This window comes from Rhineura floridana, chromosome 4 (assembly GCF_030035675.1).
Source record: "Rhineura floridana isolate rRhiFlo1 chromosome 4, rRhiFlo1.hap2, whole genome shotgun sequence".
Classification (NCBI taxonomy): Eukaryota; Metazoa; Chordata; class Lepidosauria; order Squamata; family Rhineuridae; genus Rhineura; species Rhineura floridana.
Window position 1 is genome coordinate 174510807 of NC_084483.1, and position 269286 is coordinate 174780092.

A 269286-nucleotide genomic window follows, 5' to 3' on the forward strand; every position below is an offset into this window, starting at 1 on the left:
ACAGGGCAAAATTAGAATTAATTGGTGCTGCCTGTCATTGGCTCTGGTTCCACCTATCACTGGCTCTGGCTCTGCCTACTGCTGGCCTCCCTGCCTTCTGCCCTCCCAGTCCCAGTGGACACCAGACACCACTGGCCCACAGAGGGATGTGAAAGCAACTCTGCTGACTGAGCCTAAACACGACAGCCTCGAGGCTAGTGTGGGGACTGTGGCTCTCATATAAGGAAAACAAGAGATTGTTTTTTTTAAATCTGAGGATCGAAAACTATTTGTCTGAAAGTATGGCAGCCTGGCAGAGCTTATCTCCCCAGGGCATTATGGGAAATTTAAATGGCAGTCCACAGAATTCTGACAACTCACTTTGCACCCTTCTGTGCGTGGATTTTGGTACTTGCGCACAACCTAGAATTCTCTGCACATGTACTAAGTGAGCAACATGGGATCTGAACATACTCTGAGATGATTTTATATGGCAAGGAGAGCACAGGTGGAGGCAAGCAGGGTGCAGTGGCAGAGCTCCTGCTTTGCATGCAGAAGGTCCCGGGTCCAATCCTCAGCATCTCCAGGGAGGACTGGGAGAGAACCTCACCTGAAATCCTGGAGAAATGCTGCCAGTCAGTGTAGACAATACTGAGCTGGATGGGCCAATTATCTGACTCACAATATGAGGCAGCTTCTTATGACTCGTACACTCTTACAAGACAATACCAGATCCCCAGAGAGAGGTACCTGCATCCCAAGATGCTTTCAGGCTTCAAGTAACTCTATTCTTTCTTTTGATCACATCCACACCATACATTTAAAGCACTATTACACCCCTTTAAGAGTCATGGAGAATCCTGGGAACTATAGTTAAGAATGCTGACCTCACAGAGCTACAATTCCCAGCAACATGAGGGAAAGGATTAATGACCCATCCCTGATTGGATCTGTGGGCCTTCAATACTGCAATTGTAAGGATGCAATCATATGTGCATTTTCCTGTAAGTCTGACTACATAGATAGGATTATGCTCTAAATGTTTTTTAAAAGGCAAGCTCTTGTGGTCATATCCACACCATATATTTTATGCAAATTTAATGTACATTTCAATCATGTGGCTTCTCCCAAAGAGTCCTGGGAACTTACCCCTCACAGAGCTACAATTCCCAGCACTCTTACCAAACTAAGGTTCCCAGGATGCTTTGGGGGAGACCATATGTTTTAAATGTACAGTAATTCAGGATCTCTGGACTGGGAACAAACTTTTTTGATCAAATTGTAAGGGCTTTTTGTCCTCCTTGGCCACTTCGGAAAGGGCAAGCCATTAAGGGCAATCTCCGTCCTTCGAATCCCCTCAGGTTTGCAGAAGGAAATGAATTCATATTTGGATAGCCCAGTTAAGAAAGCAAAGCATTCCTGTTGGTGATCATATTTTACATGTACAACTTGCAAAGTTAGTGCTAAGGAAAAGGAAACAGCCCATTTTCCTTTTGCTTGGAGATCGAAAGCAGAATTTCTAGTTCTGGTAACAGGAGCTTCTAATTGCGTAGGCCTCCCCACTTTGCACAATGACACAGAGCTTGATCATCCATCCCTCTTGCAGCACATCAGTTTTGTTTCTCCTTATGATTTCTTGTAAGGCTTCAGGGCCATTAAATGTTCTTATCTGTATTTGTGACGACAGGGATTGAAGTGCAATCTGAGATAACAGCTATCTAAACTGGAGAGGGAGAGGGAGGAACCTGTTTAGATTGCAAAACCATTTACATCTGAAGAAACAGGGACCCCAACATATAAAGCTGGCCTCAGGACTCGGTGGTTATATGCAGGGAGCTTCCAATACCCTCTGTGCCTGCCCTGGAAGGAGGCAACACAAAAGAAGGGGCTGTAGCTCAGTAGTAAAACATGTGACTTGCATGCAACAGGTCCCAGGTTACATCCCCAAGTTATTTCCAATTAAAAGCATCGGTGATGGGAATCAGATCAAGGGCCACATTCCCTCTGGGGGCCACCTGCCAATAGTGGGTGGGGCCAGAGGCAAAAGTGGGTGGAACAACAGGCATGACTCTTCCCTTTGTACAGTAAAGTCTGCACACAGCCACACATCTCTCCATCTCCCACGCAGCCAAGGAAGAGGCATTATCACAGTTCAAGGACGCAGTCCAGCAAGGCAAAAGCATTTGAGAAGGGTGTAGAGCAGGATCATTAAGGGGTATAGCTTGGGAAGAGGGATTGTCGACTGGGAAGGGATGTGGCTTGAGAAGAATCCGGAGGGCCAGGCAGAGAGCCCTGGAGGGCCACATTCAGGCCCCAAGACTGAGATTCCCCTTCTGTATTACTTCTCCACGCATTTCACCTATTCCTCTCATACAATACAACAAGATGGTTCTGTACCAATCTGATTAACCATTGACATTCCTTCCTGTATTCATGAGTATCTTATACTGTATGCATATGTACTCAATTTCTTGTTATTTTTGTACCAGTGTATTTTGTTATTTGTTGCTACTTCTTTTGAAAACTAATAAGAACATATTTTTTAAAAAAGACTGAGGTTCCCCACCCCCGAGATAGACGATACAGGGCTAAATGGGCAAACATTTTGATTTTGTAAAAGTCAGTTTCCTGTATTCCTAAAGAAAGAGGGTGGTTGGGATAATTTTGGCTAGTGGTGTGTGCTTTAAAAAAAAGTTGTGTAATGCATAGGAATGGATGCTACAACTTTCAAAAGCTGGGCTAAGAAAGTTGCTAACTGCTGGCCTAAAATTCATCGTTCAGGAGAAAGATGTTCCAGAGTTGGGGTACCACAACCAAAAAGGCTCTGTCCACATCCTGGTGGCAGAATATGGAGCAATATTTCTCATAATGAATGTAGTGGACAGGCAAATTCATGGAGCCTTTTTTCCTATCTGCTCTTCAACCTCTTAGACAAAGCATGATTTCTCACCACCACCACTACCACCACAAAACAGTAGTGCGATTCTGAGGACAGACATGCAGAGGGTGTGGCTCAAATTAAAATGAAATACATTTTGAACACAAAACAAAACTGATTAGTAACTGCATCCGGGCTGCATTCTGAACTGGCTGAGTGTTTCTTGAAGGTCTATTGCCCAGGTGCAGCCTGTTGTAATCCAAGGGGGAGCTGATGAAAGCTTGATGAAAAACCAGGAAGTATGAAACAAATCTTGGCAAGAAAAAAACACAAAAGCTGCCTGAGGGTTGGGAATTGGATAGAGAACTACCAGGTGTATTTAAATCCATCAGATATGAAATAGCGAAGGAACAATTTGGACTTCTTAGCCTATTTTTACACCACATATTATGTCTACACAGCTGCTGGTGATGGATTTTGATACTTTCTGCAGATATTATGTCTGATCTCAGAAGCTAAGCAGGGTCAGGCCTGGTTAGTACTTGGATGGGAGACCACCTGGGAATACTGGGTGCCATAGGCTTAGAGGAAGGCCCCTGAATACCTCTTACCATGAAAACCCTATGAATATATCCAAAAAGATTCGTAATCGACTTGAAGGCATGTAACAATAACAACAACAAATGCAGAGAAATAGCCTAACATACGTTGGTAAGGGCTTCTGTCATTATTGCTTTACTATCTGAACACTAATTTTTTATACCAATATTGATTGGCTTCCCAAGGAGTGAGGAACCTATGACACACACACACCCCAAAGTTGTTGGACTCCAACTCCCATTAGTCTCAGCCACTGCGGCCAATAATCATAGAATAGTAGAGTTGGAAGGGGCCTATAAGGCCATCAAGTCCAACCCCCTGCACAATGCAGGAATCCAAATCAAAGCATTCCCGACAGATGGCTGTCCAGCTGCCTCTTGAATGCCTCCAGTGTCGGAGAGCCCACTACCTCTCTAGGTAATTGATTCCATTGTCATATGGCTCTAACAGTTAGGAAGTTTTTCCTGATGTCCAGTCGAAATCTGGCTTCCTGCAACTTGAGCCCATTATTCTGTATCCTGCACTCTGGGACGACCAAGAAGAGATCCCGGCCATCCTCTATGTGACAACCTTTCAGGTACTTGAAGAGTGCTATCATATCTCCCCTCAGTCTTCTCTTCTCCAGGCTAAATATGCCCATTTCTTTCAGTCTCTCCTCATAGGGCTTTGTTTCCAGTCCCCTGATCATCCTTGTTGCCCTCCTCTGAACCTGTTCCAGTTTGTCTGCATCCTTCTTGAAGTGTGGAGACCAGAACTGGATGCAGTATTCAAGATGAGGCCTAACCAGTGCTGAATAGAGGGGAACTAATACTTCACACGATTTGGAAACTATACTTCTGTTAATGCAGCCTAATACAGCATTTGCCTTTTTTGTAGCCACATCACACTGTTGGTTCATATTCAGCTCATATCCCTAATAAGGGATTATGGGAGTTCAAAAGCATCTGGAGGGCTGGAGGGTCCCCATCCCTGTCGTAAGTAGTCCCCCATGGCTCAGAGGCATGGCTTGCAACCATCAGCAACTATGCATCCAGGACTGTGGGCTCAATTCGGTGGAACTCCCTCTCGACTGAGATTAGGCAGGCCCCCTCCCTGCTCAACTTTAGAAGCTTGACAAAGACAGTACTATTTCAGCAGACGTTATAAGGTAATTTTCTATTATTACAATGAATTTTAATTGTTCTTTTTCTTTGCAAGGTACCTTTTAAAAAAACTGCATGTACGCTGCTAAGAGATTCTGAATATTAAGCCAGAGCTTGGAAGAAATTCGTTACAACTAACAAATTACTTGTAATCCATTACTTTTTAAAGGAATGAGTGGGTAATTCCTTTACATTTTGATTGTAATAGAACAAGGAGTCATTTTATTACTTTTGTGGAGTAATTGTACTGTTTCCAGCATTACCTTTGGGCATTACTTGGGGGGGAGAACAGGGGAAGTCTTCTGCTCCTCTGATTTGTGGATGAAAATCATGTGCCTCAGACTGGGCTTCTGTGCAGCATCGCTCTTCCCTTGTGCTCTGTGGGTGGGTAGGAGGCGACAAGGGAGGAGGTGGAGAGTGAGATGGGGTGAAATGGAGAAAACAATTGTTTTAAAAAATGGATGGTGGTGGTGAAGAATGGAGTGAAGGGGAAAAGGAGCTGGAGGGCAAGAACATGGATAAAGGAGGTGAAGGAGGCAGCAGCAGAATGGAGATAAAGAACTATGGAGATGAAAGATGACAACGTGTGTGTGTGTACTGTGTTTGCACTTGGCACACAAAGTGGCCTCCACCACCCTCTCTGGCTACTGCGCTGCATTTGCAGTATTTTAACTTTCTTGCATCTCAAGGGAAAATGTTTGCTTGGGTGAGTGTCCCTTAGTTGGTGGCAGGGCAGGGCTTTGGAGGTGGTTAAGTGAGAGAGATTATGCTTGCTGGCTGGGGGGGGGGGTTGCACATGGTTTGACGTGCAAAGATCTGCGTAATGACCTCTGACTCCCTTCCCACCTCTCTTACCAGCGGAGAGACCACCATTGCTATCTTATGGTTAAAAAGAATTATTCTACTACCTCTGTATGTGTGTGTTTATTTTTAATGTTGTTTTAGGCTACTTAGATGTGCAGCAGCCAAGGCCAGCACCTTGTAGGGTTTTTTTTAAAGTAACCGAAATGTAATTGTAGTGATTACTTTTGAGAAAAAGTAATCAGTTACTTTCTGAGCAATTGTAATTGTAACTGTAATTACTACTTTTTTGAGCCATGTAATTGTAACTGTAATTGTAATTCCAAGCTATGTATTAAGCAGTATATAAATGCTGCTGCTGCTGCTGCTATCTGTTCAGGCTCTATAGGAGAAAGAGAACAAATGCCATGTGTGATCATTATGGGGCAGCTCAGCGTTTAAATTTATTTATTTATTCATTTCAATAAACAAATAAATACATCAATAACGTGCTAAATTCCCTATAACGACCCCACAATGCTCATTCTTACAAGCAATACTCAAGAGTAAGTCCCATTCCGTTCTAGGATGTGATTAGGATTGCAGCTTTCAGTCAGCAAAAGTCTCAACATTTGGTGTCATTTAAAAGCACCTTCTGTTCTCCCAGACTCCCTGGCTTTATGGAAACCAGTCCTTTATATCAATGCTTCCTTGCTTTCCCAGCCATCGGCCAGTGACATTACTAAAACTGGCACTATTCATTTCTTGGTTCTTCTATACAGCCACAGAGCCCTCACTGTTTGTTCATTCATTTTTCAGAAGTTTATTTTTTGTTAGCATGTACTTGTGCTTTAAGGGAAAAGGTGCATTTAACAAATATTACTGCACATGGACTTCTAAAATGAGATGAGATCACAAAGGGGGGGGAGAGAAAATGGGACTACATGGTAATGTACCCAGGAAATGCAAGACAAGCAACAAAAAGAAGGTAGGACATCACCAATCTCAGCACCAACATCCTTGGACCATGGACCCCTCGTCCCACAAGGTGTATCAAGAGTGCTTTGCCAATCCACGCCGGACAGGCTGGCAACTGCATTTGTCATTAGAAAAAAATCACAACACACCAGGGTCACATTCACATCAGACATTTATTCCATTTTTATTCCATTTTAAACAGTCATGGCCTCCCCCAAAGAATCATGGGAAGTGTAGTTTGTGAAGGGTGCTGAGAGTTGTTAGGAGACACCCTATTCTCACAGAGCTACAGTTTTCCAGTGTGGTTTAACAGTCATTTCCTCTTCCGAGAAAACTCTGAGAATTGTAGCTCTGTGAGAGGAACATGAGTCTTCCAACAGCTTTCAGTACCCTTCACAAACTACACTTCCCAGGATTATTTGAGGGAAGCCATGACTGTTTAAAGTGGATTAATAAAGGAATAAATGTCTGGTGTGAATGTGGCCATTTGTCTTTTAAAAAAAGGAAAGAACAATAGGGGAAGCCCTGCAATAATTTGGAAGTGACATCACTGGGATACTTTGCAATAAGTGAGTGAGTGGATGATGTCTGCTCCAAAGAAAATGGCTTGTGTGGAAGCAAAGAGGAAGGGGGGTATTGCTCAACTGTTAGAGCACATTGCTTGCATGTAAAAGGTCCCAGGTTCAATAACTGCCTGGATCTCTGGAGACCCCGCTGCCAGTCAATGTCAACAGAGCTCAGCTAGATGAAGCAGTGGTCTGACCTGGTTAGGGTTGCCAGGTTCTTGGCCTGAGATTGATCCTGAATCTTTAGGAGAAGAAAAAGTCAGCCAAGTGCAGGTGTTCTTGCAACTCTGTAATGGGAAAAACCACAAGGTGGAATTCTCCCTTTCCCCTGCACAACTTTTAAAGATACAGAAGACCTCTTGGTTGCCAGGCCCAGCCTCCAAGAGGTCTTCTGTATCGTTAAAAGCTATGCAGGGGGAAGGGAGAACTCCACTCTGTGGTTTTTTCCCATTACAGGGTTGCAAGAACACCTGCACTTGGCTGACTTTCTCTTCTCCTAAAGATACAGGATCAGTCTCAGGCCATGGACCTGGCAACCCTAGACCTGGTATAAGGCAGCTTCCTATTTTCCTACAGAGCTGCCATCACTCAAACGAGATGGCACAGATAGGCCAGGGTCCTAACTCAACACAAGGCCGCTTCATAACTTCATATTCTATCCACCTATGACCTTCCACTTGTCCCTCCAGGCAACAATATGAAAAATGTATAGAACAGAGGAACTTGCAAGATGTGTGCTTAAAAGGGCAGATGTCAGTCTCTTCCTTCTGCAATCTTTCTCCTTCTTTTAGCTTACGTTACACATGCATATCTTTTGTTCCTCTTCCTTTTCTGATGCCTCCTTTAGAAAGAGAATGCCCTGCGAACAGAAGTCATTCTGCAGTGTGTTTCAAAGCCCAAGGACTACTGTGGCCTTGTAGAATTCTAGCCTCTCGCTAACCCAGTCTTCCTCTCTCAGGCCTCTGCATTCAAGCACTCCCTAAGGCAGGGATGGGGATCTTGTGGCTTTCCAGTTGTTGTTGGACTCCAGCTCCCATCAGGCCCAGCCAGTACGGCCAGACCTCAGCAGTGATCAGAGTTGTAGTTGGGCAGTGGCTGGAGGATCAGAGGTTTCCCATCTCTGCCCTGATATGATTAGTTTATAGATGCCATTGTGAAGTGCCACAAAGAGAGATTAGCTGCAATCAAGGTGAATCCAGGTGACCAAAGGTTGTCACCTGCAGAAACAACCTGAGTAGTTGCTGATGGGGAGGTAGCAGAGGAGACTCCCCAAATAATATTTTGGAAGAGTAAAGTGGTGGAAAATACCATTATAAGGGGAGCGACAATTTTGCTATACCAATTAAATACAACTATACTGTGATAAGGTAGCAAGTGGGATAATGGGCAATAATATTGCAAGTGCGCCCACCACCCTTCACTGCCCCTTGTAGTCATCAATGGGCAGGTGTATTTTAATGGGGGGGTCTATGAAACACTGAGCAGTTTGAGGCATATGCCTTGCAGTGCTGCATAGCATGGGGAACATAATTGTGTATAATCAAGGACAACCTGAAAGATGTGCCCCAGAATAGTCTGCACAAGACCCCAGAGTGCAATGTTTAGATCATGAGGTGCAGCTGCCTAAATCTGCCAAATGACCCTGGATGAATCATCTCACATTTTCACCTGGAAATCTTACTCAAATCCGAACCTCATGAGCCCATGCCACGTTCCACAAGAGAAGACTAAGACACACCAACCCATACTAGGATCACCAACCAATTTGACACGAGTCAGATGTGAAGTTACTTTTTATGGCAATGAGCAGCCAAAAAAAAAGGTAACACTACTCCATACCAATGAGTACTCTCATAAAAAAGCACTATATATCATAAAATACACACACACATTTCTTGTGGTCCATCAAACCTAAATGAGGCCAAAACTGGTTTCTGAAAGATTAGTTCCAACACACAAGTTGCTACTCAAGGATTCTGTTGCCTTTTATCCAATCCGCATTCCAGCATTTTGATACCGATTTGAATTATGAACCTTATGTAACACAACACTGTGGCGAAATGTTCTGGGAAGTCTTCTGGTGATCTTTTGAAAATGCAGCAAAAAGCAACCTGGTGGGTAGAGACTGAGGGTGGCCCCAATGCTCACAGAAAGGCTTTTGTGCCAGCAGACACCTGTGCTAATGGAAAAGAGGGAGAGAGATTTGCTGATTCACCCTGCCACCTGCAGTTCCCCAAGCCACCACCCACTCCATTCTCTAGGGCCTCCCAACTCTCTAGTGCCAATTTGCAGAGGCGGCACTGGGGTCTGCAGGAGGGGAGATTGGCAAAATCACCTTCCCTCTTCTTCTGTTAGCAGAGGCACCTGCTGGATCAAAAGCCCATTCTATGCACATGATTCCACCCCTTTCTTTTAATGTGGCACGTGCTGCTTTGAAACCCATTAAACTCCTATTAGAAAACCCAGGGGAATTCCTTCTTCTGTAAACACTGCCAGGTTTTAATGGGCAATGGTGAAATCACTAGGCATGTGGTAACACTTCTCTTGCTCTCTTTCCCCCCATATGCTCAGCATTAGGGAGGCATGCCTGCACATATCCGAATGACTCAATCCTGGTATCACAGTAAGTTTCGGTTGCTCCAGATGTTCTTTTCTCTCCTCAGTGTGCTGAGTCTGAGTCCTGTGGCTGCCACACACAAAGCCCCCATTCATCCAGAGAATGCCCAAATGTTTCATTCTTACATAAGCACCAAAAGCATCAATTGCAATGTGGCACATAGCAAAACAAAACCCAACACTGAGGGCTTTCTAGCACACAGACATGGTTTTCAAATTTTCTGCAATCAGGGAAATCTTTTCTGCACCACCTTGCCTACTGGGGGTGGCCAGTGCAACTGGTGTGGAACTCTTGTGTATTGCAAAGGATTCTGGGGGATGTTCTAAATGCATCATAAGCTCACTATGAGCACAGGGCACAGGACAGGTGTGTTAGGTCTTACCACTGAGTTGTGTGAACTGCAAGCACATACAAGGATGCACTCATCCGCAGTTGCACATAGTGGTGCACATAGTGGTGCAGTTTTGTAATTTTAGACCAGTGTTCACAGCACATCTGTGCTGGCTGGGGCAGATGAGAGTTGTAGTCCAAAACATCTGAAGGACACCATTTTGGTGACAGGCTCCCTTATGTGCAGGAGGGCTCTTGAGATGGCAGTGTTCATTTACTTCAAAGCCAGTAGTGTAGTGGCAAGGTGTGAAGGGCAGGATCCCTTCATGATAGTCACACCATGCCCCCTCACAGACACAGCCCCCTTCCCTTGTCTCCCCTGCTCTCCATTTCATCTCTGGGTTCACAACCCATTACAGCAGATGCCCTTAGGAGCCAATCTGTATGAAAGGGGAATCTTGTGTGTTAGCTACTGAGAAGAGTCTTCTCAGTGGCTGACTCACCTCCTTTCACTCTGATTGGCTCCAATCAGCATGAAAGAATCAGGCCTCTTCTCAGTGGTTTAACACACTCCCCTTTTATGATGATTGGCTCATACATAGGGATCTGGCTGGGACCCTGTTCCCCAAAAAGTAAGGGGTTTATGACATCCCACAATCCCAGAAACTACATCCCTGTTCAAAATATGGCAAGCCAGCCCTGCTACATTTGGGAGCTCCTCCTGCTCATTCTACCGAACAAGGCCTTGGATGTCTGCCCCAAATCCTGCCTTGATGGTGCCACTGTCTGACCATGTAAGGGAAGATCAGTAGTGGATGGAAAACCTCTAATTTTTCCCCAGGAAAGTCAGTGTTGTTACTTAACTCCTCACTGAGGTATCCCTGAGCAACTCTAGGAACCAGGGCCATCTTCAGATTTCAGGGCCCCTGAAGCAAAGTGCTTATACCAGGGGCCCTCCTCTGTGAGACCACGTTCCCATCAGTAGGCCCTAGTGGACTTACCTGGTGGCAGTGATGGGCTTTAAAAGAAAAAAGGGGGGAAAAGCAGGGCTCAGAGCAAGCAATAGTGGTAGGCCCAGTTAGGGTCTGAGGTCTGTCACCAATGGAGGCTGATGGCTCTGATGTCAGTGGGGCAGTGAATCAGCTCTGGATTTTAGTCTGAACTTTCAAGGAGCTGTCTAAGGTGCTGCATCTGGGCAGGACTTTGGGGCAGAAGACTAGGCCCCATTCAGCAGAATGAGCAGAAGGGTCCCCACATGCAGCAAGGCTGGCTTACCATATTTTGATGTTTACCATATTTACTATGTAGAGAGGGCACACACCCCCACACATAAGTCCAGAGGGCTTACCTAAGGGCACCACTGCATGTGTCTGTGTGTGATGATGTTAAATATAGTCTGTGCATCTCTTCCATGCAAAATAATAAAAAAAACAGTATTGTGGTCAGTCTATAAATATGACAGATGAAAACCACGATGAATGGAGGAATTATTAAAAAGGCTCTATTTGGGCATGTTAATGGCCATAAATATATTTAAAACAAGGAAGAAGGGACCACATGACACAGCTATTTAAGGCAAGGATGTGTGTCATTGTTACACCACTCTGCAAGTCATAGGCACAAAAACTGTCAACACAGCCCTTAAGAAATTAAGAACTAAAAAGGAGAAGACGGCCCACACAGTTGTTTTGAACATTTCAGGCCCAAAGCCCTGCCTTCCTTTGGAAGCTTAAGAATAGGCTTTTCACTCTTCCTTTGCCCTTCCCTGTTCCCTTTTCTGAATAAACAGCCTGCAACAATTATGACCACAATCCAACACAGAGGGCATATTCATCCAAAGTTAAGCACTTTCAACAGGGCAATTGCACACATCTCCCTTATGAAGCAAGCCCCACAGAGTTCAATGTGGGGCTCAGTAGTCTACAGGCGAATTCAGAAGTGCAGGGTCCCTTCATGTAAATCACAGCCATACCACCTCCCTCTCTTTTTTGCTGCGGGGTTGAGAATGAGATCCTTGTTAATGCCTTCTCCCACAAGAACAGACATCCCGAGGAACCAATAAGCATGAAAGGGGGGAGCCTTGGCTTCTAAAAAGAGTCTTCTCAGTGGCTGACTCACCTCCTTTCACTGTGATTGGCTCCAATCAGCAGGAAAGGACAAGGAAGCATATTAGAAAACTTTTCTCAGTGGCCAACACACTCCCCTTTCATGCTGATTGGCTCGTAGGACACTGGAGACATAGGGACCCTGCTGTAACCCTGATCCTCAAAAATGAAGGGGTCTAAGACACACACCCCAAGACCCTGGATGACTACATCCCTGGGCTTACTCCTAGATAAATGTGTATAGCAGGGGTAGGAAACCTCTGGCCTCCAGTCAAATTTGGCCTGGCACAAGTCCCAATTTGGCCCATGAGGCCATTTCCCCCAAATTACACCCACGTGCCCCACATCTGAACTTACAACATCTGAACAGGGTAGTCCATGACAGATGCTCTTGGAGGTCTTGATTCATAGGGTCACCATAAGTCATAATCAACTTGAAGGCACATAACAACAACAACCCCCACATCTGTCATCATATATGATGTCAGGTGTGGAGCAAGCAGAGTTGAGGCTTGATCAGCTGTGCAACTAAGTTCCTTGCGGAGAAACCTTGATCATGTAACCAGTCCCAGCAGACAGCTCAGTGCTTGCAAAACGCCAAGCATACACTGTGGTTCCCAAGCGCCCAAAAACCAGCTGGCTGTCAGGCGCTTCGGAAGCATTTGAGCAAGGGACTTTGATAGGTATGTGGGACAACCCACCTGTCAATCATCTGATGTCATCACGATGTCAAGTGACTGGCAGGTGAGTGGGACATCCCATCTATCAAAGTTGGCCTGCAAGGGTGGGGACCAATAAGGATCTGAGCCACTGGGCCACCCCTAATGGGGCTAAGACTGCAATAGTGCATAGCATTGCAGTCTTAGCCCCATTAAGCATGTGCTTAGGTCTCTCCCACTGAAACCACTGGGACTTAAAGGTGCTTACTTTTGACAGGATCATGCCAGAGTTGTGCTTAAGCCTCATTGATTTCATGGGACTCAAGTGTGCACAAGTGTGCACTGGAGTTCGCTTCCAGATTACCCAGTGGCGTCACTAGGGTTGGTGTCAACTGGTGCGGTAACTCATGGTGTCACCCCCATGGACCTCCTCCCGTATCAGACCATACAGAATCCTTAGTAATGTTTTTTGTACTAATGTTACTCGTAAATCGTAATTCCCATATATCACTGAATGTAATGGCAATAGTAGTGACATAAACAACTAGCAAAATTAAAATTACACCTATTGATAATTACAATATCATACGCACAGCTCAAATTCTTGCTCTTATTACTAATGGGAGTTAATTATCTTGCATATGCCCATAGTAAAATTTCAGATACTTTCAGACCCTCAGCAATTTTCAAGTGGTCTATGTAGAAGAAAGGTTTGGGAACCCCTGGAATAAGACACCTGCTTGTGTCCCTATGCTGCTCTCTCCCCTCATTTAGGTGCCTGGGATGCATGTGTGTGGACATACCTCCTTACAATTATGGAAAGTGATTCTTAATAATAAGTCTCCAGACACAAAGTTACATAGGTATTTATCAGTTGTTTAGTAGAAAATTCAGAGCTGCAGGGTCCCTTCATGATAGTTACAGCCACGTACACCCTTTTTTGCTCCTGGATTAAGAATGAGATCTTTGTTAATGCATTCTCTCACAACAACAAACATCTCTAGGAGCCAATATATTGGAGAAATATAAAAAAAGGGGGGAGGTGAAGAGACCTTAAATGTGCTACCATCTCTCAGCCTATCCTCCCTTCAGGATGAAAACAATGGAGAACCATGACCACCCCAAGGAAGAAGGGCACACTTAAAATGTAGAGGAAAAAATCATCTACAACCATAGTGTGAAATCAAATACTTATTGGGACACAGTATGAAGAAATATTTATATAAACATGACTCTCAAATATGTTTATGAATTACACAATCTGTAAATATATTTATAGTGCAATCCAATGTTTGTTTACTCAGAAGCAAGTCTCAATGTATTCAATGGGGCTTACTCAAACTGGGAAGTGTGCAGAGAACTACAGCCTCAAGTGATAAGGAACTTGTTCTTTCAACTTGTTCTTTTAAGTTGAGACCTTATCCAAGTCTGAGTCTGTGTTGGAATTGCTTTTCAATATGTTTTTAAGCCTTTTCTTTCTTTTTTTAAAAAAATGTTTTTTTAAAGCTTTTAAAAAATATTTTCAAAGATGTTTTAATATATTTTAAAGTCTGTTTTTATGATGTTTTAAAGTGCTTTTAGTGCTTTCCTTTGCCGCCCTGGGCTCCTACTGGGAGGAAGGGCGGGATATAAATCAAATAATAAATAAATAAACTTCATTCACCCAACCCAAAATTCAGAATTCATGCCTCTTTAGGCTGTTTTCCAACTGTTTATCCTTGCTTTATGGTTATTGGATTTTAAATGGCTTTATTTCTTGTTGTGAGCTGCCTTGGTTTCCAACCCTACCTCACAGGGTCGTTGGAAAGACTACACACACACACTGCAGATGTATAAATACATACAGCCCATATAATAGTTTATTGTCAAACCAGTTGGTCATTGCAGAAAAATCAGTACTAGTTTTTAAAAAATCAGTATTCGTTTCCTACAGAATAAAAACTGTAATACCTAAGTAAGCCCTGCCTACTTGCTTTAAAATAGGACTGGAGGAGGGAGGGACAGAAAGACAACAGAAACACAATTCTTTTTTACATTCACTCCAAAGTCCCATTGATTTTCAGCACATTCATAACCATGTCTACTCAAAAGTAAATCCTATTGAATTCAATGGGATTTACTCTGGAGATATGGGATTAGCAATGCTTTTACCCCCACAAAAGCAAGTATTGGGAAGGTTTTGAAAACACTGCCCAGGATCTGACTCCTACACACAAGAGGGGAAAAAACTGAAATGTATATACTTACCCAATTTATGAGATTTTCAGATAAACGGGGGGGGGGGACCACCATTTTCTGGCCTCGCAATGAGGTTTACTAGACACTGCCACAGGTCAAACAAACACTTCACTGATTGGCTGCAATCCTGAACGGGCGGGGTTAAAGCTACAAAGTGCTATACAGTAATTTAAAAAAAGATTTAACGGGGGCGGCTGACGTTTTTATGTATATCTCGAGAACCGGACCACCTAGAAACATTAATTTTTTTTTAAATTAAAGCTGAGAATCACCCCCCTCTGATGGTGTCAACTGGTGTGGCCCGCACCCCACGCACCCCCCTAGTGATGCCACTGGGGGGCGGCTGACGTTTTTATGTATATCTCGAGAACCGGACCACCTAGAAACTTTTTTTAAAAAATTAAAGCTGAGAGTCACCCCCCTCTGATGGTGTCACCTGGTGTGGTCCGCACCCCCCGCACCCCCCTAGTGATGCCACTGAGATTACCTCTTTATGGAGCATTCATCCTGATTTGTTTGCACAAGGTTTGAGGGAAGGGTGTGCATCTGCTATTTATTAGCCTTTCATTTTGATTCGTTTGCAGGGAGGTTATACAATGTGGCATTAAGCAGTTGTCATTGCACACTTCAGTATATTTTCTTTTCACTTTCTTTACCACAAAATCTCTATTTTGAATGGAGGGGGGGAGAGGGATTGGTTTAACTTTGCTGTGCAAAAGCACCAAATCCACTTTAATTGTGTGACCTGAATTTGCCGGTATGCAATTGAATCCCACCTGCAAGATACAGTAGGGCCCCGCTTTTCGGCAGCCTGCTTTTCGGAGTTCTGCTAATACGGCGGCTTTCAATTAGAGTAAGGCCCCACTCATAAGGCGCTTGTTCCAATTTTATGGTGTTTTTCAGGCGTCGGGTGCTGTTTTATTGACGGAGTTCTGCTTTTAGGCAGGGGTCTGGAACATAACCCGTCGTATGAGTGGGGCCCTACTGTAGAGACAGCCTGGAAGCAGCAGAAGCTTGTCCAAAGACATTTGCATTGCATGTATTCTTCAGTAACTGTCCAGGACTGAGAAAATGCACTAAGCTAAATCTCTTCCTAGAAAAGAGTCTGTCTGGGGCCAGGGAGAAGAGTATCAGTGATTCATAGTGATCCCACCCCTTCCATATGTGCTACTGCAACAGAATTGTTTTGTAAGAGTGATTGGAATGTGCTTGGTCTTAACAAACACTGGCTGAGCTTACCAACTATTTGGAAGGAATTCTAGCAACAAATAGAGCTTAGAGGGAAGTGGAACTGGAGACTTGTGTTATCTGTGGGCAAAGAGCCATCGCCAGTTTGCCAAGTACCACCCCTAAGGAGCAGCCCTACACGGTTTTATTTATTCTTACATTTATACCCCACCTTTTCTCCAAGGACCTCACGGTGGCGTACACACTTCTGTCCCTCCCTATTTTATACTCACAACAACCCCTGTGAGGTAGTTTAGGTTGAGAGATATTGACTGGCCCAAGGTCACCCCGGTGGACTTCAGGGCTGAATGGGGATTTGAACCCTGGTCTCTCACATCCGAGTCCAACACTGTAACCATTACGCCACACAGGCTCTTCACAAAAGCTACCTTTGGAACAGCAGACTATTTAGGGTGACTGAGAGCAACGGAAGGCAGAAGCTCCTGAACGTTTAGTTATTGCAAGGGTGAGGAAACGTGGGCCCAGGGGCCAAATGCAGCCCTCCAGGCCTCTCCATCAGGCCCTCACAATTCTCCTCAGGCCACGTTCTGATCTGCTTGCGCAAAGCTTGTGCAGAGGTTATGCGATATCTCCTCTTCCTTCATTCTGATTGGTTTGTTGGGAGGTTATACTGTACATCTTCTCGTCGACTGATTGTTATATTAAGCCACTTTTTAATGCATTTCCCTGACACTTTTCTAACCCCAAAAGGTCAAGTGCTTGTTTTAAAACGAGATTTGGTGCACCAGAGTGCTTTAATCCACTTGAATTGTGCAAACCTAATTCCCCAGTAGGCAATGAAATCCCTCCCACAAAATAATGAGTCTGGAGGCAACTATAGTGAATTTCCCTTCCACTGGGAACAAAAGCAAGGCAGTGTTTAAACTCTTTAACAAAAATGGGGAAAGAACAGAGGAACTCAAGAGCATCATTCAGCTTTTACTTCTATTAGCATTGCCCTATGGGATGATGAGTGAGGTGGTTCATCTGCTTTCAGCTCTCTCTTCCAACACCCCGGCCCAGCCCTACAATTGCCTCTTAAAGGACTCAATGGTATTTTTGTTATTTATGTATTTTAAAGCATTTACAAAGCACTTAATATTTAAAAATATCTATGCAATAAGCAATATCATTAAAACAAAACTACAACATAGAACCAGCAAAACAGCAATATAAAAAACACTTGAGAACAGAAATTTAGGGAATTCAAACAAATAAAAGCAGAGTTTGATTTTATAGTTCATGGAAAATCTGTGGGAAATGTTATATCTTTGCAAGACATCTGAAGCAACAGATGCTTGCTGTTTCATGTATGGCAGAGGGAAAGGCATTCCAGAATACAGGGCCAATGGGGGAAATGGTTTTGGGTCACCACCTATAATTTGGTAGGGTGCAGTAGCACAAGTAGCATTTCCCCAGATGATCTAAGTCATTTTCCAGGTCAATATAGGGGCAAGCAGTCTTTCAGGTCACCTGGTCCTGAGGTTCAAGGCTTTACAAGTTAACAATAAGACCTTGAATATGATCCAGTAGGTGTTGAGGTTGAGCAACCACTGCAGTTCCCTCAACACAGGTGTAATATGTGCATGTCCAGTCACTCTACTCAACAACCTGGCCACAGCATTCTGCAACGGCAGCTGTTTCCAGACCAATCCCAAGGGAAGCCACATATAGAGCACATGACAGTAGCCTAATTGTGAGGTTACCAATGCATGAATCATGGTGGCCAAGCTATCAATGTCCAGGAAAAAGTGTTGTTGGCGTACCAGCATAAGCTGGTAATAGCCGTTCCTTGCCACAGTGATCACCTGAGCCTCCAATGACAAAGATGGATCTAGATGCACCCCTGAACTACGTACCTGTTCCTTCGGAAGGAGTACAGCTCCATACACAACCAGTGAACTCCCCAGCTTCCAGACCTGGCAACCAATCACCCACCAACCCTCCATCTTACAAGGATTCAGTCTCAGTTTGTTAGTCCTCATCTAGCCAACCGCTGCATCCAGGGACCAGTTCATAACAATCACAGCCTCTCCTGATTCAGATGTAACAGAAAAATAGAGCTGGATGTCATCTGCATGCTGATGACACTATGCCCCAACCCAAGTCTCCTAATGACTGCTCCCAGAGACTTCATATAAATAGCACTGTGGATAACAAAGTTCCCTGTGGTACCCCACAGTACAAATGCCAGGGGGTGGACAAATAATCTCCAACACGATTCTCTGTACCTGGACCCGTAGGTAGGCAGAAGCAGAACCATTGCAACCAACCCTGTGCCACCAACTCCCAACTTTTTCTTATGAATAAGCATGCTCAGGATTGGATTTTCAGCAGTCCTTTATTTTAAAGGGTTGCCAGTTTTTGCAGAACATTACAGATGTAGGATGGATGCCATTTATTTCAGCTCCACAGTTGCCCTTATATTTGGAAATTATAATCTTGACATTCCTCGGACTATGAGAACATTAGTTATTTTCTTAGGAGAGAATAAAACATTACTATTACAAGATTAGAGATCACAAAGCCAGTGTAGGCTGTTATACATACAAACACACAAGCTATACATCTGGGAAATCCCCCCCCACTTGACTCAGCACTGAATTACTCGGTGTTCATGTTGCCAGTCTTTCGCTTCAGCTGAAGTATTCACAGGGTTACATCTGTACAGCAGCAGCACGTTTCACACATATTGCAACATTTCAAAAGAAAAAGGCTTGCTAGTCATCCCTGGTGTTTCAGAATTTGCATCATAGTTGATGCATCTCTTAAGGATTTCACTCACTCCTGTTGCATTAATGTTTAAGCACCATGAAAGGTTAACTGAAGGGTGAGACTCTTACCACTCACAAAAGAATAGAGTTCTAGAGATGATATGGGTCCTGCAATCTCAGACACCACCGTCCTTTTCTGTAACAACAATCAAGGAGGGAGTTGTGATGAAATGTTTAGGCAAGAGATAAAGGCTGCTCCCAGTGGCTACTACTACCACTAATAATCATTAGTCTTTTGCTGTAAGCAATTACTTTCCCAGACTAGTGAGGATATATATTCACCCTGCTCTGCTCCATCCACACCAGTGGGCATGACAGTTTACCTTGGCCTTTGATAGTTCAGGTATTTTGTTTTTTGGGACCCACCTCTTTTGCTGAATTTATCCTATTCTGTTCCTACTGGAATGGTTTTATTTATTTTATAATTGTTATTTTTATCTGTTTCTATAACTTTATGTTTTGCTGTTTACCCTAGGACCTTATGGTGGGTAAATAATCCTATAAATAAATAGATAGCTGTGGGTGCAGGAGGGCCAGTTCACCCTAGCAGCCATTTCAAGCTCAGCGCATATTCGCTATAACCTTTGCATTGGGCACCATTTTATCAAACCATTTCTTTCTTTATTTCTTTTAGTCAGTCTTTTAATTAATGCTATGATGCTTGTCCAACTGTTGTTTTTTTTAAAAAATTCAATATTTATAAAATAAATTATTAGTGAAATACCATGTAAATGAAAGAGTGTTATAGTACTGTAGCATTATCAAACTAATTTAAAAACCCCAAAAGTTATGGACGGTATCCAGTGCACTCGTCCAGTAGCGCAAGGATTTACACTCGTGCAGCAGAACTTCCAACCTCCTCCTACCAGGTGAATGTCGCACACTCCGCAGACTGGCTCTGGAGGGTTGGGGAAAAACCTAGAACAGATTTAAGCGGGAGGAAATATTCATAGTGCAAGCAGAAATCCTTGCACTAATGGAACAAGTTATTTAGCGCTACATTGGAGACAAGCCTATGAACGAAGAAATGTATTGGCAAGATGATTAACGGCAGTGACTGGAAAGGCTACTGGTCCATTTCTGAGCATAATTCAGGGAGCCAGTTTTTATCTTTAAAGTCCTAAATGGCTTAGAAGGAGTGGGGAACCTGTGCCCCTTCAGATCTTGCTAGACTGCAGTTCCCATCATCTCTGACCACTGGATGATGGATCTGATGGGAGTTGGAGTCCAAAAACATCTGGAGAGACAATAGGTCCTCACCTCTGGGGACCTAAATACCACTTTGTCACACAAAAACCTCCCCAGACCTTCAGATCATCCTTGGAGGCCCTTTTCAGAGATCCTTCTGAAGCAAAAGCATTAGAATGTACTAGTCCCACCCCCAGTGTCACTGTTTCAGTTGCCTTTACAGTAGGGATAGAAGCATCGGTCAGTTTTGGTTCTCTCAGGTTTTTATTTTTCCCCATCTTAAATTAGGTTCTCCACATTTCTGCAACAATTTGCAATTAAAAAAAAACCCTCAGGAAAATTTCCCAGCATTTTAGTGTGGATTTCTCCTAATAAACATTTTCGTAGGCCATTTTGACTAATGTACGCATTTTTGCAAGCCGTTTCTCATCATATAATGCATTTTTGTAAGCTATTTTCATTCATATATTCATGCATTTTATGCATCCTTTCCCCTAACATATGCATTTTTGTAACATTGTTTGGTTGGCAAACTGATCACAAAATTTGAATAAGTGTGAATTTCACAGGATGGCTGTGTTTCGGTTCTCATAGTTTCAGAAAGTATGGATTTGATAGATTCAGCTTTAAATGCGAACTGAATTGAATTTCTCACCCATCCCTACTTTACAGGAAGGGCCGTTGCTCAGTGATAGGACATCTGCTTTACATGTTCAATCCCAGGTTCAGTCCCTGGCATCTCCAGGTAGGGCTGAGAGAGACCCCTGTGTGAAATCTTGGAGAATTGCTGCCAGTCAGTGTGGACGATGTTGAGCTAGAGATGAATCAATGGTCTGACTCGGTATAAGGCAGCTTCCTATGTTCCAGCTTGTTAAAGATGGCAGCTGGAAGTGGAGAGCCTTTTTATCCATGGAGGCTTCCTAGGCATTTTAGAACCTTGATTTTTCACTCTTCTAAAACATACTGAGAGCCTGAATGGATACAATTTCAGTGGGACACAGTCGGCTTACTCTGTTGCAGAAAACAAAAGTCTTGTAGCACTGTAAAAGACTAAACATTTTTATAGATCAAGTGATCTGTTCAGCTGTGGAAGTATTCCTTGTTGATATTTATTGGTTTTAATATTAATGTTTGATCTGCTGTATTTTATTGGGATATATTTGTATACTGCCCTGGGATCCTTCAGGTTGAAGGGCAGATTAAAAATGTAATGAATAAGTAGAATTTGTTGGAGGGGCCCTAGACATGCATTCATGATAATTTGTGCTCATGATGGTATTGAGGCAGTTATATGCAATCCTGTTTTCAATACTGTTTGTGCCCATAAAAGCTTCAGGGCGGACACATTGCTTTTATATCCAACTGATCCATGTCCCATAATTTCCTGCTAAAAGCATGTCATCCCACAAATGTTCTAGGGAGGTGAGGGTGTTGTCTAGCTGTTGTTGCGCCATAGGGCAAGAGCGCCCCTCCAGATAGCAATAATGTGGTAACATTGGGGAAGCATCACAGAACTCATGAAATGGAACGATGTGTGGGTGGTCCAGTATAAATCCACCACAAATGCACTATTATCATGTCAATGACATGTCACAGAAATTAATACACGCACACGAAGAAGCTTCAGCCTGGAGAGGCCCTTGGTCTCTAAGGTGCCAGAAGACTCTTTGTTGGTTCTACAGATACAAAAGACTCCCCGACTCAGTGCTGGGGTTTTTGACTAACAGAGTAAATCAGATCTTTAATAAATAGATACGCGTACAAACAAAGGGCCTCATATCCAAAGGACTTTCTGCTGTCATGTGAATCTCCTCTCAAATCTTAAGGTCACCTTCTGAGACCCTTCTCTGGGTAGTCCCACCTTCTCAGGCCTGCTTAGTTGTGGTGCCCCACGTATGGACCACTTGCTCCAGGAAGGGTCTCCTGACAGTGGGGATGTTGGAGGATTTGGAAAGCAGACACTGAAGCGTGAATTGCTACAGTTTGCATGCTCGTCTGTGTTTAGGAAGAGAACAGAAATCAGTCAAGTGAATATGATATTTCTTCACATGGTGGTGTGTTTTTAAAGTCTACCAACAATATGTAATTAATTATTTTTAACTGTTGTTTTGATGTTCCCTTTCCATTGAAATGAGTGGTGTGGAAAGAATTGCATTATTAATGACATTAAATTTGTATTTTACGTAAATTACATACAATAGCCCGGTCAGCGAGGTAAATAATGTAGCATTTGGCAGAAACTGAACTGCAGCAGAACACAAACAGTGCTGACTGTGACAAATACAGGTCAGAAGGGAAATCATTGCCCTATGACATCCCTACCTGGCACCAGCACAAGCTGTCCTTGCACCAAGCAAAGATCTGTTTCTTTACCAGAGCCTTTTACTTTGTCCTTTTGGCCGGTGTTCTCATTGGTTTTCCGGGGCCTTTTGCCTTGCTTCTTTTAATACAGTCAAGATTGTTTTCCTATTTTTGATTGTTTTCAGAGGTGCCATCAGGGCAAGACTTTGGGGCAGAAATCTAGGGCCCTACTCAGCAGAATGAGCAGGAGAGGCCCAACATGCAATAGGGTTGGCTTGCTTCATTGTGAAGCAAGTGAAATAATACTCTTATGCACACCCCAGTCTCCAAGGGGTGAGAGGTTTCAGGTGTCCTAGCACCCAGTGGAGACTGGTGACTGATGTCAGTGGGGCAGTGAATCCCCTCCGCTGAAGCACCTTAGACACCTCCTTGAAAGTTTGGACTAAAACCCAGAGCAGATTCACTGCCCCACTGACATTGGAGCCACCAGTCTCCATTGCCACACATACGTTGGTTTTGGTTTCCTTGGAATGAAGGTTACTGGAGACTGATACAAATATGCACACATAGAGCTGAACATAAAATGGGAAGCTCACAGCATGAATATTCCAACAGAACCTGCTCCCCCATTAGTTTCTAGAGGAGCCCCGAAATGCCTTAACATTGTTTTACAGTCACTCCGTTCCTTCCTGGAGGGACGAACCCAGAAAGTGGTGCTGGGGGATTCCTGTTCGACTCCTTGGCTGTTGGCCTGTGGGGTCCCTCAGGGCTCAGTTTTGTCCCCCATGCTATTTAACATCTACATGAAACCGCTGGGAGAGGTTGTCCAGGGGTTTGGGGTTTGGTGCCATCAGTATGCTGATGACACCCAACTCTACTTCTCCTTTCCACCTAACTCCAAGGAAGCTGTCTTGGTTTTAAACCCGTGTCTGTCATCAGTGGTGGACTGGATGAGGGCGAACAAATTGAAGCTTAATCCAGACAAGACAGAGGTGCTCCTGGTCAGTCGAAAGGCAAATCAGGGAATAGGGATTCAGCCTGTGCTGGATGGGGTTACACTCCCCCTGAAGACTCAGGTTCGCAGTTTGGGTGTGCTCCTGGACTCAGCTTTAAATTTGGAGGCCCAGGTTTCTGCGGTGGCCAGGAGTGCTTTTGCACAATTAAGATTAGTGCGCCAACTGCGCCTGTTCCTCGAGCCGTCTGATCTGGCCACGGTGACACATGCCTTAGTTACATCCTGTTTAGATTACTGTAACGTGCTCTACGTGGGGCTGCCTCTGAAGACTGTTCGGAAACTTCAGTTGGTGCAACGTGCTGCAGCCAGAATGTTAAGTGGGGCTGGTTACAGGGACCATACAACTCCCCTGTTACAAAAGCTCCACTGGTTGCCACTCTGTTTCTGGACACAATTCAAAGTGCTGGTGATGACCTATCAAGCCCTATATGGCTTACGTCCAGGCTATCTGTCAGACCGTATCTCCCTATATGAGCCTGCCCGGGCCCTGAGATCCTCAGGAGAGGCCCTTCTCTCAATACCTGCGTCCTCACAAGCATGACTAGTGGGGACGTGAGATAGGGCCTTTTCGGTGGCTGCCCCGAGGCTTTGGAACTCCCTTCCTAGGGAAGCAAGAATGGCCCCCTCCTTGTAGTCCTTCCGTCGGCAACCAAAGACTTTTTTATTTCAACAAGCCTTTGGAACTGAAAGCTGTTAAGGACAGGAATTGAAGGGTGCTGCACTGCTATTGTCTAATTGTATTATTTTAAACTGAGTTTGAATTATTTTAACTGTATGTATGAATGGTTTTAATACTGTAAATTGTTTAATTTGATTTTAATCTAGACTTTTGTATGTTTTTAATTATATGTGTGCTTTTATCTGGAAGCCGCCGTGAGTTCCAGTTTTGGAAAAAGGGCGGGGTAAAAATAATGATAATAAATAAATAATTTTCTCAGAGATAGCAAGTCAGAACTCTGTGTCTCTTTCCATCTCCAGTCTCAAAATTATAATATTTGTTCTCTTTCACCTACACAGGTGACATCATCTCTAACCAAGGGAGAGGGGAAGCATGCCGCCTTTAGCTCACCTTCCAGAAGTGTCTCCAGATATTTAGTTTCTATATGGTCACACTTTGATCGAAGTTTACATAACAAAGCAGACACTTAACAGACGTGTGCAGGGCTGTTTACTTAACAATGACCATTTTAACCATCCCTTCTTTCTGCAGAATCCCATTTAACAACTATAAAAATTGCAAGACTTAGAAGAGACTCCAGAAACCTATTTAGTCTAACCACAATCTCCTTACAATACATACACATTACTATCGAAAGAGGGAGCCCCCCCCATAAGACCACTACATCCAAAGTAATTTGCAGCAGTTGTGCAGATGTAGTTAAATAAAAAAAAGTTTGCAGTTCTGGAAGGAAATGCACAAATATTATGACAATAAAGAACACAACTGAAATTAAACATGCTAATAGTATTGATATGGGTTTGGGGGTTGAGATAAATTATTTCTATGAGTCCCCTTCCAGCCTCTGATTTGGAACCCTGCACCTGGAGGTGGGCTCTGTAGCTGAGAAACCTGCTCCGCTGGTCAGACAAGTCTCTCCTGTTAGTCTAATAGAGTGTCCAGGTGAGCTAATGGGCATATCAAGTGCCCATTAACTGGGCCAGGGAGATCCTATTGTTACTGAAACTCTTCAGGAAAGCCCCCCCCTTCCTGAGGCCAAGGAGAGGCTTGAATTTTTAGTTGAGTCTGAGGAAAGGCTGGATGCTGGAGACACACAGAGAGGATGGCTTTCTGCACCATGGCTTTAGGGTGCCTCCTGTAAGCCTGATAGAAAATGCAAGATTTATTGGACTGCTGATGCTTTGAACCCCTCCGTCTTAAGCTCAGGTTGGAATGTGTGTAAATAAGTAAACCATATTTGATAAAGACACCACAGTCTCCGCTGACCTTCTTTGCAAGGAAACCAAACCCTGGGTAATCGCAGGGACTCCTGGAGATCTCTCACAGCTTGGAGATTGGGGTGGTGTGCAACAGTATGTATTTAAAGATGATGTTCAAAGGTGAATGCATCTGTAAATGTTAAGGATATTTTGTGGTGTTTGCATTGCTGAGAATCACAATATTATTGCAAATTCTTCTTCTCTTGGTTCTCTACCACAGCTCCTTTGGCTGACACAACACATCTCCACCTTCTGTCCATCCCAGAATGCTCTTCTTCACTGTATCATGTTCTAATACAAGGCAGGCAGACATGATTCAGCACAATGTGATAGATCACTTGACTCTTGGGGGAACAACATGCAGTAATGAAGGAATGTTTTATTTCCTCATTTTCTTTTTATCTAGAAACCCCTTGACATAACTTCACATTAGGTCAAAGGTGCTCAACAGTCAGGTCAGGAAACAGGAGCCCTTTGCCTTGTCTACAGAGCTGGCTCAGTGTAGCCCCAAAGTACCCCATCTTTATCTGCAACTGCCTAGCTGGAGCCCAATATAGTCACAAGCTTGATAGAGTCTCATCTGTTACCACGTTGCTCAAAGGCAGGGATGGGGAACTTTGGACCCTCATGTTGTTGGACTCTGAGCTCCCATCAGCCCCAGCTAGCATGGCCAAGGCTTCCCTTCCCTGCTCTAGGACTTCATATGTTCATAGTGTTCGGTATTATAAAAATACACACAGAAATAGGAACTAATTTGGTTGCTCCTATTTCTTAGCAGAGTTGTAAAAATACAAGCAGCAGAATGAGAATATAAACCAGCCCCACCTTTCTTTATATAAATAACAACAGACACAATCTTCGTAGGTAAAAGATAAAGAACATTTACTCACGAATTCTTCATATGTTCAGAAACATAGGTTCTAGCTTAGATGAAAGAAAGTCTCAGTCCATCTTAGTCTTTGGTATGGATGCTCTCAGAGAGAGCATCTGTGCCATGCAGCCTCTCTCAATGGTGGATAGATCAGCAATGGAGAATATTCAAAAATCCCCCAGGACAAAGGAGGAGGAAGTCAGGTAACTAAACCCCACCCATTAGGAAGTTACATCATGGTAAACAGGTACATGGGATATTCCCCAAATATCCCTTAAAGTGACCATGCAATATTTGTTTACTCCAACACATAGGTCCATGCAGGGGTGTAGTTGTCCAGGGTCACAGGGCTTTTTTGGAAGCAGGGTCCCTGCCAAGTGCCTTTGTGCAAGCCAATCAGCATGAAAGGGAGGGTTCTCAGTGGCTGAGAAGAGTCCTTGGTCTTTAGGGTTGGTTGGAGCCAATCAAAGTGAAAGGAGGCGAGTCAGCCTCTGAGAAGAGTCTTCTCAGTAGCTTGATACACAGACTCCCCTTTCATGCTGATTGGCTCCTAGGAACATCTGTTGTCATGGAATGTGGACTCGTGAGACGACATGGAGAGCAAAGGAAACGAGAGAAAGTGGAAAGGCTGTGAGAGGGTGTGGCGTGACTATCATGAAGGGACCCTGCACTTCTGAATTTGCCACTACGCTACTTAAACTTGGCATTTGGGACATAAGAAGCTGCCTTACACTGAAGCATTAGTCCTTCTAGCTCACTACTGTCTACATTGACTGACAGCGGCTCTCCAGGATTTCAGGCAGGAGTCTATCCCAGCTCTACCTAGAGACACCAGGGACGGAATCTGGGACCTTCTGCATGCAAAGCATGTGCTCTGCCATTGCATGATGGTCCTTCCAGTAGTGGATGGCAAGGTGGGGGGGGCACTCCCCTGACCTCTAGTTGCTCACTTTGCTGCTGCATACTAAGCAAAAGAGGGGGAAGGAGTGCTAGGGCCAACATGGTACCAATGTGCTGGCAGAGCCAGCTCAGTGCTTCCGCCAGCGAATTTGCACTGCACCAACATTGCCGCTACCTTGTCCCTCTCCCTCTCTGTCCTGGCAGCAGTGGTGCAGGCAATCAGAGGTCAGGTCATCACCACCACCCCATGCACTGTCTGTTACAGGGTCTTCCCCAGATGTTAAACCAGAATCTGTGGGAGCTTGCTAACTTGGTAGGGGCCCTCTTAGAGTGCTACTCTGGGTGTGCAACACACGCCATCCCTTCACATCCCTTCACTTCTGGGGGGACTGAGTCAGGTGGAGGACCAATGTGGAGAAGGGAGGCACAGCCATCCTTGGGAGACAGCTACCATTTCAGCCCCAAAGGCTGCTGCAACCGTCTCTGGGCTTCTCCTCGTTGCCCCTGCCTTGCACCTCTTTAGCGGCGGCATGGTGAAAAATGCCTCTAGCCCAGGATGGCACTGGGCAGGCACTTTTCACCCTGGAGGGTACCCAGCGCTTGCTATCAGTACTGGAAGAAAAGCTTCCATGGGTATGAATGGGAGAAAGGCCGGCCCTTCCATTAGGCAGCGTGAGAGTGAGAGTTAGCAGCAGCAACCCTTGCCTGTTCCTCCTGAGCCTCCCCCCGCACCATTCCTCTCTGTTGCCTCACAACCTATCCTGGCCCCTCTAAGCTGGCCTGCTATCTCAGGTCCAGTGGAGGACAGCATCCTGTCACCACTGCGGAAGTAAGGTTTAACCAGTTGGATTCTGTATGTGGAACGAGGGAGCAGACAGCAAACTACCTTGAACTGCCCTGGAATTGGAGCTTTATTTCCAACCCCTGGAATCAGCAGGTAAGGGAGACTTGATCTAGGTTGGGACCACAGCAGGGTGCAAAGGGTTAAATCCACTTCCCACCCCCACCAGGGTCCAAATCGGGATTGGGTACACAGCACTTGCAATTTAGGATTGAATTCAACATAACACTAAGGGTAGATTCATAGAATAGTAGAGTTGGATGGGGCTTGTAAGGCCATCAAGTCTAACCCCCAGTTCAATGCAGGAATCCAAATCAAAGCATTCCCAACAGATGGCTGTCCAGCTGCCTCTTGAATGCCTCCAGTGTCAGAGAGCCCACTACCTCTCTAGCTGATTGGTTCCATTGTCATATGGCTCTAACAGGAAGTTTTTCCTGATGTTCAATTGAAATCTGGCTTCCTGTAACTTGAGCCCATTATTCCCTGTCCTGCACTCTGGGATGATCGAGAAGAGATCCCGGCTCTCCTCTGTGTGGCAACCTTTCATGTACTTGAAGAGTGCTATCATATCTCCCCTCAGTCGTCTCTTCTCCAGGCTAAGCATGCCCAGTTCTTTCAGTCTCTCCTCATAGGGCTTTGTTTCCAGTCCCCTGATCATCCTTGTTGCCCTCCTCTGAACCTGTTCCAGTTTGTCTGCATCCTTCTTGAAGTGTGGAGACCAGAACTGGATGCAATATTCAAGATGAGGCCTAACCAGTGCTGAATAGAGGAGAACTAATACTTCACGTGATTTGGAAACTATACTTCTGTTAATGCAGCCTAAAATAGCATTCGCCTTTTTTGCAGCCACATCACATAGTTGGCTCATATTCAGCTTGTGATCAACAACAATTCCAAGATCCTTCTCACATGTCGTATTGCTGAGCCAAGTATCCCCCATCTTATAACTGTACATTTGGTTTCTTTTTCCTAGGTGTAGAACTTTGTATTTATTCCTGTTGAATTTAATTCTGTTCTTTTCAGCCCAATGCTCCAGCCTATCAAGGTCCCTTTGAATTTTGTTTCTGTCTTCCACGGTATTAGCTGTGCCCCCCAATTTTGTATCATCTGCAAATGCTTTGTACCTCCTCATCCAAGTTGTTAATAAAAATGAAGAGCACTGGGCCCAGGACCGAGCCCTGTGGTACCCCACTCGTTACTTCCACCCAGTCTGAGAAGGAACCACTGATAAGCACTCTTTGAATACAATTCTGGAGCCAACTATGGATCCACCCGATAGTTGTTCCATCCAGCCCACATTTAGCTAACTTGGTAATCAGAATACCATGGGGCACTTTGTCAAAAGCTTTGCTGAAGTAAATATATATTATATCCACAGCATTCCCACAGTCTACCAGGGAGGTTACCTGATCAAAAAACAAGATTAGTTTGGCAGGATTTGTTCTTCATAAATCCATGTTGGCTCCTAGTAATCACTGCATTGTTTACGAGGTGCTTACAGATTGACTGCTTTATAATCTGCTCCAGAGTTTTTCCAGGGATTGATGTTAGGCTGACTGGTCTGTAGTTCCCAGGTTTCTCCTTTTTGCCCTTTTTGAAGATAGGGACAACATTAGCTCTCCTCCAGTCATCCGGCACTTCACTGGTCCTCCATGATTTCGCAAAGATAATAGACAGCGGTTCTGAGAGTTCTTCAGCCAGTTCCTTAAATACTCCAGGATGCAGTTTATCGGGCCCTGCTGATTTGAACTCATTCAAAGTGATTAGGTATTCCTTGACCATTTGTCTATCAATCTCAAGCTCCAGTCCTGCCCCTTCCACTTCATGGTTCCCGGGAGGGTCATAGACCCTTTTTTGGGAGAAGACTGAGCCAAAGTAGGAATTGAGCACTTCTGCCTTTTCTTTGTCATCTGTTATCATTTTGCCATCCTCGTTGAGTAGCTGTGCCACCATTTCCTTTCTCTGTCTTTTACTATGGACGTACCTGAAGAAAGCTTTTTTGTTGCTTTTAGCATCCCTCACTAACCTCAGCTCATTCTCAGCTTTAGCCTTCCTGACACCATCCCTGCAATTCCGTGATACCTGCCTGTACTCTTCCTTTGTAGCCTGGCCTTCTTTCCACTTCCTGTATGTGTCCTTTTTTGTTTTCATGTCAGAGACACGTTTACTGTTGTGCCAGTTCCAATGCGCTCTACCTCTCTTTTCTCAAAACAGGGGCACACGACACTAGTCAAACTTACCCCCCTTACCCTGAAAACCTCTTGGAATCAGCTCCAGTGTGTGTTTTTTTAAATTCAGCTTCAAGGAGGTTTCACAACTGATTGGTAGATCAACCTCTTTGTCTTCCAGGCAATGGCCAATGGAAACACTTTGCAGCAGGCTCAGGCAGAGACAGTGGTTTGCCCAAAGCTTTGCTGTAGGTGGTCCTGAAAGGTTTGAAGACAGCAGTGGGGAAGGGAGGTGTGGCCAGTGGAAGGCAGTGTCACTTCAAAACGCAGCCAGAAAAATATTCTTGCTGCTTTTGAAGCAACTAGTGTGTCCACAGCCTCTCATTCCATCAGCTCAAGGATTTCTCCTTGCGTTGTTGTTGCTACTGTTATTTCTTATTAAAATTTATATCCTGCCCTTCCTCCCAGAAGGAGCCCAGGGCAGCAAACAAAACACTAAAAACCTCTAAAACATATTAAAAACAGACTTTAAAATATATTAAAACAAAACATCTTTAAAAACATCTTAAAAAGCAATTCCAACACAGACACAGACTGGGTTAAGGTCTCTACTTCACAGACTTGTTGAAAGAGGAAGGTGTTCAGTAGGTGCCAGAAAGGTAATAGAGATGGTACCTGTCTAATATTTAAGGGGAGGGAATTCCAAAGGGTAGGTGCTACTATACTAAAGGTCTGCTTCCTAAGTTGTGCAGAACGGACCTCCTGATAAGATGGTATCTGTGGGAGGCCCTCACCTGCAGAGTGCAGCAATCGACTGGGCATATAAGGGGCAAGACTGTCTTTCAGGTATTTCAGGTAATGTAATGCTCTCATCTTCTTCTCCTCCCACATGCCCCCTAAATCTGTTCTAGGGGTTTCTGCAACCCTCTGGAGCAGATTTGGGTAGGGTGCAGGGCATGCGCGGGGGGGAGGAGAGTAAGGAAAGTCTCATTTCACAAGTGGAAATCCTTGCGCTGATGAGACATGTTCATTGAATACTGCTCTTAGACTTTTAGAATCAGTGGTGTTGATGTTTAGCTTGGTCCTCAGTACTTCTGAGCTTTAGGGCAGGGGTGGGGAACCTGCAGCCCTCCAGATGTTCTTGGACTCCAGCTCCCATTAGTCCCAGCCAGCATGGCCAATGGTCAGGGACGATGGGAGCTGCGGTCTGGCAACATCTGGAGAGCCGCACAGCTTCCCCATCACTGGTTTAGGGCATCCATGTCAGTAGCACTTAAAGAGGATGCTGCTTTACACAAGGTCAGGCTATGTCGCCATGTAGCCCAGTATAGCTGACACTGACTGGCAGTGGCTCTTCAGAGTCTTAGGCAGAGGCCTTTCACATCACCTGCTGTCTAATCCTCATAAAGGAGATGCCAGGGATTGAATCTGGGACTGGATGCGAACCATGTGCCCTGTCAGTGACTTATGGTCCTTTCCCCCAAAAGCAAAGCACTTGGGTATATTATGGTGGCAGCAAAACCTGCCACCCTCACTGACTCTGAGTAATTTCATATAAATTCTATGCCACAATGCAATGCATTTCTAGGGTTGACTATGAAAGAATCTTCGATACTGTTTTTTTTAGATATGTGTATAAGGATAACCCACAGAGTTTACATGGTGTTTTCTTGATTCATCTACCTGAGATACTCAAAATTTGAAAATGAAATGAAAAGAGAATAGAATAGAATTAAAGAGGATTTAAATTCAATAAAACTGAATTTGGTTTTCCCCCAGAACATGAAAATCTAACCTGGTAAATACCATACCAATTCTGATATACAAATTAGGCTCACAAGCATGAATTCTTTTTTTTTTGGACTTCCCAGGAGGATCCCTCCGCCTGTGCAGCCTCTGAGACGGGCTCCCGTCTTGGATGAAACTTTTTCAGTTTTAAATCCAGTCAGAAGGGTCTTTTTTGACTGGGGATAATTTCTTCCGGAAAAGGAAGAAACGTGAGATTTCCCACACAGCTTTGTTGTGATTGTTGGAGACTGGAATTCGTCAGAATTGTCTGTGAAAGAAGGTCTTCCAGCAGCTCGGACGGAGCGAGGATTTCTAGCTAGCTCAGCTGAATAAGTGACCCATTTTTTTTTCTTTAAAGAAAAACGGACTAACAGGCAAGCATTCTTCTGTCTACGCTTATTACTTTCTTATCTATACAGCTAAAGAGATTTGTCAAAGAACCAGCAATTAAGAAAACCTGGGTGAGTCAAAACTTTCCTTCTCTTTTACTCACGGAACTAAGGGGGAAGAAAATAAAAATAGCCTATCTTTTTTTTATTGCAAAAAGCTGACATGGAAAATAGCATTATAAAGATTACAATGGATGAGGGGTTTCTGATTGGAAGAGAAAATAAAAATCTTTTTGATTTATAAGACTTTTGTGTAATATATGTCTGGGACTATTTTTTCTGATCTACTTTTTTTTTTGATGAATCTGCTCATTCTTTCTGCTACTAGTTATTTGGATGCTGTGAACTAAAGCTGTTTTTGCACTTCTGGGCATATAAGAGATAAGGGCTGTCTAGAGTGTGACGCCAGTTGGTTTGAAAGATTAACTCCTTTGTAACTGGATAAAGAAATAAACTGCTCTTTGCTTGGGACATTGAAAATTGAAGGAGTTTTGTTCCTTTGGCTTTAAGAATGACAATTAAGAAGATCATGGATGTACAAGAAGGGACTTTATCTTTAGACATGTTTCAGAAAATAATGAATGGGATTAACTCAATAAAACAAGAACTGAGAAATAATAGTCAAGCGTTGAGAATTGAATTTGACGAAATGAGACAGGAGCTGAAAGAAATTCAGGATTCTATGAGAAAGGAGAATAAAGATAGATCTGGAAAACCAAAAAAGGATGAAAGAGAAATTAAAGGCAAGGTTCAAACTATGGAGATTGGATTAAATATGGACATGGAAAAAGATTTGGATTTCCTGGCTGTGATGGATCCTGGAGACAAATATTACGGTTTGGAACTCAGCGCTGTCCCTGAAGGAATTGAAGAGATTGGAGATAAAGATATTATCGGTTCAAAAAAATTCCTGGACTGGAAGGATTTGATGGAACTTGAAATGGAGAAAGTTAACAGAATTAATCCCTGTTTTGTGTCAATGGAAAAATCTTCAAGAGATGTGCTAGTGTATCATGTAAAAAAGAGGAACAGAGATGCGGCTTTGCAACAATACTTCAGTAATACGTTCGGAATTGATGGCAAGAAAATATCTGTGATAAAGGAAATTCCTATCAGACTCTTATTATATGACTATGACAGCAAGATTATTGGGTGCGTAAAGATGGAAGATGGAAGATGGAACCAATACGGATAATGGAAGAAGAGCGATTTGAAATTACTGGACTTAGTAGACTTGATGAGTTGGATTAATTGACATGTTTATCTAGAAAAAAAATTGATGGACATATATCTCAAGGATTGGAAACTTCTCTTCGACTTTTTGTGGAAGAATAAAATGATATGATGTTAATGAGATTTGAAACCAATTAAGATAACCGCTGGAGGAAGGTGATTTTATAATCTATTAGGAGACAGGCTTGTTATATATTATAGATTTATAGCTGAACTACGACAAATCGGAAGTCAATATTTTTATATATTTTTTTCTTTTTTTATTGTATTAGTTATTGATTTGTGTTTTTTCTTTTTGTATTGTTTTGGTTTTGAAAATTTGAATAAAAATTAATTGGAAAAAAAAAACAAGCATGAATTCTTTTTTTTCATAAAAATAACCGAACAAGGTATGGTTGTATAAAATCCATTTCCATCCATAAGGAAACTAGGTGGAAGGCAGCAGCAAGAACAGCAATCCTCTACATGTACCAAAGCCAACAATAAAGTTGCTATATAAAGGATTGTTTTAAAAAATTATTTTCCTCTATTATTTATTTATTATTTCGTTATTTGATTTATATCCTGCCCTTCCTCCCAGTGTGATGTAGTGGTTAAGGTGTTGGACTATGACCTGGGAGACCAGGGTTCAAATCCCCACATAGCCATGAAGCGCACTGGGTGACCTTGGGCCAGTCACTGCCTCTCAGCCTCATGAAACCCCTCTTCATAGGGTCACCATAAGTCAGAATCGACTTGAAGGCAGTACATTTACATTTTACTTCCTCCCAGTAGGAGCCCAGGGCAGCAGACTTAGATACAGATAAAAATACTCCTGCTGCAGAATGGAGGAAACTCAGACTTGTTGGTGTGGGGGCATGCTTCTTACTCTGGGGGTGAGAAGTCCTGGGTTCCTACATCCAGGAGCCACACCTTCTTCATACAAGATTCCCATTCAGGTGAGCTGGTTTGAGTCCCAGCTGGCACAAACTTCTGCCCAACTAAGGCAACATCTTTAGGAAAGGCCTCAGTAAGGAGAACACATGCTTGGCATGCAGAAGGCCCCAGGTTCAGTCCTTGGCATTTCCAGGTACAGTTGGGACCCTGGAGAACTGCTGACAGTCGAAATAGACCATGATGGGACCAACAGCCTGACTCAGTATGAGGCAGCTTCCTATGGTCCTAATCCATTTAACACAAGTTCACCCATCCTTCCTTGTTACATTATATTTATCTGCCACACAAATACCACACCCTTCCTTGGAAGAGTTCAAAGCGGCTCACATTTCATTCTTGGAGAGTCTCTCCAGGAGGCAACATATGGGCCCAGACCTGCTTAGCACCAGCTATAGGACTGAGCCATGCATGTGCAGACCATCCCCTGCCCCAATTCAGATCTGTCTGCGCTGCAGACATGGGCCCATGTAGACACGGAGATAAAATGATGTGGGGAGGTATCGTAGCATCTGCTCTTCCACCTATTAGGCTTTTCCTAGCTCTTGAAATCTCAGTAAGTGATGCTTTATATCAAACCAAACCTGTTTTTGGTGCATCCGCTTTGAGGCTTTGGATACTCAGGGATATATCTATTTAAATTTCTGGGCTGACACATTTTACACTTTTTATAGGCACACGTAGAAACTTGTAGCTCTCCATATTGCCAGTGCCAGAGCCCATTTTGACAAACCCTATGTGGCTGTCTGCCCTCATTGTTTGAATTACATTGCCCTCTGGTGGCAAAAACATTTGTGCACATTGCTCCCAGTCCAAAATACAAAAAAGATGTTTCAGAGAAGCATCACTGCTTCTGCTACTTTGGCCTTAAACATCTACACCAATGTATTTTCCTGTAACACTAATGTAATATTTTGGTTTTGTGACATGGTCCTGATGTAGAGACTGGTACCCAACGGGTTTGCTGGGCTATAAATAAAAATATACTATGTCAGTGTGGCATAGTGATTAGAGTGCCAGATTAGGACCTGGGAGACCAGGGTTCAAATCCTCACTCAGCCATGAAGCTGAGTGATCTTCGGCCAGTCACCATCTCTTAACCGAACCTACCTCATAAGGTTGTTGCTAGGATGAAATTGGGAGGGGGAGAACCATGTGCACTACCTTGAGCTTGGAAGAAAGATGAGATATAAACAAAACAAACAAATCCTGTTGTTGTTTTTAAGGACTTAATTGTAAAATCTCATCTCTTCCATGTTGCATGAAGCCAGCATCAATCACCAGTAAATTCCTCAAGGTACAATGATCCACAATATAAAAACCTTTTTGCAGTTAAGGATACAAAAGGTCATACTCACCTCATCGGTCTCTAGATAAAGGTTTTCGACCTTGAGTAAAATCAATCTATATAATCCATTTCATACAGGACCATCCAGAGTTCTTTCACCATCACCTGCCTGATAAACTCTCAAGAATGGAAGAATGGAGTCAGGGCTATAACTGCCAAACTCTTCCAAGTATTTGGAATAAGAATCATAGCCATCAAACAGTGTGGGGGATGAAACTTTTTTTCTGGGTTTGGAGTGTACAAGGAGAGGTGGAATGCTGCATTTTTGGTGAAGGCATTTGGATTTTGGAGTGACATTGCTGTAAAGCTAGTACTACCTGCATGTTTGCTCCTGCAGCTCTACCATGCCTATTCAATCCATACATTGTTAAATAAACATATTATTACAAAGGCACTCTGTCAGCCTTTCCCAGCCTTTGGATCCCCAGATGGACTACAGTTCCCATAATTCCTGATCATTGGCCATCCTGGCTGGGGCTGATGGGAGTTGTAGTCCAGCATCAGCCAACCAAAAGAAACCAAGAAGTATGTCCCAATGAACTGGAATTTAGAAAAACAAGGAATTGAGAACCAAAAAAGCTTCAAAGCTGCCTATGATAAGGATGTGGATGCTTTATAAAAAAATTCTTTAAAAAATATATACACCTCTATCATAGCTGATTGAACAAAAGTAAATATAACCAATATATACAAACACGGCTTCTAAAATAGAATATCAAAACATATGACCAATACAAAAACAACTTCTGCAATACAATGTGAAAACATATGACCAAATGCGTTTCGACGAAGTCTTCTTCAGTGTTCAATAAATGTACAATCAATAACTATACAATTCAGCATAAGTATAACAATACAATTCACAGTACAACTCCTACAAAGATAAAAAATATATTATTTGAATACTGGAAATGTGATATTAGTCTAAATAAAAAATCTTTCTATTCCTTATATAAACTCACCCTTTAAAACAACAGAGCTAAGATCTGGAGATTTCCTGAATGTCATACCAAAAATATATATAGAAGATGCTCTCCAACTCTGTGAGCATTACAAGATTGTCTTCCCAATTCAAACCTAATACAATAAAAAGCAAATATATGCACAGTAAAAATCTAATACATGCCACATTCAATTTAGTTAAAATAAAAACAAAAAAAAACTATGGTAAGACCAGCATACCTTACTCACCAACTCAATAAAATTATTTATTTCTTAAATTTACACCAGTGTTTAAACATGCTATAACTCTGCTTTATTCCAGAATTCCTAATGTAGAAGCACACAGCTGTTTCTTTTTAACAAGCTTTGCAGGTGTTTTTGTAGATAAGGGATATCCCAAATATCTATCAAAGGCAGTGTTGCTAAATGCAACCAAACTAGTGATTAAAATACAATGGCCAACCAACAGACATAATGGAAATGGAAATGGGCTGCCTTCAAGTCAATCCCGACTTATGGCGACCCTATGAATAGGGATTTCATGGTAAGCGGTATTCAGAGGGGGTTTATCATTGCCTCCCTCCGAGGCTAGTCCTCCCCAGCTGGCTAGGGCCTGCTCAGCTTGCCACAGCTGCACAAGCCAGCCCCTTCCTTGTCTGCAACTGCCAGCTGGGGGGCAACTGGGCTCCTTGGGACTATGCAGCTTGCCCACGGCTGCACAGGTGGCAGGGCATGTAACCCCTGAGCCACTCACTGTGGATAGACATAATATAACCTTATAAACATACAAACTACACATTCCCACACAAATAACTTCTAATTCATCACCATCCTGTTCACATCTTCATTAAGACCTACTGGTAAAAATGTAAATGTACTGCCTTCAAGTAGATTCTGATTTATGGTGACCCTATGAATAGGGATTTCATGGTAAGCGGTATTCAGAGGTGGTTTACCATTGCCTCCCTCTGAGGCTGAGAGGCAGTGACTGGCCCTAGGTCACCCAGTGAGCTTCATGACTGCGTGGGGATTTGAACCCTGGTCTCCCATGTCATAGTCCAACGCACTAACCACTACGCCACACTGGCTCTCTTGTAGCAATATATATAATACAATACTATTGTTTATGACCACTGAAAGTGAAAAAGCCAAGGAAGATACCAAAAAGCATCACACACACACCCGAATTGAAAAATTGTTAGGAAATACTCCATTGACCTAAAGTGACAATGGTGAAATGAACTGGGGAGAATGAAGCTAGAGTTTCCCCATACCAGCACAGAGGTAAATTATACATAATGGGAAGTTGGAGGAAGAAAGAGTAATAAGCTTATTTAAAAATATGTGTAATCCCTCATAATGATTAGGCAATTTTGTATTAAGTGTGCAGATCCAAAATAGTTCTCTTTGCTGCAGTCTACGATGTAGTTGATGTCCCTGGGCTTGTATCTTTTCCAGGCAACAAAATTTTAGATCTTGCACATTGTGTCCACATTCCACAAAGTGTTGAACCAGAGGGGCTTGCATTTTTCGCATCCTGATACAACTCTTGTGTTCACATATTCTGATTTTAATAGCTCTAGTTGTGATCACAATATATATATATATTTACAAGGGCAAATAACAGCATAAACAACCCCTTTTGTATTACAATCAAAGAAACCGTAATAAAAAATGATGATTAATTGGGTTCACAAATAATTCTGTCTTGCAATTCTGACAAACACTGCAATTCCCACAGGGAAAATTACCTCTTATTGCTGTGCCCATAAGTGTTTGATCCCTACCTACACATACTATGAACCAGTATATCTCTTAGGTTCCTCTGTCTTCTATACCCAAATAGGGGGCCATCCTTGCATCCTGGTAGATGCGCAATTAAATATCAATGTTTTTTAAAGATAGTCTTTATTCTATCCGTATGGCTATCAAAAGTAAGAGGGACCATCATTTTCTCTTTATTTTGTTTGGGCTTAGATGTCATTAGATCTTTTCTATCCCTATTTAGAGCTTTATATTTGGCCTCTCTCAAGTTTCAGTGGATACTCTCTTCTATTTAATTCTTCTGGGGATATTCTTGCCTGTATGTGGAAATCCTTAGTCTCGCTACAATTTCTTCTTATTCTCAACATCTGAGAATAAGGAAGATTGAGTTCAATGTGCATTGGATGGTTACTATCATATTGTAAGAATGAACTGGCATCTGTATTTTTATGAAATATATTAGTAGTGAGTCCCTTATTTTGTATAGAGACATCCACATCTAAAAAGTGAACTAAATTGATTATAACTCATATCAAATGTATGGTCTTATGGACTCCATTAATGTGCTGTAGAAACTCTTCAAGGGTCTTTTCAGTACCCACCTATATCATAAATATATTGTCCAGGTACCTCTTATATAAAGTTTTTCAAAGTTGGAATCCAGCAACATCTGGGGACCCAAAGGTTGGGAAAGGCTGGTAAGTCATCAGTGTCCTTTTCTCTGAAGGGAACTCAGAGGGAGCATAAAAATATGAGTTTTAAATTTAAATATTGCTTATTACAAATAAATCCTACTACAGAAAAGTCTCCTGCTCAACCACAGAACGCATATCTGAATCAAAGTCTTGCAATGCTTTGACAGTCCTCTGGAGGAAGGCAGGGGCACTGCCCCTGAGATTCCCTCCCTTCATACCTCTCCTTTTGTGCTTGCTCGGGACTCACCAGTTCCTAGTCTTAGAATATACTGAATACCCTTCCCTTTGCATGAGGAACCACAACCTGGAATTTTCCAGGTCAGGCAGAATGGTTTCCAAGCAAATTTGCTCAAAAGAAGGTCTCATCAGAAGATTATTCTTGGCTAATTACAAACCTGGTACTGCCTATGTGCTTGTTTCTGCACTTCTACAATGCACATTTGTAAATAAACCAATTAGTACAAAAATGTCCTGAGGCCTTCTGTGTGGACATGAATTATTTAAAGTGTGCACACCTAGAAGCTGTATTTTGTTTCACTTCTGCTTTTAATAATGAATTGCTGCTTTTAATGATTGCTTGTTTTAATTCAATATTCTTTATTATTGCATATTATTTAATGTGTTATTTGTTTTTGCTTGTAAGCAGCTTTGAGTACTTATTAGTAAAAGAGCAGATGTAACTACTGTATTATATTTAAATTTAGAAAAATATGGGAATGAGGTATATGAAGCTATTTCTAATTTTTGCAAGGCTTGAGGTGCTAAGAGTTTGCTGTTCATAACATTTTTGCAACTGTAGTGTTTAGAAAGGGAAGCCACAGACCTGAACTTACAAGATCTGAACAGGGTGGTTTATAACAGATGCTGTTGGAGGTCACCAATTCATAGGGTTGCCATAAGTTGAAATAGACTTGAAGGCATATAACAATAATGTTTAGAAATGGGAATAAAGTGCTTAGGGCATTTTATTTTCTGTACTTCTGCAATCTCGATACTTTGGGTTTCTGCTGAGTTTCACTGCCACAAAATAGTGAGTTTGGGCTTTGATGGCCCACCGGAGGAAGACCATTCCTTCTGCTGATAGATATTGACCACAACTGAGAGTTACATTTGTTCCTACTAGTAGTTAATGCTACTCAATTTGGCAGGTGTTGACTCTTCTTTTTACCTAGTACACCACCTAAAATTAATCTCCAGCTTTATTCATATAAAAATTGCCTAATTTCTGTTTTACTTCTGTTCTCCCCCTACCAAGGACCTACGTGTATCACCTACTAAGGAAGGAGATGGATCCAGGTAACAGCAGAATAATCTATTTTCAAAAATGGGGGTTCAATCATCATTTTGGTCCTTTATTCCAGCAATCCTAGGGCAAGTTCTAGGGACAACTTGAAATTTGCACAGCATGTGGTAGTGCTAATCTAAGGCTGCAATTCTCATCATACTTACCAGGAAGGAAGCCCCACTGCCTGGAATGAAACTTACTTCTGAGTAAACATACACAGGAGATATGCAACACTGTCTTGTCTCCTCCTGTACTCCATTTTAAGAGTGTGACTAAATGTAGATTCCAAGGCTTCAGCATCAAGCCACCTTTTTCCCCTTCCCAGCTTTGTTTAACATCTAACCTGGTTAAGAGTTGTGGAGAACTCAACATCTTGCTATTTTGTAACATTTTGCTTGGTCTAATCAGCCTGTGTTAGCTCATGGGACTTGTAATCAAAAACATCTGGAGGGCAAGAGGTTGCAAAAGGATGGTTTTAATAAAGGTTTCGTCTGGCTATTGTTTCCCCCCCCTCCTTTTGGACCAATGCAGCTTATTTTACTTTTTCTACAACTCTAATGTATATATGCCAAATCCTACAGCTGCCTCAGCTCAGCTGTGGGACACAAAAGATACCCTGGCAAGAAACTTAATGGAAAACAATGCAAGATCCATCATATTCTTATGTTGCCTCTGCAGAAATATATTATGACTACATGACAATAAGACAGACACCATCAAAAGGATAGTCTATTATTGAAAATATTTATAAGTCACCTTGAAGAATAAAATTCTTTGTCAAGGCAACTTCCATAATAAAATACAATACTTTCAAAATATTCCAACGTTAATAAAGCCAACATTGATCAAACACACAGCGGAGGCTAGGTTTCAGTTTATTCTAGACTGCATTGCATTACAATGGTTACAACTGCTTTTAGATATGAAACTGTGTAACTGTTCCCATTGCTGATGTTTTTATTGTGCAATCACTTTGAGTTATTTCATTTAAAGCAATTCATGCATGGAATTAAACAAACAGGACAGAACGGTATGTTTGCAGCTATTCTTGTTCCTAACAGCCTCTTTCAAACCACGTGGGCGTCCACGTTATGCTAACATGAGCAAGATTAGAAGCGGACAGATGAAAACACTGGGTCAGTTGTATCCAGGGGTTAAAAAAAATCATAATCCTCACAGGAACAGCTAGGCAGCACTGAAGGCCACATGCTCAGCTGAAAATGTCAGCTATAAAGGATATACAACATTTTTTGTTACATTGGTCAGTTACAGGAAACAGCCAAATAAATTCCATTCCCATCTTATTAGAAGGTCCATTCCACACAACATAGGAAGCAGACCTTTAGTGTAGTGGCACTACGCCTTGGAATTCCCTCCCATTAAATATTAGACAGGTGCCATCTCTGTTATCTTTTCAGCGCCTACTGAAGACCTTCCTCTTTCAACAAGCCTTTTAAGTAGAGACCTTATCCCAGTTTGCATCTGTGCTAGAACTGGTTTTTTAAAGTTTTCTTAATTAAAAGAAAATTTTAAGATGTTTTATTTTTAAAATGTTTTAAAGATGTTTTGTTTTTGAAATGTTTTCAGTGTTTTGTTCGCTGCTCTGGGCTCCTTCAGAAAGGGTGGGATAGAAGTTTAAATTATTATTATTATTATTATTAATAATAACAACAGAAAGAACAGAGGGATTCTTGTTTTCAGCAGCAGCAGAGCCCATGTCTGTCACCATGTCTAGTTCCAGCCTAAGAGAATAGCAGCTTGCCTAGTGAGTTCATTGCAGTCCTGTGGCTCATCACGTCGTTCAGTTGCACACAGTTCCTGATCTCTCCCCCAGGCACCTGAGCAAGGTACCACAGCTTAGTTGCAGAACCCATGATTTGCATGCAGAAGCCCCAGGTTCAGTCCCTAGTATCTCCTGTTAAAAAGATCAGGTAAACAGGCAATGGGAAACATAAAGACATTCAAAGGGAGCCACTCAATCAGACCAAAGGCCTAGCTAGCTAGCATTCTATTCTCAGAGTGGCTAGCCAAATGCCCATAAAAAGCCTGCAAACTGGACACAAGTTCAATAGTACCAGCAGCCGACAGTGTGGTGGGGCTGCACTGCTCAACTGTCGGAAGGCAGAGCTGGGGTCCCAATCCCGGGGAGCTGGATCCCGAAGAGTTGGGAGAAGAGTATTCAGATGGATGGCAGAGGGAAGGGGGAGGAACTTCCCCCCTTTGGAGCGAAGACGAAACAGAGGAACTGCCAGTGATAAGGTCGCTTAGCGACAGGGAGCCTGAGCCCTCCCTGGACATTCTCACGCCTCCCCCTCTTTCAGGCTCAGAGCAAGAGGGGAAAGAGGGAGGGCTGCTCACAGCCGAAAAGCGGGGAGGCAGTTTACCATCAGCCCCTCCCCTATCCCCCATCCTGGAATCGGAAACTTCAGAAGAGGAGGGGGTGATGCTTCCCCCCTCACCGCGCACACGCAGACAGCTGAAAAGACAGGAGAGAAGGGGGGGAAGGCGGGCAGTACCTGAGGGGCAGTTAAGGAGGAGCGAAAGATTGCGCGCCCGTTTGGCCCCTTCTTAAAGAACAGGCGGGAAGAAGTCCCTTGCTCTGTCAACTTTCTCCCAATGCCGCAGGACCTGTATCCCTGTATTGCTTCATGAGAAAACGCAGTCTTTGTTTGGACATTACCCTAATAAAACACGAATTAACTACAGCCGTTGGTCTGGTTCCTGAGTCACATCCTGGGCCTGACATCAACTGACCTCTGTCCAACAGAGTTGCTGCAGCATACCAGGATGGTGAATGAGAGGGGTCTGGAGGCAGCAAGGCCAGCCCAGTTCAAATGCACCATCGGAGTTAATTTGCCACTCCTACTGGTGTGTCTGCACCACACTGACCTTGTCATGACCCTCCCCTCTCCATCGCCATATGTTGCAGTGACTCAGCTAGACAGAGGTCAGGTGAGCAGTGCAGCCCCACCACGCTGTCTGCTGCTGAAGAGTGTTCTCCTGATTGTGATCCCCAGCGACTGGTAGTCAGAGGCATATTACCTTTGAAACTGGAGGCAGTACATAGCCATTGTGACTGGTAGCCCTTGAAAGCCTTATCCTCCAAAGATATGTCCAATCCCATTTTAAAGCTGTTCCAAGTCGGCAGCCATCGCTACAGTTTGGGGTTTGTGACGAACTACTCCTTTTTGGTCTCTCCTATATCACACCATTCAACTTCACTGGAGGGCCCTGGGTTCTGACATTAGACAAAGGTTTTTCCTCCCATGACACTTGAAACAGTTGCTTCTAGTTAAAAGTAGACAGAACTAGGACAAGCAGCCTGACCTGGCACACGGCAGCTTCCTATAGCTAACACGATATCCAAAGCAGGGGTTTTCTTGGATCAAAATCCAGTTTTGATTGTATACTAGCTCTCATGTAACTTTCCTCTCATTTATTTATTTAAGACATTTATATACAGTACCATGTAATCATTAGCATTTCTAAGCAGCATACATAAAAATGAACCATACAGAAAAGACAACAAGAACAATTCATCATAAAACCAAATACTACCTTAAAATGTTTGTTGGAATAAGAACGTTTTCATTGTGTGGCTGAAGTTCAGCAAGGAGGGTGCCTGTCTAATCTCTGTTGGGAGGGAGTTTCACAGGTTTTATTTAATGTTCCTTAGGAGCACATTTTTTAATCTCTCTGTGTGTGCGTGTGTTCGTGTTCCCCTGAGAGGGATGTATTATCAAATACTCTTTGAAATCAAGCAGCAGGGAGGTAAACTCAAGAGAACACGCTCTCTTTGGAGAATTTTGAGTGGCTGCTCAGTGCCATACCGCTAATTGAGCCTGTCAGATAAAGCAACATAACACAACACAATCTCTTTAGGCTACCACAACTCTGCGGTTAACATCAATTTGTCTAGCATAAGTACTAATGTTCTCCAGCAGCGATGCAAATTAAGGCCAGAGAGATTTGCTAATAGGACTCTGACAGATGGATATGGGCTGGCCTTTCCCTGGTAGAAACAAGAGATGATGTAAATTAGGTTAACTAGGAGGCAAAAAACAAACCAAAAAACCCACAACACAACCTTCTCTCCAGAGTACTGAAGTAAATAAAATATGATCAAGCCATAGAGAGACAGTAGTAAAAGACAGGGAACAAATTTATATTTAAGATGACAACACACAGATATTTTAAACTACAAATTAATCTCCGGCTAAAGGGGCTGGAAATATTGAAGTCACGATGAAATAATCATGACTTTAAAAGTATGTAGACCTTAGTACAATTCTGGAACCGAGGTTCGTGTATCTGTATGGTATGTATTCAGTGCTCATCTGACCTGCACAGTCCACACGCTCGAAGTGAGGAATGGAGAATCTGCGGCTCTCCAGGCGTTTGGAGAAGGGCCGTAGCTCAGTGGTAGAGCATCTACCTTGCATGCAGGTCCCAGGTTCAATCTCCTGCATCTCCAGATAGGACTGGGAGAGGCTCCCTGCCTCAAAACCCAGAAAGTCACTGCCACTCAGTGTAGACAGTGCTGCACTAGATGTACCAGTGGGTCTGACTCAGTATAAGGTAGTTTCCTAGGTTGCTATGTAACTTTATGTCATAATCTCTGATCGTGCTAGCCAAGGGCGAGGCTGATGGCAGTTGGAGTCCAACAACACCTGAAGGGCCTCAGATTCCACCTTGCTGCTCAAGTCTTCAGCCTGTTACTGATCCATTCACATATCTGCACTCCATCAGGGTGGGGATAATGAATTTGCTGTAATGATGAAAATATGATGATGATGATGATGATGTAAACCATGAAATCTGGAGATTCTATGTAGGGTTCTTCCATTGCACATCATTCTTTATCTCTGCAGAAGTGACAAAAAAAGACATTTCTGGATCTACTTAAGAACATTCAGTCCAGTGCAGTGTCTCTAGCAGTTGCCAGACATATGCTCGCAGGAAGCTCACAAACATGATAGTGACTGTCATCTCTTGCTGTTTTTCTTCAGCTGTAGAGGCCTCTGAAAGCATCTCTCCAAGGAGTTCCAGTTTTAAATATTCCTCTAATAGTGAACTCATTCTCTGTATGGATCCTTATGTAGGCCATGCCAGTCCACGCCCAGGAGGATTCAAACCGCCCAGAGAGCTTCAGCTATTGGGCAGTTTAGGAAGGTAGTAAATAAATACAATAAGTCTAAAATAAGAGAAGAAGGGTATGAACAGGCTCGAGTTACTCCAAGGTTTGCAGAAATGGAAAAGAACCACAAACACAGCCCTCTGAGGACTGAGCATGCTCAGTGGGTGCAGAATGCTGACTGACTGTTGGTGGAGAAAAACAGAAAAGTGGGCAAATGGAATGGAGTATCTTTCAAGATGACATGGCTGGCTGGCTGGCCCCATAAAACTGGAACACTCCATACTGCAACGTTTTGTCACAGATCTCAGGTTATAGCCCAAACTGGAAAATTGACACTGCCCAATGTGTATGCTGTGTGCACACATGCAGTACCTTTCTTATGAATATAAATCATGTTCTACCTATGGGATTCACATTAGTCCTATGCTAGGATGGAAAGGGGAAAATATCTAGAGATTGCAAATACCCCAGTAGCTACTGGATGCTGTCCTTCTCATAAAGACTGGCATTTAGTTAGCCAATCAAGAGGCAGATAGAAAGGCACTGGCATGCAATATTTTTGAGGGGAACAGGGAGGACTGCACTTGGATAAAGTTCACAAGCAGCACAACATTACTGGTTCACCAACTGCAGGAGCATAATAAAAGTGAAGTAAGCATTTGGTATTTAGTTTTACCCTCAAAGACGTTAAAAATACATACAGTTATAGGCACACTACACTATTCATTTTTCAAGGGTTCTCCCTGTTGTCAGCCATACAGCCAGTTTTTGTCTATTTTCTATCATAATGCAGGACAGCATCTCAGATTGCAAAGTCATTGGTCAAAACTCATCCTTAATGACGAAGTGTGGCTGATCTTCAGGTTTGAAGTTTGGATTAGGGCTGCCATCTTCATTGAGAATTCTTTGGGCAGTATAGCCAACAATAGGATATTTGGCTTTGTAGACATTATTGAATGTGTCATCCAGAGACTGCAGCTCCTCTTCTGTTAGTCCCATCTAAATGAAATGTGATTGTGTAAAGAGAGAAAGGTGTGTGCAGGGGGAGGAGGGGAAGAGAAGAGAGATCAGATCCAGTCACAGTGTCATCTCACTATGAAAAAGGGAAAGAAAGATGCATAGGTACCAGAGATCCCCACCCCGCTTTTGGCAGCTCTGCTTTTTGAGTCCACCCACCTGTCTGATCCTACATGCACTTGGGTCAACAGGTAATCACCAATGCAACCAGGGCCACATGCAAGCAGATATCCAGGACTGTGCACCCTGCTCACGCCACACAGAACAGATATCTCTTTTCCTTACTGTATCATGTGTGAGATCCACTGGATCAAGTGACATCTTTGCAATTCCTCGTGTGGAGTCTTTGCCAACAAGCGCATTGTATGGTGCTCCTTTCCCATAAAACTCTGTCCAAGGAGAAGAAAATAATATATCAGTAATGAAGCCCAGATTCATTACACTTTAAAAAAAACTCTCATAGAACTTATGTCAAAAAGGCTGTTTCATTTGAGGACAACAACGTATAAGTTAGAAAACTGTAAATGAGGGTAGAAAAATCCCACAGTCATCTGGTTGCTCAGGAGCCTAGAAATTCAATGCTTGCACACTGGATGCTGGGACTGACAATATTTGGAGGCTTATCTGTTGCCTTTGCATAGCACCAGTACTTCAAATTTAGATTCCAACAATGAAGAACTGAAAATATTTTCTTAGCCTCAATTGTACAAGGAGAGAAAAGATTATTTATTTATTTATTTATTTATTTTATTTGTATCCCACCCTTCCTCCCAGCAGGAGCCCAGGGTGGCAAACAAAGCCTCAAAACACTTTAAAACATCATTAAAACATATCTTAAAATACATTAAAACAAAACAGCATTAAAAACATTTAAGATGCCCACTTAATGCACTTATCATCCACCCTAGCCATGAAAGCAACATACTACTAACATAGAACTGATGATATAAAACCAGCAAATGATCAGAGGTCATCCAGCACTGTATATTATACATAATACTAGAACTCATGGACATCCAATGAAGCTGAACGTTGGAAGATTCAGGACAGACAAAAGAAAGTACTTCTTCATGCATCACATAGTTAAAACTATGGAATTCACTCCCACAAGAGGCCACCAACTTGGATGGCTTTAAAAGAGGATTAGACAAATGCATAGAGGACAAGTCTAACAATGGCAACTAGACATGATGGCTTCAACAGAGGCTCACCTGCCCCACCTACCTCCTGCATCGCTGCTTCAGTGCGCTAGTGTGCTGATGCCTTCCATCACCCAAGATGGGAGGGTATCCCTAAGGGGTGAATACCCCCTCCACCATCTTGGATGATAGCAGACTGCACGTGCAATGTGCCAGCACACTGATGTGGCAACACAGGAAGTCGGTGGGGCAGGCCTATTTAAGCCCGCTCCATCTGCATCGGATGTTGGGGAGCATGACGACACAGGCCAGGGACAGCCTGGTGCCCAAGGGCCCAGTCATTCGTGGTGCCAGCCCTGGCCAGAGGCTGAGGAAAGAAAGAGGAAAACCTTCTTGCTGTACAGTTAACTCACCTTTTCCAGCCGTGACATCAAACACCACACCTTTCACAGCTATATAAATAGGTTGATCCTCCTGAAACATTTTTTTCAAAAACCAAGAGATATAGATACTTAAGAATCATCAAATATATATTTTTAAAGCTGTTAACTTGCTATTTCCCCAAACAACCCCAAAGCAACTTAAAGCAAGTTAAAAGAGAGAGGCATTCCTTCTTTTTGTGTCCTATAAAGCTTTTATGACCCGTTTGCACATTGCACTAAGTCAAACCATGTGTGGGTTTCTAGAGAGATCACGACTGCAATGCTTCTCTCCCAGACCTGCTGCTCTACTTGGGCCAAGCCATGGCTTGGTTCAGCACTATGTCTGAACATGGGCTTGTCGTTTATCTCACCACTTTATGACTACACCACTGGACATACCCTTCAAAGGGGAAATTAAGGAAGAGATATGAATTACAGCCCAGCCTTACGTATATTTACTTCAATTTTTTTAAAAAAAAATCCTGCTGAAGCTTTGGCTCAAGTAAGTATGTACAGGTTTGCACCTGAACAGCATCCTTCTACACCTGTTTACTAAGAAAACCCTGAGTGTTCAGTGGTTCGACTCCTGAATATGAGTCCATAGGTTCTCCAACACAGGCATTTTTTTTATTTCACAAAATTTATATACTACTTGATTGTAAAAAACCTCTAAGAGGTTTACAATTTTTTTTTTACAATTATTGATAAAACAAGTAATTAAAAACATTAAAAACAGACTAAGAAGATTAAAACACATTAACATCTATGCATAGGCTTGCCTAAACAAAAATGTTTGACGCTTCCTTCTGTTGCAACGGGAATCAAATAGACGATACAACGACACATAGGTGTTTCGAGTACTTTGCATCCACATCTTACTGGAAGAAGTAGCCTGCCGCTCAAAGTGTCGGGAAACCAACCAACAACAAGACAAATGTAGTCAGCACCCAGCAGTCTGACTCGGTTGCTTCTCTGGATCTGCCTGATCGAATCAAACAGCACGAGCGGAATCCTCTCCGCCTCCCGAAGCCTGGGCCAGCGTTGCAAGATAGGTGCAGCAAGTCCTCCCAGCCCAAGCCTGGCCCGCAAGGGGGCAGCCCTTCCCCGTCGTCCTCTCCCGGAAACCTCCCCGTACCTCCTGCCCGTTGTATCTCGCCAGCTCGGATTCGGTGAAAAGCCGCACGGGTCTGTGGCGGGGTGCGGGTTTGAAGCGCAGCTCCTGCTCGGTCATCCCCTCTTGGAAGCCCAGTAGGGCCGAGGCTAGCAGGGCCAGCGCCAATCCGAAGCCGTCGGCCATGGCAGTCCTGGAGCGGATGGCTGCCAAGTCCTGCGGGGCGGGGACGAGGGAAAAGTTTAGCTCGGATTGAGTTTCTCGACAGCAAACGCTTTCCCGTGGCTCCTCACGCTTGCCTTGCCTCTCCCCGCCCTCCTTTTCGCGCTGTAACAGCCAGTGCTGTCGAGGCCTTTTTACGTGCTCTTAACTCCACCGCTCAATGTTCAATTGTTAAAATGAGACCTGAGGAGAGGTTGAAGCCCCCCTAGAAATTACACTCTGCCCTAAACAAACCCAAGATGTGGGACACTGTTGGTTTCGATTACCAACACCCAAAGGGGAGGGGAAGGGGGAAGGAAACACTCTGCATATGCGCCAAAGTTGTAAGTCCTTTAAGATAAGGGTTATGGTAGTGAGTCCGCACCCGACTTTCATGGCGACTTGGTGGCATGACCTGTCGAGGAAGTTTGAAATGTCAAAAACATACTTTCCCCTTACAAAGTAAGAAACACATTTTGCCAATTAGGTGCTACATGCATTACCATCTTGATTGTCATATTATTCTCCAAATGCCAAAACCATTAGAATTATGACATTTAGTACCTATTAGCAAAAAGTGGGGATTTAGGTTATGACAGCAGCAGCACCCACAGGTGTCTTGACATTTTAAAGCTGTTTTTACTGTTGGTATACCGCCTTGTGATATTGTATATGAAAGTGCAGTTTATAAACATTTAATTAAATAAATAGCTGTGGTTGGTAGGTAAGCTTCAGTTTTAGGAGTGTCTGATAAAAAGGTTAAAGATAGGATGTGTAAGTATCCAGGCCTCTGTCTCCACACACTGCTGCCACTTGCTGGATCCAGGCATGCAGCTTTCTTTGATGAATCAGCTGACAAAAGCAATTCATGCTTGCAGCTCTAATTGGTACTTAATTTTAGGTATGAATAAAAACAGTTTTTCTGAAGACACACAACTTTGCATTTCAATGTTGCACACATGTCACCATCAGCATTCCCCTCCTGGGGAGAGCAAAGAGCAGGTGGCCTCTTCTAAGATGTTGCCTGCCATCTACAATTTTTATCAGGACTTGTGTTTATTATTTATTTATTAAATGTATATCCCACCCTTCCTCCCAGAAGGAGCCCAGGGTGGCTAACAGGCAATAAAACGCTAAAAACATCTATGAAATGTAAATGTATTGCCTTCAAGTTGATTCCGACTTATGGGCGACCCTAGGAATAGGTTTTTCATAGTAGGTGGTTTTTACCATTGCCTTCCTCTGAGGCTAAGAGGCAGTGACAGGCCCAAGGTCACCCAGGTAGCTTCATGGTTGTGTGGGGATTCAAACCCTGGTCTCTCAGGTCATAGTCCAACACCTTAACCACTACACCACACTGGCTCTCCAAAACATCTTAAAATGAAACATCTTTTTAAAAAAAACTAAAAACAATTTCAGCACATATGCTTAAAAGGCTTGTGGAGAAAGAAAGGTTTTCAGTAGGCACCAAAAAGACAACAGAGGTGGTGCCTGTCTAATATTTAAGGAGAGGGAATTCCAAAGGGTAGGTGCTACAACACTAAAGGTCCGCTTGTGGAACACACCTCCTGATGAGGTGGTATCTGCAAGAGGCCCTCACCTGCAGAGCATAGTGACCAACTGGGTATATAAGGAGTGAGGAAATCTTGCAGATATGTTTAAAATAATACATTTTTAAACAAAGCTACCCAGTTAATGAGGGATGCCTTTTAATTGTTCAAGGTTTTATCATTGTTTGATCTATCCGATCAACAATCTAACACTGCAATCCTATGCAGATTAGCCTAGGGAGTTCAAGTGGGCTTCAGGGCACACACAGCTCTGCCCTCCAATGGGGGAATTGCTGGGGGAGGGGACTACCCCCACTACCTCCCCTGCACCCCCAGCATCTGCTACTTGGAGCAGCTGCCTCACTCTGCCTAATGGTAGGGCAGGCTCTGCAAGTTGTTCCAGCAAAAGGTCTGGGGAAGTGCCCTAGCTCAGTGGGAAAGCATCTGCCTTGCATGCAGAAGGTCCCAGGTCCAACCCCCGGCATCTCCAGGTAGGGCTGTGGGAGACGCCTGCCTGAAACCCTGGAGAACAGCTGCCAATCAGTGTTGACAATATTGAGCTGGATGGACCAATGGTCTGACGAGGTATAAGGCACCTTCTTCTGTTCCTATGTTTGGTCCCTGACAGCACAACCTATGTATGCCTGCTCTACAGTCATGGGCCTCAGAGGAGATGGCATAAGATTGCAACCTACGGATTACCTGGGAACAGACTTCTAAGTCTGCACAGGATTGTGCTGTGTGACTGTCTACTCAGATGCAAGTCCCAATGAGTTCAAATGAGCATATTCTCAGTTAAGTGGATAGTAGGACACTGCAGCCTTCGTGCATGTTTTTGAACACGGCGATTCCCCAGGAGCCGCAAGTCAAGTCTATTGTACCTGTTTACAAACTACATTTCCCAGCATCCCATTCTCTCCGTTCGTGAGTCAGTGCAAGTAAGCGATCATTCACACCCAAGGGGGTAAAGTTAGTTGTGGCATCTGGAGGAAACTGTGTGGAGTCGCGTGCGCTTGCGCCGGCCATCTCACGGCCAGATAATGTGTGTCCAGCGGCGCCTTCTGCTCTTTGAGCAGCTTGTCGTTTGCCCGCCACAACTGTCGCGCCGCCGGCTCCCGGCTTCTTTTGTAAGCTGCTGCTGCCGCCTCTCCCGCCTGCCTTTCTCTTCGGCGGTGCCATGATTACACGCGAGACCTCGTCATCTTACCAAGAGGTAAGATGGGGGCGTGAGCGCAAAGTGGCTTGGATCTTGCCTGCCTCTGAGCCTCCGTCGACTAATTGCACTAATGTCGACCCAGTGTGCGGCAGCTGTGAAAAAGACAAATTCCATGCTAGCGATAATTAGGAAAGGTATTGAAAATAAAACAGCCGATATCATAATGCCATTGTATAAATCTATGGTGCGGCCGCATTTGGAATACTGTGTACAGTTCTGGTCGCCTCATCTCAAAAAGGATATTATAGAGTTGGAAAAGGTTCAGAAGAGGGCAACCAGAATGATCAAGGGGATGGAGCGACTCCCTTACGAGGAAAGGTTGCAGCATTTGGGGCTTTTTAGTTTAGAGAAAAGGCGGGTCAGAGGAGACATGATAGAAATGTATAAAATTATGCATGGCATTGAGAAAGTGGATAGAGAAAAGTTCTTCTCCCTCTCTCATAATACTAGAACTCGTGGACATTCAAAGAAGCTGAATGTTGGAAGATTCAGGACAGACAAAAGGAAGTACTTCTTTACTCAGCGCATAGTTAAACTATGGAATTTGCTCCCACAAGATGCAGTAATGGCCACCAGCTTGGACGGCTTTAAAAGAAGATTAGACAAATTCATGGAGGACAGGGCTATCAATGGCTACTAGCCATGATGGCTGTGCTCTGCCACCCTAGTCAGAGGCAGCATGCTTCTGAAAACCAGTTGCCGAAGCCTCAGGAGGGGAGAGTGTTCTTGCACTCGGGTCCTGCTTGCGGGCTTCCCCCAGGCACCTGGTTGGCCACTGTGAGAACAGGATGCTGGACTAGATGGGCCACTGGCCTGATCCAGCAGGCTCTTCTTATGTTCTTATGTTCTCCGTCCTTCGCCACCTCCCCTGACCGCCCGCGAGGCGTTAAGGGCGACAGACCCGCTCGTTTTACTGCTTTGCTGAGCCGAGAATTGCGCGCACCGTAAAGAAACAAAACCTTTGCGGCTTCACTGGCAAACAAAGAAATGTTCCGAGAAATAAACATAGATTGAGGACCGTGCTGTCCCTCTGCACAAAATCTAGCTATAAGTTTCTTGTTTGCCAGTGAAGTCACAGCACTAAAGGCATTTTCTTTCCTGCGCACAGTAAAGCCACTCAGCCCCCCCCCCCCACTGCACTTTACAGGCATTTTCTAGACCAGATGGCAAGAGTCCAGAAATAGGAGCTCAGCTGAAAACTGCAGAAGGGTAGCTGATTCTTCTGTCGCAGGCAATTCATAATGAAAATATGAATAGTTAATAATCCTCCCAATGAGCTGAGTGCTATCCTAGAACGCAGTTGGTGACAATAAGCACTTTTGTAAGCGATCTTACTATATCTGTTTGCTAAGGTGTAAGACCCACTGAGTTCATTGGGGTTTACTTTCTGTTGTTGTTGCTTGTTTGTACGTAGGATAGTTGTCTTAAATCCCTTAATTTCCAGTTTGTAACCTTGCAGGGTCTGAACATCAACTCCAACCTTAATTCCATATAATGATTCTTCTAATGATTTCCAGAAATCGGTTTAACACCTCAAAGAAAGGTAGTCGCCATTAAGTGCCCTTTTCAATGTCAAGGATAGCCTGGGTGCTTTGTTCCCTTGGGCCAACTTTTTCTTCCTTTTTTTTGTGTTGGTTTTTTGTGTGTTCTTTTTTGCAAAAGGATATCCTGCAGTCTCTCACACGAGGGCTGCTCTTGCATCATTTTGTTGCTTTTCTGTCTGAAGGAACCCAGATCTCTTATGTTCATTCAGCTAATCTGGCAGGAAAGGGAAGGGGGCGGCTCCTGATGTAAACAAACCCTTCCAGGTTGCGCTTAAAACAAAAATTAAAGAAAACTCAGAAAATTGGATGCACTGTATTTGTATGTACTCTGGCACAACGCTATCAAAGTGATCTTAGCCATGGAGTTAAAACTCCTCCGCAGTCTCCACGACAGGTCTTGAGGTGCACCTAATTTGCACATCGATGTAGCAGCTGGTGCAACTGTAACTCCCTGCTTACTTGTCTTTGCTTCTCCTTCAGAGCTGCAGTAGCTGGGAGACTACAGCTCATTGGATTCAAAACCATGCTTTACTTTGGGGGACATTTGCAAAAATATTGTTTGTTTGTTTGTTTGTTTATTTATTAAATTTATACCCCAGGGTGGCAAAATAGCTTGAATGTAGCCCAGAATAAAACAACAGTCCCTGTTTCTGTTCTCATATTCGCAAATTCCATTGGGGCAACTGTTTGTTGTAGTGAAATCAATTAAAGGGGCCTTGTAAAGACAGCGGATGCTTCCAAACAGGGGCTCAGTGTTGTAAATGGGATGTTGGCTGCAGTGTGGATGTTTTTTAGCCTATCCAGTTCTTCTCAGAAAGGGTAGATCTGGATGAAAGTGGGAGAAGGTATGGGCTGGCATTTTGATGTCAATGATGTGTGGATGCTGCAAAAAAATTGCATGGATAAGAAGCACCAGTACTTCAATAAACACCCATTTGGAAGTACCCTAATGCATTTATTATGACAAAAGCTTCTGTAGACTAAGCTTATGCCATCTATAAAATGTGTTGATTTTTAAGGTGCTACAAGACTTTGTTGTTTTTATATTAGCTAGTGCAGATGTGGAATAATCATATTTTGTCAGCAGCAGGGAACCTATGGCCCTCCAGATGTAGACGCTCATCAGCCACAGTCAGCATGGCCAGTGGCCAAGAATGATCAGAGTGGTAGTCTGGCCACAGGTTTCTGTCCCCTGCATTGGGTAGTGCAGGTGAAAAATAATAACATCATTTACAACAGCAATTTCTATGCCCACTGAGAATGCTGTGTCATCACTGAGCTGTTTTTGGGCGTTCCTCCCTATCGTGGATCCCTCTGTGATATCCACTCTGCAATGGGGTAATGTGCCACGCATCACTGTTAACTTTTGGTAGTACTGCCACCACCCTACTTATAAGCCTTTAAGCTTGTGGAGAGTAGGACTCTCTGCAGCCTTCCAGCTTTTATCCTGTAGTGATCTAAACCAGCCAGCCAGCCTCCCGTTTTTCAAATGATAAAAAGTTTATTAAAGTAATGATTAAGGAAGGGGTACAATATAAAATAAAGGATCAGTTCAGCTTCTAGCTAGCCTACTGCTTTGAGTAAGCCACAAAGTTTAACTTACATGCCTGACTTATGCATGGATCTTCAAGATGTTCAGGTGAAGACAAAAATAGGAAAAAAAACACCTATAGAATGACAGAGTAATGGAGGGGGGAAGCCCAATGAATAGAGACAGGACCTGTGATAGCATGAGGTAGGTCACATGTGCAGGAAACCTTTGGAGATGGGTGCTTGGGGGCAACTTTTGCTTTGCCCAGCAAGAGAAAGATGCACAAGACAGATTTAACTCAAGAGAAAACACTGTCTTGTATTGGGAGAGGGGGTGCTTGAGAGATGCCTAGCCCATCTTTGAATAAAGGAATCTTTGATCTAAGCCAGGTGTGTGGAATGCTTGGCCCCCCAGATGTTGTTGAACTACAACTCCCATTGTGCCTGGCCTTTGGCCATGCTTGCTGGGGCTAATGGGAGTTGAAGTCCAACCACATCTGGAGGGCCATAGGTTCCCTGTCACTGCTTTAGACAAAGTGAAAATTGTGGTTGGTCAGGAAGGGATTTGGGCAGGCTATCATCCCAGCCCACTTAGGGTTTTTTTTCTAAATATGTTTTGTACTTCTGCAAATCTTGGGGTTTCCCCAAGCCTACAGACAATCTCCCTCTTATGCATTAATAGTGCTGCTTTGACTAAGGAGCAACACTCGGATAATGAGTTTGCTGTGTATGATGATTCAGTTCAGTATGCTTCAAGCATTCAAAGTGATTTACATGCAGCGTGTCAAGCTAATCTTATGGCAATGCCTTTACTAGTGAGGAAGCTTTTGAATTCACCAAAAGTTTTTATCAGGCTCGCTATTAAGCAAAATGACTGAAAAGTGGGGGTGGGGCAATAGATAAAAAGGATGTTGCTGGGCAAGTTTTTTTTTTAAAGTCCTAATCTGCAGTCTGTAATAGTCTTAAAATGGAACAGGGAAAGTGCTATGTAGACTTAATTTTAGTTATTCTGTGACTGGTGTAAAAAAAGTTCTCCAGTTCCATCAAAGATGAATGGGACAAAGATGCAATGGCTGCTCTCCCTTTGAAAATATAAAAGCCAGCAGATGTTTGGTTTGATCTGTCGTACTGCACACCCAGGTTCTTTGGGAGAATAAAAGTGAAATTATTTGCCTCTGTAATGCTTACAACAGCAGTGAAACGTAGGCCAATATTATTCCCACATTGCAGATCAAAGAGTCTGCTGAGCAAATAGTGGCTCTCCTCTTGTCTCAGATGAGATTTGTGCCAGGGGCTTCACACTCCCAACTACTGTACTGCACAGAGAATTGAGCATCTACACCAGAGGTGGGAAACCTTTTTGATCAGCTCGAGGATTGCATTCCCTCATACATGGGCAATCCTACCAGGCCACATACTAGTGGAGGAAGGAGCCAGAGGCAAAAAGTGAGTGGAGCGATGGATGTGACTCTTACCTCCAATGGTATAAAAATCAGAGGTTTCTCCATATACACTCCACATGTCTTTTCATTCTCCAACCACCCGAGCAATAAAGAGGCATTATCACAGTGCAAGAACACATTCCAGCCAGGCCAAAACACTTGAGGAAGGAGCGGAGCAAGGCCAGTGGGGTGTGTGTGTGTGTGGCCTGGGGATCAGGTGTGGTCTGGAGAGAGTCTAGAGGGCTGGACAGAGAAGCCTGGATGGCCACGTTAGGCTCCCAGGCCTGAGGTTCTTCCCCCAATTTAGCGCAGGCTCCTCTGTTTTAGAGATTAAAAGGTCTTTTTGCAAAATGTTTTGACGAATCCCCACAATCCTATGTTTGGCTGTCTTTGTTTTTTTAAATGTTCTGGATTAAGTTACCCAAAGTGATTTACTCACATGATTCTGCAGTTTAAATGGACTTCAGAAGAACTGAAAAATTTGTACCCTTTCCCCAACTCTTTAATGCCCTTGAAGGAGGTTAATATGTGTTAAGAACTAACTCATGTATAAATGATTTCTGCCACCCCCACCCCTTGAACACACTGTATTTAGTCTTTGGCCTCTTGAACAGTGAATGCCAAATGAAATAATGAGTCTCGAATTGTGCAAACTGAACAATTACAAATTGAACAAAATGGCCCCAGACATAAAAGGAAAACCTCACTTTCATTACATTTTATCTCAAGACCTTTCTCGGTGATTCGTGAAAACTAACCTGACACATACACATGAAGTGATATGCATGTGAATGTGCAGGGAAAAGACTTCATCTTGCAATCTCATGCACACCGAGGCAGGAGTAAGCTCTATTTAACAAAGTTCTGAGTATACGTGCATAGGATTGTGTTGTAAGGCCAAGGGCCCCTTGTAAGCTGCAGGAAGGAAGAGGTAAATCTTACATCCTCTTATACTCTGGCTGCCTTCTTGTTTAGGAGAGGGGCCATAGCTCAGTGGTGGAGCACATACTTTTCATGCAGAAGAGCCTAAATTCAGCCCCTGGCATCTCCGGTTCAAAAGGCCAAGTAGCAGGTGATGTGAAACACACCTCTTTGCATGACTCTTGGGGAGCTGCTGCCAGTCAGAGTGGAGAAGACTGGGCTAGGTGGGCAAATAATCTGACCTCGTATAAGGCTGCTCCTCCTATGTTCCTAAGCAGTGGCAGGATTTTTTTTTGTGTTAGAAGGAGTCTTGTTTAATGGCCACTCCTTTTCTTCAGAAAAAAAATTCCCTTAGGGAGTGTTAGTGCAGTCCATTATTTGTCTTGAGTCCTGTGAAACCTGGGGATAAAACAGGCCAGAGCACTGGGCTGAAAACAACAGAATGAAATTGTACAGAGATAAGTGCGAAGTTCTACACCTAGGAAAAAGAAACCAAGTGCACAGTTATAAAATGGGGGATACCTGGCTCAGATTATGACATGTGAGAAGGATCTTGGGATTGTTATTGATCACAAGCTGAATATGAGCCAACAGTGCAATGTGGCTGCAAAAAAGGCAAATGCTATTTTAGGGTGCATGAACAGAAGTATAGTTTCCGAATTGCATGAAGTACTAGTTCCCTTATGTTTGGCACTGTTTTGGACACCGCACTTTAAGAAAGATGCAGACAAACTGGACCAGGTTCAGAGGAGGGCGACGAGGATGATCAGGGGACAAAACCCTATGAGGAAAGACTGAAAGAGGTGGGCATGTTTAGCCTTGATGAGAGAAGACTGATGGGAGCTTTGATAGCACTCTTCAAGTACTTAAAAGATTGTCGCACAGAGGAGGGCCAGGATCCCGTCTTGATCATCCCAGAGTGCAGGACACAGAATAATGGGCTCTAGTTATAGGAAGCCAGATTTTGGCTGAACATCAGGAAAAACTTCCTAACTGTCAGAGCGGTATGACAATGGAACCAATGACCCGGGGAGGTGGTGGGCTCTCCAAGAGGCAGCTGGACAGCCATCTGTCGGATATGCTTTAACTTGGATTCCTGCATTGAGCAGGGGGTTGGACTCACTGACTTTATAGGCCCCTTCCAACTCTAGTATTCTATGAAAGCCCAAATTCACTGAGTGGCTTTTGACAAGGCACATGCTCTCACCTCTGTTCCCCATCTGTTAAATCACAATTCCCTCTATTTCTGATACCTAGAGATGGTGTGGATCTTTATGAAACCAAAATGGCATTATCCTCGCACAAGATAAAGGTGCTGGCAGACTTGGAGGAACTTCAAGGTTTGCAAAACTTTAGCTACCAAAAATAAAAAAAACACCTTTAGAAAAAAAATCTGAGGGGGTTGGGAAGTTCAGTCACAAATCTGGAGGTAAAATAAATGATACTGCCCTAGGTAAGAGAGGACATACTACAAATCAACAATGTTTCAAGACAAAATCAGAGCTGTGGGAACCCTTTCTCTTGTAGAGATGGGCTTGTAAGAGCTAAGGGAAATTGTGTGTTAGAAGCTCTTCTCCTTGACTGACTTCAGGGATAGGGAACCCGAGGGCCACATTTTCTTCTAGGCAACCTTTTGGGGGCCACATCACATGCCAGTGGTGGACAGGGCCAGAAGCAAAACTGGGCAGAATAATGAATGCAGGTTTTACTTTTGGACAGCAGGCTAGTTTCTATACACACTCACAGACCCCTCTGTTCTCTATCCAGGCAGATGAGAGACATTATCAGAATTCAGTTGGTACATAATGTAGCCACTGGAGACTTGTGTGGGACCAGGCATTCTGATCATGTTACACCAATGCTGTACCAGTAGCTTGGTTGCTTATTTGTTTCCAGGCTCAGTGTGTTGGTTTTGATCTTTAAAACAGGAGTGGGGAATCTTTGGCCCTCCAGATGTTGCCGCAGCACAATTCCCATCATCCCTGGCTATTGACTATGTTTGCTAGGGCTGATGGGAGATGTAGTTCAACAACATCTGGAGGGCTAAAGGTTCACCACCCCTGCTTTAAAGCATTGGTTGGTTTTGGGAAAAGTGATTGGAAGGATCACCTGCACCTACCACAACCTGTTCAGGCCCTGAAATCATACTCCAAGAACCTGCTCTCTGGAGGTCCAAGAACAATCAGACTTGCAGGTACCAGGGACAGGGCCTTTTCAGCTGGTGGCCCCATATCTTTGGAATTCCCTCCCCCAAGAAAGATGTAGGCCCTCTCTTTGGTGTCCTTTAAGTGCACCTGTAAAACATGTTGGTTTCACTTTATTGAATTCTCTGGAATTTATGCTGGTTGATATTTCAGAAGCTGCCACTTCTGTTTTCTGTTTGTTGTAATTGTTCATTTGATACATTGCTGCTGTTGTTTTTGTAAGCTGCTTTGTGAGGCTGTGTCCGGAAGAATTATAATGATAACAATGGCTCAGAGATGCACATTCATTGCTTACTAACTGAAAAAACTGAAACATGAACTGATGATTTGTATAACACATAAACGTATAAGCAAGTTACAGTAGGGCCCCACTCATATGGCAAGTTCCGTTCCAGGCCCCCACTGAAAAGCAAAAACCGCCAGAAAGTGGGGTCCTACTCAGCTGTAGTGTGGGAGTTCCCCGCCCTACAGCTGATCGTGTGATCAGCTGGAGTGCGGGGAGCTCCAGCTGCCATGCTCCAGCCACCACATTCCAGCTGACAGCGATCAGCTGGAGCACGTGATCAGCTGGAGTGTGGGGAGCTTGCGCTCTACAGTTGATCCCTGTCAGCTGGAGTGCGCAATCAGCTGGAGCGCGGGGAGCTCACGCGCTCCAGCTGATCACTGTCAGCTGGAGTGTGGTGACTGGAACTACCCGTGCTACAGCTGATTGCCCCGCTGGCACTGCCGTATTAGCGGAACGCCGACAAGCGGGGTGCCGACAAGCGGGGTTCCTACTGTATAAGCATGTTATATGTTATTTAATATTGTATACACTTATATGCAGTGCTTTTTTGTGATGGAACTCACCGGCACTTCTTCTTTTTTTGCACCCCATGGCAACCATTTTGTGCTGGCACTCACAACACTTCCTGATAAAAGTTTGAGTACCAGCACCTCATTTTTTACAAAAGAAAAAAGAGGAAGAAGCTTATATGACATTTTACCACAAATTCATTATCTGTTAATAAATATTTAATGGGAGTGGTGGTGGTGGAAGGAAAACAAACTCTGATGGCTTTTACGTGTCTGAGCCCATTTTCAAGAGAACACCGCAGCAGAACTTTCATATCCCCTCTCAAACATTATGCTTTTCAATGGAATCAGCTCGCCTGCTGGAGAACGATGAGCCCAAGCGGCACATTCCTTCACAGGCAACCTCCCAAGGATCACCGGCCGCTCTTGGGCAAAAGAGGGCAGAGCAACTGATATGGCTGGGAGGGTAAATTTCAGCTGTGCAAGTATCAGAGGTTTCTTCACTCCTCCACTCCCCACCCCCTGCTTCTGCATCTCCATTCGTCATCCAGGCAAGCAAGCAAGAGGTGTTGTCACAGCAACTCAAAGATGCTTTCTGGTCAGGCAAAAGCACTTGAGAATGGCAAGTTGCAGAGCCCTTGAGGGGGTGTGGCCTGAAGAGAAGGGGCTTGGCCTAGGAAGAGTCCCGAAGGCCACATCGAGAAGGCTGGAGGGCCACATTTGGCTTCCAGGCCTGAAGTTCTGCAACCCTGATGTATATGCATGTAGGAATCACCCATCCCTCAACCCTTTTGTATTTAGCTCCATCGAAACTAACATAAATAACTTAAGTGGCGTGAGGATCATAGCCTTTCCCTCCTATGTCCTACACCTGAATAAATGTTGAAATATGACACACTCAAAAGCCATCTGATCGCTGTACCTCACCAGCTGTTAGCAGCATGCAAACGTTATGCCAGGTTCATTTGTATTCATTGTGCAATAGCTCCAGCTCTGGGTCAATACAGACAGTTTCCATACAGTCACCACAGTGTACACATAACAACCAAGAACCCTGTTGTATTGTCTTCTCAAGAGGTGAGGAGAGCTGTACCATGCAGAAAACATGGGAGACTTCAAGTGTCATGTAATACCTGTTTACAAGTGGGATCTGCAACAAAACATTGCAGTGCGGAATGCTCCTATTCCAGGTGTCAGATGGCCAATCAAAATACTCCATTGTCAGGATATTCCATTCCTCCTGTCCTGTTTTCCATTCATTCCTCTATAGTTAGCATTCTGTGGCCACTAAGCATGTTCTATCACCAGGGCCAGCGCCAAAGGGCAGCCAGGTTGGGCCCAGAGGGGCCCCTCCTTAGGGTGTGTGGGTAGCTGTCCCCTTCTGTGATCCTCGGCAGGGTCGACTCCTGAGCCTGCCGCAGATCACAGAGATTGAACTCCCAGCCCCCCCCCAAACTGACCATGTGGGCCCATGGTGCCCGCCGCTTCACCTACCTCTCCTCCCTTTCTGTGAATGCCCTGTGTCCTGTGTGCGCAGCTGCCATCAGCCAAGATGGCAGCAGAGGCTTCTCTAAGGGGCTAATGCCCCTACCGCCATCTTGATTGATGGCGGGCATGTGTGCGCATGCAGCATAGCACACATGCATGCCATCAACAAAGATGACAGAGGGGATATCAGTCCCTTAGAGAAGTCTCCGCTGCCATCTTGGTTGATTGCAGCGACCTGGGCGCCCAGCACATAGGTCATTCACAGAAAGAGAGAAGAGGTAGGTGGAGCGGTCCAGCACGGTCTGTAGGGGGGGGGCTGGGAGCAGGGGGGCTGGGAGCAGGGGGGTTGGGAGCAGGGGGGCTGGGGCAGGCTGGCACCCAAGGGTCCAGTCATGCCTGGCGCCAGCCCTGTCCATCTCCTTAATCTCCTTGGAGGAAAGTCGGGATATACATGTAATATTGGGTACTTTTGGCTTCCCTCCTTTATTCTTCCTCCCTCCAAAGTTTGTTTGCACTTCTGCAAACTATGGGGTTTTCTCAAGACAGTTGATGCCTCCCTGTTATGCATGGATGTTATGTTTTGACCCGTCACTCCAGGGATTGAGAGAGTTGTTGTGTCATATTTGATGGCTTCTGGAGGCTACCTTTTAATCAGCCTTTTATTACAAAATGGCACCAGCCTCTGCAGGTGACAACCACCATCTTCAGATGCTGAGCTGGGATGTTTAAATACACAGATATTTAAACACAGGTAGCAAAGAAGCTGATAGTCGATAAAAGCCCCAAGGCAGTATCACGGCCACATCAACAACAATACATATGAAGCACTAAGCTGCCCCCCCCAACATAGAACTGTGTTTTGTTTCTTTACCCAGATTCAAACTGTCACACTCATTGGAGGTGGGGGGCTCTCAAAAAAGAACAGTGTGTGCAAAGACCAGCAGCTTGGAATAGCCACTGCCCATTAACTGAGATCCTCTTATTCATATCAAACGCCTACCAATGAAAACACACACACACACACACACAGAGAGAGAGAGAGAGAGAACCATTTGCATAAAGAGCATATAGCACCGCTATGACGTTATTCTTGTCTTTCAGTCCTCCTATTTCTCTGTTCCCAACTTACAGCCTGCTGGATTTTGCTGACTATTTTGCAAGCGTTTTGATTTGTCCCAGCTGGCAGGCTTTGCATCTAGAGATTCTGCAAACCTCCAAACATTTGCACTCTGGCAGCACCGGGATGCACTGAAACACTGTTGGTTGGTTTGGCCGATTCTGGTGACTCAGTGAAAATAAGCAAAAATAAGTTCTTTTTGTAGTTACAGGATTTGCCATGGCTGGAACAGAGAACAAAACTGATTGAAGCATATGGCGTTAGTGGTGAAAGCGTATATATGTATTAGATATGCAATATATGGAGTGTCTGTATACATATCCTTTTTGTTGTTCATTTATTTTTGTTTTGCATGCTTTGCTTTGAATTTGACAATTATGACTGGTTGCAGTGGTGCTGGGATATTGCAATAATAACCCAACTGGTTAAACAATTAGGCTGGTGTAGCCAATGTGATGCCCTCCAAATGTTGCTGGACTTCAGCTCCCATCATCCCTGACTATCGGTCATGCTGGCTGGGGCTGATGTGAGTTGAGGTCCAACAACATCTGGAAGCTGCCCCATTGGCTACCCCTGCAGGAAAGACTGGTCCTGATTTGGAGATTGCAGGGGTTTCTTAAAGCCTTGGTCCCACTCCTAACTAGATTAGTGAACCCTTGCTAGGTTGAGGTTTTGGTTGGCGTCCAGGTAAACCCTTCTGTCTGGGCTGAGGCCCATCAGCACAGTCCAGTGGAAAATCACACTGACTGCTGAAATTTGGTGGTAAATTGAGCTTGGAAAAGCCATTTGTTTCATTAGCAAAAGGAATATGTTAAATTTAAAAAAAAATACCCTGGATTTTGTTTGGGAAATGGAAGAAGTGGAATGCCCCTGCTGTGATCAGTAGAGCTGCTTCAGAATGGCAGGAGAGGAAAAAATGTAGAAGGAAGGAAGAAAAGGAAGCAAACAAAAGGACATTCTTTTGTGATACGCCTTCAGTTATTTTCCTTTCAGGTCTGGGATTAGATGCTGTGCAGCATGTAAGGATCATGTCTATCAGATGTGACAAGCTTGTGACATTGACAAAAATGTCCTGGCAGTTTAGGCCTTAGGCTTTGAATGATGGCTGAGGAAAGCACCTGGTCTGTTTTGCTGCGTTGAAAGGTGTTCAGTCATTTGTTATTCTGGTCCATTGAGCTGAAGTATAATGGAGCAGTGGCCTGTGGATTTTGTAGCTGCTCCTTTTTCCTCGTGTCAATCCTTTTGGAAATCCTGGAGAGCCGCTGCCACTTAGTGTGTAGACAGTGCTAAGCTTGATGGATCAATGGCCTGGCTTCCTCTGTTTCCTATGTTCCTATATGCACAGAAAATCCCTCCACCAGCAGTTCTATTCAATATGCTGTGGCTACTGAGCATGCTCGGTACTCATTAGGCTGTTTGAGGCTTTTGCCTCCTCTGTTTTGTTTTGTTTAAATTTGTTCTTCTGAAAACTTAGGGGTTACCCCGAGCATGCCGATATCTCCCTCTTTTCTAAGTAGTCCTGTTTTAGCTCAATTTCTGTCAGCGTTCACCACCTGAGATCGTTATTAGAGGGAGTGATCATTCATGTTAGCCAGTCCATTAGTGGCCTTGAGTATTCATTCATGGAGAGGCCCTTGAGAAATAGGATTATGGACTAGTATTTAGAGAGGGAAGTGTGGAACTGGAAATGCATTTAAACTATATCTGTATACACATATATGGGAAACAGCTACTTTTACAAGCACTAGGACAGGCAGGACATATTACATCAAACAGAACATCACCTGCAGGTCCTGCAATATAATTTATGTCATTGAATGCAAAAGACCAGGATGTCATATCCAATATGTAGGAAAAACCACAACTGACCTACGCACACGCTTCAGAAACCACAAATTGGCAATCTGAACAAAAAAAAGTGGAGCAACCAGTTGCAAAACATTTCAGCATTGAGGTTCACAGCCTGTTGGACTTTTCTATAACAGCTATAGAGATGCCAGCAGATCCAGCAGCATTGACTAAAAGGGAGAACTTTTGGATATACTCTCTGGACACATTGGCACCACATGGCCTGAACCTGGAGGACAGTACCACCACTACTTAGCTTCTGCAAATGAAGCCCCTCTGAGCATTCTATCCTCAAAGCTCTATAACTGCCACCTTGGTAACAGCATTTGTATGTTAGCAGCTGATGAAGGTGGAAGCCAAAATGCTTTGGTATTACAATAAAAACCTGTTTTGTTAATCACAATTACGTGCATACACACACACACACACACATATATATATACACACACTTAAACTATTTATGCATTTAAACTACACACACATAAACATACTTATTCTGGGCCTTGCCTGTACTTTTCCTTTTCCTTTCTGCCACTTTGACAGAGAGAAAGTGTGTGTGTGTGTGAGGTGGGGAATGCTTGTGAAGTGCTTCATATACTGAAAAAGAGAGAAACTAGTATCAACATCACTGAAGGCATGCAAACATTTGGAACAGGAATACACCCATAGTTGTATTTCTCTAGAGAATGAAATACCTGCCTTGGCTGTGGCTTGGAACCATTGGGTAGTGGAGTTCCTCTGGGATGATTGTGAACTGGCATGGAGCTGGTATGCACCAGGTGCAGACCCTACATCGTGGGCAGGCAATGTGATGCCCTCCAGATGTTGTTGGACTACAACTCCCATTGTCCCTGACAATTGACCATGCTGGTTGGGGCTGATGGGAGGAGTTGTAGTCCAACAACATCTGGAGGGCACCTCTGCCCTATAGCAAAGTGCTAGCGTGGGCCTACTCTTGCCTAGTTTGGTCCTGGGATACATCACTACTGTTCCCACATTGTAAGTAAAGCCAAGCATTGCTTTGTATGAGAAGTGGCTAACGTTATATATATATATTTTAATCCTGAGATCCGTATTCAACCTTGGCCAATCCTCTGGGAGCCGTGTGCCAGGGGTGAGTGTGGCTGTAATGTTCCTCCCACTGGCACCACCTGTCAGGCTCCCACCCGTGGCTCCCACCAGGGAGAAATATAGTTTTTATTTTTCTTTAGCTCACCCTAGCACAGATCTCACAAGATCCCACTGCTAGGCAGCGCCACCAGCCACTCCCTGTAAACAATACTGCTAGAGACTTCGCCTTAGTCTCCCTACGGCTTGTTACTTTGTGTCTGGGTTCCCTTGCTGTCCACAACCCCTTGTATCTTTGTCTATAAAGCATACAATCCTGGGTTGCTCTGGATACTTGACGATGTTACAATATCTCCCTTCACCGCTGCCACCATTTATTTGATACTGTTTCCCTTCAGCCTTGGTAATTACCCTGCTCTCCCTTCTGGTCTGTGTATCCCCAGCCAAGGATCAGGCTTTAGGTAAACCAATAAAAGTATTTATTTGATAACACCAGGAAATAACAAGATTACTTTAGGAATGTTCAACAAGCGTATGGTTTCATATAGTGTCACTCTTTATGTTTCCAGTCTTATATATTCTGCCTAAATACCAGCCAAATATAATCCAACCCACAACCAACTCAATCCACATTCCACAACCAATCGCCAACAACTCCCCCACCAAAACAGAACCCAGAACCAACTGTCATCCTCTCATTTATACCTTCAGCCACTCAAACGCTCAGCCAATCATCATACAGCATTCTCCAGCTTTCCAGCCCATGTACTCCCCCCTCTAACTCAATCCACTTACCATATATACCTTAATAAACCTGCACTTACCATATTTACAGTCATAAAAATGCAGGGGCATCACAGTGGCCACTCCACAGTTTTGTATGCACACATATACAGGACATACACAGGCAGATGCATGAGCAGTGGTACACAGCCTCCTCAGGAGATCTGTTCAGATCAAGGGGGGAGTTATTGTTCACTCCCTGCTCATCAAATTTACAATATGATGACCAGGGAGTGGGGAAGTCTGCATCTTTATTAAGGTGCTGGGCTTTGCATACCCCAACACCGTGTCTCCTTTAAATTTTACCACTGCGCATGTGGTGGCTTCTTCACGCAACATCCATTAGCTGTGGTGCAGCATAGAAGATGGATCATCCCCACTGTTTGGAGAGTCTTAATGTCACTGCCAGCTATTCCTGATGGCATCTAACAGGACGTGGAGCTGCTCTATTGCTATGGTGATTTTGTAGTACAGACATAACATGGAGGTTGTAACATGTGGACTGGGCACGCGTGAGAGTAGCCTCTAAGCGTGTGGCTTGAGACCGAATTTGGGCCCCTGTAGCAGTCTACACCCACTACACTGATCTGATTGGTTTTGTATTTTATATTTGCAGCTGAGTGAAGATGTGGAGCATGTAGCTGCAAACTCAGAGCCTGCAGAGGAACAAATAGATGAAGAAGATCAGGAAGATGCCAGCTCAACTATCCTTCCAGGTGAGATCTACTGATCCTGTGTAGCTGAATATTAAATGTGGTTGCATGAGCATCCTGGACCCCTAAGTCAGTATTGTTTTCATTTTGACAAGAGAAAAGTAAGACAGTTACATTGCCCTGAGGTTGGGCACTCAACAGGTGCAGGAGAGACTCTTTTGAAGTGAATTCTCTGGCTGTGATATAACATGCACCAAAAGCAGCAGTAGCTGGGCACTGTTATGGAAAAGGGAAGCACTTCCACCAAGCAGCCATCACTTGCCTACATTGGCCAGCCATCACTTGCCTTCAAACAGGTCACTCTGCACCCTGCTCTCCATACGTGGAGAAAACTAGTCTTTGGTTCTTTCTTCTTTAACATGGGGCATTTTCAATTCTGACTCTAAATCTTCCAGTATGAGTTAAAATCTCAGACTAATGTCTTATTTAGTCCTAGACAGCAACAGCTCTTCGATACGTTTCAGCAAGTCCTGCCTGAAGAACGTCTTCTCAGTCATTCTCCTCTTCCTATATCTGCTGCTTATGGCTGTGGCCGTTTTCCTGGTCTACCAAACCATTGCCGACTTCAGGGAAAAACTCAAGCACCCAGTGATGTCCGTCTCTTACAAGGAGGTGCCCTCCTATGATGCGCCTGGTAAGACTGGAAGCTGAACTACATGTTCCTGGGGAAACTGGGCAGCATTTTAAGTTGCATTTTAAGCTTCCACAAACCTACAGTTGATTGTTGTTCAGCTGACCAGCTCTCAGACTTGGGTTGCAGGACTAATAACTGCTATCGTAAGTGCTTGAGCCAGCAGAAGCTTCTTCCAAGGAACCCATGAAACTAGTTTTGCAGTGCTGCTGCTAGAGAAGGTTCCAGGTGCCATTTGTTGAGTAGAACTAGCTGTGTTTAACCTGTTTTGTGCAAACACTCCCTTTGAAGGACTCGAAGGGTGGAATTAAACGTTGCAAAAGATTTGGGACTGCCGGCAGAAAGAGCAGCCCCATGTCAAGCCCTTCCATCCGCTTCCTCCTCTGATAACACTTAGTAGGCGCACTGGAAGCTGGTATACTGAATCATAGCACTGGTGTATCTAGCTCAGTATTGTCTGCTGTGACTGACAGTGGCTATCCAGGTAATTTCCAACTGTACCTGGAGATGCCAGTACAACTTACCCCCTGGCCTGTTGTCATGACATTGTGTGTTGTTCCCACCCATCCCCGTTCCATACCATTGGCTGTTGCTTGTGGGGATGGGAAAGTGCAATGAGGACAGGACACAGAGTGGATTGCACTAAGTGTCACAGAGAAGGGGAGGGGCTTAGCATAGGGTGGCCCCTTTGAGTGACCATTGATAGCCTTGTCCTCCACAATGCCTATGCTCTTCCTCCATGGTAAGAGGCAGTATACTTCTGAATACTGATTGCTGGAAACTGCAGGAGGGAAGAGGGCTCTTGTGTGTAGGTCCTTCAGGACCAGCAAGCTCTTCTTATGTTCTCTTGCTAATTTGGGTGGCAAATGCCTTGATCCTAACTATAGAAAAACCTTGCTGGATCAGACCAAAGGCCCATCTAGTCCAGCACTCTATTCTCACAGCGGCCAGCTAGATGCCTGTGAGAAACCCATAAGCAGAACCCAAGTGCAACAGCATTCTCCCACTCAGGAGCCCAGTAATCAATATTCAGAGGCAGACTGCCTCTGATACTAGAGTTAATACATAGTCATCATGACTGGTAGCCACTGATAGCCTTATCTTCCATGATTTTGTCTCATCCCCTTTTACTGGACCATAGTCCAGTTAAACTATGATCATCACTATGTCTTGTGGGAGTGAATTCCATAGTTTAGCTATGCCCAGATGTTGTTACGTCTGCATTGAGCAAATCACGGCTAAGGCAATTCTCCCACCTCTCTAAGGTAATCTACAAGGCTATCATGGCTTTACTGTATCTATATAAAAAAGCAACATAATCGCAGGATCTCCCAAAACAATGAAAATGGCATAAAAGTGATTTATAAATTGACAAAACAAGACTGCATGTAAAATGAACATACGGTAGGGCCCCACTCATACGGCAGGTTAGGTTCCAGACCCCCACCGAAAAGCGAAAACTGCCAAAAAGCAGATCAGCTGTAGCGTGGGGGTCTGGAACCTAACCCACTGATCACACCAGAGGAGGAGGAGATCAGCTATAGAATGCTACAGCTGATCTTCCCCTCCTCCGGTGCAATCAGATCGAGCGTGGGAGTCTGATCGCGCCAGAAGAGGAGGAGATCAGCTGTAGCTCTCTCCAGCTGATCTTCCCCTCCTCCAGCGAGATCAGCTGGAGAGTGGGGAGCTCCAGCCCCCCTTCAGCTGATCACCCCGCTGGCACCATATTAGCAGAACGCCAAAAAGCGGGGGCCCGAGAAGCAAGGCCCTACTGTATATGCAAATATAAGTGACACTCACTATTGTGTAACTATTTCAAGAGATTCTCCAGACACACTTGTTTTTTTCATATTCTTGATATCTTAACCGGAATAAACCAGGTTGTTACTTGGTACCTTAACGAGGGTAAAGGCAACAAACCATGTCTAGCTGGAACTATGGTTAAGTATTATGTTTCCACTGGTCATTGGTAAAGTTTGGCCCATGCAGCAATTCTTTCTAAGGAGACATCTTTGCAGATTAGCTCAGTTGCTAACGTGCAAAACCACTTCAGTGTTTCAGTGGCTTAGGCAAAGCCTTTCTTCCAAGGTCTGAGGGCACCTGGGCTGTGTTTGTCAGTGGCATACAATCTCCTCAGCACCCTCTCATGCTAGCCAGAACTCAAGCTGCTCCCTGGTACCTTAGGGAGCCACAGGCAGTTAGCACTGCAGCTGTTGCGGATGTGGAGAAAAACATGCAACAGATGTGACTGGCGATTGCTGAGAGGACATTTGAGGGCCTGTTCCAGAGTGGGGATTGCCGTGAAGAGCTCTTTTCTTCTCCATCAGCAGTTGTCCAATCTTTCTCATCCAGTGGAGGTTTTTGAGCGGTGAGAGGACTGCCCTTCTCTTCCTGGAGACCTCGGAAGCTCACTGTGGTAGTGTTGTTGGGCACACTGTGGCTAAAATGGCCTGTATCAATTTTGACTTGGATGATATAGCAGTGGCGTCCAGAGTCAACTCTTCTCCTGTTGTGTTTTGGGGGGATTTCAATTCCTGACACCTAAGGTTGTGGACAAAGTACTAAGAGATCTTCCCCCAACAGTGTGCTTGCTTGACCCTTGTCCCCATCACTGGTGAAGCTTGCTGAGAGAGGTTCTTAAACTGGTTAGTGCTCATCATTAATACATCACCGAGGGGAAGAGTAGTTCCAGCTGTTTCTAGAGAATCAATTTCAAGACAGTTACACGAGAAATCTTCCTCTGAGCCCCTTGCGTTAGGTAGTTAGAGACCTGTTCTGGCTTTCCTTTATTAGCCAAGGTTCAAGCAACCAGTCACTTATCAACTCTAGGAGTTTTTGGACAAAGCAGATTATCTAGATCCATTCCAGTCTGGCTTTCAGACAGGCTTCAGGAAAGAAACTGCCGTGGTTGCCTTGGTGGAGAATGTCTTATCAGGAGAGAGACTGTGGGAAATGAGGTCATGTTGATTTCAGTGGCTTTTGATACCATTGACCTCAATGTCTTTGTGGGCTGTCTGGATGGGATAGGAATGTGTCGTTCATACCTGTCAGGTAGGCTCTAGAAAGTGGTGCTGTGGCATCCTTTTTTCAGCAGCGAGGCAAAATCAGGGGGATTGCTTATGGAAGCTATTGTTGCTCACAAGTTAATTCTGGATATTTTGGGTCTCTTTCTCGCCTTTGGAGAGCCACTCCCCAGCATTCCATCCCTTTCTCCCAACTTTCTGTCATGCACAGACTTCAGTCTCAGTGGCTGGTGCCACCAGGGACAGAGAGCAGGGTTGCCTTCACTGCAAGTGTCTCCAAGTGCACCCTTTTGTTTCCTTCCATGTAAGGTGACTCGTTTCCATTTTCTCCTATGGGTCACTTGCAATGAGGGTAAAACCTGCCCTCTCTCTAGGACTGGGAGTGTGCACGCGTTTGCCGTTGTTTGTGTGCAGACTACACGGAGATGACCCAGAGGTTCTTGCTGTATAGTCTCCCCAGTTATAATGATGGGCATATTGTATAGTTTACATAGAGCGTTGCAGCTGGTAGCAATCCAGAGGCTTCCCATCTTACAACAGCAGTTGTGGCAGACAGCTTGAGTGTGGCAAGAGCATGCGGTCTGCTTACTGATGAACCTTGTGGGGCATTTAAAAATGAGGGCTTTTTTGTTTTGTTTTTTCCTCACACACAAAAAAGCCTTCCTGCTGCTTCAAGCAGCTGCTTCATTGCCCTCAGCAGTTTGGTGGCATTCCTGAGACAGAATGACCCATAGGAAGAATCCTACACCATAACTTAATATCACTCTCAAGGTTATTATTTGAGGAGGAGGGGGATATGTGCCTCCATTGGCCATTGGGGGCAGCCATCTTTTTCCCCCTTAGCAATGACACTAAGTCAGGGTTCCCAAACTTTTTTTCCACACGGACCAGTTGAAAGCTGCTGATGGCCAGAGAACCACTGAATGAATTTTCCACCAGTTGTAGCAACTGTAACGTGCTGTGCTAAGTATGGTTTCTAACTGTATCTTTGATTTCTCACATTGTGTTTTATTGCATTACAATTTGCATTCCATAGAATTCAGTAATCCAACATTCAATAATCAATATTATAATTCAATAAAATGCAATATAAGAAACAAAAGAAGGAATAAAATATGAAGAAAAATCAATTTGAATATTTAATGCGGATATGCCGTGGACCACTTGAATGAAGCTTGCAGACCACTGGTGGTCCATGGACCACAGTTTGGGAATCCCCTGCACTAAGTCCTGGCACAATGCCATTGTCATGGGGCATTCTGTCCCAGAAATGCTGCTGAGGTGCTGGGGACAGGGAGATGCATGGTCCGGCGAGGGGCAGGCAATATTTGGCGTAGCTTTAGTTTTGCTCACCAGGCATTGTTTCCTGACTGTCAGAAGTGCTCTGGATGTTGGGTAGATAGCTTTCTCATTCCTGTTCCGTATGATCCTTTCCCTGGAGATGTTAGGGATTGAACTTTGCACTTTCTGCCAATGAGCTTCCAATGTTTATGGCTTTCACACCACACTTCCCAGCTCCACCTAATATTCTATCCATCCTGACTTTCACTGTACCTTCCATATGAAGCATTAGCAGTGCTGTGTCTGTGATGGTTTTATAGCAACCGGTGGCTGATCCAGTTCATTAGAAATATAATACTGTCGTTCCAAACAGGTATCGCCCTCTACCCAGGCAAAGCTGAACTGCTGACTTGCAAGCATCACTACTACGATTACATTCCGCCTCTGGTAAATCCAGGTCAGCCAGGAGAAATTGAATGTGTTACTCAGAGAATCAACTACACAGATCCTTTTACTAATCAAACAAAGGTAATAAGTCTGTTGCATATGTGGGGAACCTTTGGCCCTCCAGATATTGCTGAACTATAACTCCCATCAGCCCTGGGCATTGGCCATGCCTGCTAGGGCTGATGGGAGTTGTAGTTCAGCAACATCTGGAAGGCGAAAGGTTCCCCAGTCCTGGTTGAGCCCAGTATTGTATTCTCCTCACCCCACTATGTGATCCTTTTAGCTGGATATCCCAGAGATTGAATCTGGAACCTTATGCATGCACTCTATTGCTGAACTTCAGTCTCTCCCTAATCTAATTAGCACATCTGCCTGAAGACTTGATTTGCTTAGCCCAGGCATGGGGAATCTTTGATCCTCCAGATGTTGATGAAGTACTACTCCCATCATCCCTGGCCATTGGCTATGCCTGCTGGGGCTGATGGGAATTGTAGTTCAGCAACATTTGGAGGGCCAAAGGTTCCCCACACCTGGGCTATTGGATGCAGGGTTTGTTGAACCATACAGTCTGAAGGAGCCTGTTAGTCCATCTAGTTCAACTCCCTACTCAATGCAGGAAATCCAGAGCATCCCCAACAGATGGCTGTCCAGCCTCTACTTGAAGATCTAAACAAAGACTTCTTGCTGATTTTGTGACAAGTCTTGTGAGTGACATCTTCATGCATGATAGCACATGTTTTCTTTAGGTTTTGCTCAAAGTATTTTTGATTACGCCTGTAGCTGACAAAGAAAAGGGATGTGGGAGGCATTTTGTGTTTTTTTCATCTTAGAGCAGAGGTAGCCAATGTGGCACTATCCAGATGAGGCTGGATTGCAGCTCCCACCATCCCTGAGCCTCGGCCATTTTAGCTGGGGCTGACCTGGAACATCTGGGCCCAGGAACATCTGGATGGCCCTATATTAGTTACTCCTGTCTTCAAAACACCAGAAAATCTTTGTTCTGATCAGTCCAGAGAGGCACATCTTGACACAGGAGGGAAAGCTTCCCTTTTGCCTGCCTGACTCCTCTTCCCACATGTCTCCTCTGTTCCTTGTGCTCTCAGAAACATGCTGTGATTGTTGAAGGACCTCAGGATGTGAAGAGACGAGAACTGGTGTTCATGCAGTTCTACCTAAATGAGACGGACCAGGATTTCAGCGCAATAAACTACCTTCTCTTTTCTTCATTCCAGGAGTTCCTCGACAGGTACAGCCTGCCTCATATTTTCTATCAAATAAAAAGCTGGAGGCCCACTGGGAGCAGTGCGGTGTAGTGGTTAGAGTGTTGGGCTATTTTTTTATTATTTTGTTTAGAGCATTTGTACCCCGTGCTTCAGCCAGAAAGGCTCCCAGAGCAGCTTACATACAATCCATTAAAACAAGACAACAGTCCTTGCCCAGTGGCTTACAATCTAAAATAAAAACAAAAAAACATGACATTCAAGGGAAAAGGGACAGGGAGGGAAGAGGGAGAAAAGCAAACACGCACCAACAGTAGTTCCTATAATGGCCGCTTGGCATAGAAACAGTTCAGGGGTAAGAGGTACCTGATGGAGCTGGTCTTTTGGCAAAGCTGATGGCAGGAGCCCTGCTTCTTGTCTCTCCCATGGAGGTAGCCTGATGGAATAGCTACTGCCAGGTGACAGTTGAGGGAGAGGATGCCTGATGAAGCTGGTCTTTCAGCAATGCTGATGGGCTAGGGAGACCCAGGTTCAAACCCCCAAGAATCCATGACGTTCACAGGGTGACCTTGGCTTGTAGTGGCAAATTCAGAAGTGCAGGGTCCCTTCATGATAGTCCCACTCGTTTGCCTCCGTTGTCATCTGCACTCCTCAGTCCTTCCTGCGCATGCCTTCTCCCACAACAACAGACATCCCTAGGAGCCAATCATCAATGAAAAGGGAGTGTGTTACTTACTGAGAAGTCTTCTCAGTGGTGACTCACCAGTCAACAGGAAGGGACAAGGAAGCATGTTAGAAGATACTTCTCAGTGGCTAACACACTCCCCTTTCATGCTGATTGGCTTGTAGGATGCTGGAGACATTGAGACTCTGCTCCCAAAAAAGTAAGGGGTCTAAGACCCCTCCAAGATCCCAGAGGGCTACACCCCTGCCAGTCACTAGCTCCCAACCTAACCTACCTCATGCAGTTGTTGAGAGGATAAAACGGGGGGGGGGAGAGACACATGTCCCCTCCTAGCAGCTGCTTGTTTGGGTAGGAATCATGGGAAGGCTACAAACAGTCATGGGAAACATGCCAGGGCCCCAAAATAGTGCACAGTATCTTAAGGGTATCACCCCCTCCCTTTCCTGAGCAAAGGTAGGGGAGGAAAGCAGTGGGCGACGTAATAGAATACATGGGGAAAGAGCTAGGATTTATTATATAAAAGGGAGGGCGGAGGAAATAAGAGGAACAACTCAGATGGGTACACAATGTTAAGACAAATCTGTAAGAGACATAACAGGGAGAGGATGGGGTCCAACAATTAAGACTTAAGTGATCCACAGGTAAGTGGCTAGTTTCTTACACTTGTCTCTGACTATACAATGCTTGGCTGGGAAGCATCTGTAGGTTTCGGTCTCTGTCACCCCAAACCCTGTCCTTGGTGCTATTGTGCATGCAAAGATAAATTCATGTCTCCATCATGCAGTCTGTTTAGACAGGCCTTAAACTAAAGTACAAGTGCTCTCTTTGAGAGACTGAGTCGAAGTGAATTCTGCCTAATTGCCTGTTTAGAAGCTCTCCATATAAATTAAGCGTAGCATGAATCATTCTTTAGAATCCCGCACTTCCGTTTTTAGGCTCTCCACATAGCATACTTGGCTGCCTTGGTAACCCATAATTTGACTGAGCGTGGAGAGGCTTCCCAACTGTAGTGGGCAAGTCTGAATAATTAAGAGGCCCAGCCAGGCCTGGTAATGGAGCAAAAGAGCCCTTGCAGACCGTCTTATGGAAAGCATTTATGTTTCCATCGAAAGCCTCGAGTAATATAACTTCCCTGGAAATTCAAGTGGGAGAGCAACTGTTTTGCAGTAAGATTAATGAAAGCCCCTTTCAGATGATGACGTTTTTTTCTTTTTTACTGCCAGAAAAGCCCCACACCCCAAAACACAACCAATATCCAGTTGTTGGCAGGCATTTGAAAGCCTGTCCTGCAGGAAAATTCAAAAATCTGCATTAGGGCAATACCTCCATCTTCAAAGAGTCTTAAGATGGAGTGAGGGATGAGGCATCAGATGTTCAGATGAGGGTGCAGTAGGTTCTATCTTGCCAGGGATGGAGGCAGGATTAAAAAGAAAGGAAAAATAAACGCCTTTGCCCAGAGCAGGCATTCAGAGTGGACCTTTCATCCATAAAGTCTCCAAGAAATCTCCACAGATTCCGTTGGAGCTATCCTTTCATCCTAGATTCAGTTAGCCACTTTCCTTCTCTCTCCAGTTTTTGCCACTCCTCTGCCTTTTGGAAGTTCACTGAATATTGATCCCCACACTTTCAAGCCATAAGGACTAGAAACTTTATTTTTAAATGAAAGTTGAGATTCTCAGGATGCTGAATTCTCTTGGCCTAATGTCAAATTATGGGCTTTGTAGCACGTGCACCTTCCCCTGCTGCTTATGTTTATTTGAAGCGAAAATTATTTATTGTTTGTTATATATTAATTTTGTTATTACATTTTTATCCCACCTTTCCTCCAAGGAGCTCACGTACATGATTCTCCTGCCCATTTTCACAACAACTCTGTGAGGTAGGTTAGGCTGAGAGATAGTTACTAGTCACCCAGTGAGCTTTGAGATAGTCACCCAGTGAGCTTTGTGGCTGAGTGGAGATTTGAACCCTGGTCTCCCAGATCCTAGTCCGATACTCTAACCACCGTGGGATCGTCACACACCGCTCCACACTGGCTCTCATATTAAGCTGTATTAAATGAAATATTATCATGTTGAATTGTTCCGAAACAATTCCCATTGGTCTAAAATTGTTCTGAAATATCTTCAATTACTCAAGCTTTTCTAGAAACCTCTAGATCATATTAGAAATTCTGTTGACCCTTTCACTTTCTAGTCTTTAAAATTGTTGGCAATGATCTCTGCCAGTGAAATCCCGATTTGGCATTTAATGTTCAAGAGGCAGATTGAGGAGAGCCTTGCACCCAGTTTTCTTCCTATTAAGAAGGCTTCATATAAAATACTGCCAGCTCCAGGCTTCTTTGGACAAGACGAGTCCTGCAGTGGAATCCCTTTCAGGACACTTCTTGGCCCTGGAAGCGGCCCAGCTGTTCCAAGTGCTGGTGCTAGGCCTGTGTGCATAGCGCTGTTAAGGAGGAGCTGACTATAACATAAAGCTAGGCTCCCTTCAGCTTCTCCTGTGCCAGCACAAGCAGACTTGTGTGACAGCAAGGACTCTGCTGCTGTTGCTATTTGAGCTTATGAAATACGAGCCTCCTGTGTTGATGACTGTGGAATGGATTAGTACCAAGCAATGGAAATATATATGTATCTGTCAGAGGGGCTCATCAAGGGAGTTATACTAGATGCCTTGGAAGAAAGCAGAATGGAAAATCAGGTTCAAATGTCATGGAATATTTAAATGCTACAAATCCCTGCTGTTGGTGCATCAGTTAAATTTGCCTGTTTCCAGACTTCTCATACAGGGGCTGAAATCTATGGAGTGCTCATATCTCAATAGCAGAGTGCATGTGTTTGCATTCTTGCAGTTCCACATTCAGTAAAGAGTTGGAAGGTACCCTGGAGGTCATCTAGTCCAACCCCCTATTCAGTGCTGGATCTTCAATGCAGAAGCAGTTAGAAACATCCCCAACAGATGGTTGTCCAGCCTTTCTTTAAATATCTCCAGTGAAGGACAGCCCACCACCTCCTAAGACAGTGTTTTTAAACACTTTATACCTCTGTGTTTCCATTCTAGATGCTTTGGTCCTGGCTGTGGTTGCATAGCTATTAAGGGAAGGCTGTCTGCACATATTTGGAGGCAGATTCATTATGAAGTCACATCTTACAAGCCCTGCCATTTTGAACAGCTTCTGGAGCCAAGATCTCATCCAAATTAAGCCTTAGGAAGGTGTATTTTAAATTCAATTTTATTTGATTGCAATGTGACCACTGTGGGATTCCCTCTAAGTTAATACAAGGCTCGAAGAGAACTGTTGTTGTGTGTTCACTAAGAGACTAAGCTACCAATCATGAAGTACCCAAATCTCCCTTCTGCATGAACTCACTCGATGCCCTTAGGTAGCCACAGTTTCTCACTTCCACATCTGCAATATGGAGATAATGATACTGACCTACCTTGGGAGGCGTGGTTCTAAGGCTTGCACCAAGATAATATACATTTTGAACACTCAAAAGAGCTAAATAAATGCAAAATATTGTTAAATAGGGGATAATCTAGCACAGGGGTTCCCAAACTGTGGTGCAGGAACTTCATTCGGGTAATCTGCAAAGTGTCTGTGGATTTATAGTTGAAAGCAGGAGACAGCACATCCATCACGTTAAATATTCATATTGATTTTTAATTGTATTCTTATTGCTTTTTGGATTTCTATTTTATTCTATTATGATTTGAATTCTATAGAATTTAAATCGTAATACAATAAAATACAATGCATAAGAAATGAAACAATGAAATACAATTAAAAATCATACTGCTTCTAGAACAGTGCATTACAATTGCAGCAACAGGCAGAAAAATCATTTAAGTTCTCCACCACGACCCTGGTGATTTTCAAGCGATGCGTGGGGGGAAAGAAAATTGGGAACCACTGGTCTAGCAAAATCAATAACCAAGGCAGCAGGCTATAAAGCCAACACTATCACTCACAACTTTCCCCCCCCAAGGTAACCAATCCTTGCAGCAAAGCTTCTTGACCTCCTTTCACTTCCACAACTAACCCTACCTCCTTCCACTGCAGTCCAAACAAATCAGAGTTTATGAAGGCGTGTGAGAGCTCCTATTCCAGCTGGAAGTTCTCCGGTGGTTTCCGAACCTGGGTCAAAATGTCTTTGGTGAAAACAAAAGAAGAAGATGGCCAGGAGGCAGTTGAATTCAGGCAGGAGGTACGGAGCTCTTGTGACGGTTCCTGACTTCAGTGGGCAACAAAGCACAGCTCTTACTGCCTGAGGGACTGTTCACGTCATCCAGGCTCGCTATTCCAGCAAGCTCTTTCTGCTGCTACCCTCCTGCTTTGTTAAGGAGAATAGTACTAAAGCTTAATCAGAATGACATATGGTGCAGCACACCATTTGCACTTTAGTGACACTTCATCCTGCACACTCTTGGCCCTTCCTATATGTCCCCCTCTTCTTGGAGTAGTAAGAAGTTCATGGGCAGCACTTACAGAGCATATTTTCCTTTGAGTGAGCACTGAAGACTCCTGCTGTCTTTGTAAGATCTCTAAAATCCACAGCTGGGCAATATTAGGACCAACCCAGCAGTCAGAAAACAGTGAGCAAGCTTTCACATCCTCTAAAACCCTTCCTCAGGCTGGATGTTACACAAAGGGCAAGAGGCAGGGGGAGATGAAAGAAAAAACCAAAAGCATAAACACCAGGCTGGATGTTGTAGCCATGAGCTCTGCATTTAGACTCCATTTCAAGATGGAGATTGCAGACTGAATGCTTATAAATAGACAAGCAGCGCAGATTAGAAGCAAGCAGGCGCTGAAAGCAGCAATCACGCCTGCTGATCCTGCATCAGAGTCCCAAATGATGCACCCCAAGTTTAGCCACCTCTGTTTAAAAATCTCATCTCTCTTTCTCTTTAAATTGTCCCTTCCATTTGCTAAAGTTTATGCTGTTTCCTAAAGGTCAGAAAGAAATTCTCAGCTTTAAATAAATGTTAGCCTCTCTTGTTAAGCTGCTGCTCACCCTGCCAGTTTAGCAAAACCATTGTGATTGGGCTTAACATAGTCATGCTGTTATACATCACTCATTTGTTTTTACACATTACCAGGGCAAAGCAGATTGGTGACGCTCACCTGTCTCCCTGTAATGTGCTATGGGCATCAGCTGTCCTTGTGTACTTTTGAAGACATTGTACCATATAGGTCCTAGCTGCTGTGTTCAGACAGAGACCTTATTATCTGAAACTGGATGTTCAGCTCTGGTTTTTCTGTGTGTTTCTGCCACATAAAGGTCCAAATACTCCTGTTTTTTCAGTCACCATATTCATGGCTGTTCCACTGCTTGTCATCCACACCAGTGGGTAGAGTATGACAGATAATATTCCAGGTGTGTGTGGAGGTTGTCTCCCCCCTCAATCACTCCTCCCTCCTTCTCTAGTTAGCTTACAGAATTAAACTTCCATTTCCCTGTTCCTTAAAAAAATTAAATGCACAATTCTGATTTAACAGAATTTCATGAGATCTATAATACTGTAATAAAAAGCAAATTAGGGCAGCTTAGTGCTGTAAGTGGCGGTGTAAGCATGCATGCGTGTGTCCAATTAAGATAATTCCTCTCTCCCAGCCTCCTCCAACTGACACTCAACTTCATCTTAAAGTATCCAGGGATCTTAACCGTTTTGCTGACAGGAGGGATCAGAATGAAATGAGCCCTGAGTCTCTTCTCACTCTTTTCAAACCTCTCCAATAGTCTCCTGCAATATTGGAGAAGGTTTTAAAAACAACAACGCTGTAACAGGTACAAAGTGGGCTTCCTGCGGCACAGAGACCCTTGCATCTTTCTGCTTCCTCCTGCTGTAGAAGACTCTTGGAGAAATTTAAACAAACAGCAAGAAGAGGTTCAGGATTGATTCAGTCCCCCTCATCACTCTCAGCAACATGACTGGATCCCTGGGTGCTATATACCAAAGGTAAACATCAGCTGAAGAAGGCTGCAAGAGAGGAATTATCTTTCAGTTATAGAAATATTGGCCGTCACATACCCCCTCCCCATTCAGAGCATTAAGCAGCCCCAATGTTAATTTTTATTATTAGAGGTCCTAGACAAACCTGTTTATGTGAGGAGGTGTGGCAATAGAGACCACCCACTGAAACAGCAAGCACCCACATAACAAACTCTCCCCCCCCCTCAAAAATGCCCTGAGGAGTTTCCACACCAGCAGTAACTGCAGATCTATAACTGGTTATTTTTACTTAATTGGATTTTCCGCAGTGAAAGGGAAATCCAAATTATACAAAGGAAAAGTAGGGGCTGGCCTTTTGATGACCATGGCATTCTATGGATGCTGGGGGGGGGAATCTTCCAAGCATAAGCAGCAGCGAGCTCACAATAAATTGCTGTGTGGAAGCGGCTGGTGATACAGCCCCTGCAAAAAGAGCAACTTGGCACCAGGCCCTATTTTTGTGGAAATGAGGCTTCTGCAAAATTAATGGTGTTAAAGATTTAGGTTTAGGCTCAGGATAGGGACCCTCCAGATGTGATTGGACTCCACTCTCATTGGCTCCAGCCAGCATAGGCAATGGACTCAGGGATGATGGGTGTGGCAGTCCAATAGCATCTGGAGGGCCACAAGTTGCCCATCCCTGCTTTTATAGACCCATCCCATATGGTCCTATCTTTGCAGTGTTTACTTGGGCAGGCCTTTCAATGTTTGAAGTACAGTTGGTGGAAGTCAGGAGAAAGTCTTCTTTGTAGCAGCACCCAGCTGGTAGCACCCTCTTTGGATCCTTCATTGATAATCTTATGTCACTGCCTCAATACTTTTATTTTTGTTTAAAACAGGACTTTAGCTTGTTTTCTGCTTCCTTTTATGAATCTCCCTTTTGTGTTTGGATCTGCTCTGCTATTATTTTTATTTTACTGGATGGTTATGAGTTAAATGCATTTTTAGGGTATTGTTTTTAAAAGACAAGTCATTTTGAGTGCTCATGTTGGAGTTGAAAGGTGTGATAACAAATCCCAAAAAATTAAAGAGGCAGCAGTGAGCGGCAGGGCCTTGTGTGGCCATGAGTGTGCCCATGAGTGCACATACCTGCTTTAGAAGCTGCACATGCTTCAGATTTCATCTGTAGTATGTTTAGAAAGAAAGAACTTGGTACAATCTGTATCCTTCATCCTTACAAAGTATTGTAAGAATGCATTGGTAACCTCGAGACTGGATTACTGCAATGCACTCTATGTGGGGCTGCCCTTGGGCCTGGTCTGTAAGCTCCAGCTGGTGCATAATGCAGCAGCTAGACTGCTGATGGGGGCAGTCAGCTGACAGCAGGTGACACCCCTGCTAAAAACATCTGCACTGGCTGTCCATGTGCTGTCAGGCCAGGTACAAGCCCTGAACAACTTGGGTCCAAGATACCATAACGAACTGCCTGAGCCTTTATATCCTAGCCTAATCCCTGAGAATATCCAGAGGAGTGCTTGTCCCCGTGTTACAGAGGCCCAACTGGCCTCAACCACAAGTCAGGCATTTAGTGTTTCTGGTCCCATTTTGTGGAACGCTCTTTAAGCAGAGATTCGTCAGGCATCCTCGCATTTGACTTTCAGGCATTTCTTGAAGACTTTTTTGTGCCGACAGGCCCATGCAGATGTTATAATGTTTTTGAGTAGCCTGTCATTTTAATGATTGGTTTGCATTGTTTTAAATATTTTTATTTTGCCGTACATGGCCCTGGTGTTTTGCGAGGGTGATATATAAATACATTTTTAAAATAAATAAAGTAATGGTAGAAATGCATTGTCAGTGACCAATTTTGCTCACTGACGACTTAGTCTCAAAACTGCCCATCAGTTCCACATCCCCTTCCTTCTGATGTTGGGGCTTTTGGATTCCTAACCCTTTGAAGGGCATTGTATTCTGGAGTGGCTTATATGACAGTAACTGCAAAAGCCTTTTTCTCCTTGTGCTGTCGCCAGATCAGTGTGGTTAACTACATTGAAAGAAGAGCAAAAGCAGGCGGGGACCAGCTGTTCTTTGTGGTATTTGAATGGAAAGATCCTTTTATTCAGGAAGTTCAAGATGTAAGTAGATTTTAGTCATTTTACTTAGATGTAAGATTTCTGTTTGTTTTCAGCCAGATGGAAACGTCCATAGTGTTTGAAAAATAAGCAGGTGCTTTAAAGAACATGCAAGGGAGAGGGATTGTGAAGCTGTATGGACTAGCCCCATTCCCTTGCCAGTGTGCGCAGCGGCCATGCCTCTCCCCTGCTATCTCCGCAATCAACCAGCACGTGAAGGGGCTCTACAGATACACTGTGTGTGTATAGAGGTCCTCCAGGCAAGCAGGGGGCCCTGGGCCAGTCAGGATCCTCCCTCGTGTGGAAGAGCTATGATTGCATACATCAATGGTAAAGATGTAGAACACCTTCACCCAGTGGCTGAATGTGGGAGGTGGGTGTGAGGGGGGAATGGCCCCTGATTATGTTAGCACTACCCAAATCCATGACCCTCCTTAGGAGTTCTATCAACTCATGGATGGAGTTGTCTGAGCGTCCCCCATCTTCTCTTCCTGGCAGTGATACAGCTATAGAAAGACTTTTTGTGGGTGTGTAACAAACACCAGGGTCAAGCCTGAGTGTCTAAGCATATAGATCCTAGGAGGAACAATAGCTTGGTAAGAAAGATTAGGCTGTGCATGCGAAAGACCCCAGGTTCAATCCCTAGCATCTCTGGCTAATAAAAGTATTGTGCAGCAAGAGATGGGTAAGATGTCTGCCTGAAATTCTGGACACCCACTTCCCGTTTGAGTACATACCAGGTGAGATGGACAACTTCTGTGAGCCAGTATACGGCAGTTTCCTAGATTCCAGTGATTTTCTTACCAGGCCAGGGAAGAAATATTTATATGGAAAAAAGAGATTTTGCCGTTTTGGAAATCCAAGGACTCGGGAAGATTGTCAGCCCTCTGCGTGTGCCTCCTCTACGTCGTCCTCCTCCTTTTCATTCCTGCTGCAGTTGCCTTACTCCTTTCTGCTATTGTTTCTTTGAATGAATTTTTTAAAAAACTCACCTTCCAAAAATTGCTTGAGATGGCTTATTGTAAAAATTGATGAGAAAAATCCACTCATTTGAATGTGGTGTTGGAGGAGAGTTTTGCAGATACCATGGACCATGAAGAAGACAAATAGTTGGGTGTCACAACAAATTAAACCAGAACTATCACTAGAAGCTAAAATGATGAAACTGAGGCTATCATGCTTTGGACACATAATGAGAAGACATGATTCATGAGAAAAGACAATAATGCTGGGGAAAACAGAAGGGAGTAGAAAAAGAGGAAGGAGATGGGTTGATTCCATAAAGGAAGCCACAGACCTGAACTTACAAGATCTGAACAGGGTGGTTTACAACAGATGCTACTGGAGGTTGCTGATTCATAAGGTCGCCATAAGTTGTAATCGACTTGAAGGCACGTAACATACACACACAGTAATAATAATAAGGGTCAACAGTTTGCTTATTAACTGGTCAGCTTGTCAAATAATAGCTTTTTTTTTTTTGGAGAAAGCAAGGGTCATTGTTGTAATTCTGAACATACTTGGGAGACCGGAGGTATGACTTGCCAAAATCATGTCAACTATCTTCCATGTATTACTAGTGCCACTACTTTGCATTTTATTTGCTTTGGTTCCTGCAGCTCTCCAGCTACTGGACTATAACCCCCATCACCCTTGACCATGGCCCAGCTAGCTGGGGGTGATGCGAGTTGGAGTGAAACAACTTGAAGGCCACAGGTTTCCCGCTGCTGCTGTAACCTAACCCATTCTAGTGGTTCTTGGTCAAGCTATATATTTACATATAAATGAGTAATATGCTAACATTACAGCCATGATACAGTAAGCTCCCTGATAGAATGCATAAGTTATAGCCTGATTTGCATGTCATGCTAAGCCAAACCCTGGCTCAGGCTGAGTGTGCATACTTCTGGAGATAAGATTGCAGCTGCTTTTTTGCTGCCAGGTCATTCTGCTGCTGTGCTGCTTGGGTTAGCATGTCATCCATACCTAGGCTTGTGGTTTAGCACTCTCCAGACTAACCAGAAGCAGAGCTTGGAAAAGTTACTTTTTTTAAACTACAACTCCCATCAGCCCCAGCCAGCATGGCCACTGGAGTGGGCTGATGGGAGTTGTAGTCCAAAAAAGTAACTTTTCCACGCTCTGACCAGAAGTTATGACTATTTACAGCTCCTGGTTTCTCCAGGGGGGCTAAACCACAAGCCCGGGTTCAGACAACACACTAAGCCGAGCCACAGCTTCATATAGCAGCAGAACAACTGGGGAAAGCACAAAGCATCTCTAGAAGCATGCACACTTTTGCACTTAGCCAGGATTCAGCTTAGCGTGCCACGCAAACCAGGCCTATACATATAAGGTTCCTGGTTCAATCCTTGACATATCTGGTTAAAGGACTTCAGACACAGGGCTTGAAAAGACTCCTTGAAGCCTTGGAGAGCTTGCTTTTTCGAGGTGTCATTCATAGGCAGCCACGTATCTATTTTGCACAGTGGGATTTGAAGGCTTGTGTCCTTCCTCAATCCCAAAGCCAAAGGGGAGAGAGATTTGGATGTTTCATACCATTGGCAAAATAAATGCATTTCCGTATTATATTTTGTAGAGTGCATTTGGCTCATACATGTGGATGTGAGAATCTTCAGCCATGTGGAGAATCTCTCCACTCGTACACAACTAAAAGACACTCTTGTGCCATTATTATGTCTTCTGTTTCATGGGGAGGTCAACAGCAGATCCATGAAACATAGCCAAGCTGGGCTTCTCCATGTCAATAATCCTAGAAATGGGCTTGGACGCAGCTCGAGTGACCATTTGTCAACGTATCAAGGATATTGATTTTCAGCATCATTTGATGCTAGTAAGAAAACATAGATATAATCCTAGGTATTTTTCTCCCATGCCCTATCTAGATGATTTAACACTTCCCAAGTATCGAAGGGCCTTTACCTTGGTGAGAATGAACACTCTTCCCTCTGCACTTCTGGAGGGCAAGTTCAATAAAATTCCTTACAGCGAAAGAAAGTGCCCCTGTGGCGAGGGAGAAATTGAAACCAATGTCCATGTCTTATTGAGATGTCACTTCTATTATGATTTAAGGCAGCAGCTAATTTTCCCTATTTTAGTCTCTGTTCCAGGTAGACCAGAATCTTTCCATATTGATTATCTGTTGGGAGATTACTCCCCTCAGGTTATGTTTAAAGTCGCTAAATATATCGCAGCCTCTATTATTAGTAGGAAAATTCAGGTCAAGGCACTATGAATTTTAAATTTTGATTGTTTAAATTTCTCAGTTTTTTACTGTAATTTTCTCTTTTAGATGTGTTGTATTTATATGTATCTGGTCTATGACTGAAATAAATGATTGATTGATTGATCCATGAAACAACTTTAACAGCACAATCCTGTACATATCTACTTTAAAGTACCATTGAGTTCAATGGGGCTTACTTACAGGTAAATAGTATAGGATGACAGCCTAAGTCTAAGATAAAGAACCTGAAGAGGACAGATCTACCAGGTTCAGCTGCTGTTCCAGTGATAGTCAGGGAGCAGTTTCTCGCCCTCTTCTATAATAGAATGAAGATGGGGCATCAAATGTAGCTGAAGGATGGGAGGACAATCAGTAGGAAGTACTTTTTCACACAGCGCATAAACTATGGAATTCGCTAGCACAAGCTATAGTGATGAAAACCAATCTGGACAGCTGTAAAAGGGGATTAAATGAATGGGGGATAAGTCTATAGGTGGCTATTACTAGTCATTTTAGCTATGTATACGTATTACCTGAAATATCAGAGGCAGTTCCTGGGAAACATGAACAAAAGAGGGCTATTGAGCTCATACCCTGTTTGTGGGCTTTCCATTGGCCAGTGTGGCAAATAGGATGCCCAACCAGATAGGCTTTTGGTGTGATCCAACAGGGCTATTCCATTGCTACACTCCGTCTCCACGGTCAGAGGCAGTATGCTTCTGAACACCGGTTGCTAGGAATTACAGCTGGGAAGAGTGCTACTGCAGTCACTTGCAGGCTTCCAGTAGGCATCTGGCTGGCCACTGTGAGAACAGGATGCTGGACTAGACGGTCCATTGGCCTGAAACAGCCGGCTGTTCTTATGGCATGGGCAGCTGAAAATAAAAGGACCTTTCACATATGGTGTAATAATTATGAGTCAAAGAACAATAAAATATTTTATTTATTATTATTTATTAATAAAATAAATAATAAAATATTTTGCAATGAAAGTCAGAAGCGCACACCTATGAAGAAAAAAATGCATTGTAAATTAACTTTCAACCAGGATTTTTTTCTCTCTCTCAATAGATTGTCACTGCAAATCCTTGGAACATGATCGCTCTTCTGTGTGGTATTTTCTTGGCTTTATTTAAAGCAGCCGATTTTGCCAAACTCAGTGTAAAGTGGATGATAAAAATCCGAAGACGGCACCTCAAAAGAAGAATGCAAGTCTTGAACCATATAAGCTGAGGACCAAGCGCCACTGAGTTTTCTATTACGCTGGGGAATACAAATGGCCTAAGACTAAACCAATGGGCAGTTGTCTTGCACAGAAAAGCTGTACTGGCAGATGGACTACTTGCTTTGCTGGAGTATAATGCACTACACGCTTGGAAGTTTTAAAAACTAAGAAGCACCTTCTAAATCCTAGCTCTTTCCAAAACCTTGAGCTCCTTTACTAAGCTCCTCAGCGGTAGGAAGATTCTCAAAATAGTATTTAACCTGTTCTAATAGAACTTACAACCAAATGGATTGACAGGGCGTTTAGTTAGTAATGAAGCAGAAGTGGGCTCCTTTAAACTCATTTCTGCCTACATTAAGATGGGATGTCCCCCATGGAGTTAAGAACAGTAATGAGTTTAGTAGATCCTATTGCATGCACAAGCCACGGATTTGGTTTCTAGGGTCTTCAGTTAATATCTCAGGTGAAAAGACCCCAAGCTTTGAGCACCTACAGGGCTACTAGCTTTAAGATATGCTGTCAGAGTGGATGTGCTAGATGAACGATTGATCTGATTGAAGCTTAAGGCAGCATCTTACAGAAATGTTCCCAACATTCCTTGAGTAGACAGGCACGCTTCAGTGGGTAAAAGTATTTTACCTGTAAAAACCTGTGCACTAGTTGTGTTAGATGTGTTAATCTGTAACTGACTCGCACCCAAGTGGTGCAAATTTGTATGATTAACAGTAGTTTGCTATATGGTATTGCAGTTTCAGCCTTCAGTATTTCTTCCTGAAGTAATACAGTCTCTATAGGGTCCCCCTCTTTGAGATATTTAACCTGTAGTTGCTAACAGAGTACAAAAAGGTTTAGGCTTAGATTGGTCTTCACTGAAGTTAATATTGAAAGGACCTCTCTGCAAAACAGAAGCACTGGAATTTTGTCAAGCTGTCCTATAAATGTATTTGTGTTCTAAAGTTTTTCAATAAAATTATATCTGTCTCTTAAACTTAGCTTCTTAAACTATTCCTGTTAACCTCTAAGATGGATAAGGTCCTCTAGTTTTCAGATCCCTTGTCATGCCTCTGTGAGGATAAGACATGGCTGATCCAATTCTCCTCCATGGAACTTTATGGAAGTTGTGTGGGTTCAGAAGCAAAATTGCACCCTGAAAAGCTAGTGCAGCATTTACTAGATCTTAATTGATTCTGGAACAACATAGGCACAACCTAGCCAGTTGGTCAAAACATCTAGAGAAACAATGTGGATTATCTTAGCTGTAGACCAGCATGAGCAATTCCTAATAAAAACATACATGCTGGTTTCTACACATTATACACATATACTGCTGAATTTTTGTGATTATGGTAGGGGGGGAAATCACAAAAGAAAAATACCCCAGAAAATGTTACCTCCCATGTTTTGCCCTACCAGTGCAAGCTCAGCAGAACTTTGGATTTGGCATTTCCTCCACCTCATCTTTCTCCCCCACTCCCATAGGATTATTCTGTCCCATCATGTTAACTGTATTCTGTATTAGGTGTCTGTGAACTACTGATGTGGCAGTTAAATACCAAGCCTTTGACATTCTACTCCCAATCATATGAACCATATCAAACCCTAGGGTTGTATCTGATGCTACTCTTCTGCTAGCACAGCAGACTTATGCTTGCACAATGAAACTCCTCTCATCTCCCCTGCAGCCCCTCCGCACATCCTCAAAACTTTGAAGGCACACAAGGAGAGGAAAGGGAAGTCACATCACACAAGTGGAACCCCACCTGCACTCCTTGGATACAACACCCAATTCCAACATGGCACAGCTGTTGCCCATATGAATCCATATTGTTCCATAGATCTGAAGATATGCAGGTATCTATGCAGCAATGTAGCCATTTTATTCTCAAGTGTGAAACCGGAATACTGGACACTTAACACGAAAGGGCCTTCCAACTTGCCATAGGGATACATCCACATGATAGGTTGTGCCCTGCAATTTGTCCAAGGCAAGGACGTGCAATTAATCTGATTTGCTGCAGTTCTCTCCCTCTGGCTCCCTCTTCAGTTCTGCCTGTGGCCAAGCCAGAGCAGAACAACTTACCTCAGAGATGGAGAAGTGTCCCGAAGGAGAAATCAGAGCTAAAAGGAAATATAAATGCAGAAATTCAGCTGGCACAGGCACAAAAAGGAAGTTGCAGGATAAATACAGCCACAAAGTAAAAAAAGAAAGGTGTGTCCATGGATGTGTCCCTAGGCTGACCTAGAAGACCCATTCACAGTAAGTGACCAATGATCTTTCCTCTGGCTGGTATAGGATACATCCACATGATGGGACATGCCCAAGCATGGAGTATCAGAGGGTAGATGTAAAAAGAGAACTGGAGGGAGAATGTGCTGAAGAACTCTTACCCCAAAGAAATGTCAGTTGACTCGTAAAAGTTTAAATTGGAGTGCCATATAGATGTGGATGTTGATGGCCAGGAGGCTGCCTTACAAATGTCTCTATATAATGTTTGCATTTGTGGACAGGACAACCAAGGTAGACATAGCTCCTGTAGAACAGACCATGATATGGAAGATTGTTGGTGAGTTCTGGACCTCACAGGCATGGGCAATATAAGCCTTAATCCACCTGGCAATGGAAAAGGAAGATGCTGTCTTTCCAAGAGAAGCTGGTGGAAGGACACAAAAGACAGAGAGCCTCTATTATAATGAGATAGATCTATAGGGTGCTGCTGACATCTAGACTGCACCAGAGGTACTCCCTTGGATGTTGCAGTCTAGGTCAATAAGAAGGCAGGACTACCTCCTGTGCTCTGTTAAAAAAAAAGAGGATTTGTCTTTGCGATGAAGGAAGGGTTAGGACAGAGAACAACTTTGTCGTTAGGAAAGGGATCTTTAGCAACTGAGAGGACACTGAGCTCTGAAACTTGACATGCTAAGGTAATGACCACCAGGAAAGCCAGCTCACTGAATGAATGCAGAGGTGTACTGACTTTGTTGTGATGTGCCTTCAAGTTGATTACTGACTTAAGAGGAAGAGCCTGAAGGACTGTGTGGAGGTTCCAAGTGAAAGAAGTGATGAACTGCTGGTGGGCAGATGAGTGAGGCCTCTCAGAAACCATTTAACATGAGATGAGGGATCAGGAGCTTAGATCCTGGGCATTGCAATATGGAGGAAAGAGCTGCAGCTTACCTCTTGAGGGTGTTGGATCTAAGTTCTTGGTTTGGACCTTAATGTAAAAACTAAGGAGATAGTTGATGCCAGCCTTCTGATGATTCACACCTTTCAAGCCCATCTACTGAAACCTTTCCATGTAGCCTTATAGATCCTAATGGCTGAGGCTATTCTGGAATAAAGAATGGTGTTAATTATGTCAGGCAAGTAACCGAGTTTGCATAGACGTTGCTGTTCAACCTCCAGGCAGCTGGGTAGAGCCATGAGCAATTGGGATATACAACTATACTTCGCTGTAGCAGATCTTGTTTGAGGGAGAAACCATGGAGTTTGCCTGAGAAACACAGTTGGCAAGGCCAGAATGATGGTTGCTTATTCTTGCCCGATACTGTGCAGCACCCTGGAAAGCAGCAGAACTGAGAGGAAGACATCCCAATTGACCTTGGAGTCATGAGGCTGGCAGAGTGTCTATCACTTCCATCCCCATATCTGCTATCTTGAAAAGTCCTGGTGGAGTTGGCTGTTGGTCAGGGTGGCAAAGGGATCCACTATAGGATTGCCTAGGACATATAAAAGAAGCTGAAATGTTGCTTTCTTTAGGATCCATTCTCCAGGATCTATTTCTACTGAGGAAGTCTGCTGTAACGTTCAGCTCTCTTTTGGCAAGCTGGGCCATCAGGGAGGAGATGTGGATTTGTGCCCAGGTGAAGATGGCAGCTGCTTGCTGGTGGAGGGATTTTAGAAGGAGGCTCCTTCTGCAAAAGACATGGAAGGAGGAGAGAAACCCCAGAATAGGAAAAGGGTATGGAAACGTGAAAAAAAAAAACTTTTAGAAAAATGAAATGAGAATGGTAATAAGGAAGGAGAAAATTCAAAGACAAGACCTAAGTTCAAAGGCAGGTGGGACAGGAAGAGAGTGAATCCACGCCTACTTTGGGTAAAGGCAGGGAGAGAACAGAAAGGGATACAAGAGGGAAAGTGTTACAGCAAATCAGTTAATTACATGTCCCTGCCATGGGCAAAGCACACAATATAACCCATCACATTCCAACCTGAGAAAGAGGCTATTTATGGTTTATATAAAGATTAGCCAATGGAGTGACATCTAAGGACCATAAAATGTAGGAACAGCCTCTCTGAATATTGTATTCTCTGCACAAAGGCCCATTTAGAACTAGACCAGAGACTTGCATACATCTATTTTATTTGCCAACTTCTCTCCCTTTCAGTTTGACAACCAATATTTGGTCTAGTCCTTTCATTAAATATTGCATTAGTCTGAATACCTTTCTTGAGAGCCCTTCCCGCCCCCCCCCAATATAACCAATCTTCTGTTTGGCGTGGTTAAACTACAAAGATGGTAATATACAGCACTAATTACAAACATAAAGACTTTTATTGAATGCTGCTCAATCCCTCAATCTTTCAATACAAAACCATTTTCCACACAAATGCAATTTAAGAGACTGGAATGGTACTCTTGATAGAAAGACCTGCAAAAAAAAAATCACACCTGATCAAGTAAAAAACAGACAAGACTTCTAGAGTCAGCTTTCCATCTTAAATAAGCACACTGTATTTTTCTTAAAACAAAAACAAGGAATTCTTTTGTCACATAGATGTTTCTATACCTGGATAGGAATTGCACAACCTACTCCTTTTAATAAGAGCCTGGACCATCTTTCAGAGTCAACTTGAAAGTGAAAACTGCTAAGCTCTCTACAACAATGCTTAAGCTAAGTTAGGAGCTTCAGTGATAAACTCCATCCTCAGTTACAGGGACCAGAATAGTGACTGAATCCTCAAGTAAAGAGAGACATGAAAGCTAAGTTCATGCCAATTGTTCAGTGGAAGCCAATGATGTTTTATGTCGGAATAGCTCTGAAATCTGTAATGGGCAGGTATCTCATCCAGATATAGATTGCTATCCAATCCTATACGTGTTTACTCAGAAGCAAGCCCCACTAAATTCAACAGGGCTTACTTCCACACGTAAGAATAAGATTACAGCCCTAATGTCATTTGAGAAAATACAGCAAACCTAGAAGTCTCTTCCAGAATCTCAGCCAAAGCCTGCAGTAATGTGAAAGGACATTGGGGGGAAATGTAAATAGTTGATTTCTATGTCTATGTGCAACACAATCAAAAAAAGAAAAATTCAAGTCATAATTTTCACCACACCCATAATTAAATCACACACATCATGGATGATAAAATTTGTTTCTATAAAACATCGGAAGTGACAATATAGCAATGATTAGAGACAAATTTACAATATGTTGTGGTAAATAATGTCACATTCAATTACTGTATTTAAGTTCAAAAATTTTCATTCTACATTTTGCCAGAGGAAAAAAATGGCCATTTCAAATATACTGATGAGGTTTCTCTTTTGTGTTTTTACATATTTAAAAAAAATTGTGTATAAAAGGTACGCCTCACAAAGAGAGGCTGTCATTCTCATTTGGCACTTGATTATTTTGTGCATTTGTCATGGAGGATGCTTTGCTTGGCTGGTCAGACAGAGCGTTCTTTATCTTTAGTTCTTCCAGCTTTTTCCATAGTTCTTCACGTTCTAGCTCTTTCTTTTTCTCTCTGTAGAAAAGCAAAGCAATGTGAGCCTTTGGCCACTGTGCACTAAACCAGTTTAACAAAGCAAGAGCATCAGAAGTGCTGTTAATGTGTGAGAGATGCATTTGTTTATCCTAGCGTGAGCTTGTGTCCACTGCCCATCAGTGGCCGACTGGCAGCCTACAAGCCACATCTAACCCACAGCATCTACTAGTTCAGAGGCAGATCAATCCTGTAGCAGTGTGTGAGATCTAACAGATGCATGTGAGGCACAACTTCTAAGTTAGTTGGACGATTATTGAAGGGAGAGATGCTCAGAGACCTGGGAAAGGAGTTTGATAGTTGCACTGGCCCACTCAAGGCAACTCTGCAGTCAGGGTTTCCTCCTGGTACTCCTCTCAGTACTAAAGGAGAGTATGCAGCAGAGACACATTCTTTCTGTTAATTTTAAGAGTACTGGGAAGGGGGAGAAGAGAATGAGTGGTGATGTTATGCCTGGAGTGTTCAACCCCAAAGCAGCTTGGATGGAGACATTATCCATCCTTTGAACAGATTTATAAATACTATTTTAGGCCACTTTTCTGCTAAATAAAAGTCCTTCAAGATGACTTTACTATATAAAAAAACACAATCCACATCTAAAACAATATATTGATAAAATAACATACAGCAAAAACCACATACAGCAACAATCTCAACAACAAAAACCAAGGGGCAAAAAAAATGGAAGGCCCAATGAAACAAAGAATTTTTTAGAGTATTGAAGCCCTGTAGGTGGAGGGTTCATACACCTGTTGGGCCATTCTGGAGGTCTATCTCTGAAGTAGAGGAATGAGTTCCACAGCTTAGGTGCTGCTACTGAAAAGGCCCCATCTCATGTTGTTGCCAGTTGCACCTCTGACAGTGCCAGGATACTTTGCCAGGCCTTGGCCAGGAGTGGCTGATGTTGTGGGGTAGCACCATACAGCTACCTTCCTGACCAGCTTCACTGGTGCTTACCTGGACAGTGCAGGGGCAGGACAGTGGCAAGGTAGGCACTGTGCAGGTTCCCCATGGAAGCACCCCACCACAATGCCCATTCCTGGCCTCTGCTGATTATCTCAGTAGGCTCACGTGACAGGTGACCCTTTAAAAAAATCCTGGCCCCAAACAGCATTATAATATTGTGACAAAGTATGCTAGAAGTTTTGTGGAGCAATAACCATTCATCAGAGGGCCTTGCCATTTAAGCAGAATCCTTTGCTAAAAGCAAAAGGGAAAAGGGAACACAGCATTAGATGAGGACTAGCAAGGACTAATTAGCAAGAGACTCCACAGAAAAGGCAAGGCTCCTTAGAAGAAATGAATTTGAAGGAGAGATTTATTTAGGAAGAGAAAGGCTTAGTTTGATGTGTATAGTAGGAAGAAATTCATTTAGTTACCCAGGGCTGGCCCCAGGCATTCTGGGGCCCTTGGGCACCAGCCTGCCCTGGGTCCTGGCACCTGCACGTACACACACCCTACCTACTTACTTACCTAGTGGGCGGAGGCAGGGACTGAGCGGGCAGGGGGGACAAGCGAGCAGGAGGGGGGTGAGGAAGACAACAGGCGAGCGAGTAGGCAGGGTAGGGCGGGCAGCTCCCTCCCTGCGATCCACAGCAGAGACCCTGCCACAGAAGGGGAGCGCTACTCCCCCACCCTAACAAGGGGCCCTTCAGGGGGCCCTGTGGGCCCCTCAGCCAGGTCCCCACCTGGCTGCCCTTTGGCACCGGCCCTGCAGCTACCAATTTACCATACTGTCAAATTAGTATTAATTCCGAGGAGGTATTCAAGTCCATTTTATATAGTCAAAATTGGAGGGGGGCAGGGGGGGAGAGAGAAGTAAATACCTTTGTCTTTCTGCTTTATAAGAGCTTGTGAGTTCATCAAATAGTTTTCCATTCATCTCCATCAGTGTTTTCAGCACATTATATACTAATGCCACAATGGTCCTAGAAGAAAAGTAGTAAGTTAAATTAAGAGACATAGGTGTTGTGTTCCAACATCTGTTTTCAATGCCTAGCTTTTGTTTTCATTCTGTAGCCATTTTGTGTAAAATAAGAAGCAGCAATGTAATATGAATTAGTTTTTAAAACAGATGATCACTTGAATATATGGAGCTTGAGGTCTTAACTTGCACATTGGTGATATTTGCCTTTGATCAGTCAAGCTACAAAAGGGGGGAGGGGAGCTCCATCTAATTCAACTGAACTGATGTAAAAAAGGTGTTGCAAACTCCACAATGGCAATAAATCAACCACCTTCATGTCTTGCATTTATTAGTTTTCCTAAAACCATGTAAAGAAACAAGAAAATTGTGCTTTCTGAACAGATTTGCCTACAACTTTCATTCAGTCTTTCATTCTATGATGGGCTTCTTGTAGATTTTTTCCCCAGAATTCCCCACCCCAAGCACGGGTAGAGATGTTAAGGTCCAAAAAAAACCCAGAAAAAATTGTGGGGGGGAAAGGTGTTTTTCCCCCAAAGCCTTTTTTTCCCTGAAAAATTGAAAAAAAATTGTATTATGAAATATTTTCTTTTAGAATGATGACTAAAATGTTTAAGACAAGGTGTTCATACATTTATCCCCCCAAATGTTTTCAAAAGCCAAGTAACAGGAAGACTTTTCAGATCATTACAATTCCCCTACACTGAAGACAAAAAGGTCCTGAGTTGTAAAACTTTCAAATACAAGAGTTGGAGAAACTCCCACTCTCAGAAAAGTAGGAAGAAGGAGTCAGTGCCTTTGCTTCTGAGTTTCCTCTTATCAGCATAGTTGCTGAATATATTTCTGTCCTCTTGATTAGGCCTTAAAAGACTGGGAGCGGAAGAAAGTATAGAGCAGCACAAAGCAAATGAGTGATACAGAAAATAAGACCGATTAAATTTCCTGTAGTGGTCATTAAGTCTTGGTTCCCCTGCCTCTTTTCCTCTCTATGGAAATGAATGCTTTCTCTCTGCTTGCCGCAGTGGAGAATTGGAATAGACGTAATAATTTTCAGAATACATAACAATGGCCTTGTTTTACTTTTTAAAAGATGTTTTCTTGCTGTGTTTTCTTGCCATTTTGGGCTCCTTTGGAAGGAATGTCCGGATTTAAATTTTTAACTATTTAATATTTTTGTAAGAGTTGAACCTGACATGCTGCAGTTCACATAGCCACAGACAGGTGGTGCTGTATACTACAACTGCGCTGGGCTTAAGGATGAAGGGGAAAAGGAAGGAAGGGAAGGAAGTCACCTGGCCGAGTAGAAAGTGAAGAGCAAGAAGCGGCCAAGGCTGGGGGGGGGGAGAGAACAGTGGGAGAACAAGCGAGCAAATGGGAAGAAGCCTAGGCGACCCATGGAACTGCTTAATGGGAGGTGTCAATGTCACTACTGTGAGGAAAGAGGGCAGGCGAGCAGGCCGAGAGCATGGGAAGGGGTAGATGCCTTGACAACCTGCAGGAGGTGCAAAGCGAGCCAGGGCAGAGACCCTAGTAATAAATAACCATGTTGATAGTTTCTTCTGTTTTTAGTGTTTTTTCCCTGCTCCTCATAAACTGGCAAAATCAAACACATGCTAGGTTCCTCAGAGTTCAGCAGCCTGTGGCCCAATTTGTTACAAAAAATTAATAATTAAAGTAAATTCAATTTGTAATTGTCTGAATAAACTGTACTCTTCATATACCAAACATGGTAATTTTATGGGCAAGCCAAGATATATGTAATATATCTTATGTTCCTAAAGTAACAAAGTGACTTTCAATCTGTAAAGAGTGCTAAAAACATAAGGACTGCATATTTTTAAATTTTTCCAAATATTTTTTTCTTCTGTAAAAGGTAGGGGAAATTGTTTTTCCATGGCTTCAAAATTTCTGAAAGTTATCCATTTGTAAAGGAGGAGCAAGGCAGCAAGTTTGCAAGAGAATGTATGAAACTAAAAATCACAACAGCGTAGCCTCAGCTATTCTGCCAGAATACTTCTGAAAAATTAGTGTGATATGGAGACTTCTCAAACACAGGGCTAGGAAAGTCTTGGAAATATACAGTTGTAATTCTTAAGAAGTTATAAATTAGATTTCACAAAGCCCCTTTGATGCTCAAGAACACCCATTTACTCAGTTCTCAATTATGTTTGAACACTTTCCTTAAATATCATCTCACTAGAATTTCTATCCCGTTTCCAGGGGAAACCAAATAACTATGCTTGAATAGTACCTAGATTGGAATATACTAGAACCTTAATATGATGATTAACTCCTTTAGTTATTCATCCAACATATAACTTCAATTGCTCAGTTCATGAGAAAGTATTTCCAAATATATATATTTTAATGTGACTGATGCAAAAGAAACTCATTTTAAACATAAATTCTGGCAGTGATCCAATAGTCACTTTATACAGCTTGATACAGACTACACAGCTAATCTTGTCTTCATAATGCCTGGAACAAGACAGTTTGAAACAAGTTATGAAAATGTATTTCAGGATACTTCCTCCATATTTAGTTTTGTCCCTTGTATACTAAATACATGAAGGGATGATTCAAGCAAGTACTGCTGTTTCTCCTGGGATGCATACTTATTATTTTGAGCACCTTCATTTTGCATTATCTTCTTGAGTATTTCTAAATAACGCATACACCCTGAAGCACTGAGCATATTTCAACCATTTGCTCATATGTAAAAAAAATCATACTGGTAGGAAAATCTTTCTTTCTGCATTCAGCTTAAGTCTGTTCATAATGTATGACCCTAATTAACCAACAACTTCAGCTACAAAATATAGCTAAAGATGGAGGGGCTGTGAAGATCAACAGACACTTATTCAAAATATCCTGTATAAGGCATAATGTTGCCTGTCTAGTGAAGTGTATTAACTCTACAATGATTTATTTGATTTCACATAAAATAATCCACATAAGTAAAGCCTTACACAGTGGTGGCTGGTTTCCATTGGTAATGATAGGGCAGAAGGCAGGAGGACCAACAGTAGGTGGAGCTAGAGCCCATGATAAGCAGCATCACCCCGACTGGTTGTAAGTAAGAAGGCAGGCTGGTGTGGGCTTGCTGAGAGCAGACTGGGGTTGGTGGGGCAGTGCCCCACTTGCCCAAATGAACAAGCGTCCACTGGCCTTACACAGAGTTTTATAAAAGCCATCTATAGATTGCATTTTAAACAGGCAAATACGAGCTTGTTAGTGTAACTTAATTTCCTATTTTCATTAATACGTCTAAATATTTTTAATGAGGCTATTACATTACAATGATGGTTTAGAAAGCACTACTACAAGTTTTTTAAACAACAAAGGCTGAAAACCTTTCTGTTCTGCCACACTTCTGCAGGCAATGAAGGAGATGTCTTTTTACAATCATTGACCTTTGTTTTTACTGTACTTGTAATGGTTTTACTGTAGGGTTTTTTGTTGTAAACTGCCTTGATTTTTTAAAAAATGAAATAGCAGTATACAAATATATTTATAAATAAACAAACTAACAAACAAGCAAGTACAAGTGTACCTCTAGTTTGCTTTTGGAAATCTCACCTTAGGGAGTCTTGCCTGGAAACCCCTCCCCTCATTTTTTTAGGTTTTATGCTTTTTAGCCATCTTATCTAGCCTTTTAATTGCCACCATGATTTTATTTTGAATGTTTATATTTTATTGTGAACTCAACTCCCCTAGGAATAGTTTGACTGAAGAGCTGTATACAACTACATAAAATAACACACCCCACAAGTCACAATGGGATAGAGCCAAGGAGTTTCTGGTTTGGAAAGAATAACCCCTAGGGGATAAAGGTGAAAATGTTTATGATTGTCCAAGTGGGGGCAGGTCAGGACAAGGCAATACAAGATCAGGGGGGCAGAATAGCCATTCAAAGGGGCCAAAGTGCCATAGGAAAAACATGTGCCAGAGACATTTGGAGATGTAGCAATATTCAAAGTAGGTCTGTTAATGCACAAATTTCCATTTGAACAATGGAGCTTCCCCTCCCTCTCCTCTCCCTACATGCACCTTCCACACAGGGTTGAGGGGACACCTATAACGTATTAGGGGTACACACCAGAAGTCATTTTGCTACAGAATTACTTCATTGACACTGTCCCCTGTGTATAGGTATTTATACGCTAATGCTAGAAGCCTCCTCCCCACGATGGGTAAGCTGGAGTGCTTGGTCTTAAAGAAGAACATGGTTAGTGGGACTTGGTTATCTCTGGATACAAACTGCACAGGAAGGATAGGGGAGGGTGGTGATACCAGGCTCCAACAGTAATTTAGTACTGGGGACCTACTATTGCTCCTAACCTAAATGCCCAAGGTGATCTTGAGATGGAGAATGAAATGAAGGTAGCATCCAAAGAAGGAACTATTGTAGTAATGGACAACTTCAGTGACTGTGAGACTGACCGGGTAAATGTATGTTCTGATCTACCTATCCAAAACGATGGTGCCCTGGACTTAAGTAGTGCCCAGGACCTGGGGTGAAATGTAAGTGTTGTTGAACCAGTTGGGAACAGTAACCACAGTGCTATCAAATTCGATATATATGTAAGTGGAAAATTGTCAAGGAAGTCCAACAGAGTCACATTTGACTTCAAAAGAGAAATTTCTCAAAAATGAGGGGAGAGGTAAAAAGGAAATTGAAAGGGAACATCAAGAGGATCAAATCTCTTCAGAATGTTTAGGGGTTATTCCAAACTACAATAATAGAAACTCAGCTAGAATGTATACTGCAGATCAGGAAAGATACTGCCAAGGACAAGAAGATGCCAGTGTTGTTAATGAGTAGAGTCAAGGAAGTTATTAGCGGCAAGAAGGCTTCTTTCAAAAGATGAAACTTTTGCCCTGTTGAATAACTTTTACAGAGAGTGGGGCTGGGGGAGTATGACCTTGCTCATGTATCTCAGTGGCTTTTAATACCATTGACCATGGTATCCTTCTGGACCAGCTTGGTGGAATGGGAACTGGGGCCACCATGTAATGGTAGTTCCAGTCCTATCTACAGGACTGAATCCAGAGAGTAGCATTGGGTAATTGTCTTTCAGCCCCCTGGAAGTCGTGCTATGGAGTGCTGCAGGATACCATCTTATCCCCAATGCTATTTAATATCTATATGAAGCCACTGGAAGTGGTAATTAGGAATTTCAGGGCAATGTGTCATCAGTATGTTAATGACACTCAGCTCTATTTTTCCATTTTCTATCGCAATCAGGAGAGGCTGTGCAGGTCCAGGGTTCCACTCCCCCCTGAAGGACTAGGTAGGTAGGCTGGGGATGCTTTTGGATCCAGTTCTGTGACTGGAGGCTCAGATAGTCTCAGTGCCATTTATTAGCTGTGCTTGGAAAGACAACATTGACCGTTCCTGGGCCGTGAGAGGTTGACCACAGTAGTTCAAGCATTGGTGACTTCAAGCTGGCTTCCCTTGCACTTGATCTGGAAACTGCAGTTAGTGCAGAATGCTGGAGCAAGACCCTGTCAGCATATAACACCTCTGCTCAGGGATCTGCACTGGTTGCCAGTTTGCTACTGGGCCAAGCTCAAGGTGCTACTATTGGTATATAAAGTCCTTAACAGCTTGGGACAGTTCACTTGCAGGACCACCTTACTCCTTACGTGCCCACTTGAGCATTTCAATCTGTGCAACAGCCACTGTTACAGGTGCCACATAATATCAATTCTGAACTTGTAAGAAATTGTTCTTTTAGTGTGGCAGCACCTACTTTTTGGAACTCCCTGTCTATTGACATCAGGCAAGCACTTTCGCTGTATTCCTTTTGGTGTCTGCTGAAAACTTTTTTGTTTAGGCAAGCCTATCCAGATACATAAATGCTGATACCTTTTATTTTTTTTATTCTGCTGCTGTTTTAATTGTTTTAATAATCTTTAATTACTTTTTAACTGTTTTATTGATAATTTTAATGTCTTTTGTAAACCACTTAGAGGTTTTGACAATCAAGCAGAACATAAATTATAAAAATAAATTAGTGTGAAATTGCTGGTCTTCTAACAAAAATCTGTAACTTGTCTCCAAGTTCAGCTTTCATACTAAAGAAGTAGAAAGGGGCTAATGTAACGCCAATTTCACAAAAGGGATACGGGAGGATCTGGGAAATTACAGGTTGGATAACTTAACATCTGTTCTGGGAAAACTGGTAGAAAGGATTATTAAAGTAGATGTTACCAAGCACACAGAACAAGTCTTGAATGAGCACAGCTTTTGCAAGATTATTTATTTATTTATTACATTTATACCCCGCCTTTCTTTTCATGATAGAAACCCAAGGCAGTTTACATATGGTCCCCAGGAGGTCTCCCATCCAGGCACTGACCAGACCTGACCCTGCTTAGCTTCAGCAGGGAGCTGGCCTCAACAACCATGATGATAATGATGTAAGTCTAGCTAACCTTTTAGAGTTCCTTGAGACGTCAATAAGCATGTGGATATGCCAATGATGCCATACTACTAGCAGAAACCAGTAATGATGTGAAACGAATGCTGATGAAAGTTAAAGAGGAAAGCACCAAAACAGGACTACAGCTGAACATCAAGAAGACTAAAGTGATGACAACAGAAGATTTATATAACTTTCAAGCTGACAATGAGGACATTGAACTTGTCTGGGATTATCGATACCTTGGCACCAAAACGGAGACAACAGTCAAGAAATTAGAAGAAGGCTAACACTGGGGAGGGCAGCTATGAGAGAACTAGAAAAGATCTTCAAATGCAAAGATGTGTCACTGAACACTACAGTCAGGATCAGTCAGACCATGGTATTCCCGATCTCTATGTATGAATGTGAAAGTTGGACAGTGAAAAAAGCGGATAAGAGAAAAATAAACTCATTTGAAATGTGGTGTTGGAGGAGAGCTTTGCGCACATCATGGACTGCGGAAAAGACAAATAACTGGGTGTTAGAACAAATTAAACCAGAACTGTCACTAGAAGCTAAAATGATGAAACTGAGGTTATCATACTTTTTACACATAATGAGAAGACATGATTTACTAGAAAAGACAATGATGCTGGGGAAAACAGTAGGGAGTAGAAAAAGAGGAAGGCCAAACAAGACATGGATTGATTCCATCAAGGAAGCCACAGATCTGAACTTACAAGATCAGAACAGGGTGGTTTGTAACAGATGCCATTGGAGGTCGCCAATTCATAGGGTTGCCATAAGTCACAATTGACTTGAAGGTACATAACAACAACAAGGGGTATTCCAATAGACATTGTGTACTTAAGACGTTCAAAAAGCTTTTGATAAAGTCCCTTACCCAAGACTCCTCAGAAAGCTTAGCAGTCATAAGAGGACAGATCCTCTTATGTATTAGTAACTGGTTAAAGAACAGGAAGCAGAAAGTGGGAATAAACAGCTCTCTCAATGAAGGGATGTAAAAAGTAGCATTTCCCCAAAAGATCTGTATTGGTTCTGGCATTTTTAACTGATCTGTAAATGACCTAGTTAGGGGTGAGCAGTGAGTTGGCAAAGTTTGCTAATGATACCAAATTGCTCAGGGTAGAAAAACAAAAGGGGGTTATAAGGAGCTATGGAAAGGATCTCTCTAAACTGGAGAGAGCTGGGTGAATGGGCAGTAAAATGGCAAACACAATTCAATGTAAGGAAGTGTAAAGTGATGCCCATTGGGGCAAATATATATGCATGCTAATGAGGTCTCAACGGGTGGTGACTAACCAGGAAAAAGATTTTGAGGTTGTGATGGAAAGCTTGATGAAGATGTCAAACCAGTGTGCTATGAAATAGGTGAATTCCACGTTAGGCATTCTTAGGAAAGGGACTGAAAATAAAAATGCTATTATTACAGGGTCATTATACAAATCTATGGTGGAATTCACTACCATGAGATGTACTGACAGCTTTAAAAGCCAATCAGACAAAATTCATGGAAGATAAGTTATCATAACTAGTAGCCATTGACAGACTTTGTACTACATACAATATCAGGGGCAGTATGAAAACCAGTTGCTGGGAAATATGAGTGAGAGAATGCTGTTGCACTCTTGTCTTGCTTGTGGGCTTCCCTTAGGCATCTGGTTGGCCACTGTGTGAAAATGCTGAATTAGGCAGGCTTTTGGTCTGATACAGCAGGGCTCTTTTTAAGTTGTTAATTTTTATTTATTTTATTTATTTATCAGAATTGTTATACCGTTTAACTGTAAATAAAACCTCCAAGTGGTTTACAGATCTCTGTCATACCAATAGGGACTACCTATTTGAAATGAGCTTACATACACTACTCACAAGATTTATGACAGATGCTGATATCTAAAGGCACTTTAAGAGACTGAATGGTAGAGTACATACGGATTCCAGTGTTCTTTGGAGATCTTGTATAAACTACCAAACATAATTGGCAGAATTTTATCAATGTTCTCCTCAATCAGACCAAGAATGTATTCATTGTTCCAGAAGTACAAAGCCCTTTCAGCAACCTGAAATATATATATGAGAATTTTCAGGACTATGAAGCTGCATAGCACCAGCTGTAAAATTTAAAAATGTCATGTTATACCTGAAAATGTGAACTTGACACACACTTGGCTATCTGCTTAAAAAGAGGTTCTTGTACTTTTTTGAACTGTGTTGGTTCTATTACATCCAGGATTTCTTCAATTTCACCTAAAAACATGACCTGTTATAAAGAAAAGCATGTAGGCTTGATTCTTGTCACGTCACAAGCGGCCACACGACAGATATGTAACAATGGACAAAATTATTCTAGAAGAATTTTATAACCTACACCAGTGCACTACTATTTTTGCATATTTTGGGATAGGAAAGTGAGTGAAAGAAATTGAACCCTTGAGCCTTAGAAGGATTCTTTCATGTATGGACACTATGACCACACAAGAAAGAATCATGCACTAGGTGTAGCCTTCAGTGTCAAAATGCTTCTGTTAAAAATATCTTACTCATTACCAATATTACAGTAAACAGCTTTCAGACCTGCTGGACTGTTAATTTTTTTTTTTTTGTAATTTGATAGTTAGAAAATAAGACTAACCTCTTTCTGGCTGCATGTTTTTGGCCAAAATTTGAGCAATCCTCTGATAACCTAGGTTATAAAAATAATTTTAAAACCAGTCAGAACATACCTGAAAAGATTGAGATTTAGGTACAGAAAGATCAACTTAGATAAATGTATTTTGACTTTGCTGTGCAGATTTATTCCAGTCATAACTCAAGCTGTTTTAACTATATTTTTTCAAAGGATAATTAAATGTATTAGTGTTATATGTAACAGTAATGCATTGTAGAATATGCCCCTCTTGGAATTCAACCCACATTGCTTTTAAAAAGCTAAATCTGTTTTCCAATCTGCACACAAAAAATTATATGGTTACTTTAAACACCATTTACATGTTTCACAAGAAGCTGTTTTATGTGGAGTTGGACCATTTGTCCATTAAGCTCAGTCCATACGTCAAAACCTAGTCAGCAGGAGTTTCTCATAGGACTCTTTCCCAGTCCTAATTGGTGATGCCAAGGTTTGAACAAGGCATCTTTTTGAGTGTAAAACATGTCTTAGTTCCTAATATTTGGGACAAATATTGAGGCTCTCTCAACAAACATCAAATGTTGGCAGTAAAGAGCGAGTCATCCCTATTTCTTTATCTTTATTTATTCAACTTTCATTATGTTAGCTGCATTGCACATATAAATATAAATGTGGATTAAATTTAATACATTCATTTTGGGAAAATAAATAAATCTGGGGCTAGAAATATTTGTATTAAACTACACTTTTTTAATATAAATCTAACTATCAATATCAGTTTTATTAAAGCAAGTCTAATGCATAACGAATACCACTTTACATAAAAATTACCAGAGTCAAAAAGTATAATGATTTTAATACTCTGGTTAATTTAATTGTTTCAATATGTTCAGAATTCAAGCAGTCTTCATTAATGATGGGATCTATGAATTAGGCAATTTCTACTGACAAGCATTCATGCATTATTTGCAAAGTTTACCATGGTTTGGTAGCCAAGTCATCATTTGTGGTCACACTGATCCTTCCCTGCCTTTGAATCCTCTGGTACATGTAGATAATAGACCAGGCATGTTTTCATGTCCTACTAAGCTCTGGAAGCTGAAGAAACAGCATGAGCTTCAGTCTGCTCATGACCAGCACTTGCTAGGCTCACTAATACTAGGGGTTGATAGGGACATCTGCTCCCATGGCACCCTTCAAATATTACTTCACTTGGAGACAGCTCTGGAGGAGGGGAGGTAAGTGGTCTGCCACTTGCTACTTGAAAGGGGTGGAGTTCTGGATTGGTTGCAGCAGAGGCAGAACATCACTGCAGCTGAATAGGTTGGGGCATACGGACAGCTCACTCTGGAAGGGATGCCAGCTGCCCCTTCCTTCCCTCCCACAGTCTGGAAGCTTCAGAAAGCAAAGTAGAAGGGAAGATCTTAATTTAAGCATTATTCTCAATGCTTTGAGTGCCTGTTAAGTAGACAAGAATTCAGTAATGACAACTTGCAAAGGACCAGCCTCATATCTGTGTGGAAGGAATGGAAACTGACTAAGCTATCACTGAACACACTGCCCCAGAGTTCAACACATCATAAGAAATCTCTCCCCTGCCCCCGCAATTAGTTCTACCCAGAAAAAAATTGCTATGATTATAATTAATAGGTTTTTACATCCAGACATCTGAATCAGTGTCTAAATGCTGCATTGGACTGAATGAGGGCTAAAAACTGTGCTTGAATCCTGAGAAGACGGAGGGTCTTCGGATAGGTGGCTTCCATGTCTGAGAGACAGGCAAGTTGCCTGTTCTGGATGGGGTCATGGTCCCTCTGAAGAAAGCCTAGGGGTACTCCTGGATTCATCTTTGTCACTAGAAGCCCATGTATCCTCTGTGGTTAGCAGTGCCTTTCATCAGCTTTATCTGGTTCATCAGCTATGGCCATTCGTGGACAGGGATAGCCTGGCCACTGTAGTCCATGTGGTGGTAACCTCAAGGCTGGATTACTGCGATGTGCTCTATGTGGGTCTGCCCTTGGCCTGGGTTTGGAAGCTTCAGCTGGTGCAAAATGCGGCAGCCAGACTACTGATGGGAACACATGGCCAACAACATGTGACATCACTATTAAACCATCTGCACTGGCTGTCCATCCACTACCAAGCCATGTTTAAGGTCCTTGTATTAATTTACAAAGCCCTGAACAACTTAGGTCCAGGGTACCTCAGGGACCACCCAAATCCTTAAATCCCAGCTTGATCACTGAGATCATCTGCAGCAGTGGCTTTGGTTGTCCCCTGAGTTGGCGAGGCTTATTTAACAACACAAAATCGAGCCTTTAGTGTAATCAGCCCAGTTGTCTGGAATGATCTGCCAACAGAGGTTCAGCAGACCTTCTGTTTTAACTTTGAAATGTCTGCTGAAAACCTTTTTGTTCTGCCAGGCTTATGTAGGCAATTAAGATGTCTTTTTGCAATAGCTGACCTTTGTTTTTATTGTATTTTTCATGTTTTTTCTGCACTTTTTTTTAACCTGTTGTAAACCATTTTGATGTTTTTAGAAGAAATAGGAGTATACAAATTATCTAATAAATAAATAAATGGTTCTTAACTTTGGAAGGCTTTTGCAGGGCTTCTGTTACATAGCCTTTCTAAGAAGGGTTGCTCCGTTGCCTTATGTACTGTTTTGGTTTTTAACTTTTCATATATTTGTTTTCATCTGTATTTTAATATTTATTTATTGTAAGTCACTTTGAGTGTGCATATGTGTGTAGAGAAGCGACTAACAAATTTAATAAATAAATAGAATGAAGTGTCTCAAAGTGATTTACAGGATTAGTGGCAATCCCACATACATTTACCTGTGAGTAAGCTCTACTGAACACAGTGGGACTTATATTAAAATGTGCTAAACCAAGTGTACAAAAAATGTTCAAAATAGACACACACCACTTACCGGCTCTGTTAATGCCATATCTTTTTCCAGGAACTGAACAACACAATAGGCCAGCTAAAACACAGGTGAAAGTTTTAAATTGTATTGTTGATAATGATAATATTGTATATGTTTTCACTGTTTGGAAAGGCAATAAAACCTTTACAGTACTATGTGGCTCATGCACATAATTATTAAATCTACAAAGAGTGAGAATCCTACAAAATGGCTAAATGTTAAAGTGTTACATTATGACCTGAAAGATCTAGACTCAAATTCAAGCCTTAGGCTTGAGTGATTCTTTGCCATGAGGGAAATGGGAACTGGTCCAGGAGGGCTTCAGTGTCATAAAGTATCATGAAGTTGGTTGTTCACTTCCTTCCTAGTCAAGGGAACAGGTTCAGGGACATGCAAGGCCAAGGATGGGAAGGGGGGTGGGAGGGAGAAACTACTTACATAGAGGAAAACTCTGAGCATCACCACTGACATGCTGTTACCATCCAGGCAGTGTTTAAAATTTGTTCACTAATGTGGACTTTAGACTAAGGGATTTCCTGCTATTTCTGTTGACGAAATTTGCTGAATTATTTTTAGAAACTCCACTCCACATCTGAAAACTGGTCAAGTCTACTATACGGGAAACAGCTTCCTCTATCTCCACATTTCTAGCACCCTTCAAGTCATATTTTCAAAATATAAAAAGATTGCTTGGATTTTCAGAGAATGCTCACATCTACCACTCTTATACCTAACATTCTACAACATAATCAATTCTGAATTTCCAAGTCACTGGAAATTTTAGACTTGTTTTTGCAAGTCACTGTAATGGCATCATTAAAGTCTAGTCTGCACTCAGGCTGTTCTATATTAGCCTAGCATCTTACATCTGAATTAGTCTTCATTTCAGGGATATAAATAGCCCCTTGTAAGTATAATTCAGTATATGGGGTAGTAATGCATTAGGTAACCAACCCAGCTCTAAAGCACCAAGAGGGAAGTCTGGGGGACTGCCTTTAGCAATGTTGCTTACATGTCCTACATTGATAGTGTATCTTACAGTCATTATTCACCTTCAGTGCCCTCACGTGGTAGGTGGTTCTTATTTGTTTTATTGGTAACTTGCTCAATTCTAGTACTAAATTAGTTACTAAGCAGAGACTTAAAGACGTGTCTCCCAGGTGCATCCTTTATTTTTTAAAATTGAATGTATAAGTCAACTGTAACAGCTTAGTGCTTTCATCGAATAAATCAAGCATGTGCGAAAATATTTGTTACTGACTGTGTTCACACATTCTGAACTTTTCTTTGGAAAAAAGTACTTCTACTGCCTAAAATGTTTTTTAAATTTACATAAACCTTAGCCTACTTTAATTTAAATTTTGCAATAGAACAAAATAAAACCAGAGCATGTGATCTGATCTGTGCAGTCTAGAGTACTCTAATCAAGCTAAAATCCAAAAGCGTTTAGAGACAGACATACCTGTGCATGAAATAAAGCTAATCCCTTTGCAGTATGCATAGGAATAAGAACCTTCATAAGGAACTGTTTATGTTCTGCTTTCAGTGGCAATGCAAAACCATTGATAATGCTGAAAGAAACAAATTAGACAAGAAAGCTTATTACTGTAAGGTTAAAAAAAGTACAGTTAATATTAAAATGTAATACAAGATCAATCCACCAATGCACTAAACTGGAAATTTCTTTGGGCAGATTTTGTGAGGTCTGACAACATTAGTCTCTCTATAAATATGAACCAGCTACAGTACAAGACCAGCTATCACTCCATTTCCCCACAGGACTGTTAAGGATCTATTACAATGATCCTGTTGCTGAAGATAGTGACCACAGTGCAGCAAATCCGAAGAATTACTTATCAGGTTTGCTCCTTCTTCAGCAGCAATCAGATGCAAACCTTTTCAACCAGGGAAATGTGCCTTTGATGTTAAAAAATCCAAAGCGGACATAGCTAATTTTGTACCAATTCAGGGCAGTTTCTAACATTTTGTTCTCCATATGGAATACACTACAGTACAAGAAAAAATATATATATGAACTACATGATGATCATTCCATGACAAGGGCACAGAAGTCTATTCTATGGCATGTACATATGGTGTGTGTGTACATGCACTGAAACAGATCTGTGTGATGAAATACAATTATCAATAACTGATTTTTGCCTGCCTTTCTTTTTTTTAGAGAATGTCGTTCCTAATTAGGGGCGTATTTGTCCCCACCATAATTACAGGGAAGACTTGGGAACATTCTCGAATCAAGTGCTAGGAGCCACGTGAGATCAATCATCCTATCAGGGAGGGCGCTGAGCAGCAGATATAAGGCTGCTCCGTCCTTCCCGCGCTTGCCTTTTTCGCCTCGCGGCAGCTGCGTTTAATCCTCATTCCACGTTGCTCCATTGGCGGCTTTGGCGTTCGTTCGGAGATTTTTCATTGCTTGTGATTCCTTTGCCTCTCGTTTTCCTTTTCGAGCCTTTACTTACTATTATCGGATCTCCGACGATCAGCTGGGCATCAGGAGTCCGCCTACGCGCCCGCGGCGGCGGGGCGGCAATCCGGCTTCCTTATTTCCTGGTTTCGTTCTCTTTAGTGTTATTGCCTTTTAAGTTTCAGTTACGAGGGTTTGAGTTGTTTGTTTGTTTGTTCCTGTTTTAGTTTGTGTGTCTTAAATTAATTCTGCCTTTGCTTTAGTTAACGTTGAGATATTTGCCCCCCCCCCTCCAGTTATTCTTGTTGCGTAATTCCATTTAGATTGTTAATCCTTTTGGTTACTTTGGTCGTTACCTAATTAATTTTAGAGCAAAGGTTTAAAGATATAATAAGTATTGTTTCTGTTAATTTAATAACTAAGGTATTCCATTACTTTAAAATTCATTTACTAGTCGTTATTTATTCCGTTTATTAGTGTTAAAAATATAAATTACCCCCCCTTCCCACTTCCCTTTACCTTCAATCCTTTTTCCACTTTCCCTTTGTATATAATAAATAAATAAATGTATAAGTAAATAAGTAAATAAATAAAATATATAAATAACCAAAGAGGTTGGGTTAATTTATTAGTTGTAGTGTTATAGGCACTTGGTGTATGCTAATTATTATTATAATTTGTTGACTCCATAATTAGATTATAATAGCATTTTGGTCTTTTGTATAATTGTTGTTGTTTATTGTTTCTTACAAAATGCCTCCCAGGAAGGCTCAGCGGAAAAAAGGGGTGCGGGTGGTCAAGCAAACTACAAAGCGCCCTCTACCACAGGAGAACCTGTCTTCTGACAAAGAGGAGGATTTTGGGACCATCCGTGCCTTGGTGGCTAGGGTGGAGGCGCTGGAAAAGGAACGCAGACAGCCCCTGGATGCTGAGGCTGGCACAAGTACCGCTCCAGCAGGTAAGAAATCTGCACGGTTGGCTTCCAAAAAGCCTAAAAATCGTATTCTTGCTGATTTAGTTTCTAGAGTCGGGGTTCTGGAAGCTGTGGTACCCAGTGAGGAGCCAGCAATCCGTACGCATACTGCGTGTTTACCAGCTGATCAAGCACCTATTTCTGCTGTCACACCTTCAGTTCTGTCAGCTGCCGGGCATATGCGAAGTCAGCAGCCAGTTCCGCATGATGCTGCAGCGTTTACTCCAATGGTTTCTGGGTTTGCAGCACCTTCTGTGATTGCCTCTCCTTCGGCGTATACAGGTGAGCAAATCATGCACTCACAAGCTCGCAATACACACCCACAGGATTCCACTGCCCTTAACAGGGATATACAAACAGCTGATTCTCCTTCATTGGGAGCAGCTGCCCACCCAGTAGTGTTTATGTTGGTACCCCAGCACCCACAGCTTCCTTGGCCGGCGGCTGCAGTGAGTCCTTGGCAGCCGCCTTCGATTTCCTCTTCTCAATCACCTGCTTCTGTGTCCCTTCCATATGGGGTTTATCCTCAAGGCGATACGAACAAAAGAAAAAATTTGGAGGGGAGAGTATATTGACTTGCTTACTCTCCTGTTTCGTGAGCACGAGGCTAAGCCTAAGGACGGTCAGGAAGGGAAAGAGCGTGAGGCAGTGATCAAAAGGAAGGTGGATAGGGTGTGGCCTAATTGGTTGAACGCCTATACGATTTATATGGGTGTTATGACACAGGCTTATCCGTCTAGGGCTTTCTCCATGATAAAATATCAGGATATAGTGCATCGGGCCTTCCGAGAATTCTCTGGAACCGCTTGGCTTAGGTATGATCAGCATTTTAGACAAAGAGCAGCATTAGATCCTACCCTTCGTTGCGACATTGAACATACTGGACTGTGACTACGTTCTATGACCTCCGCCAGGCCCTCTCTTGGAGATAGGGCCGATAGTGGGCATTTATTGGCACGTGCGCAGACTTCCGCCTCTGGCTACAGCCAAGGCGGGCAGTGGGTTCAATCCCAACAAGTCTGCTGGAAATTTAATAGCAATGGCCGATGCTCTAGACGTCCCTGTAGGTTCCGACATGTTTGTGCACTGTGCTGAGGCAACCACTCTAGTTCCTCTTGCCAGAGGGCACGTACAGCTCGACAGGGTACAGGGGAGCACCCACAGCCAAAACGCGGTCTGGCAATAGCGGCTGTACGTCGCAAGGCCAGTAGCCCGATCAAGCTGGCTCCTTTGGCGAAGCTGTTAGAGCATTATCCCAATCGGCAGGCTGCTAGTTTTATACTCCAGGGTTTTACGGATGGTTTTCGTATCCCTTATGAGGGTCCTAGGATTGCTACATCGCTAGTCAATCAGCCCTCTTATAGTAATTTAGCGCCTGTAGTTTTGGCCAAGCTTCATGAGGAGATACTTGCTGATCGGATATCAGGCCCCTTCCGTTTTCCTCCTTTGGAAAATTTGAGGATTTCCCCTTTAGGTATTATCCCTAAGAAGCAGGCTGGAGAATATCGCCTGATTCATAATTTGTCATTCCCAAAAGGGGCCTCTGTCAATGATGGCATTTCCCCATTATTTGCATCAGTTAGATATACTTCTTTTGACGAGGCGGTTAGAGTAGTTAGAAAAGCTGGAAGGGGTGCTTTAATGGCAAAGTGTGATATAAAATCTGCTTTTCGCCTTTTGCCAGCACACCCTGAGGATGGGGATTTGCTTGGTTTTAAATTTCAAGATCAGTTTTACGTTGACAGAGCTATGCCAATGGGCTGTTCTGTGTCGTGCACTGCTTTTGAAGCATTGAGCACATTTCTAGAATGGGCATTGAGGAGGAAAGCATCGTCCTCCTTTTCTGCTCATTATCTTGATAATTTTTTTTTTTATTTGTGGGACCGGCCGTGTCTTTTCATAGCCTTCATTTGATGCAATCTTTTGACACTTTAACTGACGAATTGGGAGTTCTGTTAGCTCCCGAAAAGTCAGAGGGTCCTACTACTTCCCTTATTATCTTAGGGATTCAGTTAGATACTGTGACTCAGTCCTCACGTTTGCCGCTTGAGAAGTTGGTAGTACTGCGTCAACTGCTCTGTTTAGTAATAGGGTTGAAAAAGATCACACTGGCCCGGTTACAGGAACTTGTGGCCACTTAGTTTTTGCTTCCAAAGTTATTTCCCCTGGTCGTGCGTTCCTCAGGCGTTTATGTGACGCCATGAAGGGAGTTCACTCTCGCTTCCATTTCATAAGGATCACGTCAGGGATGAGAGAGGATTTGTACATGTGGCTTGCATTCCTGAAGGATTTCAATCGCCTTTCCTTTTGGAGGGAGGAATTAATTTTAGAAGCGAAATTACCGGTGCATTCTGACGCTGCCGGATGCATTGGCTTTGGGGTCATCTTTAGAGCCCAGTGGTGTGCTGAGCGATGGCCTGACAGTTGGCGAGATATCGGAATTACTTCCGATTTGACATTTTTGGAATTTTTTCCAATTGTGGTCGCTGTTCGTATCTGGCCAAAGGCATTTACAAACCGCACAGTGCACTTCTGGTGCGATAATATTTCCACAGTTAGCGTGATTAATGCCCAAACTTCTAAGTCTCCTCGTGTCATGCGCTTGGTGCACGCTTTTGTGTTGCAATGCTTGCGCTTTAATATTTTATTCCTGGCCAGACATGTTCCAGGTTTGCAGAATACAGTAGCTGATGCACTTTCACGCTTACAGATGGCGCGCTTTCGGGAGCTTGCACCTGGAGCGGCTCTGGATCCTGTACCAATCCCACCTTTCCTGTGGAACCTTGGCAACTAGAAGTTGGGGTTGCGATTGCTGCCGCTCTGGCTCCCAGTACTCAAAATGCGTATGAGCGTTCATTTGCTAAGTTCCAGACTTTCCGTATAGGCACGGAGCTGCCTTTGGGGTGGCCTATTCCTGTGGAGCATTTATTGCAGTTTATGACACATTTAAAAGGGCACAATAATTCTGTTTCTACTATCGCTGGTCACCTCTCGGCACTAGCCTTTATTTCCAAGGAAAGGGGGCTGCCGGATCATTCTGTAGATTTTAGGGTCAGATAGGTCCTTGTGGGTTGGTCGCGTTCCGCTCCCAGGTCCGCTGGCCGGAGGAGGCCAATCACGCCCAATGTCCTCCTCCAGATCCTGGCACTATTTAATTCTTTATGCTCATCTCAGTATGAGTCGCACCTGTTCGCCGCAGTAACTCTGACGATGTTTTATGGTGCTTTTCGCCCTAGCGAAGTATTCCCCCCTTCTAAGTGCGATGTGACTTTTCGAGCCTTATGCTTTGGCGATTGCACATTCGGTGCAGATATAGTGAGGTTTTCACTGCGGGTCTCTAAGACCGATCAAAGGGCCATGGCAGTATTTGTGCTTTTAAGAAGTCGCCAGCTCCAGGTATTGTGCCCTGTGTCTGCAATGCGACAATTCTTATCCATTCAGCCAGCGGGCCAGTGTTATTTGTTCATACATATGGATGGTACTGCCCTGACTCAATTTCAATTTTGGGCCGTTGTTCGGCGGGCCTTGTTGGCCAGTGGTCGCGATGCTGGAGTCTATGGGCTGCATTCTTTCCGGATTGGTGCAGTTACAGCTGCGGCCCTTGTGGGCATGAGTATCAGCGAGATACAGGCGATCAGAAAGTGGCGTTCCGATGCATTTAAGTCTTACGTCAGGTTTTAACAGATGACTTTGTTTTTGTTTCCTGTAGGTTTGACAAACATCCCAATTCCTGTCAGGATTGTCTTGTGTGGCCACTCAATTGTGTTTTGGGCTCATCGGAGGGCATCCTCGTCTGTTTATGGAACACAGCTGCAGCTTTCTGCCACAGCTACGATTCAGTGGGAAGCCCGGAGGGGCATGTTATGGGATGCGTTGCTGCCTGCTGTGTGCCGGATCATGTCATTGGCTGACAGGCCGCACATATTGTTAATTCATTTGGGTGAAAATGATTTGGTGCAGCGTCCTGGGTTGGATTTGCTGCTAAAAGTTACGTGTGATCTCACGTGGCTTATTAGATCATATCCCCATCTTCTGCTTGTATGGTCTGAAATGCTTGTTAGAAGGGTTTGGAGGGGTGCTGTTCACCCCAATAAGATAGATAGAGCTAGGAAATGGGTCAACAGGAAGGTTAGGGATTTAGTTTTGTCTCTTGGTGGGGCAGTTCTTTCTCATGATAGGATTAGGTTCCATGCCCCACATCTATTTCGAGATGATGGTGTTCATCTTTCTGAGCAAGGGTGTGACCTGTTTTTGGAGGATCTTATGGGGGGATTAAGGGGATTGTTATCCTCATTGGGTGGAGGGGACCAAGCTTAAGCTGATCCCCTCTTGTGGCATAGAATTCGGGCAGGTGAGGTATATGGGGGTTAAAATTAGGTGGTTAAGGCATCATGAAAAAGGGGCACTTCCTAGGGAACCATCAGGGCTTTGTGTCCGGTGGGGATCTGTGTTGTGTCCTTGTGGGACCGGCTTGCGCATCATGGTGAACGCCTGTACGACAGGGCCATGGTGTGGGGGTTGGAACCACACAGCTGGCTCCAGGAGCAAGGAGGGAGGAATTCACCCACGTCCTTGACTATGGAGTCACGTGATGATGAGAAGTGATGCCTTAAGAAGGTGAGGGTGTAATCCCTCGTTGTTAGGTTTAGCCTCACCTGCCCGAAAAGATATAGATTTGAATAATTGGCTGTATTGCATTGGATTTAGGATGTTATATTTTAATAAATATAACATTATACCAGTTTGGTGTCATGAGTCTTCTTTGTGTGGGGGCAATAGTTCTCCATACCAGCAATTCATAGTGATTGGAATGAGGCTCAGAATGCCCCTTTTTAGTATTTTGAGGAGAAGCATTTGCTTTCTAATTTAGACAGTGCTAAATTACCATAGTCACCATAAGGAATCCTCTTTTTGAGTTCTCTTGAAAAATGCATTCTGTTTTAGCACTGTTTAGATGGGACTATAGTTGAACTGGAAGAAATAGTTTTGGTGAATTGTCCCTTCATATGAAAGGTCATACAACTAAAGAATTTAACTATAAAACTAACGTTTTAGAGAAAGGGAGAGACAGACAGGCATCATGGGAAATATATTCAGCCACCTTCTGTTCTCTGCAGATCCCTTAATCAGAGCTTGGAAAAGTTACTTTTTTGAACTACAACTCCCATCAGCCCAATCCAGTGGCCATGATGGCTGGGGCTGATGGGAGCTGTAGTTTTAAAAAGTAACTTTTCCAAGCTCTGCCATAGCTGTAGCATCACATGGTATTTTGACAGTTTTAGTTTACAGTTTAATCATATAACAGGAAGTGAGAGAAAGGATTCACAACATACCGCTGCAGTGCTGCAGTAATGGGATGATCCTGAGGTCACATTGCAACAATGAGTTAGCGCATTAGCTAAATGCAACCTGAGATATAAAACCTAACACAAAGCAGAAACAAAAGCCACCATTCTGGGCTAAACTAGAAGTGAATGATGGCAGCCCCAATTACATAAACCTGGAACGGTCCAAATCACATATAGAGGAGCCAATATTTAGTTGCAAATGGGGCCACGGCCGAAAGATTTGACTTGTTGTGCCCACTGTTGTCTCCCCATAGCCTCTCCCCAACCCTTTTCATCAAACCAAACTAAACCACTTTTGTTATGAGAGCTTGGCTGAGGGGAATTGCATTCAATGAGAAGAGAGGTTCTGCATTCATCACCTTCAAGCCCCTTTTACTATTAGAATCGGATTTTCCAGTCATTTCTTTCTGCATTTAACACGCACAGAATTTCTGCTCATAGTCAGGAAGTACAATAAAAAACAAAGCCCATCAAATCTTTTGAATGTAGCCCAAATGGCTATGCCAATTTCTGTGCCAAAAAAAAAAAGGGAGGGGGGAGAAACACCCACCACTCTGCCTGATTGGCCAACTAGTGACAGGGTAAACCTACCTTCCTAGTATCTCAAGTAGCTCAGCAACACCATTAAAATGTTCTGTTTCATATATAAACCTGTCAGGATACATTTGCAGTCAGTCAATATATCAGGAAAATGGAAACAGGGAAAATAAAATCTTATACATACAAAAAAAGACACATTCAAGTTTCTCTTCTTTTTTTGCCTAAACTTCAAATCTGTGGCACAGTCCAACCCTATCCCATGATTTAGATGCTGAGGTGTAAACAAAGCATTGAACTAGCTTCAGCTGATGCGGCCTGATAATGTGGACAAGGTGCTTGCAACAATGCAGCCAGCAACATGTCTTCTTGACCCTTGCCCTTCTTGGCTTGTTAAAGGCTTGCCGAGGGGGTTTAACCGAGTGGATCCAGGGTGCGGACAATGCATCATTGTGGGAGGGAGTGGTTCCAACCATCCTGAAAGAGGTGGTGATCCGACCACTCCTGAAAAAGCCCACCTTGGACCCATTGGTTTGTGACAACTACCACCCAGTCACAAACACCTCCTTCTTAGGGGAGGTGATTGGGAGGGCTGTGGCGCAGCAGTTGTAGGTAGTCTTGGATGAAACAGATTATCTTGACCCATTCCAGTCTGGATTCAGGCCTGGTTGTGGGACTATATCAGCCTTGGTCACCCTGATGGATGACCTTTATTGGGCAAAGGACAGGGGGAGTGCGACCCTGTTATTCTTACTTGATCTCTCAGTGGCTTTTGATACCATTGACCACGATACCCTTCTGGGCCAACTTGGTAAGACGGGTATTGGAGACACTGTTTTATCCTATCTTTAGGGTCATTTTCAGAAAATAGCATTGGGTGATTGTCTTTCGCCCCCCTGGCAGTTGTGCTGTGGGGTGCCACAGGGTACCATATTGTCCCCCATGCTGTTTAACATCTACATGAAGCCACTGCAAGCAGTCATTAGGAAATTTCGGGCATGGTCTCAGCAGTACATAGGAACATAAGAAGAGCCTGCTGGATCAGGCCAGTGGCCCATCTAGTCCAGCATCCTGTTCTCACAGTGGCCAACCAGGTGCCTGGGGGAAGCCCGCAACCAGGACCTGAGTGCAAGAACACTCTCCCCTCCTGAGGCTTCGGCAACTGGTTTTCAGAAGCATGCTGCCTCTGACTAGGGTGGCAGAGCACAGCCATCACGGCTAGTAGTCATTGATAGCCCTGTCCTCCATGAATTTGTCTAATCTTCTTTTAAAGCCGTCCAAGCTGGTGGCCATTACTGCATCTTGTGGGAGCAAATTCCATAGTTTAACTATGCGCTGAGTAAAGAAGTACTTCCTTTTGTCTGTCCTGAATCTTCCAACATTCAGCTTCTTTGAATGTCCACGAGTTCTAGTATTATGAGAGAGGGAGAAGAACTTTTCTCTAACCACTTTCTCAATGCCATGCATAATTTTATACACTTCTATCATGTCTCCTCTGACCCGCCTTTTCTCTAAATTAAAAAGCCCCAAATGCTGCAACCTTTCCTTGTAAGGGAGTCGCTCCATCCCCTTGATCATTCTGGTTGCCCTCTTCTGAACCTTTTCCAACTCTATAATCTCCTTTTTGAGATGAGGCGACCAGAACTGTACACAGTATTCCAAATGCGGCCGCACCATAGATTTATACAATGGCATGATGATATCGGCTGTTTTATTTTCAATACCTTTCCTAATTATCCCTAGCATGGAATTCGCCTTTTTCACAGCTGCCGCACACTGGGTCGACATTTTCATTGTGCTGTCCACTACAACCCCAAGGTCTCTCTCCTGGTCAGTCACCGCCAGTTCAGACCCCATGAGCGTATATGTGAAATTAAGATTTTTTGCTCCAATATGCATAATTTTACACTTGTTTATATTGAATTGCATTTGCCATTTTTCCGCCCATTCACTCAGTTTGGAAAGGTCTTTTTGGAGCTCTTCGCAATCCCTTTTTGTTTTAACAACCCTGAACAATTTAGTGTCATCAGCAAACTTGGCCACTTCACTGCTCACTCCTAATTCTAGGTCATTAATGAACAAGTTGAAAAGTACAGGTCCCAACACCGATCCTTGAGGGACTCCACTTTCTACAGCCCTCCATTGGGAGAACTGTCCGTTTATTCCTACTCTCTGCTTTCTGCTTCTTAACCGATTCCTTATCCACAAGAGGACCTCTCCTCTTATTCCATGACTGCTAAGCTTCCTCAGAAGTCTTTGGTGAGGTACCTTGTCAAAAGCTTTTTGAAAGTCTAAGTACACTATGTCCACTGGATCACCTCTATCTATATGCTTGTTGACACTCTCAAAGAATTCTAATAGGTTACTGAGACAGGACTTTCCCTTGCAGAAGCCATGTTGGCTCTGCTTCAGCAAGGCTTGTTCTTCTATGTGCTTAGTTAATCTAGCTTTAATAATACTTTCTACCAGTTTTCCAGGGACAGAAGTTAAGCTAACTGGCCTGTAATTTCTGGGATCCCCTCTGGATCCCTTTTTGAAGATTGGCGTTACATTTGCCACTTTCCAGTCCTCAGGCACGGAGGAGGACCCAAGGGACAAGTTACATATTTTAGTTAGCAGATCAGCAATTTCACATCTGAGTTCTTTGAGAACTCTCGGGTGGATGCCATCCGGGCCCGGTGATTTGTCAGTTTTTATATTGTCCATTAAGCCTAGAACTTCCTCTCTCGTTACCGCTATTTGTCTCAGTTCCTCAGAATCCCTTCCTGCAAATGTTAGTTCAGGTTCAGGGATCTGCCCTATATCTTCCACTGTGAAGACAGATGCAAAGAATTCATTTAGCTTCTCTGCAATCTCCTTATCGTTCTTTAGTACACCTTTGACTCCCTTATCATCCAAGGGTCCAATCGCCTCCCTAGATGGTCTCCTGCTTTGAATGTATTTATAGAATTTTTTGTTGTTGGTTTTTATGTTCTTAGCAATGTGCTCCTCAAATCAGTACACTGATACCCAGCTCTATTTCTCTGTAAATCTGAACTGGGAGAGGCCGTGCAAGCCCTGGACCGCTGCCTGGACTTGGGGGTGGGCTGGATGAGGGCCAATAAACTGAGTTTAAATCCTAGCAAGATGGAGATGCTGTGGGTTGGTGGTTCCCGAATTCAGATAATTTGTCAGTTGCCTGCTTTGGATGAGGTCATACTCCCTTTGAAAGGTCTGTATTATGGGGGTGCTCCTGAATCTATCTTTGTCGCTAGAGGCTTAGGTGACCTCAGTGACTAGAAGTACCTCTAATGAGCTTTGGCTGATAAGACAGCTGTGGCCATTTTTGGACCGCGATAGCCTGACCACTGTTGTCCATGCACTGGTAACCTCCAGGTCGGATTACCGTAGCGTGCTCTATGTGGGGCTACACTTGAGGTTGGTACAGAAGCTGCAGCTGGTGCAAAATGTGGCAGCGAGACTGCTCACTGGGGCAGGGTGTTGCCAACATGTCACCCCACTGCTGAAAGAATTGCACTGGCTACCTATTAGCTACTGGGCTAACTTCAAGGTTCTAGTTTTGGTCTACAAAGCCGTATACAGCTTGGGACCAGGATACCTGAAAGACCGTCTTATCCCTTATATGCCTCCAGGTGAGGGCCTCCTGCAAATACCATCATATCAGGGGGTCCATTCTGCGCAACATGGGAGATGGACCTTTAGTGCAGTGGCACCTACCCCTTGGAATTCCCTCCCCTTAAATAATAGACAGGCACCATCTCTGTTATCTTTTCGGCACCTACTGAAGACTCTTTCAACAAGCCTTTTAAGTAGAGTCCTTATCCCAGTCTGCTTCTGAGTTGGAATTACTTTTTAATATGTTTTTAAACCTTCCCTTTTAAAAAATAGATGTTTTTAAAGCTTTTTAAAAATGTTTTAAAAGATGCTTTGTTTTAATTTTTTAAAGTCTGTTTTTATGATGTGTTAAAGTGTTTTTAGTGCCTTTGTTGGTCTCCTTCGGCTCCTACTGGGAGAAAGGGCGGGATGTAAATATAAATAAATAAATAAAATAACTAGCTAGTATCTTAGAAGGTACAAGACTATAGCTGCGAAGCTCAGCCTCATTTTCCTTTAGAAATAAGGGAAACCATTTGCAGTACAATACAATGTTGCCCAAGCACTAGAGGTAGGTAGGTTAGGAATACATCTAGGACATATTGCACCATGTTTTGTTTCTAGCAATCATCATTAAATGTCCATTCATGCATACAATATGTCATATCAGCAACCAATCACACTCCATCTTCTACTAAAATAGAAGTTCCCAAACTGTGGTCTGACAGCTGCATTCAGGTGGTCCGCAGCATGTCCACATTAAATATTCATATTGAATTTTTAATTGTATTTTATTTCTTTTATTTTTATACTATACTTTATTGTATTACAATTTGAACTCTATGGAATGCAAATAGTAATACGATAAAATACAATATATAAAAAATAAAAGCAGCAATAAAAATACAATTAAAAATCATACAGCATCTAGTATAGCACATTACAATTACTAGAACAAGCAGAAAAATCATTAAGTGGTCCGTTAAGAGCACCAGCAATTTTCAAGGGGTCCATGGGAACCACTATACTAAAAAATATCAAGCATTATGACAGGTAAGATGTCTATGAGTAGAGGACTTTTATGGATATTGTGGAGAACCTTGGGTAGACATAATAGGTGTGGTCTTTACCAACTGCGCTGCACCTTTCTGCCTCTTCATGGAGACCAGATAACCCAAGAGTTATGGGAAGGTTTTGTTCCTCCCATGTAGTGTATTTACCAGCTGTCTCCGAAGATGAAGCCAGTTTACTTTGTCCCTTTGTTCACTTTATTGACTATGTCACAGTGTGACAGACGTTAAGGGGCTGCCTTTTTTAATATGTAAATTGCCACTTCACTAGACAACTATGGCAAACATAAATTTTCCAGAGGAATTACAACTGGTCAAGAAAAAGTATACTTATCTTTGAAGTTTGTCCCTTCCACAATAAAATAAATTCCTTGCACATGCTCACTTCCCCAGTGCTGAATCAACTTTTAATGTCCACAAGTTAATGACAGCCTGAACTGTTGTTTCACGCTTAAAGCCTCCAGCTTCATTTTACAAACAATGATTGCTTCCATCTGCCTTTTGTATATAATATTTTGCGTCTGAAACTTGGTTATTGTCAGAGTCAGCTGGATTATCTGTTTACATCTCCTCTTGTATGCCCTAGACTGGAACCTATATGGGTCATTTGTTTTTTAGGTCTTTGCATTTTGAAAGAGCAGAAGCCGCCTATCTTTTAGGAGGAAAACTGACTGAAAACTGCTTTTTGGATGCATTTTATTCATATCTTATTTGAAAGTCAGTTAATGAATTTATATCAGTCACAATGAATTCAATCAGTTTAACTGAAATTAAGTGTGCATAGGATAGCCACAAGGCTGCACTTCTGTTTGGGCTTTTGGAGAGGATATGAAGAATGTTTTTGGGTTTTTTTAAAGGTACCTTAAGGGGGAAGCACTCAATATTTTCTTAATCCTTTAACCCAACAGCAGTTGTTTTTATATCAATTTCTTTAAAAGGTATGAGAAGGATTTTTTTAAAATCTCTATATAACTGAATAAGCACACTAATAAAAGTTTGTGAGCTAGTAATTTAAATTTTTAAAGTATATTTGCAGGACTAGTTTAAATGTTTTGTAAATAACTACACATATTATACCTGAGAAAAATATTGTTGATTTGTTTTCTGATGAATGCTCTTAATCCAAGGAATTTGCCATAAATTCGATGAAGCACTGTTTTTAGGAAGTCGCGCTCTCGTGGATCTTCGCTATCAAAAAGCTCCAGCAGCTATTAATAAAGTATTACTTATTATGTCAGTCACCAGTAACTAAAGTCCTAATTGGAATAAAAACAGTTCCACCTTACTTACTTCCCCCTTCCCCTACATTATACCAAAATTAAACACAGGATAGATTCAGTGACATGTTCCCAAATATTACTTCAAACAAATATGCATCTCAGGTGAGCTCTCAATGTATGCCTTCTTTATAAACCAGCATAACATAAGAAATAGCAAAAGCATAAATATCCATCTCATCCAGTCCATGGGGAAGGGTGGGGAACACAGAAAATCTACAGCAGGGAAATACCGTTATTGGGACTAACCAAACCACAATTATCGTGTGACATTTTGGTTGGTCCCAATAAAGGTACTGCCCTACTTTAGAGACCAGAAACAGTATTAATGACATGTAATAATTTCACAAGGCATTTCCTTAAGACTGGTTACAATTATACATACTGTATCTGATCCACTTAATCAATGGGAACGACGCACAAACAAACAGAGGTTGCATAAGCAAATCCCACTAAAAACAGGTCTTAGTCATACTTAAAAAATTTAAACCACATTATTTCAGTGTGACTCAGGTTTGGCTAATTTACTCTGAAATGAGCCCAATGTTCCTAAGTGGCAACATTAAGTAGCTTCTCCACCACAGTTTTGTTTCTCCCTACAATGATACACGCAACGCTGGCTCAGATTCAGAGTTCCCATAAATGGAACTCTGCTCATGGGATGCTCCTGCTGGCGGAGTTCTCAATCAAGTCTTCCTTCCCTCTGCAGTCTGAAAATGATTATTGGGGGTCGCTCCAGAATACTGTTAGGGAGGTGTGCAGGTGTGTTAGGGAGATGCTGCAGAGAGAAGGGTTATCTGCAAAAATCACTTAATCTTCCCTTCCTTCAGCAGGAGCATCTAGTGGACCAAAACTCTCCCATAAACTAAAGAATCTCTTTTATGGAAGAGGATCCTTGGATCCAAGCCATTACCTTTAGATAAAATAATACATTAAATATTTCAAATGAATATTTACCTGCTGTACAAATTTCTGGTCAATATGACGTTTCGCAATGCTAGGCTGGAAATCAGGACTTTCTAAAAACCTTAGTAAAAATTCATATACCAGCTATGAAAGAATAAAATGAAGACATATTTAGAAAATATACCTTCACGTGCAATACATTCACAAATTTCAAAGCAGCAAAGAAGTTACACTATATAAAGGGCCATCTAGAAGGCAGCAGAAATGTGTTCCAAATAAAATTCAACCTGTTGGTATTAGGCTTTAATAGGCTACGAGCACAATCCAACTCGTATTTAAGCTGGGCTGAGGGGAATTGGATATGGCCAACCTCCAGCTCAGCTGGCAGGATCCCAGCTCAGCCCCTCACCCCAGCTCAGCTGTGGCGGAGGTGGGACCCTGCCAGTTCAGCCAGGGGTCTGCTGGGGAGGCCCAGCCTAGCTGAAGGGGTGCTAGTGGAAGCCAGCATAAGACCCGATAAAGGAACATTTGGGGCCGTGTTGAAGGAGGGGCTGTGGGGGGGACTTACACAACATCCAACTCCCGTTCGGAGCACTCCTGTGGATCCCGAGCTGGGCCAAAGTTACGCCGAGGAAAAGGTCGGTCTAAGAAAATAATTACAATGGAAGTCTATGGAGAGCGCTTACTCCCTGGTAGGGGTATTAATGAGAGCCAGCTTTTACTTTCCAGTCTCCGTGCACAGCTTGCAGTTGAGCCCTCGCTCAGCCAGCCTGGAGGCTCCTGAACAGCAATTGGATGCTGCAGACCTTCCTGCCAGCACCCCTTGCGCCAGATTCCCATGTGTTGGATTGCTCTGTAAGTTGTTCAGGCTCTTAAGAAACCACCTCTTTTTCTGTGTTCTACTGTGATCTTTCAGCAGCCAAGGTGTCTGTTAGGCTTAGTGCAGACACAATGTTTTTCTGATCTCTTAACCACTGTTACCTATTGTTAAGGTATCAGGGATGTTTCTCCTCTCGCTGCTGCCTTAGTTTGAAGTCTCTCTTTAATCTCCCACTCAAATCATCCCTTCCTTCCTTTTTCAGTATAAACTATTACTAATATTACCCTGCACTGAGTTCATCACTAACCATTGTTACCTTTAAATAGTTTGAAACCATAGCTGGAAGGGGATTTCAAACTCTGGTTTGAAGCCAAGTTATCTATGATTAAGTTTAGAACCATAGGCTGGCAGCAGGGAGTAGAAGATCCAAGCTAAGGCACAAAGAAATCAAGCATGAAATGAGAGTTATGTACACCCAGATCAAGAAGGATGAGAACCAAGAGACTTAGATTTGCAGTAAGATAATCAGTAATTTTATTGAGGGTCAGTTTCAGTGGAGTGTAAAGAATGAAAGCCGGGGGTTCAGCAAATGACTAAGTAAACCTCAAGTTCCCGGAGTTGGGAAGTGGATGTAGAAGGGAAATCAGATGGTAGTCAGAGGTGCAGAATAAGCGAAGCAGCAGTTTAAGAGACATGATACAAAATCCTGCACAAAATATTATATAGTTACTTAGGCATGAAAGGTATATATTACATTTCTAGAACTGCTGCCATCTACCATACTATTGGCATGAAATTAATACAGGAGCAGCATGAATTGGAAAAACAAGTACTTAAAGGAATAATATACCTGTATATGGGGCCATGAGGCTTCTAATGTAGGCTCATCTTCTTCTGGATCAAAATCTGGATTTTCACTTGGTGGAAGTGTTCTGAAGATATTAGAACCAATCTGGAGGAAAATAGTTACAATTTTAAGGTAATTTACTTGTGCCCAATGAAGGACACATAATACATATATGGCTGTTTACATCTGTTCTCCAAAGCCAAATTCTTGCTTCTTCATGTGAATTTATGAAGCTGCCTTGTACTTTCAAGCCACTGATCCCACTTAGCCTAGTACGGTCTGTTCTCCTTGACAGTGGCCTATCCAAGTCTTGCTACACAAGATCCCTTCAACTGACAGGTGAACAACCTGCAGCACAGTAGGTACCCTGCAGCCCCAATATTTTACATGGCCCTCAGCACCTCCTGAAGCTGCCCCATTCTTCCACTCTAACATTCCTTCCTTCTTGTTCATTGCCTAATTTTCCTGGTTTTAAAAAGTCCTTCTCCCCTCTTTCTATGTGGTTTCTGAACAAGTGGGGCACAATTTTTGTTTTTTGTTTAAGTTTAACTGGCATGCTGCGGACTGAAGCAGCCTGGAACCTTATGCATGCACTCTACCACTGTGCAATGACCTCTCAAAAAGACCCAGAGAACAAGTAATGCACAGAAATATGAGATTCCTCAATTCTCTTTATGTGAAGTTAAGTACTGAAAAAGTAATGCAACACAAAATAGACCGTATAACCTCCACTGGATTGTTTTGAATGTTGTATTTTAAAGTTGTCGTAACTTGCCTTGGAACTTTGGATGAAGGGAGAGTAATAAATGTTGATATTAATATTAATATTAATAAGAATACCAGATCAGTGTACTTGTCAATCTAACTCAGTATTGTCTTACTCTGACAGGTAGGAACAGCTATTCAAAGTCTCAGGCAGGATCTTTTGCAAGAGATTATCCAGCTTTTCTGGTTTATGGGCTTTGAGGGCGGAGCTTACCAAAACTCCAAGACCATTTGTACGAGGGGAAAGGCATTATTTATTTATTTATTTTAGACAATTTGTACACCGCTTAAATTTAATTGAAACTTATATGTGGTGTACAACATAAGCTAAAACATAACATCTTAAAAACAGCAAATACCTTAAAAACCTCACTATAAAATACAGTTAATAATGGAACAGAACATCCTTTTTAGTATCTACACTGAATATAAAAATGAACTACAAAAAATACAAAAAAAATCATAACATAGTAGACTGAACAAAATATCCCCTAAGCCTCAAGAAAAAGCAAATACAAATCACGTTTTTAAAAAATCAACCATATTTTAAACATGGTAGATTAAACAAAGAAAAGGAACTTATTTCTTAATCACTATATAGTAAAAAAGCAAATAATTAAAACAGCCAGTCCCCTTTATAACAGCAAACAGAATTTCATCAACTACAGTTGGAAATAGATACAGTTTAGTTTATTCAAGCACACCCTTGCAAGATTAATATAATCAAGTTCATCAAGCACATCAACATTCTAAACCAATGCATGCACGCTCGCTATTTTAGCACACCTCAAATCACACTCTGCAAGCACCCACATAATTCAATCTCACATCCTAAATACAACAGCACACTCGCAAGTCCACACCATGAGAACCAGTCAAATCTAAATATATACAAACAAGCTACAGTACACACACACTCTAAACAAAACATTCATACCAAGCACTCCCCCCTTGTCTCTCACTCAAGGGGGCAGAAACAAGACCTACCAGGCTCTCACCCTGGGGCTATAGAAATCACTTTTTCCGACACAGTAGGCAGTCACACTTCTCTAGTCTCACTCAAGGTACCAAACACTATTCAGGTATCAAGCGTTCACCCAAAACAGGGACAGGCATTCAGTCACAACAACCTATCAGTTTGTCTGTCTCTCATCAATACTTGCACAGTGTGTCGACGATTTCTCTTGAAGGGGAATGGATTCCAAATCGACTCCAAGGGAACTCCAAGTATGCACTCAGCAGTGCACTTTGCACGACGCAGAGGAGTGTGCTGAGGCTCTGCTTCAGGCAGCCCCTCCCCTTTATATACCTGGAACCGGATCCAAATGAAACCAAAAAAATCTAGAGGTTTTCAGGAATAGTTATTTTGGTATATTCAGGTTCCATCATATCTGTGTTTCATTTGCTGAACATCATTCTGGATTACAGCCAGCATTTTTTTTAAAAAAGGTCCATACCGCCACCCCCCCCCCCAGAAATAAAATCATGCATAATATTTAAAAAAGAAAAATGTGTGAGATTGAACATGACCCTGGAACGGATCACTCCAGTACAGTATATATATTTTTCAGCTCCTCTTTTGATCTCTTGTAACATATCAAATTTGGTGAAGAGTGTCACCCTAGTAGACGTGTTAGAGATTTAAGGAACAAAGCAATACAGTTTGTATTAGCAATACTCTAGATACACAAGTAACCAGCTTCAAGTAATCATCTGTTTTTATTCTTTGAACACCCCAAGAACTTTTTTTTTAAATTGGATATGGATTTGTAATCAGACAGTTCTTCAATTTTTTCTGAAATCTTATTTCAGAAGACCATAATAGGACAAGACCAAAATAAAGAAGAAAACTCAGCACTGGGGGCACCACCAGTTATACTATGTACACACACATACTCAACCTTAAACTACGGAGACTGATCCATACTAGGAGGGGCACAGCAGGCACAGAGGATCCAGGCCTGAGGCCTAAAGACATCAAGGAAACCCTGGTCCTCCTCGAACCATTTCAACCTAAATAGATAGCACACTCAACCAGATGTCCAAGTTAGGACTGAAATGGCCAAGGCAAGCAACACAGTATATGTATATAGTGTGCATGCATGCATGCATACATACATATAAATATTCACTAATAGGCAAAAAACCTTGCGGTTTAAGAACATACCTATAGCCCACAGATATTTCTATCAAACTTTAAAAAGCAGGGAAATTGGGCAGCTATAGTGAATGCACCAGGGGAACAGGAGACCTGACCTCCGCCCTGAGATATTGGACTGCCCTACAAATTGGTCAAAATGCAAACACAATTTGGGTTGGTCTTTCACAGTCCAATCCACTTGCTGTGTAGCTTGCAAGAATTTGGTAACATGTGCCTCTGAGCATATGGTGAGTGGTGGCAACACCTGCCATCTTCAAAGATAGAGAATTATATTTTTGTATGTTTGTTGGTGTTCTTACTTTGCTTCTTTCCTGTCTTACTAATGTTTCTACAGAGAATCTAAACTAGAAACATTTATTCCCCTCATTATTCATCCTAGAAATCCGTGTCAAATTTATTTTTATTAATTTCAAAGCCTTTTTATTGGTCAATGTCATATGATGGTGAAGACAGCCTTTTGTGTTTCAAATTGGAGGTTATGTTCTATTTCTATTTTGGGTGCATTAACAGTTGAATCTGAAACTGCAGTTTGATGTAAAATCAGACTGATTCCAATATGTTGCAACTTCAGCAATGACTCTAGCTGTTGGAAAAAAGAGGATGCATGTTTTCAGCCTGCTATGTTTAAACCACTTTATTTAAGGCAAGGTGGGCGCGGTCAATTAAAAACATAGAGCACACCTAGAATTTTGCTAGAATATATTTCACCTCCCACTGTTTTATCTTATGCAAATTGAGACACTTCTGAGGTCCACTGGAGTCTATTCTGCAGAATAGTCAGTGCCATTATTCCACAATTATGTTTGGAGTTTTTTTAGTGTAAATTTTGCAAAGTGTTGCTGTATTTCACATATTCACAGAAACAGAAAAAAAGAAAATGATTTCCTATAGGAAACTTCACTAAAATTGCAAAGGAAATCAGACATATTCAAAGTGACCATCTGAACTATATCAACTGTCTTAGAAATGTTGCTTCCCCCCGCTAAAACAAGATCAGCACAGCACATGTCTTCTTTCTATTATTTGGGCTGATTGCAGGTGTTGCCACCACTCACCATATGCTCAGAGGCACGTTACCAAATTCTTCCAAGCTACACAGCAAGGGGATTGGACTGTGAAAGACCAACCCAAATTGTGTTTGCATTTTGACCAATTTGTAGGGCAGTACATTATCTCAGAGAGGAGTTCAGGTCTCCTGCTCCCCTGGTGCATTCACTATAGCTGCCCAATTTCCCTGCTTTTTAAACTTTCATAGAAATAGCCGTGGGCTATTGGTATATGTTGTTAAACCACAAGGTTTTTGCCTATTGGTGAATTTCTCTGCTTTTTAATCTGGGAGGTAAGAAATGGGATCCTGTGCAAGTTTGCTGAAAATGGATTGATCATTTGCATGCTTATTGAGTTCAGTGGGATTTCCTCCCCTGCAATCATGCTTAGGATAGGTGAAACTGACCACAGAGGATGGGGAGGGGATGAGGAAGAGGAGGAGGGAGGGGAGGAAACGCAGAGGGGAGGACTGGGTGGGGAGCAGGCAGGAAGAGGAGGGGTGGAGGACAGGTTTGATCATTTGTATGTTTATTGAATTCAGTGCGATTTACTCCCATGCAATCATGCTTAGGATATGTAAAACTGACCAGGGGGGAGGGGGGGAGGGCTGGAGTGGGCAGGGGAGGAGGAGGAAGGAAGAGGGGAGGGGAGGAGGGAGGGGAGAGGAAGGGAAAAAGCAGGTCTGATCATTTGCATGCTTATTGAGTTCAATGGGATTTACTCCTATGCAATCTTGGTTAGGATAGGAAAAACTGACCATGGGGGAGGAGGAGTGGGAAGGGGAAGGAGCATATTGGAGGGGGGCAAAGGGAGAGGGAGGGGAGGTCAGGTTTGATTATTTGCATGCTTATAGAGGTCAATGGCATTTACTTCCGCGCAATCATGGTTAAGATAGGTAAAACTGACCATGGGGAGGGGGAAGGAGGAGATTGGAAGGGGATGGGGAGGGAGGGGCAAAGGAAGGGAGAGGGAAGGGGCAAGAGGGAAGGGATAGGAGGGAGGAGAAGGGAGGGAGGATTTGATCATTTGCATACTTATAGAGTTCAGTGGGATTTATTTCTATACAATCATGTTTGAAAATGGAAATGCACTGCCTTCAAGTTGATCCCCACCTATGGCGACTCTTTGAATAGGGTTTTCATGGTAAACAGTATTCAGAGGTGCTTTTACCATTGCTTTCCTCTGAGGCTGAGAGGCAGTGACTGGCCCAAGGTCACCCAGTCAGCTTCATGGCTGTGTGGGGATTCGAACCCTGGTCTCCCAGGTCCTAGTCCAACACTGACCCAGGGAAAGGGCAGGGAGGAGAGGGGGAGGAGAATGGGTGGGTGAGCACTGGGCAGAAGGGAAGCCTCTTTCCTTTCCAAAAGGAAAACATTGTGAACAGTATCATTCTTTTTCAGGCTTTCCCCCACCTTTTTATTCTACAGCAGGCACATGTAGCCTCCCACCCAAATTTAAACCAAAGCTTTCCCTGGCCACATCCACACCAGGCCTTTATTTCACTTTGGACAGTCATGGCTTCTCCCAAAGAATCCTGGGAAGTGTAGTTAGTGAAGGGTGCTGAGAGTTGCTAGGAGACGCCCTGTTCCCCTCACAGACCTTCAGTCAGTGGCTGACTGTTAAACCACTCTGGCCACTGGAACTGTCAGTGGAATCGAAGTCTCCTCTCAGCGCCCTTCACAAACTATACTTCCCAGGATTCTTTGAGGGAAGCCATGACTGTCTCATGTGAAATCAAGTCTGGTGCAGGTGTGGCCCCCTGATTAGCCAAGCCCAGCAGCTGTGAGGCTTTAAGAACACTGACAGTTGGTTCTTACTGAGCATGCCCCACGTTATCATTGGCTTCAAGCCAAAATTTCTTAAATTAATTAAAAATCAACCAGGCATTTTTTTTAACTTTTAAAGTGCAAAAGATGAAGGTCAGAGTATGGGGCAGGGTCAGTATTAGGATTACAAGTACTCTGTGAACATGGATGATTTTTAATGAATTTCAACCGATTATGAGAACTCTCAGAGAAAAAAGTCCAAAGGGGCTCTGGGTTTTTTTCCTCTCTTTTTAGACTTTGAACTCTCGATTCTCTCTGACTGTTTTGTGTATCACCATGAAAATTGAGAGGATCGTTAAGCAAGCGTTTCTGAGTTCAGGACTGTAAGTTTGGTAAGGTTTTATTTTGAAATGAGCTTATGGGAAGCATCAGAATGGCATGGAGGTATTTTCAATTTAACATTGCAGAATGCGAAATCCACGCTGGCTATAGTATACAGACACTCTTGTGGCTGTATAATTCACACACACACACACACACACAATTGTGATTAACAAAACAGAGGTTTTTATTGTTCTACCAAAAAGCTGCAGCTTCCGTCTTCATCAGCTGCTAACATACAAATGCTGTTACCAAGGTGGCAGTTACAGAGCTTTGAGGATGGAATGCTCAGAGGGGCTTCATTTGCAGAAGCTAAGTAGTGGTGGTACTGTCCTCCAGGTTCAGGCCATGTGGTGCCAATGTGTCCAGAGAGTATATCCAAAAGTTCTCCCTTTTAGTCAATGCTGCTGGATCTTTTGGCATCTCTATAGCTGTTATAGAAAAGTCCAACAGGCTGTGAACCTCAATGTTGAAATGTTTTGCAACTGGTTGTTCCACTTTTTTTGTTGAGTGCCAATTTGTGGTTTCTGAAGAGTGTGTGTAGGTCCAGTTGTGGTTTTTCCTACGTATTGGATATGACATCCTGGTCTTCTGCATTTGATGACATAAATTATATTGCAGGACCTGCAAGTGATGTTCTGTTTGATGTAATATGTCCTGCCTGTCCTAGTGCTTGTAAAAGTAGCTGTCTCCTGAGGTACACACAGGTAATAGAGCGTTTGGAGTGACACGGATGAGACCCAGGATTGCTGATAGGTGGCTTCAGCACAGCTCTCACTAACAGTCTGCACAAATTAGGAGGCTGGCGAAATGCTACAACAGGAGGCCTGCTGATGGCTCTAGCAAGATGTTCAGAGTTTGCCAGCAATGGGTAGCTCTCCCTGATTGCTCAGTGATAGTTAGGAGATGCTGGATGGAAATCTACCACAAATGGAATCCATTGCTCTCTGCTCTTTGATACCTCATTATGATGGAGGAGGTTTTCTCTGGACAGAATGGAGGCTCGGTGGATGTTGCCATCAATAATATATGGAGGATATCCTCTCAGAAGAAGGTGTTCTTTAAGTTCACTGATCCTTCTCTGGTATTTATCTTCAGTGTTGCAAATAAGTTTGATTCTTAGAGGTAAGCTACACACAGTGTTTTTCTTTATATGCTTAGGAGGGCAGGATTTCCAGTTTAAATAGGTGTGGGCATCAGTGGATTTGCTGCAGAGATCAGTGGCTATTTTGTTTTTTTCAATGGTGAGAAGGACATCAAGAAAAGGGATGTGAGGATTATCATTTGTACTATTAAATGTAAACTTAATAGATGGATGGATAGAGTTGTTCTAAACTCTATCATTTGTCCAGACCTTATCCTGCAATATTGCCAAAATGTCTAGAAATGCTGCTTTTTTGCTGGCAACTCTGGAGAAGTGTCAGAATTTCTCAGAATCAATCCCATTTGCCTTGAAAGACTTCCCAGGAGGATCCCTCCGCCTGTGCAGCCTCTGAGACGGGCTCCTGTCTTGGATGAAACTTTTTCAGTTTTAAATCCAGTCAGAAGGGTCTTTTTTGACTGGGGATAATTTCTTCCGGATAAGGAAGAAACGTGAGATTTCCCACACAGCTTTGTTGTGATTGTTGGAGACTGGAATTCGTCAGAATTGTCTGTGAAAGAAGGTCTTCCAGCAGCTCGGACGGAGCGAGGATTTCTAGCTAGCTCAGCTGAATAAGTGACCCATTTTTTTTTCTTTAAAGAAAAACGGACTAACAGGCAAGCATTCTCCTGTCTACGCTTATTACTTTCTTATCTATACAGCTAAAGAGATTTGTCAAAGAACCAGCAATTAAGAAAACCTGGGTGAGTCAAAACTTTCCTTCTCTTTTACTCACGGAACTAAGGGGAAGAAAATAAAAATAGCCTATCTTTTTTTTATTGCAAAAAGCTGACATGGAAAATAGCATTATAAAGATTACAACGGATGAGGGGTTTCTGATTGGAAGAGAAAAGAAAAATCTTTTTGATTTATAAGACTTTTGTGTTATATATGTCTGGGACTATTTTTTCTGATTACTTTTTTTTTGACGAATCTGCTCATTCTTTCTGCTACTAGTTATTTGGACGCTGTGAACTAAAGCTGTTTTTGCACTTCTGGGCATATAAGAGATAAGGGCTGTCTAGAGTGTGACGCCAGTTGGTTTGAAAGATTAACTCCTTTGTAACTGGATAAAGAAATAAACTGCTCTTTGCTTGGGACATTGAAAATTGAAGGAGTTTTGTTCCTTTGGCTTTAAGAATGACAATTAAGAAGATCATGGATGTACAAGAAGGGACTTTATCTTTAGACATGTTTCAGAAAATAATGAATGGGATTAAGTCAATAAAACAAGAACTGAGAAATAATAGTCAAGCGTTGAGAATTGAATTTGACGAAATGAGACAGGAGCTGAAAGAAATTCAGGATTCTATGAGAAAGGAGAATAAAGATAGATCTGGAAAACCAAAAAAGGATGAAAGAGAAATTAAAGGCAAGGTTCAAACTATGGAGATTGGATTAAATATGGACATGGAAAAAGATTTGGATTTCCTGGCTGTGATGGATCCTGGAGACAAATATTACGGTTTGGAACTCAGCGCTGTCCCTGAAGGAATTGAAGAGATTGGAGATAAAGATATTATCGGTTCAAAAAAATTCCTGGACTGGAAGGATTTGATGGAACTTGAAATGGAGAAAGTTAACAGAATTAATCCCTGTTTTGTGTCAATGGAAAAATCTTCAAGAGATGTGCTAGTGTATCATGTAAAAAAGAGGAACAGAGATGCGGCTTTGCAACAATACTTCAGTGATACGTTCGGAATTGATGGCAAGAAAATATCTGTGATAGGACTTCCGGGAAGGGTGACTTAGCCTGTGCCTGCTCTTGAGACGGGCTCCTGCCTCAAAAGAAGCTTATTCAGATATATCAGTCAGATTTTTTCTTTTTTTGACTGATTAAACTTCTCCCGGGTAGGGAGAAACGAAGAGATTAACCTCAAAGCCTATTTTTGTTGGGACGACCAGATCTCATTAATTTATGGGACGAGGTCCAGCCGACGAAGGTGGGACGGATTTTTAACAACAAGCTCTATCTGGAAAAGCGAACGTTCATCTTATCTTCTAAGAGAGAACGCACTAACAGGCAAGCACCCTTCTTTCTATATTTTTCTTTTACTTGACTTAAATTGTTGCTGTTTAAAAGAGATTTGCCAGATTGATCGGTTTTTGACATCTCACTGGGGAGCCATAACTTCTCTCTGCTACTCACTAATTAATAGCTTATCTCTGTTTTTGTTGCAAAAAGCTGTCCTGGATTTGCATTCTAAAGATATACACAGAAGAGGGATTTCTATTCCAGATTTTTATTTTGAAGAATATTATATTGTCTGAGACTACTCTCTTTTTGGTCTATTTTATTTTGACGAATCTGTTTTCTGACGACCGCCATTAATTGTTTCGATCCTGGGAACTGCATTTTGTTTACTTAAACATGGAGAGATAAGGCTGTCTGCTCTGTTTATACTGTGATGTCACCAAGTTTGGAGTATTAACCCAATTGTTGCTGAAATAAGAAGTGGTTTTCCTATATTTTTCTTTTAAAATGGCAATTAAGAAAGTGGCTGAGAAGCTGGAAATAATTATGTTTCAGAAAATAATGGATGAGATTGAGATAACGAAACAAAACCTGCGACAGGGTTGTAAGGAGCTGAAAATTGAATTGAGTAAAATGAAGCAGGAGATTAAAGATATAGGGGTCCCTGTGAGAGAGGTGACCCTGGAAGGGGTCCCTGTGAGAGAGGAGACCCCGGAGATTGGAACAAACGTGGAACAGGAAAAAGATTTGGAGTCTATGGACTTTAGAAACAAAATTTCTTGTTTGGAGACACAGGAGATTAAAGACATAGGGGTCCTTGTGAGAGAGGAGACCCTGGAGACTGGAACAGGGGTCCCTGTGAGAGAGGAGACCCTGGAGACTGGAACAGGGGTCCCTGTGAGAGAGGAGATCCCGGAGATTGGAACAAACGTGGAACAGGAACAAGATTTGGAGTCTATGGACTTTAGAAATAAAATCTATTGTTTGGAACTCAATGTTATCTCTGAAGAAATTAATGAAGATTCTAGAGATAAAGTTATCAATGGCATGGATAATCTTCTGGACTGGAATGATGTGATGGAGCCCAATATAGAGAAAATCTATGGAATTAACTGCAGCCATGTGACAATGGAAAAACTTTCAAGAGATGACCCAGTGCATTTTGAAAAAAAGAACAGAGATATGATTTTACAGCAGTATTTCAGCAACCTATTCAGAATGGATGGCAAGAAAATATTTGGGATAGAGGTAATTCCCATCAGACTCTTACTATATGACTATGGCTTTGACAGCAAGATTATTATGGAATACTGATAATGGAAGATTGGATACTGAAATTACTGGACTTAACAAGACTACTGAAGATGGAAGATGGAAAATGGAACTAATAGGGATAATAGAACAATGGCTACTGAAATTACTGAACCTAACAGATTCTGATGTGATGGATTAATTGAAATGTTTATTTTGACTATGGTTATGACAACAAGATTATCATAATTAGTAATGAGATGGATTAATCGATATGCTTATCTGGAAAAAAAAAATTGATAGATATATTTCTTAAAGAATTGAAACCTCTCTTTGACTTTTTGTGGAAAGAATAAAGTAATGTTTATGAGATTTGATGATTAAGTAAGATAACTATTGGAGGAAAGTGATTTTATAATATGACTTAAGAGACAGGATTGTTATATATTATAGACTTATAACTGATTTGATCTTTGACAAATGGGAAGTCAATATTTTACTCTTTATTTTTTATTTTTGTTTTTTTTTTCTTTTTTTCTTTTTGTTTAACTATTTTTGATTTTGTTTTTTGTCTTTGAATGTTTTATGATTTTGTCTTGTATGTTTTATGAAAACCTGAATAAAAATTATTGAAAAAAAAAAAAAGAAAATATCTGTGATAAAGGAAATTCCTATCAGACTCTTACTATATGACTATGACAGCAAGATTATTGGGTGCGTAAAGATGGAAGATGGAACCAATACGGATAATGGAAGAAGAGCGATTTGAAATTACTGGACTTAGTAGACTTGATGAGTTGGATTAATTGACATGTTTATCTAGAAAAAAAATTGATGGACATATATCTCAAGGATTGGAAACTTCTCTTTGACTTTTGGTGGAAGAATAAAATGATATGATGTTAATGAGATTTGAAACCAATTAAGATAACTGCTGGAGGAAGGTGATTTTATAATCTATTAGGAGTCAGGCTTGTTATATATTATAGATTTATAGCTGAACTACAACAAATCGGAAGTCAATATTTTTATATATTTTTTTCTTTTTTTATTGTATTAGTTATTGATTTGTGTTTTTTCTTTTTGTATTGTTTTGGTTTTGAAAATTTGAATAAAAATTAATTGAAAAAAAAAAGGAATTTCCATTTAAAGACACTAAACCTTAATAGAGAAGTGTTGAGCCTCCGCTTCCCCATGAGGGCCAGGGAGGGGGGGGAGACACGAGTTCCAGGTTTCCCAGCTGTCAGAGGGCGCAGAAGACCAAGGAATTGTTGAGTCTGAGCAAGACCTTGAGAGGGGGAGTGAGTTTGACTCTGGGCCAGTTCCCACGGATGGCACAGCCTTGGAAGTGGAGAGCGCGCCGCCCCCCGACAGGTTGGAGGAGCCGTTGGAAGATGTTCCAGAGGGGGCGGTGACTCCCCCTTTGCCAAGCGGTTCCCAGGATGCCTCGTGTGCATCACCGCCCCCTGACCTCGAGCCAGTTGCTAAGGAGGTGGTTCTTTCAGATGAGCTGTTGGAAGCACACATCCCGTCACCCCGCTCTCGACGCCAAAAGAAATGGACAGGACAGAGGCAGGACTTGAGGAGGAGCCAGAGATTACGATCTAAAACTTTCCCTCCTTAAGACTCGTGCTGTGGGTTAAGTTGCTGAGTCCACTTTCTTCACGTGTTGCAAAGCATGTCTAGAGTGCAGTTAGGGACTTCTAGTGAGCTAGCTTAGAGATTTCTATGAAGTGTACTGCTTTTGATGTACCCATTACTTTAATAAAACAAGATTTGATTGCAAAAAAAAAAAATCCCATTTGCCTTGAACATGGTGATATAAGTTATGTTCCCATCTTTTCTCAACTCTCCTGGAAAAATCCCAGTTTACACTATGCTACCGAGAACAGGCACCACGCAGCTGAAGTTAAGAACATGCACGGCAACACATAAAGCCAATATCCTGTAGATCACAAGTGTCCACCCATCCTGTAGATTATAACCAATAACATGTGTGAAGAGGAAACAGATGTTATCATGCATCCATCATTCCTTGCAGGAATTTCCACTGGCAATAAACTTGTTTAGGCTGGATGGTGTGCCTCTTCTTTCCACGTGCAGAAATAAAGCAGAATTCCCTAGGTTTCCCTAGGTGAGAGATGGGCAGAGGGTATTTGTATTGTTCCAGGTGAGAGATTGGAAGGAAACAATTGTGTGTTTTTTGCTTTTCACCTGTTGGGTTTAAATGTGATGATTGGTTGTTGAATATCTGAGCATTTTGTTGAAGTGACAGATGAGTGGATGGAGTGATGCGATAGGTGCAAGGAGAATGTGATTGTTGAATGAGTAGATATGACAGTATGGTTCTTGAATTCCTGATTTGTAATACAAAAATGCATCCTCACATGTAGCAATATTCAGGTGATTTTTTAAAAATATATATTGCATTTATGTTGTATTCTCTTGCTGTATTTTAATATATTTTTGGTTTTGTGTATTTTTTATTTTACTTATGTACAATGTTTAGAGATTTATCTGTTAATTACGTTATTTAAAATGTGGGATTTTATTATTGTTAGCAGCAGCTGTACTGAATGTGGAATTTGTGTTTTTATATAACATAATTTTTTTTCTGTCAAGATAGAAGGTGCTTTGACATTTTCAAGCGGTATAAAAATAAAATTTAAAAAGCCGAGAAGGAAGTGTGGGCTTGATGAGGGATCAAAAAGAAGAAAACTGACAGAAACAGGAGAGTGGAAGGAAGGAAGAGAAGAACTGTTGGGACGCATTCACTCTGTTTGCAGTGTGAGTAATTTAGGGGAACAGAGATAGGAGGATTGTGCCCTCTAAAGCATCATCCCAAGAAAGGTGAAAGGAGAAAAGGGATTTCGAGCAGAGAGCCCTCACACTTAGAACAAATAATAAGGGGACAAGAAATAAACATTGGAGTCAGGGTCTGGGACAAACACCCCAGTGGCAAGCCCAGGGGAAGATTCTAGTGATGAAAAGGATGTCTCAGCTGTTGTAGCAACAGCCCCACCCAGTATACTCTGAAGTAAGAGTATTGGCACTCTGAAGATCCTCTGGAGTGTGGAAGGGGGTGGATAAACATAGAGTGAATATAACATTGAAATATGACATTCAAAATAAGCCCGTGTCAAAAAAGAGCCAATAAAGGAAGGAGACACTAGAGCAAAAGACAGGGAACAGAAGATATTAAAAAACTGCATTTACTACTTTCAAGTGTCTGAAGCCCCAGTGACCATTGGAAATCATGCTTCCTTCTGGTTTTGAAACATTCAGCAGACCATGTCTGCATAGTCTCTAAACATCAGTTAGAAAGAAGACTATATTTTAGAAGCGTCTCATCATATACTGTATGGCAGGAATATTTAAAACAGTCTACAGAGAATAAACACAAATAAGAATCAGGAAAAACTGGTAGATTATGTTGTCATGGATTACTGGTTTGAATCCAACACTTCAAATCAAGTTCTGTTCAACAATAGGCAAAGATCCAGACTATCAGATTACTCTCTTGACTTAGGCATGTTGTTTGCACACACTCTCTCCTTATCTGCTAAAATTCTAATACTGCCATCAGGACAGGTTCTAAAGGGCGGCCAGGTGGGGCACTGGCCCGAAGGCCCCTGGAGCTACAAGGGCCCCTGAGGGGCCCCTCCGCTCCCCTTCTGCGATCCGCGGCAGCAGCTATGGATCGCAGGACAGGAGGAGCTTCCAAGCCACCCACCATCCCCCCGCTTCACCTACCTTTCTCTCTGCTGTTTTTTGCAGTGCGCTCAGGGTTGCCAACAATCAAGATGGTGGCCGAGGTTTCCGTAAGGGGCTGAAACCTCTGCCGCCATCTTGGTTGATGGCAGCAATGCATGCGCATGCGTGCCATCAACCAAGATGGCAGCAGAGGCTTCAGCCCCTTACAGAAACCTCAGCTGCCATCTTGATTGATGGCAACCTTGTGCGCACAGTGCGCTCAGCCGCAAAAAACAGCAGAGAAAGGTAGGTGAAGCGGGGGGATGGCGGGCAGCTCAGAAGCTCCTGTCCTGTGATCTGCGCTCCTGCCACGGATCGCAGAAGGGCCCGGGGCAGGCTGGTGCCCAAGGGCCCCGGCATGCCTGGAGCCGGTCCTGGACAGGCATATGAACTTCACAGAGGTTTCAAGTGTAGAAAGAGTTTAGTTGCATGTTATGTTAAATACAAGGAAGAGATCTAATGTTATTCACATGTATCGTAAGTTTAAGCACTTGCAAGGTGAATTGGACAGATGGTCCTAAAGGGAAGCTGATCAATTTACAGCTGATATCATTTTAATGGTATGCATCCACTGTTGCTGTGTATGCACAAGGAGCCTCTGCCATGCAATTTAAAGTTATAAATAAATTCCCAGACGTCTTATCTTTCTGGAAATTGTTGTAAAAAGCATCTTTGAGAAGGAATGGAAGGTCAAATGTACAGTTTTAGGAAAAAAGTCTGCTCACAAAGAGAAAATTCTTATCTATTATTTGTCTGGGGGTGTTAAGAGAGTGCAAATATTGGTTATGTTTGCCCTATAAATTTAAAGTTAGCTTGCTGCTGGACATGTTCCTACCACTGTAGGATTTTCACTTGGCTATTGCTGACTTTAGTTCTGGAACATTTGTTTCAAACACTCCAGGGATATTACTAGTAAAGAGACAGTAGCACAGTTCCGACATGCTAGACTGAGTACCAGTCCATGGACTTACACATAGGTGCACCTCAGAGGCTCACACACTACTCTCCCCTCCCCCCACCTTTCATGGTTAGTGACTACTGTTATGTTTATTTTATATCTAAACTATGTATTTGGATTTTTCTTATTGTAAACCAGTTGGAGTTCTGTGGATAATGAACAGTCTATATTCTCTCTGCCCTTAGTAGAGTAACCTTGTGTAGGAAACTGGACTATTATGGGCCTGGGAGAGCAGGTAAGTGGGGGCAGCATCATGGTGCCTCAGTCAGTAGAGTTATGTAAGGAGAAAAGGTCATAGACAGTTGATCACCATGGTCCTTTGTGGGCTACCCCTCAGCTGACAAGACATGGACAATCATGGCAACTTATCCTCCCACTTGGTAGTACTGCTGGTGAATGCCCCATCAGTGCATATTAAGACCAAACTTATCCACAACTGTGGATAAAGCAGCTGACATAGTGTGTATTACTGAGACCTTGGTGGGTGAGCTGAACTCATTCACAGGTGCCTCCTCCTCCCAGGTACTTGGTTTGGCACCAGCACAGGCTGGAGGATCAGGAGGGGGGCAGGAGTGTAGTTGTCCAGGGTCTTGGGGGGCCTTAGACCTTTTACTTTTTTGGAGGCATGGTCCCAGCAGGGTCCCTACAACTCCAATGTCCTATTAGCCAATCAGCATGAAAGGAGAATATGTTAGACACTGAGAAGAGTCTTCTAACTTGCTTCCTTGTCCTTCCCTGCTGATTGAAGTCAGAGTGAAAGGAGGTAGTCAGCCACTGAGAAGACTCTTTTCAGTAGCTCTCTCCCCTTTCATGCTTATCAGTTTCTAGGGATGTCTGTTGTTGTGGAACAAGGCATTAACAAGGATCTCATTCTCAATCCAGTAGCAAAAGAAGAAAAGGGGGAAGGGGTTTAGCTGTGACTATCATGAAGGGACCCTGAACTTCTGGATTTGCCACTACATTACTGGGGGAGGGTCACCATCATTCACAGAAATCCCATATCTCTGATTAGGAAGCCAATTTGCTTAGGGACTGGAATGAGTGTATGGGCCAGTGAGATAGAACAGGGGTCCTACAGGTCAGAGGTGGGGAACCTCTGTCCCACGGGCCTAGTTAGGTTCAGCATGGGTCCCAATTTGACCAAGGCCATTTCCCTCAAACCACACACCCTTGCTCCACATCTGATATCATACACAGCTGTTATAATTTTAGCTGTTCAACTGTGGTTTCTCTGTATATCTTGTTTGAGATTCTTTTGTAACAGGTCTAAAAGTATTAATAAATAATAAATATATGCACTGGTGTAGCCACAGTTGCCATTAACCATAGTTCAAGTGAGAGACTAAAACAGAGATTCTTGTTTTGATCTTACAAGAGAGAGGACACACAACCAATCTGTGCCTTAGCATAACCTACAGTTATGCAAGTTCAGATGTCATGATAAGCTACAGTTAACATTAACCAGGAAAGCAGAGGGGAAAGTATCAAGGGGCTAGAATAAAAAAGAGAACACATGAACCTATGGGATGCTCCTAATCATCAGATAGTGGGAGCTACCCAGCATAGTGTTTGAATTAGGCCACTGTAAAAAGTTTTGGAAAAGTTACTTTCAATTTCCTGTACAAAAATAGCTGGATATATCTCACATTCTTCATTAAGAGGAAGGACAGGATATAATCTTAATAAATAAACAGTCAAACACAAATATAGGCAAGCTGCTCCTTTCATGTCTGCATGGAGGGAAAGCAAGGAGGAATAACTGTTTCATTCCCATTAAAGTGTGTAAACTATATGGGATGAGTGTACAAATGAAATTATGTGGGAGTAGAAAAATGCTAATAAAAGAATGAGTGCTGATTCTCACAGCTATTACTGGAACACCCAGTGTAATGGATGAGTTATGAGAAGTGAAAGACATGGAACAATGTAATGCATTAAAAACTGTTTTGTGGATGCAACTCCATAACTCAAGGAATGTCTAGCCTGCAACTTATAACATACCTATTTGTTGCTTTACATTCCGGTGGAGATTAAACAGGACAGAAAGAAAATAAGGAAGCCTTCCACAAGCTTGATGATGCCACCCTACCATTTCCTCACCCACAATGTGGGACTAACTTTAATGATCAATCAGATCTTGGGATTTATATAAAAGCTGCTGCTTTCAGCAGCATATTCATTATCCAGGCTATTTACTTATTGACCGCTGTATTCAAGTGCAGTGGCACACTTGGCTGAAGTACCCAGCCATATGGTACTTGAAAAATATAGCAACATCTTATGTTTATGATGAAACTTTGCTTGCCTTTTCTAAACCCAGGAGCATCTCTGAAGCCTGAGATACTGGTTCCATAAAACACATTATGAGACCTATCTTGACAGCTGCATATCCTGGACCAATACAATTGCCTCACAAAAAAATGTGAAGTGAGCCATTTATTAACTCAAGGATAACTCAATAGTGATGTTTAGCAGTAGAACTTGCTTCCTATGTTTTGTTGCTATATGCCTTCAAGTCGATTACGACTTATGGCAACCCTATGAATGAGCGACCTCCAATAACATCTGTTATAAACCACCCTGTTCAGATCTTGAAAGTTCAGGTCTGTGGCTTCCTTTATGGAATCATCTTTTGTTTGGTTTTCTTCTTTTTCTACTCCCTTCTGTTTTTCCCAGCATTATTGTCTTTTCTAGTGAATCATGTCTTCTCATTATGTGTCCAAAGTATGATACCCACAGGGTCATCATTTTAGCTTGCAGTGATAGTTGTTGTTTAATTTGTTCTAACAGTGTGGTGTTGTGGTTAGAGTGTTGGACTACGACCTGGGAGACGAGGGTTCAAATCCCCACACAGCCATGAAGCTCACTGGGTGACCTTGGGCCAGTCACTGCCTCTCAGCCTCAGAGGAAGGCAATGGGAAACCACCTCTGAATACTGCTTACCATGAAAACCCTATTCATAGGGTCGCCATAAATTGGGCTCGACTTGAAGGCAGTCCATTTTTTTCAACACCCAATTTGTCTTTTCCGCAGTCCATGGTATGCACAAAGCTCTCCTCCAACACCACATTTCAAGTGAGTTGATTTTTCTCTTATCCGCTTTTTTCACTGTCCAACTTTCACATCCATACATAGAGACCGGGAATACCATGGCCTGAATGAGCCTGACTTTAGTGTTCAGTGATACATCTTTGCATTTGAGGATCTTTTCTAGTTCTCTCATAGCTGCCCTCCACAGTCCTAGCCTTCTTCTGATTAGGCATAATTTTGAAGATTTACCCATTTTAAACAAGTTTCAGCCTCAAATTGTTCTGCTATTTTAAAGCTGGTTACTGGTAGATTATGAATTTTTTATTTTACAATGCTTTGCCCATAAAATTGATTCCCTGTTAACGAGCACACAGCAAAACAAAATTACAAGATGCTACACATTTAAGTGTTACCAGTAAAACAGAGTCAATTTTTCATCTTTGGTTATCTGTTTTGCATAAGAATTAGCCATCGCTGGAAGTTTCTTCCCACTCCACCTAGCACAGTTAGCCCTTACTGTAGACAATATCTCCAAAAACCAACCAATCAAGAAACTGATGAGATGGGTACTATGCTAAGTACCACTTGTTCAAATCACTGGATCTCAGCTACGGGACATAGCAATCATACAAATCTATAATTACAGACCAACCATATGCACACTGTTGAACCTAACTCAGGGCTCGGTTTTTGTAATATTTATATCTCCATCTGTTTGATGGACTCAGGCTTGTTTACAGCCATTTCATCAAAGTTATAATAGTCAATTTTTAAGAATGGATAGGGCTGGCATCTCAGTCAACTAATTCATCAAGTTTTGATGAAGTCAAGAATGCTATGGTGCAGGTGGTGGATTACTTTTGCATTACTGCAACAAGCTCTATGTGGGGCTTCCCTTGGGCTTAACCTGGAAAATGCAACAGGTGCAAAGGAAGATGATGGATTAAAGGGAGCATCAGGTACTTTTTAAAATACATGCTTAAAGATGGATTACAAATATCTAACTTGGAATATAAATGGAGCCAATACGTCGCAGAAGAGAAAGAAAGTGTTTCATTATTTGAAAAAATTAAAATTGGATATAATTTGTCTACAAGAAACTCATATTAAGAAGAAAGATTCCAAATATTTGATTTGTAAAAATTTGGGTGAAGAATTTATTTCGGCTGGATCAAAAAAAAAATGGTGTTGTTCTTTATATTAACCCACAATTGTTTCCTAAATTGATATTATTGGATGACAGTGGTAGATTTGTGGGGTTTGAAATTACTTTACAAGGTACAAAAATTTTGATAGTGAGCATTTATGCCCCCAATGAAGATAAAACAAGGTTTTATACAGGACTTATGGAAAAATTGTCAGAGTTTTCATATGATCATTGGTGTGTTATGGGTGATTGGAATGGAGTAATTTTACCAAAAATGGACAGACTTTCTGAGAAAAATATTAAAGAGACACAGGGTAAATTACCGAAGATTTGCTTTGAATTGATGGAAAATTTAGAATTGGTGGATGCTTGGAGATATATAAATGACAATGCAAAAGAATTTACTTATTTTTCAGAAAGACATAAAACATTCTCGAGGATTGATATGATTTGGATGTCTAAAAGCCTAGTGAAAGACATTTCCAAAATGGATATATTACCAAAACTTTTTCGGATCACAATCCAGTGATATTGACTTTAAAAAAAAATAATCTTGGATTTAGATGGAGACTAAATGAATCTTTATTACAGAATGATAAAATAGTGGAAGAATGTAAGAAGAAATTAAAAGAGTTTTTTGAACACAATTTACATAAAGGAACAGATGAAAATATTGTTTGGGATACAAGTAAAGCATTTATGAGGGGATATTTTATTAAATGTAACTCTGAATTAAAAAAGAAGAAACAACAGAAAATGCAATTAATCTTGGAAGAAATAAAACAAAAAGAGGAAGAATTGAAAAAGAATCCAACTAAAGTTTCTATTGTAAATCAAATTAAAATGTTACAGAAACAAGTGTCAATGTTGACAGTTAGAGAAATTGAAAGGAAATTAAACTTTGCCAAACAAAGGACTTTTGAATTTGCAAATAAACCGGGGAAATTGCTAGCATATAAATTAAGAAAAGAACGACAAAAAAATCTTATTTTAAAGATACAAGAAGGAGATGAGATGTTGACAGACAATGTAAAAATCCAAAGGGTTTTTCATCAATATTATTCAACTTTGTACAAGTGTCAGGAAATTCCCTCTGAAAAAATAGAAGAGTATATATCTAAACAGAATTTGCCTAAAATTACAGATTTTCAGAGACAAGCTATTAATGGTCCTATTACGTCAAGAGAAATATCTGAGGCTATAAGTAAAATTAAATTAGGAAAGGCGCCAGGACCGGATGGACTATCAGCAGTGTATTACAAATGCTTGGAGGAGGAACTCTTATTGCCTTTACAGTATACAATGAATTCTATTTTGCAAGAGGGGAAGATACCGGATAGTTGGAAAAATGCCAATATAACATTAATACCTAAAGAGGAGCAGGATCTAACCAAAACAAAAAATTATCGGCCGATATCTTTATTGAATAATGACTATAAAATTTTTACAACAATTTTGGCAGAAAGAATGAAAATAATATTGCAACAATTTATTCAGGAAGATCAAGCAGGGTTTCTACCTAAAAGACAACTACGTGATAACGTCAGGAATGTTTTGAATGTGTTGGAATACTTAGAACAACGAAATGATAAACAAGCAGCTTTGATCTTTTTAGATGCTGAGAAAGCATTTGATAATTTGAATTGGAAATTTATGTTTAAGGTCTTGGAGCAAATGGATTTTGGAGATAACTTTATAAAATGGATTAGATCTATTTATACATCTCAGAAGGCACAGATAATTGTTAATGGAGGGTTAACGGACTCATGTGAAATACAAAAGGGTACAAGACAGGGATGTCCATTATCTCCCCTTTTATTTATTTTGGTCTTGGAAGTGCTGCTTAGAGATATAAGGCAAGATAAAAGAATTTCGGGGAAAAAGGTAAAAAAAGAGGAATATAAATTGAGAGCATTTGCTGATGATTTGATAATTGTATTAGAAAATCCATTGGAAGGAATTAATGCATTGATGGACAAATTAAAAGAATTTGGACCGTTAGCAGGATTTAAGATCAACAATCAAAAAACAAAGATGTTGGTGAAAAATTTATCTTCAAGGGAACAAAAAGTGTTGATGGACAAGACAGATTTTAAAATAGAGGAAAAGTTGAAATATTTAGGTATTATTATGACAAATAAAAATTCAAAGTTGTTTCATAATAATAATAATAATAATAATAATAATAAAATTTAATTTTTGTGTCGCCTATCTGGCTGAAGCCACTCTAGGCGACGTACAAACTAAAATTCAGTAAAATACAATACAATGAAGTCATTAATCACAGCAGCATGAGATCAGTTAGGGCAATCAACAGATAATAAGTATCCCAAAAAAGTTAGCCCTCCCCGGAAATCCTAAAGGCCTGTCCAAAGAGCCAAGTTTTTAAGGCCCGGCGGAATGTATCCAGGGAAGGGGCATGGCGAAGATCGAATGGGAGGGAGTTCCAGAGAGTGGGGGCCACCACTGAAAATGCCCTCTCTCTAGTGCCTACCAACCTAGCTGTTTTCGTTGGTGGGACTGAGAGAAGGCCCTGTGTGGCTGATCTAGTTGGGCGGCTTAATTTGTGGTACTGGAGGCGCTCCTTCAGGTAAACTGGGCCGAGACCGTATAGGGATTTAAAGGTTAATACCAACACCTTGAATTGGGCCCGGAAAACAACTGGAAGCCAATGTAGGTGAAATAATACTGGCGTGATGTGATCACGGCGGCGGCTGTTTGTAAGCAACCGAGCCGCCGCATTCTGCACCAGTCGTAGTTTCCGGACCGTTTTCAAGGGTAACCCCACGTAGAGCGCATTGCAGTAGTCTAATCGAGAGGTGACCAGGGTGTGTACCACCAGTGGGAGCTGATGAATAGGGAGGTAGGGTTGCAGCCTCCGTATGAGATGTAATTGGTACCAAGCTGCCCAGCTCACTGCCGAAATCTGAGCCTCCATGGACAGCCTGGAATCAAGAACCACCCCGAGGCTGCGGACCTGATCTTTCAGGGGTAAACTTACCCCATTAAACTGTAGGTCAACAGCACCCAACCTCCCCCTGTCACCCACAAGTAGCACCTCGGTCTTATCAGGATTAAGCTTCAATCTGTTCCTTCCCATCCACCCACTCACAGATTCCAGGCACTTGGACAAGGTCTCCACAGCCATCTCTGGTGAAGATTAAAGGAGAGATAGAGCTGCGTGTCATCAGCATATTGGTGACATCGCAGCCCAAAACTCCTGATGATAGCTCCCAGCGGTTTTACATAGACGTTAAATAGCATGGGAGAGAGGATAGAGCCCTGTGGCACTCCACATGTGAGGGGCCAAGGGTCTGAAACCTCATCCCCCAATGCTACCTGTTGATGCCTGTCAGAGAGAAAGGAACGGAACCACTGCAAAACAGTGCCTCCTATTCCCAATCCTTCCAGGCGATCTAACAAGATACCGTGGTCGACGGTATCAAAAGCCGCCGAGAGATCCAGGAGGACAAGAAAGGTGGATTCTCCCCTATCTAATGCCCTCCTCATATCATCCACCAGAGCGACCAAGGCTGTTTCAGTACCATGTCCAGTCCTGAAACCCGATTGGTATGGATCCAAATAATCCGTTTCATCCAAGTGTGCTGACAACTGGCCAGCTACCACTTGCTCAATGATCTTCCCCAAAAATGGCAAATTTGAAACGGGGCGAAAGTTGTTCAAGACTTGGGGATCCAAGGAGGCCTTTTTTAAAATAGGTTTTACAATTGCCTCCTTGAGGGCTGGTGGCAATGCACCCTCCTTCAAGGATGCATTTACCACCGCCCTGATCCCTTCGCCTAATTTCTCCCTACATTTCATAAGAAACCATGATGGGAAAGGATCAATCAGACAGGTGGTAGGCTTTACCGTTGAAAGCACCTTGTCCACATCCTCAGAGGAAGAGGCTGGAACCGATCCCACTGAACCGGACTGCAATTGGTCAACTCTGGATCCTCCACTGCATACACAGCGTACGGAATCGAGTTCTTCAGGTGTTCGACTTTATCAGCAAAGTGCTTTGCCAATTTGTCACAGGAAGCCTTAGAGTGTTCCAAGGGTTCCTGAGCAGCTGGACCGACCAGGCTTCAGACCACTTGGAACAGCTTCCTGGGACAGCACTCTGCGGATGCAATAGAGGCAGCAAAGAAATCCTTCTTTGTTGCCCTTACTGCCACCTGGTAGGCAGCTACTGCTGCTCTAACCTGTGTCCGAGCATCTTCAGAACGGGATTTCCGCCACCGGCGCTCTAGTCGTCTCACCTCCTGCCTCAGACTACGCAACCGGGGTGTATACCACGGTGCTGTCTGAGTTCTATTCAGGGGAAGAGGACGTTTCGGAGCCACCTGGTCTAATGCCCTGGTGATTCCCTCATTCCACTCCATCACCAGGGTTTCGACCGGGCGACCTTCAGCAGGTTCCAATTCCCCCAGCACAGTCAGGAACCCCTCTGGATCCATCAGGCGCCTGGGGCGGACCATTCTAATAGGTCCTTTACCCCTGTGGAGGAAGTGTGGCATCGAGACGTCAAAATTCACCAGATAGTGATCTGACCATGACACGGGGGTAAAAGAAATAGCCCCCAACTTCAGAACACTTCCTACCGCTCCCAGGACAAATACAAGGTCGAGAGCATGACCGGCTACATGGGTGGGCTCAGTGTTATTAAGGTACAGTTCCCAGGAAGCCATGGTTTCCAGGAAATCCTGAGCGGCTCCAATGAGAGTGGCCTCAGCGTGCACGTTGAAATCCCCCAGTACTAAAAGCTCTGGGGTCAATGCTCGTACATCCGAGACCACCTTGAGCACCTCGGTCAGGAAATCTGCCGTGCAGCGGGGCGGGCGGTACACAAGCAAGATCCCCAAACTGCCCTTCGGGCCCAGCCTCCAGTACATGCAGTCAACAACCTTGGTCCTTGGGAGCAGAGGCCTGGTGAAAATCAAGGACTCCCGGTAGATGACATAAGAACATAAGAACATAAGAACAGCCTGCTGGGGACTTCCGGGAAGGGTGACTTCGCTTGTGCCTGCTTTTGGGACGGGCTCCCGCCTCAAAAGAAGCTTATTCAGATATAAATCAGTCAGAACATTTTTTTTTTTTGACTGATGAAATTTCTCACGGGCAGGGAGAAACGTAGAGATCAACCTCAAAGCCTGTTTTTGTTGGGAGGACTGGATTTCATTAATTTATGAGATAAGGTCCAGCCAACAATGCCGGACGGACTTCCTAACAAGCTCTATCTGCTTAAGCGATACGTTTATCTTTTCTTGAAAGAGAGAACGGACTAACAGGCAAGCACCCTTCTTTCTATTATTTTTTTTACTTGGTTTAAATTGTTGCAGCCAAAGGAGATTTGTCAGATTGATCGGCTTTGGACAACTTCTGGGTGAGATATAGCTCTTCTCTGTTATTCACGAAATTAACAGCTTATCTCTGTTTCTGTCGCAAAAAGCTGTCCTGGAAGTGCATTCTAAAGATAATAAACAGAAGAGGGATTTCTATTCCTGATTTCTATTCCGAGGAATATTATATTGTCTGGGACTATTCTCTTTTTGGTCTATTTTATTTTGACGAATCTGCTTCTTCACGACGCCACTAACTGTTTTGATGCTGGGAACTAAATTTATTTTGCATTCTTGAACATAGAGAGATAAGGCAGGTTGCTCTGTTTATACTGTGATGTCATCAAGCCTGGAATATTAACCCAATTGTTGCTGAAATAAGAAGTGGTTCTTCTTTATTTTTGTTTTGCTTTGTTTTCGTGGTTTTAAAAATGGCAATCAAGAAAGTGGCTGAGAATCTGGAAGTAATTATGTTTCAGAAAATAATGGATGAGATTGAGATAATGAAACAAACCCCGCGACAGGGTAGTAAGGAGCTGAAAATTGAACTGAGCAAAATGACGCAGGAGTTTAAAGAAATAGGGGACCCTGTGAGAGAGGAGAATGAGATCAGAGATGAGAAAAGAAAAAATAAAGGGAAGATACAAGCCCTGGAGATTGGAACAAATGTGGAATTGGAAAAAGATCTGGAGTTTATGGATTTTAGAAATAAAATCTACTGTTTGGAATTTAACGTTATCTCTGAAGAAATTAATGAAGATATTAGAGATAAAGTTATCAATGGCTTGGATAATCTTCTGGACTGGAATGACGTGATGGAGCTTGATATAGAGAAAATCTATGGAATTAACTGCAGTCATGTGACAATGGAAAAACTCTTAAGAGATGAGCCAGTGCATTTTCTAAAAAAGAAGAACACAGATATGAATTTACAACAATGTTTCAGCAACTTATTCAGAATGGATGGCAAGAAAATATTTGGGATAGAGGAAATTCCCATCAGACTCTTATTATATGACTATGGCTACAACAGCAAGATTATTATGGAATACTGATAATGGAAGATTGGACACTGAAATTACTGGACTTAACAGGACTATTGAAGATGGAAGATGGAACTAATAGGGATAATGGAATAATGGCTATTGAAATTATTGGACCTAACAGATTCTGATGAGATGGATTAATCGAAATGTTTATTTGGACTATGATTATGACAATAAGATTATTATAATTATTAACGAGATGGATTAATTGACATGTTTATTTGGAGAAAAATTGATAGATATATTTCTTAAAGAATTGAAACCTCTCTTTGACTTTTTGTGGAAAGAATAAAGTAATGTTTATGAGATTTGATGATTAATTAAGATAACTACTGGAGGAAAGTGATTTTATAATATGATTTAAGAGACAGGATTGTTATATATTGTAGACCTATAACTGATTTGATATGTGACAAATGGGAAGTCAACATTTTATTTTTTTTTGTTTAATCATTTTTGTTTTGTTTTGTTTTTTGTCTTTGAATGTTTTATGATTTTGTTTTCTATGTTTTATGAAAATTTGAATAAAAATTATTGTAAAAAAAAAAAAAAAAAGAACAGCCTGCTGGATCAGGCCAGTGGCCCATCTAGTCCAGCATCCTGTTCTCACAGTGGCCAACCAGGTGCCACTCCCCCTCCCCGCTTACCTACCCTCGGTTGCTGCGCATAATAGAAACCTGGCGGACACATGGCCTTAAGGATGGGAGCTGAGGCCTCGTCCAGCCAGGTCTCCGTAATACACACCAGGTTTGCGCACTCATCCAATATCATGTCATGGATGATAGATGTTTTTTGTGTCACAGACCTGGCATTACACATCAGCAATCGAAGGTCGGTAGGAATCCTGCTTCCCCCCAGTTAACTTCTGGTTTTGGGCAGACCTGGAACATGGGATGGGTATTACGCATCTATCCCGTGTTCCTCTAAATTGACATGGTCTGCCCCTAGCATCAATCCGGCACCTGCCGCCCAAACTTGGTACAGCTTGGCCCCCCTCCTTCTCCGTTCCATCCTTCCTTGGTTTACACATGCCCCTATCCCTATTTGCCTGCTGGACAGGCCTATCTTAAACAATAAAACAAATAAAAATAAAAACCCACCCCTTACACCCCGGGGGCTGCCAGTCACTTCTTGAAAACAATATACAACCAACATACATACAACAACATATATATAGAACAAACATACAACACATAACATACGACATACAACATACAATACACAACTTACACCCTACATACAACATACACTTAATTGTAATCACACCATACAATTCAACCTGCTAAGCCAACATCGTCCAGCACTATGTAAGTAGATGAAATCTTCCTTCTTCTCACCAAACGCCGCCAGGTAGATGATAATGATGGTAAGGGCAAAAGCCCCAGTTTGAAGGGTAAATTGCGGCGGCAGCCCCAGCCGCATCCCACAACCACAGGTCAGGCACAGAGCAGGGACAGCCACAGTGGGCACAGCCGCGGCAACGGAGAGAGAAGCAGGCCGTCCAGCAGCCAGCCGCACCCCCCGCAATCAGCCGCAGCAACAACAAGAGCCCCCAATGCGTCCCGGCCAGACCAGCCGCAGCAGGGGAAGGAAAGCCCACAGAAATGGCAACGCGGAGCACAACGACGGCAACAGCAGAAGCGGCGGCGACGACAACGAAGGACCCAGCCCAGCAGCTCTCTGGGATCTCTCTGGGAGGTTTACAGTAACTGTTTATCTTCTAATGGCTTTCATTAGTCACATGAATGTCCAAATGGGCGGAAAAATGGCAAATGCAATTCAACATGAACAAGTGTAAAATTATGCATATTGGAGCAAAAAATCTTAATTTCACATATACGCTCATGGGGTCTGAACTGGCGGTGACCGACCAGGAGAGAGACCTCGGGGTTGTAGTGGACAGCACGATGAAAATGTCGACCCAGTGTGCGGCAGCTGTGAAAAAGGCAAATTCCATGCTAGCAATAATTAGGAAAGGTATTGAAAATAAAACAGCCGATATCATAATGCCATTGTATAAATCTATGGTGCGGCCGCATTTGGAATACTGTGTACAGTTCTGGTCGCCTCATCTCAAAAAGGAGATTCTAGAGTTGGAAAAGGTTCAGAAGAGGGCAACCAGAATGATCAAGGGGATGGAGCGACTCCCTTACAAGGAAAGGTTGCAGCATTTGGGGCTTTTTAGTTTAGAGAAAAGGCGGGTCAGAGGAGACATGATAGAAGTGTATAAAATTATGCATGGCATTGAGAAAGTGGATAGAGAAGACTTCCGGGAAGGGTGACTTAGCCTGTGCCTGCTTTTGAGACGGGCTCCTGCCTCAAAAGAAGCTTATTCAGATATATCAGTCAGTTTTTTCTTTTTTTTTTGACTGATTAAACTTCTCCCGGGTAGGGAGAAACGAAGAGATTAACCTCAAAGCCTATTTTTGTTGGGACGACCAGATCTCATTAATTTATGGGACGAGGTCCAGCCGACGAAGGTGGGACGGATTTTCAACAGCAAGCTCTATCTGTTAAAGCGAACGTTCATCTTATCTTCTAAGAGAGAACGCACTAACAGGCAAGCACCCTTCTTTCTATATTTTTCTTTTACTTGACTTAAATTGTTGCTGTTTAAAAGAGATTTGCCAGATTGATCGGTTTTTGACATCTCACTGGGGAGCCGTAACTTCTCTCTGCTACGCACTAATTAATAGCTTATCTCTGTTTTTGTTGCAAAAAGCTGTCCTGGATTTGCATTCTAAAGATACACACAGAAGAGGGATTTCTATTCCAGATTTTTATTTTGAAAAATACTATACTGTTTTGAGACTACTCTCTTTTTGGTCTATTTTATTTTGACGAATCTGTTTCTTGACGATTGCCATTAATTGCTTCGATCCTGGGAACTGCATTTTGTTTACTTAACTATTGGAGAGATAAGGCTGTCTGCTCTGTTTATACTGTGATGTCACCAAGTTTGGAGTATTAACCCAATTGTTGCTGAAATAAGAAGTGGTTTTCCTATATTTTTCTTTTAAAATGGCAATTAAGAAAGTGGCTGAGAATCTGGAAATAACTATGTTTCAGAGAATAATGAATGAGATTGAGATAACGAAAATTGAATTGAGTAAAATGAAGCAGGAGATTAAAGATATAAGGGTCCCTGTGAGAGAGGTGACCCTGGAAGGGGTCCCTGTGAGAGAGGAGACCCCGGAGATTGGAATAGGGGTCCCTGTGAGAGAGGAGACCCTGGAGACTGGAATAGGGGTCCCTGTGAGAGAGGAGATCCCGGAGATTGGAACAAACGTGGAACAGGAACAAGATTTGGAGTCTATGGACTTTAGAAATAAAATCTATTGTTTGGAACTCAATGTTATCTCTGAAGAAATTAATGAAGATTCTAGAGATAAAGTTATCAATGGCATGGATTATCTTCTGGACTGGAATGATGTGATGGAGCCCAATATAGAGAAAATCTATGGAATTAACTGCAGCCATGTGACAATGGAAAAACTTTTAAGAGATGACCCAGTGTATTTTGAAAAAAAGAACAGAGATATGATTTTACAGCAGTATTTCAGCAACTTATTCAGAATAGATGGCAAGAAAATATTTGGGATAGAGGTAATTCCCATCAGACTCTTATTATATGACTATGGCTTTGACAGCAAGATTATTATGGAATACTGATAATGGAAGATTGGATATTGAAATTACTGGACTTAACAAGACTACTGAAGATGGAAGATGGAAAATGGAACTAATAGAGATAATAGAACAATGGCTACTGAAATTACTGAACCTAACAGATTCTGATGTGATGGATTAATTGAAATGTTTATTTTGACTATGGTTATGACAATAAGATTATCATAATTAGTAATGAGATGGATTAATCGATATGCTTATCTGGAAAAAAAAAATTGATAGATATATTTCTTAAAGAATTGAAACCTCTCTTTGACTTTTTGTGGAAAGAATAAAGTAATGTTTATGAGATTTGATGATTAAGTAAGATAACTACTGGAGGAAAGTGATTTTATAATATGACTTAAGAGACAGGATTGCTATATATTATAGACTTATAACTGATTTGATCTTTGACAAATGGGAAGTCAATATTTTACTCTTTATTTTTTATTTTTATTTTTTTTTTTTCTTCTTTTCTTTTTTTCTTTTTGTTTAACTATTTTTGATTTTGTTTTTTGTCTTTGAATGTTTTATGATTTTGTCTTGTATGTTTTATGAAAATCTGAATAAAAATTATTGAAAAAAAAAAGAGAAAGTGGATAGAGAAAAGTTCTTCTCCCTCTCTCATAATACTAGAACTCGTGGACATTCAAAGAAGCTGAATGTTGGAAGATTCAGGACAGACAAAAGGAAGTACTTCTTTACTCAGCGCATAGTTAAACTATGGAATTTGCTCCCACAATAATGGCCACCAGCTTGGATGGCTTTCAAAGAAGATTAGACAAATTCGTGGAGGACAGGGCTATCAATGGCTACTAGCCATGATGGCTGTGCTCCGCCACCCTAGTCAGAGGCAGCATGCTTCTGAAAACCAGTTGCTGGAAGCCTCAGGAGGGGAGAATGTTCTTGCACTCGGGTCCTGCTTGCGGGCTTCCCCCAGGCACCTGGTTGGCCACTGTGAGAACAGGATGCTGGACTAGATGGGCCACTGGCCTGATCCAGCAGGCTCTTCTTATGTTCTTATGTCATGATGTTTAGGTGCCTATGAAGACATTTTTTGTTAAAGAAGGCTTTCCCCATGGTATAGTCAAGTCATTTGTAAAGTATCAACTGTATAAAAATTGTTTTACTGTTTTTAGAATTTGTAAAGATGGTTTTATTGTTTTTAGAATATGTGTTTTTGTATTTTGTTTTTATTTTGGGCTCCTGCTGGGAGGAAGGGAGGGATACAAATTAAATAAATAATAATAATAATAATAATTTTGTGCATTGCTTCAGTAGTTTTATGCTATGAAACACTCTATACATTTGTTAAATAAAATAAAAAAGCTTTGAAAATTGGCTTTTGTTTTATAATTGGAGTTATTTTGATGGATTTCTGTTTTAATTCTTTTAAAAATTAACCACAGGATGACCCTGGTGTTCCATGGTAAAAACCAAACAGAACAGTGATTTGTTAACATTTATAGTAATCTTACATAACATTGTTAAAAGTTTTTCTAAAAAATGAATTATTATAATTGTTACTGTGAAACACTGGCCATGTTTACATGCAAAACTGAACCATGATTTAGCAGTATGTGCACATGCAGGAAAAGACTGCCATGAGCATCAGGCTCATACACTCTACCTCTGTCATCTCAGCTGTGCAGGAAGAGACTTTGGCAGAGAATGTTCTTCCTTTCAACAAAAACCTAGTTTGTTACATATGAACCGGAAACTGTGGCTTAAATTCTGGTTAAGCAAGCCAGCTTCACAGCCCATGGTTTAAAGTTGGCTTATTTAGAAACTGAACAGTTAGAAATCATGATTTCTGGTTCATAAGTAACACGCTAGTTTTTGTGGAGAGTGAAATGCAAGTCCACCGCCTGGCCACAAAAGAAGAGGAGAGTGTACAAACCCAAGGCTCATGGTGGCTTCCTCCTGCTCATGCACGTAGTGCTAAAGCAGCCTTCCCCAACACAGAGCCCTCCAAATGTTTTGGATAACTCCCATGATTCTTGACAATTGGCCATGATGTCTGAGGCTGATGGGATTTATCGCCAGATGATCCACAGCAGTGTTCTTCAACCTTGGGTCCTCAGATGTTGTCGGACTACAGCTCCCACAAACCCTGGCCATTGGCTAAGCTGGCTAGGGATGATGAGAGTTGTAAGTCCAACAACATCTGGGGACCCAAGCTTGAAGGACTCAGATCTAGAGGGTACCAAGCTTAGGAAGGCTGTGCTAAAGCATCATTTAGCATTATGTTTGAACCAGGTCAATGATACTGTTTTTATCATTAGTATAACAAACAGGTTTTATATGGAAAATCTATTTTTGTTATTCTAAAAAAGTCAATACGTTAGAATACTTTACCTGTCAACTGGCAAAATCTTTCCTAATGTGTCAAATACCCAATTCTATAATGGATACCAATGGATTGAGAAAACAAAATAGTTCAAATGAAAAGGAACAATAACTCTTTTCTATTAAAGCTTCTTTGTCCCTCTCATGTCTCTTCTCCAATTAGTCTTAAGGCAAGAAGTTAAGGAACAGAATTTTGCATCAACACCATACTAGCCCATATATTCATAATTAGCAAACCACCTCAGATGTGTTGATGCAAAGTGTCCTTTAAGCATGAACAAACCAGATTACATAGTATTTTATCCTTCAGCATATCCTTCAGTCTTCAGCATGTTGAAGACTGTATATGCATTTGTTCGTAACCAATATTTAGATTCTCCCAAATAAACTGAAAGTGAACCAGTTGATTCAGATGTGCCAAATCAAGTACTGAATCAGTACTGAATTACTAATACACTTGGTCACATTCATCAATTTCAATGAGTCTACTCTGAGAATGGATACAACCTAACGACTCTTCCTCATTTACTTTTCTGAACAATTTCAAGAACTGCATGATAGATGGCACAGCCTGAGTCACAAAGATCTTTGCAGCTTTTTGATGGCATTAGGTACAAGTGTAATCAGTGGTGGAATTCCAACTCAAGGTGGTAGGTCCTGTCACCCACAAATGATATCATCAATTGTCCATAATCAAGACTAGTACAATGTGCCACAAGCATAAAATACAAATTAAAAGTGTTCTGTAGTTTACTGCTTAGTTTTAAACTACAATTACTAGATAGAACCTTGTTATATACTGATGGCATTATAGCAGTTTTTAAAATCTCACATTTTTAGCTACTGTTAAACTAATTACAAAAAGGAATTAAGTTCTGCTTTTTTAATTTGTGAAGAAGCTGTTTTACACTAAAAAATTAAGTTACATTTTGCAGACGTTCATTATGCATTAATACTCTAATATTGCACTGCATTATAGAACTTTAACCTTGTGTGCACTATGGAAACAACACACACCAAGGAGCTTGGGCCAGTCCTATCATAATTCAAGCTCCTGTAAACTTCCAGAGGGCTATCTGTGTTAGGCTGTTGCAGCAAAGACAGCAGCTTGGGGCACCTTAAAGGCTGAAAGATTTATCGTAGCACAAGTGTTTAGTCTTTAAGGTGTCACAAGACTGTTTTAACATACCTGTGTAAGTTTATTTAACCTAGAAAGAAGCTAATATGATAATTCAAATAATAGATTAGAAAATATAGGAAACTAATTCAGTGCTCAGTCATTTCTAGAATATATATCGAAATTCTAAGCATTTTATATGGAAGGCAGCAATATGCAATTGTTGTATATACTCGAATTCTACAAAAATATTTTCTAGAAAAGTATCAATATGAATAAAAAGTTTTCTTCCAGAAGATAACATTTCAGATTGGCATTAGTTTGATGTAGTCTTATGAGAAAAGGAAGCATAAAATGAAATGAACTGCCTTCAAGTCGATTCCGACTTATGGCGACCCTATGAATAGGGTTTTCATGGTAAGCAGTATTCAGAGGTGGCTTTACCATTGCCTTCTGAGAGGCAGTGCCCAAGGTCATCAAGTGAGCTTCATGGCTGTGTGTGGATTCAAACCCTGGTCTCCCAGGTCGTAGTCCCACACCTGCTGTTATGTCCAGGATATCCTGAAAATCCTTCCATCGAAATTGATTTCATTTGGTTGTATAAGCTTTTGAAATCTGAATTACTGTTTAGCAACAAGACATCCCTCTGATCATCTAGATCAGCCTTTCCCAATCAGTGTGCCTCCAGATGTTGTTGGACCACAATTCCCATCTTTCCTGACCGTTGGCAATGATGACTGAGGCTGATGGGAGTTGCGGTCCAACAACATCTGGAGGCACACTGGTTGGTAAAGGCTGATCTAGATTATGTTGGTGAGCAAAGCTTTTTTTCAGGTCTCCTGGCCACATCATCCCCACCCCTAGTGAGCAATACCGCAATTTGCTCACTTTTCCCACATGGTATTTTATGGCTGTCAGCTGTTATAATTGGACATCTATTTTCTAGTCAAATATGCATTTGTGAATGCCCAGGCCAGAGTTATTAAAGATAAAAGCATCTAATGAAGTGGACTTTAGTCCATGAAAGTTTATGCCGTAATAAATTTGTTAGTCTTTAAAATGCCAAAATTCTTTTTTTCCCCTGCAACACACTAACCCTGCTTCCCCGTTGGAAATTAAAGACAAAGGCTAAACCTATAAATTCCTACAAACTATGGGTGCAATTTACAGCCATTAAAAGCAATGACAGATTTATCATTAACTTCAGTAACCACAATCAGGATTTCATCAATATCGTTATAAGCAATAACAAAAAAACTGTGAAGTGTCAGGTCCTAATTTGCATGTTTAACAGCATGTAGTTTGGGCCTAGTCAAAAGAGCTAGCAACTGGGTCTAATGGTCAAGAATATTAAATTTTAAATAGTTAACCAGTATGTAAATTTCCATATGCCATTCTAGAATTTCAACTATCCCATATTGATACTAAGTAATTTTACAGGTGTGACCAATATGCTGCAAAGTCCTCAAAACATCCGGTGTAAGTACAAAAATGGGCACCAACGTTATTACTAATCTTTGGAAGCCGGTATTGGGAAGTTCAGTGGAAAGCCATGTATTTATATGCAAACCTAATGATGTGTATATTACAACCCCCACTGCTGCCACACTGGCACTCTTGTACTTGTTACAATTTATTTCCTACTCCATGTTTTCTTGACTTCTGTTCTTCTCCTCTGCCCCTTTCTTTCATCTTCCCTCCATATTTTCTTCATCTTCTCAGTTTCCCCCCTTCTGATTATCCTTTCTTCCTCTGCTTCTAACATTCTTACACTTACTTTTTATATTCCTTTTTTACCTTCAACACAACTGTTTATACTTCTTTCACTCAATTCCTCTCCCTTTTCCTTTCAGTTTTGTTCAAGGTTCTCTCCTCATGATGAACAAGGAACAAGTGCACATTCAATCAAGCAAGACTGTTTTATGTCCACATTTGCTGCTTTGCACTGCCTCTTTTGCACTTAAGAGTGCAGAGCCAAATGTGATGCCTGGTGAAGGAGCTGTAAATTGAATTGTAGTTGGAGGGGGAGAACCATATGTGTAAAAGAACAATTTCCTCTGAGACACAATTTTCTGCATGCAAAGAGAATTCTAAAACTGAAGAGTGAAATGCTAGGGAAAAAATGAAGATTACAAGTAATTTATCGGCTGAGCAATTATCTTTTCCCACAGCAGTTGTAACTGAAAACATGGGAAGAAATTTATTCTCTCTCTCTCTCTCTCTTCCTCTCTCTAGTAAAACATGAACAAGCCTAGTCTCCTCCAAGGCTCATAGAGGCCTTCCCCTCTGCTCCTGTATGGCCAGAAGTAGTTCAGAAGTTTTTGTTTCTATGTTTGCTTAACAGCAATTTATTGTGCTGTCTGGGTCAGCAAACTGTGGTTAACATTAACTATGGTCAGCTTCAAACAAGCCAACTCAATCCTAGTTTCTGAAACTAGCTTATCTAAAACTAACCATAGTTAACCATTAACCACAGTTCTGGGTCTGGCTGACACAAGAAGCTGTGGTGAAGCAAAAACTTTCAAACTCTTCATCCTGGATATGCAGGGGCAGAGGGGAGGGGAGTGCGCTTGGGAGAAGACCGGGATCATTCACATCTCACTTAACCATAGTTTAGTGTAATATCCAGATGCAGTCATTGCTCTCTGCTACTACAACTGGCCTCTGCATTTGAGCTCTAAAGCTGTCCCATCCCTTCATTCTGCCATGAGAGACGCACAATGTACCCTTTCCTATCTCCTAGTTACCACATCTAATTTTGAAGGAGTCAGTGGTGATCATGCAACTAAATATAACCAATTTTAATCTGTTACAATTTAACAAGTAGTATCAGCAAAAGCACTCCTCTACCATAGAAACAATTAATTCAGAAACAGACCATGCGTAGCAAATAATATTGGGTGTCGCTTTTAAGTGTTTCTAAGAATGGTATACAGATGCTTTACTTACCATTTTCACTATGTCAGAATATGCTGATTCAACAATCACACCACGATTTGTTGAAACATATTCCACCAATTCATTCAATGTTGCTCTTTTAATTTCTTTGCTCCTCAAGTCAGAGACTGAGTCCATAAAATCAAACAATACACAACACTGCTTTAACTTCTGACAGAAGAGGTCTTGCTGTTCATTTGAGGTGGCATCTGTAAAGGAAAAAAGGTTGCAGAATTAGAATTTAAATTTCTATAAATGCATAGAAACTAATATACTTGTCACATTGACACTAACGGAAACCAACTATAACACCAAACATCAAATCCAATGTTCCATTAGCAGACATACAACTGTCATCTTATTTGTGGAGTTCCTTCTTTCTCCCATCAGCATTACAGAATATACTTATTTTATTTATTTTTATTTTATTTATTTTATTAAGCTTATATACCGCCCGACTAGCAACAGCTCTCTGGGCGGTGAACATTAAAAATACAATAAAAATAACACAATACAGTATATCACAATACAAAACTGTACAAAAAACTGTACTATTCAGCAACAGTAAGTGAACTGCTACATGTCAACATTTTTGGATTTTTCTAATTTCTAATTCTAATCTGGTCCTCTTGCCTTGCTCCTGAGGAAAACTATACTTCCAGGCACTGGCAATGGCTCTTAGATTTGGAGCAAAGCCAGTCAGTGCAAGCTCCCCATACATTTGGAGAGCAAGGGCTCTTTCTTGAGGAGAAATACAGAATCAGCATCCTACTGGGTACAGCAAGTGTTCCCAAATGGTGGTCTGAGGACCACCAGTAGTATGTGAACTTCATTCAGGTGGTCCACAGTGTGTCTGTGAAGAACAGCAGGAACAGCGGATGCATCATATTAAATACTCATATCAGTTTTTAATTGCATTTTATTGCTTCTTTTATTTCTTATATTGTATTTTAATTATTACTGTATTTTATACAGTAGAATACAAATTGTAATACAATAAAATACAATATAAAAATAAAAGAAGCAATAAGAATACAATTTAAAATTATACTGCATCTAGCACAGTGCCTTACAATTGCTATAATAGGCACAAAAATCATTAAGTGGTCTGCCAAGATCCTCAGCAATTTTCACGTGGACTGCAGAGGGGAAGTTTTGGAAACACTGGGTTTGAGTATTTAACTCAGACTGAGGAAACCCTGTTAAAATCCCTGCTCAGCCATAAAATTATCTGGGTGATTTGGGACAGTCACACTCTCTCAGCCTAATCTACCTCACAGCAAGATTATGCTGAATCTCAATATCACATGCAAAATATCAAAAGTTAAGATTCATATTATCTGTCAAGCCTCTTGATAAGAAAAACAAAGACAAGCACACTGTTTGAAAGCTGTCTGTATCTATTCATGAAGGAAAAGTGGAACTTCTGAAGTCAGCTCTTATCACACTGCACACCCCTTCCTTCTTAGCTAGCCAGGGAACATTGAAAAGCACAGGCTAAAAGCACTGTGAGAAATTCTGCTTTCAGCTTGTTGAAAGGGAGTGCTATCTTCACTGTGAATGAAACATTGAAGGCTGCACTGTACTCCACAGCAAGCTTGAAAAAGTAACACTCCCCTTCTTCCTTTGTCCCAATTCGGAATGCAGTGATCTGTGAAGCACCTTATAGCCAAATTCTGGCCTGGAGCACCCAGTGTCTGTGAACATTGATGTCCATGGGGGACCAGTTTCTGCGGACAATTAAGTCAGGCACTAACACCATAATCAGGGAAATCCATAACTACTTTTTATGCACAATGCTCTGTACGTTGGCAAGAGGCTATGGAATCCCAAAAAGTTCAGAATGTGTTGTATTGTTATGTGTTTGTCTGTCTGAAACCTTTTAATTCTACTTTTCACTAATAATGGGCCCAGGTGCATTTGGTTGCTACAATTTTAGTATTTTAATTGTTCCACCCCTCTCCAAAAGTCTCACCTATGGCCATGAAAATATTTTATTTTTATGTTTTCTTTCCTGCAGTAAATATTTTATTTTTATATTTTTCTATGGAAGCACTTTTTTTTCCAAATGAAATTTTTTTGAGGTTTTTTTTTTGAGTTTATCACAGAAGATTTTTATTAAATACATTTTGACTGGATCCTAACAGATCACTGGCATGAAACCAGTACCAACGCTTTGGTTAACATGAATTGCTCCAGGACCAGGACCCAGATAGGGAGCTGGCATGCCGTTTTTCTGTGTTGCTATGATAACAGTGAAGAGGCCTGCTTTATCCTATCCCACTACAAAAGGTGACAAGTCTACTTTGGTCATCATCCAGCAGTGGACACCAGTATTTCTTTTGGCAAGATGTCCCAAGGCAATGATATGGTGCAAGCTTGCAACCTTTTACCACAGTCACTTGGGGGGAGGGGGTTGATTCTCCTTCTCATTATTCAGGTTTTTCTGGCTAGCATCAACAATCCATACAGTTCAGTTCAGCTTTCACTGAACATAACCAGTCTCCTGAGGACAAACTCTTTACAAGCCACCCTGCAGTATGTTTCAAGATCACAAACATTGTTTTATTCCACAATTGGTGGATATTCATTGTATTATTGAATGTAATTGAATACTCATGCATTGTGCTTTAAGGATTTGATTATCTAACCATTGCTATCTTTCATTACATAATCCAAGTGTTATAGAATTGCTTTTCAAACCGCAAGAAAAGTGATGATCTCTGTTTTCTTAACAAAGTCCTAAAGAATGGTTTTGCATGGGTCTATGTTGGTAAAGAATGACTGTGTATGACAACCAGTTGTCAGGATAGGCTTGTCAATATATGTATGTCAGCATGCGCTGGTCAATGGGAGTGAATGGCATGACCGCTTTTCCTAGCCGAGGTTTGTGCAATGTTTCAGCTATTTGTTCTAAGATGCGGTATTAATATTGCATGAAATTTTGAGCCTGTTGCATTGCCATATGGGCTCTCTGATCTTTCTCACCCTAGATTTCAGAAACAATTAGAAATAGTTAACCAACTAGGAGAACAAGCCACATTATAGGTGAAGCATAAACACCACAATATTAGCATTACTACAACTAAGATTAGAAATATAGGCACACATAAATTGTGGGACCTCTGCTCAGCTGGAGTGAAAATGCTGTGGGAGTTCTCTCAACTATAACCCATCCCATTGTGATGGTTCTGATATTTGTCATTGGCTGTTATTATGGGTGCCATGGTAAGATGGATGGATAATGTCCCAAATGAAAGTTACATCAGATGGAAGAAAGCATAAGGGTCCAGTTCAGAACAGAGGTGCATAAGGTGTGAAAAGACATCTGTATAAGTATATTCAGATGCTTTTCAACAGGGGGAGTTGTTACGAGTGCTCAGCTAACCCCCACTTTGGTTCATTTCCAGCTAGCGGAAAAGGTGATGGTTGCTCTGGTAGCCCCCACAGAAGGGCATTCCTTACTGCTGGGCCACAGTTATGGAGCGACCTCCCCAACCCATCTCTTCTTGTGTTTGAGGACACTGGCAATAAACAGTGAAGTTGCAGCTATGTCTTTCTAATATTTATTGGCTACTTGTCAGAGGTGATTCAAAGCAGGCAAGGAGGAGGGAGGGGGGAATCCAGGTCCACAAGTTCTGTTGGAGAGAAACAAGCTTTCGAACTCTATTGGTCTCTTGAACGGTCTGAATAGCAGACCTCTGTCATTCTGCTTGAAGTTCGGCTAATCTCAAAGTTTGCACACTTGCTGAGGGAAGCTTGTTTATTAAGTAACTAGCGTCCCGGGCGGGTGGGCAGATTCCCCGAGAGGCTGAAGATTTAAGATGGCTACCATTCTGGAACTTGAGAATCTGGGGACGTCTGAAAGGCATAGCAATTTCGCTTTCTTCAGAACCAGCAGGAAACCTCTGGATGACTTGCTGTTTAGCTGAGTCTTAAACTGTAAAAAGATGCTCGCATGGCTGCTTTTTTAAGGCTGGCATGTACTATTTGTATGATTTCCACCATCAATATCTAATGAAGGTTAACTATTTAATTTTTGCAAACTGTATTGTTTTTATTGTTTTACTGATGTATTACCAATGTTCTACTGATGTATTATTGATGTTTTCTTGATGTATCTTTATATTGGTGCTCTTTTGTAAGCCGCCTTGAGGGCCTTTTGGCCGAAAGGTGGGGTAGAAATATTAAAATCAAATCAAATTTGGAGTTGAAGGGGTGGCAAGGCCCTGGAGAATTCTGGACTATAATTCCCATCCCACACCCCATTTTCTGACTCACTGTACATTCCTGCAGTACTGTGAAACGAGGACAGAAGCAAGACCATTCTGTGGGCAACTAAAATAACCAAGAGAAACTGAAATAAATGTTATTTCCTTCCTTGGCAGGAGCAGAACAATCCCATTGTTTAAAGAAAGCATTAGAAAGTAGTAGCTTGAGTTTTTCTGAGTGTCAGCAAGACACACACCCCCAACATGAAATCACCTCATACCCAGTCCCCTCCTTTTCACATTGATTTGTAAGAGGGAAAGTGTACTTAAGAGTGGGACTGGAGACCTAGGGGGCAGCGATGGTGATCTGAGCTCCAATATGTGTAACTACGCTCTCAAGGAACGCAACATGGGACTGGGGGCCACAGAACAGGAAGGGAGTCCAGGTCTCGGAGCAAGCCTTGAGGCAAACAGATTTCTTCCTGCTTTTTGGGCACAGCTCCTTCACACCACTTTGGCTGTATTCCACTGCCCATTCCTGGGCCTAGGATAGGTAATCTCTGCTATCTATCATTCCTTATGGCAATGGGGACCCTTTTATTTCTTTAAAGTTATGAATGGGTTAGTGTATTAAGGATTAATGCTGCCATGCACCCAGTAATTTTGTAATGCTATTCTTCTCTTCTCTCTCAATAAATGAAAGTTTGGTTTAGTCTGGTTTGGACCTGCATTTTGGGGGTTATACACACACTATTTAGGCACACGTCAGGGCAAAGTGCTTGTTTTATCCCTAGCAAAATATCCCCCTCCTCTTAAGGAGGTGTCTTTAATGGGACACGTGGGTGGTAGATTCACACACACTCTGGCCCCATAGACATGTATCATAACAGTTTCATGTAATCATTTTATTTAATAAACATATTTAGAATCCACCCTTCACCTGAAGGTCCGAGTGCGGAACTGCATACACTTAAAAGGAAACAATTAAACAATGCAATAAAATTAAAACCAAATGCAAGGTTTGGCTAAGTGTGTCATCCAAACCAGGTCTCATGGTTAAGCTCTCTCCTCACAAACCTTGGCTAAGCTGAGCACAGCAGTGAAAAAAGGACAATTGAGAAGCCAAAGTGGCTGCCAGCTGCTCTCTGGGAGCCCACATCATCACACTATCTCATTAAGTCATAGTTTGGCTTTCCACGTTGTGCGAACCAGGTCATCATGCGAAAGGTCTCAACCATTCAAAGAGCCACCAAGCAAAATCTGATTGGCTAACATGGTCTATTTCTAGCATATGCAGCACCAATTCTTTAACTTTTTCTATTTTTTTTTTAGTATGTGTCCTAGGAGGCCAGAATAGAATGCCTAACAGAGATGCAGCAATATTTAATTATTCTAAATTTGAGAAACAGCTGTCTCATATGACAGGACCGAATTAATTCCAACAACAATCTAGACACCCTTTTGTTCGCGACACATCCAAAATGATCAAAAGCTTTAACTTTGACACTATACACAAGAATTTATTCCATCAACTTTAATTTAACGGTAGAAGCAAAAATTCAACTACTTTTACATACTCTTATACCAACACTGCCACATTTTCTTAAAATGGAGTTGCGGGAGGGGAAAGGCTTCAGGGATGGAGCGTACATTTCCAAATATGGCTCCCAGTTTGTTAACTGTAGTCAGCAGTGAGCCAACACTGACTCAAGAGAAAAATGCTGTTACATGAAAAGAGCTCACATTTATCTGCCTCCAGAACTTAAACCACAGTACCAGTTTCTTCAACCCCTCTGATAAGCGGTCATTTTATTCCTTTAGCACAACACAAGAAAAAAGTTATAATATCTATGAGGGTAACCAGAAACAGCAGAGATGGGAAGCATTGAAGTACAACGGACAGGAGATACTTGCTCATTCACAGACTCACCCAACTGCTACTTCTTCCAAAAACAGGAAGCTATCACTTCCTTCTCCCAAAGCACCATGATATTCATTTTGATACCATCACATAAGATAATGAAATTTGCCACTTTCATTAGTAAAAAGGATAAAGTGTGATGCATTGTTCCTTTAAGAAAAAAGCAGGAAATGTTTCCCAGCTCAGGTGAAGTATTTAACTAGCTAAGTTGTATATGCCTAGTAGTCCTATTCTAGGAGTGTATGTTTAGCTTTTCTGTGTCTGAATCCATACTAACAAATGTTACTCTTTAAAAGAGACTTGATGTCTTGAGGTTTATCTAACTGCATGTCTAAGCAGCAGACATTACATGGTGTCGGAAGCCAGTGTGGATTTCTTTCCAGTTGAGGGCTCATTAGTGTGCCTGTGCACAGATTCAGCAGTGTGGCATTCGTGAACATGGATTCCTTTTGGCCTCTGCCTCCACTTGTCATAGGAAATCTGACAACGAATTGGAAATATTGGGGACAAGCTTTTCAACTGTATCTTACTCTGATTAGAGTTGATAATGCCTCTAAGAAATGACAAGTAGCAACTTTGTTGCATAGTGGTGGAGAATGCCTTGGTAGTATCAAAATGTTGTAGTATTGCCTGCTGACACAATTGTCACTACAGACATGACCAAACCAGAAAGGAAACCTTATCCTTGGTTGTCCTGATGGATGACCCTTATCAGGAGAAGGACAGGGAGAGTGCGACCCTGTTATTCTTACTTGATCTCTCAATGGCTTTTGATACCATTGACCATGGTATCCTTCTGGGCCGACTTGGTGAGATGGGTATTGGAGGCACTGTTTTACAGTGGTTCCGATACTATCTCCAAGGTCGTTTTCAGAAAATAGCATTGGGTGATTGCCTTTTGGCACTCTAGCAGTTGTGCTGTGGGGTGCCGCATGGTACCATCTTGTCCCCCATGCTGTTTAACATCTATATGAAGCTCTTGGGAGCGGTCATCAGGAGATTTAGGGCAAGGTGTCAGCAGTACACTGACAATACCCTGCTCTATTTCTCCATAACATCTGAATCGGGAGAGGCCATGTAAACCCTGGACTGCTGCCTGGACTCAGTGGTGGGGTGGATGAGGGCCAGTAAACCGAGTCTGAATCTTAGCAAGATGGAGATGCTGTGGGTTGGTAGTTCCTGAGTTTGGATAATTGGTCAGTTGCCTGCTTTGGATGGGGTCATACTCCCTCTGAAAGAGCAGGTCACATTGTCTGGGGGTGCTCCTGAATCCATCTTTGTCGCTAGAGGCCCAGGTGACCTCCGTGGCTAGGAGTGCCTTTTACCAGCTTTGGCTGGTAAGACAGCTGTGGCAGTTTCTGGACCACGATAGCCTGACCACTGTTGTCTATGCACTGGTAACCTCCAGGCTGGATTACTGTAATGCACTCTATGTGGGGCTGCCCTTGAGGTTGGTACAGAAGCTGCAGCTAGTGCAAAATGCGGCAGCAAGACTGCTCACTGGGGAAGGGTATTGCCAACATGTCACCCCGCTACTGAAATAATTGCACTGGCTGCCCATTTGCTACTGGGCCAAGTCCAGGGTTCTAGTTTTGGTGTACAAAGCCCTATATGGCTTGGGACCAGGATACCTGAAAGACCGTCTTACCCCTTATATACCCAGTCGATCACTGCGCTCTGCAGGTGAGGGCCTCCTGCAAATACCATCTTATCAGGAGGTTTGTTCTGCACAATATAGGAAAAGGACCTTTAGAGTGGCGGCACCTACCCTGTGGAATTCCCTCCCCTTAAATATTAGGCAGGCATCATCTGTTATCTTTTCGGCGTCTTTTGAAGACTTTCCTGTTTCGACAATCCTTTTAAGTTGAGACCTATCCCAGTCTGCGTCTGTGTCAGAAGTGCTTTTTAATATTTTTTTTTTAAAAAAAACAGTATGTTTTTAACCCTTTTTAAAAGATGTTTTAAAAGCTTTTTATAAAAAATGTTTTTAAAGTTGTTTTGTTTTGGTGTATTTTAGGGTCTGTTTTTATGATATTTTGATGTGTTTTTAGCGCTTCTGTTTGCTGCTCTGGGCTCCTGCTGGGAGGAAGGGTGGGATATAAATCAAATAATATATAAATAAGTTGAGTTTTGGGAACTGAAATATTCAGATTTTTTTCATCATTTGCCCTACTTTTTCTGAAGAAAGGTGGGGACAACCAGTTAAAATACTTCTCAATAATATCCTGAATATCTTTTTTTGAAGTAGGCTTATAATAGATACTTACCATACATTTCAGATATGCTATATCCCTTTATGGTCTTTGTGACTATTGAAAATGAGCTGAAGCATTGAGAGAAATAAAATTTCAGATAGATGAAAGAAATAAAATTTCAGATAGACGAATGTTAAAAAAGTCAGCAAAATTAATTGGCAATGAAGCCATAATGGTATCAAACGGCATAACTTGGCAAAAACACACCTACATCAAGAAGAATGTTCAGTTTTCCAGTAGCTTTTCTGCCCTTCTGATTTCCATAATCAGGTTGGTATTTGATAATGCTGATATGCTTGAGTTACTCTGATCTGCATACATGAAAGCCATGTCATTGAAATTAAATCCAGACAAGACAGAGGTGCTCCTGATCAGTCGAAGGGCAGATCAGGGAATAGGGATTCAGCCTGTGCTGGATGGGGTTACACTCCCCCTGAAGACACAGGTTCGCAGTTTGGGTGTGCTCCTCGACTCAGCTCTGAACTTGGAGGCCCAGGTCTTGGCCGTGGCCAGGAGTGCCTTTGCCCATTTTAAGACTAGTGCGCCAGCTGCGTCCGTTCCTGGAAATGCCTGATTTGACTATGGTGATGCATGCCTTAGTTACGTCCTGTTTAGACTACTGTAACGTGCTCTACGTGGGCCTGCCTTTGAAGACTGTTCGGAAACTTAAACTGGTACAAAGAACTGCAGCCAGAGTATTAACAGGGGCTGGTTACAGGGACCATACAACTCCCTTGTTACAACAGCTCCACTGGCTGCCAGTTTGTTTCCGGTCACAATTCAAAGTGCTGGTTTTGACCTTTAAAGCCCTATACGGCCCAGGTCCAGGCTATTTGTCAGACCGTATCTCCCTATACGAGCCTGCCCAGGCCCTGAGATCTTCAGGAGAGGCCCTTCTCTCAGTCCCAACACCCTCACAAGTATGATTGGTGGGGACATGAGATAGGGCCTTTTTGGTGGCTGCTCCTAGGTTCTGGAACTCCCTTCCTAGGGAGGCACGAATGGCCCCCTCCTTGCCATCCTTCTGTCAGCAAGTAAAGACTTTTTTATTCCGACAGGCCTTTGGGATAGAAGGTGTTTAGAATTGTTTTATTGTTTTACATTATTATCTGTATTATTTTAAATTGTTTTTAGATTTTTAAGTGCCTTTTATGGTTTTAAGGTTGTGCACAGTTTAATTGTATTTTAATTGTATGTTTTTCTATGTTTTTAATTACATGTACTTTTAACAGCACCGGACCGCAATACCTGATGGAGCGCCTCTCCCACTACGAACCTACTCGTTCGCTGCGCTCGACGTCGAAGGCCCTTCTCCGGGTTCCAACTCACAAGGAGGCCCGGAGAGCAACAACGAGATCTAGGGCCTTCTCGGTGGTGGCCCCCGAATTATGGAATGCCCTCCCTGACGAGATACGCCTGGCGCCTTCTTTGATATCTTTTCGGCGCCAGGTAAAGACCTACCTCTTTGCCCAGGCATTTTAGTTTTAATTTTAGTTTTAGTTTTGGTTTTGTGTTTAGTTTTAATGTTATAGTTAATTAGTTGTATGTTCTATTTTTGTCTTAATCTGTTTTAATGTGTTTTTATATTTACATGTTTTATCCACATTCGCTGGTTTTAAATGTGGTTTTATCATATTGTACACCGCCCTGAGAGCCTGTTGCTATAGGGCGGTTTAAAAGTGTAATAAAATAATAATAATAATAAATAATAATAATTTGTAAGCCGCCCTGAATTCCAGTTTGGAAAAAGGGCGGGGTAAAAATAAAGTTTCATTCATTCATTCATTCATTCATTCATTCATGTCCACTGTCTATACTTTCTTAGGTGTGTGTTGCCATTACTGCTTACCAGATCAAGAAAATATTTATATACTCATAGTAGGGTTACTTCCTCCCTCCCTCTGGGCACACGCTTTTAGATCTGAAAATGTTTATATGCAGGCAAAGTCTTCTGACTCTGCTTAATTCTCAAAGATACTTTTGGACAAAACCTGTGAGTGTCTTGGGTAACCCTAGCCTTTATTAGGAGCAGCAATGCGAGTGCCAAGGCAACTGGGATATGTAACTTAGCCTAATGAAGGCTGTAGTAATAATGCAGAATGGGCTGCTTCAGGAGGAAGGCCGGGATATACCTTTAATAAACGAACAAAAAATCCTTGCTGTTGCTGCTGAAAAGTAACTTGTGTTGAAGTTTTGCTTTTGTGTTGTAAACCACAGTGTGCTCAAAATCACAGTCATGTGTTGGACTGCTCTAGGGCTGATATCAGCCATTTATTTATTTATTTATTTATTTATTATTTGATTTATATCCTGCCCTTCCTCCCAGTAGGAAACAAAAGCACCAAAAACACTTTAAAACATAAAAACAGACTTTAAAATATATTAAAACAAAACATCTTTTTAAAAAAGCTTTAAAAGTCTTTTTAAAAAGCTTTAAAAACATCTATTTTTAAAAAAGAATGTTTAAAAACATATTAAAAAGCAATTCCAACACAGACTGGGATAACATCTCAACTTAAAAGGCTTGTTGAAACAGGAAGGTGTCCAGTAGGCACTGAAAAGATAACAGAGATGGTTCCTGTCTAATATTTAAGGAGGGGGATTCCAAAGGATAGGTGCTACTACGCTAAAGGTCTGTTTCCTGTGTTGTGTGGAATGGACCTCCTAATAAGATGGTATCTGCAGGAGGCCCTCACCTGCAGAGTGCAATAATTGACTGGGCATATAAAGGATAAGATGGTCTTTCAGGTATTTATTATTTATTATTAAATTTATTAGTCGCCCATCTGGCTGGTTGTCCAGCCACTCTGGGCGACGTACAAGATAAAAAACAATACATTAAAACGTTAAAATTTAAAACCATAACAGTAAAAACCTAACCCACCCCAAAAGCCTGCCTGAAGAGCCAGGTCTTCAAGGCCCGGCGGAAGCTCATCATAGAAGGGGCATGGCGGAGATCATTTGGGAGAGAGTTCCACAGGGTGGGGGCCACTATTGAAAAAGCCCTCTCTCTAGTCCTCACCAGTCTAGCTGTTTTAACCGGTGAGATCGAGAGAAGGTCTTCTGAGGCTGATCTTGTTGAGCGGCTTCCCTGACGATGCTGGAGGCGCTCCTTTAGATAGACTGGGCTAAAACCGTGTAGGGTTTTAAAGGTCAAAACCAACACCTTGAATTGGGCCCGGTAAACAACCGGTAGCCAGTGCAACTCCTTCAGCACTGGAGTGATGTGATCTTGCCGGCGGCTGCCTTTAATCAGACGAGCCGCCGCATTCTGTACCAGTTGCAGCTTCCGGACCGTTTTCAAGGGTAACCCCACGTAGAGCGCATTACAGTAGTCTAGGCGAGAGGTGACCAGGGCATGTACCACCGGTGGGAGCAGATGGTTGGGAAGGTAGGGGCGCAGCCTCCATATCAGATGGAGTTGATACAGCGCCGCCCGGCTCACAGCCGAGACTTGAGCCTCCATGGACAGCTGGGAGTCAAGAATGATCCCCAGGCTGCGGACCTGGTCTTTCAGGGGCAATCGTACCCCACTGAGCACCAGGTCCACATCTCCCACAAACAGTACCTCGGTTTTGTCAGGGTTCAGCTTCAGCTTATTCCTTCCCATCCAGCCACTCACCGACTCCAGGCACTTGGACAGGGTTTCTACAGCCAACCTCGGTGAAGATTTAAATGAGAGATAGAGCTGCGTGTCATCCACATACTGATGACATTGCAGCCCAAATCTCCTGATGATTGCCCCCAGCGGCTTTATATAGATGTTGAACAGCATCGGGGAGAGGATGGAACCCTGTGGCACCCACAAGTGAGAGGCCAAGGATCCGAGACCTCATCCTCCAATGCCACTCTTTGGTACCTACCAGAGAGGAAGGAATGGAACCACTGCAATACAGTGCCCCCCATGCCTAACCTCTTCAGGCGGTCCAGGAGGATAACGTGGTCAACGATATCGAAAGCCGCTGAGAGATCAAGGAGGACAAGGAAGGTGCATTCGCCCCTATCCCACGCCCTCCTCATATCATCTACCAAGGCGACCAAGGCTGTTTCAGTCCCATGTCCAGGCCTGAAGCCCGATTGAAATGGATCCAGATAATCCGCTTCCTCCAAGTGCGCTTGCAACTGCTTTGCCACCACCCGCTCAACCGCCTTGCCTAAGAATGGCAAATTTGAGACTGGGCTAAAGTTGTTCAGATCTTGGGGATCCAAGGAGGGCTTCTTTAAGATTGGTTTTATTACTGCCTCCTTGAGCGCTGATGGCATTACTCCCTCTTCAAGAGATGTATTTACCACCATCTTGATCCCCTCACCCAGTCTATCTTTGCAGCTCATAATGAGCCACGATGGGCAAGGATTGAGTAAGCAAGTGGTTGGCTTTAAGGTTGAAAGCACCTTGTCCACTTCATCAGATGGAAGAAGCTGGAACCGATCCCACACCACCAGAGCACCACTGGTCAACTCTGGCTCGCTCACTGTGTCCACAGTGCACGGAATAGCACTCTCAATACGATCAATTTTCTCCGCAAAGTGTTTAGCAAACTCGTCACAGGAAGCCTTAGCATGTTCCATTGGTTCCGGAGCAACTGGACCGACCAGGCTCCAGACCACTTGGAACAGTCTCCTGGGACAGCACTCTGCAGATGCAATAGAGGCAGCATAAAAATCTTTTTTTGCTGCCCTTATTGCCACATGATAGGCTGCCGCAGCCGCTCTAACATGTGTCCAATCGTCGTCAGAGCGAGATTTCCGCCACCAGTGCTCTAGCCGTCTCACCTCCCGCCTCAGAATTCGCAACCGTGGGGTGAACCACGGTGCCGTCTGAGCTCTATTCAGGGGGAGAGGGCGTTTCGGAGCCACCCGGTCTAATGCCCCGGCGATTGCGGCATTCCACCCCTCCACCAGGGTCTCAGCCGAGTGGCTGTGTGCATGCTCCAGAGAGTCCCCAAGCGCATTCAGGAATCCATCAGGATCCATCAGGATCCATCAGACGCCTGGGGCGGACCATCTTAATAGGTCCTCCACCCCCATGGAGGGTTTGTGGCACCGAAAAGTCCATCCTCACCAAGTAGTGGTCTGACCATGACAAGGGGGTGATGGATGTACCCCCAATTTTCAGATCACTCCCCTCCTCTCCCGAGACAAACACAAGGTCGAGTGCATGACCGGCTACATGGGTGGGCCCAAGCAGTATAGGGCTTTTTACACCAAAACTAGAACCACCAACCCACAGTGCCTCCGTCTTGCTAGGATACAGGCTCAGTTTATTGGCCCTCATCCAGCCCACCACCGAGTCCAAGCAGCGGCAGCTTGCACAGCCTCTCCCGATTCAGATGTTACAGAGAAATAGAGCTGGGTATCATCAGCATACTGCTGACACCTCGCCCCAAAGCTCCTGATGACCACTCTCAAGGGCTTCATATAGATGTTAAACAGCACTGGGGACAAGATGGTACCCTGCTGCAACCCATAGCACAACTGCCAGGGGCCCAAAAGACAATCACTCAATGCTGTTCTCTGAAAACAACCTTAGAGATAGGATTGGAACCACTGTAAAACAGTGCCTCCAATACCCATCTCACCAAGTCGGCCCAGAAAGATATCATGGTCAATGGTATCAAAAGCCATTGAGAGATCAAGTAAGAATAACAGGGTCGCACTCCCCCTGTCCTTCTCCCAATAAAGGTCCATCAGAGCAAACAAGGCCGATTCAGTCCCATAACCAGGCCTGAACCCACACTGGAATGGGTCAAGATAATCTGTTTCATCCAAGACTACCTACAATTGCTGAGCCACAACCCTCTCAATCACCTTCCCTAAAAAGGGGGTATTTGCAAGCGGTTGGTAGTTGTCACAAACCAATAGGTCCAGGGTGGGCTTTTTCAGGAGTGGTCGGGTCACTGCCTCTTTCAAGGTGTCTGAAACCACTGCCTCCCACAATGATGCATTGACTGGATCCACTCAGTCAAACCCCCTCAGCAAGCTTTAATAAGCCAAGAAGCGCAAGGGTCGAGAGAACATGTTGCTGGCCACATCATCGCAAGCACCTTGTCCACGTTATCAGGCTGCATCAATTGAAACAATTCCCAAGAAGTTGTCGCAGACGTTGCACTGGACACCTCATTGAAGACTACAGTAGATGTGGATGGGGCATCAAGACTGCTACGGAGGTGAGCAACTTTACCCTCAAAGTGCCTTGCAAACAATTTATAGTGGGCTCCAAAGGGTCTAAAACTCCATTTCCTAGAGCTGATGTCAACAGACCCCTGACAATACGGAAAAGCTCCACTGGACGTCTACTTGAGGATGCGATGGAGGCAGAGAAGTGGGCCTTCTTTGCCGCCCTCAGCACCACACAGTAGGCACGGTTATGACATTTTACTCGTGCCTGATCAGCCTCACAGCATGTTTTTCCCACTTGCGCTCTAGCCGTCGTCCAGCCTGTTTCATTGCCCTTAGCTCACTGGTGTACCAAGGTGCAAACCAGGCTCCACAATGCTGGAGAGGGCACTCGGGGGCAACCGTGTCAAGAGCCTGACACACCCCGCTGTTCCACAGCTTGACAAGGGCTTCAAAAGGGTCATCTGCTCTATCTACTGGGAACTCCTCCAGGGCATTCAGGAATCCAGTGGATTCCATTAGTTTCCAGGGGCGGATTATCTTAATCTGTCCATCACCCCTGCAGGGAAGGATCGGAGCCATAAGTCTAAACTTCACCAAGAAGTGATCTGACCATGACAATGGGGTGACATCCACCCCTTCATCTGGAGCAAAAACCAAGTCGAGGGTGTGCCCTGCCCTATGTATTGGGCCACTGACAACTTGAGACAGCCCCATGGTCGTTATGGAGGCCATGAAGTTCCGAGCCGGAACACTAGAGGCAGCCTCTGCATGGACACTGAAATCGCCCAGCACTATTGTTCTGGACTCCTCCAACACCACAGCCGAGATGGCCTCTGCCAGCTCAGTCAGAGAAGCTGCCAGGCAGCAGGGTGGATGGTACACCAGCAGCAACCCTAGTTTACTGTCTCCTCGGCCTGACACCAGGTGCAGGCCCTCACAACCAGCTCCAAGACAGAGTGGTTTCCTGGTGACAGAGATGGAAGTTCTGTAGACCACAGCAACTCCTCCCCCCCATCCCTGCACCCTGTGCTGGTGTTGCACCGAGCATCCAGATGGGCAAAGCTGGGTCAGATCAACTCCTCCGAGCTCACACACCCAGGTCTCAGTAATGCACACCAAATCGGCACCTTCACCCACCATCAAATCATGGATGACAGTGGTCTTATTGTGTACCAATCTGGCATTAAACAACACCACACACAGGCCGGTGGGCACGGCAGATGAGCAACGAGGAACCCATCCATGAGAGGAGTGGCAGCAAGGAACAAGGCGCAGATAGCCTTGCCCTCGTCTTCTATGGTAATTCACCACATCCCCATGGGTATATTTCCCTCTACCCGTGATCATTGAAATTGGGGTGGCATCACCCATATTCCTCCGTACTAAGACTCCTCCTAAACACCTATTATGGACCCAACACAAGCCCACCAACAAAACCTGTGGGAGCAAATTATTCCAGTAGGCCTCTGCAAGAATTGGGAACAGTCATACCCATTCAAACTTTTTCACACGGGGCCCATCTACTCCCGCTCCTGTCTCAAACCCAGAGAGGGCCAGCCTTCTGCCAGTTACAGACTCTCACTCTGAAGGCATCTGGCGACTTTCTCCTATCATTCAGTTCATTGCACAGGCTCTCACCCTGTGCAGGAACTACACACACCCTCCCCACCACCAATCTCCTCTAGATTAGTTTAACAAGAAACAAATTAAAAAGAAAAAGAAAAGGTAATAGAAGGGGGTAGCGCCCTCACCCTCAGGACTCCCCAAGGGGCAATGCCCTTTGGTGTCGCCCCTTTAGTGGCAACCCCGCCGACAGCAGACCCACCACCCAAGGGCAGCTGGGCTTTTATGCCCCCAGCCAGCAGCTGATGCAAGAGGCTGCAAGATTGATTGCAGCCTCTCTCTGTTACCAGGGTCAGGCAGGGGATCCCAGTCCTTGCAGCACTTACCAGGGACTTCAGCTGTCTCGAGGGACAGCAACCCAAAGGAGCGAGCAGCAAGACCTAACTTCTGAAAGTTATCATTGTAAAAAAGATAGCACACAAAATCATATAGTTTCCTGTTACCTAGTAAACAAGAATCTTAACACCCGGTGTGTCCATGCATAAGAAGGCAAGTTTAAAAGTCCTCACCTAATAGATTTCAACAATTATTCTATTCACAGTTTTTCAAAACACACTGAAATGAGAAGTGCTTGCTTTACAATTTCATACCTACTTCGGCTTCCTGACATTTGTCTCTTGACGTTTTCAGTGACAAGTTCAAGGATCTGGGGTTTTTTACTTCTGTACAATTCCGAGCACATATTAGAAGCTTCATAAATAAAATTATGACTATGATAATTATTCAGAGAGCCAGTGTGTCGTAGTGGTTAGTGTGTTGGACTATGACCTGGGAGGCCAGGGTTTGAATCCCCACACCGCCACGAAGCTCACTGGGTGACCCTGGGCCAGTCACTGCCTCTCAGCCTCAGAGGAAGGCAATGGGAAACCCCCTCTGAATACTGCTTACCATGAAAACCCTATTCATGGGGTCACCACAAGACTGGATCAACTTGAAAGCAGTCCACTTCCTTTCATGATAATTATTTAACATATCATTAATAGCAACAACAAGGAGCTGCCATTCTGTCTAACTCTCCCATTTCTTGTTAAAGAAATATATATCCCTATATTTCTGCATTACCTTCCAAGTAGAATAAAATTTATTAATTAAAATTGAATCACATTTAAGAAACAAGCAGCATGAGCGTTGCAGCAATGAACACAGCAGATACAGATTAAATATTGGGAAAATAAGACAGTTTTCACCTGGCACCTAAAAAATGACAAAAATAGGTTCCCTGCAAATTGCCTGGAGAGGACATTCCACAATGGCACCATGAGAAATCCATTTAACCTCAAAGGGTGGAGCCACCCAGAGCAGGACCTTGGTTGATTAACTGAGGGCAAGAGAAGATGATCTTTCAGGTACCCCAGGCCTTCTAAGGCTTTGTAACAGGAGTGGGGAACTGCCAGCCCATGGGGCCTCTTTGTCCTGTGTGTTTTGCCTAAGTCTGATTTAAAGAACTGCTGGATTTTATATTTTCTAAAATGGGAATTAACCCTTGTATCTCTCTTCATCCTAGCATTCTTAGGTGTAACCTGAAAGTTGCACAACACCTAGCAGCAGGGCTGGCACCAGGCGTGACTGGGCCCTTGAGCATCACTCTGCCCTGGGCCCACAGTGCCATAAGCCTGTCACCCCCACACACACACACGTATCTGTTGTGTCAGGGTGCATGCTCCATGCACTGTGTGCACCTGCCATCACCAAAGATGGTGGCAGGGACATCCCTAAGGGTTTGATGCCCCTACCACCATCTTGGGTGATGGCAGATATGAGCTGATACTTGCGCCAACTGACAGGTTGGTAGGGCAGGCGGGCTTATTTATGTCCTGCACCACCACCTGTATTGGGGAGTGAGGTCTTTTGGAGCTCCTGCTTTGCGATCTGCAGCACCACTGGGTCACTGAGTCCTGCAACCCAATGCTGCCACGGACTGCCGAATGGGAGCTTCACCCTCCCACCCTAAAGGGGATCCTCAGCCAGGGCCCAACCTGGCTGCCCACTGGCGCCTGGCCTGCCTAGCAGGGCTGTGGAGTCGGTACATCAAACCTTCGACTCTGACTCCTCTATTTTTCTACTGTCCGACTCCAACTCCTTCATAAATGGCAAATGTATATTATTTATTTATTTATTTTATTATTTGATTTATATCCCGCCCTTCCTCCCAACAGGAGCCCAGGGTGGCAAACAGAAACACTAAAAACACTTTAAGACATCGTAAAAAGACCTTAAAATACATTAAAACAAAAAAATTAAATTATTAATTTTATTTTGAAGCTGGAGTTGGAGTCAGTACATTTCTACCGACTCCAACTCCAACCAAAATTGCTTCTGACTCCGACTCCACAGCCCTGCTGCCTAGGAGAGCATAATCTCCTAGAGTTTGCTACCTACCCCCACACAACATCTTAAGACTGAGACCAATGCAGACTTTATTGCTTTAACTCCAAGCCAGTATTTAATTCTCTCTTCCCTTCCCCACCAACCTAGCTCAACATCCAGCCTGAAGCAGAGCTCTGGAGCTTGTTCACTGTATTTATTATTATTATTAAATTTATTGCTCACCCTTCACCAGTCAGTCCCAGAGCATATTACACAAATTTAAAATACAGTAATTAAAACCCATTTTACCTTCACAGGAATAGAGTGGGTTCTGAAAACATTTTGATTGGCCTAAAAAAGATATCATCTTACTATGGATTTCAAATTCTCTCTTATGGGACAGCACAAGTACCTTTCCTCTTTGCCAGTGTTTAATATCTCCCAAGTGGGACCTCTCTCCTAAAAATCCTAAATTATTGATCAATCCAAGGTCACATTCTCATACGTAGTTATTTCAGTTTCAAAAAGCTTAGTATGCATTAGCTCAGCCTAGAGGATTGGGATACAGAAATTCAAGTGCAGGCAGACATAGCCCAAGAAAGGACATACATGCACCTACTTCTATAATGCTTGCCCATGAGAACATTACAAGAGTGGTGCCTTCTCCACTTCTTCCCATTTGTAGGTATACCATGGCGAATAGTTACTTTTCCTTGTACTCTGCGGTGCTCACACCATTCCCACTTCACACTGTCACAGCATTGTACAATACTGAATGTATGGAACTGCAACCAACAGCATTAGGTATTTTGTAGAGAGTGTTTCAGAGAAGATATTGTTTATATTGCACAAGACTGCACTTCCACAAAGTTAACCACATTTAAGTTGATGGAGCTTAGAACTCCATTTTTGGAGAGGATGGAACAGGAGCTTTCTGAACATGTATTGCAAATGTCAGAAGCATTGTTTTAGCCAGTCAGAGGATTCTATAACATGAAATGTGATTGCTGTTAATTAGTAGGCTCAGCCTTTCCAATCCTCTCTAGCATAGGGTTTTATAGCCAATCAATTTGATTATTTTTCTTCCTAGGTTTCAAGGTATGAAAGGCAGATAATAAATAATACAAATTAATAGGCCTCACACTAGATAAAGTCGGTTAGTCTTGAGCAATAATTAATTTTCATCTTATTCAAATAAAAAGGTTTATTCAATTTAACACCTGTACAGCTAGAATCTGACTCGACTTGAATGCAATAAACATGGAAAAAGAAATTTAATACTAAGCTGGCACAAAGATGCTGAAGATTAAAATAGAAAGGTTCTGCATGTGAAGACTGTCAATGGACACTATATTTAGCAATTACTGCTCATGAAAACTTATTTTTTAAAAAATCAAGTGTTCTAAGGAGGTCACTTCTTCAAGAACTTAAACTAAGAATAGTATTTTTGTTTAGAAGACATAGAAACTCTGTACTGCTATGTGAGAACAGTTTTAATAAAACTGAAATACTTAAAAAGTCTACATATTAAACACATTGTTCTTCATCCTCATTTCTAAAATTATTTAAGAATTTATATGCTACCTTTTCTTTCAAAGAAATCAAGAGGCTAATATTAAAAGCAATCGACATAATAACCAACCATTATGGAAACAAAACAGCAGGAAGCAGAGACAAAGCCCATCAAAATAAAAAGCAGCCAACAATCAGATAAAAGAGGGGCATAGACCCACTGCAGCAACTAAAAGAGCAAAATGCATACAAAAACAGGAATGAATTCCAAATTCTTCTCTAAAATACCAAGCATTTGTCATGCACCTAAAACACTTAGCACTGTGGCTATGAGGACTTCCTACAAAGCTGTAAAAAGCCACAGCTGAAAGGCCCTGGTCCGTATGAACACAAACTATACTTCAGTCAACATGGAACAGAACCTCAGATGCCGAATGGAACACTATGTAAGAAGACTAGTATCTAGATTGAAGCTCAACTGAAATCAATCAACTTCCAACTTTTATTTATTTCCATTTATGAATCATTTCCTGTAAAAGATCTCAGTTATTTAACAATAAAAATGTATAAAACAATTTCATATTAAAAACAAATTTCAAATCCAATACCTATCCAGGCTAGGATAAAAAATTCCACTTAAGCAGCTTCATGAAAAAGGAAGGTCTTCAAACAGATGCCGAAAAGACTAGACACACAGCACACAATAAAGGTCCTGTTACATCTTACACTTCATGATAAGTAATTATCTGAGAGGTCCTCTCCAGCAGAATGTAGTGATTATTTACATATGTAAGGGGTGAGACAGTATTTTAGTTATCAGCAAGGGAGTAAAAAAAAGGCAGCTGAAAGCTCTTCTCTAAGAGCATGCCCATTCGAATAGTCATAGTAAGCCATGGTGTGGCTTGCCATGATGTGCAAAAGAGGTCACAGTATCTCATTGTAAGAAACCATGAGACACCCACTAATTAACTATGTTACACTGTAATTTAATTTAATGTCATTCTACAAGTTAAGGCTAATCTAGTCCAGATGGATTTACAGAGGATTTTTGCAAAGTTTGGCCACTGTAAAATTACGGTTAAAACAAAATGAAAAATAGACTGCCTTCAAGTCGATTCTGACTTATGACGTCCCTATGAATAGGGTTTTCACAGTAAGCGGTACTGTACTCAGAGGTGGCTGAGAGGCAGTGACTTGCTCAAGGTCACCCAGTGAGTTTCATGGTTAAAACAACTGCTTTTCAATTACATCAGAATTATCTCCCTTGAGAGTAGAGGAAGTAGAGAACACTTCTGTCACACAAATTCTTGAATCCCATATTTGGATACTTAGTTTTTAAATTGGAAAAAAGGGCCTCAATAACTTCTGTCAAACCTCAAAATTCCTTGGCATAGTTCATTCCTTCATTATAAAAGGCACACATTTCCACAGGAGTCCATCTCTTTTGGAAACAAGAAGATTTAATGTTATTTGGAAATCTTTTCCATTTCCAAAGTTAAACATTTGAATACTTTCACGCTAATTACAGTTTTACCGCGGGGTGCAATACTTTGTGACTTCTTTATGGTATCCAATCTAATGAATGTTTACTTACACTGAAATCTACCCTTAATCATGTAGCCAGAAAAATAGAAATTAACAACTCATACCTATGAGAGTAATTACTTACACAGGAACTTACATCTCTAATATGGACCCAAGTTATTCTTCTACTATTAACACGTGAGAATAGCCTTGCTGGATCAGTCCAAAGGTCCAGCTGCTTCAGCATCCTGTTCCCACACTGCCCAATCAGATGCTTATGGGAATCCCACAAGCAGAACGTAAAGGCAATAGCCTTTTCTCATTCATGTTCCCCAGCAACAAATATTCAGAGGCATATTGTCTCTGATACTGGAGACAAATATAGCCATTAATGGCCTTATCCTCCATTAATTTGTTGATCTAAAGCTTTCCAAGTTAGTGGCCATCACTAGATCCTGTGGTATCATATTCCATTATATGCTGTGTGAAGACATTCATATTCTAGATAGATGATTAAGGGCATCATTTCTTGTACAGTACTATGGTTTAGAATATTTAAAAATTATTATTACTAGGAGGGCTCTACCCCCACCCCGCTCTGATCACCAGCCAGGGACTCCCAATCACATACATCTACACAGAGGGACTCCCAAACACACACACACACACAAGACATTCCCAAGCACATGCACAGGTACTCCCAAGCATGTGCGCACACACACACACACACCTCCCAAAAGGGCCCCTCAGGCCCTTTCATTTACAGTGAAAGTTATGCTCTCAAAAGAAGAGAGATGATCCTACTATTTCTCAAAGCTATTAATTATTTTGTACCAAGCATCTTTTGGAACCTAAATTCTTAAAGCGTAACCAAAAGAGTGCATATTTTGTAATGGATAGATTTTGGACCTTCAGAAGTTGCCATTTGGCCATTATTTATGATAACAACTAAGTTTGGCAATTCAATATATAAACATCTGAGACAACACTGGTTGTTATACCTGTAGCACAAATGCTGTCTACTCTCACTATCTGCAACAAGATACAAATATGCATGGGAGGAGGCCAATAAGGCATCAGAACACCTTCCCTTGAAACTGCCTAATGTCACCCTACCAACTCATCTATCAATGGAAAAAGCACATCTCTCAGATAAATTCGATGAGCAACATGTTTTCTTGATTTTATACACCAGTTGTTCTCCAAACCTTTTGCAGTGGTAGAACCCTTCACTTTAAACAAACCTTTCATAGAATGCTTGCAGTAAAATCTTTTAAAATTATTTATTGGGGGGGGAGTTGTTTATTGGGACAGCGAGCCAGAGTGGCAAATTTTAAAAGCAGCAACTTTGAGATTTTTAAAAACTCTGCAATCTCCTAACCTCCTCTAATGGGAGCAGCCTTTGTTTATTTGTCATCCTTAAGGATTAGGCTCTTATCAGAGAGAGAGAGTTCTTATCTCTAGTCAGCTTTACAGGAGCAACCTATTTAACCCTTGCTGCCAGGCTGCAGCTCAAAGGAAGGTGCTAAGAGGCGGATAAGGGATTCCCATGGCAAGTGCCTGAACAGCAGATTTAACCCAGTACAACCCTGGCTTCCCAACGCTGTATGTCACTGTCTGTTACCAAGGGGGAAGGACATGGCAGCAGGGAGCATCAGATTGGCTCCACTGCTGCACCCACAATGAACCAAGCTCCACACTGCCTCAACCCAACCCCCTCTGAGTAACTGGCAGCAACAGCTGGAAAGACAGGTAAGCAAGGCTACGCTGCCCCACAGTGCCCACCAGCTGCTACTAATTTAACCACTGGAAAGCAATGGCAAGGCAAGGAAAGAAGGGGAAGGGATTCCCAAGACAATTGCTTGAGTAGTGCATTTAATTTCCATGGCTGCAGCTTAATGGAAATCACATATTGTGCACGCTTGTCTGCCATTAACCTTTTTCTTCACAGAACCCCTTGGATTGCTTCGTGGAAACCCAGGGTTCCATGGAACACGGTTTGAGAAACATTGTTATATTCTATAGCAGGGGTGGGGAACCTTTGGCCTTCCAGATGCTGTTGAACTACACCTGCCATCAGCCCCAACCAGCAGGGCCAATAGTCAAGGCTGATGGGAGTTACAGTCCAACAACAGCTGGAGGGCCAAAGGTTCCCCCCACCCTTGTTCTATAGGAATCAAACAAGAAACAAAAATAACAGTACCATTGGAAAGTCTAAATCATAAGCCTAAACCGATGCTGTAAATGGAAACATAATAGCCTCAATACAGTAAGCCCTGTAACATGCATACACAAAGCGGTTCTTTTTCCAGTTTTGCCAGCCCATAGTGCCCACATACAGCAGTGCAAATTTGACCATGTGAGTATCACTGGTACTCCTTTTCCCGCAGCTAACCGTAGAGACTTCATAAATTTCCTAGTCTTGCCATTTGCCCAGAAGCACAAAAACTGGAGAAGTTATAAAGCACTTGCTTGACTGCTAAGAGGGTCATATGTTGTGCAGTCCTGTTAAAGTACTTGTGCACTGTGGCACATAACCCATGCGTTAGCAAAATAAGGGATAATCTCTGTTGCATATGCGACTTTCCCATGCATTTCTGATCAAGATCATTCTTTTTTCAAAGACAATGGTCTTGTGACTACACCTTAGTTGCCATTTTCTCTACCTCATCTGTAATCCTTTGTCCAATGTGATTTATAACCTATTCTATCTAAACACTCAGTACAGAAACAGCATATTTAAGACTATCTCTTATTCTCCCTCAAACCTTTAGTTTACAGAGAAAGAAAACTGATAATAATTTATACAAGGTTTTATACTCCTTAAATAGGTTGTACAAGATGCCCAACAAGAGTTTAACTGTGACACATTTTAAGTACCACGACCTAATGTTACTAGCTATAGCAGCACATACTTCCGGCAAATGACAAAAGGGAAGACAACAATGACACAAGATCTAGAAATGTTCAGATGTTGTTTGGCTTAGCTGCCAGCTACTACTTGCAACCACCATCAACCACTCTGAGTCCTATGGCATGTGCAGAAAATGGAGGCAAGACATTTTTTCTCCCTATTGCTGGGTTTTTGTAGAAAGTGCAACCAGCACCTTGCTACTTCAGTAAAAGTCTAAAGGAAGAGTCCTCTTCTCTCTGAATTCTTGGTGAACTGCAGATAACTTGGGGGAAGGTGGGGGTTGTGCAGAACCTCCTTTCCCACAGATAACAGACAACTAGGTGGCTCTTTGTGATGGGTATTCAGAAAAGAGACAAACAATCGCCAAAGGAGGAAGGACACTTGCAACTGCCAATTTGAGGAAAACTGAGCATTCAACCTTACTTTCTTTCACTTCCTTTTTGGGAATATGGATATATCTTACCAGGAGTGGTTCCCAAACATTTTTCCCCATAGACCACATGAAAATCGCTGATTGTTTTGGCAGACTACTTAATGATTTTTCTGCCTGTTGTAGCAACTTTGCTAGACGCTATATAATCTTAAACTGTATTTTTATTGCTTCTTTTACTTTTTTATATTGTATTTTACAATATATCACAATTTGCATTCATAGAATTCAAAATGTAATCCAATAAAATAAGAAACCAAAGAAAATAATACAAATTTAGTTAAATAAAAACATGAATATGCTCCAAACCACCTACACGAAGTGCATGGACCACAGTTGGGAGACCCCTGGGTTACCGTAAGCGTGGGTTACTGGAGACTTGGCAAATAAAACATTATACATTAAAGATCAGCCTGAAAATATTAATCTAAAGAATGCTGTTAAATTTCATTTCAGACTAAATGGAGAACAGCCAAAGTACTCAAAAGTACTCATAAGAGCTTTTATGAACTTGTACAATGATTTAACATAATTATTCATTAGAGCAAGCGTTTCTTCACATATGAAATAAAAGCCTGGATATACATTAGATTTAGCATGCACTCTCCTTCCTGTTGACAGGCTGACTACTAACATAAATCTGGGAGACACTCCACCCCACCAGTGCTGACATTATTTTTTAAAATGGCTTCAGTTTGGTTCACTTGCTAGGAGGCTGCTTGAGACCTGATGGACAAAGTAGCAGGAGTTAAGTTGGTCACTCAAGGAGGTGATGTTACATATGTACAGGACATGATCTTTGGCAATCCAATCAATGCAATCCAAAGCATAATTGCAAGAGTTTGGCCCTCAGAAGATGAGCCCATTGTTTAAATCTAGATCTAATCAAGCTAGCTGAAGAATGAATACCACCACCTGTCTCCACAAAAGAAAATCCCATCATACCGACCATGTCACTCTACTAGGTGTGGAAATTGAGGAATGACACCTCTCTTATCCAATCAGTTTTGCCTTTCCTTTTAGGCTTTATCCAGAAAGGTATAAAAATTGGATTCTTAGAGCCAATTTTGGTTCTGGGTTCTGGTTACTCAGTTCCACTATGAAATCATGTGCTGAATCATGCATGGATCCGACTCCCAGATCTGGCAACTAAATAAATAATATGTATAAATAATATAATGTATGCTGATGATACATTATATAAATTGAGGGCCAATTTGCAGGTATTTCTACCTCCCAGTAATTGCTAATTCATTAGGAGAAAGTGTATCATAGAAATGCTTCCACCTGGTAGAAAGCCCCAACTGAGGTTCCAGTGCCTGCCTGGATGAGCATACAGCATATGCAGATAATGGTGATAACCCTAGTGTCTTTGCGTTGTATTCAACTAATTCCTACTCAGAGTTGACCCATTAATGTGAATGAACCTGTCAGTCATATCAATTAACTTCAATGGGTCTACTCTGAGTAGAACTAGCATTGAATACAGCCCCTTATTCTCTCTGCTAGACCCATCCTCCTCCTAAATTTTCACTCTCCTTCCTCTTCCCCCTCCAAAAACATATACTCCAGATGATAGAAAATGTAGACCTGGGATGGAGAACCTCTGATCCTCCAAATGTTGTGGAACTATAATACCCATCATCCCTGAGCATTGGCAATGTTGGCTGGAGCTGATGGGAGTTCTGGTCCAGCAACATCTGGGGAGCCACAGGTTCCGCATCCCTGAATTAGACAGAGAAAGCTCAAGGGGAGACTCCAGGGATGGTCTTGTGCCTTCTAAGGGCTTCTAACTCAATTACAAGAAAAGATTTAAGATAGCACCACCTGAGCACTTAAACTTTTACAGCAGGGGTGGGCCTCATCTTGAATACTGCATCCAGTTCTGGTCTCTGCACTTCAAGAAGGATGCAGACAAACTGGAACAGGTTCAAAGGAGGGCAACAAGGATGATCAGGGGACTGGAAACAAAGCCCTATGAGGAGAGACTGAAAGAACTGGGCATGTTTAGCCTGGAGAAGAGAAGACTGAGGGGAGATATGATAGTACTCTTCAAATACATGAAAGGTTGTCACACAGAGGAGGGACGGGATCTCTTCTCGAGCATCCCACAGTGCAGGACACAGAATAATGGGCTCAAGTTGCAGGAAGCCAGATTTCGACTGAACATCAGGAAAAACTTCCTAACTGTTAGAGCCATACAACAATGGAACCAATTACCCAGGCAGGTAGTGGGCTCTCCGACATTGGAGGCATTCAAGAGGCAGCTGGACAGCCATCTGTCGGGAATGCTTTCATTTGGATTCCTGCATTGAGCAGGGGGTTGGACTCCACGGCCTTACAGGCCCCTTCCAGCTCTACCATTTTATGATTCTATGTTAATTCTCCCCCCTCTTAAAACAAGTTACTACATTTCTGTTCTCTCCCTGCTTTTATTCACAGAAGGAAAACCTTTCTTTGAACAGCAAAAAACAAGTGTTCAGTTGTATGTAAGAATTCCAAGACTACTCCAAAAAAGCAGCAGTTGGTAAAAATTTAAACTGATGTCCTACTGAATTCTAGGTTTCCTACAGTTGCTATTACCAAATCAAAAGAACTCGGTTTTTACCATGTTGACTCTTTCCCAGATCTTGGAAGGCAGCCCTGCAAACATGTAAGCATCTGTTGCATACTTTATGTGCATTGCGTCATGTAAAATTCATGATGCCAAATGTCTTCATGAAAGTGACTAGTATGTACATAATACACGGCAACCACATGCACACAGATCACTGTGTATATAGGCACCAAAATGCTGTATTTGGCTATGGGATCCTTTCACAAGTATATGTAAATTTCTGCATGTTTTCAACTATCATGTGTTACAACCTATGCACAGGAAACAGGCAATTTCCTACAGATGAGATGACACCTCGATGTAAGAATATGTAAACAAATGCAGCAGCCCTCAGATGCTTGGTATCAAAAATAACTTATTACCATTATATAAATAAGTTTCAGAATTCAGGATTGTGTGCACAACTACAAGAATACAGTAAAGTTATGCTTGTTGTTATTTGCCTTCAAGTCGACTATGACTTATGGTGACCCTATGAATCAGCGACCTCCAACAGCATATAAACTCTTGCAATTAGAAAATAATCTTCTAAGTGCAAGTAAATAGTGTTTACATTAGTTTCACATATCAAATTTTTGCGGCTCAAGGACTGTAACATCTTAATATTTTAAGAGCTCAGTCCCATAAAGTGTCTCATTATCACAAGGCAAGTGCATACGATTTGCTACTTAATCTCCATTTCGTGTTTTCATTTCTCTGACTACAAACACAATGAAAACTTGTTCATTTAGACTGTATGCTGAAATTTACAGCTGGAACTACAGATTCAGGCTATAGGTATATGGAAGTTTGGTTTGTCATACAACAGCCTGACAAGCCATGAGCCCATAAAAGGGTTAAAGAAATTCACAGGAATGCATACTTGGTAAATAGTACTATGGGGTTCTGGGAGCCTAACTGATCATGTGAGCACTCCCTAATTCTGGAAAAAAATATAACAGAGTACTACAGCTTTAAAGGGAAGGGTGCTTTTTACATCAATGTGAATTAACAGAACAGACCCTGGAAGAACCAGGCAGGAGATGGCACAAAACCCACAGAGCAGAATGGAAAAAAGAACAGATTAAGACTATGAAGGCCTAGCTTCTAACCAAGTTTCTTTTGCAGACTTTATTTATGCCATAAAAGCATGGTGCCCCCAGACAGCATAGGACCAGGGATCCTAAATTCTCCCCAACACTACCTATAAATATAACTATCACACAATTTTTTAAAAAAACAGGCTCTTTAAAGCAGGGCTAACAAACATTACATCCCTGTGGCTCGGGGAAGAAGCCACATAATGAAAAGTGCAAGATCTTCAAAACGCAAGAAAGTAGTTAATCCAAGCGACCTGCCCGACCAACTGTTCAAATACAAACCTGTGGCACTATTTCACAGGAAAAAGGAAGAATAATAGTGGGATTTTTAATAATGAGAAAGTTTTGGAACTAGCCTCTTAATATGGAGTAGTAGAGGACAATGAAACGGGCTAATATGAAATTTAGAGAGCAAGCAGAAGGAAGCACCAGTACGTAGGAAACAAGAGGCCGAAGAAAGCTGTTCCCGCAGCAGCAGGAGTAACAGCAGCACCTGTAGCCCGAGGCAAAGTGAGCTGCGGCTTGCTCGGTTCCTCCCTAAGTAAATTTTACCTTTGAGATGGGGCAACGGGAAAAGCTCCACGGGGCTGCTTTGGGTACGGAACTGCGAGGAGCCCTGCGATCGCTTCTGCTTCTGAGCCTTGCGTACCGACCTCCGCGTGAATCCATCCACTTTCTCCGCGGCGGAGATAGCTGTCGCAGACATGGCTGGGCAAGGAGGAGGGAGTCGCCTCTCTCTTGAAGCATATAATCACGCCGGGGAGGAAAGGCAGAACAAGCGACGGCCAGCGGGCGCACTCCTCATCTAAGACCCCCCCCCAACCAGAAAGGAGGAAGACACTTATAATCCAATGCCTCAAGGAAGGAGGGGCGCTTCCAAATCCGAGAAATGGGCAAGAATCCAAACACCTTCAAGAATGCGGGGGCTTCCGAATGGGGAAGGGGTATTTATCCAACACTCCGAGGAAGGAGGGGTTAATCCGTCCACCCTGAGAAAGGGGGAAACGCACTTGAAGACCCCAAGGAAAATGGGAGGTCCAAATAAAGGAGGGAGACTCTTAATCCAATATTTTCCAAGTAAGGGGGGTGGAAACCACAAATTAGGGATGAATGAAGAGGGCGGCCCACAGCAACCCGCCCAGCTGAGTTCTCCCGCGTCCAAGTTCCCAGTCAGCCGTGCCACCAAAAAAAGGAAGAAAAATAGAAAGCGGGGAAAAAACTTTTTATTCTTCCTCCGCCACAAGGGTCTTCTCGCCGCCCGCCCGCGAGCAGCAAACTTTAGCGGCGGCGTGCGGTCTGCTGTTATTCCCCTCAGCCAGGCTCGCTGTCGCCTGGGCCGCCCTGCCAGGCGCTCGCTGTCATTAGCTGGGGTTTATCCGAGACTTGAGAAACAAGAGCAACAGCAGCGGGGGCTGAGAGGCCGGGCTGTACAGCCTCCTCAGCCACCGTCGGGAGCCCCCCGCGCTTCTTCCGCCAACATCTTGTCACGCCAGCGCCCCCCCCGCCTCTCCTCCTTCTCCTCCGACACCGCTTCCTCTTTCGCCAAGCCTCGTCCGCGAGCGCAACGTAACAGCGGGGTGGAGGAAGGGAGGGTGAATCTTTCCTCTCGAGATGCAGCGCGCAACTTGCTGCGAGCGAGCGAGAGAGCTGCCAGAACGGCACAGTTCCGACTCTGGAGAGAGGGGCGGGGCCAGAAGTGGGGAAGGTGGGGGAGAGAAAGAGACGGTTGGAACAACCGTTGGAGGAGCTTGGCTGAAGGGTAACTGACAGGAGAAAAGCAGCCAATCAGGAAGACGTAGGCCATAGCTGAATTGCCTTAAGTGGGAGGGACAACGGGAGCCAGACCAGGGGGGTGTCACCAGAGTTGCCCAACGCGAGAGGGTCATGGGCGGGGTGTCGTGAGGAGGCGGCGATTGGATGTGGAGTAGCGGAGGTGGGATGAGCGGGCAGCCAATTCGGAGTTGGAGAAGTGTTTGAGAGCAGGAGTTTTGTGTGTGGAGAAGTGCTCAGGTTGCGGCTTTCCAGAAAAACGGAACCCAATTAGAGGTGGGTGCAGCGGACAAAAAATACCACACGGTAACGTGTGAACTTTGTGATGTTGTTTGTTTGTTGCTTGAGTCTTTCCTCTCGGAAAGGTCATTATTGTTGGCTTTGGGGTCTGAGGTTTTTTCCCTCGACGTCCGCGAGAGACTTCAGTAACCCAATCTTATCCGTGTTTAAGCCACACTGTTTCCAACAAATCGTACACTTGGGTAAGCGTGGATGGCTGGCAGTTACTGGCAGGCTGCAGTCGGGACCACGCTTAGTCGGAACTAAGCATGCCCCCATTGGATTGAATGGCTCTAAATGCATTGAACTGTTTTAATGTTTTGATGCTTTACCAGTACTGTAGTGGCAAATTCAGAAGTGCAGGATCCCTTCATAATAGCCACGGCACGCACCCTTTTCCACTTTCCCTCATCTCCCTGTCCTCTTAGAAGTCCACACTCCACTACAACAGACGTCCTTTCACCATGAAAGCGGAGGCTGTGAGTTAGCCACGCTGACCTGTCCCCTTTCCCTCTGATTGGCTCTAATTAGCAGGAAAGGACGAAGACTCTTCTCGGTGGCTAACACAATCCCTTTTCATGCTGATTGGCTTGTGTATAGGGACTTGGCTGGGACCCTGCTCCCAAAAAAGTAACGGGTCTATGACGCTCCACCCCGCTACCCCTAATGACTATACTCCAGTGTTTAATGCCTTGGGTTCCTTTAGGAGGAAGGGGGGATTCTACTCTTATAAAATGTAATCATTTAAAATGGAAGATTTGCTGTCAGTTTGTTTTCACTTAAGTGCAGAATTGTAGGTTCCTATGTTTGAAAGTTGTGATCTGCAGCTCAGCAGCTGCATTTTAATATACAACTCTTTTCTATGAAAGCACTCAAGGCAGTGTACATTTGGGCAGCACAATCGTCTATGTGTCTACTGGGAAGTAAGTCACACTGAGTTTAATGGGACTTACTCCCAGGTAAATGTATATATTATTACAGTCTGGGACCTGCAACAGAATACTGCACTCACCTTCTAACAGGAGGGCTCCTGTTCAGGGTTCCTTCTAGCCAGCCCTGCCATTCTCCAGGATACGCAGTACCTTTCCATTCCTTCCCTCCCCTCCCCTTTCCCCCCCAATTGAAGCTCAACATTGCATAACTACTGAACAATGCTCAGTCCTCATTGGGCTGTTTTGAGGGGCAGATGTTGCCCCTTAAGTTTTATTTTATTTTGGACCTTCAAGCTTAGTTTCCCCCAAGAATGTTGATAATACATGAATGACCTCATGTTGGGTAAACAGTTGTCAGTATTCACCATTTGAGTTTGCTCTTAGAATGAGTTATGGTTTATAATCGTAAGTCCCATGAGGGGAAATAAATGGGGGAGAGAAGAGGAAAATATGCAAATTCAAGCACCTGGTCTTTCATAGCTACTATTTCATTTACGTATTTTCTCACACTCACACATCCTCCAGAGATATAACATTTCCAGAAATTTTGAAGTTGTGAAAGAAAACCTATTTTCCCCATTTTCCTAATTTTTTTCATGCACACAAAACAAAAGCAGAAATTTTGGGGGAATATCTATGCAATATTTTCTCTTGGAATCCAAACTTATTTTACTGCTTTAGCAACATAAAGTGTATAATTTAGAACTTAGAGCAGAATAAAATTGTAGTATTTAGCATATTTATGAAATGTTTGTTGCACATGCCGCAATCTCCAAGCAGTGAGAGACTGCAGGGGTTCCAGTGCTTACCCAGGGTTCGGTTTCCTTGGAATGAAGGTCACTGGAGACTATAGTGTCTTTAGGATATATGGTTTTATTTACACAAATATACAACCTAACCATAAGATTCAAGAGTTCACAGGATTAATGCTCTAACAGATCTTGCTTTCTCATTAGCTTTCATAGAATAGTAGAGTTGGAAGGGGCCTATAAGGCCATCAAGTCCAACCCCCTGCTCAATGCAGGAATCCAAATCAAAGCATTTCTGACAGATGGCTGTCCAGCTGCCTCTTGAATGCCTCCAGTGTTGGAGAGCCCACTACCTCTCTAGGTAATTGGTTCCATTGTCATATGGCAGTTAGGAAGTTTTTTCTGATGTTCAGTCGAAATCTGGCTTTCTGCAACTTGCGCCCATTATTCCATGTCCTGCACTCTGGGACAACTGAGAAGAGATCCCGGCCCTCCTCTGTGTGACAACCTTTCATGTACTTGAAGAGTGTTATCATATCTCCCCTCCTCCTTTCTGAGGAGGCTCCCCAAAGCCCTTGCTTTGATTTCATCCCAGAGAGAAAGGTAGCCTTTTTATCTCTTCCAAGCTCCAGACCAGACTAAAAACACACAGGCTACCTCCTGGCTCTAGGATTGGGGGGGGGGGGCTGCCCCCTTCTGGAAGAGCATCACCAGCCAGTCCTTCCTATGACAATATATCTGCTCTTGACCAAGTCTTTAGACATGTAAATTAGGGACTTGACAGACTTGGCCAGACCCATTACCTTAAAAAAGGAACTGGTATGACCAGTTCAACAGCTTCTTTCACTGCAGATCCTAAACTTCCAGGTACAGAATTACAGACTTGGAGGGTACCCAAAGACATCATCTACACCAACCCCCAATCCTATAACACTTTCGTACAAGTGAAATTGCAAATAGTCTACTTCTGTGGGTCTCTGTTAGAGCCCTGTTCTTACCTAAACATAGAGGCTTTGGTACCCACAACAGGACTTTTGCAGTTTCTGCCCCACCTTCTTCTGACCTTCTTCTCCTCCAGCAAAGCAGAGCAGTAAGCTGCTTGTGTCCCATTCTGTAGCTGGGTGTCGGTGTCCTTTGAGAGATGAGGTGAAAAGGTTGACCACAAGGTAGGGAACAGGTCAAAAGGACAGCAGAAACAAGATAATTGTTTCAAGCATCCATAAAGGTCACAAGAAGGCAAGCAGCAATTCACAAGCAACAAATGTCCTGCATGCTTCTCTCATGAAGATGGCAGCACCCTCTAGTGCAGAAATTCATCGTAGATTTGAGTGTTGTGTATGTCAGAATTATAATTCACTAATACTGTAGAGATGCTCACATGAAAAACATTTTAAAAGCATTTCACTCATTCGAAAAAGAGAGAGTTGCTATGCCATATTCAAAACAAATGTATGTGAAGCTTCCCTAATTCTGCTATTCAAAGGAGACTTGTCTGGGATACAGTCACAGATGCCCTGCAGCATATAACTGCACAAAAGCTTTGTACTGGTTCCACCAAGAGAATGCATCAGTGTTTGTGTGTACAGCATCTCATCAATGAACTGTCTTCTGGAAGATGTGCAGAGATGTGCTCAGCTGCACGCTAGTACAACCAGGGAAACTACACTATGGATCTCCTATATACTCCGTCAGTCCTACTTTAGATTCTGTTTTGGACTACTGGATCCATTGAAAACTGTGGTACAGTCTCTTGCTTCTTTTATGCTTGCACCACAGTAAGGTGGCACCAACAGAATTCTCCTTGCCTCAGAGTTCTTAATAAAACACTGAAATGGAATCTGGAAATGCTCTTTCTACCATAACCTCCTAAGATTGAACACAGCTTTGCTGTTCTTGCTATGGCTTTGCATCAGTGGCCTTCTTTTGTGCCATATCCTAGATTTAATCTTGTAGAACAGGATTTAGAAAAGAAGGATAAAATTTTGTTAAATAAGGGTGGTTTCCATATTGGTTTAGAGAACAAGATTCAGCAAAACATTTTATCCTGCCATTTAATCTTAGGAATGGTTTTTATTTTATTTTTGCCCTCTGATACTATTTTGCATAATTGTCCCAACCTACTGGTAAAGTCCATGTGATTTCTCCTGCCTTATTTAGAGGACAGCTCTCCAAAGCTCATGTGGTTGCCCAGATCTGGTCACCAATTAATAGCAGTTTGCAAGGCAAGTGATCTCTGTGTGTGGTGCAGTAGTAATTAACCTATGTTCCCTCTTGGAGAACAAATGAGAAGTAAAAGATAGAGCAGAATTCAGTTTTTTAGTCATATACATATATAAATCAAGGCTTTTTTCTTGTCAGTACTGTCAGATCCTCTTAAGTGGTCAGAGTGTGGATTGAGATTTGGCCACACTAGCAAGACTGTCCCAGGAAATTGGTGAATTTGTGTACTGTGAAGTGATACCCTCCATGATGATGGATAATTGTTTGTTTATGAAACTGAACTGTTGCCATTTATACACTACCATTTTTATTTCCTTTTCGAAGGATTAAGCTCCAGGTCTTTTAATAGCTTAGGAGCGATAGTTTTATTGATGCTCTATTATTCATAGGGTCGCCATAAGTCGGGATCGACTTGAAGGCAGTCCATTTCCATTTTTCATTATGACAAGAAAAGCTCCACCTGCTGTACATCTCCCTTCTATCCAGTTATTAATGAGAGCCGAAAGACAGCACATTCTGCTAGGGACCAAGGGCACTGAGAGACTGCTTCCATGCCTCCTAGGAAGAACAAGATGGAGACCAACCTGGTCGCCCTCCATGGCCAAAGAAGGAGCAGCTGCAGGGAGATCGCTTCCCCCACTCCCTGCCTGAAAGTATATTGAGCTCCAATTGCCAGTTGCCCTGAGACTCAAAAAGCAAGAAGAAAGGCCTCTCTGGTCCCATCCATCAGCCAAAGGAACAAAAGCCATCAATTGCTATTCAAGCAAGAACACCAGCAAGGGAAGATCAGCCTGGCCCCAACTAGATTTAAATGCTGATAGTTTACCACTTTTGTTCTAGCCCTGAAGAATTTGTCTCCATCTCCTACCTTGTCCTACCTCTCCCCTTCTCTTGTGTTCTAAATTTAGTCTGTGAGCCTGTTAGACGAACCTCTGTCTTTCTTTTCTTTGATTGATGTGACCTGCTGTGGAAGACAGTAATTGTCTGAAAAGTAAACTAAAATCTAGTAAATAGACGATAAAAATCCTCTCCCTTTATTAATATGTCAGTTTTAAAAAGGAAAGCATACAATCCATTTCAAATCTAGAATCCTAGATGAAGCGCCAAGGTTGACAGAACATTCCACAAGGGACCAAGCAGCAGTTTTAAGAACCAATGTAGATCTAGCATATAAAAATAAATAAAAAGAACCAATTTAAGTCTTACATTTGACCTGTACTTTTCACGAAAGGCAAAAACTAAACGAGCATTAGTTGTGACAACAGATGTTGCTACACAAGGCAGGGATGGGAAACCTTTTCCCCTCCAGATGTTGCTAGACTCCAGTTCCCTTCAGCCCCAGCCAGCATGATCAATAGTCAGAGATGATGGGAGCTGTAGTCCAACAGCAGTTGGAGGTCCGAAGGTTCCCCATCTCTGACTTAAGGCTGTTGCTTCTTCCTTCCAGCACCAACAGTGGGTCATTGTCTTCTAGCCACAGTAAAAGCCTATTTACTCCACTAATTCCTGTGAAGGTACCTAACTTTTCTCATGTGTTCCAGCCCCTTTACCATGCCCCCAAATTAGACTGCAGAAAGATATTTTTTTTCTTGAGACAATAAATATTATGCCCAGTGTTTCTATGCTGAAGTAAGTGCAAGGTGGCTATTTCCCTGGTTTTGAGCAGATGACCTACTTACTTTCTGACACAATATGCAAACAGAAACGCAGCCTTCCTTCAAACTTTGCACTTCTCCCAATTTTGCAAAGCAGTTCTCCAGCTGTACAAAAATGCATACACTAAAGTATGCATAAAATGCATATTTGAGCAAAACTAACATACAGAAATGCATCATATTGAAAAATGTGTATATTAGGCAAAAATGCATACAAATGTGTATATTGATTGAAATTCATGTGCAAATGCTTGTAAATTTTCATGAGCCCTTTTTTAAAAATGCAAACTGATGTGGAAATGTTGAGAAAGGAATTTTAAGACTGGAAAAATGAGAAACTGAGAGAAACTAAAATTGACAGATTCATCCAACCCCAATTAAGACATCTCCAAAGACAAACACAGTGCCCCTTCTGCATGTCTGTACTTTGAGTAAGAGTCCATGCATCCCATTCCTTGCTATGTTTGGGAATGGACCATTCCATCACCTCTTGTGAGGCCAGCTGCCTTTGCCTCTTCCTCACCTGTCACCTGGTAGTAGCCATTCCATCAGGTTGCCAAGCAGAGAGAGAGAAGGGAAGCAGGGCTATTCTATTGGCTGTCCTGAGACAGCAGCTCCTTTTGGCTCTTTTATGTCACCTAGCAGTAGCATTTCCAGTAGGCTGCCTTAGGCTCCTCCTCTCCCTGAACTCTGTAACTTTAAGAATTGGTATCTGCATTTGCTTGCATTTGCTTGTTTTCTTCTTCCTTCCCATCCCCTTTTCCTTCTGTATCATGTCTTTTAGATTGCAAGCCAGAGGGAAGGGACTGCCACTTTATTTATTGAGCTGTAAACCACTCTGGGAGCCTTTGTGGTGGAAGTACTGCTTAAAAACCTATTTAAATAAATGTTACTGATGCTTAGACCTGAGAGTCCTAGACTCAAAATTTCACTTCAGGAGGCATTCAGTAGGTATTTGGGGCATCCTTAGGCATATCATCCTCTCTTAGCCTCAGTTCCTCTCTTTTCACACTATAATTCCCCAAAAAGCGTTTGTGGGAACAAAGATAAGGATTATGGAACACTTGTAATAAAAGCAGTGTTTTAGTAGAAAATAAAATATTTTCATAATAAATGTTGCAATGACAAAAAAAGTATATTGCCCAAAGCAATAGGGCTTTTGCCTACCTTCCATAAAGACATTGAAGGTGACTCCCAAAATATGCTACAGTGAGTCTCTTTAAGTCAAGAAAAGAATTGCTTTATTTCATTAAATGTAGAAAAGGCAGATGGTTGGTCAGATAGCACTCACACTTACTTTCTGGTCAAGCTGATCACTAGAAAAAAACAAAGCCCCAAGAGTTTACAACATGCTGGAAAAACAGGGAAGGAAGCAGGGAAAACAACTTGTAGATAGTTCAGTCCTATATATCTAATTTTGCTTGTGACATTGCTATTGATTGAGGGGACATGGGGCTAAAATAGCATCTAGATCTGCCTCATTTGCCTCTTTAAAAAAAATAAAAGACTCCCCTACTGCTCTGTAGAGAAGCAGTGCTGCTGTGAAAGTTGTTGAGATGTGGCTCCAGGAGATGGACCAGTACAAGAAAACCATTTAACAACACTGTTACTAGCAGTACCTTGCAGGGGCTGTAATAGCTGCTGATATGTCAGAACGAGGTGTTGGTTCAGGCCCCAGAATCAGAACAGGATGAGCAGTTCTGTAGCAGCAGTGGAACACTGATGGTGGATCCTATGCTATACTTCTCTGCTGATGTACAGGGGAGCATAAAACCCAAGGAATTGAGTGTTTCCACACTGATATTAAGCAACTGTGCTGTCAGAGCAGGACTTTGGGGCAGAAGTCCATAGCCCTATTGCAGAATGAGCAGGAAGGCCTTCAAATGCAGTAGAGTTGGGGTACCATATTTTTCAATGAGTTAAGTTATACACTTTACGATCTAAAGAGACCCCCACTCTCAGAGTCTAAAATTTCCTAACTCTACCACGAATCTTAAGCATGGACACCATCACCCAACTTCTTATATTGCACTTCTGTTTAAACTTTGTTGGGTTTAATAGAAAACTTGCTCCTGTTGTCTTACTCTTCTTGGGGCATGTGCATTGAATCAAAATGCTTATGGGATGAACTGGAAGCGAGCCCCTTTTCATGTCCTTCTCCAGAGGCCTACCTCACAATTCAGTAATGATGAACTCATGATAAGTCTCTTGGATGTCTTGTTTTTATAAATGTTGTTCAGGAACAAAAGTTTGAATATTTGCTTATTTTGTCTCAAAGACATTTAGGAATTTAGGAAACTGCCTTATAATGGATCAGACCTTTGGTCTATCTACCCAGTATTGTCTACACAGATTTGCAGCAGCTCTCCAAGGTTTCAGACTGGGGACATTCTCAGCCCTACGTGCTTATGCCGACTATTGAATCTGGGACCTCCTGCACGCAGGTGCTCTACCACTGAGCTATGTTCCTTTAAATTTATTTAAATGTTCATAAAATTAAATACTTTTTATGCACCAACAAATTAAATGTTAATTTGTTGGTGAATAAAATTAAAATATCAGTCTACACTTTTGCTACTGTCATTGCTTGACATCACAAGTATTCTGCCTGCTTTTACAGTAGGACTATCCTATCGCTTAAATGTAAGCATGCAAGTGTTGGCAAGACCAGCCTCATTCACTGCAAATTGCGCAGGCCATTCAGCACTCAATAAATATGACTCCTTAAATAACATTGGAACAAATTGTCTGAGAGACCATCTGTTGTCTCCCCCTTGCGTCTTAGGATTTGAGACAGAGGGATTGGAGCTGAGATGAGAAGGTACTTGGGAAGAATTTAGGGGCTCCTGGGTTAGATCACTCTTCAGCTCATGTTGTGCTGTAACCCATTTGTAAACAACAGCTTCAGAAACAAATTAGTATGGGGAAAATATTTCAGTTTTAGGAGGATGCATTTTTTAATTGCAGTTGTGGTTATTCCCTTTTGGCATTTTCATTCCATTTTTAAACATTATTTGTTTTGTGTGGAATGCTCCTATGCCAAATGCTGCATACAAATATAAAACAGAATATGTCATATACATAAATAGCAAATGCTGTCTATCTGTCTTGACCCTTGACTGTTTACTGTTATTTCAAGGCTCCAGAACAACTCCATAACCTGTACCAATATTGGTTTTTTTTGTTATGTTTTGTTGTGTTGATGCACAAGAAATAAAATAAAAACCTGAACCAATAGGATGTAATTTGGAAACCCACAATGTCAAATCAATAATATACAGTATATTCCTTTAACAATTCATTATATTTAATAAAAGTGCTTACTCCACAGCTGCCTTTAACTACATCACTGCCGAGACCTTTGGCAGATAAGCCAGTGAGAGCCAAATGGGTTTTAGCCCAGCCTTTCCTTTACCCAGCCATTTCTTCTATATGCAGGAAATTCTTTTGTATGGAGCAATCGCTCCTGTTAGCCTCAACTACAACCTGAAGCAGGGATGTTTGAGGGCTTCAATCTTTACAAATTCTGGTATGAACTGATCTGATCTGCACCTCCTGGACTAATGTGCAGATCAGAGCTTAATTATCCAGCGGCTCTTGTACTTAATATATTTTAAAATGTGTATTTTGAGAGAAATTATGTACTATTTTGTGTAGGGTTGTTTTTTTTTAAAAAGCAGATAAATGCAAAAGCAGGATGGAATCGGCTGTTGGTTGAACACATGCAGAAGTTACATGGATAAGAAATAGATTAATTCTCTCCATATCTAATCTCTCTGCTGTTTGCGGAACAAGGCCACAGAGGCTATAATCCAACAGCCAGTTAAATATGCTTATGGTCAGGTGTGGTTCAGTGACTAGTGTGGGGCTTGCTGTGGGAAATTCAGGCTCAAATTCTTCCATTTTCTATGGCGCTCACTGAATGTTCTTGGACAAATCGCTGGCCTGGTGCAGATGCAACAGTCTCAGCTTCACAAACCATAGTATATTAAGTCACAATTGTAATGTATAACTTGGATCACTATCTCTTAAACTAGCCTACCTCACTCAAGGATGCTAGAGTACCTTATGGGAAAGGTAGGATACAAATGTAACAAATTAATTGTCATGCTGCTCATACACAAGAGACAGGACTTGAAATAATAACAGGTATTTACATCACTCAAAAATGGAAAATGATATAAAAGTCCTTATTGCCTTTCATTAAAAATCTGGATCTGTAGAAAAACAGCAATTTTGTAATGTACAGATTTGCTCTTTGGGGCATAATGAGAGTGTATAGAAGCCAGAAAAGAAAAGTATATGTATCAAATAAAGAAACTAATCTGTGTGAGAATCGTTAGAAAGCAGAGGTCCTTTAAGAAACTTATTAAAGCACAACAAAAGCAATCAGTTTCACAGAAAGCTTAATGGTTAGCATCCTGCAAGCTTCTTAGCAGGCTCTTGTCATGAGTTAATACTTGCCTGAAACTAAAATTCAGTGCTTACCAGCAATATTGGCAAACAGAACTAATACAGTACAAAAGAAATGCAGTGGATCTCATTAACAAAATCTCAATTATTTAGAATGCAAGTGTTGTGCACCACCCCAGTCTCCAAGTGGCAAGAGATTTCCAGGGGTCCCTGCGCTTACCCAGGGGTTTGGTTTCCTTGGAAAGATGATCAGTGGAGCCTGTGGTGTCTTTATTAAATATGGTTTATTTACACACATTCCAACCTGAGCTTAAGATGGAGGGGTTCAAAGCATCAGCAGCCCAATAGATCTTGCATTTTCCATCAGGCTTACAGGAGGCACCCTAAAGCCATGGTGCAGAGAGACAGCCTCTCTGCCTGTCTCCAATTCCCAGCCTTTCCTCAGACTCAACCCAAAATTCAAGCCTCTCCTTGGCCTCAGGAGGGGGGGGATGCATGTAGAATTATTATTGTTCTGTTCAGATTGCAGTACTGTTTATATGAATATTTTTGGAAAGGAGTAGTCTTGCTTCAAGCGGTTGTATTCACCATAGTGCTGAGGTGGATGCTCTGTCAACGTAAGAATTTTTCCTTGTGCAATGGAATGTTTCTTCTTCCTCCTCACACCACCTAAATTTGTTCTAGGAGTACCCCCAACCCTCCAGAGCAGATTTAGAGATGGGAGGAGGGATCCTGTTGCCCTAGTGTAGTAATTTTGTTGATTACTGCCCGAGGTCTCTCTGATATGCCATTACTGTGTTCATTTGGATATGTTTTGACTAGAGATAGAAAGTCAAAGGGTAAATTGCCTCGATAGTGTGTTGTTTTAGTGCCACATATCAAATAGAAATTCAGGACCAATTTATAAATAATTCCAGACATGTAAAAAAAAAAAACCCTTGCGCGTGTCACATAGCATGTGGGTGGTGTCTCATTTAAACCACATCATTGGCTGCTATATGTGCAGCGTTAGCACCACAGAACAGTTCCCACATGGGTCACGGATTTCTGGTATGTTAATATGGCACAAGTAGCAACGTGACCCAGTTTAAATGAGATGCTGACTGCATGGAACAAGAGATGGGTAATCTGCCCATTTCAGTTTCTCATTTTTCCTGTCTAAAGTTCAGTTTGCCCCATTTCATCATCAGTTTGTGTGATATTTGAAAAAGGTCACACAGAAATGTGTATGTCCTTTTATGTGCATTCTCCTAATATACACATTTTTGTATGCAATTTTGCCTAGTGTAATGCGTTTTTGTATGTTATTTTCACTAATACATACCTCTTTTTTGTGCACGCTTTGCGTTGTGCTTTCTTCTACACTTTTTTTGGGGGGGTAAGCTACATCTCAAATTCCAAGAAAAACATCGACAAGTTTGACAGTTGTCATTTTGCCTATGTAGGAAAACAGTAACATTACGGGCAATGTTCACATTCCTACCGATATTTCTTGAATATAACTTTTATGATGGAAAAAACAGGATTTTTCACAACCACACCAGAAAAAATAGTATCCTAGATTTATTGTTCTTATTTCTTAACATGTTGTTTTCAAAGCAGATTTTGGAATACATTATATAATGTTCATGTATTTGTTACTTTAAACTAGTGGCATGGCTAACAATTGGAAGGGTGATGCTAAATAGAGTAAAGGGAGGAGGTGGGTGTAAAACCTGTGGTCCTCCAGATGTTGCTGAGTGCAACTCCCATCATCCCTGGCCATTGGCCAAGCTTGGTGGGGCTCCTGGGAGTTGTCATTCAGCAACATCTGGAGGGCCAAAGGTTCCCTTTGCCTGGTCTCAAAGAAGGTCAACAAACAGTGCCTATAAATGATTTTTCCTACCCATTTCCAACATGGACTATGAACCACTCATGCCATACAGTTTTTACATAGGCTGATGGTAAAGAATGTAATGTTGGCTGCTACTACCATAGAATATCTGATGTTACAAAAGAAACTCAGTCTCCCCAAGTCCACAAAAAATAATCCTACTATCCAGCGGGGTGGTGGCTGCACCTTCTCTGAGAAGATCAACGTGGCAGCCAAGTGGGGCTGTTATTTGTTATTTAATTTTGTACATTATATTGTTTCATGGATAAAATCCTGTATTTGTGTTTTTCTTGTAAGCCGCCTTGAGAGTCTTTTGGCTATAAGGCGGGGTATAAAAAAAATACTATTCTATTTTTCTCAGAACTTGGAAAAGTTACATTTTTGAACTATAACTCCCATCAGCCCAATCCAGTGGCCATGCTGGCTGGGCCTGATGGGAGTTGTAGTTTTAAAAAAGTAACTTTTCCAAGCTCTGATTTTTCTTCATAAAGGTGAAACACCAAAGGTGTCTTGATTCAATTTCCTACAGACTTGACCACAATCACTAGAGCACCAGCCATGGGTTAGGCTCACATACAGAGCAATCCTATACTCAAGTTATGCCTTAGGATACATTGGAAGCCCCACTATGCCAGTGGCACTCCAGATATGCCATTGGTATGAAAGATAACACTGGTGGAATATCCCAGATTTGCTGGTACAACCTCGTGCCCAACACCAGGCACAACTGTGGGACTGTGTGGCACACGGGAGGAATACATGCTTTAGCCTGGGGTGGTGGACAGACTTCAGGCTTGTGGGGTCTACTTTGTTAATTGAACCCAAAATCTACTGACCAGAGCCACAGTCGATGCAGAAGATATCAGACATGCACTTAGAATTAAGGCATTCTGAGCCCAGGAGTTTGGGCTTTGATTAGCAGAACAGCACTGAGCTCCTAGGCCTTCCACACAAAATTCCACTCCTGGTTACCTGCCCCTAGCTTTCTTAATTTCAGCAGTGGGGGGGGGGGAAGAGTCATTTTATTGTTGCTGATGCCAAACAATTGGGTGCCATAAATCCTTGCTGATCACCTCAAATCCAGAGATTTACCAGTAGATTCCATGTATATTCTGCGTACTCCTGGTATATCCTATACTTGTCCAGACCATAGCCACACATCCATTATCAGCATAACTTTACATCGGACCCAGTACTGGTGTAAGGAAACCTGCCCCCCTGGATTTCAGAACAGATCATAGGAACTCAGTAGCACCCAATCACAGAACATCACCAACAGTATATAAACCCAACACAGGGAAACATCAACTCATTATAGCAGGAATAAGGAACCTGTGGCCCTCCAGCCGCTGTTGAACAACTCCCATCACCCCTGGCTATTGGCCATCCTGGCTGGGACTGATGGGAGTCCAACAACATCTGGAGGGCCACAGGTTCCCCAGCCCTGCATTACAGGTTGCACGGTATGGGACTATGTCTCTCTGGCTTCATGTCATACACTTTATGGGTTGCTTGCAATTTAGCACTAAGTAACTCATTCTGTCAGAACATGGATTTCAGCTGGCATAACAGAACTTTCACTCTCCCCTCTCCATGTGCACCCAACGCCCTCCCCAAATCTGCTCTGGAGGGTTGGAGGAAAATCCAGAACAAAGGGGATGTGCCATAGGGAGAAGAGGAGGGAAAGTTCCATTGCCCAAGCATAAAGCCTTGCACAGACGGAACAAGTTAGTTGGACACCGCCCGAAGAGCACAATGGGAGGAACTATGGGGAAAGGAACTATGGAGAAAGGGCACTTTGCACAAAACAGCCTGTCTTCAGACTAGAACATGTATCTGAAATCTTCAGTACACTGCTAACACTTCTCTGCCTAGAAGCCTAATGTTTATCACATAGGGGGACTCCAGACACATAATCACAACAGCAATCCCCACACCAATCGTATTTTGTTTATTTGCTAACAGTATTTTAGGTTGCTCAATAACCAATAAACAAGTCCTCTGGATGACTTGCAGTAACAATGCAAACATTACAATGCAATTATCATTGATATAATGCAGCATACAAGAATGCTGCTGGGAGTGGCAGGACAGAGCAACCCACATAGGTAAGGAAGGGAAGAATACAACCTTGCTAGAAAGTATGACAGCTTCGACTGCCTCCCCTGTCTCTCCTTTGCTATATGCTCTTTCCCCCCCCCCGATAAGTGGGGAGCAATATCTCTCACTCAGATCCCCTGCTTCCCAGTCCCACTTCCCATGGAGAGGTATGTGTGGGGCTGCCCTTATTGTGCATCATGACCCCACTATTTGCCTCCTTGGCAGAAGGTTGGGTCCTTCCTTGGTTGTGCCTCTTGACACACTCATCCCAGAATGGCTGTCCTGCCCAGGAAGCTATGTAGGTGCTGCTGTGTTATGCTGGCTGCCCTTCCTTCCCTTTGTCTGTGGTGCTCCAAAGCGGTGCTTGTGAGCTACATGGGTGGGTTTGAATCCTTGCTTTAAGGAAGGGAAGGGGAACCTGTGGTCCTCCAGATATTGTTGGACTATAACTCCCGTGATCCCTGGCCATTAGCCATGCTGCCTCTGGTTGATGGAGTCCAACAATATCTAGAGGGCCACAGGCTCCCCATCACAGCCTTAAGGTATGCAGTACCAGGGGTTTTGTTGCCTGTGCAATTGGGTCTGATGGACTGGGGGTGCTGTAGCATTACTCCCTAACTTGAGTTCATTAGCTTCATGTGTGGGTGGTATACAGTAGTGTAGTGGCAAATTCAGAAGTGCAGGGTCCCTTCATGATAGTCATGCCACACCCCCTCACAGCTACGCCCTCTTTTCCACTTTCCATCTTCTCCCTTACTCTCCCTGCCATAGTCCACAATCCACTGCAACAGACCTCCCTAGGAGCCAATTTTCTCAGTGGCTGGATCACCTCTGATTGGCTCCAATCAGCATTAAAGGACAAGGACTCTTCTCATGGCTATCGCCCTCCCTTTTCATGTTGATTGGCTCAAACATAGGGACCTGGCTGGGACCCTGCTCCCAAAATAGTAACAGGTCTATAACCCTCCCCACATCCCTGGACTACTACACCCCTGGTGGTATATGGGTATTGTCACAGACACAATCCCTGTTTCCAGGGATCCTGGATGTGTGCCTGCCAGTTTACACCATTTTTTGTGCTGTGTGTTTTTCCTCTCCCCTTATGGAATGAGAGGATATAGGATACAAATGGGTGTCCCATCAGCATAGCAACAGCAGTATATCTCCTTTGCCTCTTCCCCTCCTCTGCCCCAGTGTAATTAGGGTACAGGATTGCACAGTTAATCCTCTGAACTGCAACAGTTTGCATTTGGACTGCAAACTAGTTCTTTTGTTTTGCTGGCATTACTAGCTGCTATTTGTATTTCATGTGACTGTGCTATTTATGGAGGAGTAAATATTGCTGGGGAGGGGTTCTGTTTAAAAAGCCCAATGACCTGGATTTCCCCCCGCATTTGAATTAACTGCAAAAATCAGATATGTATAACCACTGATATTTTCCCTTACAGCTGTGGATTATGTCATTTTAACATTTTTACACACTATCAGCTTATGAGATCAGCCATCAGGCAGAAAGGAAGACTAGTTTATACGGGTCTAGTTCAGATGAGTAATTCCTTTTAACAGCTATTTATTTTTACGGAAATGTCATGAATTACAAAAATAAAATAAATGAAGCTGATTTTTAATGAGGACTGGGAATTAATATGTCTCTCTGGTAAATATAGTAAGAACATTTTGTTGTTGCATAATAATAACCTGAAACCAAAATAGCTCAGATACAAGACAAGCGTTCAGTGGCTTCATCATCTATTTATTTATTTCTAGTATTCATTCTGCCAATTAACCCAAAGAGTTCTGGTGGACAGATTATCTACAGTAAGCAATCTTACAGTGAGTAATAATAAGAATGGCTTTTAGGAAAATGCATAAAATATATTTGATTTTATTTTTAAAGAATCTATTCAATATGTCCTATGCATAGCATTATATCAAGAAAATTAGAAGAATAATGCTTAATCAGACCAAAGACCAGCTAGTCCAGCATCCCGTTCTCATAATGGTCAGCCAGATGCTTATGGGAGTCCACAAGTGGGACATGAGTATAATAGCACTCTTCTGATATGTTCCCCACCAGCTGGCATTCTGAGGTTGAATGCATCTGATATTGGAAGTAATATATAGCCAACAACTAGTAGCCATTTATAGCCTTATCTTCTGTAAATTGGATTTTATCTTTTTTCACAGGAGATTCACATTGTGTATAAAATGTGTATACACACACACACACACACATGAGTCAGACCAACTGGCATTTTTGTGTCTTTGTCTTCAAATCCATGCAATTTAAACATGCAATAGAAAATCTAGAACTGCAACCTAGAATTCTAGTTAATTGCATATATTATTGTTTCTGTCACACTTTAACTGCTATACAACACAATTCTCTGTGTGTTTCCCAGCAAGGAAGCCCCACTGGTTTCAATGCAATTTATTACTATTTAAGTGTGCATAGGATTGAAGCCCAAAGCACTTAACTTACATTATCTCAGTCACCTTTAAAAGAACCCTATAAAGCAGGGGTTGCCAAACTTTTTGGACCAGAGAGCACATTTCAAACTTGACAGAATGCTGGGGGCACCACTCACAAAATGGCTGCCATGGGGACGTAGCATAACACAAAATTAAATTAGAGAGCTTTTCCCATAATTGTATTTCCATTCTAGAACAGGCTTGGTCTGTTGAACTTCTGTCTGCCATACAGTTGTTAAAGGCACAGGAACCCTGTTTTCCCCCAATGCCAATCCTAAACCAAAGCCTAGACTGCCATCCTGTACCCATTTATCTGGAAATAAGACCCATTAAGCACAAAGAGACTTACTTCTGAGTAGACATGTATACCATTGTACTGTAAGTTAACTATACAGTGAGTTCTTAATGTATGCCTGGTCTTTGGTTCCTGCAAAGCAAGAGATTGCCTAAGCCTCTTGGCATATTTTTTACATTTGCCTTTCGGGAGGAGGAGGATTCTTTAACATTCACCCATACTTATTGTGTAGTAATATTTGCAGAAAATAATTTCTAGGCACTACCTGATCTCAGGCAAACCCAGCTCAGGAAAGATGCATCTTGGTTGCTAGGGAAAAAGGAAGGGGACCCTATGGATATTCCAAGAACTAGAAAAAAGACAGAAACAGGAAAAGTGCACTAAAAGGGAGGGAAAAACAGCAGCTCTTTAGGATCCCAGGGATTCCTATTGCATGGTGTCCAGACAACTCACTTATAAATCACAGCTCTGACTTCACATACTAGCTGACAGGGAAGAGCAGCCAGGCTGGCTCATTTCACATAATTTAATCCATTACTTTCTTTCTAGGAGAGCTAGAGATTTACCTTAAAAAAGAAAAAGAAAGCTCAGATTCTAGCAGAACTCTTCCTGATGTGAGTGACCATGGGCCTATTCCACCAGCCTGATGTTAGCCTGGTGATGCTGGTGCTACTAACATGCTAACCAAAATACCAAGGAGCCAAGATGGGAAAGATTCAGGTCACTTTCTCTGGATACAGAAGGGCCTTTATAAAGTACTCAGGGAGCAATAGAGACTGAACTGAAAAAGTGTTTAAACAGCAATTAACTCAGGCTTTCCCAGAAAGGGGGGGGAGAGATTATGGGATGTGTTAGTGGCGTGGCTGTGCAGAATAGCTCTGTATTGAATGCCAAATGAGGAGAAAGTGTGGGGACAGTTGCAATAGGAATGAGAAAAAGGCAGTGAAATACTTTTACAGAGGAGGAGGGAGGTTATTACCTATCCTTTCACTTAGGCTCTGGGTGCCTGCAGATTGTATTTTGCAGGAGGGATTCAAGTGCATGATGGGACTTTAGGTGCAGGGCCGGTTCTAAAGGGCGGCCAGGTGGGGCACTGGCTGAGGGCCCCTGCGCTCCCCTTCTGCAATTTGCAGCAGGATTGCTGCCGCGGATAGCAGGGCGGGAGCTACAGAGCCACCCGCCATTCCCCCGCTTCACCTACCTTTCTCTCTGCTGTTTTTTGTGTCTGCACATACTGCGCATGCAGGTTTGTCATCAATGAAGTTGGCGGCCGAGGTTTCCCTAAGGGGCTGAAGCCTCTGCGCCATCTTGGTTGATGGCAGCAATGCACATGCGTGTAGCATGCGTGCGTACCATCAACCAAGATGGCGGCAGAGGCTTCAACCCCTTAGGGAAACCTCTGCTGCCGCCTTGATTGATGGCAAATTTGCACATGCAGGTGCACTGCTGAAAAAACAGCACAGAGAAAGGTAAGCAGAGCGGGGGAAGGGGGCGGTGGGTTGGGAGCTCCTGCCCTGTGATCCGCAGTACAAATCCTGCCACAAATTTCAGAAGGGGAGTGCTGGGGCCCAGGGCAGGCTGGGGCTGGCCCTGTTTAGTGTGCATGTTTAATTTGGATTAAAGCACTCTGTTGGCCTAGTGCAACCAATCCACTTTTTAAAAAAACCAGTTTGGAAAGTGATGGGGTTAAGTGCATTGAAATGTGCGAGCTGAACAAAGTATTAACAACAAAACACCCCACAAGCAAATCAGGATGAATATAGGAAGAATGCTCATTGTTTTATAACTGCCCTGTAAACAAATCAGGAGAGCCAGTGTAGCATAGTGGTTAGAGTGTTGGACTACAACCTGGGAGACGAGGGTTCAAATCCCCAACAGCAATGAAGCTCACTGGGTGACCTTGGACCAGTCACTGCCTCTCAGCCTCAGAGAAAGGCAATGGTAACCCACCTCTGAATACTGCTTACCATGAAAACCCTTAGTCTTAGGGTCGCCATAAGTGGAACTGAAGGCAGTCCATTTCCATTTTAAAACAAATCAGAACCAGTGCTCAATAAAGATCAGATATAGTCTAATAATTCCATAAGCTTTGTGCAAGCAAATCAGGATGAATGGTAAACAACATAAGTCTTCTGGAGGAACCTCCTGTCTGAATGCAGGAGAAGATGCACACCAGGACACCAGCCAGGTACTCAAGGCTTTGTGAAGGCAAGGGAGAGTCATAGGGGAGTGATTGGAGGGGGAAAGAACTGCAATTCAGGAACATCAAGAGATTGGAGTGCTGCTGCATTTGTTCTCTGTGAATATGATCCAATGAAGCTATGATTCCATGGCCAAGAAAATATGTGGAAGAAAGAGGGAGAGGGGGTCTTTGGAATGTAGCCCCACTACTACCAAAGGGGCAAGTTGCTTTTGAGGCTTTAAACTTAACCTGAAAGGTAGGTTTCCAAATCAGATTGTGTTAAACAAAGACTTCTGGCTCTCAAGCATTTTGTTTTGTTTAAAATATATACTTTCTCTTACTGCTTTCTGTCTGCCCATCCGAAAGTGCACCATTTTATGAGTCACTGGTCTCAACCGGTAAAGAACACCACTAATATGCCCATATTTGCCATTTGTCTTCTCTCTTTGTTCATATCATTCTTTCTGTCTGTGAGCATTCTCCATTGATATTACAGGCAAAATTCCAGCAGGACAGAGTCAGAAATTCTGCAGCCACCTGCACACAGGAGCACAGAAAGCTGCCCTCTACCAGGTCATGTGTCCCTGTAGCCCACCAGTATTTATTCTTACTGGCAAAAGGTTTTTGGCAGAGACCTTTCCATCCTTGCTAACTGATCCTTTTTTAAACTGAAGATTCCAGGGACTGAACCTAGGACCCCCTGCATGCAAAGTGCATGCTCTGCCACTGAGCTATGGTCCCTCCCTAAAGGGTTAACAGAATCAGGGCCTAGCTCATCTTGTTCCCAATTCTGCAAACCAAGCTTGATAAAGTGCAGCAGAGGTGATTTCCCTCTTTGGCCCCATTTCTGCAGTTTGCTCATTACAAGTGCAGACCTCTGCCTGCGTTAAGTCAAGCACAGGCCTGGAGCTGAAGGCAACACTGTAGCCCAGCTTGTAACCCATTTACCACTGTTTATATTCTCTTTGGCATGTAGATGATAAGAGCTAATTAAAACAAACAGAAAAAAATTGTTGAGAATATGCAAGATTTATTGTCATAACTATATTTAGTGGTGGTGGAGGAGGACCTTTCTTTAACTTTCTTTTCTTCTCTATTAATAAATTCATGCATATTGTGTTTATGAAACACATAGTTGGCTCCAGCTAGACACAGAGCAGGCATTGTGCTTGCTTTTTATACACACAGCTCTGTCCCTGATCACACAGGAAGTTCATTTTATGCAGCTCTTGAGCCTATCTACGTGGGGGGAGGCAAAATCGTTGCTGCCAACTTGAGTTTCCTCTACATGTCTCTCAGATAGGGTTGCCAAGTTCAATCCCTGAGACTGATCCTGTATCTTTAGGAGAAAAGAAAGTCAGCCAAGTGCAGGTGTTCTGGCAACCCTATAATAGGAAAAACCGCAAGGTGGAATTCTCCCTCCCCCCTCCACAACTTTTAAAGGTTTAGAAGACCTCTTGGTTGCCAGGCCCAGCCTCCAAGAGGTCTTTTGTATCTTTAAAAGTTGTGGAGGGGGGAGGGAGAATTCCACCTTGTGGTTTTTCCCATTACAGGGTTGCAAGAACACCTGCACTTGGCTGACTTTCTTTTCTCCTAAAGATACAGGATCAGTCTCAGGGATTGAACCTGGCAACCCTACTCTCAGATAATGAACCTCCTTCATTTGGTAGCCAGTATATTGGACCAGGATTGAGGAAAATGTGGTGACATCAATCACATTTTTTTTAGTTGATGTTAGAAAGATACAGGTAGCTGGTGTCATCCCCCCCCCCCCGGCTCAAATATCCAGTTAGTCCCTCACAGCCCAGCAAAAAGGACCAATCCTTCATTTTTTTCTACATGCCAGCAACTAATCTACAGGAACTACAGAGAGCTTCGGCTATGGGGTGGTATACAAGTATAATAAATAAATAAACTACCACATTTCTTCCACTATGATCTCGGTTTGTGGCAACTTAAAACACAAAAGTAGCTAACAAACTTTTACCAAGGCATCAAACATAGTCCAGCTGTGACAACCTTATCTTCCTGATATTTAGGTCATGTAGGTAAGGACATCTAGTAGTCACACTGGGCTACCTACACCTGATAATATATGCACCTTTTTATATTTTAGCCTAGGGGTGGCTTGTGGCTACAAGGCAGTGGGGCAGTGGAATCTGCTCTGAGTTTTAGCCTGAACTTTCAAGGAGCTGTCCATGAAATGAAAAATGAAAATGGACTGCCTTCAAGTCAATCCCCACTTATGGTGACCCTATGAATAGGGATTTCATGGTAAGCGGTATTCAGAGGGGTTTACCATTGCCTTCCTCTGAGGCTAGTCCTCCCCAGCTGGTTAGGGCCTGCTCAGCTTGCCACAGCTCCACAAGCCAGCCCTGTCCTTGTCTGCAACTGCCAGCTGGGGGGCAACTGGGCTCCTTAGGACCATGCAGCTTGTCCATGAAAGCTCAGACTAAAACTCGGGGTGGATTCCACTGCCTCACTGACAGGGAGCTAAAAGCCACCACTGCAGGGGGAGGGTTTTCTTAATTATCTAGAGTTGTAACAAAGCTTACTGAAGTGTATGTGGGATTAGTGTTGTGTAAATTTGTTAAGCGGAGAACAATGGTCTGAAATGCTTGTGTGCCAGTGTGTGTGTTTACCTAAGAAAGCAGGCTTTTACCCCGCATTGAGACCACTGAGACTTAAGACTTAGAAAAATAAGAAAAGCTACTTTATTTATAGAAATACATAGTAGATAGAAAGGCATGCCTACTTCTAACTAACTAAATTGGAGGTGCAACGCCCAGGTTGGGGAGTCGCCCTCATGGCTCAGGAGAGAGAGAGGAAAGACAAAGGTGTCTCCTCTCTCTCGGACAGTCGGAAAAGAGAGGAACGGGCGGAAGGAGGAGGGGCAGACAAGCTTCCCGAAGACATATCAGTCTAATGATGGAAGGAAGTCAGTCAGAGCATCACAGGTAAAGGTAATCAAGCCTATCCATCTGGAGGGCCCCAACTCCATCTCCCCTCTGGAACACAAATGAAAGAACAAAACAGGAGTTGCTCTTGCCTCACTTCCAACAATTAGGGCAGTGCTTTTGAATCCCCCAAAGCAAAATGGTTAAACAACAAAGCAGATTACTTAGGAAACAACATAAAATCAGGCATACAGGCCAACTCGTGCAAAATAGCATGATAACTATGATATTCTCCTAGCTTAGATATTGAAGGCTACAGAATTATTATTATTATTTATTAAATTTATATACCGCCCGACTAGCGATAGCTCTCTGGGCGGTGAACATAAAATAGTATAAAAATACAATGAATAACAAAATAATATTAAAATACAATCAGCAATACAATAAACATTATTAAAATTAGATCAATGTAACTTAAAATGCTTCAGAGAATAGGAAGGTTTTGACCTGGCGCCGGAAGGAAAGCAGAGTCGGCGCCAGGCGTACTTCCTCAGGGAGACTGTTCCATAGTTCGGGGGCCACCACTGAGAAGGCCCTAGATCTTGTCATCACCCTCCGGGCCTCCCTGTGAGTTGGAACCCGGAGGAGGGCCTTCGTAGCAGAACGTAGTGCACGGGCCGGTTCATATCGGAAGAGGCGTTCCGCAAGGTATCGTGGTCCCGCACCGTATAAGGCTTTATAGGTTAATACCAACACTTTGAATCTAGCCCGGAAACATATTGGCAACCAGTGCAAGCTGGCCAGAACAGGTGTTATATGCTCGGACCGCTTGGTCCTTGTCAGCAATCTGGCCGCCGCATTTTGCACTAGTTGTAGCTTCCGAACTGTCTTCAAAGGTAGCCCTACGTAAAGCGCATTACAGTAATCCAAACGTGAGGTTACCAGAGCATGTACCACTGATGTAAGGTCCTCTTTACTCAAATAGGAACGTAGCTGGGCTACCAACCGAAGTTGGTAAAACGCATTCCTAACCACCGAGGCTACTTGAGCCTCAAGTGAGAGGGAAGAGTCTAAAAAGACTCCCAGACTACGAACCCGGTCCTTTAGGGGGAGTGTAACCCCGTCCAGGACAGGGTATATATCCACCATCCGATCACCGTCCACCAACAGCATCTCAGTCTTGTCTGGATTGAGCTTCAGTTTGTTAACTCTCATCCAGTCCATTGTCGAGGCCAGGCAACGGTTCAACAAATCGACAGCCTCACCTGAAGAAGATGAAAAGGAGAAGTAGAGCTGCGTGTCATCAGCATACTGATGACAACGCACTCCAAAACTCCTGATGACCTCTCCCAACGGCTTCATGTAGATATTAAAAAGCAGGGGGGACAAAACTGACCCCTGCGGGACCCCATATTGGAGAGCCCGCGGTGTCGAGCAATGTTCCCCAAGCACTACCTTCTGGAGACGACCCGCCAAGTAGGAGCGGAACCACTGCCAAGCAGTACCTCCAACTCCCAACTCCGCGAGCCTCTCCAGAAGGATACCATGGTCGATGGTATCAAAAGCCGCTGAGAGATCAAGGAGAATCAACAGAGTTACACTCCCTCTGTCTCTTTCCCGACATAGGTCATCGTACAGGGCGACCAAGGCTGTCTCAGTGCCAAAACCGGGCCTAAAACCCGATTGAAATGGATCTAGAACAGCACAATATACGTGGATTTCAATAATTTTATTTTATGTGTTTTACACAGGCAGAATTATTCAAAGCTTAGATAGCATCTTGTCTGTGTGACAGTTTCTTCAAAGTATGCTCAGCTTCTTCAAAGAAAAAACACACCCTCAATTTTGCTATCCTCTTAATTCCTGTAGTCTCATGGGTAAAGTGGTTCTAAGCCAATCCAAACACATTTTGGTTGCATTTCAAACTAGACAAAAGAACTACAGAGGTGAGTCATCACCAGCAGGAAGGAGGGTAATTGATAAATCCTTCATAGGAAGCACCTGCAGGGGTTGTCTGGCCGAATGGCAAAAGTAAATTGCTATTCATTATGTGCAAAACACATTTGGATATAAAACAAGATAGCTCAGTATGATGGGGTAGTCGAAAGTTGTGAACCATTTGTGTAAGGCAATATAAATCATGCATATCTTTAGGTCTCTGCTACACTCCAAAAGCTTGCAGTTTCATTTGATGGTGTCTCTATTAAATTCTGCTGAGGAATCTGTAGGAAATTCATTTATGGTAAGCTACTTTGTTGTTACTGAGATTTCAAACCATACACAGTCTTGTTCCACAAAGCGGGTCTGCAGTACAAGTGGGGATTTCCCTTTAAACTGCTTCTAAGAGCAGAGAGGCCACACATGTTCTCAACTCAACTAAGGAAGCAAAGAAGCTAGAGACTCTTTGTTGTTGTTACGTGCCTTCAAGTCGATCATGACTTGTGGCAACCCTATGAATCAGTGACCACTAAAAGCATCTGTCATGAACCACCCTATTCAGATCTTGTAAGTTCAGGTTTGTGGCTTTCTTTATGGAATCAATCCATCTCTTGTTTGGCCTTCCTCTTTTTCTACTCCCCTCTGTTTTCCCCAGCATTATTGTCTTTTCTAGTGAATCATGTCTTCTCATTATGTGTCCAAAGTATGAGAATGTCAGTTTCACCATTTTAGCTTCTAGTGATAGTTCTGGTTTAATTTGTTCTAACATGCAATTATTTGTCTTTTTCACGGTCAATGGTACTTTACATAATTAATTATCTGCACATTTGCATGCATAAATTGGTCATAGATTGGAATAAGTGTCCAAAGGGGTCTCACTGCTATGGACTCTCCAGCTTGTGTTTCTGTTTTTTTTTTTTCAATAATTTTTATTCAGATTTTCATAAAGCATACAAGACAAAATCATAAAACATTCAAAGACAAAAAACAAAATCAAAAATAGTTAAACAAAAAGAAAAAAAGAAAAAAAAAAACAAAAATAAAAAATAAAGAGTAAAATATTGACTTCCCATTTGTCAAAGATCAAATCAGTTATAAGTCTATAATATATAACAATCCTGTCTCTTAAGTCATATTATAAAATCACTTTCCTCCAGTAGTTATCTTACTTAATCATCAAATCTCATAAACATTACTTTATTCTTTCCACAAAAAGTCAAAGAGAGGTTTCAATTCTTTAAGAAATATATCTATCAATTTTTTTTTCCAGATAAGCATATCGATTAATCCATCTCATTACTAATTATGATAATCTTATTGTCATAACCATAGTCAAAATAAACATTTCAATTAATCCATCACATCAGAATCTGTTAGGTTCAGTAATTTCAGTAGCCATTGTTCTATTATCCCTATTAGTTCCATTTTCCATCTTCCATCTTCAGTAGTCTTGTTAAGTCCAGTAATTTCAGTATCCAATCTTCCATTATCAGTATTCCATAATAATCTTGCTGTCAAAGCCATAGTCATATAGTAAGAGTCTGATGGGAATTACCTCTATCCCAAATATTTTCTTGCCATCCATTCTGAATAGGTTGCTGAAATACTGCTGTAAAATCATATCTCTGTTCTTTTTTTCAAAATACACTGGGTCATCTCTTGAAAGTTTTTCCATTGTCACATGGCTGCAGTTAATTCCATAGATTTTCTCTATATTGGGCTCCATCACATCATTCCAGTCCAGAAGATTATCCATGCCATTGATAACTTTATCTCTAGAATCTTCATTAATTTCTTCAGAGATAACATTGAATTCCAAACAATAGATTTTATTTCTAAAGTCCATAGACTCCAAATCTTGTTCCTGTTCCACGTTTATTCCAATCTCCGGGATCTCCTCTCTCACAGGGACCCCTGTTCCAGTCTCCAGGGTCTCCTCTCTCACAGGGACCCCTGTTCCAGTCTCCAGGGTCTCCTCTCTCACAAGGACCCCTATGTCTTTAATCTCCTGTGTCTCCAAACAATAGATTTTGTTTCTAAAGTCCATAGACTCCAAATCTTTTTCCTGTTCCACGTTTGTTCCAATCTCCGGGGTCTCCTCTCTCACAGGGACCCCTTCCAGGGTCACCTCTCTCACAGGGACCCCTATATCTTTAATCTCCTGCTTCATTTTACTCAATTCAATTTTCAGCTCCTTACAACCCTGTCGCAGGTTTTGTTTCGTTATCTCAATCTCATCCATTATTTTCTGAAACATAGTTATTTCCAGCTTCTCAGCCACTTTCTTAATTGCCATTTTAAAAGAAAAATATAGGAAAACCACTTCTTATTTCAGCAACAATTGGGTTAATACTCCAAACTTGGTGACATCACAGTATAAACAGAGCAGACAGCCTTATCTCTCCATGCTTAAGTAAACAAAATGCAGTTCCCAGGATCGAAACAATTAATGGCGGTCGTCAGAAAACAGATTCGTCAAAATAAAATAAACCAAAAAGAGAGTAGTCTCAGACAATATAATATTCTTCAAAATAAAAATCTGGAATAGAAATCCCTCTTCTGTGTATATCTTTAGAATGCAAATCCAGGACAGCTTTTTGCAACAAAAACAGAGATAAGCTATTAATTAGTGAGTAGCAGAGAGAAGTTATGGCTCCCCAGTGAGATGTCAAAAACCGATCAATCTGGCAAATCTCTTTTAAACAGCAACAATTAAAGTCAAGTAAAAGAAAAATATAGAAAGAAGGGTGCTTGCCTGTTAGTGCGTTCTCTCTTAGAAGATAAGATGAACGTTCGCTTTTCCAGATAGAGCTTGTTGTTAAAAATCCGTCCCACCTTCGTCGGCTGGACCTCGTCCCATAAATTAATGAGATCTGGTCGTCCCAACAAAAATAGGCTTTGAGGTTAATCTCTTCGTTTCTCCCTACCCGGGAGAAGTTTAATCAGTCAAAAAAAGAAAAAATCTGACTGATATATCTGAATAAGCTTCTTTTGAGGCAGGAGCCCGTCTCAAAAGCAGGCACAGGCTAAGTCACCCTTCCCGGAAGTCCCAGCTTGTGTTTCTGGATCAGAAAGTATTGTATGCTTCTAGGCAGTCTGTATAATTTTTTTTAATAATGTTTTTATTGGTTTTGGATAAAATAGAATACAAAACAAATATAACATAACTTATACAACATTGAGAGAAAATAGTATAGTTGTCAATAAGTTATTATACATGTAATGCTTTAGGGAGGTAAGTATGAATTAAATTAATTATTGCCCTGTTTTATTTTACAGAGATTATCCTAATGTACACTGCCAAATTTGACCATGTGAGGCTGGAGGCTTGCAAGCCCCATCACTTTGACTAACAAATACAATAAAGATGTGTCATTGTTCATAGAACTTATCTGCTTCTGTTCCTTGTCTCATTGCTTTCAAACTATGCTTTAGTTTTTTCATAAGCACTAATTCCATATTTCCTGATACTATTTGTGAATCATATGTGGATCAAGTGTTTTCCAGGAAGCAGCTATCACCAGTCGTGCTGCTATAAGAAGAAAGCTTGTCAGGGTTTTGTGCGTGCCTTTATTATTCACTTCATCAAAGACAAGCAGCAGAGCCAGTGATGGGTCAAGATGAAGGGATTGACTGGTAATCTTGTTGATTTCATTAAACACTTTCTGCCAAAAGGGGACGATCAACACGCAGGACCATCACATATGGTAAAATGTACCTTGCTACCCACACCCCCTCCAACATAAGGGGGAGAGCTCCTTATTAATTCTGTGTAGGGTGTGGGGAGTGAGGTACCATCTAAAAATCCATTTCAGCTCATTTTCACGAACCCTGGAAGAAACTGATTTGAAAGGCACTCTAGTCTAAATACCATTCCAATCTGATTCACTAATGTTTTGATGAAAGTCTTTGTCCTAAGGAGCTTTTTGGTTTGTAGAGGAGCGTACTGTTGTCGCTAATAATATGCCATATATCTTTGACAACGCCTCCTTTCCACTTCCCCAAGGTTGAGCAAGGTAAGATTCAAAGAGAGTCTTGCACTTGCTGTTTGATGATTGGCATAGTGATGTTTTCCAAATGGGAGAAAACTATACGTCCTCTCCAGCAAGAAGTTAAAGAATTAGCAACTCGAGTAAAAGAAATCACACAAGTAGCAGTGGAGGTGAAGGAGCAGGGAATGAAGCACAAGGCTGCCATGAAACACCTGTCATCTGAGCAAAATAATATAAAGAGGCAGATTGCTGACTGGGAAGATCACTCCTGTTGTCAAAATTTGAGAGTGAGAGGGGCCACTGAACAACAGGAAGAAACAAATGCATCCTTACTAAAGGACTTAAATGATCAATTTCCCAGGGTGAAATTGACTGAAGAAGATATCGAAAGATCTCACAAAGCTTTATACCTGGAGTGGGGGAATGTCCTAGAGATATTATGATTCAACAGATATGCCTTGAAGGGATTGCTCAGAAGATTAGAGCCCTGGGATCTTTAGAATGGAAAGGCTCCCGTGTCTCAGTCTTTCAAGACCTGAGCAGAGATACACTTCAAAGAAGGAGAGATTTCAAACCATACACAGTCTTGTTCCGCAAAGCGGGTCTGCAATACAAGTGGGGATTTCCCTTTAAACTACTTCTAAGAGCAAAGAGGCCACGCATGTTCTTAACTAAACTAAGGAAGCAAAGAAGCTAGAGACTCTTTGTTGTTGTTATGTGCCTTCAAGTCGATCATGACTTATGGCAACTCTATGAATCAGTGACCTCTAAAAACATCTGTCATGAACCACCCTATTCAGATCTTGTAAGTTCAGGTCTGTGGCTTTCTTTATGGAATCAATTCATCTCTTGTTTGGCCTTCCTCTTTTTCTACTCCCCTCTGTTTTTCCCAGTATTACTGTCTTTTCTAATGAATTATGTCTTCTCATTATGTGTCCAAAGTATGATGACGTTAGTTTCATCATTTTGGCTTCTAGTGATAGTTCTGGTTTAACTTGTTCTAACACCCAATTACTGTAATTATTTGTCTTTTTTGTAGTCCATGGTATGCGGAAAGCTCTCCTTCAACACCACATTTCAAATGAGTTAATTTTTCTCTTATCCGCTTTTTTCACTGTCCAACTTTCACATCCATATATAGAGATATACATACTCAACATACCTAAAATTATATGGCAATTGTTGGAGGGTGGGCTTCTGGCCAGATTTTCACCATTCTTTGATTGGGGCCTGCAGGCATCTTAATTCTCTGCAGGCTGGTATGCTGTTACAGAAGTTGGCCTGCCCTGGGTCAAAATAAAAATGCTTCAACTCCCTTCAACTTTCATACTGTTGTGGGTTTGGGAGGTTGAGATGGATAATTCCTATGAGTCCCCCTTCCAGCCTCTAATTTGGAATCCTGTGCCTGGGGTGAGAAATTCTCTCTGCTGCTCAGATGAGTTTCTTTGTTAAGCCAAGTGGTCAGGTGCGTTAATGGGTCTATCAGGTGCCCATCAACTGGTGAATGGGCCAGGGAGATCCTTTTGTCATTGAAACTCTTCAGGAGAGCCTTCCCCCCCCCACTTCTGGGGCCAAGGAGAGGCTTGTGGTTTCAGTGTGCCTGAGAAAGGCTGGGAACTGGAGGCAGGCAGAGAGACTGGCTCTCTGCACCATGGCTTTGGGGTGCCTCCTGTAAATCTGATGGAAAAGCTGGATATTGGACTGCTGATGCCTTGAACCCCTTCATCCTAAGCTCAGGTTGGAATGTGTGTAAATAAACCATATTTCATAAAGACACCACAGTCTCCGCTGACCTCCTTCCCAAGGAAACCAAACCCAGGGCGAGCACAGGGACGCTTGAAATCTCACCACTTGGAGTTGGGGTGGCACGCAACAATGCCTTAATCTCCCAGCAGCCATCAGTGCCTTTTACAGCCTCATTATTAATATCATTTAAATAGGTGCTGTCTCGTACTAGATTTGGTGCTAGTATCTGGAGGTTTTCTCATTTATATTCCTAAACAAGGATATGCAAGTCCTTGCTGAAGGCATCCCCCTCCCCCAAAATAAACATAACAGAAGACTTAATAGGCTGTCAACTGCTCATAATAGATTGCAGTGATTTTATTTATGCCACTCCCTCCAGATTCTGCCAACATTCAGAAAAGGCCTAAGGGAAGATATCAAGGCTGGTTGTTGCTGTTGTTTTTTAATATATTACACCTGAGATTTATTTGAAGAAAACAACACCCAGAATAGTTCTGCTTCCCAGAAAGAATTTCATAGTTTCTTCTTCAGACGTGTTATCTGGCAGTATATTTACAGAATTAAAACATAAAATGAGCTTAAAATCAGTAATATCTGTATTTCTAAGTAAATCTGACAGAACTGGTATAATCGTCCTCTATTGTTTCTGTCTAAAGATTAGGGACTTTATCAATGTTTAAGAAAGTTTTCTTGTGAGTTCCTGAACTGTAGAACAGGGCTAGCTTCCTTGGGAAATAAATCTAGAATAGGAGTCTGTATGAAATGAAACCATTTCATATTTTAGTCCCGTGTGAAGGTCCTACACATGACAGGGTGTTGGAACAAGCCTTGAGTGCACATACCATTCCACACCACAGGTAGAGCCTTCTGGGTGATATGGGGCTTAGGCCAGGGGTGGGGAACCTCTTTCAGACAGAGGGCCACATTCCTTTGTGGGTAACCTCCTGGGGGCCACATGATCAGGAGGATGCATGGAACTAGATGCAAAAGTGAAGTAATCAATGTGACTCTGACCTTTGTACAGTAGGCTACATGCCAGCCATACAACATATACATATACCTCTTTATCTGGGCAAGCAAGATGCATTGTGGCAGTTAAGCTCTCAAGGAAGGAATGGAGCAGGGCAAGTGAAGGGTGTGGCATGGGGAGAGGTTGTGGCTTAGGCCCAAGGGCCAGACAGAGAGGCTTAGAGGGCTGGATTCAGCCTTTAGGCCTGTAGTTCCCCACTCCAAGCTTAGGCCTGTAAACTCCTATGTGTTTGGGCCCCACTGGGTTGATATATCTGACATGAGGAAGGAGTGGATGGATCAGACAGCCAGGGCCTACTCATTTAGGAATTCATGTGCTGGTTTACTTGTCACACATTCATTTGATCTCATTCACATGAATGGCAATACACATTTATGGGAAATAGCATGAGAGTTTGAGAGATGACACTTCTTTCACCTTCTGTGGCAGAAAATAAAAAGGAACCTTTTTGGGGGGAGTCATTTATAAACCACACTTTTCATAGTAGTGTATGAAGGCAGCTTACAACATACAAAGACACTATAAAATTTAAGAACCAATAAAAACAGTTAAAAACAATAATAAAAACAACCATTTACCCTCAGATAGGAAGGGTCCCAAAAGTCAAATCTTGAGAGTCATAAATGTTTGTATGATCACTAACTGCTGCAGAGCAGCAAATGCTGTTTTTCTTGCTTTTTAATAAGTGGGCATTCTAACTGAACAGAAATCCCACCTGTTACAGCCAGTCAGAAGCTATGCAGATTCGTTTTGAGATGTATTAGGACATTTTGTTCCAGGTCCAGAATATTTAAGCTAAAGACTGGTTGTTTTTCATTGTGTGCTCTGAGCGTCACTTCTCATGTTTTGAACAAGAGGCCACAGTGTTATCACTGGGTCTTTATTCAAAACAGAGAAACAAAGTGTATTTTTTAAAAACTGCAAACAATGATACTTTTATATTTTGCCACATAGCATCTCTATCTCTTTTTTTTGCTTTGCAACATTGATGTTTTTCACAGATGAGCATAAATCAGTTATCCTTCTTTATATTTCCTTTTTAATTCATGGTTTACATTAACTACAGCTGTTTTTCCTTCATTGGAAAGACAGATATGTTCTATGGTTTGTTGTCTTGATGCTTACAACATATTCAGATTAGCTTGTATCACTGTTGTACTGCATAGCTTAAAACCAGAGTAAATAGAACAAGCCTCTTATGTTAGCCCAGAGCAGGTGGAAAGAGATCCTACCCCCCCATGCATTCCTGGACATTAATTTTTTAACAGAAACTTTGGTACCAAAGGTAGAAATAACGTGGAAATAATAGGGATAGGTTACTCACTCATAGATGGTGAGGGCAGCTTCAACAGGGGCTCTAAAGGGGCCCACCCAGCACCTTCCCCCTTCCTCTCCCCATCTGTATTGGATCCTTCCCTCACCAACCCTGGGAAAAAGCAAAAGATCTCTTTAATGCAAAACAAACACACAGGCTTGTCAGTTTCATCCTAGCAAAGCCAAGGCACAGACTTCCCAGTTTATTGATAGCAAAACAAAAACAGAGGCTGGTCAGTTTCACTTTAAAATAAAGGCACAGGCTGGAAAATTTATCCATACCAAAGCAAAGGCACAGGCTGCTTAATTTCACCTTAAAGCAAAGACATAGGCTTGTCAGTTTTATTGATAGCAAAGCAAAGACACAGGCTGGTCAGTTTCACCTGAAAGCAAATGCACAGGCTTGAAAGTTTATACATAGCAAAGCAAAGCTGCTCAGTTTCACCTTAAAAAAATCCTTATATAAAAGGAGCTTCCTTCCTGGGGGATTCCTTAGCTGAGGTATAACTGTACAAGAAATAAAAGAATCAATGAAAATACAATTAAAAACAATATGAATATTTAATGCAATGGATATGCCGTCTTCCATCTTCAGCTAATCCACAGACATGTCACTATCTACCTGAATTAAGCTCACAACCTACCAGTGGTCTACAGACCACAGTTCGGTAATCCCTCCTGTTATGTATCTCTGTAACAGCCTTCTCCAAACCTGGTGCCCCATGCTGGCTGATGGAAGTTGTAATCCAAAACATCTTGAGGGCACTAGGCTAGGGAAGGCTGCTCTATGCAGAACATTACAAAGTCTTTCCATTGGGTCTCCTCTCAGTGTTGGTCTCAAGGGATGGTGGCTCAGCAAGGGATTGGTACATTTCTGGATACTGTTTGGAAGTGGACCCTGGTGCCTCAGTCTTTGTTCCAACAAAAGAGGAGTCTTTCTCTTAATGTAACTCCTTTGCTTTGCTGTACTATGTACGTATGTACAAAATATCTGTAGAAAGTGCTTCCCTCACTAATTTTCAGAATCAGAGTAAAATTCTGTCAACATTTTCCAAAAAAACATACTAGACCTATGCTTTTGTGACAATTTTAATGTTTTATATTCTCTCTATTTGACTGCTGATCATGGTATATTAAAATCTGAGGTATCTATACTGATTCTGTTCTTGAGTCTCTACTGCAGAGTGGAGACCACCAACACCTACTTTTTTTTAGTCTTGTTTCATTTAGTATATGACTTCTCAAATAACAAAATATATCCTGTATTCATGTCACTGTTCTTTTAATATATTTTGTTTCTTAGGTTCTAAATATTACAAGAATGGTGAATGAGAAGTAATGAAAAACTGTTTAGATGGTGGTGGTGATTATTTTAAATATTGGGAGAACACAATGAATTTGGATTATGATGAATTTATCAGTCAATTGCAGTATTGAGACTCGTTGCATTGAGTCTTGAACTGACGTCCTAAGGAATGCGAGGTAGGGATTCACCACTGTGTTTTGTTCAAGTTCATGTTTAATCAAGGACTGAGCCCAAGAAACTCTGTTTGCAGTGGAAGCTGGCTGTACACAGCACTGATTGGTTGGCTTCCTATTACATCATGAGACTACCTTCTCTTTGCTCTCTGGTGGAGGTTTTCAATACTGTTGCGTGCCTCCCCAATCTCTGAGCGGTGAGATTTTCGGGGTCTCTGCGCTCATCTAGGGTTTGATTTCTTTGGGGAAGAAGGTCAGCGGAGACTGCGGTGTCTTTATGAAATATGGTTTATTTATTTACACACATTCCAACCTGAGCTTAGCATGGAGGAGTTCAAGGCATCAGCAGTCCAATATCCAGCTTTTCCATCTGTGTTGCAGGAAGCATCCTAAAGCCATGGTGCAGAGGGATAGCCTCTCTGCCTGCCTCCAGTCACCAGCCTTTCTCTAGACAATTCTAAAAACACTCAAAGCACAAACTTCTGCTAGCTGCCGGGGGGGGGGGGGAGGCTCTCCTGAAGAATTTCCTGGCCCATTTCACCAGTTGCTGGGCAACTGATAGACCCATTATCCTACCTGGCCACTCTACTTGTTTAATGAAAGAAATTCATCTGGCCAGCAGAGCCAGCCCCAAAACACAGGATTCCAAATCAGAGGCTGGAAAGGGGACCCACAGGAATCATCCATTCCAACCCCCATGGTCATAACAATACTGACTGTGTTGGTATGTGTCAGAGTGTTTTTTAATAACACATGAAACAAATATTTAATGGAAAAATTGTATGTTCCAGGACTGACCCAGTATATTTTGCTACCTGAGGCAAAGGATAAGGTGGCACCTTCTCACCTGAAGAAGCCAATTGGACTGGCAGTTGAATCTTACTTCAACACGGGTAATGGCACGGTGGCCTCTGCTCCACCTAAGACAACAAGCTAGCTTAGAGGGGTGGCAGACTGGCCATATGGCACACACCTCCAACATGACACCCCTGTTCCCCACCCTCCAGCATCTGTTAGGAGAGGGGGTTGAATTACTCTGCCTAATGGCAGGTCTGGCCTTCATATGTCCTGCATTTACACAGAAAATATACAGCCTGCCTGAAGCACTGGTGTACAGGCAAGAACGGATTGAATTAGCATTTGATTCACTCATTACATGTGAGAGGAAGTTACATTTGTCTTACTGAGAAAATAAGTCCTGTAACTCCTTTTTTTTTTTTTACTGATCAGTACACAATTGATGTTTGCTATTAGTTTTAGGTTCTAATGGATGTGCATTATCCTGTTTTTTCAGAACCCAGAGCAATTTTTAAACATCTGAACAAGGAAGGCTGTTCCCTTCCCAGTCTACCTCCTCTTAAAACAGATCATTTAAGCCAGGATGGCTAGCCTGTAGGCTAGGTCTGGTTCAGCAAGCCACAGAGAATTGCCCACTAGCCCCTGAAGCTTTATCTCCTGATCTCAGCGTTGAGATTGGGACATAAGATCCCTTGGGTTACTCTTTAGAGGTCACTCTCCAGAGTCCAGAAAGAGATCCTCCTTATGTCCTGGTCTCAGTGCTAAAATCAGGGGAATAAAAATCCCTCTCTAAAGAGCAGAGGGCTTTATCTCTCAATTTCAGTGCTGAGCACCACATTAGAGAAGAGCAGTAAAAGGCAACATTTTCCCCTACCCTAGCAATGGGGACAGGGCTGGAAATGCTGCTGTTTTCTCTTCAAAGATCATTCTGTGCAGAGTAGTGTCTTTTACTCTTAAGAGTGTTTGTCCCTCACCCCCATCTCAGAGCTGTGATGAGTGTGCATGTGTGTGGTCTACATGTGGTAGGGATGATTTTGTAACAACCCTAATGCTGCCATGAGATACAGCAAATGCTCTGTTTGGGAGAGGAAGAGAGTTATGTGGTTAATGTATGTGTGTGTGTGTGTGTGTGTGGTGAATATGTGTGCACGTGCGCACATGTGCATAAGTATACATTGGCCACATCACTATTGTCAGGTGATCCTCAGGTGTTGCTGACCATCTGGGCTGAAAAAGGTTAGCCACTTCTACTTTAAGCTCCAAGGCTGCTTAAACCACACCCCTGGCTAAAGAATCCTAGAAACTGTAGTTTACCCCCACTATTCCCACCACCCTTAACAAACTACAGTTCCCAGGATTATTAGGAGAGGAGGAAATGTGCTTTAAGTGCATGGTGTGTACGCAGCCTAAGTCATGTTAAGAAAACGTAACAACTGCTGCTGGTAGCATAGGTAGTGCCCCCAAATAAATTCTGAAACAGCAGAGAGAGAGAGACCATTTGGCTAGATGGCAGAGCTGTAATTAATATATTTATAAATATCCCAAATATCAGTTTTAATTTGACTATTATTGTGACTATCAAAGCTATTAATAGCAGATAAAACCTGTGTAAGCATAGACAAATTTCAGAAGCAAGTCCCTTTTGTATACATTTATTCAGAGTTTCACCTTCTGAATTGGGAATGGGTCACCTTGCTATCAATTCATAAAGAATTGTGATTCTTTTTTAGAGTTAGCGTTTGTGCACACTGTTTTGGGGGTACTGCTCACTAGAGGCTGAAAACATGGGCTGTTAATTTATTTATTTATGTATTTATTTAATTCAATTTTTATACTGCCCAAAGCCAAAGGCTCTCTGGGCGGTGCACAGCATAAGGTAAATACAATACAATAAAATACAATAAAATGACAATAGAAACACTAAAAGCATACATTTTAAATATTTAACAGCCTGGTATATATTAACAACAATAAAATATGTTAAAATGCCTGGGAAAATAAAAAGGTTTTAACCTGGCGCCAAAAAGATAGAAGTGTAGGCGCCAGGCGCACCTCGTCAGGGAAACTATTCCATAGACTATTCCATAATTGCAGTGTGTGGGTTCTTATCTTGTAAATATGGATATCTTCTAGGATGGCACCTGAAAACATTGCATGAGGTTGATATTTTGCATTCATAAATGTAAGGAGGAGAGTTCTGTCTTGCCCCCCTGTTCTTATAATTACAATTAAAAATAATATTGCATCTAGCACAGTGCATTGCAATAGGTACAACAGGCAGAAAAATCATTAAGTGGTCTGCCAAGACCCTGGGTAATTTTCAAGTGTTTTTGGAGGGGAAGTTTGGGAATCACTGCTATACATGCTTTCTCAGAAGTAAGTCCCATTCTCAGTTAGAGATGTGCTAAAATTCCTCCCAATTCAGAACAGAATTTTCCATGAATTCACGTATTCTCTATCATTCTCTATCAGGCTGTGAAGCTAAGCAGGGTCAGGTCTGGTCAGTGCCTGGATGGGAACCCAGTGCCTTGGGTTTCATGAAAAAAAAGGTGGGGTATAAATGTAATAAATAAAAATCCGATCTGCAATGATTTATTTATGTAGTGATTTTCTACGGCTATTTTCAAAAACAGATTTATTTTTTTTACAAAAACCCACCTCTAAAATATTGATATTAAAAACAATAATTTTATTAATATTTCCTTTCAAAAATATCAATATTTTTTGCAAGGGGAAAAATGATCGGTAAAAGCAGCGGCGGGCAGACAAACAGCAAACTTAAATTGATACCAGTCTGTTGGGTTGACAGAATGCTTTCGAACTGGCACTGGCCAACTCATCCCATCCCTATTCTCAGGGTTGTCCCTTCCATGAGGCAGTTGCTTCAGGCAGCAAATCTTAAGGGGTGAGTTGCAGACAGACCTGTGTATGTCACATGGCCTGCCCTGTAACCCCTACACTAAGCACCTGCCGGGCTCAGGTGCAGTGAAGAAGTGTTGAAGGAAGATTAGATTGTCAGTTGGGTCTGGTTTTGTACTTGGAATCAGTGAATGTCTCATCTTGTCCTTCATTTCAGGCAGTAAAATGTCTTGGGCTGACCCTGCCCATTCTGATCAGTAGGGCTTACTGCCTGGTAGGGATGTTGAAAGATTCAGACAGAAACAGAAACAGAAATTGCAGGTGTTCGTTTATTCGTCCCATGTCCTGAATGGAAATCAATTTCCACTGTTGTTTTGAGTCCACCAATGATATGTAATTGATGGCTCCTACTCCTTCACCCCATTTAAATTGTGTTTCCTTTGCATTGAAATGGTGTGTAAATAATTATGTCCTTACTTACATTAAAATTCATAATTTAGGTAAGTTGTGTAATTGCATACATTATGTTAAATAGTGGACAGCAAGGCTAATGTAGTATTGGCAGAAGCTGAAATGCAGCTGAACAGAAACAGCACTGATTGTGATGAAGACAGGTTGGAACTGAAATCACTATCTTCTTACATCAATATTCACTAGTAAGTGTGCTTTGGATTGTAGACCTAGTTATGAAAGTACCTTATACTACACTCCTTCCCTCCTCTTCTTTCTTGTTTTTCAATAGTACAAGAATTTAAAACAGTTCAGAGCTAATATTTTATCTAATATCTTGAATATGGTTTGTTTTGCAATATCTGCAACAAGGGAATTGAGCTAATAAAATAAAGATATGAACTTTTGAAGACAGGCTGCTGCACCTATCTGTAATGCACATTCCAAGTAAGGCCGATATCATTTGTGTTTCAGGAGCAAATCTAGTATAGGTAAGGACGCTTCCACACTTGCTCTTTTCTCTTGCATTGCTATGCTTTGTTCACTCAATTTTTACAGAACATCCAGATGTCATTTTCAGCCTGTTTTCAGGTTCACCTATTTTTCTTGCTAATCGAGTGTGGGTGCATAATCAAGGATGAATAGTCTGTTAATTGCATCTTCAACAGCTTTTCATAGGTCTTCTTCAAATGACCTGTTTATTCAGTGTGCATCCTGACTTGCTTGCTCAAAGCTTATGCAGTGGTAAGACTATGGATAGAGACACAGTCATGGTTTTGCATGCTTCAGTGTGCCTCCGCCTTTGTTTTCTGCACAGAGACACATGGTGCCAGGCACACTCTGCCCCCTTTTACTCCAAAGCCTCAAAGGTTGCAGCTCCAGAGCATTTTACCTTGAAGTCAGCTTCACGCAGACTTCATAACCGATTGGCCATCAGCCCCGTTGCCACTCCAGGTGTGTCCAATGAAAACTCTTTGCTCTAGGCTCAGGCAGACATAGGGATTGGCCCAATGCTTTGCTGTGGGGGGTCCTAATCAGCAGTGGGGAAGGGAGATGTGTCCAGCCATGGGCAGAGTTGTTTCAAAACACAGCCAGAGAAAACGGTCTGGCTGCTTTTGAAGCAACTAGTGTGTCTGCAGCCTATGCCTGGTATTTACTGAATGTTTGTTCTAATTTGTTTACAGTGCAGTTATACGACAATGAGCATTCATCCTGAATTCATTCTGATATGCTTGTAGAGTGTTTACACATCTTCCCATTAATCATCCACCCATCCCACACTTTTCAATGCGTTTCCCTGTCGCTTTCCAAACCACAAAAGGGTTTTTGTGTGTGTGTGGATTTGTTGCACTAGGATGACAAAGCATTTTAATGCATGTTAATTGCACAAACCTAAAATTCCAGTATATGCTTGATTCCCTCCCACAAAGCAACCTGAAGGCACTTTTAATTGCTCCAATGTCAGCATGCATCTTTGGACATAACAGGAACCCACAAAGTATGGTAACTAAAACTTGCACAAGCTGCACCTACAGCATGCAGCCTGAGCACTCCTACTTCTGCTCCTCCCTTAATCCAACAGGAAAACAAACCATGGACTGGCTGGCTTAGTATTACATCCAAACTAGCACTCATTTTCTCTCTCTCTCTCTCCAAACAAGCCATTATCTGAAGCCAGAGTTTGTTCTTGGTTTAACCACAATATGTTTAAAACAAAACATATTGCATGGCTTCCTGTTATATCCAAGTATAGCCAGTTGGGAACCCATACTGAATAGACCTTACTGTTGAGTAATTCCTATAATTACATTATAGGAAGATCCTGGCCATGGAGAAGGGCATTACAGGTAAATACAGTGCTATATTAAATCTTGTATAGAAGCTCTGTTTCAATACCACTTCCAGCTACTTTTGGAAAAGCAGTGCATCAGCAGAACTAAAGATCCCTAGCACGGAAACAGCTGGCATTTGCAACATCCTTGTGCTGATGGTGTTCCAGAGATCTATAGAGCAGAGGTGGTTTGGTAGGGCTGGGCTTCATGAATGGCTGAGACACCTTTTCTGAATTTAAGTCAAACTAAATGGTACATAGGAGACATGTGAATCCGTCTTCCTTTGTGTGTGTGTGTTGTGCTAAAAGCAACCTTAGGTTGTGATCAGGAACAGGAGGGGAGTTGGAGAGAGGCCAATTAACCTTCTCCCTTCCTGCTGCCTGCTCAAAATCACTCCCTCAAACACATCTTCTCCCCACTCCTTGCTACAGGCTCCAAGGCTGCTTGTCATTAGAAAAAAAAACCCACACAGAGTTGGTAAGACCTAGTTTCTCCTTAAATCATTATCAAAGTCCGGGTAAATACAGTATTCAAGATCCCAAGCAGTTATATGCTGGCTTGTGTTGAAACATTACCGCAGGAAACAGCTAAAGATGATTCATGCTCTAGTCTAGCTGTAATGTGTCCTAAAGCAATAACATTTCAACACCATTGTGGTTAATAATTTATCATAAAGAATGAAAATTCAATCCAGCGTAATGAGGTAAATAATTTTATGCACCTTGTAGATAATGCCTTTTTAAAAATGTAATTCATCTTTCTTTTGCCTCCAGAAAAAAAAATAGAAGGAAGATGCGTAAATACTGATTGAGTTAATATGGGTCATGATTACAGTACTGATAATTGAATATTCTTTGCTGGTCTCATAATCATCCCCCATCAGCCATTCTGGGGGTGGCAGAGAGCCAACATGGTCTAAATACTTCCAGAGTCAGATATAATGAAACAATACATCAGATCCTTTCCATGTTGCCACAGAATTCTGCAGCATGGTAGGCTGACCTTGGTGTGATTTGTTTGTTTAATGATTGAAGGGCGTTCCAGTGCTTGTGTCTGGGCTTCTCATGTGCACATTTTTCACAAGTTTCCAGACACAGGAATATAAACCACTGAAAAATTAAAAAATGCACCCAAACTATAATAGAAATCCTATATACTAACAGCAAACTCAGTTCTCTGACTGTGGATCCTTATCCAGCCAAAACGGCACCTCTAAATGCAAAGAGAGGTATATCAGCAGGCTTCAGTGAACTTAGAGGCTGCATACACAGTCACACTATACATTTTAAAGCACTTTCCCCGCTCCGAAGAATTCTAGGAACTGTAATTTGTTAAGGGTGCTGGAAATTATAGCTCTGTGAGGAGTAAAGTTGAGTACCCAGGATCCTTGTGGTGGTGGTAGTGTGTATGCAGCCTGAAAGGTTTGCAGAAGTACCAAAAAAAAAGAAGGAACCAAGGGCGGGAATAGAAATGTAATAATCAATCAATCAATCAGATAGCACCCCTCCCACATCCTGCCTACCCACTCTCTTCCAGAAATGTTCCCTTTGCCCATTGAAAGTGAACCTAACTTTCACTCATTCATTTGTGTTACTTCAGCAAATGCAGGTCTGTGGCCATGAATTTGCCAAGATAATGTCTAGTTTGGCTCTCAGTCACCTAGCAGGAGCTGAAAGAGTGGTTTGTTATGGAGATGGACCCATCCCTGAAATACTCATAAATGTATTTGCTGTTTAATTAAAAAAAAAAATCCGAACAAAGAGAACATTGAGGAAGTAAAGCACAACAAGCCAGGCAGGTTAAAGCTACAGAAAAACAGGATTTTAACGTATGTGCTAGATTTGGACAAAGAAAGAATTTGGCTTTTGGCACAGACTGAGGTGTTATGAAAATTTTAGGAGGAAATTTAGAATTCTTCCGTACTCCAATGGGCCATGGGCTCTTTTAACCAGCAGCTGCATTACTTCAGTGGAAACACTAAGAGTTATAGAGGCTGGCTTGTAGAGCACATTGAGGAAGACTGAATAGTGCAAGTATCTAAGGTATGTCATCATAGATCATCTCCTTTTTGAAGGATACCTGCTGGGTAAGGCAAGGGAAGATTCAACCAAAATCTATTAAGTCGTTTTAAACTTTCTTTAAATTGTGCTTGTGCAGTTCATGACCATTTGGAATGCTTCCCAGTCAGATGCCACAGGCTGTGAAACCGGTTTTGAACTTCAGAGAGAAGCAACCTAAACACACCCTGTGCTAGAGGGGGATGACCCATCCCTCACCATCATCTGCACGTGGAGGGAAGGGACGATCTCCATCCCAGTCTTAATGTGGTGGGGGGAATGAAGAGATAAGCCTCCCTTTGCCACATGCCATCTTCACAGTGGCAACTGGGCTCCTCTGCCCTTGCAGTTAGTGAAGGAAACTCAGGGCTGGCCCTGCTTAAAGAGCCTTTTGATCAAACAATTTATACATTTTCTAAATAAATAAGACTGGGCATCCACCTCTCCACTCCTCCTCCTCTCTGCTCCCCTGCCACTGCTGCCACACACTCCTTCCCCCCCCTTCTCTGCTCTCTCCCCCCAGTTCACCTTTCTATTGTTCTGTTCTTAGTGAAGCAGCAGCAGCTAAGGATGGGACATTAATCTGTCCAGTTCCCATTTTAATGATGCGAACCTTCCAACACGCAAACTGAAACATGCCTCTACTTTGAAATTCACACTTCTCCAATTTGGTGGGGATTCAGTTCTCCAATCAAATAATGTGTACAAAAATGCAGGTATTACAGACAAGTATATGCAGAAGCAGGAACATTCATGGAAATAATGCATAATAATGTACATAAAAGGATCCTGTTAGGGGGAAATAGTTTGCAAAAGCACATATATAACTAGGCAAAATTGTGTACAAAAATATATGTATCAGGAGAAAGGTGCAAAAAAAAAAACTTATGTGGAAATGGGGCAAAATGAACCTGAGAATGGGAAAATGAGAAACAGAGAGAAACAAACACTGATAGATTCACCATCCTTTAGTGAGGGATCCAGCGTTCTCCGTTTGCTTCCAAGGAAGAGCCAAGGGGATCCTTCCTCAGAGTGAGGCATTCTGGACGAGGTGGCCCTGGAGTGCACTGGCACTGCTGCCACAGCAGGAACTTATCTTTTAAATTAGTTTAAAACGTTGAACTTAAAAATAAATGGTGTTCCTTCATCAGAGCAAGGCAGAGAAGAATGGGGGAGAGACAGAAAGGCAGAGTGAGGCAGTCATGTGGGTGGCAGTGGGAACAGTGGCCAGCAGGCAATGAGCAGGGGGGACCAGGGGGCATCAACTGCTCCCCTCCCAGACAATTGTCTCATATTGCCCAATGGAAACACTGGCCCTGAAGAAACTGCAAAGGGCAGGCAGGTGCCTCAGAGGCAGATAAAAGGACTCAGCAGGTCTTTACATACCCTGGTAGCATCAGATTGGCCCTCCGGCATCACCTGACTTCCTAGGCTAGAACAATAATGGGCTGCATGGTCAAACTTCTAGCTGGAATGGGTTGCAGTTCACTCCTTTAAATCAGCAAGGCTGGTGGCAAAGGAGACAATGCCTGATCCTCACAGTTCTCAGTATGAGTGTTGGGTAAAAGTCATTCATTCAACTGTTGTCATGTTCTGAGAATGCCATCCCACTACTTAAAGATATAAGACATTTCATATAAGATATATTTCCTGGTTCCTTCACTAGACTTCCAAGGGCCTTCTGTTCAGATTACTAATTACCAAACAAAGTGGCATGTTGAGAATGTGGATTGAACAAATCTGTGCAGACTTTGGCACATGGTCCTGAGAAATTCCCTCACCATGCAAGACAGACAGCAACTCAGCCAATAGTTATCATGTTACTTCTTCACACATTGAACAAGTAAATGTGGATTCAGTTATAAGGTAAAAGGCACTAAATCACTTACATAACTTCTGCTGAATGCTAAAATATGCATGGATCCACTCAACCCACAATGTCTACATCCCTAGCTATGTGAATGAATACTATCATCCTTTATATTCTACCAGCAGCCTTGCATCAGGCATTGCTTCGGAATTCTAAGGAACCAAAAAATTCGTGCAATTTTGAAATCAGTGAGTAAAATCAGTGCAGTTTTGAAAGGTTCAGTCCACCATCTTGATTCACAGTGGTGTCCCATTGTATCCAGACATACAAAAGCCTGCTCCTTGATCTCAGGGACCATCAGGCAAAATTTGGTTATGATATCTTAAGAGGTGTCCAAACAACTTTCCAAAATAGGACAATAAATTTCTGATGTTTAGGAGGGAGTGCCACATTTATGTGACCAAAATAACACAGACACAAGATGGAGGGAGGGGCAGACTTGGGGGGACATCAAGACTTCCAGAAGTACAAAAAAGTAAGAAAAAATCCTTATGAGGAACCCCTAAAAACAGTGGGCATTGAAAGCTGACTACTGGGTGGGTGGGTAGGAGATGACAGAAAACAAGGTGGGAGGTGGAATGGAATGGCTAGAAAAGGAGGAGGGAGGAACAGAATAGACACACACACACACCACGTGGAGAAAACCATTTCATTGTCTGCACAGCTCATTTCCTGGTTCACATTAAGAAGCTATTTTAAAATGTCCCCAAGGATGGAAGTGAGAGCTGCACATTTAATTAGCAGAGAGCCCTGCAATGTAATCTACTGTTAATATTGCAGATATGGGACTGATTTGGATTCCTCCCTGTGAAAATTCCTCCAGACCTTTGAAAAGATATGGATAAAGCCTTACTCAAATTTTCAAACTTTCAAATATTACAACGTTAATATTTAAAATTATACATTACAAATGAAAAATATAGTATTAAAAGATAATATGATCACTCTAATATAACCTGCCTGCCTATTACAAAAATATTTATAACTATGACATTTATTTTTGGCTTTTCTTATTTAACTTCATTTACTGTTTAATTTCCTATTACTACTGCCTTTTATAAACAAGGATCCAATTGCTAATTGACAATAGTTATTACTGAATCCCTAAACTTTGAATATATGTTCTTTTGGAGGAGTGTAGTAGTATATTGAAGTTCTATTTATTAGTTTGTTGACCATTTTTATTTAGAAAATGTATAACTAGTTTTTCAATGTAAAATACCTAAATTGAGAGTTTTAAAAATAAAAAATCCTCCATACCTCTCTGGTTGCAACAAAGGTGATTCTACTTAAAGTGCCTCCTTAGACCTCCTCTCAGGTCAAATCAAGCACTTATTTGCATGATTTGTATTCAGACTGGTTTTACTTTTAGATTTTCAAACTCCGAACAAAAAACTTCCAACACATTTCTGCATGTGAAATAAGACCCAAGTTAAGAGTAGGGATTACCACCTTCGATGCTAACTTTTTTTCTCCAACCCTCTCAACCCTGATTTGACCAGGTAAACCAAGCACAGTAGAGATACACTGAAACATTTTGTTGTGGTGCCCTGCTTGTATATACTAACACTAGCGATCTCAGTTCTCCAAGTGCCATTCCTGACATAGCCAATCAATGCACAAAAGGGAGATATCAACAATCTCAGGGGAACCTCAAGGTTTGTACACAAAAGTACAAAAAACCCTGCCCAATAAAGACTTAGTGTGCTCAATGGTCATGGAATGCTGACTGATAATTGAAGGGGGGACCCACAGAAAACTGAATGGGAGGAGAGGTGGAATTGAGTATTCTGAACAGGAGCACTCCGGTTCATACTGCAACGTTTTGTTTCACATTCCAGTTTTATCTTCTACATTTCAAACTCTGTGAATAACTCTGTGAACAACTAAATGAGAAGGAATCTGTCATCTCAGCAGAGGTTTGCAAATCGAAGGATGAAGATCCTAGTGAAAGTCTTTGAAATGGAGATGCATCAGAAGAGTGACAAGTAAAATTGCTGCCTCAACATTTGTTTATCTCATGGGCTGTATTCAGCTGTGACACAAGCAGCCACAACTCTTCCTTAAAACTGAACCAGATATTCATTTGCCAGTAGCTGAGGCTGAATTTAACCACATGTGCTGAGCATCAAAATGACTGTGGTTTCTGTCTGATTCAAAGCCAATTGTAAATAGGATTTCCCCCTTATTGTATGAACAAATGGCTGTGTCAATGTACCAGAAGAAATACAGAAGTAAAACCAGTAAGTGCAAATAAGTGCATGGTATAACAAAGTGGCCCCAATGTGCTTTAATTCCCACTGTGGAGTTCTTCATGGAAACTATAAACATTTAATGGTAATATTATCTAATACTTTTTTGCCACAGCAAACACTCTCAAAAATAATACTGTTTCACATTTTTTCTTCAAATAGTAAAAAGTTTCAGGGCAACCTTTTATTACAAGGTCAATTGCTTTGTGAGAAAAGAGCATCCATATCTCATGGTGTCTTATACAACAAAGGCACTTGACTAGTTGGAATTTGTATAGCTACAAGTTTACGAATTAATCAGGGAGAAGTAGTCACACAGGCAAGGCAGTACTAGTCATGAAATAGCATCAGTTACTTGCAGTCAACAGTACACCCCTGCAGCTCCTTTGTAGTCAGTTGCAAAACTTAAGATGTGAATATATAAAGAGAATGCTTACAAAATATTTGGTGATATTCAGTGTTAGACCCACTCAAAGTAAACCTATTGAAGTTAATTGATGTTATTAGGTTCATTAATGGGTCTGTTCTGAGTAGGATTTAGTTGAATATAACCCATTGTAATGTCCTGAGTGAACGCACGCACACACTTTGTACATTATGTCTATGCCTTTTGCATACTTTGTTAAATGCACAAATGACAGCTGATTTGTAACATATGACATGGCCCAAAGAACCAGACCACACTGCACTTTTGCCCTCTCCCTCTCCAACACTGAAGGGGAAAAACAATTATTGAATAAAAATAACAGTATTATGGAGAAGAGCTATAAATGAGTGGCAGGCCTTGATGCAAATTTGTAGAATACAATCCTTTTTACAAATTAAGGCCTTCAGTTAGCAGGCTGCCTGTACCTATACCCTGTGGCAAAGTGTAGACTGGACCAAAATGTTGCATACATTCAGAGTTTTAATTTTTAAAGATTGGCATGAATGAGGCAGATAAAAAGGTCCTTGTTTTGTGGTTCAAAAACCATTAAAAAGCTCAGAATCAGAAAGTTTTTGTTATACTGCCCCACCAAAAAAGGGGGATGGGGTATTCCACATTTGAAATATTATTATGATGCTAACCAATTATATAATTTAATCTATATAATGTTAGACTATAAGATCAAAAGATGGGTGGTACTGGAGAATGTATCCCAGCAGGGGATCCCTTCAGAAACACGTCAAAATCCACATGGAAAGCGGGGGGGAAATCCATTCACCAAGCCATTGTTTCTGAGCTGGCGCCATTGGGGAAAGAAATTATTGTTGAATCCATCAGCATTAGCACTGTTATTTTTTCATCAAAACTTCTTTAATAGAAATAGATACTTACCGTGACAATTATGGAGGGAACGAGGATTCTTCAAACTTTGAGATTTTTATCTCAACAGAGTTATGGTCACACATCAAGCTTTCAGTGCAGCTATAAGTGGTCAGGTTATACTCTGGCTACATTGGAGGCAGATTCTAAACTTCCTAACTCGTCCTGAAACTAGAGCCCAAGCTACTTCAGCTCTCTCCCCATTTGAACATATGTTGGCAACTAGAAACAGGGACAAGGAAATAACTTCCCAGATATATGGAGTTTTACTATCATTAGGTGGGGACGGCATGAATGGTCTAAAAAAAGACATGGGAAGGAGATTGGGGTGGCAAGATTGATGAACAGGAGTGGAAGATATTATGGAATAAACCACTTGCAAGCACATCTCCTCAGATACGGGAAGCTATGTTAAAAGTGGCACATAGGTGGTACCTGACACCTGTTCACTTGTCCAGAATTAATGCGGCACATGCTCCCACGTGTTGGGAGGGTGTGTGTGCCTCGCTGGGGACTTATCATCACATGTGGTGGGAATGTGCTCGAGTGAGGCCTTTCTGGATCCGAGTCTTTGAGGAAATACAACACATCATGGCCTCGGTTCCAGAGAGGACTCTACAACTCACAGTTCTGAATCTTTTTATAGGAGTCAATAAAGATCTCAAAAATAAATCTCTCATAGGCTACTTACTAATGGCCACTAGGATTACAATTGCAACTTATCGGAAGGCTTTCATGGAAAAATTAACAACTAAACTTCAGTTAACGCAAAGTACAACCAAAACAGACAAATGTTTAGATACGTGGTACCTGTTTGTAGCATACATCAACCAAAATGAACACAGGAAAAAGCCACCCACATATTAAGCTCATATTTGGAACACATAAAAGTTGTTATGATAAGTTGTTATGAGTTGTTTAAAAATTTTATTAATTCACCACTGACATTTGGTTGTTGTCTTCCTCAGTGTGTACTATACAAGTTTTGGCTGAGAACCTTTAACATTCACAAATAATAGATATGGAGACAGAATGTTTGTAAAATTTAGAAAGTGCCAGAACGGGCAAGGGTGGGGTGGGGTACGTTGAAGGGGAAGGGGTTAGTTATTTGTTATATTTTGTTTATGCCTCTCTATTTCCAACAGTTGTATTGGTAATGGAAGATGTTTAACTTGAAATTCAATAAAAATATATATTTTTTAAAAAACATGAAAAAGCCATCCTCCAGCAAAGGTTTTTCCTGTACAGTATTATCAAAGGTGAGCTTGCTTCAACTTGGTTTTCACCTTCCAAGGGTCAATTGTTTCCCCATCAAAGATTTTGAGGTTCCTAAAAATCTGAGGCACAGCCTAGTCTGCCCATGGGAGAATAGTAGCTGGGGAATGCAGGGTACTCCATACGTGTATGTTGTCCCAGGTTCAGGCTTTAGCTTCTGCACTTCAAGCATCTCAAGTAACAGAACTGGAAAAGACCTTTGGCAAGCAGAGAACATAGTGTTACGCCAACTGGACCAATAGTCTGAGTTAGCACAAAGCAGGAAGAAGCAGCTTCAAATGGGCTACATGTGAATGCCTATCAACTAATGTGCTAATGTGGTGCCTATCAACACACATGTACCCACAGAGGTGTTCCCAGGGTCCCCTCCCCACAATGAAGTCCAACTTGAAAGAAGCATTCAGTTGTAGCCAATATATTAGGTTGCAGTGTGTGCTTGTTGGGGGTAGTGGTGGTACGGTGCCCACAATAGTTTCTCTGGTTTGCCAATGTGCCTGCGAGCCCAAAACCTTTGGCTGCCCCTCCTCTAAACCATAGTAAAGTAAACTTGTTGTAGCTCTAAGCTATAACACGAGTGAGGCCCTTCCCTCTTCAACAACTAATAAAAATTTTAAATGCAAAATACAGGCTGTACAGTTAAACAGAATTTGATAGTCAAGTAATATAGGTATTAAAAATGCAAGTTATATGTGTGCACATTATTTAGGAGTTTGTCAAACACATAACACAATTAAACAATATAATATAAGGTTATAATATATAAATTAGATATCAATTTTATATGCACGCGGACTGTTTTCTGCAAGAATCCAAAAGGCCGCATGTGTACGATGTTCTATAGAATTGTTTACTGTTTATTGTTGTTGGCAAGCGAGCCAGAACGATAGTCAAAACCTACCAAAAATTATCTTCATTTTGTATGATGTTTATGATTTCCCGGTGGCAATATTGTAATTTTTTTCTTTCTTTCTAAAGCAAGGCCCCTCGTAATATGAGGCCCTAAGCTGTAGCTTGTTTAGCTTGTATGTAAATCCGGCCCTGACCCTTCCCCTCCTCTGCGGAACTCTGTTGACTTGTTTAAAACAAACCATAATTGTTGGTTACAACAAAGTCTTGGGTAAAAGCAGAAGCATTCAAAATCTTCTTTGAGTTCACACCAGAGGAGGAAAGGGGAGTTGGAGACCAAGGTTCACCTAGCCTCATACATGTCATGCTAAACTATGGTTTAGCATGCCATCCAAATGTATCCATTAGGTGTCTTCAACTGACTTTCATAGCAGATTATAATATTCTATTATAGTGCTTCCACTACTAGCAAGAGTTGTACTGCTGTTGTAATTAAAAATAAAAACGATTGTCCTAAATAATACTATTAAAGTCTTCCTTATTGAAAAGAGTGTTAGCCCTGTTGCTGTCAAAGACATACAGCCACATTGTTGTGAAACTATTACAACTTGAAGAACACTGAGGGGAATTATGTAGTTAAAGAACATTTGATATCCAGCAGTATCCACAATAAGGTACTGTGAGTCAAGCTGTCTCCCTGGGGTGGGCCCTAAACAGAGTGCAATGGAGCAGCTATTAAGCTGCTCTTTTCCTAAGACCTGCTTTGAAATTCAAGAGGGGTAGCCATGCTTATTCTGTTGCAACCAAAAGAGCAAACAGTGTTCTGGCATATTAAAGACCAATATATTTATTATGGCAGAAGCTTTTGTGGGCCAGAGACAACTCTAATGGCTACATCAGGTGGTCCCTAAGTGGTTGGAATATGAACGCTGAGAACAGAGGGAAAAGAACCATTTTCATTTCATTTTTTCACAAAGTAAAAAGGTCAAGCAATGCAAGAGATAGTTGTAGGTATCCTGGGTCACACCTACCTGTAAGGTATGAATGATGCAGCTAAAACTGGTTTGCCCAGTCTGGTTGCAGGGAGCAGGAAGAAGGAGAGCTGAAAAGAGTAATTTGTTTGGCAGGCAAGATTGTTAAAGAGATTTTTGGAGAATGAATTGGTTTTCGATTTTTGTGGGGAGAGAATGTTGCTTGCAATGACTACCTATATGCTTGCTTCTGAACCCCTATACTGTAGTAATTGCTCAACCTACACCTTTGTAAATAGATTATTACAAAGACAACTGAATTTCCAGTGCTGTATCATCCAAAGGAAACTAGAGTTGTTCCAAACTTTCCACATATATATATATATCAGACGTTAAAGGGGTTTAGAGGGCGTTGCTCACCGCTGGGGGGGGGGAAGAGTCTTCTACCAGCTTAGAGAGCTGTTGGCATGAAGCATTTGATAACAATAGATTTTATAACTTCCTTCCTTAAACTGCTTCCTCTCTCTACTTCCTGGTTTGTAATTGCGATGCTACTGCTAACCATAGATTTTCTCTCAATCACAACTGAAAATCTCCTTCAAACCATTTCCCCTAATTATGATTTAGAAGCAAACTATGGCTAGCTAGTAACAATATTTGCTCAAAATTTGACATCAAAGTAAATTATTATTATTGTGAATCAAAAAGGAGATAAATCAGTGTATGGAAAAGAAGGGGTGGGAAGCACATGTCTCTGCAGTTCATTCATTCTTAATGGCCAAACTATGGTTTGACCATGATGTTTAAACTAAGCTAGAGAATCAGAACCTGCCAGCACAGCAACATCACAGTGGTATCTCCTTGGGGATGGCACTGCCATGCTGCAAATAGAAGGCAGGCTGGTATAGCCTCAGCCAGGCCCACACTGTAATTTTTGTTCAACTGATCACACAATTAAGCCTGACCATCCAGGAGCTGCTCAGGCTTGGCATACCTGGGCTAATTCACAAATAAGCATAGTCATGGCTTTATTTATTGTTGTCAAAAATGAGATGCCGGTACTCATATGTTAATAAATATATTACAAAGTGGTTGCCAATGGCAGAAAAATAAGTACTGGTAATACCATCACAGAAAACCCCCACTGAGCATAGGTCATTCCTGCACAAGTTCTGTCCAATTATGCCACCACCCATACGATATAAGGCAGACAGTCAGAGGTCTCAATAATCTTTGTTTTGCTCCTGCCTACCACTGCAATAAATAGGGAACAAGTACCTGGCAGGCTATAATACATGGCTGGTGAATTGGAGTTGACAAGTCACAAGTCAAGCAGGCTTGGCCTAAGAGCTTGTTTCTCAGTTTGTAGCTTGTCAGCCACATCCAGCCCACTCAGCCTTTCCAACCCAAGCCTGCAAGTCTCTTCTTCCCCTATCAGCATTAATGTCACAATATATTTATATTCTCTGTGCCGCAAATGGTGGCAACCCACTTCCAGTTACTGAGTGATTGTATGATTCTGTGCACGCTCAAGAATGTGTATATGAGTGGTACTCCAAGGAAACATATCAGCTTGGATATATGACAGGTAGTGGCAGGTCAAGGGGCTGGGTTGGGCCAAAGAGACCCACCATTTAATCAGTGCCAAATTTAAACCACTGTTAAAGCACATCACATGAGTGAACAGCTGGTGTAGCACCTTAAATTAAAATCTATGTTGTGGAACAAACTCTTATCAGCAGTATGCTGTATTGTTAAAGGATTGCCTACTTTGCAATAGTAGTATTTTTTTAATACCAGAAAAGCTAATGAGCTTGCTACACAACTGACAAACAAGCCAGTCAGAGTATGGCAGCTCAGGACAGCATCATAATCTGCTTGCCTGTGGCTTTACTTGACATTGCTATGTAACATGCTTTGGTTTTGCTAGGCTTTTTTGCACAGGAAGTTCATTCAATCACATATTTATTTGCAGATATCTTCTGCTCTTTTATATTTTTTTCTTGTTGTAAGCCACCTTGAAATTTCTTGGAATTATGTAGGATACCTATAAATAAAAACTAACAAATAGAATACCTGATGTAGTGACACCATTTAAATTAAATTTACTCTGTTAAAATGCAACACAACCAACAGTCATTTCATTTAACCACATTAGTGGGAAAGGGTGTGCATATGTTCATCTCTCTTTCTCTCTCTGTATATACATAACCTCCTCACATTTGTGTTTTACATTTATCTATGAGCAGAAGAGTTTGGAGAAAGGGATGGTGGGGACTCATTCCTGTGCAAAATTGGGGGGGTTGCCCTCCCAAATGCTTCGATAAGGAGACAAGCAGTCCATCCTTAGCACCTTCTTTGCTCAGTAGATTTGGGCTGCAATTCTATATATACCTGGGAGTAACTTCCAGTGGAGTTTACTTCTGAGTTGACACATATTGGATTGCACTGTACGCTTGGCTTCTTATCCGAATGATAAAAAACAGTCTAATGTGTCAACTTTCTTCTGTCTTTATTGCATCTGTCAGGAACCTGACAGGCAAACACTCACTAGGGAAATGGAAGCAGGACAAGCCAGGTGTCTGAGCTAGGTCAAGGAGATCTATCCAATGTTGGGAATGGGGGCAGGAACAGAGGCAAAAAAGCTAAAGGAGAAGTATGCATTTGACAGGCAAAGGGGGACAAGGGGAACAGCATAAGAACTTACACAAATGTAGGTGGACTTCATGCTGTGCTACAACTTATTGTTGTGAATTTGTTGCCTGATTACTGTGGGAATAGATCTTATTACTATGGTTTTACCTAAAATGTTGCTAGATAGGAATCAAGGATCTGACAAAAGAACCTTAATGTTCCTTTAATGGCTATGGACATTTTCACTGAATGGGCCCTTTATGTTCAGGGTCCAGAATGTGACTGGGATGAATGCCTGGCATATAAATACAGTGGGGCCCCGGCGGCCCACTTTTCAGCGTTCTGCTAATACGGTGGCTAAAATTAGAGTAAGGTCCCACTCATACGGCGCTTGTTCCGCTTTTACGGCGTTTTTTGGGTGTCAGGCGCCATTTTATTGAAGGAGTTCCGCTTTTATGGCGGGTTTCGCTTTTCGGCGGGGGTCTGAAATGTAACCCGCTGTATGAGTGGGACCCTACTGTATGTGAGAAACAGTAGTATGCAGTTGAAATGGGCACAAAGAAGACAGACAAACAGAGTTGTGAGATTGATTAAGGGGTGTGTGTCTGAGGGAGTTCAGAATGTTCTCTAGGAACACTGATGTTGGAGAAAGCAGGTCTGCTGCCTTGTTAGGAGCAATTCCTTCCTCTTATGCTCTGTGTGCATATTGTAAATAAAGCAAATATTATAAAGTCAGTGTAAGTCTCTAATGGTCTCTCATATCCAAAGCAGCTTCCTATGTTTCTATGATCCACAGGCAGAAATTATTCTGAGGCAGGAGTTCTTCTGAGCAATACAATTCAAACAAAAAAAGAGGTCTCTCTGGAAGCTAGTGATAGCATCAGAAAGGTAAGAAAATCTACTAGTGCTCAGATCTAACTGCCTAAGGTTGATCAGATCTAAATGCCTGAGGTTGGTTCTATAGCCATCTCGCCTGGCTGAAACAAAAGTACTAATACTCTTAACAGTAAATGATAATTTAAATCTTTCCCATTGCTTAAACTAGAGAGTTTAAAAAATAAGAGAAGGAAAATACCACCTCAATCTGGTCTAATGGATCTGGTTAGCAAACTGCCAAAAGTACAAGCTGTCTGGAGGTCAATCCATCAACTCATAACAAATAATCTGGGAGACTGCCTCCACCCACATCCAATTGACCAGGCAGGAAGTGTATGTTATTCTATCAGACACTAAGGGACCTCATAGTCCCATCGTGATACAAAACAAGATAGCTCAAAACAGCTGGGAACAAAAACCATCTAGCACTGTCAACAAGTCCTAGATGTATTAATTTTTTATTAATAATAAATCTATGGCAGATAATCTATGGCAGGAACTTATTAATTGTTCAGCACCTGCTGTACGCTTAGATGTGATGATGATGGTTCTTTAAGGCAAAAAAGGCGGGGCATTACTGTTTGGCCAGCAGTGGTAATGGCTGGAGTGCTTGGCCTTTTGTCAACAGACAGCTGACCCCCACATGTGGAATGCTTTGCTTCTACCTCTTGGGGTCGGGGCGAGTATTAGAATGAGCAATACAATTCAGGCAAGACAGTGTTCACATTTAGCAAAAGGTGGGTGGGGAGAGATGTGGGAGACAGTTGCAGCAGTAATGCATTGCAGTGTGTGACTTCCCCACCCTTCCCTTGCTGACCTGTGTGGGGGTGTCCTGTCCTGGCACTCTAGTTGTTGGACGTGAGTGGGAGTTGCTGTTGGGTGCTTGTAGCCAGAGTTCTGAGGCTAGGTACCTGTTAGGGTTCTAGGAGTGTTCAGCAGCGTGCTCAAGTTCCCATGTTAGCTTTTTCACTCTCCTCTGAAGTGGATATTTTGTCTGCAGAAGGTAACAAAAATTAACTGGCAGGTAATGTTTAACACATTATGCTTTGTTCAGAACAATAGTACACAAAAAGAGCCTGCAGGGTCAGGCCAGAGGCCCCTCTAGTCCAGCATCCTGTTCGCACAGTGGCCAACCAGATTCCCATGGGATGCTTGCAAGCAGGACTTGAGCGCAAGAATACTCTCCCCTCTTGCAGCCTCAGCAACTGGTATTTGGAAGCATACTGCCTCCGATTATGGAGGCAGTATGGATTATCTAAATTTACTAGTATAACTTTACTTTTGTGTTAAAACAAAATATATAAACAATTGGTATAAGGTGCTCAAGGCAGTGTACACGTTTCTCCTACTCATTATATTGCTGTGTGCACCCCAGTCTCTGAGCAGTGAAAGACTTCAGGGGTTCCACCGCTTACCCAGGGTTCAGTTTCCTTGGAAAGAAGGTCACTGGAGTGGTGGTGTCTATATGATACATCGTTTTTATTTACACATGAATACAACCTGAGCATAAGATGGAAGGTCGCACAGTATTCAGTCCAACAGATCTTGCTTCCCCATTAGGTTTCTGGGGGACTCTTCAAAGCCCTAATTCTGGATTCAGCACAGACAGCCTCTGTGTCTTCCAACTCCCAGCTCCAGAACAGAAAAGATTAGCTTCTGGGCTATTGTTCTATCTGCAAGATTATCTCTAGCCAGGGGAGGGGTGGGAGGACTACCCCCTCCTGAAAGAGCATCACCAGCCAGTTGTTCATATGGCAACATGACCAATTCTTTTGTCATGCAGATAGAGCGCTTGACAGATCCAGCTAGGCCCATTAACTTAACAAAGAAACTAACTTGATCAGGTTCCTTCCACTACAGATCCCAATTTTGTTGTTGTTATGTGCCTTCAGGTCAATTACGATTTATGGCTAACCTGTAAATCTGCAACCTCCAAGAGCATCTGTCATGAACCATCCTCTTCAGATCTGGTAAATTCAGGCTCCTTTATGGAATCAATCCATCTCTTGTTTGGCCTTCCTCTTTTTCTACTCCCTTCTGTTTTCCCCAGCATTGTTGTCTTTTCTAGTGAATCATGTCTTCTCATTATGTGTCCAAAGTATGACATAAATGGACAGTTCTCCCAATGGAGGGCTGTAGAAAGTGGAGTCCCTCAAGGATCAGTATTGGGACCTGTACTTTTCAACTTGTTCATTAATGACTTAGAATTAGGAGTGAGCAGTGAAGTGGCCAAGTTTGCTGACAATACTAAATTGTTCAGGGTTGTTAAAACAAAAAGGGATTGCGAAGAGCTCCAAAAAGACCTCTCCAAACGGAGAGAATGGGCGGAAAAATGGCAAATGCAATTCAATATAAACAAGTGTAAAATTATGCATATTGGAGCAAAAAATCTTAATTTCACATATACACTTATGGGGTCTGAACTGGTGGTGACCGACCAGGAGAGAAACCTCGGGGTTGTAGTGGACAGCACGATGAAAATGTCGACCCAGTGTGCGGCAGCTGTGAAAAAGGCGAATTCCATGCTAGGGATAATTAGGAAAGGTATTGAAAATAAAACAGCCAATATCATAATGCCGTTGTATAAATCTATGGTGCGGCCACATTTGGAATACTGTGTACAGTTCTGGTCGCCTTATCTCAAAAAGGATATTCTAGAGTTGGAAAAGGTTCAGAAGAGGGCAACCAGAATGATCAAGGGGATGGAGCGACTCCCTTACGAGGAAAGGTTGCAGCATTTGGGGCTTTTTAATTTAGAGAAAAGGCGGGTCAGAGGAGACATGATAGAAGTGTATAAAATTATGCATGGCATTGAGAAAGTGGATAGAGAAAAGTTTTTCTCCCTCTCTCATAGTACTAGAACTCGTAGATATTCAAAGAAGCTGAATATTGGAAGTCATGTACTCCCAGCAGGGTCACCCATGGCATTGAGGTCAAGGGAGAGGAACCAGACAAAGAACGATCCAAGTGCAATATTGGAAGATTCAGAACAGACAAAAGGAAGTACTTCTTTACTCAGCGCATAGTTAAACTAATTTGCTCCCACAAGATGCAGTAATGGCCACCAGCTTGGATGGCTTTAAAAGAAGATTAGACAAATTCATGGAGGACAGGGCTATCAATGGCTACTAGCCATGATGGCTGTGCTCTGCCACCCTAGTCAGAGGCAGCATGCTTCTGAAAACCAGTTGCCGGAAGCCTCAGGAGGGGAGAGTGTTCTTGCACTCAGGCTTCCCCCAGGCACCTGGTTGGCCACTGTGAGAACAGGATGCTGGACTAGATGGGCCACTGGCCTGATCCAGCAGGCTCTTCGGAATTGCTCACAGGGCTCATTGGAACATTCAAGCCCACTCACCACTGCAAGGTGACGATCCAGCAAGGGGTGCCTGTCTAATATTTAAGGTCTGCTTCCTATATTGAGCAGAACAGACCTCCTGACAAGATGGTATCTGCAGGAGGCCCTCACCTGCAGAGAGAATTGATCAACTGGGTATATAAGGGGTAAGTCTATTTCTCATGTATCCTGGTCCCAAGTTGTATAGGGCTTTGTACACAAAAACTAGAATCTTGAACTTGGCCTGGTAGCTAACGGGCAGCCAGTGCAATTATTTCAGCAGTGGGTTGTCATGTTGGTTATACCTTGTCCCAGTGAGTAGTCTTGCTGCCGCATTTTGCACCAGCTGCAGCTTCCAGACCAACCTCAAGGTCAGCCCCACACAGAGTGCATTACAGTAATCCAGCCTGGAGGTTACCAGTGCATGGACAACAGTGGTCAAGATATCCCGGTCCAGAAACGGCCGCAGCTGTCTTACCAGCCAAAGCTGGTGTTAGGTCCAAACCCAACACGCAAGTCGCCCTGTCAACCCCAACTCGCTTATTACACCCGGGAAGAGTGCGGAGTTGAGTGCAAATGAACCCACTATCAGAGATCAAGTAACACGAGACAAAAACCTTTGCAAAGGGGACCCAATACTTACAAGCCGAAGCAGGCCAGCATGGGAACCTCGTTTATTGGTGTTCAAGGGTTTGAAGTTTACAATATCGGGTTCACGTCATAAAATACAAAAGAAGCAATTGCTAACTGTCATAGCTTTGGGGCATATGTAAGGAGGTAAAGGGGTACAGGGGGAAGGACAAAGTGGAAACATCAAGACTATCTCTTAGACTCTATGTCTGCATATTTCGCATGTCCTTGAGATAAGCACTATGCAGGAGCAGACAAAGGCAACTATTGAGGGGAGGCCCAGCTGCAACCGGGCGCCCCCTAAACTGGAGACAGACATGATATTACTTTGCTTACATATCAAAGGAGTTTTACAAGTCAAGGTTTGTGGGACATTGGAACAGCATTTGACATTCCTATGCAAGGCACATTAGTAACAATAAGCAAGGTTATAAGCATAAATGTGATACAGAAATGCATAGTAGGGATGTGTCCAGCTTAAACCGGCTTTTATTATGCGAGCCACTGGAATGTAGGTAAGGGTCAGGTCACCAGGAAATAAACCGACATTTTATATCAAAAGTCAAATAAAGGCCACTTTGGTTCTATTTCCCATAAAGCCCAAGCTGGTTTAGATAGGACAAGTGAACTATAGTTTTACAAGCACTGGGGATTTCAATTTAACCCCAACAGTCCCCCCTTTCAGCCCTGAGAGACTAACTAGTCTCTCAGGTAGCTGTATTACCTTGCTTGGGTTGCCAAATCGGTCTCAAAGCCATTTCCATGTAAGTTGGTTGCGGTTTTCGGAAAAATGACAGTGTGAGCTTGTTTATACAGACTGAGGCCAATTGCATCAAATTTGGAATAGCAGATTGAGGCTTTCGGGAAAATGAAGAAATCAGCCTATGCAGGCAGGCGGAAGCAAGCTGGATTAAATTTGGGATGCATTGTATACAGCAACAAACAGCTATTAATAATACTATAACTATTACAACATAAAACACAATCTTGCGTCAGTCTGCTCAACTTCCTTTTCAGTACATCGATCAAGGAACTGTCAAGTATGACTGGACCTTTTGATACTACTAGAATGGCCCATTTGCTTGGTTTTGGTCCCTAAAACTAAACTCAGAGACCTATAGACATTAACTGAATAACATTAGAAATACATTGCAAGTAACAACATCCAGTAATAATAATAATAAAAAAAACTATTACTATAATCACATAAAACAATATCTTCTGCCAGCTAGACCAAAATTCACAGAGCCACCAAGGGCCAGCAGGCATTTGGCAACCTGTTAAGCCCCATAGGAAAAGAACAAGTCAGTGACCAAAGGAAAATCAAATGCAACAAATGCTACCATCTCAACAGTAATATTACCTTACCCACTGTTTTATGTCCCATTCTTCAAAGTCCAATTGCCATTTTCAAGTGGGTATATCACATGTATTGGTCACACAGACCTCACCTCTTACTAAACCGCTTATCACCCAGCCCTCCTCTACCTCCTTTAAGCTGTAGCAGGAAGCAAAGGAGACTGTACTCCTTAAGTAACAAAGGGAACTCCCACTTATCCATGTGGTGAAGTGTGTGTTCCTTGTTTTGGTTGTCCCTGTCTCCTGTAAAGTCCAGGCCAGTGGGGGGGTCTCAATATAAGAAGACCCCCTATGTCTGTATATATTTTCCGATATGTGTGCTTCTAGTCAAGAAAAAAGGAAAACTAATGCTATTTCTAACGAGCAATGGGATTCCCTGTGGATGGGGGTGTATCCGCCAAGGATTAAGATAACATTTATGCGACAGCGTTTAACTCTGCCCTTGTTTTTCTATGCACAAAACCTCTGGAACACATTACCAGCCGTGGGGGTATGTGTGAGTTGGGGTGGAAGTTATAGCTCTTGGATTTTGCACCTCCTAGATTCCACTTGAACCAAAACGGGGTTAGCCAAGCCGTACCACTCCCTCCTTTTATGTGAAAGGCAGATGTACACAGATGACCTTTCACATATTAGCAAGCACCGTTCTGCCCCCTGGCTCCAATACTGACTTCCAGGGTGTGACTGTGCCATATGAGATGGATACACATTACAAGGGCTAATTAGACAAAGATCAGAATTCAAATCACCACAATGGGGTGCATTATAAGGGTTAAACCTTCTTTGGCATCCTTATCCCAGCCAAACAGGGAATTCCAAATACATCCATGTTACTATATCTGTGAGTGCTTATCTATAATGTAAATGACTGTATGGCAATCATGTGCTATCTAGAGTGTACTTGTTCCCCTATTTGTTTAACTGCTTCTAATTGTTTCTGTACATAGGATGAGAAAGTAGTGTCTGAAGATCAGCTAGGTCATAACCTAATGTGATGGGTTTGAGGTGTTGAAACAAATCTGGATTAACTAATATTCTCTGGATGATCCATACAGGGACTTTAAATGGAAAATCACATCCTACCATTTCCTTAATACCACAAAGGCATCTATTGAAATGTTAGCATAGGTTGTGTATAGTACTTATCAATAACATCATAATCACAAAATGTTCTAAGGCACATGCACCCATGTCCAGAATATACAATAGTTGAACTTAATTCATTTCTTAGCATGAAAAAGCCATAAGATACATTAATCATTTTGAGAGAAAAGCAATCTTGATGGAATTCCAAACTATCATCTTCCTAGATTCTTATGGTGTTGACATCCATTCACATTAATTGTTACCTATTCCTAGCCATTGTAATGACAGAGTGAGAAAATAAACAAATGGGTCAAAACTTCACATTGATGAACCTCACATCTGAAGTAGCCAAATTCAGTAAACCCCTATTACAGAATCACTCAGAAGGATTTGAAAAGTAAAAACATCTAAATAACAAAACAGCCATAACATATAAATTATGAAGGGAAAACAATAACAACAACACATTCTTAAAGGACAATGCATAAACAGTTACATTCAATATTACAATGGAAATATTACAAAGAAAACAAGTAAATAAAACAAATAAACACACTGTGGGATGGCTTGCACAAAGTTCATCCTGTTCCTGTTCATGTTCAGTTACAGCTTCTACTGAACATGTGTGTCTTTTGCTGATGCTAGGCAGAGAAAGGACTGTATGAAAAGATTGCAAACTTGCACAAGGTGCCCGTTTCAGGTTGCTGGCCAAAATAGGCCCAAAAATAGTTCTGTGGTTAGGTAGAATGAAGCAGGCCTCTATGCTGTTATTGCAGCAATACAGGAAAATAGCATGCCAGTTGCATATCGTGTTCTGGTCCTGGAGCACTTCAAAGATCGAGTCCAAAATGTCTCAAAATAAAAATCTTCTGTGATACACACGCAAAAGGAAAATGTTCCTTGGGGAGAAAACACTTCAGTACAGGAAGGAAAATATAAAAATAAAACATCCATGGCCACAGATGAGACTTCTGATCAAAGTGGACAAAACCAAAATATTGTTTTTGCAACAGACAGACAAAACACACAACAGTACAACATATTCTAAACTCCTGAGTTTCCCCATCCTCTGGCTATGTAGAGCCTTGCTCATGAAAAGTAGCCACGGAAAGCAGAGAAAAAGGATTTATACCTCTTGCTATGAATGCAAAACAAAGAGATGTTAGTGGCACAAATAGATTAAGTTCTGTTCCAAATCAGCAGGGTGTTCCAATGGTGCTTATCCTGTATGTAGAGCAGTTGCTCTAAGTGCCTGTCAAGGAATAAATGCACTAACATTCATTATAATTGTGAACATCATTTTAAAAGAAAAAAGTTCATTAGTAATAGTGTGATTTATATGCACAAGGTATGACAATGAGGAAAGCATTTTCCTGTTGAAAGTCCTGGTCCATCTTCAGTCAAAGAGCAACTGGGGATGAGTTTCTGTTTTGGAAGCAAAGTAATATTGATTCCCAATGTGAATTCTAATATGAGGTAGACAATTACTGTGGCTGGAAGCTCTGCATTTTGGTCCCCTTTTGCTAATGAATTTACCTAGTCACAAGAGGGCATCACATTAGGTTTAAACAGCAAGGTGGCCTCAGTTTTGCCTATCTAGGAAATGGGCAAATCATACATTTCACAGACAAATTTAAAACAATTACCTGGGATCGAGTACCTCAAGAAGAGGTTTTATTTTCCTTATGGAAGAAAGAACCTTCAATAAGTTTTGTTGTTGACTTCCAAATATATATATATATATATATATATATATATATTTTACTCAAGTTCAAAAGTTTAAACAGGTATAGGTTCTAATCCACAATCTAGCAACAATGATGAAGAAGAGAGAAAAAAAACCCCACATACATTTTGTTGTTTCCTGTCATTTTTCCCTTTTCCTGTCATTTTTCCCTTTTCTTATTACCATCAATAACTATTTCTCAAACTATTCTTCCTCTACCATCAAAATAACTTATTTCCTAGAATCCTTCATTTTACTTACAACCTTTCTAATTCATGGGTATCTCTTCCCTGTCAAAGTGTATGGGGAGAAGAAAACATTTCTACCCACAAGGCACTACATACAAATTTAGTTGGCACTTACAATTGCCTCCCTTTATATACAGGTAAATGGGTAGAGTAGTTTCAAAAGTAATTTTGTTATTTTTGCCCCTTTGGCCACTGACAGAAAAACTAACTGTGCCAGGCTTTTATCTACAAGCAACAGCCAAAGGTTCAGGTCTAATCTAAACAAAAGGAACTCTAGTATCTTCTCCTGATTTCAAGATGTATGCTTAATACGTTTGTGCTAGATCTAGAGAACAAGGGGGGGGGAAAACCAATCTCTTTCCCTTTTCTGTAATTCTGGCTCAACATGCAGTAACAAAACAAACAAACAAACAAACAAAAAAACAGAACCATGTCAAAAGAAACGTAACATTTACAAGATAAGAAATAACTGACAAATAATGAAAAGCAAAATTTATTCTAGACAAATATCCTCCCCTCTGTGAACATCTGCTATTGGGATTAATGTCAAACGGCAAGGGCTGAAATAAGAAATTATATTTAATAAGTTACAATCACATAACAGACAGCACAATAATTAGGAAAACACAGCCAATCCGTCTTTATATAAAACATAGTAAACCATAGGGATCACGTTAGACTTAAAGCATAAAACTGCTGCAGAGAAAACAATCATCCCACTGTTTAAACAGACTGGAGAAAACAATTTTAAGAAGCTTGAAAAGGAAGGGAGCTCCAAAGAAATAAAACGTTCCTCAATGGCAAGGACTGAGATAAGGAAGATATAAAACATTACATCAGGAAGGAAGATGCACACAAGTAATCTGTAGCAAGCAAGACAGACAAACACAAAAAAACCCTTAATAATCTAAATTCATATCAAATAAGGAGGAAGGGAAGAAGGAGTTAACCCAGTACAGGAACAAAAGAAAAAGAAACCCCGACATTCTAAAAGGAATCGCTTAGTTCAAATCCTATACTTTCTATAAAAAAAAATGCTAAGAACTACTAAGAGAACAGGTGGGCAGCGCAGCTGATCCAAGCAGTTAAAAGAGGAAAAGGTAAAATCAGCATGATTTATGAACGACAGTAATGGAAGGAAAGTTCCCTTGAAAGCAAACCCACAGAAAAACTTTCATACATACACTCAAAAAAAGCTATACGCATACACCCTCTCACTTGGGTACCCAACTCATACACATTTCTTTTATGCAAATCCTTCCTATTACCATTCTTACATTCTTACTTCCCGGGAAAACACAAGCCTTACACACCTAGGAGTCTGACCCGTCCCTGGGCGTCCAGGTACGGCTGGTCTTGCACAATCAATGGTGTTTCCTTAGTCAATAACCGTTTCTCTTTTTCTCTTTTTCTCCTTTTTCACAAGCGCGTGACCGTTCCCCCCTGAGGGCCCCTCTCCTGGATCCTTCTCTTCCGTCTCAGCACTTGAATCGGAAGAGACTTGTTTCCGCGCCGGCCGAGGAGCCCCGCCTTCGGGGCTGGAAGGCGACGCTGGCACGGAAAGCATAATAGAACGACTTAAAATCATTCTTCTATCTGAGTCATCCTCAGAAAAATAACTTGGAGGGGGGGCCTCACCGGTCAAAGATCTGTCTTTCAGCATTGTAAAAACCCTGCAATCTCTGCACTCCCATCTGCCATAGGAGCCAGAAATGCAATTAATCTGAATGTTTTACCTCAATCCGCTCCCCTACTCCTCTTAAAGGAACGGGTTTAAAGGAGCCACTCTTTGGCTACCATTCACCCGGTGCCAATACTGCAGTTACCCGCGGTCTCGCTACCGCACAGAGCTCAATCATCTTTCTCTTTTTCAGGCCTCTCTTACGCACAGGCAAGTCCTCCTCTTGCCACAGCATACACATTATTCCCAAAGGGCTGTCCTTTACCGGCACACTCCCTTTATTTCCCATGACGTCTGATAGCGGGTTTTCCTCAACTGTGCTTTATCCCCAAAATGTCAAAGCCGCCCGCTTTTATTGATAACCGAGAAAATTCTCTCGTGGTGCCTGTTATAAAATTAAGGGGTGCAATGGCAAAAAGGGGGTCTGCACAAGGGATCCCGGACGAGCCCCCAATTGTTAGGTCCAAACCCAACACGCAAGTCGCCCTGTCAACCCCAACTCGCTTATTACACCCGGGAAGAGTGCGGAGTTGAGTGCAAATGAACCCACTATCAGAGATCAAGTAACACGAGACAAAAACCTTTGCAAAGGGGACCCAATACTTACAAGCCGAAGCAGGCCAGCATGGGAACCTCGTTTATTGGTGTTCAAGGGTTTATATAGGCTTACCCCGAAGTTTACAATATCGGGTTCACGTCATAAAATACAAAAGAAGCAATTGCTAACTGTCATAGCTTTGGGGCATATGTAAGGAGGTAAAGGGGTACAGGGGGAAGGACAAAGTGGAAACATCAAGACTATCTCTTAGACTCTATGTCTGCATATTTCGCATGTCCTTGAGATAAGCACTATGCAGGAGCAGACAAAGGCAACTATTGAGGGGAGGCCCAGCTGCAACCGGGCGCCCCCTAAACTGGAGACAGACATGATATTACTTTGCTTACATATCAAAGGAGTTTTACAAGTCAAGGTTTGTGGGACATTGGAACAGCATTTGACATTCCTATGCAAGGCACATTAGTAACAATAAGCAAGGTTATAAGCATAAATGTGATACAGAAATGCATAGTAGGGACGTGTCCAGCTTAAACCGGCTTTTATTATGCGAGCCACTGGAATGTAGGTAAGGGTCAGGTCACCAGGAAATAAACTGACATTTTATATCAAAAGTCAAATAAAGGCCACTTTGGTTCTATTCCCCATAAAGCCCAAGCTGGTTTAGATAGGACAAGTGAACTATAGTTTTACAAGCACTGGGGATTTCAATTTAACCCCAACACTGGTAAAAGGCACTCCCAGCCACTGAAGTCACCTGAGCCTTTAGCAACAAGGATGGATCCAGGAGCACCTCCAGACTACGGACCTGCTCTTCAGGGTGAGTCATCCAAGTCTCAGTGAAACCAAATACATTGTTTCCCAGGAGCCAGAAACATACACTCACTATATAGCCCTTATATGGCCAGAAGTAGACTTCATCTGTTTCTTTTGCGTTTTAAAATTTGTCTTAGCATACTGGTTCGTGAGGCTAAATTCTGGCAGTTGTTCAAATTCCAATCAAGAAATAACTCTTTTTGAATTAAGGGAGAAGAGACTGGGCTCAAGACACCACAGAGTGACCCAAGCAGAGCCCTCAAATCAGCCAACAAGTCCTCTGTGATCCTGTAACCTGATATGGAAGACCTCATTATTAAACTGCTTGTGTTTTTAGATTCCAATTTAAAAATATCCCTGGGCTGGATTTTTTTTTTCTGAGGTTGCCTGAAGAAAGGAAACATTCCATTTTTGGCCAAGGTGCATATTCTCTTAATAAGAAATGCAGAACTGTGGAGATTGTGTAACATTTGTTCACCACAGTACAAACGCAGTTGCCTAGTGATGAGCAGGAACTGTGCTGGAGAGCGAGACAGGTCTCAGACACAGAAAAGCCTCCTTGGGATGGAGGGGGGGAGGACAGAGAGTCAGTCCAGGCCACAAAATACATTTATGAAACGTTCCTCATCAATGTGCTCTACAGTGTCTGATTGCTGTGCACAGGAGCTGTGCATCCTCCTGATAAGCCCCTCTCCCGTTTATCATACTATTGTTTCATGGAGTGTAGTATTCTGTAATTTATTTAGGAAGAGGGGGATCTCAGGGTTGTTGAGTCCAGAAGCCTAGGACTCTTAGAAATAAGAACCTGGCCTAAGGCTGTGGTTGTTAAATGAAGAAGATTTTTTCAGAGTACCCTCCTGTCTCACAGTTACATACAGATTGGTGTTCCTCCTTCCACAATTCTCTGTAAGTCCTGGGGTGGACCACCTTATGCCTGGCCCATAGCATTCTGGAATCCTGGTCCGGATCAAGGAATGGATCTGCCATAGATATGGCAAGGGTCCCTATGATTTTGCATGAAGTCCATCCATAGAGGCCTCCTTGTTGCCACCGTAGAAAGGTCCGAAGCTATCCCTCCTTTCCTACTGGTACTCTGATGAGAAAGAGGGCAAAAAGCAGGCGTATCAGGGACAGACTTGTGGAGGCTTTCTATCTGCAGAGTTATGTTGCAGTGGCTGCCATTTTGCTGATATTCCCCTTATTAGTTTGCTATATTTGTTATGTGTTTATGATGTTTTAAATTTGTAAAACAGCCTGTGACTGTTTGGTAAAGGGTGGTATAGCAATCTCTAAACAAACAAAACCAGCTGGATCCAAAAGCCTCATAGACAGGGAAAAAGTAGGCCAGGCATACTTATCTCTCTGCCCCCCCCTCGTCAATTGGGATTCTTCACCCCCTTTGGATTATTCTTTCCATTATTTTCAAATGTTGTGAGCTGCCCTGTGTGTTGCATAGGAACAAGGGCAAGAATATAGAAGTTAATATAAATAAAACAAAGGACTGTAGCATTGAACAGAAGTGACAAATGGGACAAGGTTTACAGCTTTTAGTAACATGAATAGTGAATTAATTGAATGTCTAGTTCATCCTTCTTCAAAGCAGCTCAGGCTAGCATTTGTGGTTCTTCCCCATTCCCATGTTATCTTTTAGAGTAGCCACATGAAGTACTTACTTACTTAAAATTGTATGTTATTTTTCCACATTGATGTAGAACTATAGAGTGGTTCACAATACAAGAGGTGTCTCACACCTGGCCCAAGAACACTTGGTGAGTTTTATGGCTGAGAATTAATTAGCATTGTTTAGGATTAGCATTTCTAGACTGGGATGGCCTGACCACTGTCATCCATGTCGTCTTCAGGGTGGATTACCACAATGCACCCTATGTGGGGCTGCCCCTGAGGCTGGCCTAGAAGCTGCAGCTGGTACAAAATGCAGCAACTCAATTCCTCACTGGGCATACTATTGCCATCATGTTACGTCACTGCTGAAAGAATTGCAACTGTTTTTAGCCAGCTACTTGTTTATGTTTAAGGTGCTGGTACACAAAGCCCTATACAGCTTGATACCAGGATGCCTACAAAGGTAGTTTCACCCCTTGTATACTATGCTCTTCAGGAGAGAGCCTCCTGCATATACCCTCTCATCAGGGAGTCTGTTCTGTAAGATGCAAGACTTGGGCCTTTAGCATGGTGGAATCTGTTCCTTGGAACTCCCCCATTACGTATCAGATGGGCGCAGTCTGCCGCCTTGGGTTCCTACTGGAAGAGCGAGATATATATTTAATAAATATAAATTCAACAAATAAATATTGTCTTTTCAGCACCCATTGAAGACCTACCTTTTTCAACCAGCCTTTTAAGTGAAGATCTTTTTCCCAGTCAGTATCTATAACAGATTTGAAATTTTGTTTTTATAGATGTAATTGTTCTATATATGTTTTTATTGATGTTTTATTAATTGCATCAAGATCTTCCTAGATTACAGCAAAGCCTTTGACTGTGTAGATCATGAAAAACTATGGAATGCTTTAAAAGAAATGGGGGTGCCACAGCATTTGATTGTTGTGATGCACAACCTATACTCTGGACAAGAGGCTATTGTAAGGACAGAATATGGAGAAATCGATTGGTTCCCAACCGGAAAGGGTGTGACACGGGTGTATTTTATCACCCTATTTGTTTACTCTATACTCAGAACATATCATACGAAAAGTGGGATAGGACCAAGATGAAGGAGGTGTGAAAACTGGAGGAAGAAATATCAATAATTTAAGATATGCAGACAATACCATACTACTAGCAGAAACCAGTAATGATTTGAAATGAATGCTGATGAAAGAGGAAAGCACAAAGCTGGACTACAGCTGAACATCAAAAAGACTAAAATAATGACAACAGAAGATTTATGTAACCTTGAAGTTGACAATGAGGACATTGAACTCGTCAAGGATTATCAGTACCTCGGCACAGTCCTTAACCAAAATGGAGACAATAGTCAAGAAATCAGAAGAAGGCTAGGACTGGGGAGGGCAGCTATGAGAGAACTAGAAAAGGTCCTCAAATGTGAAGATGTATCACTGAACACTAAAGCCAGGATCATTCAGACCATGGTATTCCCGATCTCTATGTATGGATGTGAGAGTTGGACAGTGAAAAAAGGTGGTAAGAGAAAAATCAAGTCATTTGAAATGTGGTGTTGGAGGAGAGCTTTGTGCATACCATGGACTGCAAAAAAGACAAATAATTTGGTGTTAGAACAAATTAAACCAGAACTGTCACTAGAAGCTAAAGTGATGAAACTGAGGTTATCATACTTTGGACATATAATGAGAAGACAGGATTCACTAGAAATGACAATAATCCGAAGATTCCGGTTCCGGTTTAAGATGGAGGCAGGTAAATTTTGTTTTATCTCTCCTTCGACACCTGGGTGTGCAATTAGTTTTATTAGCCCGTAATCCATTTTAACTACTGGTCTTTCTTCTTCTCGAGTCCTTCCGAGCAATCCCCTGCCCCCGAATGCAATTCTACTAAATTTGACTGTAAAACTCAGCACGAAACGCCAGCGAGCAATTTCGGAGCGAGAGCCAGAGAAGACCTGATACTGTTTTGCTGAGGAGGGTTTCCTAGCCACTCAAAATAGCAATATATAAACTTAATTGGACATTTTTCCTCTTCTTGTCTTCTAGTTTAATCATCCACATGGTACTAACAAGAAAAAGATACAAAGACCTTGGTCTGACACCCCAAACAGCTGAGGCTCCTTTATCAGAGCAGCAAGCAAAGATTACTCATTTTTTTTCGCCCAGGGTAAATGCAAGCCAGACCTATGATGTTGTGTCCCAGGTTTTGCCTTCGGATCCACCTCCAATTTTGGACTGGTCTTTAGATCATACAAATGACATCTATGGACTGAATGAAGAACTCCCTCCCTCCTTAAACTTAGCCAAAGAGCTGGAGAACGCTGAATGCCAGCCTTTATGTGAGCCTAACTCGACTGTTCCTTCAAAGGATCCGGTGCAACCTGATTTACAAGAACTTGAATCAGAGCCAGCCAAATCTACTAAGCAGTTGCCGGACTTCTCTCCAGATACGAACAACACCAGTAGTATCATAAAAGGAAATATTAACTCCCAGATAGGCTGGTCTTTTTTGATCCTAGAAGAACTCGAGCTCATTAAAACTTTTCTCACTGAATGTAATGCGCTGCTGAGCACCTTGGTGAAAATAGCCAAGAAATTAAAACAAGGAAAAGAACATAAAGTGGACAACTTTACTCTTATAAATCCAGAGACAACTCCAGCCAACCCTGGTAGGATGATGAAACAGCCCCATCGGCCACAGAAAGGAACGTCTAAGCAAAAATCCAACGCCGGCAGGGGCAAAAAAAAAAAATCTCCTTAAAAAGAAGACTAAGAATGTTAAAAACGTCAAGTTCCGAGACTTCCGGGAAGGGTGACTTTGCTTGTGCCTGCTTTTGAGATGGGCTCCCGCCTCAAAAGAAGCTTATTCAGATATAAATCAGTCAGAACATTTTTTTTTTGACTGATGAAATTTCTCCCGGGCAGGGAGAAATGTAGAGATCAACCTCAAAAGCCTGTTTTTGTTGGGAGGACTGGATTTCATTAATTTATGAGAAAAGGTCCAGCCAGCAATGCTGGACGGACTTCCGAACAAGCTCTATCTGATTAATGCGATACGTTTATCTTTTCTTCAAAGAGAAAACGGACTAACAGGCAAGCACCCTTCTTTCTATTATTTTTTTTACTTGGTTTAAATTGTTGCAGCAAAAAGAGATTTGTCAAATGAATCAGCTTTAAAGAACTTCTGGGTGAGCTATAACTCTTCTCTGTTATTCACGAAATTAACAGCTTATCTCTGTTTCTATTGCAAAAAGCTGTCCTGGAAGTACATTCTAAAGATATAAACAGAAGAGGGATTTCTATTCCGAGGAACATTATATTGTCTGGGACTATTCTCTTTTTGGTCTATTTTATTTTGACGAATCTGCTTCTTCACGACGCCACTAACTGATTTGATGCTGGGAACTAAATTTGTTTTGTGTTCTTGAACATAGAGAGATAAGGCAGGCTGCTCTGTTTATACTGTGATGTCATCAAGCCTGGAATATTAACCCAATTGTTGCTGAAATAAGAAGTGGTTCTTCTTTATTTTTGTTTTGTTTTGTTTTCGTGGTTTTAAAAATGGCAATCAAGAAAGTGGCTGAGAATCTGGAAGTAATTATGTTTCAGAAAATAATGGATGAGATTGAGATAACGAAACAAACCCTGCGACAGGGCAGTAAGGAGCTGAAAATTGAACTGAGCAAAATGACGCAGGAGCTTAAAGAAATAGGGGATCCTGTGAGAGAGGAGAATGAGATCAGAGATGAGAAAAGAAAAAAAAAAGGGAAGATACAAGCCCTGGAGATTGGAACAAATGTGGAATTGGAAAAAGATCTGGAGTTTATGGATATTAGAAATAAAATCTACTGTTTGGAATTTAACGTTATCTCTGAAGAAATTAATGAAGATATTAGAGATAAAGTTATCAATGGCTTGAATAATCTTCTGGACTGGAATGACGTGATGGAGCTTGATATAGAGAAAATCTATGGAATTAACTGCAGCCATGTGACAATGGAAAAACTCTCAAGAGATGAGCCAGTGCATTTTGTAAAAAAGAAGAACACAGATATGACTTTACAACAATATTTCAGCAACTTATTCAGAATTGATGGCAAGAATATATTTGGGATAGAGGAAATTCCCATCAGACTCTTATTATATGACTATGGCTATGACAGCAAGATTATTATGAAATACTGATAATGGAAGATTGGACACTGAAATTACTGGACTTAACAGGACTATTGAAGATGGAAGATGGAATTAATATGGATAATGGAATAATGGCTATTGAAATTATTGGACCTAACAGATTTTGATGAGATGGATTAATCGATATGTTTATTTGGACTATGGTTATGACAATAAGATTATTATTATTATTGAGATGGATTAATCGACATGTTTATTTGGAGAAAAATTGATAGATATATTTCTTAAAGAATTGAAACCTCTCTTTGACTTTTTGTGGAAAGAATAAAGTAATGTTTATGAGATTTGATGATTAATTAAGATAACTACTGGAGGAAAGTGATTTTATAATATAATTTAAGAGACAGGATTGTTATATATTGTAGACCTACAACTGATTTGATCTGCGACAACATTTTATTTTTTTGTTTAATCATTTTTGTTTTGTTTTGTTTTTTGTCTTTGAATGTTTTATGATTTTGTTTTGTATGTTTTATGAAAATTTGAATAAAAATTATTGTAAAAAAAAAAATGTCAAGTTCCCACAATATAAGAAGCTAAACTACAAACCACTTTTTGATCTGCTTAATTCCCTCTCAAAATTATCCTCTAAGCCCCTACCAGCGGTGAATTTAACCAGGGAAACAAAGAAAAGGCTTCTACCTGAGACTGGCCCTTTAAATCTATCTTCGCAAACGAAAGACTTGCCTTCTCTTCCGGTGATGCAACACCCCAGTGATGAAAGGGAGTCCTGTCCTTTACTTCCTTTGACTTCGTGTAAAAGAGAGTTGCAGACTTATCCAGCTAATGTGCCTTGGAATTTGACTTTGGTCCAGAACAAGCTGGTCCTGCTCTTTTATCCTAAGCCTTCACGGTTCCAATCACAATATCAACGTAAACAGCAGCTTCTGGAATTACTGGATCCCTTCCTTCCAGGTCAACTTTGCTTTTCAGATATCTCTCATATTGCCTACTTTTTAAAATAACTATAAGACGGTGCGCGCTTTTATTTCGTTTATAAAGCCGCTTTATGCAAGAATGGTCTATGGTTTAAAAAATTTACTAGCCAGATCTGGAATTCGTATCACGAGGTATTTTGAAAATGTGGCTCCTCCTCAACTTTTGCATCCTATTTATTCACCTCCCTCAGCCTATAGACAAAGGGCCGTCTCTAATACCGTCTCTAATACGGTTGGATCTTAGGTCAACTTAGCGAATTCATCACTGTCTCCCAACATCGCCCCACGATCAAGACACCTTTACAACTTCTTTAGAAGAGCCTCTCGAGCCGGAAGACATTCAGCTGTTGGAGATATTTTGCGATCTCCCTAAGACTGAACAATCTGCAATAATCCGGAGACTGGATCGGCTTAAAAGGCGATTGTTCAACCTCCAAGCTACAAATGCTAACCAAGCTGAAAATGACTAAGCCAGATGGCTGGGCTCTACATGTAGATAAGCCCCCCTTCTTTCCAACCCTCCCCCTCTGAGGTGTTCTTCTAGCCAAGTTATAGCTGAAATAAATCAGATTTCTTCTATCAACGTAATTCCAACTCTAGGGACCGTAGTTACTGATAGACACTCATTTGCTTCCTGGAACCTGATGAATTGGGTTCTCCACCAAAGCCAGCACCTCCACCCAGTAATTTGCCTCACAATACCAGCTCAATACCCCCAAATGGTTGTATTCAGAATTCTAATTTTGACCAAATTATACCTTTGGGAAATTCCCCGATTTGACAAGACAAAAACCCCATGGGTAAAACTCCAACATCGACAGCCCCCCTAGCTTCGCCAGTTCCCCTAAATCCACCTGTAGAGAGGGACTTAACAGTAACAGGAATTCTCCCTTCTATAAATTTTATATCATGGAACATAGCGGGATGGAAAAACAAACTGGGCGATCCAGAGTTTATTGCTTACCTCCAAACGTTTGACATCGTCTGCCTCCAAGAGACCTGGCTCCTTGATGCCGATTCCCTCTTTCTTGAGGGTTTTATGGTCTAGACGAAGTCGGCAATGAGAACAGCAAACACGGGCCGTGGTAGCGGAGGCGTAGCTACCCTGATCGCCACCACCTTGGATATCCGTGTGGTTGAATTACCGGACCCAGTGCCGGATTTTTGCTTGGCTCTTAAGCTATTAATCCCTGGCTTTCTGTCCCTTATTTGAATAAATGTGTATTTCCCCCCTCTCCACCCCAATTCAGCAAACCAAGTTTGGCTGGATTTTAATGATTTCATAGATAATCTTATGAGAGTTTATCCTTCAAGTTTTCTGCTCATTGGTGGTGATTTCAATGCAAGAATGGGAGTTAGTTATCCCAAAATCCATAACAGCCTTTGTTTCCCACTGAGTGATCCAGCAATACCATTACGGATATCGAGGGATAAAATCGTGAACAAAAATGGCCACGCCCTTTTTCATTTGCTAATTAAGTTTCAACTATTTTGTTTTAGTGGTACTCATTTAGATTCCTCCAAGGGCTATTTCACTTTCATTTCAGATAAGGGAGCCAGTGTGGTAGATTACATCTTGGGATCGCCTCCCCTAGCCACCTTTGTTAAGGAGTTCTCAGTGGAGGATAGGACGGACAGTTACCATCTACCCTTGAAACTATCCCTTCATGGCCTTATTCACAACGCTAACCCATGTATAACAGCGCCACTGATTAGTGATCTCCAAGGGCATAAACATCTTAGATGGTCAACAATCATGGCCTCTGACGTAAGGCGTTCACTAAATTTGCCAGCGCTGTCCGAACTCCGCCATTTGGCCCTTATATCCCCGGAGTCTATATATAGGACATATGAGGATATTATTGCTGCCCTTAAACCTCTGTTGACATCTACAGTTAGAAATAGAGCACGTAAAGGTTACACACTTTGGTACGATAAGGACTGTGAAACCAGTAAAAGAGGCCTCCGTGCCCAGATTAGAGCTTTAAGACGCGAGCATTCTGAAGCAGCTACTCTCCGCTTGCTCTCATCAAAAAAGTTACACAAAAACCTCTTAAACGAGAAAAAGAACGCCTTTTTTGCCAATAGCTGGCGTTCTTTGGGACTGGCTGCACTCCAGGGAAACGATTCAGAGTTTTGGAGACTGGTACAAGGTGGCCTCGCAGAGAATTTTTCTGTCCCAGTTCCTCCAGTTTCCCCGGAATCCTGGGTTTCACATTTTCGTTCAATTTTTGAGAATAAAGATTATACACCCCTGTTCATTAATGAAGTTCCTTTTTCTCTCCCTTCTTGGCCCGCAGTCAATAGTGCAGACATAGAGGAACTAATATTCACTCTCCGCCCTGGTAAAGCCCCGGGGGAAGACATGTTGCCCCCTGAATTATTCCTTACTGACCTCTCTTGGTGGAGCCCAATTTTAGCGTCACTTTTCTCAAAAATAAATGCCACTGGAAATATCCCTCCGGGGTGGCACACAAGTATTGTGGTGCCCATTTTTAAGAAAGGTGACCCTTCCATTCCATCTAACTACAGACCCATTAGCCTGCTGGATGTAGCATCCAAATTATACGGACGCTTTCTCCTAAATAAATTACTAGATTGGGATATCAAATACTCCCTCATTCACATCGAACAAGCAGGTTTTAGAAAAGGCAGAAATCCCCTTGACCATGCCTTTGTCTTATACCATCTTATAAATGGTCTTATACCATCTTATAAATAAGATTAAATCCAGGGTGCGCAAGTCCCTCTACTTAGCATTTATAGATTTTTCTTCAGCTTTTGATTTAATTGACAGAGATTTATTGTGGTATAAATTACTCCAGGCAGGTATTGACAAGAGATTGCTGTGGTTGATTCCGTCCCTTCATCAAGAAAATCGGTTTAAGCTCAGGCTTAAATGGACCCTTTCTTGCGAAACCCCGGTTAGAAGAGGTGTCAAACAAGGTTGCATATTGGCCCCTTTTTTGTTTAACTTCTTTATCAATGACCTTATTCCCACAATGGCCTCCCCCGACTTCTTTCCCCCTTCAGTGGGAAACAGGAAGATAGTGTCCTTGCTCTATGCCGATGACCTGGTTTTGTTGTCTCAAAATAGAATCGGGTTAAAAAGAATGTTGCTTCGGCTAGAAGAATACTGTGAGGCCCAACACCTACAAGTTAACTATACTAAAACTAAAATAATGGTATGTGGAAAATTCAGTAGGGAAAAATCCACTTGGACCCTAAATGGCCAACTACTTGAACAGGTCAATACCTTCAAATATCTAGGCATTTGCTTTAACAACAAACTCTGTTGGACCCCTCACCTAGAGATGACCAAGTTGATGGTCTCAAGGTCCAGTGGCCAATTAAAGGAGTTTTTCTGTGCTCGTGATGGCCAACTCATAAATCCAATGGTAAAAATCTATGTGGCCAAACTACTTCCCAAAATCTTGTATGGTGCAGAACTTTGGGGCCACTTGGTGAAAGCTAGCCTCGAAGTTCTCCAAAACACCTTCATGAAACAAATAATGGGCCTCCCAAAAGGAACTCCATCAGCCCACCTAAGAGCAGAACTTGGACTCCCCTCTTTGGCAGCCAGGATTGACTTGGCCTTCTTGTGTTATTGGAAAAGGATATCCTTTTTGGATGATTCCCCCCTTACAAAACTTTGCTGGCATGACCCCCAGGGGGCTGGAGATTGGGCCTCAAAATATACTGAGTTATTAACATCTTACCACCTCACCTCAAGCAAATTGTTAAGCCTTAATTCCACCGACTTACGAAACTGGATTTTTAACCACGACGCATATCAAGATAGAGCATCAATCGTGGCAGCTTCCTTCTCCCCTTGGTTCCCTCAAATAAAACTTAGCCATGCCCCAGCTGCCTACTTTGTCACCTTGACTTGTGCTCCGTTGCACAGAGCCTTTACAGAGTTGCGGTTCCAAACTATGCCCACATTTATCCTAGAGGGCAGATATAAAGGAACCCCGCTTGTAGAACGCCTCTGTATTTTCGGTTGCATGGTCCCTGAGGATTTAGTCCATTATATGTTATTATGCCCCTCGTACCAACACCCTAGAGAAAAGTTTCTAGCCCCTCTCCTATGTTCCACCAGGGGACTCTCTCATAATAAACTACTAACACACCTATTAATGGACAGTAATAATCAGACCACAATTGCAGTGGCCAACTTTGCCCTTGCTGCTAAAAAGCTCAGAGAAAAGTACGTAAACTCGCTATGTAAATAAACCAGTAATATATTTTAGACCCAGGTTTTGGTTTTTAAACTTTTTCTTGTACCCCATAGAATCAAATCATATTTGTCTGTTCTGTTTTGCTATTTTATGGTGCAACGGCCTATGGCTATATGCAAATAAAGTTTATATTGATTGACAATAATCCTGGGAAAAACAGAAGGGAGTAGAAAAAGAGGAAGGCCAAACAAGAGATGGATTGATTCCATAAAGGAAGCCACAGACCTGAACTTACAAGATCTGAACAGGGTGGTTCATGACAGATGCTCTTGGAGGTTGCCGATTTTTGAAGGCACATAACATCAAGATCTTTCATAGGAAGTAAGTCATGAATGGGGAAAAAACACCTTTTGACTGTTGGTGCAGCATCAGTGCCTTTAATTCCAGACAGGTGTTTTGTTTTACAGAGCTAAGCGCTACAGCAGTTATTTGAAAATTAACTGGACTGGACTGCCTTCAAGTCGATCCCGACTTATGGCAGCCCTACGAATAGGGTTTACCATTGCCTTCCTGTGAGGCTGAGACAGGGGCGTCACTACTGGGGTGCGGAGGGTGCGGACAGCACCCGGGTGACACCCTGAGGGGGGTGACACCCAGAGCCACCCTGCCCCACGCCGTTGGCCGGCAAAGGAGCCGAGAAGCGCTCCGGGTTAGCGCAGCCAACTCCTCCTCGGAGGCGGGCGTGTGAGACCGACAGTAGGCGCCCACTCACTGGCGGTGAAGCTGGGACGGGCCTTCCACCACCAGCCTGGAGCGCGTGGTGAGTGCGTGCGCGCGCGCACGCACACAAGACCAGCCACCCCCGTCCATGCACCTGGGAGGGCATGCACCAGGGGTCCGCACCCCCCCGCACTCCCGCTAGTGACGCCGCTGGGCTGAGAGGCAGTGACTGGCCCAGAGTCACCCAGTGAGCTTCGTGGCTGTGTGGGGATTTGAACCCTGGCCTCCCAGGTCATAGTCCAACACTCTAACCACTATGCACACTGGCTCTCATTTACTTTCTGTAGTGATGAGGAAAACCTGAGTTTAACATTGTGTTGTTAAACTTTGCCAATGAAACAAGAGCATTTGGTGCTGAGCATTATTCCCCTCCCCACATTGTTTTCCATGTTTAAGAGTTTCAGCTCACACTGAACTTGTACAAAATTTTAATTTCAGTGCTGAAAACCACAGGACTTAAAAATCACTTTTGATGACACAATTTGCTTGAGAAAAAAAAAAGATTAAGGCATGATGAACTCACCTGCTTTCCTGCTGCTGCATTATGAAAGAAGGCTTGCTTCCAAGTAAACATGGATAGGACCTGGCTTCAAACACTGAAACTATAAAAAGCACCTTACAGTGAAACTGAATTTCCAGTGAACTGGAACTGAAGTTCCAGTGGAGTGGCTGCACTATGTGTGTTGCAGGAAACACAAGCCCATAGCACCTGAAAGGCTCTAAACGGTAGCATTAATTTTCATGGGCTAGAGTTGACTTCACATATATGAAGTGGTACCTTAAGTGGGTAGGTATATATACTTTGAGTAGAGAGGAATTAAAAGACTCAAAAAGGCCAAGCGATGCAAAACTGCAATAGGTGTCACACAGTATTAGGCAGAACACCAGTGAACCAAGCATCTGATCACATGATACTGTAAATGAACACCCTAAGGAGAGACAAATTACTGCTATGATCTAGCCATTTCCAGGATTTGTTGTTGTGATTAAGCTCCACTTTGCTAAATAATCCCGAATTGCTTGGCCCTTTGGACTCTCTTTGCTACAGTCAATAATCATCTCCTTTGTTACTTGGACACCAAGGTGCCTGGTCTAGCTGGCATCCTAGAGTAAATGACCTGGATGTATGCCAGTACTTAACTCTGCACTTGATCTGTTTTATTAGGTGCTGGCTGCTAGCACAAGCATGCACCTGTTTGGCCACCACATAGCCCTGGCAGAAATAAGAGTCTTCCCGAATGAGTACTGTTCCTACCAATGAACAGTTGTTTTGCTTAAGGATAGGCTCCTCACCCTCCATTTTGCACATTAACACCATTGGCACCCCAGTTTTGCACTTCATACTCAAGGACAGTCTAAAATTGGGATATTT

General features: G+C 42.3%; 4 protein-coding genes across 4 annotated transcripts; 2 read left to right on the plus strand and 2 right to left on the minus strand.

The window, feature by feature from the left end:
• Window positions 1-41281: 41281 nt before the first annotated feature.
• Window positions 41282-49697, minus strand: NENF (neudesin neurotrophic factor). The gene is made up of 4 exons (XM_061625264.1): window positions 49323-49697; window positions 48179-48239; window positions 46912-47015; window positions 41282-46608 (listed from the first exon to the last, which is right to left on the minus strand). Exons 1-4 carry the CDS (start codon window positions 49482-49484, stop codon window positions 46432-46434), a joined length of 504 nt encoding a protein of 167 aa, XP_061481248.1. The 5' UTR covers window positions 49485-49697; the 3' UTR covers window positions 41282-46431.
• A 2315-nt stretch (window positions 49698-52012) lies between these two features.
• Window positions 52013-88528, plus strand: PACC1 (proton activated chloride channel 1). The gene is made up of 8 exons (XM_061625262.1): window positions 52013-52262; window positions 67622-67721; window positions 68149-68352; window positions 73027-73181; window positions 74204-74346; window positions 79066-79210; window positions 82970-83074; window positions 87387-88528. The coding sequence occupies exons 1-8, from the start codon at window positions 52227-52229 to the stop codon at window positions 87546-87548; spliced, it is 1050 nt and encodes a 349-aa protein (XP_061481246.1). The 5' UTR covers window positions 52013-52226; the 3' UTR covers window positions 87549-88528.
• Window positions 88529-92077: 3549 nt separating this feature from the next.
• PPP2R5A (protein phosphatase 2 regulatory subunit B'alpha) lies at window positions 92078-191070 on the minus strand. The gene is made up of 13 exons (XM_061625266.1): window positions 189924-191070; window positions 160871-161067; window positions 125024-125125; window positions 123405-123497; window positions 122248-122378; window positions 116561-116620; window positions 108686-108794; window positions 107227-107280; window positions 104298-104348; window positions 103806-103925; window positions 103598-103725; window positions 95137-95238; window positions 92078-93292 (listed from the first exon to the last, which is right to left on the minus strand). Exons 1-13 carry the CDS (start codon window positions 190075-190077, stop codon window positions 93136-93138), a joined length of 1458 nt encoding a protein of 485 aa, XP_061481250.1. The 5' UTR covers window positions 190078-191070; the 3' UTR covers window positions 92078-93135.
• LOC133383826 (uncharacterized) lies at window positions 110207-115380 on the plus strand. The gene is made up of 2 exons (XM_061625265.1): window positions 110207-110903; window positions 114331-115380. Exons 1-2 carry the CDS (start codon window positions 110402-110404, stop codon window positions 114936-114938), a joined length of 1110 nt encoding a protein of 369 aa, XP_061481249.1. The 5' UTR covers window positions 110207-110401; the 3' UTR covers window positions 114939-115380.
• Window positions 191071-269286: the final 78216 nt, after the last annotated feature.

Excerpts from the sequence above, each read along its gene's own strand:
- NENF (XM_061625264.1), bottom strand. The coding sequence starts at position 49,484 with ATGGCCGACGGCTTCGGATTGGCGCTGGCCCTGCTAGCCTCGGCCCTA. Across the intron at positions 47,016-48,178 it reads TGATGTCACGGCTGGAAAAG|AGTTTTATGGGAAAGGAGCA; the intron begins GTGAGTTAACTG and ends CTCCTTGGACAG. Across the intron at positions 46,609-46,911 it reads TGGATCTCACACATGATACA|ATGGGACTAACAGAAGAGGA; the intron begins GTAAGGAAAAGA and ends CATTTCATTTAG.
- PACC1 (XM_061625262.1), top strand. The coding sequence starts at position 52,227 with ATGATTACACGCGAGACCTCGTCATCTTACCAAGAG. Across the intron at positions 52,263-67,621 it reads CCTCGTCATCTTACCAAGAG|CTGAGTGAAGATGTGGAGCA; the intron begins GTAAGATGGGGG and ends TTATATTTGCAG. Across the intron at positions 67,722-68,148 it reads CAGCTCAACTATCCTTCCAG|TCCTAGACAGCAACAGCTCT; the intron begins GTGAGATCTACT and ends TGTCTTATTTAG.
- PPP2R5A (XM_061625266.1), bottom strand. The coding sequence starts at position 190,077 with ATGTCTGCGACAGCTATCTCCGCCGCGGAGAAAGTGGATGGATTCACG. Across the intron at positions 122,379-123,404 it reads ACCAGAAATTTGTACAGCAG|CTGCTGGAGCTTTTTGATAG; the intron begins GTAAATATTCAT and ends CTTTATTAATAG. Across the intron at positions 93,293-95,136 it reads TATAAAGCAGAAAGACAAAG|AGAGAAAAAGAAAGAGCTAG; the intron begins GTATTTACTTCT and ends GCTTTTCTACAG.
- LOC133383826 (XM_061625265.1), top strand. The coding sequence starts at position 110,402 with ATGCCTCCCAGGAAGGCTCAGCGGAAAAAAGGGGTGCGGGTGGTCAAG. Across the intron at positions 110,904-114,330 it reads CTCTCCTTCGGCGTATACAG|GTTTGACAAACATCCCAATT; the intron begins GTGAGCAAATCA and ends TGTTTCCTGTAG.